Source organism: Aquarana catesbeiana, linkage group LG04, assembly GCF_042186555.1.
Source record: "Aquarana catesbeiana isolate 2022-GZ linkage group LG04, ASM4218655v1, whole genome shotgun sequence".
Taxonomy (NCBI): Eukaryota; Metazoa; Chordata; class Amphibia; order Anura; family Ranidae; genus Aquarana; species Aquarana catesbeiana.
In genome coordinates this window covers 59,868,434-60,130,406 of record NC_133327.1, presented here as the reverse complement: position 1 = coordinate 60,130,406, position 261,973 = coordinate 59,868,434, and the positions used below count along the sequence as shown (strand labels likewise).

The following is a 261,973-nucleotide window of genomic DNA, read 5'->3' as shown; positions in this document are numbered from 1 at the left end:
GTGCAGACATGGTACATGAGAGGATGCAGACATGGTACGTGAAAATTGGGATTGTTGGCACCTATAGTTAAGGAGGTATATAGTGGCAGGGTAGGGTGGTATATAGTATCAGGTTAGGGTGGTATATAGTGCCAGGTTAGGGTGGTATATAGTGCAAGGTTAGGGTGATATATAGAGCTAGGTTAGGATGGTATACAGAGCCAGGTTAGAATGTCCAGCAGGTCATCATCATCACATGACCACTCACCTGCAACATCCGGGTGCCTGCAAGGGGGGGGGAGGTGGCAGCTCTGTCGCCCGCGGGATCTCCATGCGGCTAACAGGTGTCTTCCATGTGTACAGTGGAGAGGGGAGGGGCCTCCGGCTAATCGGCTGCAGTGTACAAGCTAATTTCTCTGCTTATACACTGAAGAGAGAAGCTGATTAGCTGCTTGAACGTCGGAGGCCCCACCCCTCTCCACTGTACACACGGAAGACACCTGTTAGCCGCATGGAGATCCCCCGCGGCCATGTCTCTTCACATCTGAAAGCTGTGGCCGGAGATCCCCCAGGAAAAAGCCAATTGCCTGTGATTTTTCCTGGGACAAAAGGTCTAAATATCGTGAATGTCCCGGGAAAAATTGGGACTATTGGCACCTATGCATTACATTCAATGCAGGGCTATGGCTTGCAACAGCCTTGATGACATCAGAGGACCTTAGACTGGCAGAGTGCAGGGGGGGAGGGGGGGGGGGGCTGCAGGAACTGGTCTAGCAGTGTGGAGAAGCCTTGCGGGAGTGGAGGATCAGGCAAATTAAAGTGCTTTACTCTGTCCCCTAGACATAAATGAGCCCGCACAGCCCCACTGCATGGGAGCACTTTTAGTTTTCCCAGAGTTTAGATTTAAAGAAGCAACATCTCATACCTACAACCAGTGGCGGCTGGTGCTAAACTATTTTGGGGGGGTGCCCCTCCCCCCTCAGGGCCGCACTCACCCCTCCACTGCCACCCCAGCTTCTCCTCCCAGCCAACCCGATCTTCAGGTCCACCTCCTGCCCTGATTAACCGGGAAGAGAAGCTGGAAACCAATAGTGAATATTATATATTGAAGAGCTGGGTGACAAGAGATCCAGGTTTGGTACCACAACCCCATTTATACAGAAAGAGGAAAGGAAGGGGCAGAAGGGGCTTTTAAGGTACCAAAGATTAGAGTAAACAATCAATTTAGAAAAAATAATTCTTTAAAATCACAATAAACATTTGCAAGAATCTCGTATCATTTCTTTTGACATGTACAACCACTTCTTACTCTACATGTTTCGCTCAGACGAGCTTCCTCAGGAATTTTTTGGAAATGTCACATGAAGTAATATATTATAAGAGAAACAACACTTGTAAATGATTATGTTTGAACATTGACATGAATAAAATCACAAGGCATGTCAGTAAGATATGCCTGTATACATTATTATAGTGAGATAATCAGATATTATACAAATTTCATTTTATACAAAGTAATGATGAACTGAGAATGAGTGCCTACTAGATGCTTTTGTTCATAAAGTATTGACTGTGATTCAGAAAATGAAGCCAGGGTTAACAAAATGAGGGGACCTTTTGTAACCAGAGAGAGAGGATAAATTTAATGAAAAATATTGATAATGATCGAAATGATCTTGTGTGTATAGTAGCGATCTTCTTCAGGGAGATAAGAATCTAGACATCTAAAGGATACAAAACATCACTCAGTACAATGAAAACCAAGCAATAATGTCAATTGGTTGACAGAGTTACAGACTAGATAATAAGGTTTAGATTTACCACAAAGCAGCTTAATTTTAGGCCTTCCAGCAGTTCCGCTTAAAGTTGTTTCCCCCAGGGGTCCAGACAGCACAGTGGAACCAAAGTGGTGCCCACCCCTCAACCAGCCAGCATGTCCAACAGGCCACAGTAGGAGCCTACGAGAGGTCGCATTTACTGCATAGGAGAGGAGGGGCGGGGATAGCAAGTAAAGAGGAGGGGGCAAAATGGGGGAGTGGAAGATGAAAATGCCGAACAAGTGCAAGAGGAGGGGCTCAATAAGTCCCAGCAAGGAGGTTACCAAGCATCAAAAGGAATCCCAATACACTAAGAAAATGTATGAATATTAAATGAGTAACTATGAAGGGAAATAATAATGTGCAAGTGCAAAATGAATGGGGAAAATGTGAAAAGGTGCACAATGAACAGGAGAAAATTGAGCTTCTAAAAGACAGCAGAGATTACTGCTGATAAAAAAGGGTGCCAAGGCCCCCAGTGAGAAGGTGAAGTGCGAAAAGAGGTAAGAATGAGAGAAGGAGATACTTGGAAAAAACAAACAACGAAACTACGTGATGAACAGAAACTCGATAGGACGACCCTTAAAAACGGGGGGCCGCGATTGGGAGTTTTTAGAGCTCCTGTGTTGACGGACAGCTGTGTCTGTACATACTAATTTTTGTAATAAACCTTTTTCATACAATACTTTGGACTTGTTTGCTGCAACTCAAAACCCCCTAGGGAAATTTCCATACTCCATACAACCAGAGCTACAATGCAAGTAGCAGACCTCCAGCTGTTGCAGGACTACAAGTCCCATGAGGCAAAGCAAGACACTCAGAGGCAGAGGCATGATGGGACTTGGAGTTTTGCAACAGCTGGAGGTCCGCTAATTGCATATCTCTGGTTTAGATCAAAGCATATTCATGTGTTAGTATGGCCCAGTCAAAGTCCAGACCTAAATCCAATTGAGAATCTGTGCCAAGACTTGAAAATTGCTGTTCACAGACGCTCTCCATCCAATCTGACAGAGCTTGAGCTATTTTGTAAAGAAGAATAGGCAAAAATGTCACTCTCTAGATGTGCAAAGCTAGTAGAGACATCCCAAAAAGACTTGCAGCTGTAAATGCAGCGAAAGGTGGTTCTACAAAGTATTGACTCAGGGGGGCTGAATACAAATGTACACCACACTTTTCACATACTTATTTGTAAAAAAAATGTGAAAACCATTTATAATTTTCCTTCCACTTCACAATTATGTGTCACTTTGTGTTGGTCTATCGAATAAAATCCCAATAAACTACATTTACGTTTTAGGGTGTAACATGACAAAATGTGGAAAACTTCAATGGGGTATGAATACTTTTTCAAGGCACTGTATATATGTGATGTGGGACCTGCTTTGGCAGCATATTTTTATCTTTTTGAGCTGCTGAAAAATGCTGGTGGGCTGCTGATTTAAAGTAGATTCCCTGCACTGTTGCTCTTCCCTAGTAACTTCTACTTAAAGCACTGGTCCCCAAGGCCTCATGCACACAGGCACATAAGGCAATATAGTGTAAACTGTGGGTGCATGTCCATGCCCGGGACACCCAGCTGCTGCATACAGCCACCACCTCTGGACATAGATTATTCATACCTTCTAGGCATGTGCAATTCTTTCGTTCCGAATTAGTTTTTTAACGAATTTCGACAAATTCGTTAATTCGGAAATTTCCGAATTAATGAAAACCCGTTTAACAAATTTTTCCGAATATTCGTAAATTCAAAAAATTTGTACATTCGTAAATTCAAACATTCGTAAATTCGTACATTCGTAAATTTGTAAATTCGGAAATCTGAAATAATAATTAACTAATAATAACCTAACTATTACTAGTAACTAATAAATTATAGGTATTGTAATTTCCTTTCAAATTTGGCTGTTAGTGAACGTAACGAATACGAATTTATCCGAAGTTATGAATGATCCGCAATAACGAATGCCGTATCCAAACGAGTGGAACGTAATGAATTAATAATAAATAACAATAATAAAAACATTTTATTATTATTATTTATTATTCATTTGTTCTTTTCCATTTCGTTTAGGTGCAGCATTCGTTTTGGATAATTCGTAACTTCGTATTCGTTACGTTCACTGACAGTCAAATTACAATACCTATAATTTAAGTTAGTTACTATTTCAGATTTTCGAATTTTCGGGAATTTTGGATTATCAAATTTCGAATTTACAAATTTCCGAATTTTCTAATTTACAAACGTACGATTTTATGAATTTACGAATGTACGAATGTACGAATTTACAAATGTACGAATTTACGAATGTACAAATTTACAAATGTACAAATTTACGAATGTACAAATTGTGATCATAAACTAATGACCTGAAAAACGAAAAAAAAAAAATAAACTAATGAAATGAAAACGAAAATGAACTAATTTTTTGGCTGTGCACATGTCTAATACCTTCCAACTTTCTGGGCTGGTGCACACTAGAAATCGCACAGGAATGTGGTGCGAGTTCCTGTGCGCTTCACATGCAGTTCATTTTGAATGTGCTGAGATTGCACCACACCAAAAATAGTGCTTGTAACTACTTTTGGAAATGCAGTGCAACCGGATCACATGGTACTTCTGTACTGTGCAAACCAGTGTGGGCAAACACACAGCATTTGCAATCAGTGTTTGAGATGCTGTTAACATTGCAGATCGCATGAGCAGCGCACGTTGTACGCCGTGCAGGAAATACGGCTGGAATGCGGCTTTCCTGCACCACGTTCAAGTGTGAACAGGCCCTCTGAAATGATAAAGTAGGACACCTTTTAGCACACAGCATGTAGGCAATGGACACGTCCCCTGCCACAGTCCCCGTTACATGGACCACAAAGATCTAATATGCAGAAAAGAAAACCACACAAGTGATTTTTTTTAAACCTCTACTTTACTTTATAATGGCTTTTCAAAATAACAAATGCAGTAAACATAGAGGCTGGAAAAAAAGGTTTAGAGTAGCATAACACTTTTGGTCATAAAATTGTACATTTTGTATAGAGATGTACACCTCAGACCAAAAAGAGGGACAACTGAGGCTGCATGAGGGACAATAGAGGGACCACCACTCCAAATCAGGGACAGTTGGGAGCTATGGACTATAAAGTATTCAAGTAGCAGCGCAAAGCTGCGTACAGCCATTCGTTACTATTACACAGCTGTACACAGAAGCTGGGTAATCCGGACACATGAATGAGGCCTTACGGAGCACTATGAGGCCTTACAGAGTACTGTGAGGCCTTACGAAGTACTATGAGGCCATACGGAGTACCATGAGGCCTTAAGGTGTACTATGAGGCCTTACGGAGTACTATGAGGCCTTTTGGAGTATGGAGTACTATGAGGCCTTACGGAGTACTATGAGGCCTTTTGGAGTATGGAGTACTATGAGGCCTTACGGAGTACCGTGAGGCCTTACGGAGTACGGAGTACTATGAGGCCTTAAGGAGTACCGTGAGGCCTTACGGAGTACTATGAGGCCTTAAGGAGTACCATGAGGCCTTACGGTGTACGGAGTAAAATGAGGCCTTACGGAGTACTATGAGGCCTTACGGAGTACTATGAGGCCTTAAGGAGTACCATGAGGCCTTACAGAGTACCATGAGGCCTTACGGAGTACCATGAGGCCTTACGGAGTACCATGAAGCCTTAAGGAGTACCATGAGGCCTTACGGAGTACCATGAGGCCTTACGGAGTATTATGAGGCCTTACGGATTACGGAGTACTATGAGGCCTTACGGAGTACCATGAGGCCTTACGGAGTACTTTGAAGCCTTATGGAGTACTATGCTGACGGCATTCTTATACTTTGTTTCACTATACTTCACTATTGTGTCAATTGCCCAGGAGGGAGATCGTAGGGAGCGCCTCTTCAAAATTCTGATATGGAGCCCCATGAAAAGTTATTACATCCCTGATTACATCATAACATATAGAAAATAAGGGATTCTTTGTGTAGTTGATATAAATGAAAAGGCTGCATATTCCCCGGGACTAACCTTTAAAGCAGAGAGCAGCCAGAATTCGGATCAGCAGTGACCGGGAGGGTCTGGTGTTCCTGTCCATCTCTTCCCACCTCATTGGATCATAGCTGGCGCAGCGCTCAGAGCAGATGGAGGGGACATCTGTGTTTGTCCTGCACGTTCAGTGCTGCCAGTCTGACCACCTCCACATCCTCCTGAGAAGAAGCTGCACATGGCCTGGCTGACAGCTCTCTGGATGGATCGGGGTAACACGTCTGAAACGTCTGGCTTCATTCTTGACATCTACATGTCCACAAATTCCACATCCACAAGCATTATAGCAGCAATAAAATTAAATAGCAGCATAAATGACGTGCGTGATGCCATCTGTCAATAGCAGCTATAGTATCCCTTGTAACAAGAGTTTTATTATCTGTTTGTCTTGGCAGTAGATCTACAAATTTTCCTCTTCCTTTAACCATGGTGACAACGTTTCTACGGTGAAGTTGCACAACAGCTTTGCCACCCAGTGAACAGAATGGGAAGTACCAGATATGTCCAAGGGCTCTGACCAAACGGAGGGGTAGGGGGAGCTCAATTCACCTTTGATGTGGATCACTGCACCGTATGGAACTCATCTTTTGATGGTGGATCCTCTCTGTCTATACTGGAAGTGGCCCATTTGCAGATCAACAACTTTGCATGCTGAATTCTGTAGAGGTTATTCCTCATCCCTATCTGACTCCTATGCTGTACAGTATACGAGTCCACCAAGTCTGGTGAGTGTGCCACCTTATCCTTTGTTTATACACAGGAGACTCACTCAGTTTGGTTTCACCGGGAGGAGACTTTTCCCTACACAGGATTCACCTTTGAGCTTGTTTATCCAAGAACTCTTGGAAGCTTTTGATTTATATAAGTTACAGACATACAAAAATATCAACTCCAGCTAACACTTATAAAAGTCAGCTACAGACATTATTTTTCCTCTTCCTCTAACAGGGTGCCGCTTCTTCGGTGAAGTTGCACAGCCGCGTTGCCACCCTGTAAACTGATTTTTTTCCTCTTCCTCTACCAGGGTGACAACGCTTCTATGGTGAAGTTGCACTGCAGCGTTACCACCCTGTGAACAGAATAGTCTTCGATGGACTTGTCATTTTAAATAGAGTTTATATAAGTAACAGACATACAAAAATACCAACTCCAGCTAACACTTATAAAAGTGATCTCCAGACAGATATAAATGACACACATTAAATGCAGCTCTGTATTCATTATTACATCAGTAAAAGTATTTTTTTTTTTTTTAATTCAAGCAGTGTAAGTACCTAAATTTGATGTGGCATCAGCCACTTGCAGTCCCCATACAGCAGAGCTCAGACTGGGAGAGGGAAAAGCAGTACAAGGTGCCTATAAGTTGTGCTGCAGTGCAAGGAGCATGTTGATAGGAGGAAAGAGCAGAGCGACAGAGATGAGTTCATTGGTCAGATGATTCTCCCTCACCGTCCAGTCACAGATTGGGATTGTGTACAAGGCATGTGTTACTGAACTACAGCAGAGTGTCCTCCTCCTAAAATCAGGTCTCTTGCCTTACTAGACGGTGAGGTGTGGCCAAGCTGTGTAAATCTCAAAACTGGATGGACAGAAATATAAATCCTTGCCAGTTAAAACAGCAATTCAGTTCAGCATTAGGCGGTTAAGGCAACATTTTTTTTTTTAAGGAAAAAAAAAAGTGAATGAATAAAAGCCGGCGGATGTAATTACCCCTGGCAGTATAATAGTTTGTCCAAGCAGTGGCGGCCCGCGCATTAAGGCCGCCCCCTCTTTCCTACCACCCCCTCTGTGTACTATAGATAGATTCATGCATTGCATGAATCTATCCATGGCTGCCGTGGCCACCCCCATTCAGGCGTCCGGCCCCTTTTCGGGCGCTGGAATTACAGCGGTGGGGGGTGTTTTTGAAGCACCTGCTTAGAGCCATATGCTCTAATAGGCATCAAAAACAGTGACCTGCGAGCGCCAAGCAAGTTCACTCAGCTGTGTTAGGAAAGCGAATCATTCACAAGCCCATCATATAGAGGTGGGGAAAAGAGGCCAAAGGTAATGGTAGGAAAGGGAGAAGTTGAAGCTCTAGAGGTTTAGTACTAACAGGAACCTATTGTTTTGTACTATGCACAAAGGTTTACTTTAGCACCAGTTCACACTAGAGTGCAGCGCGGGGAAGGTGCGTTCTGTGCACATTTCCTACACCGCGGTCAAACACACTGCCTTTGTGATCTGCTGCAGGTGCCAATGTATTGTGTAGAGTGCATTTGAGGGCACCGAATCACATGGTACCACAGTACCATGCAATTTGGTGCGGCCTATTTTAAAACAAGTGCATGCACCACTATTACTGCGTTCCAGTGCGATTAGCAGCCTATTTACATTTAATCTGCGTGTTCCTGGCCGATTCAGATGTAAACTGGCCCTTAAAGGGTCTAATCAGACACATACAGTGGTGAGAATATTTATTTAAACTCCTGCAGATTTTGTAAGTTTGCCCACTTACAAAGAAATGAAGGGTCTATAATTTTTATCATAGGTGCATTTTAAATGATAGAGACAGAATATCAACCAAAAATCCAGAAAAAACACATGATACAAATGTTATAAACCGGAGTAAAATAAGTATTTGATCCCCTACCAACCAACAATAATGGGTTGTGGATGGGTCTTCCAGCATTACAATGAAGCAAAAAATACCGCCGAGGCAACAAAGGAGTGGCTCAAGAAGAAGCACATTAAGGTCATGGAGTGGCCTAGCCAGTCTCCAGACCTTAATCCTATGGAAAGTTTATGGAGGGAGCTGAAACTTCGAGTTGCCAAGCAATAGCCAAGAAACCTATTTAGAGAAGATCTGTAAAGAAGAGTGGACCAAAACCCCTCCTGATATGTGTGCAAACCTGGTAACCAACTACAAGAAACGTCTTACCTCTGTGCTTGCCAACAAGGGTTTCTCCACCAAGTACTAAGTCATGTTTTGCTTGGGGATCAAATACTTATTTTACTCACTGAACTGCAACTCATTTTATAACATTTGTCTCTATCATTTAAAAGTCACCTATGATAACAATTATAGACCCTTCATTTCTTTGTAAGTGGCCAAATGTACCAAATCTGCAGGGGATCAAATCATTATTTTCCCCACTGTAAAGTACAGGCCTTATTTTTTTTTAAATGGAATTTCAACCCATACTTTTGTTTGCTAGTTTTTGGTAAATAAAAGGAAGATTGAGAAGCTCTGACATATTTTTATTGCAGAAGTCGTATACAGGAGGTGCTGGGACTTATTCTTCAATAAAACAGAGAAAACAATAACTCAATGAGATTACTGGCTCTGGTATATATGCTGACATAAAACAAGGCTCCCCTTCCGTGGTACTGAGAATGTGAGTCAAAGCATGAAAACCCATCAGTGGTGAAGGAGTCCAGGTTGCTTTAATGATTTATAATAGGATCACATAAAACAGTGCATTCTGGAGGTTCATAACACTCCCCCTTCATATATGGCTTGGGCTTAAGTGGACATAAGCTGGCCATACACTGATGGAACTTTGACCAGATCAGCAGGGACATGCTCGAATTTCGATCAGTGCGTGGCCGTCCTTCCTTGCTCATCAGAAGTAGATCATTTGATCGACTTCTGTCAAAGGAACAAGCCTAGTACCTAATCTGGCCCTTCCGGGTCTGGGGCGTGCACTGCCGGCGACCCGCGCTTGCTGTGATTGGACATAGCGGTAGCCAATCAGCTGGTCCAACAGACACGATCGTTCAGGAGAAAAACAGACGGCCGTTCTGTGAGAGGGGAATGTGCTGATCCTGTGTTCCTGCCAAACAGGAACACGGACCTTTACATTCCCCCAGTCAAAGCACCTCCCCCACAGTTAGTAATTTAGACTCAAGACAAGGGGAGACGGGGCTTTTTGTGCAGCTGCCCCGCGCCTGTGACCTACCTGACACCTTGAGGGCTGCTCAATCCACAGACTGTTTTAAAAAAGGTCTTAAGACATTTCTTTTTAGCAAAGCTCTTTGTCCTTTTTAGATGTTCGTTTCATTGTATAAACTGCTCATTTTTCTTATTTGTTTCTAACCTGTAGCACTTTGAGATATTTTCATGAAAAGGGCATTATATACTCCTAGGGAACACAATTAACCCTTTGATCGCCCCTGATGGTAATCCCTTCCCAGCCAGTGACAGTGCATATTATTTAGCACTGATCACTATATTAGTGTCACTAGTCCCAAAAAAGTGTCAGTTAGTGTCCGAATTGACCGCCGCAATATTTCAGTCCCGCTATAAGTCGCTGATCGCCCCCATTACTAGTAAAAAAAAAAAAAAAATATATATATATATATATATATCCCATAGTTTGTAGATGCTATAACTTTTGCGAAAACCAATCAATATATGCTTATTGGGATTTTTTTTTTTTTTTAAACCAAAAACATGTAGCAGAAAACGTATTGGCCTAAATTGATGAAGAAATTAGATTTTTTTATTGGGAATGTTTTATAGCATATATTGTGTGCCCATTTTTAGCATTGTGGTCCTGCAGAGCCACCACACTCTTTAGCCAAGTCCTAAGCCCCTTCTTCAAAACCTCCATCCAGCTGCAGGCGACACCTTCCTGCAGCACCATGCATGTTGGGTAAGTGGACAAACCACAATACGGCCAACCATCTCATACAGGAGCCCCAATAAATCCAACAGACATCTAAAGATTTAATAATTTATTACAAAAAATAGAATACAATTGGCAGAATTAGAAAAATAAGACACTTTTCTACATAATTTCTACTAAAAAAAGCTATTATGCCCCGTACACACCATAGAATTTTACGACGGAAAATGTGCGATCAGAGCTTGTTGTCAGAAATTCCAACCGTGTGTAGGCTCCATCGGACTTTTTCCATCGGAATTTCCGTCACACAAAATTTGAGATCTGGTTCTCAAATTTTCCGACAACAAAATCCGTTGTCGGAAATTCCGATCGTGTGTACAGAATTCCGACGCACAAAGTGCCGCGCATGCTCGGAATCAAGCAGCAGAGCAGCACTGGCTACTGAACTTAACTTTTCTCGGCCCGTCTTACGCGTTGTATGTCACCGCGTTCTTGACGTTCGGAATTTCCGACAAGATTTGTGTGACCGTGTGTATGCAAGACAAGTTTGAGCCAACATCCATCGGAAAAAAACATGGATTTTGTTGTCGGAAAATCCTATCGTGTGTAAAGGGCATTAGACACGTGAAACGGTTGTGCTTTACAATTTTTCAGTAAGAAGAGAAATCTCAGACATGAGACACACATATACAGAACAATCTAAATGGAGTGTTATTACCAGACAGCATAATAGACCCCCTGAAGTCAGACATCTCTCACAATTGTGCTTCTAAGTACATAGATCAGACACACAAATAAGCATAGTTCAGGCCTTGACTTTCATTCACTTAGGGGGAGATTAACTAAAACTAGTGCACAAAGAATCAGCTTCTAACTTTAGCTTGTTCAATTGAGCTTTGACAATAATTCACACTTGTGCGACTTGTTAAGCGACTTTGCACACAAGTCGCAGCCTATGTACAATTCAATGGAAGCTGTTCAAGTCTATGCGACTTACAATCGCAGCAACTTTAAAAAAAAGGTTCCTGCACTGCTTGGATGCAACTTTTGATGCGACTTGAGTGCTAATGTATACTCTCAAAACTTGCATGAAAGTCGCATCTTAAAGAGGAGCTCCAGGCTCCTTCAGAAAAAATTACAAGTCAGCAGCTACAAATACTGTAGCTGCTGACTTTTAATATTAGGACACTTACTTGTCCAGGAATCCAGCCATGTCCTTACCCGAGCCGATTCTTCAGTCGGGTGCTGCCGCTGCCATCTCCACTGAGGGAAACTGGCAGTAAAGCCGGTTCCCTATTGCGCATGCGCGAAGTGTGCTGCGCTCCGTGAATGGGCTGGCTGCTCAGGAAGGAGGAAGGGGGCAGAGTTTGCCGCAGCAAACTCAGCCGGAAGTGGGAGCAGGTACCTGTCAAAACCAGGTACCCACCCCCCTCCAAAAGGTGCCAAATGTGGCAGCGGAGGGGGGAAGGAGGCAGACAAGCAGAGTTTTCCCCTTTTGGGTGGAGCTCCGCTTTAATGTAATCAATACAACAGTTGCACAACAGTCAAAGCCAAAGTCGCATCCAAGTCACACCCATCCAATGTAGCATCAAAGTCGCAATGGAAATCGCACTTTGGAGTCGCACAAGTGTGAATGGAGCCTAAAACCTGGAAGCTGATTGGTTACTATGCATAGCTGCACCAGATTCTGTGTGCACCCGTTTTAGTAAATCTCCCCCTCTCCAAAGCCAGCCAAGGGCTTGTTTACACCATGTGCTGCACTGATCAATGCAGGCTCAACACTGGACAATAAGAAAACCATTGTTTTCTTAATGTGCCCTGTTCACACCATACAAGTTCGTTGGTATGCACTGCATACAAATGCAGCTGCGCACAAAAACAGGTTACAGTGCACGTCAGCACATTGCAATGAGTTGATTTTTTAATTTTTTTAAAAATAAAGCTAAAACATTTTCAACACTGCAATGCATTGTTGAATTTTGGGTAGAAGCAAATTTGTAAGTCTCTTCTGCCAAAAAATATTTGCCCTTTCTCCTAGCAATTGTAGAATTTAATGCGTGAGCAATGCTTTTAACTTACACACACAGTACAGATTCAGATCCTACTATCCTTTGCTCCGCCCCAGCCGATTCGTCACCTCGTTCTGCGGCTCCCAGCAAAGCCTTGTGCTAAGGGCTGGAAGCTAGCTGTAAACAAAGTCCTATATGTAGCCCTGACAGCCCCAGTGTCTTCAAGGATCCATTCCCTAAGAATACAGAATACAGTTACCTGCCTATTCACAATCCTCTGCAGAATGTTACACTGAGCTGCACTCAGGTACATGCTTTTCACTGCTTACAAGGGCATTTTAGGCTAATATTTTTAAAGGATAAGTTCAAGATGAAATCTAAATCTGGCCATATACTAGTAGAATTTTGTTCGAAAAAATGTAACTTTAATAAAGTTCATTCAAGTTTCTAATAGTTAATGGTGTTTGTAGTGATGAGAAAGGATGGAAACAAATGAACTTCCAAAAATGTTTGCGAAAAATCCCACATATTGTAATGTACCTATGCTAGGCACAAAAGAAACCTGTTAATTTGTAAGGAAATTGTAAGGATTTTGAACTAAATTAATTGACTCAATGGCAAAAAAAAAATTTCTGCACAAATATTGAACAAAATTCTACTGGTGTATGGCCAGTGTGACAGTGTGAGGTCCTGCCACTGTGAAAATGGAAACAGAAGTGACACAGGGATCGCACATATGCAGAGTACGGGACTGTGGAATATAATCTTAGGGCTCTGCTCAAGAAATAGCACTCCATGCTAGAGACAGGAGATTCCTTGGACGACTAGGTCCAAGGGACTATCTAGAGGTCTCAGAGGACTGAGAGAGTCTGGGATGTCAGATCGCCACCATTACTAGTAAAAAAAAAAAAAAAAAATAATAATAAAAATGCCATAAATCTATCCCCTGTTTTGTAGGCGCTATAACTTTTACGCAAACCAATCAATATACGCTCATTGAAATTTTTTTCCCAAAAATATGTAGAAGAATACATATCGGCCTAAACGGAGGAAGAAATATATATATTTTTTAAAATTGGGATATTTATTATAGCAAAAAGTTAAAAATATTGTTCTTTTTTCAAAATTGTTGCTCTTTTTTTGTGTATAGCGCAAAAAATAAAAACCACAGAGGTGATCAAATACCACCAAAAGAAAGCTCTATTTGTTGGGAAAAAAAATGATGAAAATTTCATATGGGTACAGTGTTGCACGACCGCGCAATTGTCAGTTAAAGCGACGCAGTTCTGTATGCAGTGTTGCATGACCGCGTAATTGTCATTCAAAATGTTACAGCGCTGAAAGCTGAAAATTGGTCTGCGCAGGAAAGGGGGTGAAAATGCCCGGTATTGAAGTGGGTAAATATATCAACCTAGAATGCCCGCATAAGCAGCGACTAGCGCCTACTTGCCAGGGAAGGGTATCACTACATTAAGCAGGCTAAATCGGATCCCAATTGGCTGGACATCAAATCAAATCAGCCCCTCGCTGGCTCTGAAGCCTCCTATACACTGCATTGCAAGAGATACTTCCTCTAGGCTGCTCTATCCGCAGCCTGAAAAAGATATAAACTAAAATAGAAAATAATTTAACAAGTTAGATACTATACACACTCATTACATCAAAATAATTATACATATTCATTTTAAGCAGTAAAATTCCAGGAACAATAAAGCTGGCCATGCACTGATCGAAATTCATCTGGTCCCTGCAGGATAGGTGTGCGGGATCTTCCACTTGACAAAAGTTGATTATTTAATATACTTCTGTCGAACGAACATGTTGGAAATGTATCCATTAATCAATGACTGCAGCCAATCAGCTGCTGCCGCTGATCAGTGTATTCTGAGAGTGGCAGGTTGCAGCTGTCAGGCCTCTTTCACATGGGGGGGGGGGGGACTCCGTCTGCTAATCCCCTGCTGATCAGAGCAGAGCGGGCAGATGACACATCAATATCAGCAGAGCGGACGTGGACAGAGCTATGGGTGGGTTGGGAATAAACCGACTCCGCTGTCTGTTTACACCTGACTACCTCTGATCTGATCCGCCTAGAAGGAGGCATTTTTTTCTAGCAGGCCAGACTGGATTGGAGGTAGGTGGGTGTAAATAGACACAAGTCTATTTATACCTGCCTGTCCATAGGGGGGGGTGGACAGAGGGTCCGATCAGGTCTGCATGAAAAACTGACAGGAGGATCTGATCGAACCCTTCATGCAAAGGGGGCCTAAGGGTACAACAATGTCCCGGGGGGGGGGGACAGTTCATAACTAAGAATGAACTGTGCATGACCAGCTAAGCTTTACATTACAATAATAAAACCGAAACAAAAATGTGACAAATTTCTGAATATGCCAATTCTGAGTGTAGTTGAAGAGTGGGCACAGCCATATGTCTTAATTCCATATACAGGCTCTGCTTCCTTCTCAGCACTGCTGAACAATGACTGCACTTTACTGCTCCCCTCTCTCACTACCAGTCAGGCCTGGCTGGACAGAAAACAAATAGGCTCTAAAAAGCTAACTGGGCTTATCTCAGCAGACATAAAGCAGGGCTGCTAGTTATATTCCCTGATAGACTATTAAAGCAGAAGTAAACTCATCCATTTAACAGTTTAAAAAAACAGTTAAATTTCCGGCACATGCCGTGAATGTAACACTCCCATTGGTTGTGCTCTCAACCAAACTGTCAAACCATCCAATGGCTGGTGTCATAGCTGATCACATGTGCAGCGTCATGGCAGTTGTAAATCAAAGAGAGGCCAAGATGGCAGCTTCCTTGGCTGAAAACGATAGGAGGGTTTACTTCCACTTTAAAGGCATTATTTAGGAATCTGCATATTCGTAAACTTTTTATGAAATACAGTTACAGTGGAACCTTGGTTAATGAGTAACGTGGTTAACGAGCCTTTTGAAAGATGAGCAACTTTTTTTTTTTTTTTTTTTTTAATTCTGACTCGGTTTGCGAGTGTTGTCTTGTGTTGTGAATTCAAGCTAATGGGCGGATGCAGTACTGCATTTGGCCAGAGGTGCGGGGGCGCCGGTGACACTCGGAACAGTTCGGAGCCATTCGGAAATACTCCGTTCCCGAAGCTTTCCGAGTTCAGCTGTGCTGTCACTGAGTATTGCTGAGGCTCTCCGGCGCCCCCCCCAAATCTCTGGCCACATGCGGTATTGCATGCAATAGAAGTCAATGCGGAACAAATTCTCTTTGTTTCCATTGACTTCTATGAGGAAACTCGCTTTGATGCGAGTGCTTTGAATTACGAGCATTCTCCTGGAACGGATTATGCTCGTAATCCAAGGTTCCACTGTATCTAATTATGGAACAGCAAACGAGTACAAATTGTAGTAAAAGTTGCTTTCAGAAAAGAGACAAAATACCCCAAAAAGTGTAAATCTGAACACACACCATAATTTCCCTTTAAGCCACAAAAAAAAAAAAAAAAGAGTACCTGTCTGTGCACACAGGTGAGGAGCAATGCTAAAGACAAAGCAGTCATTTAGGAACCCTAATGCACTGGATTAGTCACAGTGCTACACAGGTACATAAAAAAAAGCCCATGCAGAAAAGGCCATTAAGACACATCAACAAGACCTGAAAGGAAATACCGAGATTGCCCAAGACCTGCTCCTAAAAATGCCAGTCGCCTGGCTGTCTTCTCCGAGTCACTGACCTGCAACAAGCAAGCTGCAACCAAAGAGCAGAGTGATCTCAGAATCCCTGATCTGCATATTCGCTGCCATCAGTGACTCAGGGTATGGAAGCCGTGGGATCATGGTGTCAGCCAGGCAATTCGTGTTTTTGGGAGAGGTTTATAATGGCAGTCTCAATAATTTCTTCATACAGGTTCCCTTTCAAAAGCCACAGATCATTTGTAATCATTAGGGCTAGGTCCATCCAGATCCGATGTGCCATTTATAAGCTGGCAGCTTGAATCACTTCTTATATCTCTTGGAAACTCTGATAAGGTGTTTGATGCAGAGCTTTCACCACTGAAGGGGTCTCTTTTTTGCTGCTGGAGTACCCTTTTATTTTATATTACACCCAAGGAGGAGTAACACCTCTTTGCTTGGCATTGGCCTTGTGGGAGAAGCAGGGCTGGGCGATCAATACATGGGGCTGATTTACTTAAATCTGGTGCAGCTCTGCTTATAAACCAATCAGATTTAAAAAGAGATTTTGTCAAAGCTTAATTGAACAAGCTAAAGTAAAGCCTCGTACACACAAACAGATTTTGGGACGACCGTTCGTCCGTTTTTTTGTGTCTTGTGTTGTGTTTTTTCTCGAATTTCCAAATTTTCGGATTTCCGAATTTCTAATTTCGAAAGTGAAGGTTACTCACAATACGAAAATTTTCGTACGACAGAATACAACTTCAGAAGTGACGTAATGTATTGAATAGTTTTGTATGTATTCTTTGCTTTCTGAGCATGCGTAGTCTTGCTCTTACGTTTTTTTTTCATACGAAAACCGTACTAGTTAAATGAAAATCAGACGTTGAGTTTACATCCAACAAAAATGTTATAGTCTGCATTTCCAGCTTTTGTCTGACAAAAAAAATCGAAATCGGTTGTCGAAAGCATCATACTAACGATCCGAAAATCGCCAGATCGTTCGTCAGATGAAATTTTACTTCCGATTTCCGTGTTGTGTGTATACGGGCCTTGAGAAGCCGATTGGCTACCACGCACAGCTGCACCAGATTTTGGCCCCATGGTCTCAGGCTCGGTTCACACCTATGCAGTTTGCTTTTGATCCGTTTCTGCAGTTCTTTTTGCTGGGCATTTTGCCTTTTTGCCAAAACAATTTTACCGTGATTTGCATTTATTATGCTTTATTTTTTTTTTGACCAGTTTGTTGTTGGGCAGATTAAAAACTGCAAATTGTGTCAAAATCGCGGTTAAAATCGTTGCAACATCGCACTACATGCTTTTCTGCAGCTTTTCTACTGAAGTCGATTGAACCAGAAAGCAAATAAAAACAGCGTTTTGAATTTAAAAAAAGTCAGACGCTTTCCAAAAACGCAGCGGCTGAAAAAAGCATAGATGTGAACGTGTTCCGATAGAAACCATGTTAGATGGACTGTAGTGCGTTTCTGCAAAAAGCACCAAAAAACGCATAGGTGTGAACCGAGACACTGACAGCTGAATGCTTCTGATCCAGGCATCCATTCTAGTGTGATTTCTGGTGTTGATAACTAGACATATTGTATGCCAGTCTTTGTTACTGACATACTGGTGGGAATTCGGTACAGTATTGGTGCCACTTTTTTAGCGGTATGGCCCTTTAAAAATACCTGCACCAGATTCAAAAAATCCTGCCATCAGTTTTTCTAGCTTTACCAAAATAGGTGACAGATTCAGGTAGTTCTTAATACTGGCATTATGGGCAAGCTCAAAACAAATTACCTCCAGTTTGTAGAGAATTCAACTGGAGGTAATTAAGGCATCCTTCATGCAAGGTGTACTACAGCCTACGCCCATGTGAGGGCAGTGTTTACCTGCATAGGGATGCATGGGTATTCCATGCATCCCCATGCAGGCAGTCCCATTGATGTGAATAGGGACATAATGGCTACATGGACACAGCTGCTGCTCCCAATTTGGTATCCTTGGGGGGGTACACAGCCCTGAACTCACACTGCATTCAGGGCTGTGCTCCTGCCCCCGCATGGATGTCAAATTGAATTGGGAGCAGCAGCTGTATGTGTGTGGCCGTTGTGACCCAACTGACATCAATGGGACTTCCTGCACTGCCTTTGACGTAAGCTCTAGTACACGTCGTGTGAACTGAGATTGTACGATATTTATTATGGATTGTACGATATTTTTTATTTTATTTATTTATTGTTTTTAAAGTTGAACTGGATGGACTTGTGTCTTTTTTCAACCTGACTAACTATGTAACGAGGTCTTAGACCAATTCAAAGTTGGCATGCAGAAGTAGGCAGAATGTTCACTTTAAGGTTATGTTAAAGTTCACTGATACTTAGTTATTATAATTACTGCCACACTAAATGATCAGTGTATTAGTCATATAAGTGACAAAAATGAAATTACCCGCAATTTACTACAGCCAAAAACCATTGCACTGATACTTTTGCACCAATTTCAAAAATGTCCCCAATGTTGGAGCCCCAAGAGATATAAGCTAGAGGCCAGTCAGTGATCCAACCCATGAGGATCCACCAAAAGGTGAAATTTAACTTCTGGATGGATGTTACCTCTATGATTCAATTTCAAGGCCCGTGTATATAGCTTATATTACCAAAAGTATTGGGACGCCTGCCTTTACATGCACATGAACTTTACTGGCCTCCAAGTCTTAGTCCGTAGGGTTCAATATAACAACTTCAACTCTTCTGGGAATGCTGTCCACAAGGTTTAGGAGTGTGTCTATGGGAATGTTTGACCATTCTTCCAGAAGTGCATTTGTGAGGTCAGGCACTGATGTTGGACGAGAAGGCCTGGCTCGCAGTCTCTGCTTTAATTCATCCTAAAAGGTGTTCTATTGGGTTGAGGTCAGGACTCTGTGCAGACCAGTCAAGTTCCTCCACCCCAAACTCGCGCATCCATGTCTTTATGGACCTTGCTTTGTACACTGGTGCACAGTCATGTTGGAACAGGAAGGGGCCATCCCCAAACTAGTCCCACAATGTTGGAAGCATGAAATTGTCCAAAATGTCTTGGTATGCTGACGCCTTAAGATTTCCCTTTACTGGAACTAAGGGTCCAAGCCCAACCCATGAAAAACAACCCCACACCATAATCCCCCCCTCCACCAAATGATTTGGACCAGTGCAAAAAGCAAGGCCTATAAAGACAAGGATGAGCAAGTTTGGGAGTCCTGACCTCAACCCGACAGAATACCTTTGGGATGAATGAGAGCGGAGACTGCGAGCCAGGCCCACTTGCACTTCTGGAAGAATGGTCAAACATTCCCATAGACACACTCCTAAACCTTGTGGACAGCCTTCCCAGAAGAGTTGAAGCTGTTATAGCTGTAAAGGGTGGGCCAACTCAATATTGAACTCTACGGACAAAGACTGGGATGCCACTAAAGTTCATGTGCGTGTATAGGCAGGCGTCCCAATACTTTTGTAAATATAGTGTGTATTGCCAAAAGTTCTTTTGTTCCGATGCTCAAATTTTTCTAAATCACTCAATTAAAGGATCGTCGTCATCCTGCAACCTCAGCCGCGTGAACGAACGTCCTGAAGGCAATTTCTTCTTCAACATGATCACAATACAAGTCAAAGTGGTGAACACCATGAGGGTGCCCATCACAATACCAATGGCTTCTGGGACCCGGATGCACCACTGGTCGGTCAACAAACACTTGGTGTTGGAGAGTGATCCATTGTTGGCTTCAGGCTTCAGTCCAAGTATATGGCACATCATGGGGTACACGTCCACACTGTTTATCGAGCCTATCTTATAGTCCTTGTGAAAGGCTGGTCCGTGGGCAGCTAGGAAAGGGTGCATGCTATGGAGGGTGTTGTCATAACCATGGTTTCCCACTGCAATACATAGAAAAAGGTTAACATCAATGTTCCAAAAATCCATAAGAAAAGAGATTCTAAATACACAACCTCTTCACCAATTATTCTTTCCATACACCTATGTTGCTCTAAATCAGGAGTCTCCAAACTTTCTAAACAAAGGACCAGTTTACTGTCCTTCAGACTATGGGGGGCAGGACTGTGGCCAGTGGGAGTAAAAAAAAAAATATGCCACCTGTGGTCAGTAGGAGGAGGAATAGTGCCCCATCGTTGGTGTCATTGGAAGGAATAGTCCCCGCATCCTTGGTGTCAAGGGGGACACCAAGGAATAGTGCCCCATTGTTGGTGTCAGTGGAGTGGAAGGAATGGTGCCCCATCCTTGGTGTCAGTGGAGTGGAAGGAATAGTGCCCCATCCTTGGCGTCAGTGGAGTGGAAGGAATAGTGCCCCATCCTTGGCGTCAGTGGAGTGGAAGGAATAGTGCCCCATCCTTGGCGTCAGTGGAGTGGAAGGAATAGTGCTCCATCCTTGGCATCAGTGGAGTGGAAGGAATGATGCCCCATCCTTGGCGTCAGTGGAGTGGAAGGAATGATGCCCCATCCTTGGCGTCAGTGGAGTGGAAGGAATGATGCCCCATCCTTGGTGTCAGTGGAGTGGAAGGAATGGTGCCCCATCATTGGTGTCAGTAGAAGAAATAGTGCTCCATTGTTGTTGTCATTGGAGGAAATAGTCCCCTCATCCTTGGTGTCAGTAGAAGGAACAGTGCCCCATCGTTGGTGTTAGTAGAAGGAATAGTGCCCCATCGTTGGTGTCAGTAGAAGGAATAGTGCCCCATCGTTGGTGTCAGTAGAAGGAATAGTGCTCCATGGTTGTTGTCATTGGAAGGAAGAGTCCCCCATACTTGGTGTCAGTGGAGTGGGAGGAATAACGCCCCATCGTTGGTGTCAGTGAATGGAATAGTACCCCATTGTTGGTGTCAGTGAAAGGAATAGTACCCCATTGTTGGTGTCAGTGAAAGGAATAGTACCCCATTGTTGGTGTCAGTGAAAGGAATAGTACCCCATCGTTGGTGTCAGTAGAAGGAATAGTGCTCCATGGTTGTTGTCATTGGAAGGAAGAGTCCCCCATCGTTGGTGTCAGTGGAGTGGGAGGAATAGCGCCCCATCGTTGGTGTCAGTGGAAGGAATAGTGCCCCACAAATGGTATCAGTGGAGGGAATAAAGCCCCATTCTTGGTGTCAGTGGAAGAACAGTGCCCCATCGTTTTTGCCAGTGAGAGAAATAGTGCAAGCAAAGTGGTTTGAAAAGCACTGCTCTAAATGAGCCCATTAAAGACTACGTGCATCAATGCCCCGAATGTATTTTCATCCCCATCACAAAATGTCCTGTACAGCAAACATCCTTATTGAATAAATCCAACTATAAATTTAAAAAATACACACAAAGGAAAAGTTCAGTTACATAAACACTTAAGTAATCCCCCACTCATAATAATAAAATATGTCTAAAATAAAAATAAAAATGTATACCATTAAACTAAAAAATAAAAAGGTGTAACATAATTGAACTACGAAGATATGTACAGCTATTTATTCTACTAGCACTTTCATTTTTGTATCGACACTTTCGTTTTCCTAGCTTGGTCCTTTAATCCGTTTTTTCTTTTTTTACAATATAAAGCTTAGACAGATTTTTAATAAATAAACAAATAAATTATTGTGTTTTGAATCAGCATATATTCCTTCTACTGACACCAACGATGGGGCACTATTCCTTCTACTGACACCAACGATGGGGCACTATTCCTTCTACTAACACCAACGATGGGGCACTATTCCTTCTACTAACACCAACGATGGGGCACTATTCCTTCTACTGACACCAACGATGGGGCACTATTCCTTCTACTGACACCAACGATGGGGCACTATTCCTTCCACTGACACCAAGGATGGGGGGACTATTTAATAATCATAATTCTTCCAACTAAAATCTGGTTTTACTTTTAAATATTGTGAAGAAGCCGATATCAAGTTTCTGTCAAGTTTTGATATCTGTCTGTGACCCCCTAGGGCAGATTTTCCCTCACTTCCTGTTCCAGGACAAGAAAGGGGCAGAGTGGTTCTCACCAGGGTATGGGAGGCACAGACAGCAACAAATCCATCAGTAGTTGCAATGCTTCAAATTCTACCAAAAATATTTGACTGTCTTTGTGTCCTAGTTTGAGAAGTTTCTCATTATGTACTGTTCTGATAGGAGGAGCTAAAACGGTGAGGATTTTAACCACTTAAGGACCGAGCCTCTTTCTGAGATTTGTTGTTTACAAGGTAAAAACAGTTTTTTTTGCTAGAAAATTACTTAGAATCCCCAAACATTATACATCTTTTTTCTAACACCCTAGAGAATAAAATGGCGGTCGTTGCAATACTTTCTGTCACACTGTATTTGCGCAGCAGTCTTACAAGCGCATTTTTTTTTTTTTTAAATAATTTTTTGAATTTAAAAATAAGACAACAGTAAAGTTAGCCCAATTTTTTTTATATATTGTGAAAGATAATGTTACGCCGAGTAAATTGATACCCAACATGTCATGCTTCAAAATTGCACTCGCTCGTGGAATGGCAACAAACTTTTAACCTTAACCACTTGACGACCGCCTCACGCCGATGTACGTCGGCAAAGTGGCACGGACAGGCAAAATCACGTACAGGGTACGTGATTTGCCTTCCGCGGGTGGGGGGTCCGATCGGACCCCCCCCCGGTGCCCGAGGCGGTCGTCTTTTGTCCAGCGGCGATCGGTGATGAGGGGGAGACCATCCGTTCGTGGCCCCCCCCTCGCGATCGCCGCCGGCCAATGAGAATCTTCCTTTGCTGCTGTATGCTAAACAGCAGCAAAGGAAATGATGTCATCTCTCCTCGGCTCGGTAATTTCCGTTCCGGCCCGAGGAGAGAAGACATCAATGTGAGTGCACAACACACACACACACACAGTAGAACATGCCAGGCACACAAAACACCCCGACCCCCCCCCGATCGCCCCCCGATCCCCCCCCAATCACCCCCCCCCCCGTCACAAACTGACACCAGCAGTTTTTTTTGTTTTTTGTTTTTTTTTTTTTCTGATTACTGCATAGTGTCAGTTTGTGACAGTTACAGTGTTGGGACAGTTACTGTTACCCCCCTGTAGGTCTAGGGTACCCCCCTAACCCCCCCTAATAAAGTTTTAACCCCTTGATCACCCCCTGTCACCAGTGTCACTAAGCGATCATTTTTCTGATCGCTGTATTAGTGTCGCTGGTGACGCTAGTTAGTGAGGTAAATATTTAGGTTCACCGTCAGCGTTTTATAGCGTCAGGGACCCCCATATACTACCTAATAAATGTTTTAACCCCTTGATTGCCCCCTAGTTAACCCTTTCACCACTGATCACCGTATAACCGTTACGGATGACGCTGGTTAGTTCGTTTATTTTTTATAGTGTCAGGGCACCCGCCGTTTATTACCAAATAAAGGTTTAGCCCCCTGATCGCCCGGCGGTGATATGCGTCGCCCCAGGCAGCGTCAGATTAGCGCCAGTACCGCTAACACCCACGCATGCAGCATACGCCTCCCTTAGTGGTATAGTATCTGATCGGATCAATATCTGATCCGATCAGATCTATACTAGCGTCCCCAGCAGTTTAGGGTTCCCAAAAACGCAGTGTTAGCGGGATCAGCCCAGATACCTGCTAGCACCTGCGTTTTGTGCCTCCGCCCAGCCCACCCAAGTGCAGTATCGATCGATCACTGTCACTTACAAAACACTAAACGCATAACTGCAGCGTTCGCAGAGTCAGGCCTGATCCCTGCGATCGCTAACAGTTTTTTTGGTAGCATTTTGGTGAACTGGCAAGCACCAGCCCCAGGCGTCAGGTTAGCGCCAGTACCGCTAACACCCACGCACGCACCGTACACCTCCCTTAGTGGTATAGTATCTGAACGGATCAATATCTGATCCGATCAGATCTATACTAGCGTCCCCAGCAGTTTAGGGTTCCCAAAAACGCAGTGTTAGCGGAATCAGCCCAGATACCTGCTAGCACCTGCGTTTTGCCCCTCCGCCCGGCCCAGCCCAGCCCACCCAAGTGCAGTATCGATCGATCACTGACACTTACAAAACACTAAACGCATAACTGCAGCGTTCGCAGAGTCAGGCCTGATCCCTGCGATCGCTAACAGTTTTTTTTGTAGCGTTTTGGTGAACTGGCAAACACCAGCCCCAGGCAGCGTCAGGTTAGCGCCAGTACCACTAACACCCACGCACGCAGCATACGCCTCCCTTAGTGGTATAGTATCTGAACGGATCAATATCTGATCCGATCAGATCTATACTAGCGTCACCAGCAGTTTAGGGTTCCCAAAAACGCAGTGTTAGCGGGATCAGCCCAGATACCTGCTAGCACCTGCGTTTTGCCCCTCCGCCCGGCCCAGCCCACCCAAGTGCAGTATCGATCGATCACTGACACTTACAAAACACTAAACGCATAACTGCAGCGTTCGCAGAGTCAGGCCTGATCCCTGCGATCGCTAACAGTTTTTTTGGTAGCGTTTTGGTGAACTGGCAAGTGCCAGCGGCCTAGTACACCCCGGTCGTAGTCAAACCAGCACTGCAGTAACACTTGGTGACGTGGCGAGTCCCATAAGTGCAGTTCAAGCTGGTGAGGTGGCAAGCACAAGTAGTGTCCCGCTGCCACCAAAAAGACAAACACAGGCCCATCGTGCCCATAATGCCCTTCCTGCTGCATTCGCCAATCCTAATTGGGAACCCACCGCTTCTGCAGCGCCCGTACTTCCCCCATTCACATCCCCAACCAAATGCAGTCGGCTGCATGAGAGGCATTTTCTTTATGTCCTCCCGAGTACCCCTACCCAACGAACCCCCCAAAAAAGATGTCGTGTCTGCAGCAAGCGCGGATATAGGCGTGACACCCGCTATTATTGTCCCTCCTGTCCTGACAATCCTGGTCTTTGCATTGGTGAATGTTTTGAACGCTACCATGCACTAGTTGAGTATTAGCGTAGGGTACAGCATTGCACAGACTAGGCACACTTTCACAGGGTCTCCCAAGATGCCATCGCATTTTGAGAGACCCGAACCTGGAACCGGTTACCGTTATAAAAGTTAGTTACAAAAAAAGTGTAAAAAAAAAAAAAAATATGAAATAAAAAAAAATAGTTGTTGTTTTATTGTTCTCTCTCTCTCTATTCTCTCTCTCTATTGTTCTGCTCTTTTTTACTGTATTCTATTCTGCAATGTTTTATTGTTATTGTTATTGTTATTATGTTTTATCATGTTTGTTTTTCAGGTATGTAATTATTTATACTTTACTGTTTACTGTGCTTTATTGTTAACCATTGTTAACCATTTTTTTGTCTTCAGGTACGCCATTCACGACTTTGAGTGGTTATACCAGAATGATGCCTGCAGGTTTAGGTATCATCTTGGTATCATTCTTTTCAGCCAGCGGTCGGCTTTCATGTAAAAGCAATCCTAGCGGCAAATTAGCCTCTAGACTGCTTTTACAAGCCGTGGGAGGGAATGCCCCCCCCCCCCCCCCCACCGTCTTCCGTGTTTTTCTCTGGCTCTCCTGTCTCAACAGGGAACCTGAGAATGCAGCCGGTGATTCAGCCAGCTGACCATAGAGCTGATCAGAGACCAGAGTGGCTCCAAACATCTCTATGGCCTAAGAAACCGGAAGCTACGAGTATTTCATGACTTAGATTTCGCCAGATGTAAATAGCGCCATTGGGAAATTGGGGAAGCATTTTATCACACCGATCTTGGTGTGGTCAGATGCTTTGAGGGCAGAGGAGAGATCTAGGGTCTAATAGACCACAATTTTTTCAAAAAAGAGTACCTGTCACTACCTATTGCTATCATAGGGGATATTTACATTCCCCGAGATAACAATAAAAATGATTAAAAAAAAAAATATGAAAGGAACAGTTTAAAAGTAAGATTAAAAAAGCAAAAAAATAATAAAGAAAAAAAAAACAAAAAAAAAAAACACCCCTGTCGCCCCCTGCTCTCGCGCTAAGGCGAACGCAAGCGGCGGTCTGTCGTCAAACATAAACAGCAATTGCACCATGCATGTGAGGTATCACCGCGAAGGCCAGATCGAGTGCAGTAATTTTTCCAGTAGACCTCCTCTGTAAATCTAAAGTGGTAACCTGTAAAGGCTTTTGAAGGCTTTTAAACATGTATTTATTTTGTTGCCACTGCACGTTTGTGCGCAATTTTAAAGCATGTCATGTTTGGTATCCATGTACTCGGCCTAAGATCATCTTTTTTATTTCATCAAACATTTGGGCAATATAGCGTGTTTTAGTGCATTAAAATTAAAAAAAGTGTGTTTTTTCCCCAAAAAATGCGTTTGAAAAATCGCTGCGCAATTACTGTGTGAAAAAAAAAAATGAAACACCCACCATTTTAATCTGTAGGGCATTTGCTTTAAAAAAATATATAATGTTTGGGGGTTCAAAGTAATTTTTTTGCAAAAAAAAAAAACTTTTTCATGTAAACAATAAGTGTCAGAAAGGGCTTTGTCTTCAAGTGGTTAGAAGAGTGGGTGATGTGTGACATAAGCTTCTAAATGTTGTGCATAAAATGCCAGGACAGTTCAAAACCCCCCCAAATGACCCCATTTTGGAAAGTAGACACCCCAAGCTATTTGCTGAGAGGCATGTCGAGTCCATGGAATATTTTATATTGCGACACAAGTTGCGGGAAAGAGACAAATTTTTTTTTTTTTTTTTTTTTTTTTGCACAAAGTTGTCACTAAATGATATATTGCTCAAACATGCCATGGAAATATGTGAAATTACACCCCAAAATACATTCTGCTGCTTCTCCTGAGTACGGGGATACCACATGTGTGAGACTTTTTGGGAGCCTAGCCGCGTACGGGACCCCGAAAACCAAGCACCGCCTTCAGGCTTTCTAAGGGCGTGAATTTTTGATTTCACTCTTCACTGCCTATCACAGTTTCGGAGGCCATGGAATGCCCAGGTGGCACAAAACCCCCACAAATGACCCCATTTTGGAAAGTAGACACCCCAAGCTATTTGCTGAGAGGTATAGTGAGTATTTTGCAGACCTCACTTTTTGTCACAAAGTTTTGAAAATTGAAAAAAGAAAAAAAAAAAATGTTTTTTCTTGTCTTTCTTCATTTTCAAAAACAAATGAGAGCTGCAAAATACTCACCATGCCTTTCAGCAAATAGCTTGGGGTGTCTACTTTCCAAAATGGGGTCATTTGGGGGGGTTTTGTGCCACCTGGGCATTCCATGGCCTCCGAAACTGTGATAGGCAGTAAAGAGTGAAATCAAAAATTTTCACCCTTAGAAATCCTGAAGGCAGTGATTGGTTTTCGGGGTCCAGTACGCGGCTAGGCTCCCAAAAAGTCCCACACATGTGGTATCCCCATACTCAGGAGAAGCAGCTAAATGTATTTTGGGGTGCAATTCCACATATGCCCATGGCCTGTGTGAGCAATATATCATTTAGTGACAACTTTATGAAAAAAAAAAAAAAAAAAAAAAAAAAAGTGTCACTTTCCCGCAACTTGTGTCAAAATATAAAATATTCCATGGACTCAATATGCCTCTCAGCAAATAGCTTGGGGTGTCTACTTTCCAAAATGGGGTCATTTTGGGGGGTTTTGTGCCACCTGGGCATTCCATGGCCTCCGAAACTGTGATAGGCAGTGAAGAGTGAAAGCAAAAATTTACACCCTTAGAAATCCTGAAGGCGGTGATTGGTTTTCGGGGCCCCGTACGCGGCTAGGCTCCCAAAAAGTCCCACACATGTGGTATCCCCATACTCAGGAGAAGCAGCTAAATGTATTTTGGGGTGCAATTCCACATAGGCCCATGGCCTGTGTGAGCAATATATCATTTAGTGACGACTTTTTGTAAATATTTTTTTTTTTTTTTTTTTTTGTCATTTTTCAATCACTTGGGACAAAAAAAATAAATATTCAATGGGTTCAACATGCCTCTCAGCAATTTCCTTGGGGTGTCTACTTTCCAAAATGGGGTCATTTGGGGGGGTTTTGTACTGCCCTGCCATTTTAGCACCTCAAGAAATGAGATAGGCAGTCATAAACTAAAAGCTGTGTAAATTCCAGAAAATGTACCCTAGTTTGTAGACGCTATAACTTTTGCGCAAACCAATAAATATACGCTTATTGACATTTTTTTTACCAAAGACATGTGGCCGAATACATTTTGGCCTAAATGTATGACTAAAATTTAGTTTATTGGATTTTTTTTATAACAAAAAGTAGAAAATATCATTTTTTTTCAAAATTTTCGGTCTTTTTCCGTTTATAGCGCAAAAAATAAAAACCGCAGAGGTGATCAAATACCATCAAAAGAAAGCTCTATTTGTGGGAAGAAAAGGACGCAAATTTCGTTTGGGTACAGCATTGCATGACCGCGCAATTAGCAGTTAAAGCGACGCAGTGCCAAATTGGAAAAAGACCTCTGGTCCTTAGGCAGCATAATGGTCCGGGGCTCAAGTGGTTAAAAATCTCCATAGGCGATGTTTAAAAAATTCTACAGGTTGCATGTTTTGAGTGACAGAGAAGGTCTAGGGCTAAAAAAATTGCGCTCGCTCTACCGATCGCAGTGATACCTCACATGTGTGGTTTGAACACCGTTTTCATATGCAGGCGCTACTCAAGTATGTGTTCGCTTCTGCACGCGAGCTAGTCAGGACGGGGCACGTTTAAATTTTTTTTATTTATTTCTTATTTATTTTACCCTTTTTTTTTTACACTGTTTTCTTTTTTTTTTTTAAATTGTGTCACTTTTATTCCTATTACAAGGAATGCAAACATCCTTTGTAATAGAAAAAAAAAAGCATGAAAGAACCTCCTAAATATATGAGATCTGGGGTCAAAAGGACCTCAGATCGCATATTTACACTAAAATGCATTAAAAAACAAAAAAAGTCATTTAAAAAAAAAAAAAAAAAAAAAGGTTCCCTTAAGAGCTATGGGCAGAAGTGACGTGGCTTCCGCCCTGCAATGATATGGAGACGGGTGGGGGCCATTTTCCCCTCACTCCATGTCAGGTCCTCCAATAAGGACCTGATCGCTGCCGACGGCTCCGGTAAGCGGCGGAGGGCACTGGAGCGCGGCGGGAGGGGCCCCTCTCCTGCCGCCGATAAAAGTGATCTTGCGGGGAATCCACTGCTGAGACCACTTTTATCTCAAACCGAAGAGGATACCGGGGTTATGCCAGCTAGCTGCTGCCATAACGATATCCTCCTTCAAACAGCCGACATATAACGATGGTCGGCGGTCCGGAAATGGTTAAAGTGAATTGGTATCCTTATTTTCCAAAAACAATCCATACACATCTACTACTTAATGGCCCTGTAACCTCTCCTTTTCCCTTTACTTCTGTTTGTTTGGAAAGAGCCATGCAAGATAGCTGTGGCCATGGGCAGAAATCCCATAGTCCATTTCAGGAACGAGCAAGAGAGGGTGGCTACGTTCCTACAGTGGGACCCTGGAGAAGGAACGGAGCCACCCTCTAGGAAGTCCATTTACAGCAGCAAGAAAAAAAAAAAAAAAAGTGTTCAGATTTGGAGGCTGAGAGCAATAGAAGGCGGTGGCGGCCCGTCCATAGGGGGCGCCTGGGCGCCACCCACCCCCCACCCCCCCTCCAGGCAGCAAAAAAAAAACTAAAAATAATAAAAAAAAAAATTTTTTTTTATTACTGGCCCTTTAAGAAAAAAAAAAAAAAAAAAAGGAAAAAAAGGTCCTTAAGTGCACTGTGTTCGGACGCCGGACACAGTGCGACGCCGGACACAGTGCACTTATGGGAAGCGCCACGTCTATGCAATCACGAGATTGCAGACGTGGCGCTGCATTTGCGAGCGTTTAGCCCGCCTTGTGCCGTTTTCTGAAGCGCCGAGTGGCTTCCGTCCGGCCATAGTAATACATACTACAGGCGCCGGGCGGAAGCTACTCGGCACTTCAGATTTGATTGACATCTGCCCTGAGTCAGATGTCACTTCCTGCTTCGCTCTCTCATTGCGCCCGAGAGAGGAAACAGGAAGAATACTGGTGCCAGTGTGAGGAGGACACCGCAGGAGACCCAAGGTAAGTACCGCTGTGTGGAGAATGGGGGGGACAGAGGCTACATTTGGGGGGACAGAGGCCGCATTTGGGGGGGGGGGGACAGAGGCTGCATTTTGGGGGGGGATAGAGGCTGCATTTGGGGGGGGGGCAGAGGCTGCATTTGGGGGGGGGGCAGAGGCTGCATTTGGGGGGGGGGGGGGAGACAGAGGCTGCATTTTAGGGGGGGGGATAGAGGCTGCATTTTGGGGGGGACAGAGGCTGCATTCTGGGGGGGGACAGAGGCTGCATTCTGGGGGGGGGGCAGAGGCTGTATTTGGGGGGGACAGAGGCTGTATTTGGGGGGGGGACAGAGGCTGCATTTTGGAGGGGACAGAGGCTGCATTTGAGGGGGGCAGAGGCTTCATTGGGGGGGGGACAGAGGCTGCATTTGGGGGGACAGAGGCTGCATTTAATGGGACACAGGCATGCTGCATTTGGGGGGGACAGAGGCTGCATTTGGGAGAACAGAGGCTGCATTTAATGGGAACAGAGGCTGCATGTAATGGGACACAGGCATGCTGCATTTGGGGGGGGGGGGGCAGGGGGGGACAGAGGCTGCATTTGGGGGGGGGGACAGAGGCTGCATTTGGGGGGGGACGACAGAGGCTGCATTTGGGGAGACAGAGGCTGCATTTGGGGGGACAGAGGCTGCATTTGGGGGGACAGAGGCTGCATTTGGGGGGACAGAGGCTGCATTTGGGGGGACACAGGCTGCATGTAAGGAGGGACTCCGCTGGGGGCACCTGATGTAAGGACATACTGCTGGGGATGCCTGATGGCATCTGGTTGTAGGCGACGTGGCTAGTGACACACTCGGGGCTCCCACTGATTCTGTATTATGGTGAGTTGAATGATTTAATTTTATATTACAATGTAATAATAGAAATAATGCGCTTCAATCATCCTGACACCATAACAACCATGGTGCCGGGATGATTGAAGTGCTAACACCAGTTGTTTGGAGTATCTTTATCTGCTGACTGTTAAACTTTCTAGAATACACATATTTCTATTGTTGTGTAGGATCTGGGCCTGCTGTCCCTCTCTCCCTCTCCCTCCATCCCTCGTTCATCTCAGACGCTAACCACACCACCTTAGAGCCACACCCACTATTTCGCTGAAACCATGCCCATTTTCACCAAGTGGGAGGGGTCAAAAAGGAAGGGCAGGGTCTGGCGCCCCCCCATCCTAAATCTTCACCAGCCGCCATTGATAGAAGGGATTTTTCTCTACAATACATACCAGTTCAACCAGATTTTAGTGTCACTTACAGGTTATGTTGGATGATCCATTCTGCACTATTGTCCATCCTTCATCGGCCACCAGGATGATGGGTTGGATCCGGCTGTTGTGCTTGTAGTGATAATGATCTGGGATCTGCTCCTTCAGGTAGACTTTCATGTGACTACTGCAGTTCTTTAGTAGATTGTACACATAATTGATGTCTGTGGGAAAAGAACAGATACATCCTCAAAGAAGGCTCCTCAATACATCCTCATAGAAGGCTCCTCAATACATCCTCATAGAAGGCTCCTCAATACATCCTCATAGAAGGCTCCTCAATACATCCTCATAGAAGGCTCCTCAATACATCCTCATAGAAGGATCCTCAATACATCCTCATAGAAGGATCCTCAATACATCCTCATAGAAGGCTCCTCAATACATCCTCATAGAAGGCTCCTCAATACATCCTCATAGAAGGATCCTCAATACATCCTCATAGAAGGCTCCTCAATACATCCTCATAGAAGGATCCTCAATACATCCTCATAGAAGGATCCTCAATACATCCTCATAGAAGGATCCTCAATACATCCTCAATCCAGTATTATTATGAGTGCTAGGTGTCACATATACACTGCTGGTTATCCAGGTCCCAGCGAGGAAACGCCTATATGCGGCCCCTCGGAGGGTGGGCTTGAAAGCAGAGAAGCCGCATTTATGTGTCCCTATGCAGGGTGGATATAAATCAATTATTTATTTATTTATTTTTAAAGAAAAAATTTATTTTTTTTATTTAAATCAGATTTTTTTTTTCATTTAAATCGATTTTTTGATTTTTAATCAAATTTATTTTAATAAAATGCTTTTGGAGTAAAAATCAATTTAAAGATACTGTAGGCTTTTATTTAAGATACATTAATAATTTAGTTTATTCACCATGAAATGGAGCTTAGTTTTGTAGCATGAGGCTGTATGTTCTGCAATATTTACATTTTTGGTAAACTCATTCAATGAATCCAAGCTCTGCAAGCTGAGATAACAAGCACTGCATTGATGCATTGACACAATTTCACAGTAACCATGAGATAAAACAAAGTTCGGGAATATTCCTTTATCTCATTCTTTTGCAAATCTATGTACACTACAAACTGTATGATTGAATCGGTTCTGATATCGCTGTTTTACTAACCTGACAGCTTATTATTCTAAATAGGAAACCTTCATTTTGTTTGCAAATATTAAGAATTCTAACTACCAGCAAGAATAAGTCCTTATATTTAAAGAGCACCTGTCATTTCAGATCCATCATGGCAGCACCCATTAGCGGGCATCCACTCACCTGCTGCCGCCACGTTCCTCACCTTGTTGTGTTGCTGCCGCATCACCAGCCGTCCCATTAAAGTGAATGACACTGTCAGTGAGTCAACAAGCGGGTAAGAGGAGGAGCCACTGCAGGGCAGATGAATTATGATTTAAATTGAGTTGATTTAAATCAAGCTTTTTTATTAGTGATTTATATCGTGATTTAGATCGACTTGATTTAAAGCAAATCTTCCCTATGTAAACACATTTCTGTGCTGAGAGCGCGTTCCCGGCACACTAAGCGCAATCATGTGACCACTGTGACTGCCAATCACAGCAGTCACATGCCCGGAATGCCCACCTTCCGCCTCCCGACATTTAGAACCTCTTAATGGGCCAGGAAGTGCCTGTGAGAAGGAGTTAAACATTTTGGAATCCCTATTTTTACAGTTTCTATTGAACTTGGCTTACTTTAACGTTTTCGCTGCCAGATCATTTTTTTTTGCACGCGTTTAAAAAATTATTTTTGGCCTGAAGATTACACAAAACCCCCCAAACATTATACAAAGCCTTGAAAAAGTATTCATACCCTTTGAAATTTTCTACATTTTGTCATGTTACAACCAAAAACATAAAATGTATTTTATTGGGATTTTATGTGATCGACACAAAGTGGCACATAATTGTGAAGTGGAAGGAAAATGATTAATGGTTTAACATTTTTTACAAATAAATATGTGAAAAGTGTGGGGTACATTTGTATTCAGCCCCCCTGAGTCAATACTTTGTAGAACCACCTTTCACTGCAATCACAGCTGCAAGTCTTTTTGGGGATGTCTCTACCAGCTTTCAACATCTAGAGAGTGACATTTTTGCCCATTCTTTCTTGCAAAATAGCTCAAGCTCTGTCAGATTGGATGGAGAGCTTCTGTGAACAGCAATTTTCAAGTCTTACCACAGATTCTCAATTGGATTTAGGTCTGGACTTTGACTGGGCCATTCTAACACATGAATATGCTTTGATCTAAACCATTCCATTGTAGCTCTGGCTGTATGTTTGGGGTCGTTGTCCTGGTGGAAGGTGAACCTCCGCCCCAGTCTCAAGTCTTTTGCAGACTCTAACAGGTTTTCTTCTAAGATTGCCCTGTATTTGGCTTCATCCATCTCCACATTTACTCTGACCAGTTTCCCTGTCCCTGCTAAAGAAATGGGGTGGCACAGTGGTGTAGTGGGTAGCACTCTCGACACTACCTGCCTGGAGTTTGCATGTTCTCCCTGTGCCTGCGTGGGTTTTCTCCCACACTCCAAAGACATGCTGGTAGGTTCATTGACTTCTGTCCAAAATTGGCCCTAGTATATGGGTGTGAGTTGGGGACCTTGGACTGTGGGCTCCTTGAGGGTAGGGACCGATGTGAGTGTGCTATGTATGTGTGGAGCGCTGCGTAAATTGACGGTGCTATATGGGTACCTTAAATAAATAATAATAATAGATGAGCATCTTAATGAGACACAATGTACAAGGATAGGGACAATTGTAGACACGCACCCACACTCACTCAGGTTGAACTGGATGGACTGGTGTCTTTATACAACCTTACCAACTATGAAACATAATGTCCCAGAGGTGTTCTATTGAATTTAGGTCAGGCGAGCGTGGGGGCCATTCAATGGTATCAGTTCCTTCATCCTCCAGGAACTGGCTGCATATTCTCACCACATGAGGCCGGGCATTGTCGTGCACCAGGAGGAAGCTAGGACCCACTACACCAGCGTAGGTTCTGACAATGGGAACAAGGATTTAAACCCAATACCTAATGGCAGGCAGGGTGCCATTGTCTAGCCTGTAGAGGTCTGTGCGTCCCTCCATGGATATGCCTCCCCAGACCATCACTGACCCACCATCAAACCGGTCATGCTGAACGACGTTACAGGCAGCATAATGTTCTCCACAGTTTCTCCAGACCTTTTCATGTCTATCACATGTGCTCAGCGTGAACCTGCTCTCATCTGTGAAAGGCACAGGGTGCCAGTAGCGGACCTGACAATTCTGGTGTTCAATGGCAAATGTCAATCGAGCTCCACGGTGCCTGGCAGTGAGCACAGGGCCCACTAGAGGATGTCGGGCCCTCAGGAAGTCTGTTTCTGATTGTGAAGGTCAGAGACCTTCACAGTAGTGGAGATCATTTTGTAGGGTTCTGGCAGTGCTCATCCTGTTCCTCCTTGCACAAAGGAGTAGACACTGGTCCTGCTGATGGGTTAAGGACCTTCTACAGCCCTGTTCAGCTCTCCTAAAGTAACTGCCTTTCTCCTGGAATCTCATCCAGGCTTTTGAGACTGTGCTGGGAGACACCTTCTGGCAATGGCACGTATTGATGTGCCATCCTGGAGGAGTTGGACTGCCTGTGCAACCTCTATAGGGTCCAGCTATCGCCTCATGCTACCAGTAGGTACACTGACTGAAAAACATTCAGAAAAGAGGAGTAGGAAAAAAAAATGTCAGTGGCCCCCACCTGTAAAACCATTCCTGTTTTGGAGGTTGTCTCATTGTTAACACCAAAGCAGATGAAACTGATTAACAACCCCCTCTGCTACTTAACTGACCAGATCAATATCCCAGGAGTTTAACTGACTTGATGCTATACTCTGAATAAAGTGTTCCTTTCATTTTTTGAGCAGTGCATTTTCAGAAAGCAGACACCCTAGAGAAAAAAAAAATGTGGTAGTTCCAAATTTTTATGTCACACGATATTACTGCAAAGGTCTAGGGCAGTGATGGCGAACCTTGGCACCCCAGATGTTTTGGAACTACATTTCCCATGATGCTCATGCACTCTGTAGTGTAGTGGAGCATCATGGGAAATGTAGTTCCATAACATCTGGGGTGCCAAGGTTCGCCATCACTGGTCTAGGGAATGCTAAATTTCAGTAAAAAACACACTAGAGTGAATTTTAGGGTAAACAAGTGCAATAAAGTACCCAAATTTGGTATTTTGGCAAAAATCTAAAGGACGAGGTTGCACCGAGTAAATAGATATCCAACATGTCAAAAACATGTCAAACCTTAAATTTGTGTGTGCCTGTGAAATGGCGACAAACTTCAGAACCCTATATTTTCCATAGGCAATGCTTCAAAGCCCCCTATAGGTCATTACTTTAGTGTTACAGAGGAGGTCTTGTTTAAGAATCATTGCGCTCACTCTGGCGTGCACGGCGATATGTAACATGTGTATTGCAATCAATGTTTTCACGCATAGTCTCCTCAGATGCATGCGTTTACAGTCGTATGTGCGTATATGTGGGGGTGGGGGGGGGGGGCCTCAAAAAAAAAAAGTGGGGGAGATGGGGGATTTTATGTGCTTGAGTGTAACTATATTTTTTTGCAAAAAAAAAAAAAAAAAAAAAAAAAAAGGTTTTTTTTACTTAAAGCGGAGTTCCACCCTAAAGTGGAACTTCCGCTCATCGGATTCCTCCCCCCCTCCGGTGTCACAATTGGCACCTTTCAGGGGGGAGGGGGGTGCAGATACCTGTATAATACAGGTATCTGCACCCACTTACGGGTATAGCTAGCCGCAGACTCCCCGCCCACCCCCGTTGTGTTGTGGGAAATACACAGTTCCCACAACACAACGGGGATCAGTGTAGACGCGCAGCGCGACTCGCGCATGCGCAGTAGGGAACCGGGCAGTGAAGCCGCAACGCTTCACTTCCTGATCCCCTCAGTGAGAATGGCGGCGGCAGCACTCGAGGATCGAGGGACGGCTCGGTCTCGGGTGCCGACATCGCTGGACCCCGGGACAGGTAAGTGTACTTATTTTAAAAGTCAGCAGCTGCAGTATTTGCAGCTGCTGACATCTAAAATTTTTTTTTTAGTGAAACTCCGCTTTAACTTTTTTTTTCCATTACACAGGGGACAAAAAGTCCCCTATGTAATGTTTTTTTTAGGTGACAGTCTATCTTTAATGAGACATGTAGGGTCTTCTTGGGGCTCCACTGAGACATTCCTTCCCGGGTAAGCTAGCCGGGGACACAGAAAGGCTGACCTGGAAGTGATGTCATAGACGTCGCTTTCTGAGTCACAACAAGAAGGGAAGGAGAGCGGGCATGTGTCCGCTTCTCTCCTTCAGCCGCTGGCACCCGCCATATTGCTCCTGGGCCCACACATGGGCAAACAGAGCCCGTAACGCAAGGTGGGGCGCTGGTACCAGGGGTGTATGTGAGCAATCGGACGGCAGCACTGCCACCTGGTTGCCTGTCAGGTCCGTACAATGTATACGGATCTGGCGGTGAAAGGGTTAAGGTCTTTAACCACTTCAGTTTCAGAAGATTTTACCGATCAGCGGGTCCCGGCCATGAATCATTGGCTGGGACTTGCTGACAAGGCTCCCACTGTTTACAATCACGCGCCCTAAACCTCGAAGCAGGCTGCAACACAGATACGTCGCTTTGTCTGGGCAGGCAGCAAGTCCGCGGTACATTGCGGGTAGGTGGCCGGGAAGTGGTTAAAGTGATTTGATTGTAAACCTTTTTTTTATAATAAACACGTTATACTTACCTGCTCTGTGCAATGGTTGCACAGAGCAGCCCTGATCCTCCTGGGGTCACCTGCCAGTGCTCCTGGCTCCACCTCCTCGGCCAGTGTCCATATAAGACTCCTATGGGGGCACTCGTGTGGGCTTGATCCTGAGCCGCCACTGCCTGTTTTTTTTTTTTTTTTACTTTTTTTAAAGGTAAAAAAACCTTAAAGAGGAGCTCCGGGCTCCTTTAGAAAAAATTGAAAGTCAGCAGCTAGAAATACTCTAGCTGCTGACTTTTAAAGTGATACTAAATACTAAAGTTTTATTTTGTTTTCTTTAAAAATAACACTTCCCTGCTCTATGCAGTGGTTTTGTACAGAGCAGCCCGGATCCTCTCCTTCTCAAATCCTGCGCCACCTCTCTTGGCCCCTCCCCCCTATTGAGTGCCCCCACAGCAAGCAGCTTGCTATGGGGGCACCTAAGTTGAGCCGCAGCTCCCTATGTCCATTCAGACACAGAGCCGCAGCTTGGTCCCACCCCCTCTCTCTCCTTATTGGCTAACTGACTTTGATTGACAGCAGCAGGGGCCAATGGCACCACTGCTGTGTCTCAGCCAATCAGGAGGGAGATTCCTGGATGACCGAGGCAATCGTGGATCGAGATGGGCTCAGGTAAGAATTAGGGGGGCTGCTGCACACTGAAGGCTTTTTATCTTAATGCATTAAGATAAAAAAACCTTCTACCTTTAGAATCACTTTAATATTCTCTCACACTTAGGGCAATATTAGGGCACTTACCTATCCACGAAGCCAACGGTGTGTTCGCCCCATTTTTCAACCGGCTCCTGGGTGCTGCTGCGGCCATTTCTTGTAAGGAAAACCAGCAGTGAAGCCTTGCGGCTTCACAGCCGGCTCCTTACTGTGCATGTGAGAAGCGTGCTGATTCTTGTGAATGGCCCGCTGGCGGGGGAAGGAGGAAGGGGGCCGCATTTCCGGGTGACTTCACTGCGTCAAAGTCACCCGGAAGTAAGGGCAGGTACCTGTCAAAACCAGGTCTGGTCTGGTGATCTCCATGTTTTTCCCTAAAGTTGGTGGCTTTTGGGCAAAGACCCAAAGAGATGTTCCAACTTGACAGATCACTCCAAACAGCAGCAGCCACTCCTAAGTGTCAACTTTGCCTTTTACCTATTTCAGCACATTTCATGGGAGAAAACAAGTGGAGCTTCCCCTTTTGGGTGGAGCTCCGCTTTAAGTCTTTAGAACCACTTTTAGTCTTGAAGCCTAACTAGCCATTCCATGATTTGAAGCCTACCATCAAGTTATTTTGTTCTGAAATAGCTCTGGTATTGCCAGGAGGAGGGTTTGGGTCATTATTTGGCTGTAGTACCAACCCCTGATCAACTAGACAGAGATGATATTGCAAAAATCTATTGGAACTTTTCGATCCAATTGCAGAACACCAGAACTAATAGTAAGAACTGGTAAAAGTTAGAATAAACGTTGATAACGCTTGTGTTTGGCATTAAACATTTGTTTAATGTGAAACATATGGAAAAAGATTTAGGGCTTACATATTGTTATAACTTCAGGCAGTTTACACTTATGCTACTTCAGGGTATTTACTGCACTTGAATGGCTTAGATTTCAAGAAAAACTGGAACAATGGTGGGGTTGTAAAATTTTTGACTGCTAGTGCATAAACCAGTAAGATTCCATTTACTTTTTAACCTGCACTGGAAGAATGCATCTGACATGAAATGTGCTGAAATAGGTAAAAGGTAAAGATGACACTTAGAAGTGGCTGCTGCTGTCAGGAGTGATCTGTCAAGTTGGAACATCTCTATGGGTCTTTGCCCAAAAGCCACCAACTTCAGGGAAAAACATGGAGATCACCAAACGTGCTCTGAATAGTAATGATCCATGCGGGAAGCACTTACCTCCTCAAGTGGCCGGCCTAAAAAGATCCTTCAGAATAGAACTGAACTCTTTCTACTTACAAAGAATGGTTGTTCTCATCTCATTAAACTGAACATGAGAACTGTGTGAACTTGGACTGTCAATTCGGAATCAGCTGAGCTGGCACTATCTTCTTAAGCCTGCGTTCACATTGACTGTGGCTTTGAAATCATGCGACTTTCTCTGAAATAGCCTGATTTTAAAGCCGCATGTCAGTGCGCCTTCGGTTGCAACTTGGAAGACATCTGTGCGGCTTCTTGCACAGATGTCTGCAAGTCGCACCCAAAATCGCCAAAAGTAGTGCAGGCGCTACAACTTTGCCGCACCGCAAAGTTGAAGTCGCACCAATTTGAACAGAGCGATTGCTGGCAATAGTGTGCGACTTGTCAATCGCATGAACGAGGGCATAACCCCTTCATGCCTAAGCATTTTTCTGACACTTGTTGCTTACAAGTTAAAATATGTATTTTTTGCTAGAAAATTACTTAGAACACCCAAACATTATATATATATTTTTTAGCAGAGACCCTAGAGCAGGGGTGTACAAACTTTCTTCTTTTGCAGCCCCCCAACGAATCCCCAAGCACCGCTCAGGACTAAGGATGAGCTTGCGTGTGTTATTTGGATATACCGTATTTATTGGCATATAACACGCACCTTCACTTTAAGAGGAAAGTTTCAGGGAAAAAAAATTACATTTTAAATAAAGAACTTTGAAGCAAAAGGAGGGTCAAAGTCCATCAATGCAGCCTGATCAGTGCCCATCTGCAGCCTCACCATTGCCAATTAATGCAGCCTGCACATTGCCCATCTGCAGCCTCACCATTGCCAATTAATGCAGCCTGCACATTGCCCATCTGCAGCCTCACCATTGCCAATTAATGCAGCCTGCACATTGCCCATCAGCAGCCTCACCATTGCAAATGAATGCAGCCTGCACATCCTTGCTCATCTGCAGCCTCGTCAGTGTCGGATTACACAGCGCCGCAATCTCCTGTGTACCCGGCGATCAGTCACACACAGTCCCGCCTGTTATAGACAGAACAGTGGTCCAATCCTGGGACAGGAGGAGGGACTGTGTGTGACTGATTGCCGGGTGCACAAGAGATCGCCGATCTGCGTAATCTAGCGGCGCCCGCCCCCTCCTTCCACTCAGAGACAGCAGGAATCGCCCCCTTATCTTTTGTGGCCCCCACAGCGCTCAGGAATTTGTTGGGGGCCACAAAAGATATATATAGCCAAATTACCAGTGGGGCTGTTTGAAACCGGAACTCGGGCCAGACTTTGGACATACCTGCCCTAGAGAATAAAATGGCGATCGTTGCAATATTTTATGTCACACTGTATTTACACAGCAGTCTTTTCAAATGCAATTTTTTTTTGGAAGAACAAACACTTTCATGAATTAAAAAAAAAAAACAACAAAAACAGTAAAGTTAGCCCAGTTTTTTTGTATAATGTGAAAGATGATGTTACGTCGAGTAAATTGATACCTAACATGTCATGCTTTAAAACTGTACTCACTTGTGGAATGGCGACAAACTGCAGTACTTAAAAATCTCCATAGGCGATGCTTTAAAAATTTCTACAGGTTACCAGTTTAGAGTTACAGAGGAGGTCTAGTGCTAGAATTATTATTCTCGCTCTAAAGATCGTGGCGATACCTCACGTGTGGTTTGAATACTGTTTACATTTGCGGGCGCGACTTACGTAAGTGATGGGGCGCTTTAAACATTTTTTTTTCCTCATTTATTTTGTATTCATTTTTTTTATTTTTACACCGTCTCCTTCATTTTTTTTTTCTAATCTTTTATTGCTGTCACAAGGAATGTAAACTTCCCCTGTGACAGTAATAGGCAGTGACAGGTACTCTTTATGGAGAGACCTGAGGTCTGTAAGACCCCAAATCTCTCCTTTGCACTTAAGCATTCAATAAAAAAAACGTAAAAAAGTGTGGCGCTACCTCTAAAAACAAAAAAATACACAGCAAAATAGTGAATGGAGAAAACTTAATCACCGTGATAAACCATGAACAACTCAAATTCTCATACCAATATAGTGAAAAAATAATAATAATAAATTATAATAAACGTGACAGTCCACCTAGCAGGGTGCGTGGGACGTTTGCACTCACCGCTACTTAGGTACTGAGAGACCCCAAATTGATAAGTTCTCTGTAGCCCACAATGTGGATGTTAATAGTTCCTTATACATTAGTGAAACTTGCAAGCTTCCTGAGGACGTGTATCACACGAAATGCATGGAGGCTGTTTGTCCGTCCCTCACTGACATCACTTCTGGGTTTGCTGGTTTCTATATCTCCTGGTCTTGGAACACACGCCGTGGCCATAGGAAAGCGCGCAGAGGTGCTTGCAAGCTGTTCATGCTGGTGCTAGCTTATAGCACTTCCAAAATGTGAGTGGGCATTTATTGAGCTATATCTGGTCTTGACATCTTGACATTCCCCCTTCATTAGGTTTTTCATGCTCTCATTCCTGAACACGATTATCTGAAGTATCACTAAAGAATACTTTGTTGAAGCACCTTTGGCACCAATTACAGCCTCAAGTATTTTTGAGTATGATGCTACAAGCTTGGCACACCCATTTTTGGGCAGTTTCTCCCATTCTTCTTTGCAGGACCTCTCAAGCTCCATCAGGTTGGATGGGGAGTGTCAGTGCCCAGCCATTTTTAGATCTCTCCAGAGATGTTCATTCATGTTCAAGTCTGGGCTCTGGCTGGGCCACTCACAGAGTTGTCCCATAGCCACTTCTTTGTTATCTTGGTTGTGTGCTTAGGGTGATTGTCCTGTTAGAAGATGAACCTTCGCCCAGTCTGAAGTCCAGAGCGCTCTGGAGCAGGTTTTCATCAAGGATGTCTCTGTACATTTCTGCATTCATCTTTCCCTCGATCATGACTAGTCTCCCAGTTCCTGCCACTGAAAAACATCCCCACAGCATGATGCTGCCACCACCATGCTTCACTGTAGGGATGGTGTTGGCTAGCTGATGAGCGGTGCCTTGTTTCCTCCAGACTCGACGCTTGCCATTCATGCCAAAGAGTTCAATCTTTGTTTTATCAGACCTGAGAATTTTGTTCCTCATGGTCTGAGAGTCCTTCAGGTGCCTTTTGGCAAATTCCAGATGGGCAGTCATGTGCCTTTTACTCAGGAGTGGCTTTCGTCTGGCCACACTACTATCCAAGCCTGATTGGTGGAGTGCTGCAGAGATGGCTGTCCTTCTGGAATGTTCTCCTCTCTCCACAGAGAAATGCTGGAGCTCTGTCAGAGTGACCATCGGGTTCATGGTTGCCTCCCTGACTAAGGCCCTTCTCCCCTGATCATTTAGTTTGGCCGGGCGGTCCACTTTAGGAAGAGTCCTGGTGGTTCCAAACGTCTTCCATTTACCTATGATGGAGGCCACTGTGCTTATTGGGACCTTCAATGCTGCAGAAATTTTTCTGTACCATTCCCCAGATCTGTGCCTCGATACAATCCTATCTCAGAGGTCTACAGATAATTCCTTGGACTTCATGGCTTGGTTTGTGCTCTGACATGCACTGTTAACTGTGGGACCTTATATAGACAGATGTGTGCCTTCCCAAATCATGTCCAATCAACGGAATTTACCACAGGTGGACTCCAAACAAGTTGTAGAAACATCTCAAGGATGATCAGTGGAAACAGGATAGACCTGAGCTCAATTTTGAGTGTCATGGCAAAGGCTGTGAATACTTATGTACATGTACATTTTTTCGTTTTTTTATCTTTAATAAATTTGCAAAGATTTCAAACAAACGTCTTTCACGTTGTCATTATGGGGTATTGTTTGTAGAATTTTGAGGAAAATAATGAATTTAATCCATTTTGCAATAAGGCTATAATTATGGGTTATTGTTTGCAGAATTTTGAGGAAAAAAAATGAATTTAATCCATTTTGCAATAAGGCTGTAACATAACAAAATGTGGACAAAGTGAAGCGCCGTGAATACTTTCCAGATGCACTGTATATTCTTAAGCACTCGTTCATATAGACTGCGGCTTTGAAATCGTGCGACTTCATCTGAAATGGCCTGATTTCAAAGTCGCATTTCAGCAGCTTCATGCACAGATAACTGCAAGTCGCACCCAAAATCGCTAAAAGTAGTGCAGGAATTACATTTTCAAATTAATGCGGCACCGTAAAGTCGGAGTCGCACCAATTTGAACAGTGCGATTGCCTGCAATAGGGTGCGACTTGTCATGCGATTTGACCTGTCAAATTGCATGAAAAGTCGCTCCAATGTGAACAAAGGGTTAACTACCAATTTCTTTGAGAATAACTGATTTCACGCAAGTGCCAAGATGTCTTAAAACCCTCAACTCCCTTATTGAAGTTAACAGCTAAACATTAAACATACTTTGATGAGGCCAGCTTTTTCCTGGAGAACCTTGTGAAATTCTTAATAGACATTAGGGGAAGGTTTACTAAAATTGGAGACCTCATAATCTGGTGCAGCTGTGCATTGGTAGCCAATCAGCTTTTAACTTTTTCAATTAAGCTTTGCCAATAAAATCTGGAAGCCGATTGGTTTCTATGCAGAGCTGCACCGGATTTTGCACCATGTAGTTTTAGTAAATACCCCACTAGATGTCTGTAACGTAACGATGTCAGTTTCCAGTCTCCACAGACACCCCAAATAACAGGTCTCAGGAGAGTCTTTAAGCCAGGTGGGACATCAACATAATCTACATATAAAATTTGAAATCACTATTATATGGCGTACTCATTTTCACTTTTAATATGTATGAACTGATTTAGTGAACCATGAATTAAAAGTTAAGTATGGTAGTATCCAATAAGTATAGCATTGTGAGGCTTTTGAAGCCATCATGGTATGAATAACTTTGAAAGTGCCACCAGGTTACCCACAAAGACCCTTCGATAATATAAAATAGGAACATGCATTAACACTTACCTTGAAGTGGCAGAATTGCAGCAACTGGAGTGAAATCCACCAAGGTATAATTCCCGCGACCAATGCAATTATCCAGTACAATAACTCTGTCCTTTGAGCATTGGGTCATTCCATGGTCACTAGTGATAATCACATTCACTGTATCCCACAGCTTTGCTTCCTTTAGCTTCGACACCAAATATTTAACATTTTCATCTATCTCGTTCAACACTTTGGCCATTTTCTCTTTATCCTCTGGTCCAAAATGGTGCCCGCTAGCATCAGGTTCCTCAAAATAGAGTGTGGCAAAGTTGATTGGATTATTAGGTCTTGTAAACCAAGCAGTGAGGTTATTGACTCGCTCGGCAAAGGTGACGTGGGGGTTGTACGACAAAATGTCATCAAGGGTTGTATTCTGAATCTTTACATCGCTGCCAGGCCACATGGCTGAGCCACTTCTTCGTCCCATGTGTTGGTTGGTCACCCAGATGGGAGTTGCTTGGTTCCACCAAAATGGGTCAGTCTTAGAAGTAAAGTTGGACAAATTAAAGGTCCGGTTTGTGCTGGAATCATACATAGAGTTGGCTACCATGCCATGACTTTCAGCATATAAACCAGTCACTATTGTATAATGATTGGGGAAAGTTTTTGTGATGAAGATATTTGTCACCTCCCTCACCAGTACTCCATCGCTGATGAACTCCTGGAGGTTAGGCAATGAGAAGTTTAATAAATAGTCTGCCCTGAACCCATCAAACGATACCAGGATTAGCTTGGGAGTGGAACTATCACTAGCTGCTTCACCAGCACACAGTGCTAACCCATGCATCAAGGTAAGGAAAAAGGCCACCGTACGCATCTTACAAGTCAATCCTTTGCAGGTTACCTGGAATTAAAAACATTTTATTATTACAAATGTATAGACTGTGTTTTATATTAAACATGAATTAAATTCAGAGCTCATTATAAAGAAAGCGATTATACCAAGTACCTAGGATATTAAAGATTTTTGAACAAAAGAGAATTTAACACTGGAATGGAATTACTAAAGGCAATTGGGAATTGGGTTTTTGGTACACTGGTGGTAAGATCAAGGTCCCAAGTCCATACACCTAGGGTTGCCACCTCATCCCTTTAAAACCAAACACATATTACACAAGTTCTGAGGCTAATTAAATGCAGATAAGGCAGCAAGTTAGTTTAAATTACCATCTTACTCAGCCACAGAACTTGTGTAATTAATATGTGTTTGGTTTTAAAGGGATGAGGTGGCAACCCTACGTACACCTCTTGTGGCCTTGGAGGTATGAGAAGTCCCAACTCCACCTGTTGGGTTTTTATTTTTTTTAACTCTGGAACTCTCAAATGTGAATGGGAACACCCAAAATGTAATGTGGTTGGGAACAAAGCCAAGATTGCCTATTGTGTGAAGGTCATTCTGTGGGCACTGAAAGATCATTATTATTATTATTATACAGGATTTAGATAGCACCGAAAGTTTACGTAGAGCTTTACAACATAAGGGCAGACAGTACAATCACAATACAGTAGGATTTAGAGAGCCCTGCTCATTAGAGCTTACAATCTAAGAGGGAGATCAATAAGAAGACAGTGGGAGATACACTCAGACGCCACTGTATATATGACTTTAAGATTAGAGATTCAAAAATGCTATACCACGAGAATTAATGACAGTGTTTATGGTAACACATATAAGATATAATAGTAAAGCAATTCATCTTAAAGTGTTACTAAACCCAGGACCCAGCATTCACTATATCTGGTCTCCCACAGTACACAGAACATGGAAATGCAATTATTTTAGTAAATATAAACTGCTTTACATTCTCCTCTGACTGTCCCATGAGGCTGCTGGACCCCTGACCCTCTGTCTTGACAGTGATGATTGGCCCTGTGCTGATCACACCCTCCCAAAAAAAACCTCTCTAGCGATGCACACCAAACTGAGCATGTGCAGAGTGCCCCCAAAGCTCTGTACTATAAGCAGATGAATTGGGGACTTTGGAAAAAGGGGAGGATCAGAGAAGAAAGGATCAAGCAGTTTTTTACACAATGCACATGATTAACCCCTTAGGTTCCACAGTGAGTATAACAAGCATGCTTAACTGCATATACAGACTGATTTTACTCTTGTGGGTTTAGTAATACTTTAACCCTAGTCAGAACCTCTGTCCTTGAGACCTATCTATACTCTTATTATAAGTATGTACTTCAGATGTCTTTTTATATCCAGAACAGGAAGTTCCAGTCTGAGGTCAGGCCTCAATCATGTAATTTGTCATTTAATTCAGGTCCGTAATTGTTTTAATGACGTAGATTGCAGTACAGAAGATAAAGAAGATCTAGGCGGTGTGGTGGAAGGACTAGTTCTCCCGGTACTGAGATACACCCTCAAAATATGTCTAACACTGCAAAGCTATTCCACCTACTGTTTGGAAGCCAAGGTGCAGACCAGGGACATGATCTCCAGTCCCTTCAAACAATGTCATAGCTGTAAATACCAGGACCAGGCAGCGAGCTGTAGGTACTTGAGCAATTGCCCATTCCCAGCATTTCTTAAACTGACCTTTGTCAGGGCTAGCCTTAGCAAGGATAATCCTCAGGGCCTCTACTTTCTGAAAGGCAGTGCTGCCAACCATCAGTCTTTTTACTGGCAGCCAGTAAAAAATGGGCACTTTTCTCCTGCCAGTAAATGCCAGTGACAGGAAAAGGTTGGCAGTTAAAAATATAGCTGTGATGCTCCGGTCCGGAGCCATTTGAGACCATCCGAGTGCCTGCTACAGTGTGTTGGAGTGGCGCCGGCTGGGGACGGGTCTGGTGGAGGCGGTGCCTGAGCGTGTCGTGTGATGGTGCAAGAAAGCCGAGTGTAGAAGACAGAGCTTCGTGTGTGGGGCTGTAGGACAGGAGCAAGGCAAGCCGGGAGTGGCACTGTCAGTGCTGGTTGGACTAGAGGGACCACTTGGCGTGGAGAAAGACCGTCAATGCGACTCAGGAGGGGACGTGTCATGTCGGTGATCTGTGGTGCTGCACAAGGCTGTCATTGTCACTGTGAGAGTCAATTTCATGTGTGTGTGTGTGTGCCCATTCTAATTTCTTGCCCTCCTGAGTCCTGTCCCAGAGCTACTTACTTACTATAGCGAAAAAATAAATATTGCCTTAATATCTACCTTAAATCACATTTCTAATTGCATATTGTACCTGTTTGTAGCCTAAATACTGAAATGTGCATTTATCACTGTAATTTTGTGTTGATGGGCAAATCCCTTCCATAGCACTATTGTGTTCTGGTGGTGGAGAGCACAGGGAGCCTTCCCTGCCGGCAGAACACAATGGTCAATGCTGGAAGCTACAGCTGCGGGTATTGATCGCATGCAAAAATTTCGGCAAGCTGGTTGTCCTGAAATTAATCGATGGATAGACTTCAACTGATTGTAAAGTCTCAAGGTTTTTGCTGCAGCTGCCCCCCAGACCCCCCCTCCTTTTAGTTACCTGAGCCCAATCCGATCCAGCGATGTGCACAAGCCCAGCAGCTCCAGCCTTTGTCTCTCTCCTCTTTGGACAGATTGGTAGCAGCAGGAGCCATTGGCTCCCACTGCTGTCAATCAAATCCAGTGGACACGGGAGCGGGGGGGTCGGGCTGAGTCCCGCTGTATGTGTCAATTGACGCAGCAGCAGGACTCGGGAGTGCACTCCCCACAGGTGACCCCATGAAAAGCAGCTTTCTGTGGGGGCACCAGATGAAGGGGAGGAGCCAGGAGCACCGGGGGGGGCACCCCAGAAGAGGAGAAGCAGGGTTTTGTTTTTTTTTAAACTAACCTTTACAACCCCTTTCAGCACAACCAGGCTGCCCATAGATGGATCCAATCTTAGCTGGTCCTTCTGAACTGGTTGAGATTCAATCCATCTATGGTCGGCTTAAGAGCAATGTGGGTGTTTCCAATAAGGACTTCTAATGCCCTGTACACACGATCGGACATTCCGACAACAAAATCCATGGATTTTTTCCGACAGATGTTGGCTCAAACTTGTCTTGTCTACACACGGTCACACAAAGTTGGTCAGAAATTTCGAACATCAAGAACGCGGTGACGTACAACACGTACGACGAGCCGAGAAAAATTAAGTTCAATAGCCAGTGCTTCTCTTCTGCTTGATTCTGAGCATGCGTGGAACTTTGTGCGTCGGAATTGTGTACAAACAATCAGAATTTGCGCGGACGGATTTTGTTGTCGGAAAATTTGAGAACCAGATCTCAAATTTTGTGCGACGGAAATTCTGATGGAAACTGTCCGATGGAGCCTACACACGGTCGGAATTTCCAACAACAAGCTCCGATCGCACATTTTACGTCAGAAAGTCCGACCGTGTGTACGGGGCATGAGAGACCATTTTGGACCCTGACAGTTATATTTATGGCGCTACAAACGCAGAAGTACAGCCTACATAAATAATGAGCAGATACGTATGGGCGAAGAGCCGATAATGATCTGCTGATCTCTTTCAATTTTTACAAGCTCCTCATAGTGTTATATACAATGTGTATTCAATCTGACCGTCAAACCATCAAAAACACAAGTCCCTGCCCTGAGGAATGAGGAGGTAGTAGAGGCAGGGAAGGCGATTCCTTCTCCCCGCATAGCAGCATCAATCCTCTTTGTTCATTTTCACATTGAGGATTACAGGAGCTCAGTAATTGGTTTTATAGAAGAGGCCGGCCAGACGTCAGGAGGTCACATTCTGGTAATGAGAAGTCGTGATCTCTGCATAAAAACACATTGCATTCAGCTTCACATTCAAAGCAAACGTCTTTTAAAGGGAAACCAAAAACCTCTAGATTGGCGCACTCCTTCCTCATAGAGCTTTGCTTTCAAAGAAACCTACTGATAAATACTTGCCTCTAGACCGGGCACATAACATATCCCTGACTTCAGAAACACAAACCTTCTGTAAAAACAAAAAAGCTGAGCCACTGCTATCAGTGCTCAGTATCACAAACTCTTATGCCGCGTACACACCATCGGAATTTCGGCCCGCAAAAGACCGATGAGAGTCTTTCATCGGAAAATGCGACCGCGTGTATGCTCAAATCGGACTTTTGCTAGCCGAATTTCCGCCAGCAAAAGATTGAGAGCAGGTTCTCAATTTTCAGTCGGAAAAAGTTCCTATCCGAAAATGCGATCGTCTGTGGCAATTCCGACGCACAAAATTCCTACACATGCTCGGAGACAATTCGACGCATGCTCGGAAGCATTGAACTTCATTTTCTCGGCTCGTCGTAGTGTTGTACGTCACCGCGATCTTGACGGTCGCAAGTTCAGCGAACTTTTGTGTGACCGTGTGTATGCAAGGCAAACTTGAGTGGAATCCTGTCGGAAAAGCCATCATATCTTTTTCCGACGAGAAGTCCGATCGTGTGTACGGGGCATTAGGGGTCTATTTATAGAAAAAAAAAAATGTTGCACGAATGTCAGAAGCATTTGTGCTAGTTGAATGAAATGTCCCATATTTTTCCCAAGAGATTAATCCCGGTATGGTCAGCTCCATCTAGTGGCCAAAATGCAGTATAGTGTTCTGAAATACCTTCATGAGAAAACAAATCACATTTTGTCCACTAGATGGAGGTGGCGATACAGGCAAAATATGGGGACATGTCATTCAACTTGCACCAATGTTTCTGATATTCATGCAACAAATGTTTTATAAAGAGACGGCTGTGAAGCCACAGAGTAGATCTGGTTCTGTTGCTGGGATGTGGAAGGAGGAGTTACAATAACCTGTCCATACACTATATAATGTGATTGTACTGTCTTTGTATGACCTCCTTTTCCTGACAAAACTAAGTACAAGTACCGATACTTGTGCTCATGTACTCACCGATACCAATTACCGATACCTTTGCGGTGTGATTTGAGCCCAGGCTGAAGTCACTATGACAAGCCTGGGTTCACACAGGAGCGGTGGGGGAAACCGCATGTGAAGTCACTATGACAAGCCTGGGTTCACACAGGAGCGGTGGGGGAAACCGCATGTGAAGTCACTATGACAAGCCTGGGTTCACACAGGAGCGGTGGGGGAAACCGCATGTGAAGTCACTATGACAAGCCTGGGTTCACACAGTAGTGGTGGGGGAAACCGCATGTGAAGTCACTACAACAAGCCTGGGTTCACAGAGGAGCAGTGGGGGAAACCGCATGTGAAGTCACTATGACAAGCCTGGGTTCACACAGGAGCGGTGGGGGAAACCGCATGTGAAGTCACTATGACAAGCCTGGGTTCACAAAGGTGCGGTGGGGGAAACCGCATGTGAAGTCACTATGACAAGCCTGGTTTCACAAAGGAGCGGTGGGGGAAACCGCATGTGAAGTCACTATGACAACCTTGGTTCACAGAGGAGCGGTGGGGGAAACCGCATGTGAAGTCACTATGACAACCTTGGTTCACAGAGGAGCGGTGGGGGAAACTGCATGTGATTTCAGACTAGAATCGCACCGCATTCCTGTTCAAATCGCATTTGATTCTTTGCCGTGCAATTTGAGCCCATTCATTTTGTATAGGCTCAAATCGCACCACAAAAGGTATTGGTTCAGGTATCAGAACAGTTGCACAAGTACTTGCGCAAATGTTTAGTATCGGCGCAACCCTAAAATATGAGAACAACCTTAAATAACACAATCACTAGGTATCAAATCAGACAGACCCTTGCACTCCAAATTTGGTGGTAGAGTTAAAAAAAAGATTGGACAGTCAGACTGTACAGTGTGTGGTCAGCTATAAACTGACCATGCACGGTACATTTTGTATAATCTTCTTAAAGTGGTTGTAAACTCTGTTACACCAATTTTACTTACAGGTAAGCCTATAATAAGTGTTACCTGTAGGTAACGTGAATATCTCCTAAATTTGCAGTAGGCGATTTTCACTGTATCCGCATGTACCAACGACATCGGCACATGCGCACTGAAGAAACGGTCTGCTCGAGCCGCTTCTTCAGAAGCCGTGACCAGCAGCTCTCGTGCGCATGCGTGGGAGTGACGGCATCGCGGCTCCGGCCAATCAAAGCGTCAGAGCCCACAAACCCGGAAATAACTATGGGAGATGTCGCCGGTCACAGTGGTGTGCGGGGACCGCTGAAACAGCTTCAATCTAAGGTAAGTATTTCATAATGAGCTAGTATGCGATGCATACTACTTCATTATGCCCTTGTCTTGCACATTTTTTTTTTGGAGTTTACAACAACTTTAAGATCTTCCAACAAGTATGTAGGGCAGCCACTCTCAACCAGGGTTTTATGGAACCCTAGGGTTCCTCCAGGGGTTGCTCAGGGTTCCTCCAGGGGTTGCTCAGGGTTCCTCCAGGGGTTGCTCAGGGTTCCTCCAGGGGTTGCTCAGGGTTCCTCCAGGGGTTGATCAGGGTTCCTCCAGGGGTTGATCAGGGTTCCTCCAGGGGTTGCTCAGGGTTCCTCCAGGGGTTGCTCAGGGTTCCTCCAGGGGTTGCTCAGGGTTCCTCCAGGGGTTGATCAGGGTTCCTCCAGGGGTTGCTCAGGGTTCCTCCAGGGGTTGCTCAGGGTTCCTCCAGGGGTTGCTCAGGGTTCCTCCAGGGGTTGCTCAGGGTTCCTTGAGATGTGGCTTATTGACCTCCCATATGAGGGTACCTACATAATTCCAGCAGTAGAACGCCAATGATCTTTTGCTGTCTGTAAGGAGGGCACTCTGACCACTGCAAGAAGGACATTCTTTTCCATGACCACCAATGTAAGGAGCTATTTCCGCACTGACACCCAAAAAATTGGTTTTAGCAAGGGTGCCCCAAGACCTAAAAATTATTTCAGGGGTTCCTCTGCAGTAAAATGGTTGAGAAAGGCTGATGTAGGATTAGAGACTGCCTCTGCCTGGCTGTGAAGGCCCTCAAATTACATAGACTTAGTAAACCTAAAAGAGATTGTACAATTAAATTGCAGTGAGTACGCCCAGCTTTAGGCATTCGTTTAGAGCAGATCTGGGCAAATTGCAACTCCAAAGCCACATCCGGCCCTTTGGCTGGCTCGTGATGCCTCCACTTTCAGCTTTCTCACTGAGGCCAAGTGGAGAGCTGCAAGAACTGGAAGGAGAGGAGCTGATCGATACAGCGGGGAGGCTTCATTCTGGTGGGAGATTTTCATCTAGGAGATGTCCCGATTTTTCCCCACCACTCTACCTGACCAAGATCTTCCTGTGTCAGCAACTGTACGCTACAAACCCCAGGAGCCTTGGATCTGTTCTTCACTCCAGGTCAGGATCTGCAGAAATCCCTCCTCTACCAATCTCAGGATCTCTCCTTCCAGTCACAGCGATCTACACAGGGCATTTAACAACCAGTCAGGAGGTGTTATCTCACCTTCCCACCACCCGATTTAACCCTATAATTCCACATTACCACGTCACAGCCAGTGAGCAGAGAGCAGGGGTGGGCCCAATCTGCATTGTGTGTGTCAATGGACACACAGAGTGTGGCTCGGGAGTGAGCATGCATGAGTGTCCCCATAGCAAGCAGCGTGCTATGGGGGCACTTAGTGGGGGGGGGGGGGCCAGGACCGCCATGGAGATGATAAAGATGATTTTTTAGATGTGTGGCCCACAAGATTCTTTCTCCTGCTAAGAAGATTGTTGCAAACAAGGCCAGCTCTTATTAGTGTGGTAGAGGAGACAGACTAGTGAGCTTTGTATTCACATCGCCAGCGGACTCCATTGATACTAAGCACCAGACTTTAGAGGGGCCAGTTGTAGGAGAAAATGCCCCAGCCTCAGTGAAAGTAAAAAAATGACCCACAGTCTGTCATCAATAGGATAAGGAATAAGGCCCCATCGTTGGTATCAATGGACGAAATAGTGCCCTATCAATGGTGTCAAATTAAGCAATTGTGCCAATTGTTGGTGTCAATTAAAGAAAAAGTGCCCCATTATTGGTGTCAGTGGGAGGAATTGTGCCCCATCATTGGTGTCAGTGGGAGGAATTGTGCCCCATCGTTGGTGTCAGTGGGAGGAATAGTGCCCCATCATTGGTGTCAGTTAGAACGTTGCATCTCCATAAATTAACAGACCGCTTCGGAAGGAATGGACAGTGAATGAACAGAAAGCGCTCTGTACAGAGGCTCCTTTTTATTCGCAAACTGAAGCAAAGTAAACACAGTTAACTATGTTTCAGTTATGAATGAACACAGTGAGTGATTGATACTGAAGAAAATCTAACTTTTATTGCTGTCTGAGTCCCCACTGGGAAGATTTGCTGTCACTTCCTTTACCAGTGACAGCATTGCTACCTGAACAGGAAGTAGGAGTAAATGTCCAACAGAGACACAGACAGCAATAAAAATAAATTGACAGAGTTTCTCACCTTTCACCAGGATGTATGTGGAAATAGGAAACTCTTGAAATGATAACATGCAGGACAAAAGGAGATGAAGAAATCGTTTCCTCTGTGCAGTCAATGGAAGGCCGTCTACATTGTAAACCAAGTAACCACATCAATTCTGATCATATGTATGTTTACTGCTCATTTTTTCATCCAACTGCAATTTAACCACTTAAAGTGGAACATTAGTCAGAAAAAGAAGTCCTGCTAGATGACTTCAGGCTGGCTCCTTTTGCTGTACAGCTATGTAATACATTAAAAATAAGCATCTATACTGTTCAAAATCCAGTAATACACTGTCTCACCAAGTTCTGCACATGCTCAGTTGCTCTCCATTTTTAGGGATCGCTGAGTTTGTAGAGGCCAATCTGCTGACAGCCTTAAAGTAGAATCAAACCCTCCAATCCTTTACAGCCAAGGAAGCTGCTTCTGTTTGTTCTGCAACTGCCATGGCACTTCACATGTGATCAGTTATGACACCGGCCGCTTGACGGTTTGGTTGAGGACACAAGCAAATGTGACAGTTAGCAATCCCGGCATTCTAGGAATTGAACTGTTTTTTGAAACCGTTAAATCGATGAGTTTAGTTCTTCTTTATGATTTACTGCTGTTCAGGGGCTCTGGGCTTCACCAAAATGGCATCCTCCAGCAAGACGAAACAGGAGCAATGCTGGAGGCAATTTACAGCACACATTAACTTTGGTAGCATAATTATTAATGTGGAATGTATGTACCATGCTAAAGAACAATTTTTTTTATCAAGTTGTTATGGGTAAAGTTCCCCTTTAAGCTCTGAAAGATTTTACCCTCTTCACGACCAGGCCATTTTTTGCTATTCAGCACTGCGCTACTTTAACTGGTAGTTGCTCAGTCATGTAACACTGTACCCAAAAGAAATTTATATCTTTTTTTTCCCCCACAAATACAACTTTCTTTTGGTGGTATTTGATCACCTATGGGTTTTTATTTTTTAATATATAAATGAAAAACACTAAACATTTTGTAAAAAAACAAAAAAACAAACAAACAAAAAAAAAAAACAATATTTTTTACTTTCTGCTTTAAAATATATCCAATGAAATAAATAAAAAATCAAATTTCTTCATAAATTTACACCAAAATTTATTTTGCTATGTACTACGTACTTTTCAAAAATAAAATCCAGAAAACTGTATAATGGCTCTGTACTGTGATTCGCTAAGCTGATCAGCAGGTCCCGGCAAATGCGGCCCGTCCATAGAGGATGCACAGGCGTCTCCCTCAATGCATTTCACCATAATAGGGCTTAGTCCTCCCCTATCCATGTATCCGGCCCCCTGATCTACATATCAGAGCGCTGGACTATGGATTACAATCCAGGGGGGTGTTTTTTTTAAAGCACGCAATTAGAGCCAGAGGCTCTAATAGGCTCCAAAAAAGGGTGGCCTTGGAGCACAGAGCATGGCACTCTGAGGCCACCCTGTTGTGTGATGATAGCGAATCAATTTTTCGCTATTTTCAAACTAAAGTTCCTTCCTGCCAATCAGCAGGCAGGTCGTGAAATCTGCTTCCCTGATTGGCCAAAGCGTCAGGTGATCCTATTGGATGCCTAGCGCTTTGGCAGAAGAGGAGACACATGGCGGAGGAAGCTTGAGGAGCGGACACTGGAGTTGCCACTGCCGGCCCTCCAGGATTGGAGGAGAGGACTCCACAGCCTGCCACATGAGTGGGTAAGTGCCGGACCGCCTGCGGGGGGTGGAGTGCTGTCTCAGTGCCACTCTGCCCGGCAGCCACCAGCCACCACTGCTGCCGACCAACTTGTGCTGTGCGGAATCATGGCACAGATGGGGCCGCGGACGGGCGCGTGCTCACACTGCTGAACACTTATCTGATCCTGAGAATTTTCTCCCCTGAAGTCCACTGGGAAACCAACACTTCCAGGAGTATCGATCTCCTAGAGCTTGCAATGGTTCCTCCTCCTGCTTGCCACAGGACTCATTGGCTGGTGGGATAAACCACTACGCTATCAAGGGACACGTTCCTGGACACACCCAGAGGTGTTGGACAGAAGTGATTTCACACCTCTGCTTGTTATTTTTCTTGTTTGTTATCAAAAAAGCTTCATTGCAACTTGATTATATTCAAAAGCCAGTTCCAGCAAATGACTCTCTGCCAAATGCTGCTCCGTCTCCCTCAACGCATTTCACCCTAAAAGGGCTTAGTCATGAAGGTATAATTAAAGTGTAACTCCACTTTCACCCTCTGGGTGATCTATGTGCATTGCAAGAATTTGTACAAACTGTTGCAGATTCTTACCTTTTGTTATTCTGAAGGAATAGCATTTTGTTTGTCTTTGTCCATGTGCACAGTGAATCTGTATGGGAGTGCTTTTATAATTATCAGCTTCTGCACCTGCAGGTCTCTAATGAGAAAAGTAGCAGGGTCTGCCTCCCTTTAGACGTTATTTCCTATTGGGCATATCTCACCAAAAATCTAATTTTGTTGCAGGGGATGCCTGAAATGTGACTTGTATCTTAGTGCCGACTTCTAGGAAAATCAGTGAGCCAATCACACAAGCAGGAAATGACATTTCTGGGGGGGGGGGGGGCGTTCTGTATACCATCTGTGTACAGAACCCCTCCAGGTAGCCATATTGCATTTTACAGAAAATTACAGAGTTGCAGATTGAAAAGGAAAGGTACATTTTAATAACATTCAACTGTAATATGACTTGCGTCATAATTGTATATGCTATATATTTTTATTTTTTTTATTTGCTAATTTGTTCCCCGTGAAAGTGGAATTACCCTTTAAGCCCCTGTTGGAATTAAACAAAAAATAAAAAACACAAGCAGAGGTGTGTCTTCTTCTGTTTGGCATTGGAATGTCGAGGAGTCCAGGACCCGAATGAGTTTGGCTCCTGCAGTGAGTAAGCACGCCACAAAACCGCCTAGGGTGGGGGGGGTATAGTGTCCTATTGTTGGTGTCAGTGGGGGGTATAGTGTCCTATTGTTGGTGTCAGTGGGGGGTATAGTGTCCTATTGTTGGTGTCAGTGGGGGGGGGGGGTATAGTGTCCTATTGTTGGTGTCAGTGGAAGGTATAGTGTCCTATTGTTGGTGTCAGTGGGGGGTATAGTGTCCTATTGTTGGTGTCAGTGGGGGGTATAGTGTCCTATTGTTGGTGTCAGTGGGGGGGGGGGTATAGTGTCCTATTGTTGGTGTCAGTGGAAGGTATAGTGTCCTATTGTTGGTGTCAGTGGAAGGTATAGTGTCCTATGGTTGGTGTCAGTGGGAGGAATGGTGTCCTATGGTTGGTGTCAGTGGGAGGAATGGTGTCCTATGGTTGGTGTCAGTGGGAGGAATGGTGTCCTATGGTTGGTGTCAGTGGGAGGAATGGTGTCCTATGGTTGGTGTCAGTGGGAGGAATGGTGTCCTATGGTTGGTGTCAGTGGGAGGAATGGTGTCCTATGGTTGGTGTCAGTGGGAGGAATGGTGCCCTATTGGTATCTACAAAACTGTTAGCTCTGGGGGTTTAACTCTTTTCTCTATGGTTGTGCAAATACAAGTCAATTTTCAGATGTCCCATTCTTGCTGAGATACTCTCCAAGGCTTGTCCTCCTCTAAAGGGATGCAGATGCTGCTGATTTTTCTAATATAACTTTGCCTTTGCTCAGGATAATAAAGTCTGGCCCTCCCATTCAGAAATCAGTGTACAAGGACAAGGTGCAACAAACAGCAATCCTTTCAGAACAAAGGTAGAAATCTACAAAAAGGTTGAATAAAATCCATGCAATCTCTATAGAACTCAACACAAATCACTAGTGATGTAACACAATATTCATCACTACATATACAAATCAAGATCACATGACATGGTACCTATATAGTGCTGTCAATATACGCAGCACTTTACATTTATAATGTACAGTCACATTTTTCTAATTTCTTATGTGAATGAATGTGAACAAAGCAAGGTCCATAAAGACATGGCTGAGCGAGTTTGGGGTGGAGGAACTTGACTGGCCTGCACAGAGTCCTGACCTCAACCCGATAGAACACCTTTGGGATGAACTAGAGCAGAGACTGCGAGCTAAGCCTTCTCGTCCAACATCAGTGTCTGACCTCACAAAAGCACTTCTGGAAGAATGGTCAAACATTGCCATAGACACACTCCTAAACCTTGTGGACAGCCTTTCCAGAAGAGTTGAAGCTGCAAAGGGTGGGCCAACTCAATATTGAACCCTACGGACTAAGACTGGGATGCCGTTTACATTCATGTGCGTGTAAAAGCAGGTGTCCCAATACTTTTGGTAATATAGTGTATACACTGTACATATAGTATATCCATAAACTATATGGATAACATATAATATACTCCTAAATATGCAATATACTAGGTGAGATTTTGAAGGTCCTTTGGATGGTATTTGTGGTTCAAATGTGCTGACAAATTATTTGTCCGAATTTTAGATGAACATTGAAAACAACAATCTATCTGTGTATGGCTAGCCTAAAGAGATCGGTCACCTGAATAGGCTTGGGCCACACACTGGTGATTTCCGGTAGCTCAATCCTGCCGCTAAAACACTTAATTGTAGCAAATGATAGCTAAACAAATGGAATGCATGGCTCCCTATGGAGCGGACTACACAAGTAGTATGTTGTTCTGATCAGTCACTCATGAATGGAGCATTGTGTGACCATGTGAGATTGATCACTACTACCAGGAGGTCTTCAAAAAGTTTCTACACTTTTATATTTTTGTTGGAAACGGTGAGGGCGGGAGGAGTAGTAATTGGTCGTGTCTGAGAGTGTCATGTGACTAGTCTGTCTGGCATAAGAGTCGTCACGCTGTGGTGAAAAAAAAAGTGCGGAAACTTAGTGAAGAACCCTCATATATGTCCCTTCTATACACTGCAGTGGCTGGACGGTGAAGGTGAAGGCCAGATGACCATCTGGAAAGAGTCATGGTATGAGAATATATAGAGCTCACCATTGAATACAACAAGGATGGATCACCTCCTGATAACAGCGGGTAGAAGAAACGTAGATGGAGAAGGTGATCTGCCTACCTCAATATCGGGTTGTCCTGCAGACAGTTGTATGAGACACGCCAGGAACACACAATGGTCTAGTCTGACAACAAGTCACCACTTCCTGTCTTCCTGGCACCTGCCCCGTCCTTCCTCACCCAGTGTAATGACAACCAAACAGGTCAGACCAGTGTGACTCCACCAACCACACGTTTACTTCTCCAAACAAGGACAGACCCGTATAATGACAGTGTCACTGTGCTGTGGAGGAGGTGACAACCTCACAGAAGTCTGTCACTTTCTAGATTTATCAGTAAGCGGCAGCAGTTTGGATTTTAAAGGGTCAGTCCACCCAAATGTGAGGTCCCAGGTCTACACCTATTATGAGGGGCTTCCCCGCTGGACTTCATACTATGGTAAATACAACAGCTGGAGCTGGAACATCTGAAGGGTGAAGGTGGACAGTCACAATCGTGGCAGAGAGACTTCACTGTCGGGTCTAAATAAGACGTATCATGAGCCAAAAGATGAGCCCACCCACTGGCTGGACGTATTAGGCCTCAGATCCCCTGAATGTACACCTCGGCACCAGGGGGCGCTCTCAGATATAGAAACAACCCTTCTACTATATAGTTATTGATGGATCTAAAGCTGGCCGGGGGAACTGGAGGAAGTGCAGAGAAGGGCAACCAAACTGATAAGAGGCATGGAGGAGCTCAGCTGTGAGGAAAGATTAGAGGAACTGAATTTATTCTCTTTTCAGAAGAGGATATGAAGGAGGGATATGAACAACATGTATTATAAAGGACAAGGGGGCACTCTTTACATCTAGAGGAAAAGAGATTTCATCTCCAAATACAGAAAGGCTTCTTCACAGTAAGAGCTGTGAAAATGTGGAATAGACTCCCTCCAGAGGTGGTTCTGGCCAGCTCAGTAGATTGCTTTAAGGAAGGCCTGGATACTTTCCTAAATGTACAGAATATAACTGGGTACTAACATTTATAGGTAAAGGTAATCCAGTGTAAATCCGATTGCCTCTCCGGGAGATCAGGAAGGAATTTTTTCCCCTGTATAGCAAATTGGATCATGCTTTGCTGGGCTTTTTCGCCTTCCTCTGGATCAACTGTGGGTGAAGGATTGTGTATATGGGATTTTTTTTTTTTTTTTTTTTTTAGTTGAACTAGATGGACTTGTTTCTTTTTTCAATCTGACTATGTAACTATGGCCATACAATGTGATTCAGTGGCGGCCCGTCCATAGGGGGCGCACGGGCACCGCCCCACAACTGTAAAAAAAAAAAAAAAAAAAAAAAAAAGAAGCCCTTAAAAAATTAAAAATAGAAAAAAAAGGCCTTTAAGTGCACTGTGTTCGGGCGCCGGGACACAGTGTACTATGGGAGGCGCCACATCAATGCAATCACGAGATTGCAGAAGAGGCGCTTCATTTGCAGGATTTTTACCTGCTTTGTGGCGCATTCCATCGCGCCGAACAAATTTCGCTCGTACTTCGTGTTTCCAGTTAAGATGTTATTTCCAGGTTCCCTGTGCCAGACGGAAACCCTAAGTGACGCCAGAAGCTCCGTGGAACGCATGACCCGAGTAGATCTGGTAAGTAAGGCTGCAAAATAGGTGAACTGCGAGCGCCATGCTCCACTCAGCTGTGTTGGGAAGGCGAATGACTATTCACTTTCCTAACACTGAACTGCCTCTCCACCAATCAGTTACCTGTCACCTGATTGGCTGAGACGACAGGCGCAGCTATTGGACGCCTTTTAGGAGGCAGGAGACGCATGAAGGACCCCAGTAGAAGAGAACAAGAAGACCTGGACAGCCGCACACCGGAATGGATAAATCCGTCTTTTTATTCAAAATACAGGATCATGGGGTACACAAAACACGACTGTGGGGTGGTACAAAAATAGCTGACGTGTTTCGCACTTACACCAAGTGCTTACTCATAACTCATAGCATGAAGGACCCCACTTGTTGCTGTCACCCGCTGCCCCACAGACACAGGGTAAGTGCCGGGCAGATGGCGAGTGGGCGGGGGGGCAGACTGGCAGCATTTGATTGGCCCAGTAGCTTTATTTGATGGCACACTGGCAGCATTTGATTGGCAATTGATGGTTTTTTTTTTTTTTTTTCAAAATGTTTTCAGTTTGTTTGCGCCCCCCCAAAAGATTTTGAGCACCAGCCGTCACAGGTGTGATTGCTGTGTAATCTCTTTTTGCTTCACCAAGATGATGTAATATGAGGACAACCCTACACAATGCAATCTATTTGTATCCAATCAGGCAGCTCCTTTGACAGATCTAAGGATGGCCATACACACTACAATCTGATTCTATGATCACCTTTTCATTTACTGAAACAATGTAATATAATGGACACACCTATACAATCCAATCCATGTGTACCCAGGCCGGCTGCCATTTATATTACATGGTGGATGGCAGATCCATGCGAGATTGTACAATCAGACTGTATGGTCTGCACACAATCTCTTTTAGATCTACTATAGAAGATAGGGTCAGCCTGTTTGGATACCAAGTCATTGGGTAGATTAGGTGTGTCCTCATATTACATTGTTCTGGTAAAACCAAAGCTGATTGTACGGAGATTGTATGGTGACAATAAAAGGTGGCCATAGACTATGCAATCTCCTTAACCGCAGACTGTATATATAAGGCGGTTCTGCTGCGCAGGATCACGTAGTACGCGATCCTGCACCTCTGGGTCTGCCGCCAGTGGTCTGCTCCCGCTATATATGTAAAGCGCTGCGTAAATTGATGGCGCTATATAAGTGTACCTTAAATAATAATAAATATATCCTATAGATTGTAGATGCGATAACTTTTGTGCAAACCAATCAATATACACTTATTGTAATTTTTTTTTACCAAAAATATGTAGCAAAATACATATTGGCCTAAATTGATGAGGAAATTCGATTTTTTACATTTTTTTATGTTTGTTTGGATGTTTTAGAGCAGAAAATAAATATAGTTTTTTTTTTTGTCAAATTTGTCGGCCTTTTTTTTGTTTATATCGCAAAAAATAAAAACCGCAGAGGTGATCAAATACCATCAAAAGAAAACTCTATTTGTGGGGGGGGGACATCAATTTTATTTGGGTACAACGTCGGACGACTGCGCAATTGTCAGTTAAAAATCAGTAAAAAAATGGCCTGGTCATTAAGGAGGGGTAAATCTTCAAGTGGTTAAAGGAGCACAACCCTTTTGATCCAATCAGGCAGGGCCCATACATGAAATAGCAGATTTAATAAAGTGGATTGTACAATCAGATTGTATTAAAGGAGACAGTATCGTTATAAGACTGACCACACACTATACAATCTCCCTCATTAGATCCACTATGGTGGGTGTCGCACCAGTGTGTCAGCCCCATAGGATACAAGGCAGGACCTCTGTATGGGATTGTACAGTGTATGGTCATCTATAGACAGGTCATCATGGACTCTCATTACACATACACTGAGATTTGCGCCCAGCGATGCTGCGACACCCACCATAGTACGGAAGTTACATTGTATATGTACAGTTCACCTATCACCCCCCTTCCCCCCACCATAGTACACACCCGCCCCTCCTCCCCTCCCCCCGCACACCCGGGATCGGTACTCACACACAGCCCGAACTCCGATCACTTCTCTCCTCCAACACCTCACTGGGCGGGCACTACGACAGTGGGCGGGCTCAGCTGTCACACGCCGCGGCTGATTGGCTGCAGTCACGGGCTCCCTGGTGTCATTGAAGGCGAGCCGTGTGTTTTGAACATGTGATGGCTGAGCTGACGTCACCGCCGCGGCTGTCAGAGCGCACAGCGCAGAGTTGGACTGGTTAGTTCCTGGTACAGGCAGTGCGGTGTCATGGTGACCTCGGGGGCCAGATCAGTGTATACACATCCCAGTTCTCAATATAAACATCCCAGTATATAGTTCTCAATATAAACATCCCAGTATATAGATTCCAGTATAAACATGTCAGTATATACCAGGGGCGTAACTAGAAATAGCAGGGCCCCATAGCAAAATGTTGTATGGGGCCCCCCTGCAAACAGCCCCCCCCCCCACAGCTGCCCTAGTGTCAATGTAGCGCGACCTGTGCCACATACAGTGTGACCTGTGCCCAATACAGCGTGACCTGTGCCCAATACAGCGTGACCTGTGCCACATACAGCGTGACCTGTGCCACATACAGCTTGACCTGTGCCACATACAGCTTGACCTGTGCCACATACAGCGTGACCTGTGCCCAATACAGCGTGACCTGTGCCCAATACAGCGTGACCTGTGCCCCATACAGCGTGACCTGTGCCCAATACAGTGTGACCTGTGCCACATACAGCGTGACCTGTGCCACATACAGCGTGACCTGTGCCACATACAGCCCCTCCTATGCAGAGGAAGAGGCAAGCCACCCGGATCAGCAGAGAACGGGATTGCCCGCTGTAATAGCTTTCATTTGAATTTCCCATCTTCCCGGGGCTCATCGTCACATAGCCCCACCTCTTGGCCCAACGCCTTTGATGACTTCACATGTCCCGCATTGGATCGGCGTTCTGTCTATCAAAGGCGCCGGGCCAAGAGGTGGAGCTATGTGACGTGAGCCCCGGGAACACTGGAAGTTCTAATGAAAGCTCTTACATCGGGCAATTCAGCTCTCTGCTGATACGGACAGCTCGCCTCTTCCTTTCCTCTCTCTTCCCCTGGCTGGGAGACTGTGCCGGCGGTGCTCTCATCCTCACTGGGCCCCACTAGGCTGCGGGCCCCATAGCACCCACATGGGTCGCTATGGTGGTAGTTACGCCCCTGGTATATACCGTAGATCCCTGTATATAGATCTTAGTATATATACATCCCAGTATATACAGTATCTCAGTATAAACATACTACTATAAAGATCCCAGTATAAATGTACCAGTATATTGATCCCAGTATATAAATTATCCCAGTATAAACATACCAGTATAAATATCCCAGTATAAATGTGCCAGTATATTGATCCCAGTATATACAGTATCTCAGTATAAACACACCAGTATAAAGATCCCATTATAAATGTGCCAGTATATTGATCCCAGTATATACAGTATCCCAGTATAAACATACCAGTATAAATGTGCCAGTATATTGATCCCAGTATATAAAGTATCCCAGTATAAACATACCAGTATAAAGATCCCAGTATAAATGTACCAGTATATTGATCCCAGTATATACTATATGTAGCACTTACCCCAGAAAGGAGCTGCTGGTTATTATTTTGGGTCTTTGCCGCTACCCCTTACTCACAGTTCACCATACCAGAAACTTAGAGTCTGTCTTTTCTTTCCAATGCTCTTTTTTTTTTTTTATTGAACAACTTGAGCAGTAGGGGGATGGAGGGTTTAAGGGAAAGTTCAGATACCTTGTGCAGATCACTGAGGAACTTCTAGATCCCGTAGAGAAGTACTCCTTCAGTCAACGGATCTTGCTCACCCGGATAGGCCTCTCTCACTGACCTAGAAGCCAGAATGATGCCTGAACAAAAAGTCTCTGCCACAGACTTGATAAGAACAATAAGGCCCCTTTCACACTGGGGCGGTGGGGGCGTCGGCGGTAAAACGCCGCTATTTTTAGCAGTGCTTTACTGTCGTTTTAGCGACGGTATTCGGCTGCTAGCGGGGCGGTTTTAACCCCCACTAGCGGCCGAAAAAGGGTTAAAACCGCCAGCAAAGCGCCGCTACAGCAGTGCTATGCCGGCAGTATAGCCGCGCTGCCCCATTGATTTCAATGGGAAGGAGCGGTGTATACTCCGCTCCTTCACCGCTCCAAAGATGCTGTTTGCAGGAGTTTTTTTTCCCTCCTGCCAGCGCATCGCTTCAGTGTGAAAGCCCTCGGGGCTTTCACACTGGAGACACAGCAGCGGTGGTCTCAGGTTGGTTTGCAGGCGCTGTTTTTAGCACAATATCGCCTGCAAACCGCCCCAGTGTGAAAGGGGTCTAATGGTTGAACAATCATCTGCCGTAGGATTTAGTATTAGTTGAACGATCCTATGCCATAGGATTTAGTATTAGTTGAACGATACTATTCCATAGGATTTAGTATTAGTTGAACAATCCTATTCCATAGGATTTAGTATTAGTTGAACGATCCTATGCCATAGGATTTAGTATTAGTTGAACGATACTATTCCATAGGATTTAGTACTAGTTGAACAATCCTATTCCATAGGATTTAGTATTAGTTGAACGATCCTCTGCCATAGGATTTAGTATTAGTTGAACGATCCTCTGCCATAGGATTTAGTATTAGTTGAACGATCCTCTGCCATAGGATTTAGTATTAGTTGAACGATCCTCTGCCATAGGATTTAGTATTAGTTGAACGATCCTATGCCATAGGATTTAGTATTAGTTGAACGATCCTCTGCCATAGGATTTAGTATTAGTTGAACGATCCTCTGCCATAGGATTTAGTATTAGTTGAACGATCCTCTGCCATAGGATTTAGTATTAGTTGAACGATCCTATGCCATAGGATTTAGTATTAGTTGAACGATCCTATGCCATAGGATTTAGTATTGGTTGAACGCTCCTATGCCATAGGATTTAGTATTAGTTGAACGATCCTCTGCCATAGGATTTAGTATTAGTTGAACGATCCTATGCCATAGGATTTAGTATTAGTTGAACGATCCTATGCCATAGGATTTAGTATTAGTTGAACGATCCTATGCCATAGGATTTAGTATTAGTTGAACGATCCTATGCCATAGGATTTAGTATTGGTTGAACGATCCTCTGCCATAGGATTTAGTATTAGTTGAACAATCCTTTGGCACAGGATTTAGTATTAGTTGAACACAGTACCAGAACCTTTAAGCCAACCCGGCAGTACTGTGAGGTAGGTTTGGTTAGGACGCATCCTCCAATTGAGTCAACAGGCTCCTCTTGAGACACCAACCTTTCGCTCGGTCCTCTCCAAGATGAGTCCTCCCCCGGATCTTTCAATTGCTCGGCTTCTTCCCGCAGGACAGACAGCACAGGACCACCTCTGAACCAATAGGCCCCCTGATAACTTCTGGGCCTACTTGCGGTCACAGCAGGGCCCCGAGACAGAAAAGCAGTTGTCACATACCTTGGGCCAGGAGGTAAAAGAGTGAAAAATATGGCGTTTGCCCCTTAAGTATCTTTTCCCAGAATGCACAGCGGTGAACCACTCCCACTTGGCTGTCTCTGGGAAAGAAGGACACTCAATACACTTCAGCCTGTTGCCCTTCCATCACTGGCCTGTGGTGACAACGACACCTACAGGCGACAGTGTGGAACTGCACGCAACACAGCCAATGCTGGAACAGAGGCTAATTTAGCCATATCATTGAATCTGAACTATGTACAGAACAGATAACCCACTAGAACTACACCCCAAGCCCACCCAGTTGTGTGACCAAAGTGAATGAATAATCACTAGGACAGGGTTGATGACCACTGTATTAAAGGACTGTGGAGCCCCCTCTTTTTCTCTCCTTTCTCTCCCTTCTTCACCCCCAATACCGAGCTGATTATGCTGGAGCTATTTTAGAAGTCACAGCAGGTGATCCTAGAGGAGAGATCCATGACCAGCAGCATTGGCCGACAGCGGTGACAACATCCATGGATTATTACTCATAACAGCTATGACACCACAGCTTTGAGGTGAGAGTTCTAAGAGACCATACTTACAGAAAGTTCAGAAGGGCAACACCACCATAGTACTTTATTAAAGTAAAGCCCGGAAATGCAGCATGCAATGCGTTAAGTGCAGGGCGTGCATGACAGTGGTAGCAGTGTGGGGAAGGGATGGTCTAAAATGGAGCCGAGGGGGAGGGACAGGAAGGGAGGGGTTATATAAAAAGGTTAACCTGTGGGGAGGGGTTAACAGAAAACTGGTGGAAAGTTCTGGGAAGCATGGCTGAAGTGGAGCGTCTCATGGCCCAACTGCGTGCGGAGGCGGCGGTGAGAGGAACGGCTTGGCTACAAGACGCGATCGGTGCGGCCATGGAGCAGGCAGGACAGCAGCCGAGTATGGGTGAGAGGAGCAGCGGCAGGGCGCGGAGATCGAGGCCGCCTGAGCGTTTCTCTCCAGAACGCTCTAGGGCGGCACAAAGGATGGCGGGGAGGAACAGGGATGAGGTGCGGGGATGTCCACCGGCCAAGAGGAAGACAGCGAGCGGAGGTGACTTCACGGCCTCGGCGGCACCAAGCGGGGAGAGAGCGGGTACGCAGGTCAGGCCTAGCGGAGGAAGACGAGCGGGGAGCGCGAGCCCCGCCCCCAGGATGACGGCGGAGGTTCTCAACACTATTGCGGCCAGGAAGGCTGCAGCTGTCCCCAGGCTTTCTAATTCTGCGGCAGGGGCCAATCAATATGCGGTGAGAGGAAGAAGCGGGCAGCAAGCAGGAGGAGCGGAGGCCTTCAGGGCTGCGGTATCCAACACCGGCCCTGCAAAGGCTGTCCTAAAGTCGGCGGGAGGTTACGCAGCTAGGAGAAAGGAAAGGATGGAGATGGCGGCGGCAGCCAAGGCCACCAGGCCAGGCGGGCTTTCGGAGATGGAAGACGGAGAGACAGTCCCAAGGGAGCTGGAGGAGACGTCCGGATCGGATGAGGAGGCGCCCCCCTTTTCCAGGAGCACGGACGAGAATGAGGTCGGAAGGTCGGCTGACGGGGTACCACCTGTGCAGCCCGGTAAGTCCCAGCAATTGGGGTTGGAAGGGGGGAACAGGGTAAGACAGGAATTAAGTAGGCCTGAGGACAGTGTAAGGGGGGTTGTCTCAGCGGTGGGGGGCTCTGGTTTACTGGGTTTTTTGGAAGGCATTAAGGAATTGGTGCAGAGATTTGAAGCAGGAGAGCGTGCTGCGGGGGGCCCGGCAGCTGCATGGGTCCCACCAGCGGGGGGCGGCGGACATGTTGCAGGGGTGGGGGCGCCTACAGTAGCGGCTGCGGTGGCGGTACCCGTCCTGGAGACCTCGGTTAGTGATGTTCCGCAGGGGAAGGAAAAAGCTGCAGAGACAGTAGAGAGGCAGGATATAACCAGGCTGGCGGATGCGGCACGGTGCGAGGTTTATGTGTGCTACGAAGGACCTTTGGGAGCGCACTTGAAACAGGAGGTACGGGAGAAGTTGTGGAAAGGTGAGTATGTGGAAATATTTTCACTACTACCATTGGAGAAGTTTAATTTGGACAGAGTTAAACCAGACAGCTCCAAGAAGGAGGATGAAGAGAAGAGGAGATATCGGCTGATCCCTAGGACATTTACCAATTGGTTGCAAGCGTTTGCAATTCTGGCTAGTGTGATAGGGGAAAGGCACCCGGAGCAATGTTCGGCATTGTTCTGCTATCAGGATGCGATAGGGGAAGCTTATAGAGTGTATGGCGGCACGGGTTGGCTGAGATACGACGAGCAGTTCAGACAGCGGAGAGCGGTACGTCCAGAGCTGCGTTGGGACCACAAGGACATTAGCCTGTGGATGCGTTTGATGACGACGACGAGGGCCCCGAACCAGTTTTTTCAGGGGGGAGCCGGTGGACCTTCAGCCCCGGGACATTCGGCCGGAAACAAAAAAGGGTTTTGTTGGCAGTACAACACCGGAGCCTGTAAGTTTGGTGCGTCATGTAAGTACAAGCACGAGTGCTCCGGCTGTGGAGGGACGCATCCTGGATCTAGATGCTACAAGCAGGGAAAAGGCAGAACCGGTGACGTTGGGAACAAGAGGGAGGACTCCGGTGAAAGTGGAAAGGATGCGGTCGTTTCTCGGTAAGTATCCTGACAGACAAGCTGCAAGGTTACTGGAGGAGGGTTTCTCGGTGGGTTTTAGGATACCCTGCGAGTTGAAGGTTGTTCCCCAGGTGCCCAAAAATTTACGATCCGCATTGCAACATCCGGAAGTGGTTTCCGCGAAGCTGGCAAAGGAAGTTGCAATGGGGAGAATGGGTGGTCCTTTTCAGGCGGCACCATTGGCAGATTTGGTGGTGTCACCGCTAGGCGTTGTGCCCAAAAAGGAGCACAACAAATTCAGGCTCATTCACCACTTATCCTTCCCGAAAGGGGGATCGGTGAATGATGCCATTGACCAGGAGGCGTGCTCAGTGACTTATACGTCATTTGATGCCGCCGTGGGGTGGGTGCGCCGTTACGGTAAAGGAGCTTTGATGGCCAAGGCGGATGTCGAATCAGCTTTTCGGCTGCTGCCAGTACACCCGGAGAGTTTTAGGTTCCTGGGGTGCCACTGGAAAGGGGAGTTTTACGTGGACAAATGCCTACCGATGGGCTGCTCGATATCGTGTGCGATGTTTGAGCAATTCAGCTCTTTTTTGGAATGGGTAGTGAGGGACGTGTCCGGAGTGAATTCTATAATTCACTACCTGGATGATTTCTTATGCATAGGTCCGGCTTCTTCTAGAATCTGCGCGGTGTTATTGGCGACATTACAGCATGTCGCTGACAGATTCGGCATTCCGTTGGCTGCTGGAAAGACGGAGGGACCTTGCACGGTCATCACGTTCCTAGGCATTGTACTGGATTCAGAGGCCATGGAATGCAGGTTGCCGGAAGACAAATTGGGAGATTTGAAAAAAGAGATTGCAGGGCTAATAGGTTTGAGGAAGGTACAACTGAGAACGCTTCAATCGGTTTTGGGCAAGCTGAATTTTGCTTGCCGCATACTGCCGATGGGTAGAGTGTTCAGCCGCCGGCTGGCGGCTAGCACGAGTGGTATACAATCACCAAGGCATTTTGTGCGTTTAGTCAAATCGCACAGGGAGGATTTACAGGTATGGCATACCTTTTTGGAATCCTTCAATGGAAGGGCGATGTGGATGTCAGGACCGGTCAGTAATTTCGACCTGGAACTCTTCACGGATGCGGCAGGGTCTACAGGTTTTGGGGCGTTTTTTCAAGGTCGGTGGAGTGCAGGTCCTTGGCCTCAGTCGTGGATAGATGAGGGTTTCGTACAAAACTTGGTTTTACTGGAACTGTTTCCAGTAGTGTTGGCGGTGGAACTGTGGGGCGCATCTTTCAGGGATCTGAAGGTGCGTTTTCACGGGGACAATTTAGGGGTGGTGCAAGTGATAAACAGGGTGACAGCATCGTCCCCGCCAGTGATCAAGTTGTTGCAGCATTTAGTATTAAGATGTTTGCAATTGAACGTCTATATTCATGCAGTTCACTTACCAGGGGTGGAGAATGTGGTAGCTGATGCGTTATCTCGCTTCCAGTGGGACAGGTTCCGACAGTTGGCGCCGGAAGCGGAGCAACAGGGGGTGCCTTGTCCCGAGTGGATGTGGGAAATACCTTTGGTGTCATCGCGGGATGGATTCAGCAGTCGGTAAGTGGGGCCACGTGGGCGGCGTACTCCAAGGTATGGATGGAGTGGATGGGTTTTGTACAAGGAATTGGCGAGGAGCCGTCCGGGAGGTCTTTGCACTTGTTGTTGCTATACTACGTGGCAAGGAAAATGGAGGAGGGTGCGTCGGTAGCTGTTTTGAATACGCAATTAGCGGGGTTGGCTTTTCTTTTTAAGCTACAGGGTCAGCAGGATGTCACGAAAGATTTTTGGGTGCGCCAAGCGCTAAAGGGGTATAGGAAGCGAGGAATCAAGCGTGATTCCAGAAGGCCGGTGACTTTTGAGGTCTTAGGTAGTATTATAGAAAAGTTGGGGGAGGTATGCTCTTCCGAGTATGAAATCACATTGTTCAAGGTGGCGTTTGTACTGGCATTTTTTGGAGCATTCAGGATAAGCGAGCTGGTTAGCCCGGCAAAAACAGTTCCAGGAGGATTGGGATGGCAGGAAGTTCAGCTGGAGCGGGCAGGTTTAACGTTGGTTATAAACAGGTCAAAAACGGATCAAGCAGGGAGAGGCAGGGTAGTGAGAGTTTACCCCATTCAGGGATCCTGCCTGTGCCCGGTGGGCATGGTCGAAAAATTCTTGCAAGTTCGCCCAGCGTTACAAGGCCCCTTTTTAATGCACTTGGATGGGAGTTTTTTATCTAGGTTTCAGTTCATAACAGTTTTTAGGAGATGCCTGCGGAGTGTGGGTTTACGGGACAAGGATTTCGCGTCTCACTCCTTTCGGATAGGAGCGGCTACTGAAGCAGTCAGGAATGGGCTAGGTGTAGAGGAGGTGAAACGAATTGGAAGGTGGGAATCGAAGAGGTTCCAGTCCTACGTAAGACCACATCTAGTGGTGGGGTCGGGGGTATGCTAGGGGAGTAGTACAGTGATTGTTTAGTTAACACCGGTTCGTCTTTGAGGAGAGTTTTGAGGGAAGTTTTCTTGTTTTCTTCTAATTACAGGATCATCGCCTGGCATGGTCTGGATTATGGGCCATTCATATGTGTGTTGGGGGGCTAGAAGGGGGGATGCTCGTTGGGAGGGCAGACAGTTAGGTTTTGACAAAAGGGAGGTTTATATTAAGTGGTTGGGGATACCGGGAATGTTGTGGGGTAGATTGCTTCCTGAAGTACAGAAGTATGCCCTGAGGGAAGGACCACCTGACGTGCTAGTTTTACACGTTGGCGATAATGACCTAGGTATCAGATCCATGGTAGACATCACGCGGGATATTAAGGGTGATTTGTGGCACTTGATAGAATTATTCCCCAAGACTATTTTTATATGGTCAGATATGGTGGCTAGGACATCTTGGAGAATGGCCAGGTCGGTGGAAGGTGTAAATCGGGCCAGAAAAAAGATTAATAGGGAGGTGAGCAAATTCATGGTACGCAATGGAGCCTTAGCTATTAGACATCCTGAATTAGAATTCGAAACGTGGAGGTATCTGAGACCTGATGGGGTCCACCTTAATGATGTGGGGATAGACTTGTGGAATTTAGGATTACAGGAGGGAATACAGCGAGCTATTCGGGTGTGGAGGGGCATCCAAGAGTAAGGTGTTACTCGTGGGATGCGGTGGCGGGCGTTGGTCTGTGCAAGAGAAGGAAGATGGATAAGTAAGTGGGGGATCTAACGTTGGTATGGATCCGGAGGTTTTTTGGTTCCCGGTTAACGGAGGTTAGCCGGGAAGTGTTAATGGGGCACTGCGGGAATTGTTAGTCTCTGAGCCAGCTTGTCGGCTTGAGGCCTAGTTGAGATATTTTGAGAAGTACCGCAGTGCTACATGGGTGATGACCATCAAATGAGTTTAAGTGATAGCGCAGACCAACGCTCTTTAGTTCAAAGTTCTTTCATGGAATAACAGATGTTTTCTTGTTTATTGTTTGATAACAGAGTTTTATAAGAGATTTATAATATATATTGTTTAAATAAAGTAGGCTGCTACGGCCTTTTACCCCAAGGTTCGGTGTGGTCTGTTTTATTGGGAGTAGAGAAGTAAGAGGGGTGTTGATAAGGGTGGACAACATCTGTTATCCAACAGTCAAGTAAAGCCCGGAAATGCAGCATGCAATGCGTTAAGTGCAGGGCGTGCATGACAGTGGTAGCAGTGTGGGGAAGGGATGGTCTAAAATGGAGCCGAGGGGGAGGGACAGGAAGGGAGGGGTTATATAAAAAGGTTAACCTGTGGGGAGGGGTTAACAGAAAACTGGTGGAAAGTTCCCGCCCACCCCCCCCTTTTTTGTTTGGCTAGGTTAATGGTAGGTTTGGGGAAGTTCGTTTGTTTTGTTTTGTTTTTTTTTGTTTTTTTTTTTTTTGTGTGTTTTTTCACAGGTGCTGAAGGATGAATCGTCGTGGCAGTGGCGGGCGTTGGTCTGTGCAAGAGAAGGAAGATGGATAAGTAAGTGGGGGATCTAACGTTGGTATGGATCCGGAGGTTTTTTGGTTCCCGGTTAACGGAGGTTAGCCGGGAAGTGTTAATGGGGCACTGCGGGAATTGTTAGTCTCTGAGCCAGCTTGTCGGCTTGAGGCCTAGTTGAGATATTTTGAGAAGTACCGCAGTGCTACATGGGTGATGACCATCAAATGAGTTTAAGTGATAGCGCAGACCAACGCTCTTTAGTTCAAAGTTCTTTCATGGAATAACAGATGTTTTCTTGTTTATTGTTTGATAACAGAGTTTTATAAGAGATTTATAATATATATTGTTTAAATAAAGTAGGCTGCTACGGCCTTTTACCCCAAGGTTCGGTGTGGTCTGTTTTATTGGGAGTAGAGAAGTAAGAGGGGTGTTGATAAGGGTGGACAACATCTGTTATCCAACAGTCAGGAACCTTACATTGGATTCATATCACATTCCTATTTTGGACTTTCTATTATAGTTTACCCATCGCTAAGGACTATATCTCTTTATCTATTATTGACTAGAATTTTTACTATATACCAGAGTACATGTGCTGATGTGTCTGTTAGCACTAGCTTTGCACCAGCATTTATTTGTCATCAGTTAGCACTAGCTTTGTCATCAGTTGCTTATTACTTTTACCACCTAAGAGTTTACTATAGAATGTTTTTATACTTATGCACTTATGCAAAATAATATTTTCACGTCACTATTTATTATCACTTATTTTATGTACCCTTTCCAAACACTACTTTACCTAGAGGAGGGATCCCAGGGTATGAGATCACTGCGCGAGATCATGTTTTGATTTAGTAATCGCTATTGTCTTCCCGATTCTCCTCCCGGCCAATCAGGAAGCGGGTCCTGAGACCTGATTGCCCAGGGGGTCTCAGGATTCGGGTCCACTTCCAGTTCAGAAAGGAGGAGAAGCAACAGCCCCGGAGCGAGGAGCTAGATCCCTGTCATCTGCCTCCTAAGGTAAGAGGGCCTCTGTCTGTCCGTCTCCTGCGGGGGGTGTTTATCACCGCCTTCACGTCCGTCACCCACGGGGGGGGGTTGGGGGATCGCCGCCTTCCCATCCATGATATTGGTTTGCCGCCCCCCCCCCAAAAAAAAATATTGAGCACCAGCCGCCAATGCATGCCAGTATATACATCTTTGTATATAGATCTCTTAAGTCTATACATCTCAATATTTACACCCCAGCATATAGATTCCAGTGGAAACATGCCAGTATATACATCTCTTAAGGCTGCATTCACACTTGAAATGGATGCGACTGACAGCAGGGGTCCGGTGCGTCCCGGTTCTCCATTTCAGGGAATAATCAGGCCCAAATTTTTGCCTGAATTCAGACATGAAATGGAGCCAAAGACGCACAGGACCCCTGTGCAATGCGCTTCGCAGATAGAGAGCCGGTCACAATCCCCTGTCATGCGAATTGGATGCGGGTAAAATCTATACATCTCAATATTTCCATCCCAGTATAAACATCCAGTATCCCAATATATAGATCCTAGCTTAAACATACTAATATATAGTTTCCAGTATATAGATCCAAAATATCTAATCTTAGTATAGGCATACATTATATAGATCCTAGTATATACAGTAGACTTCAGAATAAACATCTCATTATATAGCTCTCTGTATATATATCCCAGTATATAGATCTCAGTATATACATCCTAATATATAGATATCAGTATAAAAACTTCAGTATATACTTTGTATTGTGATCCTGCTGGTTACATCTATTGCTCTGAATGGTACTTAGGCAATTAGTTATACAGTATAGTAATAAACGATTGTATCTGGAGCACTGTGCAAACATCAGGCTACACTTCGTGGTTCCCTATGTAGCAATTGGTGGTTAGCAAATAATCAACGATCAAAAAAGTAAAAAAAAATAAATAACAGCGCAACAAATGGTAACAATACATCACACCGACCCTACACAACACACCATAACCATTGAACTCCATATAACGTGCGTTTTGATGAAAGTGCATCAAAGATGTAGCAATCAGGATTTCTTTTAACACACTTTTAATGCACCTAAAGAGCATGTAAAACACACAGGTGTGAAAGGTCAATGTACATGTGCGCTTTGCTCCTGACCTGCATTTGTGGAGCTTTTCTGAAGGTGTATCTATGGCCCAAAATTTTTTGCTTTGGAAAAAGTTTTTTTTTTTTTTTTTTTTTTTTGGATGGGTTAAAAACCTTGCATTACTTTACTGCTGTGTGTAGAAATATTCCTACACTTCCTGTCTCAGAGACAAAACAGGAAGTGAAAGGCTTTCCCCCAAAGTGAGAGTAATTCCTCTTTTTCCTCTAATTGCCCCAACCCTCTAGCTAGTGTGCTAGTTGTGCATAGCTTTAGTTGTTAGAGTAGGTAAATTGGCTTGGCTGAGAGTCAGGCCTGGGTTGTGAATCTGGGTCAGGGTTTAGTGACTCAGGGGGGCTGGATGACTCATCTGGAAGCTCTCTGTGGCACTTCCCCCTGGACTGGAAGTTTGTAGAAACTTCCAGAACTGGAGGGTGGTAGTAAGGAGGGGCTGACCATGCATATTTATGAAGTCCTCGACCAATCCCCAGCAAAAAGGAGCGGGAAGGGGGCAGGCAACCTTATAAACAGACATTAGCCAGCAGGGCAGTCAGGTGAAACATGAAGATGGAGTGTGGAGGAGGTTGTCAGAGGCCCTTGCATGGTGCCCCCTAGTCTGGGGGGGGGGGGTAGACCTAGGGTTGCCATCTTTTCTTCAAGTCAAAACCGAACACTTTGGCGGCGCACAGCAATTTTTTTTTTTTAAGTATAAACTATACATCTATTTTACAATTAAATAACATTTCTAATCATATGGAGTTAATCACAAGAGTCCCACCTTACATCAGACTCCACAGAGTTCCTCTTTTACATCTGAATCCGCAGAGTTCCCCTACACTGTAAGGGGGGGACTCTGCAGACTCTGATATAAGGGATAACTCTGGGAATAAATAGGAAATGGTTCTGGACAGCCGCATTCCAAAAAAAGCCTTTTATTCAAAAAAACACAAAATCCAAAAATACATGCCACAGCAGAACAGGAAAGTTGACGCGTTTCACACTACAAACAGTGCTTAATCATAGCATCTGAATCCGCAGAATTCCTTTACAATGTAAGGGGGGGACTCTGCAGATTCTGATATAAGGGATAACTCTAGGGCCTCTGACATAAGGGATGCTCTGGGAACCCTGATTTAAAGGGGAACACTGAGAACTTTGATGTACGGAGAGAACTCTGATGTAAGGGGGAACACTGGGGCCTCTGGTGTAAAGGGGAACTCTGATGTAAGGGGTACTCTGAGAACTCTGATTTACCTTAGTCTACTGACTCAGAGGCAGGAGACAGAAAAAGGGGGGAGACTTCAGTCACAGACAGGGATGGATGGTGAGCTCACTTACTCCTTGGCAGTGAGCACCTCTTATACAGATGTATTTGCAGCTGCTGGGCTTCAAATTTCCCACCCCCACTTTCCTTTTCTGAAGCGCAGCGCCAGGGTTTGGAGTGTGAGCAGACACAAAGGGGTAGGGGTGGGAGGAAGAGGAGTAGATCAAGCCTTCTCTCCTCTCCTGCCTGTCTGTGTTGGGGGGGAGAGGGGGGGAATGTTAGTGTTGGCTTTGGGTAGTGTGAAAGAGAGTGTAACAGACACTTTCTGCTTAGACAACTGCAACCAGCAATCCTGCTGGGAAGCCATAGTCCAGTCTAAATAATGTGTCCAGGTTTCAGGCAGTCAAAACCCGAACTGTCTGGGTGAATCCTGGACAGGTGGCAACCCTAGGTAGACCTCGGGCCTGGGGCTCAGGTGCTGGAAGGATCCCCCAAAAAACACAGACCCTTCCCAGAGGCACGGGAGCAAGGAGAGAGGAGACGGGAGCGGGTCAGCATGTCTGGGAGATCTCCTGAGAGTCAGTCGGGTGGGCTGGTGAGTGTTCAGTCTGGAGGACTGTGGTGAAGAAGATAGCCTGGAGGGGTAGTGAAAGGGGCAGCTGCAGCCAGGTGGGTTGGCAGTGCCTGAAGAGGCATTGCTGGGATCAGTAGCCACAAGAGGATGTAAGCTGGGCACTGAACATTTGCTACACATCCAAGGGGCCTTGGGTTCCTGTCTATAACAGGCTTTTGCTCTAATCTGAACGAAGGCCTTGTCAGAACTCCACAGTGTGCCAGTGGAGTTCTGCAAGCAAGAGACTGCTGGATGAAGAAGTGGAACTGTATATAGTGACTGTATATATGATTGTATATAGGAAAGTTGTCCCTGAAGACAGGGAAGTCCCATAACTTCCCATCCCTATCCAGGTTAATAACCCTCAATAAATATCAAAAAACAAAGTGACAGACTGTTCTCTCACTCTCAGTCACTGTGAAAATGTGGTGTGCCTGGCTGTGCAGAGTAGGAGATCCCAGTCTACTTGTGGCTCCTTAGGGGATGCACTACACCCCCATAAATGGTGTCCCCAGTGGAGGATTTCCCCTTACCTCTTGTTCTGGGGACAACTCTAGAATGTTGTATTCCCCCTCACTTTCTTTCATGGTAACAAAGATTGTAAGTTCCTTGAGGCAGGCACTGATGCCAATTTACAATATGTAAAGCACTGCATAATTTATCAGCACTATATAAATACCCATAGTATATAATAAATCAATAAATGGGTGTCAATGACCCAAAACAAATCGAGGGGTGAATATCCTCAGCGGAGACGCAGACAGAAATCAAAACTTGACAGAGGGTCTAACCCTATGGTGCCCAACCTGCATCCTGAAAAACACCTGCAGCCCTTTGATATTGGCTGTGTAGACCTCAGCACTCAGTAGTGAATACCTGCAAACCCTCACAGATTTTGCGGGACTGTCCTGAGATTTCGATGGTGGAAGGACTTGTGCTAAAAGTGAGATTTTGTGGGGAATTATGCTGGGAGGGGGAAAAGGATTTGTGCTGGGAGGGGGATTTTGGGGGGGATTTTTACTAGAAGAGGGATGGAGGGATGCAGTAGGATTTGTGCTGGAAGGAAGGATTGGGGAGTGGATTTGTACTAGAAGGGTGATGGGGTGGGGTAGAATTTGTGCTGGGGGGGGGGGGGATTTGTGTTGAGAGGGAGGACTTGGGAGGGGGATTTGTGCTGGTTGGGGAGGGGGTAGTGGATTTGTACTAGGAAGGTGGATTGGGGGGAGGGTTTCTGTTGGGAGGGAGGACTGAGGTTAGCAAGCAGATTAGTGCTGGATTGTTTTGGAGGGTAGGATTGGTTATTTTTGCTGAAAGGGTAAAGTGGGGAGTATATTGCTTGCTGGGGGATTTTTTTCACACTCCTGACTCTTACACTATATGTTACCCACCCCTGACTCCTTTTGTTTTGCACTACTGACCCATACTGTGCATTACACAATCCTGTCCCCTGCATTCTATACATTACACACTCCCGTCCCCTGCATTCTGTACATTACACACTCCTATCCCTTGCATTCTGTACATTACACAATCCTGTCCCCTGCAATCTATACATTACACATTCCTTTCCCCTGCATTCTGTACATTACACAATCCTGTCCCCTGCATTCTATACATTACACACTCCCGTCCTCTGCATTCTGTACATTACACACTCCTATCCCCTGCATTCTGTACATTACACACTCCTATCCCCTGCATTCTTTACATTACACACTCCTATCCCCTGCATTCTATACATTACAAAATCCTGTCCCCTGCATTCTATACATTACACAATCCTGTCCCCTGCATTCTGTACATTACACACTCCTATCCCCTGCATTTTGTACATTACACAATCCTGTCCCCTGCATTCTGTACATTACACAATCCTGTCCCCTGCATTCTGTACATTACACACTCCTACCCCCTGCATTCTGTACATTACACACTTCTGACCCTTGAAATTTGTGCATTTCACTCCCCTGACCTCTGCATTATGTAGTTCTTAAACCCAGCACTGACTTTATCACCCTGTGCGTTACATATTTCAGACCACTGTGCTCTGCCTTACAGACTCCTGCACTATATTGTATGTATCCAGGTGCTTGGCTAAAGACAGAAAGCGATTTAGGACACTGCTACAGTGCTTTCTGTGTCTCTCAATGGACTTCGTCTGAATGGGTTAACACTACCTTGCCTCCATCCACCAGGGGGAGATGAAGTTCAGAAAAGAAACTTTACTATGGCCGCTAAGGGACAATTGGCTACAATTCCCAATGGGGAGATAAATGGAGAGAATGAGAGAAAGAGAGCTGTATTTTCACAGGCTGACTACCGAGAGATTTTCTCTTTTCTGCAAGGAGAACGAGGTGTGCATATCCCTGCTTCTGTGTGCACATTAACCTGTTACAAGTCTGTGCCTGTGTGCTGAGGACCGGAGTCACTCCAGGCAGATCCAGAAGTGATCTCACATCTGAACAGTGTGATCCCTGCTGCTGTATTGCTGGGATTGGCGAGAGGACACCGCTGCCAATAACCTGTTGTTGCTAGCAAAAACTGAAAACATAAAGACTGGAGAAAAGGACTGGCCGTTGAGTCCCTGCTGAACTGGCCGAATTTCAATCCATATATGGCCAGCTTAAATGAGTTAACAGTTATTAACCTTACGTTATAATGGCTCCCACTTGGCAGTTATACCATAAAAGTACATCAAACAAAAGAATAATATCAGCAATAAAACTTAACTGTATCAAGAATGATAAGACAATAGCGAGACAATCTTTCTGGTAGAAATTGGTGAATGTCCCAAAAGTTTACTCTGTATTTACCCTGAAAAGAGTGTCTCTGGCTAAAAAGAAACTGTGGGTGATTAGACAGCAGTTAGTAGTTAATCAACTCATTCTTTTCAACCTTCTTCCAGCTATGTGGTGGGGCCCAGTTTTTATGGGGGTACACTTAAGTACAATCCCTTCTGCATGCAGTGGTATAATGTTCCGAAGTGGATGTTAGTCTCCCTCTGCTAGCAGTGGTACTGTGTGAAACCACTCAACAGTCCTGTGCGCTCAGCAAACTCTGGTCCAGATGCTCAGCAGCCAAGGTCTCCTCTTGCAATATCATTGTGAGTCTCCTCCCTTTGGAACTGGCTCCCAACCATCTAGGCAATGATCTAAGGCCCAAGGATTATGCCCTTCTGCTGACTACACACAGCTAAGCAGACATGTGCACAGCCCTGGTCCCCTTGCAGAAAAGGAAGTACAGTGGAACCTTGGTTAACGAGTAACGCGGTTAACGAGTGTTTTGAAAGATGAGCACCTTTTTTTTTTTTTTTAATTCTGACTCGGTTTGTGAGTGTTGTCTCGCAAAACAAGCAGAATTCAAGCTAATGGGGTGTGCAGTACCGCATTTGGCCAGAGGTGCGGGGGTGCCGGGGACACTTGGAATGGATCAGAGCCGTTCGGAAATACTCAGAACCACTTGGAAATACTCGGAAACACTCGGAAATACTTTGTTCCCGAGTGTTTCTCTGGCACCCCCCCATCTCTGGCCACATGCGGTATTGCATGTAATAGAAGTCAATGCGGAACGAATTATCTTTGTTTCCATTGACTTCTATGGAGAAACTCTCTTTGATATGCGAGTGCTTTGGATTACAAGCATTCTCCTGGAACGGATTATGCTCGTAATCCAAAGTTCCACTGTAGTTCTTTTCACAGCCTGGGAATACTACTTTCTGCCCCTCCCCTTATATGTCTCTGTATTGGGGATTGTAGTCTTTCAACCCATCCACATACATAGGCGAGTCCTTTTACCAAACTACATTACCAACGATCCATCAAGACCATGCATTAAAGTTTTTCTGATACTTCATGTTCCCCCTAGTGGATGGAAGCAAAACAATACTGGCTAGATTAGCATTGGAGCCCTACATGCATGCTCTGAAAAGTGTTGCCACCCACCTTACAGTATGCTTTGCAGTTATGGGTGGATCACAAGAGCACATCATTTATTTTCTAAAGGTTTAGGTAAGGTAAAACAGCTCCTACATGTTTGTTTCAATTATATGTTTACCTGTTGCTGTCATTTCACATTAGCTCAGCCCAGCAAAGAACAGGAAGCGCTGTGTACCATTAATGGGTACATATTACATTTATAGACATTCCAGAGACAATCTCTTATCTTATCTAGCCATTCATTATTACTGTCAAATTGTTTTATATTATTTTTACAATCAGTGTTAAAGTGTTGGTTGTATCATGTGGCAGCTGAATCCTGTTCATCAGTCATCTCACCTTGCAGCAACGTTTCTCAAACTTTTTTCAGTCATGGCACCCTTATAAAGTACTCAAAATCCCGAGTCACCCCAGTCTAAGATGTATAAGATGTAAATGTTTCTTATCAATAGAAACCTTATCCTGGGACAATGCGCACAACTATCTTGATTAAAATAGCTTCACATCAGAAGCCCCCCTTCACATTAGGGATCCTTTTATTAGATCAGATGTCCCTCCATCACATCAGAGCATCCCCTTTACATCAGAGTCCACCCTTCACATCAGAGGCCCTCCAGCATACCAGAGGTCCCCCCATCACAGGGGTGGCTAACTACAGGCCTTTGGCTGTTGCGAAGTCCCATTATGCTTCTGGGAGTAACTGTCAGTCTACCCATCATGCCTCTGGGAGTCATGCTTGTAACTCACAGTCTTGCAATGCCTCTTGGGACATGCAGCTCCACAATGGCTGGAGGGCCGTAGTTGCTTACCCCTGTCCTATCATGTCAGAGGTCTCCCTATCACATTAGAGGCCACCCTTGACGGTCACTGCTCTTCGCTCCAAGAAAACTGAGAACAGAGCGATGAGTGAGCATGTGATCGCACAATTTTTGGTCTTAGAACTGCCGAGGGACACTGCAGCATCAGAGAAATGCTGCAGCAATAAGGGAAGTATAGCTTTTTGTTTTTTTCAAACACATCAAACTTCTCTGTTAAGCCCCTAGCCGCAATTGTGGCTTCTAAGCACTGATGTCAGCATGTCAAGATTCAGACAACTGCTAAATTCAGCCCAAGAGATGACATAGGGAAAAAGAACTCCCCAAAGTTTCATCATAAGGTGTTCTGGTAATTCAGTTGGGGTCAAAGTGGATGTATCTAAAATTCAAAAAAAGAGACTGCACCAATTCAACCAGCATGAGAGATGTGCATCTAAAAAGCCATTGAACAAACAGGTAAAGGAAAGGCTTTCTGAAATAATGTGCTGAAGATTGATGAATCAAAGATAACGTTTTTTGCCCATTGTACCGGTGAACATGTAAGCAGGTTGAGTTTTATGCTGCCCCAGCCAGGAGGGTTAGTGTTAATATTCTTCCTGGGTCCTTCTTTCTTGGGTCCGACCAGCTGATCCTGTGCTTTATAAAAAGGGACAGGAGTCCGGTCCAGGAGAGTATGGACAGAGAGAGGAAAGAGAGACGTTTTGTTGATGATGGGGTGTCCATAATACAAGACACAGGAGTCTGTCCAACCATTCAGCCTTGTGCTGAAGCCAGAGCACCTATGGATAATGAACATTCTACAGAGTACGGGACCTCTGAGATATACAAAATGCCTGAAGACACTAGTTCCGCCATAATGTACTCTATCCTGTGCAGATATGGTGGGGCAGCCACCAAGCTTGAGTTAGGGATGAGCGATGTTAGGAAAAGACTGTGCACTTTGTTCTGTATGCTATGAATTTACAGTAAAGTTTTTGAAACTTTGCCCTTGCCTTGTCTGAAGTTAGTCAAGAGGTGTAATGCAAGTAACCGGCACACATTGTTCATAAACGGGTCAGTTAAATACACTGGGTTGTGAAGACAGCAGTACAAGAATGAATACAGTGTGAAAACACAAGTGGTTACCAAGGGTAACAAAGGTTCCACGAGTTGTCGGCACTCTTTCTGTGAGTAGCTCCGTCTCCCATGGCAATGGGAGCAGATGAGCACTGCAGAGGTCCTCAGCCTGTATACAGGTACGGAAGAGTTAAGTGAAGTGCGTGTATGGAGTCAGCGCTAGGCACACAGCGGGGCCCCATTCTGCTACTGGGAGTGAGGTAATGGAGATATGCTGAGCAGGTGGAAATGGCATTGGCTCTGCATGTCCCTCCTAATTGCATTAGTGACTGGGTGGTATACATTAACATTGAGAGAGTTGGGAGGGCATGGCCGACGACCAGGATGTGAGGACGTGAGGCGCCTGAGCTCTGTCCGTGCCACTTAGATCCTGCAACAATCCTCCTAGCCCGACCACCATCCGAAGCCATCTCTAGCCTCAGCAGACTCCCGAGACTCCTGTGTATGCCAGGCGATGGTCAAATATGGCCCAGCCATGGAGGAGGCCCCAGGATTCGCGCCGCCAGCACCGCCATGGCAGCCGTAGCAAGGTGGCGCCGGCCGGCTCCATTCACTGAAGCTCAGCCATCCATCCACCTCCCTGCAAGCCCAGCAACATCGTGGGAAGGCTGAGTCACAACATGCCCCTGCCTGCAGCCCTGAATACCCCCTCCTGTTCTCCCCTCCAGAGGACACTGACGCAGATTCTCCTCATGCTCAAACACAGGCCCTGCAGAGCCCTCTCTCTTACAAATCATGGAGGCTATACAGCACAGCCATGCTTCCCTTACCATTCAGATGGACTCAATTAAAACTGACTTATACTTTCTAAAGCATGATGTACAGAATCTGAGGCACAGAGTACAGAATGCTGAACAACATATAGGGGATTTAGAGCATGAAACACGTCCATTGCAGGGCTCTGTCAGGGAGCTGCGCCAGGCCCAAGAGTACACATCTGATAAGCTCACAGACATGGAGGACCGCCTGAGACGCAATAACCTCCGCTTCCTAGGCTTTACAGAAGGCTCAGAGGACAAGGCTCCAGAAATGTTCATGGAACAATGGCTGACATGCACATTTAGCGCCAATACATTTTCAACTATGTTTGCCATTGAGAGAGCGCATGGGGTCCCATTGCACCCCCTACCCCCTAGGGCACCGCCACGTGCCATGCTTATTAAACTGCTGCACTTCAGATACAGGGAGGCTATTATCAGGGCAGCCAGAGAAAAAGGATGCCTGCTCTTTAATGGCAATGGCATCACCATCTTTCCTGACTTTTCAGTAGCCACTCAAAAGCAACAGGCCACTTTCTTAGCGGTTAAACGGCGATTATGTGATCTGCAATTGCCATACATCATGCTATACCCGGTGCTTCTGTGGGTCATCCTCCAGGGCAGGGCCCACTTCTTCACTGATCATAAAGAAGCAGCTCATTGGACAGACACACTTGGCCCCTTGGAACAGAGGAACCAGCAACGGAGATCCCCTCCTCGCTGACCAGCACAATGCCCCATTGAACACATGCCAACAGAACTTTCCCTTTCCTGATATCCTGACTCCACCGCCTGTTGGTATCGACAGGAGAGACTGGGGGTCAACACATGGAATCCGGCATACCCACGCTTGCGCTTCTCCACCTACAGGAAGGTTGAGACACTTGATAATGCCCCAAAGGAGACCGCACTACCATTATCCTTTATGGCTGACTATCCCCACCACCGCCATGCTGGCTTATGTTATGAACATCCTCCAGCCACTCTGGCAAATAATATGTCATGGCCGGGCTACTATCTATCCAGTCCAGTAAGAGCACACAGACAGTAGCTTACATCCACAGTCCCCCCCTTTATTATTATTTAGGGTTTGTTGGCCACGGGACTACTTTAAACCCCCCCCCCCGCTTTGCAGTTCTAGTTCAGGGAACAAAGCTCTCATGTGTTTGGGTATGGGAGCCGGGAGGGTTAGGGTGGCCTGGGAGGGTCGGGGAATTTTCCCTATTTTGTTGTTGTTGTTACATGACTGTTATTTTATACCAATTGTATTGTTTACAGGTTCACAGGCCAGACAGGCCATCAGGGTACTCAGATATTATTGAATAGAAGCACAATGTTGTCGCATATGTATTTATCAGGATTCGCCTCCACCTCTCAAGATGCACAGAGTTCCAAAGTTTGGTTGACTCTGGAGCATCGCAAGAGATGGACGCGCATGTTTTTGACCAACATCCACACATGGCTAATTTACCCCTGATTTTGTGGAATGTTAGGGGGCTTAATTCTAAAGTGAAATGCTTTATAATGTTTGACTATTTAGCACGGCACAAACCGCATGTAATCCTTCTCCAGGAAACCTATCTCCAGGGCTCCAGGGTTGTGGCCCTTAAAAGAGCTAAAATAGCGTACGCTCTTCATTCCACTTACTCCACATATGCTCGAGGGACGTCTATTCTTATTGCCAAATCGTCACTAATCTCAATTAAACATACTAAACTTGACCCTAATGGCTGCTTTGTAATCCTGGTGCTGGAACTTCTGGGTAAACCTTATACAGTGACAAATATATATGTCCCACCACCTTTTACCAAGAAATGTTTTAAGAAGGTGATGGGCACAATACTGGTGATTGCTGAAGGCCCCTTAATGATAGCTGGGGACTACAACACAGTTCTAGACAACTCCACGGATAGATTTAGATGCTCTACGCTACCCCCCGTGCCCCTAGGACCCTTCCTAACCCAATTTGTCCTAGTGGAGGCCTGGAGATGGAAGTATGCAAATGTCCGGGAATACTCGTGCCATTCTGACTCTCACAGTACATTATCACGTATTGATCTATGCCTTGTCTCATCCGATATCCTTCATTTAGTGGCAGGAGTCAAATATCTCCCCAGAACGATGTCTGACCACTCACCCTTGATGGTGGACCTTGCTCTGGGCACACCCTTTTCGTACCGGGAATAGAGATTGAGCCCATTATGGTTAGCAGACCAGGCTGTGATAGACCAGAGTTGGGCAGAGATGAAATCATTTTGGGTGATTAACAAAGTGCGTCCATCCCTGTGGTCTGGAATGCCTTTAAGGCCACTGCCTGCGGCTCATTTGCTGCTGCGATTGGGCAGGCCCGCAAGGCATCGCAGTTCAGACTGATGGATGCAGAAGGAAGACTTAGGGATGCGGAAACTACTTATTCTGCAAACCCTTCCTCTGAAGCACACGCTACATGGCGACACAGGGCCAGAGAATTAGAGCTGGTACTTCTGGAACGCACACAAAAAAACAACTATATCAGAATCAACGAATATTTGAATTCGGGGATAAAAATAGCCGCCTACTGGCCTATTTAGCCAGACCTGATTATCAGCCATGTAATATCCCTAGAATAACAAATTCAGCAGGCACAATAGTTGAGCCAAACAATGACATTATGAAAGCGTTTGTCGCTTTCTACTCCACGCTTTATGCTACTAGAGCCCACTATAAAATAGTGGAACTAGATGACTATCTTTCAGATATTTCACTCCCGAGAATAACGGACCATCAGGTCTCAGGACTTGATGCTCTGTTGACGCTGGAAGAAATAGGGGAGGCTATACAGTCGGTCACCAGACATAAAACTCCAGGCTTAGATGGATTTCCTATTGAGTGGTACATGCAATTTCGGGACCTATTGATCCCACACTTGCTGCGAATGTACAATTTTGCCCTTAAAACGGGACAGTTGCCGCCTTCCATCTCGGAAGCACTGATAGTATTGATCCCCAAACCTCATAAGGATCACCTTCTCTGCGAATCATATAGAGCGATTTTGCTTATTAGCTCAGATGTTAAAATTCTGGCCAAGGTGTTTGCCCAACAATTAAATACAGTAATTACAACCATTATAGGGGCGGACCAAACCGGATTTATGCCTGGATGATCGACCACTATTAATTTGCGTAGCCTTTTTACCAATATACAAGCGGTTCATGACGCGACTGTCTCTCAAGCTGTACTGGCTTTAGATGCTCACAAGGCCTTTGACTCAGTCGACTGGCCATATCTTTTTGAAGTCCTGGCTGAATTCGGATTTGGCACTAGTCCTGGCTAAATTCGGATTTGGCACCATAAAGTGGGTACAACTCCTATATTCCAAACCTAACCTCAGGGTTAATGCGTCCATATCGGATGCTTTCCTGATAAAGAGAGGCATCAGACAGGGATGTCCGCTGTCGCCGCTCCTGTTTGCGCTGGCGATAGAGCCCCTTGCATCAATGATAAGGTCCAGTAGGGAGGTTAAGGGACTGACGATTGGGGGTCTGGAGGAAAAAGTGTCCTTATATGCGGATGATATGCTAATATATCTGGAGGACCCCCAGTCGTCACTTCCAGCCCTGCTGGAGATTATCCGGCGGTTTGGCCACTTTTCAGGGTTCCGGGTCAAATCGGACAAATCCCTTTTGTTTCAGATTGACCAGGAGACACCATTAACACTACCCCCAGCGTGCCCACTACAATTAGTTCACACTTTTTGATATCTCGGGGTCCTGATAAAACACCCTATCTCCTCTTATGCCAAGTTTAATTTGGCCCTCCTTATCAGTAGATTAAAAACCACCTTGTAAACATGGAACAATCTCCCTCTTACGCTATTAGGAATAATAAATAATTTCAAAATGATTTATCTTCCATGATTCCTTTACGTCCTAAGCAATTCACCAATATATATATAACCATAATCACCAATTTCATCTGGAGGGGCGGTGTGGTGACGATCGCTAAGCACACTTTACAGCTACCTACTTTGGAGGGGGGCCTGGCACTCCCCTGTCTCCAAACGTACTATATTGCCTCACAACTGGCACACGCCCATTGGTGGTTTCATCCTGAGGCCAACAATGCAGCTGCTGCCCTGGAGGCAGCCATCCTCACCTCATATGAATCTCCCCAAAATCTAATACACCGTATGTCGCTTGGGGGGATGGAAGGGGTAAATGTTCTGGCCATGACCTTGTTGATCTTTAGAATTTCTAAACTATTACCACCCAGTATCCAAGCTATATATTCCCACAACACCCACTATGGGGAAACCCATGCCTACCAGAATCAGAGAAACTAACGGGGGATACTGGTTCAAGAAAGGGGTGAAAACAATATCACACTTATTTGCAGACACTGCGTTCCACTCCTTTGCAGAATTCCAAAGAGACTTTGGACTCCCACGCACGGCTTACTTTTAATACCTACAGATAAGACATACCGCTGCTGCACAATTCGGGCTTCGAAATATAGAGATGTAATCTTCCCCACTTGAACACCTACTGGCTGACCCCTCCCACACCAAATTATTTTCATCTTACTATAAGAATCTACTCCACTCCACGACTACTAGGCTTACCACCATTGAACACAGATGGCGCTTAGACATACCTGTGCTGACGGAGAAGATCTGGGGAGAGATCCTTCCCCTGTAGGTGCCCACAGTCATCTCCTCAAGGGACAAGGTGATCCAGACCAAACTACTGTATAGAGCATACTTTATTCCAAATTTGTTATATAGATTAAAGAGATTATCCACTCCTTTATGCACTCGATGTGGAATGGCCGATGGCATATTCTTCCATCTAATGTGGGAATGTGCTCCGATAAGGAAGTTCTGAGGTTACAGCCTTCATCAGCTCTGTAGCTAAGATACCAAACGTTTGTAATTCTCTTAGATGTCTGCTAGGATACATTGATGATGAAGATTTATCCAAAAATGTACAATCCTTTATTCGCATAGTGATGTTTTACGCTAAAAAAACAAAAACCATGCATTGGAAATCTCAATCCACACCCACTATAAAATTCTGGCTTACCATTATCAACCAAGCAATACCACTATATAAGTTAACGTACGATGCTAGAGGATGCCCAAAAAAGTTCTCCAAAATATGGAACTCCTGGGCTAACTCAGATAGTACCATACCACCTGCCCCCTAAGTTACAGCAAATAATAGAGATAATATGGTTTAGAAACTACCAGGGACTAAGCCCTGACTAGAGTAGATTGTGCTGAGTGATGATATTCTCTGTATGTTGTTTTATAATGTTTACCTGTATACCTGATCAATGTATTGCACTATGACTGAAGCGATGTTCGCTGTGATTATACATCTGAGTAACTATTATTTATTATGGTTATAAAAACAATAAAAAAGTTAACCTTTAAAAAAAAAAACATTGAGAGTGTTAACTAGTGTTCAGCCGTCCGTTCAAGCAAAGGTACCCCATATGTAAGGCAGTGACCCTTTTCAAGGTGCCTAGCGTGGCCCAGAAGAACACACGCCGGGGTAGGCCTCCTATGTGACCCATACTTGGTGCCCAACGAGGAGGGGAACATGGAGGAAGTGTCAACCGCCTACCAGTGTCACTAATCACTAGACTAGTCAGAGACTGGTGGGCCTTTTTACACCACACCTACAAAGTAATTTCTGCTACAGGTGACACCAACTTTGAGGCCAAGGGTCAAAGTCAACAATTTCCACAGGGTGAACTAATTTTTCACATGACTGTATAATCCAATGGGACATTTTTTTTTGTTGAAATTATGGATGTGGCTACAGGGTCTCTTTAAAGAAAAGACAAGCATATTGAGCATCTAGTGAACATTTAACAGTTTATGAACCACCATATAATAAAAATAATTGCCCCTAGAATAATTGTGTTATATATAATTCCACTGCCAATGTGCAAAGGGCATCCTGTCAGCAAAGACACCCTATGATTATTTTGATAATTTTTAACCTAACTTATCTCTCTTTTGATCTAGGCTGAGGACTCCTGCTTGCAGGGCAGTTATAAAAAGTCATCCCAGCCAGGTTTAGTCTCTGCCAAGCACCAGGTTGTAAGGGATCATGAACTGGATAAAGGTAGTGGGTATTGTTCTAGGGGCTGCAGTCATCCTGGCCATTGGCCTTCTGATTGGCTATTTTGGCATTCCTGGGGAGCCAGAATGGGTGAAGGACCTTGCTCAAGATCTCGATGAAAAGTTTATTAACCAGTTCATGGAAGAAGTTGATAACAAAAGGATAGAAGATAACTTGAGGTGAGACTTGCTCTGTTTTTATATTTAGGCTTCAATTTGTGGAAGGGCAACGTAGATTGGGATCCCGAGCAGCAAAATATTATCATCAGCAACAGTCTGGCTCTTGTTTTATTCCAAAATTATTATTTTTTACAAGGGTGGTGAGTTGAGTGATGGAAAAGCTGCCAACTGTCAATTTTGCTGCACTACCTCTCCTCTGCAACTTTCCAGATATGGCCAACATTTGCCAGGGGCACACATTTGGTAAACCAATGTCTCCATTTTCTGTGAAGATAAACAAAAAGAGTAGAAGAAGTTTTTAAACATTCTCCAAAATCTATTCAAGAGCACTACTGATGCTTACAGGTACTTTTGATAAAGTGATGCTCATAATCTGATATTACAAGGCTGAATTGCAAGTTGAGAATCTTCACTTATATTGAATATATTGAATGCATAATTACTTAAATTATCCAATTATGTGACAAGCTAATTCATGTTTACTTTTTTATATGCTCATGATTGGGTGTCCAATGTAAACAGGAATTTGCTTTTCACATCACTGAAAAATGGAATTGAATGTTCACTCGATTTATTCATTGATGAATCTTAACTAATTTACTGTCTAAGCCCAGGTTCACACTGATGCGGGTTAGAAATCGTGCAAGTTCAGCTGAACACGCACGATTTCAAAGTCTGACTTCGGGGTGATTTGACAGACATCTGTGCAGGTTGATGCACAAATGTCTATTCAAATCGCCCTCCGAAGTCGCCAAAAGTAGTACAGGAGCTACTATTGGGAATTGCAAAGTCAGCGCCGCCCCGATTCAGAGGGTGCCATTGCCAGGGATAGCCGTTGATTTGGCATGCGATTTGGCTTATCAAATCGCATGCCAAACCGGCCCAATATGAACGTGGGCTAAATCTCTATTTGCCTTCATACTCACCTTTCCAGTGGTCTGTGTGTTAAAACACTTAAGAAGAACTCCAGACAGGGTATATTCTACATCTTGTCTCTGACATCCTTGGACAGCTCTTTGGTCTTGGTCATGGTGGAGAGATTTGAATCTGATTGATTGATTGCTTTTGTGGACAGGTGTCTTTTATACAAGTAACAAGTTGAGGTTAGGAGCACTCCTTTTAAGAGAGTGCTCCTAATCTCAGCTCATTACCTGTATAGAAGATAGGAGATCAAATACTTATTTCACTCATTAAAATGCAAATCAGTTTTTTTTAATGTGTTTTTCTGGATATTTTTGTTGTTATTCTGTCTCTCACTGTTAAAATAAACCTACCATTAAAATTTTAGACTGATCATTTCATTGTCAGTGGGCAAATGTACAAAATCAGCAGGGGATCAAATACTTTTTTCCCCTCACTGTACATATAGTGTAGGCAAAGAGTGTCTCAGAGGACATCAAGACAGACTCGCAATGGTAGAATCAATGGCAGTCTCAGCCTGGACCCCCCCCCCCCCCCAGACTACTCCTCCAACGTGTTTTGCACTGCCCCCAAAGCTTATTCATCTGGGCGGAGCCAAAAGTGGGGGTGTCTTGATGTGCAGCCTCTGGGACACTCTGCCTATACTATGTTTGGAGCATAGACAAGCTCCTTCCCCAGCCAGCGCTCACAGCGGTGGGTACGGGATCAGCATTCCTTTACAGCCTGAGCGGCAAACATCCTTTTTCTTGGTCCGCAGTATATATACCATACCTGGAAAATGCACCTGGATGCTGGAAATCACTCTAGTAGATACTACTACTCCAGTGATCTCCACTTGCTGAGCGGCTGGCCTGCTGCATTGTGAACAAGGGAGGTTGGCTGCTCAGCGGGGGTGCCATTCAGAGAATGCTTTGCATTCCTTCTGTCAGCTTCCTAGAACAGTCTCCCGCTGGCAGCTGGGTTTGAGAAAGAAGGGCTGTCCTTCGAAACATGTTACTGCCCTCCTCTTTCCACCAGCGCGTAGAGGTCACTACGTGGCGTTAGGCAGCGGCACTGGACACTGTCTATTGGCGGCTTTTTGACAGCTGTCAGAGCGGGTCTCTGTGATGCCGGCCAGGGGATCTGGAGTTGCCGTTTCCTGTATACAGCTTTGCTTTGTCTCCACCTTGATGATTCTTACCACCTAGGATCACACACTCCTGTTTTCTTGTTGGTTAAGCTGCTGTGGATCATCCCGGATCTCTTCTGGAAGCTGCAGGATCCTCCTGTCATATTTCCTTATCATCCTTCTCATTGGATTAGGATTCTGATTGGAGCGAATCACATTGATATTACTGCCATTGGAAGCTGGAACTTGTAGTCCACTTTGCTGGTTTGTGGATTTACTTTCTTCTACATGAAGAAGTGTATGACCTGTAGCAGCCTGTTGCTGTAAAGTGGCTAATTTATGTGAACAGTCATTTTCTACAATATAGGCAAAGTTTAAGTATCCACATGTGTTTACTCAATTCTTAAATACACCGGTTAGACCCTGCCTGCATGCTGACAGCCGCAGAGGTGAGTATGATAGCCCTTTAATTGCAGGGATGTAGTTGTTTTTTTATAGGGCAGATGACAGGGTCCCTTCAACTATATTAAGACAACCGAAATGACCTTAATTCACAAGAAAAGTTGGTATTGTTTTTGTAATGGCAGCTCTCCCTATGGAAGTGTCTTACAACCGTATATTGGTGACTGATACATGGATCTTCCAGTACGGCAGTTGGAATCTTCAGTTTCGCTCTATGTCTTTAACAGAATTCTTTCCGAGAAGCCCCATGTAGCTACAAGTGCAGCAGATGAGGAGTTGGTGAAGTTGATGCTGTCCCGCTGGAAGGACCCTAATTCTGGCCTGGATGACGCAAAAGAAGAGCGATATGATGTGTTCCTCTCTTTTCCAGATGAAGCGAATCCAAACACTGTCAAAGTTTGTAAGTGGATAGGCATGGGTAACTGTGGGCATCAAACCAGTCCTCAACATTTGCTTCAGCTAAAGCTGCACTCCAGGCTAAACCTGTGCAAAAGGAAAAAATGTGTTTCGATACGTTATTTACATAAATTTGTTTAGTTAAATTTGTTTTCGGCATTTGTTTCATTGAGTCGTAATCAAATTGATTTGAATTTTCTGAATTCCAATCGTTACAAATTTTCCGAATTCCAATCAAATTGAATTTTCCTGAATTCGAAACAATTCGAATTCCATTTGAAATCTGAATTTTGGATGATGGTTATATTCTTTCTATTCCATTCTATTCTATTGTTTTTTTTAGTCTATTCTTTTATTTTATTTTCTATACTTTTCTATTCTATTCAAATTTATTCTGTTTGAAATTTGAATTTCAGAAAACGGTTAGATTGTTATATACTTTCTATTCTATTATGTTCTGTTTGTTTATTCCATTCTATTCTATTCTTTTCTATTCTATTATTTTATTTTCTATTCTATTCTTTTCTATGGAAATACAAATGTAATTAAATTTAAATTTCAGAGGATAGTTATATTCTTTCTTTTCTATTTTATTCTGTTGTTTTTTTTTTTTTTTTTTTATTATTCTGTTATTTTCTATTCTGATCTATTCTTTTCTATTATATTCAAATTTGAATTGATTTCTATTTGAATTTTGGTAAATGGTTATATTCTTTCTATTCTATTCTTTTTTTATTCTATTCTATTCTTTTTTTCTATTCCATTCTTTTCTATTCTATTCTATTTCTTATGTATTCAAATGTATTCTATTTGAAATTCAAATTTTTAGAAGATGGTTATATTCTTTTTATTTTATTCTGTTCTATGTGTTTCTATTCTGTTCTGTTCTGTTCTGTTCTTTTATTTACTATTCTATTTTGTTCTGTTTTACTCTATTATATTCTATTCTTTTATTTTCTGTTATATTCTTTTATATTCTAGTCTATTTTTTTCTATTCTATTTTTTTATTTTCTATTCTATTTGATTCTCTTTGGAAATTGGAAAACAAATTGAAAAACTATTCGAATTCAAAAACTTTTTGAATTTGAAAACTTTGAATTCTAATTTGAAAATTTTTCGAATCGATTCCAATTCGAATTTCGTCCAATTGTTTTTTTCGTTACTTTGGATAAATTTAAATGCGTTACTATTGTAATTTGGATACATCCAAATTTCAATTCAGAACGTAACGAACTGTACATGTCTACACCAGGCTAACAGTTTGCCACAAAGTTGAAACATATACATAGGGAGTATATTACCAGCCAAAGATTTGTACTTCTGTCCAGCCAGTCCTGAAAAATATTCTCCACTAACAGACTGCATAGTCAGACCAGAGACCTGACTTTTCTCTATAGCAGTTATACATTACAGCCAGGTCAACTCCTTGCCCTTAGTCTATGATTGGACTGCATAAGAGCAGCAGAAGACTAATGAGGTCATCTCTCCTCTCTCTCTTTCCGTTTGCCTACTCCTTGTCAGCCCATGTATGCTTTGCAAGTAAACCTGATTGATTCCTAGAGCCCCCCCCCCCCTCCTTTTCCCTATCTAAATGCTGCAATGCAAGGGAGGACAGGAGGCTGATATCAAGGCAAATTTTGGTACCTATGTGTAGCACACACCCCTAGTGGGGGTTGCAGAAATTAGGATTCCCCACTGCTACACGCCCAGGCATACAGCATTTCCTTCATGCATTCAAATGCAGAAAACAGTCATTTTTATTTTTAGCACAAATCTGGCTGTTTTCATGTATCCTATGCATTGATATTTTGTCTTTCTTACTTTTTATATATTGTAAGATATGGCCTGAAATATGGAAAATAAAGCATGCACACCTTTTTCACAGACTTGCCCTCCGAAAGGTTTTACCCCCTTCATGACCAGGTATTTTTTTGTTATTCGGCACTGCGCTACTTTAACTGACAATTGCGCGGTTATCCAACGCTGTACACAAATGAAATTTTTATAATTTTTTCACACAAATAGAGCTTTCTTCTGGTGGTATAGAATCACCACTGGATTTTTTTTTTATTATATAAACGAAAAAGTCCGAACAATTTGAAAAGAAAACAATATTTTTTACTTTTTGCTATAAAACACATCCAATAAAAAGGCCAAAATGTATTCTGCTACAAGTCTTTGATTAAAAAAATCCCAGTACATGTATATTATTTGGTTTGCGTGAAAGTTATAGCATCTACAAACTATGGTATATACAGTATCTCACAAAAGTGAATACACGCCTCAGTCACATTTTTGTAAATCTTTTCTTCTATCTTTTCATGTGACAACTCTGAAGAAATGACACTTTGCTACAATGTAAAGTAGTGAGTGTACAGCTTGTATAACAGTTTAAATTTGCTGTCCCCTCAAAATAACTCAACACAGCCATTAATGTCTAAACCGGTGGAAACAAAAGTGAGTACACCCCTAAGTGAAAATGTCGAATTGGGCCCAAATTGTCACTATTTTGTGTGGCCACCATTATTTTCCAGCACTGCCTTAACTCGCCTGGGCATGGAGTTCACCAGAGCTTTACAGGTTGCCACTGGAGTCCTCTTCCACTCCTCCATGACGACATCACAGAGCTGGTGGATGTTAGAGACCTTGCGCTCCTTCACCTTCCATTTGAGGATGCCCCACAGATGCTCAATAGGGTTTAGGTCTGGAGACATGCTTGGCCAGTCCATCACCTTTACCCTCAGCTTCTTTAGCAAGGCAGTGGTCGGCTTGGAGGTGTGTTTGGGATCGTTATCATGTTGGAATACTGCCCTGCAGCCAAGTCTCTGAAGGGAGGCAATTATGCTCTGCTTCAGTATGTCACAGTACATGTTGCCATTCATGGTTCCCTCAATGAACTGTAGCCCCCCAGTGCCGGCAACACTCATGCATCCCCTGACCATGACACTCCCACCACCATGCTTGACTGTAGGCAAGACACACTTACCTCTGTACTCCTCACCTGGTTGCCTCCACACACGCTTGACACCATCTGAACCGTTTATCTTAGTCTTATCAGATCACAGAACATGGTTCCAGTAATCCATGTCCTTAGTCTGCTTGTCTTCAGCAAACTGTTTGCGGGCTTTCTTGTGCATCATCTTTAGAAGAGACTTCCTTCTGGGTCGACAGCCATGCAGACCAATTTGGTGCAGTGTGCAGGCTTATGGTCTGAGCACTGACAGGCTGCCCCCCCCCCTTTAGCCTCTGCAGCAATGCTGGCAGCATTCATATGTCTATTTCCCAAAGACAACCTCTGGATATGATGCTGAGCATGTGCACTCAACTTCTTTGGTCGACCACGGCGGAGTGGAACCTGTCCTGTTAAACTGCTGTATGGTCTTGGCCACCGTGCTGCAGCTCAGTTTCAGGGTCTTGGCATTCTTCTTAAAGCCTAGGCCATCTTTATGTAGAGCAACATTTCTTTTTTTCAGATCCTCAGAGAGTTCTTTTTTGTTTGTTTGTCTTTGAGGTGCCATGTTGAACTTCCAGTGACCAGTATGAGAGAGTGAGAGCAATAACACCAAATTTAACACACCTGCTCCCTCATTCACACCTGAGACCTTGTAACACTAACGAGTCACATGGCACCGGGGAGGGAAAACGGCTAATTGGGCCCAATTTGGACATTTTCACTTAGGGGTGTACTCACTTTTGTTGCCAGCAGTTTAGACATTAATGGCTGTGTGTTGAGTTATTTTGAGGGGACAGCAAATTTACACTGTTATACAAGCTGTACACTCACTACTTTACATTGTAGCAAAGTGTAATTTCTTCAGTGTTGTCACATGAAAAGATAGAAGAAAATATTTACAAAAATGTGAGGGGTGTACTCACTATTGTGAGATACTGTATACTGGAATTTTTATTTACTTTTATTTACTTATATTTTTATACTAGTAATAGCAGTGAATTATAGTGGGATTGTGATAGTGTGGTGGAAAATCTGACACTAACTGACACTGGCTGGGGGGTACACTAACTGACAATAACATCAATAGTGACACTAATACGGTGATCAGTGATAATACTATACACTGTCACTGTACTAATGACACTGGCTGGGAAAGGGTTAACTTCTAGGGGCAATCAAGGGGTTATCTGTGTGCCTAACAATGTATAATGAGTGTAATATGTGGTGCTTTTATTAAGTGATCTTGTTGTTCTTTTCCCTGAATAAAAAAAACAGCAATATCTCCTGTCAGTGTAAACACAGAGCTCTCTTCCCTAAATGACAGAACCGATCAGTAGGTCCCGGTGATCAATCATTGAACAAATATAGTTTGTGTCAGTGTAAACCCTGTGTTTGCTGTCAGTGACTATATGAACAGGAATGACCTGGCTTGCAGCCACTGCCCTTGTGTAGTGGCAACTTTCAGTGGCCTATTTGGAAGTGCTCTGGTTAAAAGTTATAATACATCTAACTCTGTGTAGCCAGCCCTTGGTTCTGTCAGAGCTATCACTATATCTTTGCTTCACTCTGGACACACTTGATGATACATCTTATAAAAACTCTTTGTACTGCCTAAGTGCTTAAGTGGCTTCAAACTTGCAAGCACTGTCACCGTAAGCCTGATTTTAATTACAGCTGGTATGAAGGAGAATATTCTTGATGTTTAACTCCAGGCTTCTCCTTCCCCAGAGGCTTTATGTTACATATACTGTACCTTTATTGAGGATTTTCTTCCTCAATGATGCAGAGATCGCCACTCAATGCATTTTGAGTGAAGGGAAGTGTGGGGAATGAGCCATGCATAGGTGTGCGCAGCCTATTGCATTAGGGTGTGCACCCCAAAGCTCATATGTGTGCATATACTGTATTTATAGGGCAGTAGGGCAATGGACAGTGTCGGTAGAGCAGTGGACGGTGTCAGAAGGGCAGAGATTGGTGTCAGTAGTTTATTTTTTATATATCTTTTATTATTACTTTTTTACAATTTTATAATTTTTTACAAAAAATTTTTTACAATTTTTTATTACTTTTTTTTTACAATTTTTTTAGGAGCTCCATTGGGGGCTTTGGTGAAATATCATGGGTCTAAACAGACCCCTGATGTCTCACTTTTGAGACAGAGAAAGGGACTAAGGACAGATAGTCCCCAGTCCCTTTCTCTGCATCCAAGCAGCAGGGGAAATGTGCCCAGCACAGGGTGATTAGGGTGTGCCCAGGCACACCCGGCACACCCTGTGCGCACGCCTATGGGGCCATGATAGAATGCCATGGGGGCATGGCCCAGATGCCCTGCACTTATAGTATGTCCTCAGTCTTCTGTGTAGAATGATGCTGGGCATCATACCACCTAGAAGACTGAGGACATCTTGTGTCAGAGAAAAGGTACTACAGTACACAATGCTTGAAGCGGGATTCCAGCCAGGAAATTTTTTTTTTAAAAGTCAGCAGCTACAAACACTGTAGCTGCTGACTTTAAATAAGTACACTTACCTGTCCTGAGTGCCCGCGATGTCGGCCACCCGAGACTGACCTGTCCCTCGGCTCTCGGGTCCCGGCACTGCCATCCTAACTAAGGGAAACAAGCAGTGGAGTCTTGCGGCTTCATTGCCAGTTTCCTACTGCGCATGTGCAAGCGGCGCTCTGTGAATGGCCCAGTGGTTTTCTGGGAACACACACAGTTCCCAGAAGGCAACGGGGCCACTCACCGAGGAGCAGGACACGCCGTGGAATAGGAAGAGGCAGATTAGGAAGAATGCCTAGCAACAAGGGTTCAGGTAAGTTTAAAAAACATTTTTTTTTCAATTTTTTTTTTTTTTTTTTTTACGATTTTTCATGCTATTTTTTATTTTAGGGTGGCACTCCACTTTAACCACTGAAGGACCAGCCGCCATCATTATACTGCGGCAGGTTGGCTCTCCTGGGCAAATCACCGTTTTCACCCATCCAAGGACTTCAGAAGGCGTCGGAGGGGTACACAGTCAACCTTCGTAAGATCGCAGAGAGCTAAGACTCCTGCTGCTCCCCAAGATAGCCAGAAGCCCTTTTAATGCCAGGCTTGCCCAGGACCACTGCCAAAAAACGGCGGATTCAGTCCACAGTGGCGCAAGACCATTACTGGCTGTTCAAACGGCAGCCTCCAGAACTACCTCAAGAGGCTGAATCAATTTATCCGGATAGACTCAAGATGGAGTCTCTCCATACCATAATCCAGTTTATTCAACCTGGAGGATTTCAGTGCACTTGAAATATGCCTCCCAGCATGTCCTTCAGTCATACCAGCAGTTCCTCAGATTTGTGTTGAGGGACAGGCATTACCAGAGCCAGCTGGAACCTACACTAAATATGGTCTACCTAGGAGCCCAATTCAATACTCAGGTGGCCACAGTTTCTTTGCCACCTCAGAAACTCACCAAAATCAGGGAAGTTCCAACAGGCATTGGCTGCACCAGTGATGTCAGCATCCCAGTGCATAAGTCCTCTCGGGACGATGGCTTCATGTATTCCGATGATCCCCTGGGCTCACTGGAAACTCAGAGTTTTCCAACAAGGCTTCCTGATTCAGTGGAAAAGTTTGTCTAGTCCAGCCAATCAGAATCACCAGCCGGCGGCACCAGAGTCTCTGGTGGTGGACAAAACAAATGCTAAATGGCATAGTCCATTAGGGCCGCAGCCATGGATCATTGTTACCACATATGCCAGAGCAGCAGGGTGGGGTGAATCCTGCGAACAACTCAAGATCAAGGGCAGAGGGGAATTTCCCACTCAGGGCATAGTTTTCAATATAATATGTACAAAATAATTCTGCGCTGCCAGGGAGGAAACAAGCAGCTAACACAACCAACAAGATATAAACAATAGAAAAAACAAGATAAGTGTAGCGCTATGAAATTATGAAAGAGTCCACTGTAGGAAACATTAAACCAGCAGTTCAAGATATAATTGACAAAGAAGAGTCCTCCTTAGGAATAGAATGAGGAATCTTCAGGAACCAGACACTTCAAATATGTAAACCATCTGGAATGAGAACATGCACAACACCACCAAAAGTGAGGAGGCTTACCAGAATCGATGGACCCAACGGGGCGTACACCGAGTAGGGTCAGATAGGCTTAGGTGGTGAGTGGCTGCAGGTGGCCCGGAAGGGCGATGTTGATGGAATAGTTCACACGTTGCTGTGTCCCTTAAATCGATGCCAGAACCGGGGGGTGTGGAACAAATGACACGTTGGTTGTGTCCCTCAGAGCGATATTAAAAACCAGAAGATAGCAGTAGCAAATGGAAAAAAAGAAGGAATGGCCACATAGTGTAAATCCGTATAAAATTGAACATTTTTTAAAATTGATATACACTCACATGTAGATGCGTAAAAAACAGCGCTGTAGAGAAGTGGCGACAGTGGGGTCCTAACCGACGCGTTTCGTCTTCATAGACATCGTCTGGGGGGTTTCCCCCACTGTAGCCACCAAGGTATATATGGGGGGGTACATCAAAATTCATGAGAATCAGCTCCACGAATGTTAAAAGCGTCACTTCCGGTGTCGAGGCAAGATGGCCGACCGGAAGTGAGGAAAGGAAAGAATGGCATAAAAGGCAAATTTGTTGACTAACATAGTTGCACTAATGTCCGGGAGGTGCAATGTGTAAACCGAATAGATAATGTAAGAATTAATAAGAGTGTGTACGACGCAGCAGTGCGCGCGCGCATCCGAGTGAAATGATAGATACATCGCATGCGCGGGAGGCGCATGCGTAGTGAGAGAATATCTTAGTGACAACAGTGAGGGGGCGGAACCACGAATGCAGAGGTGGTAAAAACATCTTCCAGCCAAACAAAGTGACGTGTCCAGTGCGTACATGAAGGGAAGGATACAATCCTCCCACAGGGCAGGCAAATGCCAGGAGGTCGGACGTATGACGGCTTAGTGACAGCAGTGAGGGAGCGGAACCAAGGCTACAAAGGCGATGACAACATTCACCAGCCAAACAGTGTCAAGATCGTGCATAAAGGGAAAGATGCGATCCTCCCACGGGGGCGGGCAGATGCGGGGACGTATGGCGGCACAACATAATAAAACATACAACCCGGAAATGTAAACAGTAACACGGATGTGCATAAAGTGACCCCAGTAGGGGAAAAAAACAAGTATATATACAAAAATGAGTGATGGAGATAGATACATAAATAAAGTGCAATGACGGCGTCAAACATATGGCAATAAATGTGAGACCCGGATAACAAATAAAACATATCTGTCGCCACAAAAATGTGACTAGCAATATTAAGTGCTAAATAAGATAAATGAAAAATAAATAAAATTGGATATGTAAAAAAATATAGTATAATATTACTCAATGAGAAAATATTGCTCAATGAATAAACATTATATAAATACCTACTCATGGAGCGGACTCACATAGTGATATACATACAATATTCACCAAATACGTATACAATAAGTAACAGGTATATATATATATATATATATATATATATATATATATATATATATATATGCAACAGATACATGTATATAGATTTTAGTATTGAGGACTAAATTAAAATACACATATGGCCATAAATAAAATGAAAAAGGAGAGAGAAACACAGCTAAAACAGAAAAAAAGAAGAAAAAAGGTCAGGCTTTATTAATAAAGGCGTTGACGTCTACTTCAACATTGATACCTAATGGGAAAAGAGTACGGAGCTCATGGATCCAGAAGGTCTCTAGACGAGACACACCCCTGGTCATGGCACCACCCTTCCAAGGGGGGACATATCTATCTATCACCACAAATCGTGTCCCCTCAATGACACGATTGTGGTGTAGCTTGTAGTGTCGGGGGACAGTGTGTTTAGTGTCCCCGCTTTTGATAAGCGCGATATGTTCCGCTACTCTTATGGCAAAAGAACGGATGGTATGGTCCACATATTGTTTCCCACAATGGCATGTGATTAAGTACACAATGTAACTGGTGGTGCAAGTACAAAATTGCTTGATCGAATATGTTTTGTGGGTGACTGATGATGTGAAGGACACAGTTTTCCTCCTGATACATTTTTTACATGAATAGAATCCTTCCATCTCATGGAAGAGAGGTTGGCGTATGGGAGGGTTAATGATGTTCGGAGCAATTTTGCTCTGTAAGGTGGGGGCTCCCTTAAAAATAGTTTTCAATATTCTGGAACTTCAAGCATCATTCATGGTGTTGGCCACCTTGCTGCCTCACATGCAGGGTCGCCCAGTCCTGCTCCATCTGGACAACAGGGCAGCAGTGTCCTACATACAGCGACAAGGCGGGACGCACAGCCAATCCCACTGGAGAGAGGTGGAACCAATCATGACATTGGCACAACAATATCTCCCAGATTTGAGGGCCATATATCTTCCAGGCTGTCAGAACTTGGAAGCAGATTGCTTATCCTGATAATTCATGGCCCCCAACAAATTGTCCCTTCACCCCAAAGTGTTCAAACAGATCATCCACGAGTGGGGGTGTCCGCAAGATGGATATTTTTGCCTCATCAACCATCTGCAAGGTGAGCCGGTTCCTCTTACGCTACCCTCATCCATTAGCGGAGGGGACAGATGTCTTCACCCATCCTTGGGTTGGGCAACTGGCCTATGCCTTCCCTCTAATTTCTTTAATCCTGAAACTCCTGAGAACATTGTCAGAATTTGACAGTCATCACAGTATTTCCTTACTGGCCTCACAGACCATGGGTCTTTCTGGCAATGGATCTCAGCGTGTGCACACCGATCACTCTGTCAGTGACTCCTCATCTCCTGTCTGAAGGAGATACCCTACATCCGCAACCATCACCTTAGCAGCCTGGAGATTTAAGGCAGGGGTTACAAGAGTTAGGATGTTCTCCAAACGGTATTAGAACTTTACAGAGTTCCAGAAAGGGGTCAACCGATGCTATTTGCTCCAGAATATGGAATAGGTTTATGAGCTTTGCAGTTGGACGTCAGTTTGACCCTAGTGACCCAAATGTATCTCAAATCCTGTCTTGCCTGCAATCCGGATTGGATTTGGGTCTCAGTTCGCTTAAGGTGCATATTTCAGCCATCTTGGCTTTTACCCAAAAGAAATGGGCAGCAAACCTGCTGGTGGAGCACTTAATGAGAGTGGTACTTAGACTACCCCCTCCCAAGAGAAATAGGTTCCCTCAATGGGACCTGGCAGTAGTCCTCAATTTTCTAGCAAATCCTCCTTGTACTCTGACAGAAGACTGTTCATTATGGGATATCACCTTTAAAAATGCCTTTCCTATTAGCCATAACTTCAAGGGGAAGGGTGTCGGAACTCCAATAATTGGGGGCAGCAGAACCTTATTCCTTGTTCTTCCCAGACAGGGTTGTGCTGAGACCATTGGATCATTTTGTCCCAAAAGTGGCATCAATTTTTCATCTCTCCAGTGAATGGGTGCTTCCAGCCTTCCCAGCAGAATCAGATGCTGATCTGCACAAGTTGGATATTCCAAAAGTCCTCAAAGCCTATCTCCAGGCTACTTCTACATTCAGATTTTTTCATCATGAAAATTTAAAGGTAAAGAGGCCTCGGCCAGAACCATCTAGGCTTGGATAGTAAAAAATATTCACAGGGCATATAGAGCGGCCGGGAAGGATCCTCCAGATGTGGTTAGAGCTCACTCAACCAGGGCGATGTCGTCTTCTTGGGCGGCACGGGCAGGATTGTCTCTGGAGACATTCTGCAAAGAGGCTAGATGGTCACCACATCATACGTTCTTAAAACACTACAAGGTGGATCCTGGATAGTAAAAAATATTCACAGGGCATATAGAGTGGCCAGGAAGGATCCTCCAGATGTGGTTAGAGCTCACTCAACCAGGGTGATGTCGTCTTCTTGGGCGGCAGGGGCAGGATTGTCTCTGGAGACATTCTGCAAAGAGGCTAGCTGGTCATCACATCATACGTTCTTAAAACACTACAGGGTGGATCAAGCAGCTCTTACTACAGTAGAGTTTGGGAGGAAAACCATCCAAGCTTTTATGTCTATTGTCAAAGACTAAGTTTGTAGCATTAAACCCTCCCTCTCAAAAGCTCATTACGTATCATATGTATGCTGCCATGTTTGGCATCAGGAAAATGGAAAAGTGTATCAAATACTTACCGTAATTTTCCTTTCCCGACACTAATACATGGCAGCATACGAACCCTCCCTCTGATCTTTGTGCTTTATACGGAGAATGGGGGAGGTAGCTCTTAGTCAGACTTTTGTAGAGCTAAACATGTCCTGTGGGTGGATATATGGGCGGAGCTATATCATATGTATGCTGCCATGTATTGGTGTCAGGAAAGGAAAATTACGTTAAATATTTGATACAATTTTCCATTTGTTTTGTTTTGGAAAGAGTGGAGAGGGATTAGAACACCTGTCAGTTTTTATTGCTGTCTGTGTCCCCATTAAGGAGATTTAACCTCTCTAATTGTGCTGTTTACTATTATCATTGAATGTGAAAAGTAAAAGAAAATCCAAAAATTTTGGGTTGTCCCCAGAACAGTAATAGAGGCAAAATGTTCGAATAGGGCCTCAACTTCGAAATGTAACTCTGCCATGTTGTTCACAGTGACCCCGGATGGTAACAACCAGTTTACTGCTAATCATACAGAGGATCAGCTCACAGAAGACCAGAAGGATCCAACCATTCTTCGGCCGTTTCTTGCTTATGCTCCCAATGGATCTGTCAAGGTAATGAGACTTTGTATTGAGCAATGCTATGAATAGAATGTATAAAACCCTAGGAGGGACCATAGATCTAGCACCGATGCTGCAGCTGTTCCAAGTTGGCTCTAAGACCGAGAACTGAGCAATCACATGACTGCTTATCACTCAGCTCTCTGTCTGCTGGGAGAGGAGAGCAGTGACTGTAAGTCATTGCTCTCCGCTCTGCTCCTCAAGCACTCACTGGAGCACCGGGCAGGGGAAGAGGAGGGCACAGCTGGCTCTGGCTCTCAGAGGAGCCTCACTGAGAGGTGAAGCCAGCTGTCAATCAGGTAGCTGGGTGTATTTAGACAATATTATCAGAATCCTTCCAGAGCCTGGAGCATTTCTGCCATATCAGCTGACTCTGGGTGACAGAACAGCAAAAGTAAGTGCAATCTTGTGCCTCACAAGAGAAGCATGGCCAAAAAAAAGCTTTCACCACTGCTTCATATGTGGATAACAGCTACACTCCTTATCACGTGTCCTCACACAGACTTCTATTGCAGGGAGGGAGTGTATCCAACCAGGTCTGTTACTGAGTACTGATTATTGAGTGCACTGGGTCTAGCTCTGCTTCCTATAGTACTGCGCCACCATATTCAGACACACTGCATACCTCCTGTAACAGGAAGGTGGAGGTAATACTGTAGCAGAGTGCCTATGTACTCACCATGCTCAGGTGCAGGCACAGGCCACTTTGACTCCATTTTTGCACCCAGGGAGTATAAATTCCTCTGCTTCCCTTTCTTCATCAGCTCAGAATGGCACATCTGATAAGGCAGATGTAGCTGGGCCAGAGATCTGCAGCCAGGTGGGAGGCTCTTCACTCTCAGAATGGGTGTGCAGCATTTTCAAAGGACCCAGCTACTGTGGACCAATTGCTATCAGAGTACTGCAGTTTTAGTGGGGTGCCCATCCTGTGTTATTCAGCCTGGAATCCTTCCAGCTGCTCATTTGTGTTACTGGAGCTACCCTGGACTTCACTGGGTGGGATGCTGTCTATGAGGAAACCCACACATATGCCAAACTAACCAATAGGATTTAGACAATTTTTACTTGCAGTTTAGAAAATAGGAAATCATATACCCTATAGCTCCTATGTTTTTATTTATCTGCATGATTATATCACGGTGTATACTTTCTTCCGTCTCTCTTCTATAGGGGAAATTGGTTTTTGCCAATGAAGGGAAAGTAAGTGATTACCAGTACCTGGCTAACCATATAAACCTGACTGGCACCATTGCTATTGTGCGCTATGGAGGAACAGGAAGAGTAAACAAGGTGGGGTATTTCCTAAATTAAATTATAATTTACAATACAAAAAAGAGTAAACCTATGTGAATGTAAGAAATGTGTACAGGTACTGTATGTTTATTTTGATAGAAAATCCTCAGCATTAGGGAGGCAGGCTAGGGGTAGTCCATTTTTTAACCTTTCATCAAGAGATCTAAAAATTGGGGTTGGATTCCGCTGTAGTCCCAGGTGATGTGCTCACAGCTGCCCCGGATTCCACTGTAAACCATTGTTGTCCAACCAAACCCTTTTTGTGGCCAAAGTAGGCAGCAAGGTCCTAGAGAAAGGGAGAATAGGCCCAAAAAACATTGGCATGGCACAAGGGCAGAGGTAGGGGGGCTCAACAACCTGCCAAGCCACAGTGACTCGTGTCTCCTAGTGGGAGGAAGATTGAGGGCTTTTCTCCCACAGTGGGGAGCAATCACCTCAAATCCATTCATCCTGGACCTAGTGACCAATGGGTACAGGCTGGAATTTTCCTGCCAGCCACCAGAGCGATTGTTAATCACCTTCCCTCCCCAAGATAGTGTAAAAGCGAAGGCCCTGGGTCTCCAAATTGGAGATTTGTTAGATCAAAGGGTTCTGATCCCGGTTGCCTGGTCAGATCAGGGCAAGGGATTTTATTCCCATATATTTGTCATCAGAAAGCCATCAGGAAAATATCAGCTTATCCTGAACCTCCAGTCTCTAAACCGTTCGATCAGTTACAAGCACTTTCGTATGGAGACGGTGTTCTCAATCAAAAGCCTGCTTTACCCAAACTGCTTCATGGCAACTTTGAATTTGAGGGATGCCTATCTGCACATCCCTATCCATCCAGCCTTCCAAAGATTCTTGAGACTAGCAGTCAAGATGGGAACAGAGATTCGGCACTTCAATTTCAAGCCCTCCACAAGGTCAGCCTTACAGACCAATCAGTTGGTCTCGTTGAGAGGTTTCAAGAACAGTGGGTCTGATGACCTCTTTCCCGCAGTGCCATGGGCAAGATTTCATCAATCCCCATTACAGCTGTTTCTACTTATGAACTTGGTCGGAGACACAAGTTCCCTGGAATCAAGGGTCTTGTTACCCTCCAGGGTAAAAAGAAGCTTGTGGTGGTGGACACACCTGTACCTAACAAGAGGTCTACCATGGTCCATTCCTATATCCCAGAGGATCACAAAGGATGCGAGTTCATGGGGATGGGGAGCCCACCTCAGCAATACAATGGCACAGGGAGAATGGTCCTCAAGGGAAAACAGAGCTTCATTAAATCAGAGAGCTACTAGTGGTTCAGAGAGCCTTGCAGGCATTTCAGATGGAAATCAGGGGTCACAATCTCCAGATTCTATCCGACAATATCACTACGGTTGCGTACCTCAACAAATGGAGGTACAAGAAGTCGGCTACTTCAATCTATCGCCCAGGAGATTTTAACATGGGCAGAAGGGAATCTAGCCTCAATTACAGCAGTGCACCTGAAGGGGACACAAAACTGTCTGGCAGATTATCTCAGTCGCTACCGAGTATGTCGAGACAATTGGTCCCTTCATCCCGAAATCTTTGCGAGTCTCACCGACAGATGGGAATGTCCCGAAGTAGACCTGTTTGCAGATTAGAACAATCGCAAGACAGAGGAGTTTTCTCTGAACCCAGCAGATCGATCATTGGGGATCGATGCTCTGGCGAATTTGTGGCCATTCGGCCTATGTTACGCCTTCCCACCGATCAGGCTAAATCCGGAAGTCCTCTGGAAGTTTCTTCTAGAAGAAACAGATCTTATCCTAATAGCCCCTTTCTGGCCCAAGAGGCCATGGTTTCCCTGTTTCAAACTCTGGTCTCAGAGCCTCCACTGATGCCCCGTACACACGAGCGGAAATTCCACCAGCAAAAGTCTGATGAGAGCTTTTGGTCCGAAAATGCGACCGTGTGTATGCTCCATCGGACTTTTGCTGGTGGAATTCCAGCCAGCAAAAGATTGAGAGCATGTTCTCAATTTTCCGGTCGGAAAAAGTTCAGATCGGAAATTCCGATCGTCTGTAGCAATTCCGACGCGCAAAATTCCTATACGTGCTTGGAAAAAATTCGATGCATGCTCGAAAGCATTGAACTTTATTTTCTCGGCTTGTTGTAGTGTTGTACGTCAACGCGTTCTTGACGGTCGAAAGTTCAGCAAACTTTTGTGTGACCGTGTGTATGCAAGCCAAGCTTGAGCAGAATTCTGTCGGAAAAACCATCCAAGATTTTTACGACAGAAATTCTGCTCGTGTGTACGCGGCATCAGTCTTCCGAAGAGAGAAGACTTATTATCGCAAGGTCCAGTGTCGCACCCACAGGTGGTTTCCTTAACCTTGACAGCCTGGTATCTTAAACAGACAAAGTAGTCATGACACTGGTAAATTGCAGAAAACCAGTCACTAGAGCCATATATTCCAAGGTTTGGAAGAAATTTAACTCATGGTTATCTGAAAATCAAATCAAATTTTCCTTCAATTTTGGAATCTTTTCAAGAGGGTGTCAACAAAGGTCTTTCAGTTAGTACCTTAAAGGTACAGGCGGCAGCTATCAGTGTTTTTCTCCAATTTTCTCTCTTGGAAAATCCCACTATAGCTAGATTCTTCAAATCACTTTCTAGGTCCAAGCCAGTAGTAGTTAGAAGTTGTCCAACCTGGGCCTGTCCCTGGTGCTTCAAACTCTGGTAGAATTCCCTTTTAAGCCCCTAGAGCAGTTGTCATCAACCCTGTCCTCAGGGTCCCCAGGTTTGCAAGATAACTGAAATAAATCACAGGTGATATAATTTGCTGCTCAGTGATTGCAGTATTCTTGTCTGCATCTGCTCAAGGTAATACATAAAACCTGGCCTGTTAGTGGGCCCTGAGGACAGGGTTGATGACCACTGCCCTAGAGGATATTTCAGTTAAGTTACTTACCTTAAAATCTATTTTTCTTGTGGCAATTACCTCGTAAGGTAAGTGAGTTACAGGCCCTATCAGTGAGGGAGCCTTTCCTCACAATTTTAAGGAAGACGTCGGATGCCTGTGCAGCATCCTTTTTTGGCCCTCTCCATCAGTACAGTGGTCACATTAGCTGAGTGAGGGAGAGAAACAGAGAGAGAGAGAAACTCTGGAATACTAGTCAGTACCAGTGTCCAAAGGTGAATTTGCTTTGAAAGAATAAATCATCTCTAACATTGGGTGTCCTATGTGTGTGTATATTACTGATTTGTGTAAAACTATTAGTTTAGGTTTTTTTTTATTTTAGAATGGGGTGGCTCAAGATTGAGCATTATTTTGAAGGGTGCCTTGAATGAAAAAGGTTGAGAAACAATGGTGTTGATTAACTAAAGGCAAATAGACTGTGCAATTGCTTCAGGGCTTAGTAAATGGGGTAAAGCTTCACTTTGCAAAGAATAGCCAATCACATGCAAGAAAAAATAAAAAACAGCATTGTTGCTTGGACATGATTGGATGATAGAAGTCAGCAGGGCTTCTGCTCATTTACTAAGCTCTGGAATAACTGCACTTTGCCTTTAGTAAATCAACCCCAATGTCTCAGTGTATGTGTCGTTATGTATACAGAATACTTGCTAATGTCGTCATGTATGTGTTTTAGGCAATTAATGCTGCCAAATTTGGAGTGATCGGTGTAATAATCTACACTGACCCAAAAGATATAAATGATGGATTGTCAAAGCCTTCAGATACATACCCTAATTCCTGGTATATGCCACCTTCTGGAGTAGAGCGAGGATCATTCAAAGAGAATTTTGGTGATCAGCTCACCCCGTACTATCCAGCTAAAGGTAATAACTGAAGCATCAGTATGGGACAAAAAGAGGAAGGGCATGCCCTCGCTTTGTATGTTTTTGTGTACTGTGGGGTTGATTTACTAAAACTCATATGCTGCCTACTTATTATTCCCCATATCCTCATCTTTTATTATTCTCCATGTCCTGTTTGGTTGTTATTCCCCATATCCCACTCTATTATTATCCTCAATGCCCTACTCTCTGAATATTGCTTATGTGCTGTTTTTCTTTTATTCCTCTATATGCTGCTCTCCTGTTCCCCATGTCCTGATCTCTTATTATTTCTTCTTCTCACTCTGTTTTATTCCACATAGCCTGCTGTGTTATTATTCCCTCTAGCCTGCTCTCTTATTATTCCTTATGTAGTGCAGACACCAGTCGGGCCCTGCTGATTGGCTCCAGGCTCTCTTCCCATTCGGGTATACAGGCAGCCAGGAACACTGCAGCTCATAAAGCCCCACAACACAATGACCAGGCGGGGGGGGGGGAGATGGGGGGGGTCTTTTGTGCCTTATTGCTTGTTGAACTTGGTTGGGGTGCATGGTGGGCTTTGGGATAGTCCAAATTTAGTACACAAATAGCCAGAGGACGCTGTGTCACTCTGTCTACTCTCTACAGGCCAACTTCTCCTCTTGCCAGACACTAGGGGAGCAGACACTTCTGGGACCCCAGCAATAGAAAGGGCTCAATACAGCGCACTGCAGCAAGGGGTTAAAACAGTGGATGCCTCCGTCCAATACCAGAACCTTCTCCTGTGAATCTCCAGGCCAGATCCTCAATGAATCCCCCTTGATCCAGCTCCAACTATTTCCAGCAAATAGGCCTATCGAGCTGGAACCTCAATGAGCTCCTGCAGACTTCGGCCCAGAATGGCAGCAGCCCTTCAGGCTGGGATCTTCTCCTGGACAAGAACTCTGCTGTTTCAGGCCCCAAACTATCTATGCCTTCCTTGGCCACCTACTGAGCATTTTCCCCCAGGGATTGCCTGAGACCACATAAATATTCAGGCCAAGGGTCTGCCTCTTCCAGCCCACTACATTCGAGAAGGCAGAGAGAAGTATTTGAGCCTGCAGCCAGTAGGACAAAGAGCAGCCAAAAATTAGACACTGCTCCAATGTTTACAGAGGAGCCAAAAAAAAAGGTTTACCCGAGCCTCTCCAGCATCATATTCAAGGAGGGTGCTCCACTAATGTCCAGCTTTCTTATTATTACGATATGCTGCTTTCTTCTTCCCCCTATCCTACTCTCTTATTACTCTTTATGCCAACTCTCTTTTATTCCTCATTTCCTGCTCTCTTATTATTCCCCATAGCCTGTTCTTTTATTATCTTCAATATTTTGCTGTTATTGTTTAATAATATTGTGTTCTTTTGCTGCTCTCTTATTATTCTCTACATCCAGCTCAGTTATTATTCCCTATATACTGCTCACTAATTATTTCCATATCATGCTCTCATAATAATCCCTATGTCCTGCTCTTATTATTCTCCATATCCAAAGTTCTTATTGTTCCCCATGTCCTGTTTTCTTGTTCTAAATATACTGCTCTAATACTGTTCCTAAGTTTTGCTCTTATTGCCACGTCCTTCTCTCTGATCCCCACATTCAGCTTTTTATTATAATAATATTCCACGCAGCTTGTTTTCTTATATTACACATTTTATTATTCTTCATCTCCTGCTTTATGTGGTTCCCATATCCTGCTATTTTATTATTTACCATATTGTGCTCTTATTATTCCATGTATTCTACACTCTTATTGTATCCTATAGCCTGCTGTCTTATTATTTTCTTTAACTTGCTCTTATTCCCAATTCCTTGCTCTCTTAATATTTCCCATCTCGTACTCTCCTATTATTTCAAATGTCCTCCTTTGTTAATTCCCATATCCCACTATCTTATTACCATGCCCTGAACTCTTATTGTTCCATATGTCCTTATTTCAACACACAGTATCTTGCTTTCTTATTATTTTATTATTGCACATATTCTGCTCAAGTATTATTTACCAAGTCACACTCTTATTATTCTTCAAATGTTGTTATTACTGTAGTGCTCTTTTTTCATTCCATACACCCTGTTCTCTTGTTTTTTCCATATCTTACCCTACTATTGTTCATTCTATCTTGCTATTTTATCGCACTGGAATCCTACTTGCCTTGCTTTGCACATTATCCATTACATCTATTACCATTTCTCCTATTATAAACCCTGTATTGTCCCAGTGGTATTCATCATTGATTGCTCTCTTGCCTTGTTATCTTCAATTAGAGTCCTTTGTGACCTGCTCACCTATTTTTTCATGTCCCGTCCTTCTCATTTTAATACATTTACAATGTCCTGCTCTCTAGTCAAGTTACTTATATTAGAATCCTATACAGTGCCTTGAAAAAGTATTCATACCCCTTGACATTTTCCATATTTTGTCATGTTACAACCAAAAATGTATTTGTATTTTATTGGGATTTTATGCGATAGTTTAACACAAAGTGGCACATGATTGTGAAGTGGAAGGAAAATGTATAAATGGTTTTCCAATTTTTTTACAAATAAATATGTAGCATCCTCTAGTGCGCTAGGAGTGATAGTACAGTTTTGTAAGAGTAGGTAAATTTCCAGGCTTGGCTGGCGGCCAAGCCTGGATGTGTCTTGATCTGGGTTGGGAGTGGCTCAGAGTAGTGCTGGGTGACTTACAGGTGGCATCACCAGGAGATGGAGAGGGGAGGTGGAGCCACCTGGGGTGTTCTGAAGAGCCCTGACCAATCCCCAATCTGGATGACATGGAGCAGGCCTCCTTAAATACTCAAGGTCAGCCCAGCTGGGGAGGAATTAATCAAGTGGAAAATGGAGATAGAGTGTGTTAGGCTGTCAGGGCCTTGGAGGGAGCTCCCCAGTCTAGGGGGGGGGTTGACCTTGGGCCTGGGCTTGGGTGTAGACTGGACCCTCTTACAACCCGCAGAGGTGTCCTGACCAGGAGGCATAGGAGCAGCAAGAGAGGACAGTGGGAGAACACTGCCGGGCAGGAGTTCCATAGAGGCAGCCAAGTGGGCTGGTGAGTGTTCACACAGTTGGGAGGACTGGAACGCACTCAGATGCAGCAGTCTGGGATGGATGCAGAGCCAGTCTGGAGGATTGTGGTGGCATGGACAGTGGAAAGGGGCAGCTGCAGCCAGGAGGGCTGGCAGTGACTGAATAGGTGGTACTAGGAGCAGTAGCCACAGGGACAGCAAGCACTGGAACTTTCTATTCTTGCTACACCATAGGGCCCCAAGGTCTCTGCCTGCAAAGGGCATCTGCTTTAGGTCTGGCTGAGCCAGTGTCAAGCCTACAGTGCTGAGCTTATTACTGATGTTCAGATAAAGGAACACCTGGGTAGCAGTGATCATAACATGATTTCATTTGATGTTAGCTGTAAACAAGAGATACATACGGGAAAGATAAAAACACTTAACTTCAAGAGAGCAAATTTTCCAAGGATGAGGGCTGCTCTCCAGGACTTAGACTGGGAGGGAATATTAGCATCGATAAACACAGAACAGAAATGGGAATTCTTCAAAAAGACTGTTTGGGACCTCACTGCAAAGTATATTCCCATGGGCAATAAGTTTAAAAGGCTAAAAATAAAACCTATGTGGCTCACGGTCAAAGTTAGAAAAGCTATAAACAATAAGAAAAGAGCTTTTAAAAAATATAATGAATGAAGGAACACTAGTGTCATTTAAATGCTACAAAGAATTTAACAGAATATGTAAAAAGGAAATCAAGGATGCAAAAATTCAAAATGAACGACAGATCGCAAAAAATAGTAGGACAAACCCCCAAAAATTCTTCAAATATATTAATAGTAAAAAGGTCAGGTCTGAGCATGTAGGCCCTTTACAAAATAATCTAGAGTGGGTGACTGGGGACAAGGAGAAGGCTAATTTATTAAATACTTTCTTAAGCTCTGTGTATACAAAAGAGCATGGGGGAGCTCATGTCCATAATGGGGGTGGTATTGACACAGCCCCGAATGATCCACAATGGCTCAAAAGTGATATGGTCCAGAAATATTTAGACAGAATAAAGGTGGATAAAGCACCTGGACCTGATGGCATCCACCCACGGATCCTAAAAGAATTGAGCTCTGTAATTTCAAAGCCATTGTATCTAATTTTTAGGGACTCATTAATGACGGGAATAGTACCACTGGATTGGCGCAGGGCGAACGTGGTGCCTATATTTAAAAAGGGATCAAAGTCTTTACCAAGTAACTATAGATCTGTTAGTTTAACTTTTATAGTCGGGAAGATACTGGAGCATTTAATAAAAGACCACATAGACGAGTTCTTGCTGGAAAAAAAAATTTTAAGCAACAGACAGCATGGATTCATGAAAGACAGAAGTTGTCAGACAAACCTGATTTCTTTTTATGAAGAGGTAAGTAAAACCTTGGACAGAGGGGTGGCTGTGGATGTGGTATACTTGGATTTTGCAAAAGCGTTCGATACAGTTCCGCACACACGGCTCATGTGTAAGTTAAAGTCTACAGGCTTGGAAATATAAGTTTGTAAATGGATAGAAAACTGGCTAAAAGACAGAATTCAGAGAGTAGTGGTTAATGATTCTTACTCTGAATGGTCAAAGGTTATCAGTGGTGTACCCCAAGGTTCAGTGCTGGGACCCTTACTCTTTAATATCTTTATAAATGATATTGGGTCTAGGATCAAAAGTAACATTTCTGTCTTTGCAGATGACACCAAGCTATGCAGTGGAATAACGTCCTTACAGGATGTCTCCAATTTACAAGCTGACCTCAATGCACTGTCTAATTGGGCGACTATGTGGCAGATGAGGTTTAATGTTGAGAAGTGTAAAGTTATGCACTTGGGGGCTAAGAATATGCATGCATCATACATACTAGGGGGAGTACAACTGGGGGAATCCGTAGTGGAGAAGGATCTGGGGGTTTTGGTAGATCATAAGCTCAATAATAGCATGCAATGCCAAGCTGCGGTTTCCAAAGCGAGCAAAGTCCTTTCTTGTATTAAGAGAGGTATGGACTCTAGAGAGAGAGATATCATTTTGCCCCTGTTCAAATCATTAGTAAGACCTCATCTGGAATATGCAGTTCAGTTTTGGGCACCAGTTCTCAAAAAGGATATCAGGGAACTGGAGAAAGTGCAGAGAAGGGCAACCAAACTGATAAGAGGCATGGAGGAGCTCAGCTATGAGGAAAGATTAGAGGAACTGAATTTATTCACTCTTGAGAAGAGGAGAATAAGGGGGGATATGATCAACATGTTCAAATTTATAAGGGGTCCATATAGTGAACTTGGTGTTGAGTTATTCACTTTACGGTCATCACAGAGGACAAGGGGGCACTCTTTACGACTGGAGGAAAAGAGATTTCATCTCCAAATATGGAAAGGTTTCTTCACAGTAAGAGCTGTGAAAATGTGGAATAGACTCCCTCCAGAGGTGGTTCTGGCCAGCTCAGTAGATTGCTTTAAGAAAGGCCTGGATACTTTCCTAAATGTACATAAAATAAATGGGTACTAGCATTTATAGGTAAAGTTGATCCAGGGAAAATGCCTCTTGGGGGATCAGGAAGGACTTTTTTCCCCTGCTGTAGCAAATTGGAGCATGCTCTGCTGGGGTTTTTTGCCTTCCTCTGGATCAACTGTGGGTATAGAATGGGGTCTATTGGATTGTACGATATATTTTTTTTTTTTTATGGTTGAACTGGATGGACTTGTGTCTTTTTTCAACCTGACTAACTATGTAGCTGGTCCGGGAAGTGCAAGCAAGTGATGTGCAGGAGGAGAAGAGGAGACTGTATATACTGAGATGTATATAGTTGGTCCCAATTTTGACTGTCAATTATCTGGGCATCTCATAAGTCTCCTATCTAAGTTAAATTCCACTCAATAAAATACAAAAAAACAAGTGCAAGGACTGCTTTCATGTCTCTGGATGCTTGAAAAGTGTGTGCCTGGCTGGGCAGGGTGACAGATGGACTACTACACTCAGCAGCCCCTACAAATATGTGAAAAGTGTGGCGTGAATTTGTATTCAGCCCTCCTGGGTCAATACTTTGTAGAACCATCTTTCTCTGCAATTACAGCTGCAAGTCTTTTTGGGTATGTCTCTACCAGCTTTGCAAATCTAGAGTGACATTTTTGCTCATTCTTCTTTGCAAAATAGCTCAAGCTCTGTCAGATTCCCCGTCCCTGTTGAAGAAAAGCATCCCCACAACATGATGCTGCCACAACCATGTTTCACAGTGGGGCTGGTATGTTCAGGGTGATGTGCAGTGTAGTTTACTGCCACACATAGAGTTTTTTTTTTTTTTTTGCTTTTAGGCCAAATAGTTCAATGTTGGTCTCATCTGACCAGAGCACCTTCTTCCACATGTCTGCTGTGTCCCCCACATAGCTTCTCGCAAATTGCAAACAGAACTTCTTATGGCTTTCTTTCAACAATGGCTTTCTTCTTGCCGCTCTTCCATAAAGATTTATGGAAGATTTTATGCCAGATTTGTGGAGTGCACAACTAATAGTTGTCCTGTGGACAGATTCTCCCTCCTGAGCTGTGGATATCTGCAGCTCCTCCAGAGTTACCATGGGCCTCTTGACTGCTTCTTATTGATGCTCTCCTTGCCCGGCCTGTAAGTTTAGGTGGATGGTCATGTCTTGGTGGGTTTGCTGTTGTGCCATATTCTTTCCATTTTCAGATAATGGATTGAACAGTGCTCCATGAGATGTTCAAAGCTTGGGAAATATTTTAATAATCTAACCCTGCTTTAAATCTCTCGAAAACTTTATCTCTGATCTGTCTGGTGTGTTCCTTGGCCTTCATGATGCTGTTTGTTCATTAAGGTTCTCTAACAAACCTCTGAGGGCTTCATAGAACAGCTGTATTTATACTGAAAGTAAGTTACACACAGGTGGACTCTATTTACTAATTAGGTGATTTCTGAGGGCCATTGGTTCCACTAGATTTTAGTTAGGGATATCAAAGTAAAGGGGGCTGGATACAAATACACGCCATACTTTTCAGATATTTATTTGTAAAAAAATTTGAAAACTATTTTTCTTTCACTTCACAATTATGTGCCACTTTGTGTTGGTCTATCACATAAAATCCCAATAAAATACATTGACGTTTTTGGTTGAACCAAGACAAAATGTGGAAAATTTCAAAGGGTATGAATACTTTTTCAAGGGACTGTATGCTGTGCTAATTTCTCAAATCCCCTTATTCTTTGTTGCAGTTTGTGCTTATGGATTTCTGCTAACATTGCCCCCATTCTACCAGGATATTGACTTTGCTTTACTTATTTTGCAGAGTTCACCTATAGAATTCCTGAATCTGAGATCAAAGGTATCTCTCACATACCAGCACAGCCCATAGGTTTCCAGGATGCTCAAGCATTAATATGGTAACTAACTTAAATCCTCTAAATAAATGTATTTTTTAAAATAAAGATAGGATTAAGCAGCTGAATGAAATCCTCCCTAGCTCGCATACGTTTCTTGGCAAGATTATTCTGACAAATGGCTGGATGGCACATTGCAAGTTGACTTGGGTCAATTTGTGTTCCCTAAATATTAGTCCTCTAACTTAAAACTCATAAAAAATCCTGAAGCCTGACCAGAAAACTCCCAGAGCTTTGGGAGGTACGTAAATAGCCTAAAACTATAGAAAGAGCATTATTAACTTTAGTCAAATCTGCACAGTTTGTTTTGATCTACAGGTGACCCTTACCTGCATAGGCAGATTTTTCGGTAAAGTTAAATGAAACCTTTAGCCTCTACATGCCAGTCAATCCTACCAAAGCAGCAGTATAAGATCACCTCCTGTAATCAGCAGCATATCGCAGATCTCAACCAGAGACAGTACTCTGATGAACCAGGGTTGTTTACAGAAAGTGGAGTTTAACAATTAGTGGCATATGTACCCACATATTCAAAATCATAAATTCTCCCTATTGTGCAAGATTACTAGTCTAATGCCGTGTACACACAAGTGGATTTTCTGTCACAAAAATCTTGGATGGTTTTCCGACGGAATTCCGCTCAAACTTGGCTTGCATACACACGGTCACACAAAAGTTCGCTGAACTTTTGACTGTCAAGAATGCGGTGACGTACAACACTACGACGAGCCGAGAAAATGAAGTTCAATGCTTCCGAGCATGCGTCGAATTGTTTACTAGTATGCGTAGGAATTTTGCGCGTCAGAGTTGCTACAGACGATCGGAATTTCCAATCTGAACTTTTTCCGACCGAAAAATTAAAAACATGCTCTCAATCTTTTGCTGGCTGGAATTCGGCCAGCAAAAGTCCGATGGAGCATACAGACGGTCGCATTTTCCGACCAAAAGCTCTCATTAGTCTTTTGCTGGCCCAATTTTCAATCGTGTGTACGCGGCATTAGCGGGTGGTTGGGTCCATCAGACCAATTATGGAATGTGAAGCCATGCAGAGTGGCAGATCTAGGGGTACATAGATAAGACAGAAGTTGTGCTTGGTCACACTGCACATGGTTATATAGTCTTAAGCATGCCATACACTAGCAGCTTTTCAAACTAACGCTTGTACAGAAATTTTCAGCACATTTGATGACTTAATGAATGTCAAAGCGCTTGAAAATATTATTTGCTTTTACCATCTGATTTTGGAATGAATGTAATTTCCAGAATGAAAATCCTATTCACTGTTAGAAAAGTCTTCTCAAGCAAATTTCTATCCTTCTCCTTTGAATTTTCTCGTCACTGTGGTCAAAAATGAACATTGATTTGACCCCCCTAAGGAGTAGAAAATTGAGAAAATGTTGGCCAGAGTGGATTGTAAATGGGTAAGAATATAGATCTTTTTTATACAGTTAGTCAGAATAGTTAGGAGGAGAGGGAGGGAACATTTTTAAGAAAAATTAGTTAGGGGTTTCTTCCACCTTAAATCTATTTTGAGGAGGAACTAAATTATGGAAGCTGTGTCAGAGGGCAATCAAGTAATTATCAGTATTGTCGTGGTCTGATCTTCTACCCTTTACTAGCTTACCACTAGCTTACCATGCCATGTTTTTCATAGTGTTTCTGTGTGGAGATGGCCATCTTGGTATAAGCAGGGCTTTGCTTTCTTGTCTGATCCTCCAGCAAGGATAACAGAGAGCAACGCCCTCATGGCTAACAGAGGACGGAGTTAGAATTTAGACTTGGGAAACTTAACATTAACCACTTAAGCCCCGGACCATTTGGCTGCCCAAAGACCAGAGCACTTTTTGCGATTCGGCACTGCGGCGCTTTAACTGACAATTGCGCGGTCATGCGACGTGGTTCTCAAACAAAATTGACGTCCTTTTTTTCCTACAAATAGAGCTTTCTTTTGGTGGTATTTGATCACCTCTGTGATTTTTATTTTTTGCGCTAAAAAACAAAATAAGAGCGACAATTTTGAAAAAAACGCATTATTTTTTACTTTTTGCTATAATAAATATCCCCCAAAAATATATCAAAAATCATTTTTTTTCCTCAGTTTAGGCCGATACGTATTCTTCTACATATTTTTGGTAAAAAAAAATCGCAATAAGCGTTTATTGATTGGTTTGCGCAAAAGTTATAGCGTTTACAAATAGTTTTATGGCATTTTTATTAATAATTTTTTTTTTACTAGTTTTGGCGGCGATCAGCGATTTTTATTGTGACTGCGACATTTTGGCAGACACATCGGACATTTTTGACACATTTTTGGGACCATTGTCATTTATACAGCAATCAGTGCTATAAAAATGCATTGATTCCTGTGTAAATGACACTGGCAGTGAAGGGGTTAACCACTAGGGGGCGGGGAGGGGTTAGGTCAGTACTAGGGAGGTGTTTCTAACTGTAGGGGGGTTGGGCTGTGTGTGTCAGTTCACTGATCTCTGCTCCCGATGACAGGGAGCAGAGATCGAGTGACACTGTCACTAGGCAGAACGGGGAGATGCTGTTTACATCAGCATCTCCCCGTTCCTGCTCTCCGTGAGACGATCGCGGGTATCCCCGCGGCGATCGAGTCCGCGGGACCCGCGACCCGACTCACGGAGCTCCCGGCGCGCGCCGCCAGCGCCGCGCACACGATGGCACGGCGGGGAATTCAAAAGGAATACGCCCTTTTGCCCAGCCGTGCCATTCTGCCGACGTAAATAGTCGTGCGCCGGTCGGGAAGTGGTTAATAAATCACCAGGACCAGATGGCTTGCACCCGAGGGTACTTGGGGAACTCAGGCAAGTAATTGCCAGACCATTGTTCCTAATTTTTACTGACAGTCTACTGACTGGAATGGTAACAGCAGATTGGGGAAAAGCCAATGTAGCACCAGTATTTAAAAAGGGCACAAAATACATCCCTGGGAATTTCAGACCAGTTAGCCTAACATCAAGAGTATGCAAGCTCTTGGAGGGGATAAGGGACTATATACAAGATTTTAGTATCGAGGACAGTATCGAGGACAGTATCATTAGCAGTAATCAAGAGAAATTAATTAGGGATAGATGGCGCTACCTTATCCGGGTACCTTGATTTATAATTTTATAAGCCTCAAAGAAATCAGGGAAAGAAATATAATAAATGCACCCCTTTATCCTTCATTAGATACTGGATTTAAATGTCCAGCGTTACCTGAATGGACTATACTAGCAGGTCAGTCTCATACCTACATGCAGGTGTACACCGTGTGGCTAATCCTCATAAATTAATTAAGTGACAACTTGTACAAATCAATAGTGACAATCCAATCAAAAGATAAAATTAATTGAGGTAAATAAAGTTGAATAAAACACCACGGAAAAAACTTATATTGATCCCCAAATGTGTCCAAATGTGCTTATAAGCATAAAGGTGAATTGAATAGTCCCAGCATTAAGCATTTAGTCCAGGACTCCACATTAGATAATATAAAACTGGTGAAAAATTAATGAAAAAATTGATGAAAAACTTAATGGAAAAAATTAATAAGAAAGATATATATAATGTGTAAAAATTAGTGTATCAAAGTCCAGTAGCAGGAAGTGAAAACGTCTGTGATAGGTGACTTTCGTGAACACCGCTGATCAAATCCAGTGACTTGCGGTGCTCCCCCTCAAAGATCCCCACTCACCAGCTCCCTACACCCCTGCAGGGGTAATAGGCATGTAGTAATAGGCAGCAGTAAGATGTGTATGGGTCCTCAGGGTCCTCCTCTCCAGCTGTAAGGTATCCTTCAGTATATCCTCATATAGAAGAAACAGGGCTCCATAGTGTGATTCATTTTAAATAGTTTATTTATCTATCACAACAGCATAAAAAATAGCCAAATAAAATAAATAAAAGTTTAAAAACCGGGCAGACTAGTCACACAGCGTGTAAGCTGTTTCGTATGGAGATTGCAGGGCGTCTAGAACCATCAGCTGCACGGCGTGCGTGGTGGACCCTGAGGACCCATACACATCTTACTGCTGCCTATTACTACATGCCTATTACCCCTGCAGGGGTGTAGGGAGCTGGTGAGTGGGGATCTTTGAGGGGGAGCACCGCAAATCACTGGATTTGATCAGCTGTGTTCACGAAAGTCACCTATCACAGACGTTTTCACTTCCTGCTACTGGACTTTGATACACTAATTTTTACACATTATATATATCTTTCTTATTAATTTTTTCCATTAAGTTTTTCATCAATTTTTTCATTAATTTTTCACCAGTTTTATATTATCTAATGTGGAGTCCTGGACTATATGCTTAATGCTGGGACTATTCAATTCACCTTTATGCTTATAAGCACATTTGGACACATTTGGGGATCAATATAAGTTTTTTCCGTGGTGTTTTATTCAACTTTATTTACCTCAATTAATTTTATCTTTTGATTGGATTGTCACTATTGATTTGTACAAGTTGTCACTTAATTAATTTATGAGGATTAGCCACACGGTGTACACCTGCATGTAGGTATGAGACTGACCTGCTAGTATAGTCCATTCAGGTAACGCTGGACATTTAAATCCAGTATCTAATGAAGGATAAAGGGGTGCATTTATTATATTTCTTTCCCTGATTTCTTTGAGGCTTATTAAATTATAAATCAAGGTACCCGGATAAGGTAGCGCCATCTATACCTAATTAATTTCTCTTTATTATTTATCTCACTCCTTCGGGGGTAAGTGCAAGGGGAGGCTGCAGGCCTTCAGGTCCGTGAGCGCGGAAACCCTTCCCTTAATATTAGCAGTAATCAGCATGGATTCATGAAGAATCGTTCTTGCCAAACCAATCCATTAACCTTCTATGAGGAGGTGAGTTGCCATCTAGATGAAGGCCCGTAGATGTGGTGTATCTGAATTTTGCAAAAGCATTTCACACAGTTCCCCATAAACGTTTACTGTACAAAATAAGGTCCGTTGGCATGGACCATAGGGTGAGTACATGGATTGAAAACTGGCTACAAGGGCGAGTTCAGAGGGTGGTGATAAATGGGGAATACTCAGAATGGTCAGGGGTGGGTAGTGGGGTCCCACAGGGTTCTGTACCGGGACCAATCCTATTTTATTTGTTCATAAATGACCTGGCGGATCTGGTAAACAGTTCAATCTCTGTATTTGAGGATGATACTAAGCTAAGCAGGGCAATAACTTCTCCGCAGGATGTGGAAACCTTGCAAGAAGCTTTGAACAAATTAATGGGGTGGACAACTACATGGCAAATGAGGTTTAATGTAGAAAAATGTAAAATAATGCATTTGGGTGGCAAAAATGGCATGCCAAGCTGCTGCTAACAAAGCAAACAGAATATTGGCATGCATTAAAAAAGGAATTAACTCCAGGGATAAAGTGATAATTCTCCCACTCTACAAGACTCTGGTCCAGCTGCACCTGGAGTATGCTGTCAAGTTCTGGGCACTAGTCCTCAGGAAAGATGTACTGGAAATGGAGCGAGTACAAAGAAGGGCAACAAAGCTAATAAAGGGTCTGGAGGAAATTAGTTATGAAGAAAGGTTTGCGAGGACTGAACTTATTCTCTTTGGAGAGGAGACGCTTGAGAGGCGATATGATTTCAATTTACAAATACTGTACTGGTGACCCCACAATAGGGATAAAACTTTTTTTGCGGAAGGGAGTTTAACAAGACATGTAGCCACTCATTAAAAATTATAAGAAAAGAGGTTTAACCATTAACTACGTAGAGGGTTCTTTACTGTAAGAGCAGCAAGGATGTAGAATTCCCTTCCACAGGCGGTGGTCTCAGCGGGGGGCATCAATAGTTTCAAAAAACTATTAGATAAGCACCTGAACGACCACAACATACAGGGATATACAAGGTAATACTGACACATAACCACACGCATAGGTTGGACTTGTGTCTTTTTTCAACCTCACCTACTATGTAACTATGTAACACACTACTGATAAAAAAACAAATCTCACTTCAAATTTCCTGCAAATCTTTACTTTCCGAGTCTTGTTTCACTTTCAAACGTGCCTTGTGACATCCGTACCTGTTTTTTTTTGGGGGGGGGTTCTGCACTTACAAACCAGGGCTTCCTGGATCTGGACCCATGTTGGATCCATGGGCGGCCGACTGAAAACCAACTTGCATATGAGGACTACTTCAAATCCGTTACGCTTAGCTCCAGAAAAATGTGAAAGGATGCAGATCTTTTCCATCTTTTTTCTGGGCCTGGACGGAGTAACAGGTGAACTGATGTAAACAGGTCCATATCCAATTACATCCCCCTGCCCACAGCCTTGCTATCAGTACCGCCTGAAAAATTGGCAGGTAGACCTGATCACGCTGCCTGTGTGAAAGGGGCCTAAAGAAAATCCTAATTTAAAAAAAAAGAGTTGACTTAGTAGCCAGTAAAATTGTTGGACAATTACCGCTTTGACCAGGAATATGTAATGTACACCATAGCTTGGAGAGTACAGCAGACAGGAATATGTCACTTCCAGCATAAAGTGCACTGGTCAGGACTAGGTCATTTACAACATAGTGTATAGAGTACAAGGGTCAGGAGCATGCAACATTGCCCCTTAAATTGTTGGTCAGTGAGAGGAAGATCTTATAACATCATAATTCTGTTTATTCTCAGTGAACTGGCTGGACCTGAAGCTCCAGAAAACTGGCAAGGGTCTCTGGGTTGTCGTTATAACATAGGACCTGGATTCAAGCAAAACAGATTCAGTACGAGGTAATGGGCAGTATATAAAAAGCCTTCTTTTGTGTGTCATATCAGATCTGAGGATATCACCGTGAGGACCTGTCTCATTGGGACTGATTAACAAAAATGATTTAAAATTATACTATGTGCAAAAAGGATCACGGACAGTACTCAATTGTTCCTGTTGCACTAATGTGCACTAATACGGCTACAATCACCTCAAGCAATGTAGGAAATAATGCACCCCAAAATGTAAAATGAAAAGTACACTTTATGAGCAAAAGCATATGGACTCGTGACCACCACACCTTTATGACCTTATTGGGCTTCCCTAATATGAATGAGTGGAAGTTACTGTTAAAGTGGACCTTCCATGGCAAGCTGAAGGTATGCTAAAAGCCATTTGAAAACAAGACCCCCCAAAAAACTTGACCTTAACCTCTGTTACATCCAGGGGGCTCAAGTGATGTCACTTCCCCGTAGAGCAGAATTCCTGTGAAAATGCACTGTTGCAAAAAGGCTGGAGGGGAGTCTTGTCAGATCTTAAGCTCCCTGCTCTGCCAGGAGGCATCATTCATGCCTTCCACATGTGTAGGAGGCCAGGGCTGAGGTATTTTTTGGCTGGGCAGGTGGGTTGAACAATTTCTTTAACAATGGCTTTTCAAATCCATCAGTTTGGAGGACAGGGGGCCTTACGTCTGCCATGGAAGGTACACTGCATTTAAGACAATTTTGTGCCCCCAACATTGTGGCAGCAGTTTTGGGAAGAAAAGCTTTGGGATGAATTGGAACACCATTTGAGTCTCAAGTGTTCTCCTCCAAAATCAGTATATGATCTCACTAATGCTTTTTTTGCTCCACAGGCTCAAATTCCCATAGATATACTCCAAAATCTTCAGGGAAGTTTCCCCACTAAAATGAAGGCTTGTATAGTTACAATGGGGGACCAACCGTATATTAAAGCCCAACTGAAATGTCAATTTAAATGAACTAAATCCTATCCAGATGCATCAAAATAAATGGTTGCCAAAATCTCCTCTGCCTTACTGTCTCCGTGTGACCCTGGGTCCCTCTGCAGATGTCTGACAAACCTCCAGCTCAGTCTGAGTGCTTCAATCACCAGAGCAGTGCTGGGACAATGTCATCTAGAGCTCAGGGCGAACATGCCAAACTGTGCCCCCCCAAGATGTATGAGCATTATGTGTCAGGAAACCCCCCCCACAAAAAAAAATTGAGCACTAATCTGCATGCTTACCCCCTAAACAAAAATTCCCCCAGTACAAATCCACCCCCTGCTGAAACCCCCATTCCAGCATAAATCTTTTCCCTCCATTCCCCTAACACAAATGCTCCTCCCCAGAAAAAGTCACCCCTCCTAGCACAAATCCTCTACCACTCAAATTTCCCCTCAGAGTACACATCCTCTGCCCCTCACTCCAAAACGACCCTCCTAGCATGAATTCCCCCCAAACAAAAATGTCCCCTCCTAGAACAATTTTCCTCCCCCTTCACCATATCCCCTCTTCTAGCACAAACCCCCCAAAACCCCCCTCTCAAAACAGATCACCCCTCCCCCTCAATCCCCTCGCAGTCCCCCCACCTCACATTAAATCACAGTGCCCAGGGCAGCTGCCACTCCTGCCCACCTCTTGTCTCGGCCCTGCACTCAGCATGTTGGGCCTCTGCAGAGAGACAACTTCTTCCACACAGGGTGCAAGGGTCCTTTTTTTGCAGCATATAGGTAGCAAACAGTCTTTTCTACTCAGGTTGTTGCTAAACAAACTATAATGCCATGTACACACGATCGGATTTTCCGACGGGAAATGTTGGATGTGAGCTTATTGGCGGTAAGTCCGACCGTTTGTATGCTCCATCGGACATTTGTCAGACTTTCCGCCAACAAATGTTGGCTAGCATGCTCTCAAATTTTCTGCCAACAAATGTGTGTTGTCAGACTTTCCGATCCTGTGTACACAAGTCCGTCGGTCAAAAGTCCAAAGTACAAACACGCATGCTCGGAAGCAGAAGCGGTCGGTCTTGTAAACTAGCGTTTGTAATGGAGAATTAACATTCGTGACGTGGCAAATTATGAAATCTCGAAATGCAGCGCACAATTCTCTTCTTCTTTAATGGGATAATAATGAAGCTGCTTTGCTGGTGATACTGATGGAGTTATTGCAAACTAATTTTCAAAGGCTTTTTTTTTTCTAGTGATATCAAGAATAATATTATTATGTTTTTTTTTTTTATTTGTGCAAGTTACCACAACACCATTATCCCGTCGTTTTTAAGAACAAAGATACAACTATGTTGGTGTCCCTTGTCAATTTTACATTGTATTTTTTTTAAATGTACCATAACTGCCTACTCCCAAACTGTCATTTGAAGTAAAACACATGTCAGGTATTATTCTTCAGTTTTTTTTATGGTGCATTAAAAAAAGAAAACAAATAAAATTAGACATGCTATCTGCCAATAGAACTTAACCAAAAAGTGCATTCTATGCATCCAAAAATATAGAAAATATACCAAATCAAATCATTATTCAACCAAAAAAATAATGTCAAAGCAATAACTCCAAGGCCAATAATAAATACTGTAACACGTTATCTCTTCCGATTCCGCAACATGTCTGGTTGACGAGCGGCCGTTCAGAAACAAACTGAAAAGCAATACTCACCAAACTTCTACTAACATGAATTAGCAGAAGGAGCCCAAAGTGTGGTGCTAAAGAGCTAAAAAACCACGTAGTATGTCACTACGTTCGCAATTGTTGGCCAACATTTGTGTGACCGTGTGTGTATGCAAGACAAGTTTGAGCCAACGCCCTTCGAACAAAATTCCATGGTTATGTTGTCGGAAAGTCCGATCGCGTGTACGAGGCATAAGACTTTGCAAGCCTTTTGTTTTGGCAGACCTGGAATGTTTTTGGCTGATTTAAAAAGAAAAATGTAGTGCAGCAACAAGTTCATATACTCAAAGTGTGGTGGTCAGGTGAGCGTAAGCGTTTGTCTATATACAGTAGTGCCCATTTTTATGGTCTCTGAACTTTAATATCTTTACAGTTTGCATCAGGGGATGCATTACGCTATCTATATGTGCATGAAAATCTGTGCATGTGTGTTTCATAACAATCATATCACTAGGATAACAGTTTGCTCTTCCTTTCCTAGTGATGATGTCCAGGTTAATGTTTACAATAAACGAACAATAAAATCATCGGCAAATGTGATGGGGATTATCAGAGGAGCCGTGGAACCTGGTGAGTCACCCTTGGCTTGTTATGTTTTCACCATATATGAAGATAACATATATTGCTATCATTATAAGCCATATTTGCATGCATGCACCATCAATGGTTGTGTCACTGGTATTCAATGTTAATAACAGCTTTCACGGTAATGTTGTTCTTCAATGACTGCCAAATACTTTGATCCCATTTATGTATGTTCTTGAAAGCGGACCTAGCATCAGATATATTTTCCCATGAAATGCATGTATAGTATGCTAGGTAATGTGTAAGTATAGTGCTTAGAGGCATTATTATTACTTCTGCTGACAATACCTTCATCTGTTTTTTCTCTCTTGAAGTATACTGCAGCACCATCTCTATTCAGCCATCATCTAGAGTCAGCATCTTCTTACTTCCTGACTGTGCTGCCTTGTCTGGTCAAGAGCTGGGAAAGCAAAGGCTTGCAGTGCTAAGCAACCCCTGGAAGTGGCACCCTGGGGTGCTGAAGTAGCACTATGGGTTTGGGACTTCACTGTGTGAAACAGCATTAGGCCGCGACACCAAATGCTTTTTTCACCATGCGTCATGGACTAGGCCTTTTGGCCGAACCCAAGGCAATTTTTGTGATCAAGATGCAAGGCCTAGCTAATGCACTTGCACTGGAACCTTTTTCTTTTTTTTTACACATACTTAATTTATTTTCTCTTCACAGGTGTCCCCCTGTACTTATTTTTGTGTTTTTCTTCTTCACTCAGGATGGAGGGTCTTTGGGCCTACCCTGAAGTCTAGGGGCAGGATGTATGGCCATCAGGTTCCTTCCTCCTGGCCTTGGAGGGTCTCTCTTCAGGAGAGCCCCTCACCTAGTACTCTGTGTTCGGCTTTGGCTAACCGTGAGAAGCAGGGTCTGTAGGGCTTTTCAGCTGGGTGGATCCCGGTTTTCCTTATCCCCGTCCGAAGTCTTGTGTTCCTGAGGTTTCAGGAAAGGGTCTTTCTTCTTCAGAAAGGGACTAATAGATACACACTAAGTGCACTTTTTTTGTTGTGTTCCCATATACTTTTAGTTTACTTATGGTTTAGTTTTTGCACACCCACTGCAGGCTAAAAAATAAAAAAATATTCTGTTGCTGTATATTGCAAAATGTCAGAAATGCATTCATACAGACCTGTAAAGCTACTGAAAGGTCCACTTTGACATGTATCTTGGATAAAAGTTCTGTGTTCTATATGCCCACATCCTATGATTTGTACATACAACAACACACTTGTAGCCATGGACTTTTTTAACGGCATATATCTAATGACACCACATCAACAACCATATAAAAGCATAGAATTTATTATACATGAGATTTAAAATCACATACTGTAAGGTGATCATTGCCGGTTGTGGTCATATCAGGAAATTATATTTAAGCTGTTGGGACTTTGGGGCTCCAGACAACACTTGGTGGACTGTCATACCCTGGGAATTTGTACTTCATTTATGTTTGGACAATCCAAACTTGCATTCATCACGAATGATATCTCATTAGAAAGCTCTTATAGCAGTAAGCAATCGGTCATCCCACCTCCATCTACTGTCTGTGGCTGCTTTGTACAACATCACGGAGTATACAATCCTTTTTTGTGTATGTGTAGATATTTTATGTAATCACCCCTCTTGTATTCTGTGTTATTAGACAGGTATGTGTTGTATGGTAACCACCGAGACAGCTGGGTACATGGAGCCATTGATCCGAGCAGTGGCACTGCCGTAATGCTGGAGATAACAAGAATTCTGGGCACTAAATTAAAACAAGGTAATGAAGATACACTAGCTGTACTCCCTGTCTCTGTCCACCATGTAGCTTTGAATGTTTCCACCCACTCTGGGATCTTGCTTCTCCATCGTTTATCCTAAAAAGTGGCAGTTGGTCACCATGGCAAGGTCCACTTATTCAAATTGTGCCCCCTTGACTTCCCTAATGCTACATAAGGCGGAAAAACATTTTTATAATATACTTCCCTTTCCCCGACTTACTACCGCAGCACCTAGGCTAGGTTAAAATCAGACTGCTTCTGGGCAGATCTTGGAGAATGTTGGATAGCCCAAATCTCATGAGATTCTCTCCCCCTTCCTATTTTTGGTGACCTGCGTTAATCTGCCGGCTCACAGCAAGGAAACATAAAAAACAATTCTCTTTTGTGTGCCCTATTCACATCACAACACTGCCTTGAGGTGAGCTGCAGTGCATTGCTGGTAAAATACAGATATATGCGCCTGGCTTCACCTTCTCTGAAAGCACCCAAAGCACTCGTACAGGCTTGATCCTGAGCTGCACTGTGTGTGTCTATGCTCCCAGGATATAATTTACAGCCAAGCCTCCTGTGAGAAGAGGGAAGAAAAGAGCAGCACTGCTGCAAATGTGCACAGCGCTGGATCGAGATCGGTCTCATTTAAAGTTTTTTTTTTACCCTAATGCAGAGAATGCATTAAAGTATAAAAACATTTACCTTTACAACCACTTTATCAGTGCTTTGCATTGTAACAATGCAAGACACTACCCACCTCACCACCCATACACAACAAACACGACAAACGGCAATAAAATCTGACAAAACTACCCTTCCTCACTAAAAATGTATTATTGTCTGTTATAGAGATTGCGTGACAAATAAAATTGAAACTCTCCCCAACAGAGACACAAGCAGCAAAGACGAATCCTTCCCCTAAACTTTGTCTGGAGTTGGGCTTTAATATTGGTATTATAAGTGTGACCTACATCATGTCAAAATATATGGTAAACCATTGGTGGCCAGCTGACCATATTGCCCCATTTAAAACCCTAGTGCATGAACATGGATGGTGGCCTTCAGGGATTGGGGTTGGTGGCAGTGGGGGGGCTGGTTGTATTACAGTATGGTTCTTTATTATTGGTAATTTCCTAGGAAAATGGCGCCCACGAAGATCCATTGTTTTTGGCAGCTGGGGTGCAGAAGAATTTGGACTTGTTGGCTCAACTGAGTTTTCTGAGGTAAATTTTTCAACAACTACTTTGCAATATTGCTTTTAGATAGGGTAGGGAAGGGTTAATAGGTTTTTAGATAATGTGAAACCATTCTTGGCCCTGATTGAGGACAGGGATTATAGTTAAGGACAATGGTTTTCGTATTTTCAGCTTCGATTTTTATACAATGCACAGGTCCCTTACATCATTTGAAAAACTGTGTAGAGGACCGCAAGCTCCACAACATCCTATTTCAGCAGTGTGCATGATTTTGCTTTCTTATGACTTTAAAGTTATCATACTATCTTGCTGAAAGGGATATAGAATTAGGGTGCACGATATCTCAGAGTGAGTCTATCAAAGCTTTTACGTTCACTCAATAAAATGTCATAAGATGTCAATAGCTAGTAGGATACAAGAGAGGAATTTCAAGCTGTTAGCCAGATGGTATTAATACCCAGGCAGTAAGGTTATATAAAATATTTCCTCAGAGGTCTGATGTGTGTTGACGGTTTCTGGGCACACTGTTACATACTATATGTGTTGGTCTTGTTCAAAGGTTGAACCACTCTGGTCAGCAATATTTGATATATATGATTATATTTCAGGGAATCAGGTAGCTTGTGTCCCTGAAATTACATTATCGTCTGTCTATGAAAAATGCCAAGGAAAGCTTGTGTTGCTTTTTTTTTTAATGGCTGCTAAAGCAAATACACCAAAATATTGGAAGTCATCGTCCCCGTTGAATTTGAGGGAGTAGGTGAATGAAATGCAATGTCTACAAAGAATGGAAGAACTATCAGCTACACTATGTGATAATTATAATCATTCTTGGAAGTGTGGTCCCCATGGAGAACATTCTGCACATCCTCTAAATTTAGGAAACTGTGCTGGAATTGGGATGTCTTCTGTGATGGGGGAGTCTGGGCTGTGGTGGGGGGATGTCTTCTCATATGGGGGAGGGAAATATATATACGTGAGTGTATACACATGCATGTGTGTAAGAGGAGAGAGGAAAAAATTTTTTTTTTCTTTTTTCTCTTATCCTTTTTTTCTTATTTTCTTTTCCTGAAGTATGAGTAGATGTTGGGGGGTGCTTTCCTTATTGAAAGACACAATGTACTGTAGAAGTGTTAATTTGGATAGATAATTTTTAAATATTTTGGATGTGGGCATAAACTGTTAGTGGAATATTATGGTTTTTAGATGTGTTTATTGTATTCAAAGATACATCACTATATTACCAAACGTATTGGGACATCTGCCTATACACGCACATAAACTTTAATGACATCCCAGTCTTAGTCTGTAGGGTTTAATATTGAGTTGGCCCACCCTTTGCAGCTATAATAACTTCAACTCTTCTGGGAAGGCTGTCCACAAGGTTTAGGAGTGTGTCTATGGGAATGTTTGACCTCTCTTCGAGAAATGCATTTGTGAGGTCCAGCACTGGTGTTGGACGACAAGGCCTGGCTTGCAGTCTCTACTCTAATTCATACCAAAGGTGTTCTATCAGTTTGAGGTTGGGACAGTCAAGTTCCTCCACCCCAAACTTGCTTGTACATGTCTTTATGGATCTTGCTTTGTGCACTGGTCTATATCATTTGGTGGAGGGGGATTATGGTGTGGGGTTGTTTTTCAGGGGTTGGGCTTGGCCCCTTAGTTCCTGTGAAGGGAACTCTTAAAGCGTCAGCATACAAAGTCATTTTGGATAACTTCATGCTCCCAACTTTGTGAGAACAGTTTGGGGATGGCCCCTTCCTGTTCCAACATGACTGCGCACCAGTGCACAAACCAAGATCCATAAAGACATGGCTGAGGGAGTTTGGGGAGGAGGAAATTGACTGGCCTGCCTGACCTCAACCCAATAGAACACTTTTGGGATAAATTAGAGCAGAGACTGCGAGCCAGGCCTTCTCATCCACATCAATGCATGACCTCACAAACGTGCTTCTGGTAGAATGGTCAAACACTGTCACAGACACAGTCCTAAACCTTGCAAACATTCTTCCTAGGAGAGTTGAAGCTGTAATAGCTGCAAAGGGTGGGCCAACTCAATATTGAACCCTATGGACTAATACTGGAATGCTATTAAAGCTCACGTGTGTGTAAAGGCAGGCATCACAATACTTTTGATAATTTAGTGTATTTTGTGAGAGATTGTGAGTAAGTTTTGTTTGAAATATTCAATAAAATAAGGGGTTTTGGATTTTTTTTAGTCTTCTGTGTCCCATTGGGAGGATTCTCATTGCTGCAGACACACCAGGGAGTGAGAAGAAATCTCTAAAAAGTCAGGCAAATGTCATCTTAGCAGTCAGTAGAACAAATGTGCCCACTGGACATTGCAAGCTGGACTGAATTTGGAGAAATGTCATATAGGTTCAAGCAGATGGTAGAAGATTGTTAACGGGTTGTGGGTTGACTCTTGACTCAATATGGATTAGATCTAGTAGCTCTAATATTTGTTCTATTATAAAAAGGACAAAATCATACATAGATTTAGATTTCCTATTGATGAATAGGAAATTCAGATGTACAGCAAAATACAAACCAATCCATTGAACAAGCAAATGTTAAATGCGGTTAAAAATCGTGACAGACGACTGCATGAGTGACTGTTTGGTAAATCAGCTTTTGATTCTTCTTACAAACATTCCTGACTGTGAGGTTATAAAGATGTGTGATTATGGGATAACAAAAAAAAAGTCCCATAAATATGGCCCTGATCTTGGAGACTTCTATGGAAAATACATTTAATACAGTCAAAAGTTTGTGGACATCTGGTTAACACACCTACATGGCTTGTTCAACATCTCATTCTAAAACCATGAACATTTATATGGAGTTGGTCCCCCCCTTTTCAGCCTTAACAGCCTCCACTCTTCTTGGAAGGCATTCCACAGGATTTTGGAGTGTGTCTGTGGGAATATGTGCCTATTTAGCCAAGAGAGTGGTTGTGAGGTCAGGTACTGATGAGGGAACAAGAAGACCTGGTTCAGTGTTCCAATTCATAACAAAGGGTTCAGTATGGAGGTCAGGGCTCTGTGCAGGCCATTTGAAATCCTCCACATCAAATTCATCAAACCATGTCTTTATGGTGTTGGTTTTGCACAAGGACACAATCATGCTGGAACAAACAAGTCTGTCCCAAAACCAGTGCCACAAGGATGGAGGCACACAACTGTCCAAAATGTCTTTGTATGCTATAGCATTAACAGTACCCACCTGAATGGACATGCCTGAACTCAGTTTGGAGGGGTTGCTCACATCCGTTGTACGTTTTGCCAAAAAGTCCACAAGCATTTGGTTACAGGGCGTATTTATCTCCAATAGAAAAAGTGACCTTTACATTTATATTTCCTAAATTATTTTATTTATTAATTTTCAATGGCATTTCATACATTGATGTAAGACTCTGCAATCTTTTATTTTAGGACTACTATAACAAATTAAGAGACAGAACTGTAGCCTATATTAATGTGGATATCTCTGTATATGGTAAGAAATGGCTAAACTTACTATCAAAATTGTTAATGTATACTTGTGTATATGTACATACGGTCCTTGCCCTCTTGTTGTTTTGTATGAAGAAAACGGCAGCCAAATACAGCACACAATTTGTTTTTTTTTTTATGCAACTGATAGTATTGTCATATTAAGTTTGAATGAAAGTAAAGGCACAAGGGAGATAATAACAGTTTTTACTGCAGATGGGGAATACACTACTACTGGTATAGATTGAGCGTACTAAATCTCTCCATGAGAGAATAGAAACTGTACAGGCAGAGCCTCTAGAAATTTCATATAATGCCGTGTACACACGAGCGGATTTTCCGTCTGAAAAAACTTGGATGGTTTTTCTGGCGGAATTCCGCTCAAGCTTGCCTTGCATACACACGGTCACACAAAAGTTCTCTGAACTTTCGACTAGCAAGAACGCGGTGACGTACACTACGACGAGCCAAGAAAATTAAGTTCAATGCTTCCAAGCATGCGTAGGAATTTTGCGCGTTGGAATTTGTACAGACGATTGCATTTTCGGATAGGAACTTTTTCCAACCGAAAAATTGAGAACCTGCTCGCAATCTTTTGCTGGCGGGAATTCTGCTAGCAAAAGTCCGATGGAGCATACACACGGTCGCATTTTCCGACCAAAAGCTCTCATCGGTCTTTTGCTGGCCGAATTTTCGATCGTGTGTACGCGGCATTAGTCTATGATTGGAGAATACAGCACCAGTCTGTTCAGCATTCTTTTGGCTAAACACTGGGAAATTTTGTTTTGTCAGCTTTCAATGATTAATATTTTAGGGGTTCAAATGCTAAAAACTGAGGTGGAAATATAGTGAAAACATCTTTCCGTGTGGCATTCTGGTGGTCCATCGTTCTCCACCCTATTTTTGATAACCTGGTTGCTGCAAAAGTAAGAAAAATTCATTTAAAAGCTGATTTGAAACACACCAAATGATCATCAAATTGTCTAGTTTTTGGGCAGCGGTAGAAAGTTTTAGTTGCTTTCCTCCAGAGAGGATAAGTTGCACCTGTACCATGAACCTCCAGGAGGGTCCAGTCTCAGTCCCTGATCCTCCTTAATACATCAGTTTCACCTCTGAGAACTTGCTAAAAGGCTCACATTTGTGTCTTCATCTAGTGACCCAGCTATTTCGACTAGAGCCTCCTTCCAAGCATATATATGGGGCTTTCTATGGTACCTCATCATTCCCACCCAGAGCTTCCACACACACTTATATATGGGTCTTCCTCTAGTACCTCATCATTTTTTCCAGCGCCTCCACACAAACTCATAAATGGGTCCTCCTCTAGTATCTCAACATTCCCTCCCAAGGCCTCCCCCCACAGTCATATATGGGTTTTCTTCTAGTACCACAAAATTCCCACCCAGAGCCTCCCCCCACACTCATATAAAGGGCTTCCTCTAGTACCTCAACATTCCCACCCAGAGCCTCCCCACACACTCATATGAGTCTTCCTCTAGTACCTCAGCATTTCCACCCAGAGCATCCCCACACATTCATATATTGCTCTTCTCCTAGTACCTCAGTTTTCCCTTCCAGAGCCTCACCACACACTCACATGTGTCTCTCTAGAGCCTCTGATTGTCCTCCCAGAGCCTTCCCACACAATTAAATGTGGGTCCTACTCACAGAGCCTCCTACACACTTATACATGAGTCTTCCTCTAGTCTAGTACCTCAGATTTTCCCTCAGATTCTCCCTTTAGACTCACAAATGCGTTTTCCTCTAGTGACTGAGTTCTCTTGCCAGAGCCTCCCCGCACACTCACACATTTGTCTCTCTTTAGTACCTCAGCTATACCTTGCAGAGCTTCCCCACAAACTCACACATGGCTTTTATTCATTTGACTCAGCACTTCCTCCCAGAGCCTCACCATGCACACAATGCATGGGTCTTTCCCTCCATATGCTCACACATGGGTATTACCCTTGTACATAAGCTTTTCCTGCCAAAGCCTCCCCACAGACTGTGACACATGCTTTCCTCTAGTGGCTCAGTTCTTCCTTCCAGACCACTGTCACTCACTTAAGCATGTGTTTCCTATATAGCCTCACCTATTCTATATATTCTAGAGTCTCACCCCAGACTCACACATGTATCTTGCATGAATGTCTAAATTCTTCCTTTTCACGGCCTCCACACAAATCGGTCTCCCTCTAGTGCCCCAGATCTTCCTCCAAAGTCTCTCCAATCACTAACACAGTACATTTGTCTACCTCTTGAGCCTCCTTTCTTCTATACTTTTACATGGATTTTTCTTTAGTGCCTTAGATTTTGCTTTCGGAACCTTCCCAAAGATGCACATATGTATTTGACATGGTTGCCTCAGCTCTTTCCAGAGCTTTCCCACAACGTCACATGAATGTCTTCCCTTAGAGCAGTGGTCTCAAAACTGCAGCCTGTGGGCTGGATGTGGCCCTTTGCTTGCATCCGGCCCTTGGGGCAATATTCCTCACATCAATACAAGGCCTGCTACTGCCCCCCACAATGGAGCACTATTCCTTTCACCAACAACAACAATTGGGCACTATTGCTTCCGCTGACACCAATGATGGGGCACTATTGCTTCCGCTGACACCAATGATGGGGCACTATCCCTCTCACTGATACCAACAATGGGACACTATTCCTTCCACTGACACCAATGAGGGGGCACTATTCCTTCCATTGACAATCGCAAAGGGGCATTATTCCTCCCACTGACACATGTGAAGGGGCACTATTAGTCCCACAGGCACCTATGATGGAGCACTTTTCCTACAACTGACACCAGCGATGGGGCACTATCCCTTCCACTGACAACAAAGGGGCACCTTTTCCCCCAATGACACCAACCTTTGGGCATTATTCCTCCTACTGACACCAATGATGGGGTACTATTTCTTCCACCGACACCGATGATGAGGCACTATACCTCCCACTGACACCAACAGTGGGGCACAATTTCTCCCACTGACACTAATGACGGGGCACTATTCCTCCCAAGGACACCAATGATAGGGCACTCTTCCCCTTCCTACTGACCACAGGTACTATATATTTTTTTTACTTCCATTGGCAACCAAGCCTGGGGCATTTTCTACTCCCACTGACCATAGTCTAGCTCTCCTAAAGTCTGAAGCACAGTAAACTGGCCCTTTGTTTAGAAAGTTGGGAGATTCCAGCTCCAGAGCCAGAACTTCCCACAGACTAGTACATGTACGGTATCTTTTGTAGCCCTCTAGCTACCCCTTCCAGAACCTCATATGTATATCTCCCTCTAGTGTCTCAGTTCTCCCTTCCACAAACTTCCGCATACACTGAAACACGTGTCTTTCGCTAGAGCTTCAACTGTGCCTCCCAGAACATCTCTGCTGATCCATCAGAATACAAACTTTGTACAAGTCCATGAGTTCTAAATCCTCTCCAGAATCCTGCTTCCTACTAAAGTCGGGACCATTTTCCCCCTGTGCACTAAGAAACCCGCCACTGAAGTATTTCTGTCAAGTGATGCTGAAAGGGGGCATAAACCGCATTACATGCATGGGAGGTTTGGCCAACCAAGCCAGGATTTCCTATCCACCAAACCCGCTGCATCTTTTTTATCAATCAAATAAGTTTAGAGTTCAAAGGATGTGCTATCTTCATCAGTCTTATGCCATTCAAAATCACTGAACAATGAGCAGCAGTGTAGCTTCTTTCTCTGTTTATTGCTTGTCAGCTTCATTCATACAAGAATTAATTACAGCATCCTTTTTAATGCATTGTCTTGTCACCATTCTTCTGTTTAGCCAATGCAACTTTGAGGGTCCTAGGAACGCCCCCTGCACAAAATGTTGTCTTTGCTGCATCCAAACAGGTAACTTATAAACTAACCTAAATTCAGCTAATTTTTTTTTCTTAATTTTGAATAGAGAGTTGGAACTTCTGTCAGATTTTAATATTTGTAATGTCCCCGTTAGAGGGTAACATTTCCTGACTGTATCTTGGGCAGGTTTTAGTGTCACTTTCAGCTACTCCACATTTTGTACTTTGGTTGGAGTTGGTATCAGTAGGTTAGACTGTGGGATCTTACATATTTCAGTAAGAGTTATAACAAGCTACTGTAGCTCAGCTGACTGAAGAAGTCAACGGGGGCTCCAGTTTTCTGCACATAGCCATTTTGTAAATCCAGATTGCCAATTCAGTAGGGAGCATTGATGAGGCACCAGCTGTGTGAGGGTTTGACTGTTTCCTCACATCATTTAGCTAAAAGACCAATCCTGGGCCCAGTGAACATTTTTTGCTCAGGGCCTTTATTGCAGTAGTGCCTATGGTAACCTATACAGGCAGCTGATGTATTACTTGCTGAATAGCTGCATAGCTCCCAACTGTCCCTCATTTTGAAGGATTGTCCCTATTTTTGGTCTGGTGAAGAAATCCCTATTAGGAAAATATACTATACTAATAAGTGTTATACTAGACTAAACTTTTTTTTATCCAACCTCTACTTTTTTTTTTTGGGCATTTTGAAAAGCCATTATTAATATTATACAGGAGTCATAAAGCATCAACAATATTGTGTGATTTGTGCCACCAGAGCAAAACAAAATTGTGTAAACCAAGCTCAAAAATCTTATCAACGATTGGGGTTTGCTGCAGCTACAATTAACCACTAATAGTAGTGGAAATAGTATAGTTACATAGTTACATAATAGGTGAGGTAAAAAAAAGACATAAGTCCATCAAGTCCAACCTGTGTGTGTGCTTTTATGTCAGTATTACATTGTATATCCCTGTATGTTGTGTTCAGGTGCCTATCTAATAGTTTTTTGAAGTTATCGATGGTTGGACCGACTGCTGGATTATGGACAGCGTCTCCATATTTGAACCTTTCTTTCCTGATGAAACGGTTCAGATAGGTCAGATCTATGACAGGCCTCCATGCACCGTTCTTCTTTTGTACCATAAAGAGAGGGGAAAATCCTAATGCCTTGCTGGTTGTCTGGGACAGGAATAGCAGCGCCTTGTTCCAGTAAAGATTTTACATAGGCTGATAGGATCTGCCTTTTTTCTTCTAAGGCAACCTAGTCAGCACAAAGCACCCTACAGGCTGCACTACCTGTCCCCTTGAAGCCCCTTACCTGGCACAAAGGAACAGGGGCTAGGGGAAGTCACCGCTATAAGCCCGCAAGGATTCCCAAAGCTTGCAGGCTCTTCCCATGTTTAAAAAGGGTGCCCCTGTGACGTCACCGCCGTGGGTACAGCATTGCATGACCGCACAATTACCGGTTAAAATAGCATAGTGCTAAATAGCAAAAATGGCCTGGTCATGAAGGAGGTAAAACTACAGTGGCTGACTAATCATTTATTGCGTTTTTGGTCCATGTAACAGGGGGATTTGATAGGGGTGTGTTCATTTTTTATGCACTAAGTTGGGAGGTATAGGTCATGTGCAACTGGCACCTTTGTTCTTGTGCCTGATAAGAAACTGTCTGCTCAGCATGGATCAATATTTTAGATAAGAATTTTTTCTATTGCTCAACAGTCATCATTAAAATTTAGACTTCCCTTCTGGCACCTTCCAGTATATGACTGAATCTGATTGGTGACTTAAGCCTAGTACATGCAATGAGAATATCGGACGTATGATCATCCTTTTTTTTTTTTTTTTTTGCGTGCTAGTCTTATATTGAAATAGGTTACTACTGCTTTGAAAATTCTTGGAACACAGAATATAACTTTGGAACTACTTTGTGTACTAATTACCAATTATCAGACCATTTCTCAGAATGCTTTTTTTTTCAGCTGATATTCTTATCGTGTGTACGGACCTTTATGGGTGATAGGAAAGGGTTTTTTTATCTAAAACATGTTTATAAGTACCAGTGGGTGTGCGACCAAATCCAAAGATGGTGGCTTTCAAAAACAAGGGCATTTTTGCTGTGTTGCATACTGTATGTATTTGCCCAGCTCCATTTCAGCTTGAATGGAGCTTGATGCATCTTGACAAATTAAGTTGATTACATTACATTTCATAAAAAAACTTCATGCTGTCCTGTCTTTGAAAGAGAAATTACAGGATACAAGTAAAATCTTTCAGTGAGCTGCTCATGCTGTTAAGCAAACTCTGCAACTGTGTGAGTGAGTTCCCTCATGGTTTACCTCCATTTGAGTTCCCTGAAAGTCAGAATCCACAAAGGTCCTCATATGTGCGGTGGCTTAGTCTACCTCCAATACGAGGTTCCACAACTTTGCCTATTTACAGAAAAAAAATACTGCCGCTCCCCTCCACATCAGATGATTACCCCATTCCCCATATTCTGCCACCGCACTGTTACTCTGTATGAGACAAAAGTTCAAACTCTACGTAAGCTTTATGTTGGATGGGTTCAGAGCTTCATAAGGTCCATGACTTTCCCCTCATGGGTTGGGGCCTGACAGTTGGCTGCTCAGGCCCAAGCACTGCATCCTGGAAGGAAGGAAAGGAGTCATGTGCTCCCTCATTCCTGAAAGTAGCAGGTATTTTCAGGCAGAGGGGAACACAGCAAAGTTGAGTTTCAGTAGATGGCAGGGGGGTGCTGTGGTTTCAAGTGGGTGTGTTCAGGAATACCATTACAGCACTAAAACATGTAGGAAAATGGGGTTCCCTGATCAACAGAATAATAAAATATAGGCAAAACTAGTGGAATGGTGCACTTTACCACAGTCTAAAAAAAAACTGAAGCCCTGAGCAGAGTCCTCCTTGTATACATTTCAAGGATTTAAAGAGGAGTTCCACCCGAGGTCCAGTCAAAAAAAAAAAAAAATTAAAAGTCAGCAGCTACAAATACTGCAGCTGCTGACTTTTAATTGGATACTTACCTGTCCCAGGGTCCAGCGATGCGGGGGATCGAAGCCCTGCTTGTCACCCCCTCCGTTCAGCGTTGCCGGCATTGCAACTGTGGGCGCCGGGCTGTGGCTTCACAGCCTGGCACCCACTGCACATGCGCGAGCGGCGCTGCGCGCCGTGATTGGCCGCTCAGTCACCTGGGACCTGTAATGGGGGAGGGAGGGAGGGAGCAGAGCTGAGCCCTTCCTATGCCGAGGGGGAAGTGATGTCACCAGCCCAGGCACTGGAAGAGGCAGACTATGAGGGACCACCTAGCAACAGGCATTTAGAGGTAAGTAAAAAAAAAAAAATATCCAAATTTTTTTTGTATTTTTTTTTAGGATTTTTCATGTAGTTTTTTTTTTTTTTTGGGTGGAACCCCACTTTAATTCACAGTTTTTAATGGAGTGCATGTAGGCAGGTACTTTCTTCACTGAAGGTGGTGCTCTTCTGCAGCAGTACTGCAGTTGGAGAGGAAGTCAAGAGGACAACAGTTCTTCTATGGTTTCCTGGGTCACTGGGGAAGCGTCCAATTGGATGCTGCTGCCCCATGTGACTCTGGCAGCCATCTTGGGTCAGGCAAACCCTATTTAAGGCCCTGGGTCCCAGGTTTTGTGCGCATTTGCAAGTTTGTAGAGTAGGGACAGGTACCCTGCCTGGTATGGACAGTACTAGTGGCAAGGGAAGGTTTCTGATGAGGAGGGATAGCGTAGGGCTCATAACTTCTCTGGACACCTGCCTGTTGGGCACAAGACAGCCAGGCCACATTCTTCCCCTCTCTGCAGACACTGCTCTTTATTCACTGATGGAACTGTGATTGTTCTTGGTTTGAGTGTCTCTCCAATAGGTTAGTTATGAACTGTTTCTGCATTATTTCAATACAAGTTCTCTCATTGCACTGGGACTGAGTGTGTATTTCCGCTGCACCCCACCTACATACACCTTCAGGAAAAGTGTAGTGTCAGAAAGCCCACTTTGCCTTATCAAACCACTGTTTTATTTTCTGTGAATTTATAGAAGATGCATGGCTACTAAAATTTTAGTGTCTCAAATTCTGTTTACACAGGTGAAACATCCATCAAATTCTCTTACTGTGTATGATAACTGGAAGGATAACTCTAATCGTGACAGCCCGCAGTATGGTGTCATCCCTCAGTATGTGCTTTATTTTTACACTGATAAATGTATTAGCATGCTATAAGACGGTGTTTCTCAACCAAGGTGCCTTTTGAGTTACCCAAGGGTGGGGCGAGTGTGAGACACAGTTTGACCTGGATCAGCTTCATGAGTTGCCATGATGTGGATGGGCATGCCAAATGAACCACAACAATCAATGATGCTCGGCGGCATTATGCACGGCATCATTCACTCCTATGGTGTTGGCGGCCAGCCTACCCGTACCATGGCAACTCATGACACTGATCCAGGGCAGATGGCATGCAGCATTCAGGAGGGGACAGAAGCTTGGCTCCTCCAGACCTTCTCCACCTCATGTCCTCTGCTATGCAGCTGGAGTAACAAAATTAGGACTTTGATGTGAAGAGGGGACTGTGTTTGGGGGGGGACTGTGTAATTTTGGGGAGGGGGGGATTGCTCTGTTGTGATAAGAAGACTCTGTGATAGGGGGAATCTAATGTGATGGGGGACTCTGACATATAGGAAGCATTATAGGGGGACTCTGGTGTGATGGATAGACTTTTGACGCGATGAGCGACATCTGATGTGTAGGGGGCTTTTGATGTGAAGTTAACTTCATCAACGTGGTTGTGTGCATTGTCCCAGGCTCAGGTATCCCATTGATAAGTAAAATTTATGTTTTTTACATTTTGGACTGGACTACCTGGGGATTTTTCATATTTTTAAAGGGTGCCATGAATGAAAAAGGTTGAGGGACCCTGCTGTAGAATCAAGGGGTGTTAAATGTGCCTTGTAGAACCTTATATCTATAATTTCCTATTGCACTTTATTGCCTTAGCATGTTTGAGCTAAATTCTGCCTTTCTTATACATATATGTTTTGTTCTTCTAGAATTGGACTTCTGGGAATTGGAAGTGATTATGCTTCATTTCTACACTACCTGGGAATAACCTGCATGGACATAGCATATACGTATGACAGGGTAAATTCACTTCCTAAAATGTTTGCAGAGCTCTCTTGTTGCTGTTTTATAAGATAGGTTACAGGATAAAAGCATTATACTGTTATATTCAAAATTAGCGTTTGTCGCCAAAAGAGCACTAGGTTTGAACTTATGTGATCAGGAGGGCAAAATGTACAAAGCTGAGGGCATGTATCATGAAATATGTGCCAAAAAGGCAGACAGAGGGCGAAGAAATAGTCACCATTATTGCCTGTAAGGCAAGAATATTGGAAAGATAACGTCTTCACCTCACCTGCCAGTGACACCTGTCCCAGTACTGACTATGAAGTCAGACCTTGATTTGCTTCCACCAGTTCTTTTACACACTTTACAATTACTCATAAACCAAAAGCATAGAGGGAAGCTACTGCATACTTTGCAAGGCCATGCACTCTTGTGGTCCAGGCTCAGTCCATAGGAGGGTTCTGCTTTTCTTTTTTATGCTTAGACGGGTAGACCATAAAGCCACCAATCCACCCTTCTGATAGAACTGCCGTCACTGGCCACCACAGCCTCCTCTCCCAAACTGACTGTTTCTCCTCCTTTTTACTTATCACTCTATTATCCATAAGGTTAACACGAAGGTTTACACTTCATTCCCCATTCCCGTACACTGTAGGATTTCACTCTCAATCTGTATTCACAGTTAAGCAGACCACATGATTCACTTAACCAGTGACTTCGTGTCAACTAAGTTGGCATGATGTACAGGATATTTTTTAAGCAGTTTAATTTCAACACTCACATGTCAATACAACAGATAACATAGGACAGTAAAAGGCAAATTTGTCTCATACCTTCAGCTTGTAATGGTTCTCAACCAATAGTAATTTGCTCGTTATACAGTCCTGTTTTAGGGTGCCGCCAAGGGGTACCCCACTAAAGTTTAACACTACATCTCTGGTTATGAGACTGAGAAGGACCACACACAATCTCCAACCACTCACTGGCCCAATACCGTCTTGCTTAAATACCCCTGGTATGCGGAGTTCAACAGACCACATGGCAGACACACCACAACATGTTTACCCTTACATCGCTAGACAGCAACTATTTAATGCAATACACAAATGACACAGTTGGCATCTCCCTACACCTTTACCAACTTACCATGCCTTGTTCTGCACTATTTGGGGGCAGACATCTCAGTTCAGGCAGGACTTTACTTCCCTATAATGTCAGAACTGCCCCCTGATAACTGGCGATATGATGACTATTGGCAGGTTATTGAATCATGTGCTTGGAAGCTTGTTAAATGCAGAGAATACTTTACTTTCGTGGAGGATTAGCAATGCATGTCTTACAGCATTAGGAAACATGACACAGGAAAATACAAGTACATGCACTTAACATGGACAGCACATCCTGTTATTACTTTACCATAGAATAACAGTGGAACCTTGGATTACGAGCATAATCCGTTCCAGGAGAATGCTTGTAATCCAAAGCACTTGCATATCAAAGTGAGTTTCCCCATAGAAGTCAATGGAAACGAAGATAATTCATTTTGCATTGACTTCTGTTACATGCAATACCACATGTGGCCAGAGGTGGGGGGGCGCCGGAGAGCCTCGGGAATACTCGGGGACAGCTTAGCTGAACTCGGAAAGGCTCGGAAACACTCGAACTGAGTATTTCCGAGTATTTCCGAACAGCTCTGAACCGTTCCTAGTGTCACGGCGCCCCTGCACCTCTGACCAAATGCGGTACTGCATACCCCATTAGCTTGAATTTTGCTTGTTTTGCGAGACAACACTCGCAAACTGAGTCAGGATTTAAAAAAAAAAAAGCTGCTTGTCTTTCAAAACGCTCGTTAACCGCGTTAATCGTTAACGAAGGTTCCACGGTATAATACTGCAGTGCCACCTGGATAGATAGGTATAATGCATATACACAGTCACAGTATGTAAGCAGATTGCTGTTGCTTTTCCAACAATGACTAATGATCAAGAAGCAGCAAGAAAGGTAAAAAGGGACAGCTCAGATACACGGAATGATTGAAGAAGCATAGGGATTCTCGTCTGCAAGTCCCCAGGTTCAGCTTCCCCTCCAGCAAGGAGAACAGTAAATGCAATACACATTATCATGCAACATTATGTGCTTCAAAGCACTGCGACAGATTGAATAGGCCCAAAAAGGGTAAAATTACAGAAATATAGTAATGTTAAAGAGAACTCATTGCATTGTATATACTAAATATTGTATATTTTATTGGGTGCCTAATAGTGTGCTTTTGAGGAGCATGCCACTGTGCCCCTTGATTAAAAACCAATCTGTACCTATGAAGCAGTGTGGCTCGCAGGATTGTAAATAGCCCTCTAGTAAAGTGACTAACCTTCCCAGCCCAGACAATCAGGATGGGGCTATACCTGTAAGAAAGTAAAAGGGAAATTTTCAGTACAGAAATACAGTGGAACCTCAGTTTGCGAGTGACGCGGTTAACGAGCGTTTCGCAAACCGAGCACTGTATTTCTAAAAATCCTAACTCGGTTTGTGAGTGTTGTCTCGCAAAACGAGCAGGATTCAGGCCAAAAGCGGTGTGCAGTACCGCTTTTGGCCTGAGGTGGGGGGGCGCCAGAGCCAAGCAGAGCTGAAAGTCGCCAATCGGCGCCGTTCGGAAATGCACGGAAAGGCCGAGGACAGTTTGGCTGACCTTGGCAAACCTCAGAAAGGCTTGTGAACAGAGTCTTTCCGAGGTTTGCCGAGGTCAGCTGAAGTGTCCCTCGGGCCTTTTCGGCCGTTTCTGAGGCTCTCCAGCGCCCCCAGCCTCTGGCCACATGCGGTATTGCATCCCATTGAAGTCAATGAACAAATTATTTTCGTTTCCATTGACTTCAATGGGAAAACTCACTTTGATATGCGAGTACATTGGATTATGAGCATACTTATGCCTTATGCTCGTAATCCGAGGTTCCACTATACATTCTTGTGTTGCTGACTTGTTTTTAAAGTTGCCCCTTCCTTATGCCTTACTTCACATCTTGGTGAATCGCTGACCTAGAAAAAGCACAAAAGAGGAGAGTTTAGTTATCAGACTTCACTTGCTGCAGGTTTCTCCCAGGTTAGTGACTCACAATGCTGTAACAATATAATCAGAATTACAGCTAGGGGCCTATACCTTTTCAAGAGATGACTAGCCTGTACAACTGTGCAAATCCGAAGGTAAGGATGGAGTTCAACTTGAAGACAAACCACAATGGCAGTTCCTGTATTTGTACTCTCACAAGTTAATTTTTCTGCAGATTGTAGAAAGTTAATTTATGAGTTCAGATCCTCATTTTGTTTCTTTTCTTTTAACCCCACAGAGAGTGACATCAGCTCGAATATACCCCACCTACCATACAGCGTTTGACACATTTGATTATACTGCTAAATATATTGATCCAGGTAAAATACAGTTGGGTGTATAATTTACTAGTGCTATTTCCAAAAAGTCTATTCGTTATTTCATATAGACAACATGAAGATCTACTGACCCTCATTTATTAATGTCTCTGAAATGAAAACTGTCTGTACTGCTTCATTGCGACCCAATTGGATTTGACAATTGGAGCTTGAAAGTATCACAGGACAACGTAGACAGTTATTTCAGAGGCTTTGATAAATAAATCTTAAAAATATTTTTAAATCTTGTGACGTGATAATGATGTATTGCAACCCACGTGAAGAATAAAAATGTGGCGCTATTCTAATCACTCTTTCCGTAATATTGCCATTATAAGTGAATATCCTAAATTCATAACCCTTTTGTTCAAAGGGTGTGAATCAAACACATAATTAGTGAAAAATAGTGATAATAAAAATCAGAAAATACAAACAAAAAAACAAAAAACAAAAAAACACCAAAACGCAATGAAGTGACTTCAGTGACTCAGTGATATTGCTGAAAATCGCAGATGTGTCAATTCTATAATCAAGTGTGCAGTTGATCAATACCACACTCAGCATGAACTTCGTGACTAAATAACAAAAAAGGTCCAATAGTAAGTGCACATATGTGAAATAAAAAGTCCGTGTTGAAGATGCACAATAAATAGTGTCACAGCAAATCTTGGAAGATCCTGCAGTAAACTTGAACTCTCCACCACACCTCTGTGTTCAGTGTTCCCTCTCCCAATAGACAGTCTCTTACCAACTCTGTATGCCTCCACTTTCGTATGAGGCTAGCAAGCATAAGAATATCCAGGCAATCAGAAGAGGTTAAATGTATTCCATTCAGGGACTCGTTCCATATGTAAATGAGAAAGAACTCCCAATAGTGTGATAACGTAAAAACTTTTAATATCCACACTATAAAATACACTACAAAAGGTACACTCACATTGTGTCAACTTTATAACAGCACATCAAAACACTCCACGGCACTCTGTGCACAGCAATCTCAACAAGGTAATCTGGGTGGTCTATCCTAAGGTTTTCACATAGGGTGTGTGGTCACGGCGGACCTCAATGCCAGCAGTGTGTGTAGGGGTCTATCTCACCCACTCCTCGCTCGCTCTTCCAATGACTCCTCCGTCTCCCTGACAAGTGAACCGCAGCTCCTTGTTCTATTAAGCCACACAGTCTCTGGTGTTTATCCTTCTCTCGGCCTTGCCCCCGACATGTTTCGCTACAACTGCAGCTTATTCATGGGATAGGCCGCTCAGATTGTCAATCTACTTATATAACCTCCCTCCCCTCTGTCTAACTAAGGGGATCTCAGTGCGCATGCGCGTCCCGCGTGTCCCGCGCATGCGCAGTTAGAGTGTCCCCATAACGCGCAAACCACAGCTAAATACAGCTGTCTGTTTATCCTGTCATGTTATTCTCTGCAGCGGTTTCAAGTTATTAGCATCCCCCTGCTCAATATCTATGGATCTAAGTGTCCTAAAGCCCAATGACAGTTTAAAAGTTATATTGAATGTCCTGGAATGTATTTCAGAGCGCTTTATGCGCTTCATACTGACACAAACTAAATAAATAATATAGGAGTGCTTTAATCCCCTCTCCATTACCCCTAGGGATCCAAAGCTTCTCAAATTGTCAACTAATACTCTCATTGGTCTGTAACATTGAGTGTCCTCACTACCATACATCAAAAAGAGGTGTAAAACCATATATTAATAATCTGTAGCTCTAAAAATTAAAAATTATAAAAATATATATATAATGCATAAAATTATATCAAATGGAAGAATGGGCTTGGCTAAATTCAAAATAAAATGAGATCAGACATATTGCATCTGATGTTACTACAACTGCCTCTATTAATATCAGTCATATGTGACCAATTTCAGGAATACTAATGCAGTATTCCAAAAAATTCTGCCTGAAACCATTGTATATCTATAGCTATATCACATATCATTATATTAGGATATCTATACTCCATATTCTCACATAGGTAATATATCCATTACTTCTAATTGGCATGGTCATAACTCGAAGTTATCATCTGATTATCTTCAAAGAATAATAAATCAGGAACATACATACAGTACGTGCACAAATATATATAAAAATATAAAAAATATATATATATATATAAAGATAAAAAATTATATTATGTAAAAAACTGGACAATCTACTACCAGGCATCGCATTATCTTACTGTTAGGATAGTTCTGTATTCATCTTATCTCAAAATAACCCTATTTATCCTGCAGGAAGTATGAATACAACTCTGGGGTATATGGGGAAACAGTACCATTTTACCTGGAGGCAGGTATTAATGTGCCAATCTTAAACCCGGGAGAATATGCCTACTCAGCTAAAAATCGTTGATGAAGCAATTGAGGTCTAGCTCAATGTTGAGCCCCCTCGGAGTGAGGCTTTTAAACAGGAATATCCATTCCGTTTCTCGGCGTGACAAATCCCTCACTCTGTTCGAGCCTCTCCAGGAGGGGTATACCACCTCTAAGCCACAGAATTGTAGCAAGGATGGGTCCCGTTGATGTTTCTCCCTAAAGTGCATAGACACGCTATGATACTTGTACCCATTTCTTATGTTGGTCAGATGCTCACTAATCCTAATCTTTAGTTGCCTTTTCGTTCTACCAACATAATACAAGCCACAGGGGCACCACATGAGATATACTACATGTGTGGTGGTGCACGTGCTAAATTCCTTGATCTCAAGGTTTGAGATCAAGGAATTTAGCACGTGCACCACCACACATGTAGTATATCTCATGTGGTGCCCCTGTGGCTTGTATTATGTTGGTAGAACGAAAAGGCAACTAAAGATTAGGATTAGTGAGCATCTGACCAACATAAGAAATGGGTACAAGTATCATAGCGTGTCTATGCACTTTAGGGAGAAACATCAACGGGACCCATTCTTGCTACAATTCTGTGGCTTAGAGGTGGTATACCCCTCCTGGAGAGGCTCGAACAGAGTGAGGGATTTGTCACGCCGAGAAACGGAATGGATATTCCTGTTTAAAAGCCTCACTCCGAGGGGGCTCAACATTGAGCTAGACCTCAATTGCTTCATCAACGATTTTTAGCTGAGTAGGCATATTCTCCCGGGTTTAAGATTGGCACATTAATACCTGCCTCCAGGTAAAATGGTACTGTTTCCCCATATACCCCAGAGTTGTATTCATACTTCCTGCAGGATAAATAGGGTTATTTTGAGATAAGATGAATACAGAACTATCCTAACAGTAAGATAATGCGATGCCTGGTAGTAGATTGTCCAGTTTTTTACATAATATAATTTTTTATCTTTATATATATATATATATTTTTTATATTTTTATATATATTTGTGCACGTACTGTATGTATGTTCCTGATTTATTATTCTTTGAAGATAATCAGATGATAACTTCGAGTTATGACCATGCCAATTAGAAGTAATGGATATATTACCTATGTGAGAATATGGAGTATAGATATCCTAATATAATGATATGTGATATAGCTATAGATATACAATGGTTTCAGGCAGAATTTTTTGGAATACTGCATTAGTATTCCTGAAATTGGTCACATATGACTGATATTAATAGAGGCAGTTGTAGTAACATCAGATGCAATATGTCTGATCTCATTTTATTTTGAATTTAGCCAAGCCCATTCTTCCATTTGATATAATTTTATGCATTATATATATATTTTTATAATTTTTAATTTTTAGAGCTACAGATTATTAATATATGGTTTTACACCTCTTTTTGATGTATGGTAGTGAGGACACTCAATGTTACAGACCAATGAGAGTATTAGTTGACAATTTGAGAAGCTTTGGATCCCTAGGGGTAATGGAGAGGGGATTAAAGCACTCCTATATTATTTATTTAGTTTGTGTCAGTATGAAGCGCATAAAGCGCTCTGAAATACATTCCAGGACATTCAATATAACTTTTAAACTGTCATTGGGCTTTAGGACACTTAGATCCATAGATATTGAGCAGGGGGATGCTAATAACTTGAAACCGCTGCAGAGAATAACATGACAGGATAAACAGACAGCTGTATTTAGCTGTGGTTTGCGCGTTATGGGGACACTCTAACTGCGCATGCGCGGGACACGCGGGACGCGCATGCGCACTGAGATCCCCGTAGTTAGACAGAGGGGAGGGAGGTTATATAAGTAGATTGACAATCTGAGCGGCCTTTCCCATGAATAAGCTGCAGTTGTAGCGAAACATGTCGGGGGCAAGGCCGAGAGAAGGATAAACACCAGAGACTGTGTGGCTTAATAGAACAAGGAGCTGCGGTTCACTTGTCAGGGAGACGGAGGAGTCATTGGAAGAGCGAGCGAGGAGTGGGTGAGATAGACCCCTACACACACTGCTGGCATTGAGGTCCGCCGTGACCACACACCCTATGTGAAAACCTTAGGATAGACCACCCAGATTACCTTGTTGAGATTGCTGTGCACAGAGTGCCGTGGAGTGTTTTGATGTGCTGTTATAAAGTTGACACAATGTGAGTGTACCTTTTGTAGTGTATTTTATAGTGTGGATATTAAAAGTTTTTACGTTATCACACTATTGGGAGTTCTTTCTCATTTACATATGGAACGAGTCCCTGAATGGAATACATTTAACCTCTTCTGATTGCCTGGATATTCTTATGCTTGCTAGCCTCATACGAAAGTGGAGGCATACAGAGTTGGTAAGAGACTGTCTATTGGGAGAGGGAACACTGAACACAGAGGTGTGGTGGAGAGTTCAAGTTTACTGCAGGATCTTCCAAGATTTGCTGTGACACTATTTATTGTGCATCTTCAACACGGACTTTTTATTTCACATATGTGCACTTACTATTGGACCTTTTTTGTTATTTAGTCACGAAGTTCATGCTGAGTGTGGTATTGATCAACTGCACACTTGATTATAGAATTGACACATCTGCGATTTTCAGCAATATCACTGAGTCACTGAAGTCACTTCATTGCGTTTTGGTGTTTTTTTGTTTTTTGTTTTTTTGTTTGTATTTTCTGATTTTTATTATCACTATTTTTCACTAATTATGTGTTTGATTCACACCCTTTGAACAAAAGGGTTATGAATTTAGGATATTCACTTATAATGGCAATATTACGGAAAGAGTGATTAGAATAGCGCCACATTTTTATTCTTCACGTGGGTTGCAATACATCATTATCACGTCACAAGATTTAAAAATATTTTTTAGATACTATTATACACTAAGTGGCAGCTTTAGATAGGCTTTACCAATTGATGTTTATCACCATCTAATTGATTTGCTCCGAGGCGCAGTGGTGGTTGGTTGTGTGTATGTAGGACGTTACACATAGAAGGACCGTTTATTCATTGATAAATAAATCTTACTGGTCCCTTTTGAAGTCTTGCCATTAGGTAAGTGTTAAAAAAAAAGTCATAACTCTAATAGTAAGCTCTAATGAGCAGGGCCCTTTGATTCCTACTGTATTAAAGTCTATTGTATTTGTACTGTCTACCCTCAAGTTGTAAAGCGCTGCATAAACTGTTGGCGCTATATAAATTCTGTATAATAACATAGCTCCCAACTGTCCCTGATTTCGAGGGACTGTCCCTGATTTGGAGCAATGTCCCTCTGTCCCTCATTCCTCCTCATTTGTCCCTCATTGTGGCCTGATCCATATAGATGTATATAAAATGCACCTTTTATCTATCAAAAAGTGTTTCCCAGTGCTAAACCTTTCATCTGATTTCTAAATTGCTGCATTTGTAAATTCCAAAAGCCAATATAAAGGAATATTAGTGGTAAAAAAAGCACTTGTGGGTTTAACCAATCTTGTTTATTTGTACAATTCTCCTTTAAGAGGGCGTGGCAAGGGGTGTGTCCTATGCCTGCATACTTTTGCTAATAGGTGTCCCTCATTCCCATCTCAAAAAGTTGGGAGGTATGTAATAATAATAGTATAGATAAATATAACTAAAAAACATATCCTGGTGAAGATAATATATTTATCTGAAGAAGATTTTAAAGTTTTAAAGCCAAAGACTTTTTTTCAATTTTGAGTGGGGAAATGTTAAAAACCCTGTGAGGTTTATATTGGCTCCAAGTCAAAAAATCTGGTCCCCCCCCCCCCCCAAAAAAGAGACTGGGTAACAAATGGGAGGCAGGGGCACGTCTTATGTCAGATTCATTCATGCAAGCTGAGCAAAATTTCCCCTTAACCACTTCAGCTCCAGAAGATTTACCCCCTTCATGACCAGGCCATTTTTTTGTGATACGGCACTGCGTTACTTTAGCTGACAATTGCGTGGTTTACACAAATAAAATTGATGTGTTTTTTTCCCCCACAAATAGAGCTTTCTTTTGTTGGTATTTGATTGTGGTTTTTATTTTTTGCGCTATAAACAAAAAAAGAGCGGCAATTTTGAAGAAAAACCTACATTTTTACTTTCTGCTATAAAAAAACACCCAATAAAAAAAATGTAAAAAAAAATCTAAATGTCTTCATCAATTTAGGCCAATATGTATTCTGCTACATATTTTTGGTAAAACAATCCCAATAAGTGTATATTGATTTTGCGCAAAAGTTATAGCGTCTACAAACTGTGGGATATTTTTATGGAATTTTTATTTATCTATTTATTTTACTAGTAATGCCGGTGATCAGCGACTTATAGTGGGACTGCGACATTGCAGCGGACAAATCGGACACTAAGTGACACTTTTGACACTTTTTTGGGGACCAGTGAGACTAATACAGTGATCAGTGCTAAAAAATATGCACTGTACTAATGACACTGCTTTGTAACTGTGTGGGGGGATGCTTTAAGTGTGGGAAGACAGAAGGAAACAGAGCAGAAACACAAGATCTGTCTTCCCCGTCACAGAATGGCGATCTGCCTTGTGTGTGTATATATACTCTCATTACATGCTATATAACAGTGTGCATATTAACAAAGCCCCTACTGCATTTGTTTTGTTTAGCGTGAAATATACCTGGTTTATCCTGCCTTCGTCTGTCCCTTCCATCTTCTCTTGTGTCCCCACTGCAGCCTGGGATTGTGTAGACCAGCTGGTGTCCTCTACTGAGCATGCTACTACTACTGTCCCTCATTTTGGTCTGATCTATATAGTTGTATATAAAATGCTCTACTTCTCTATCAAAGTGTCTCCCAATGCTAAACCTTTCATCCAATTTCTGTATTGCTGCATTTATAATATGTCAAAAGTCAACATAAAGGAATAGTAGTGGTAAAGAAGCACTTGTGGGTTTAACCAGGGGCGTAACTACCACCATAGCGACCCATGCGGGTGCTATGGGGCCTGCAGCCGAGTGGGGCCCAGTGAGGATAAGAGCACCGCCGGCACAGTCTCCCAGCCAGGGGAAGAGAGAGGAAAGGAAGAGGCGAGCTGTCCGTATCAGCAGAGAGCTGAATTGCCCGATGTAAGAGCTTTCATTAGAACTTCCAGTGTTCCCGGGGCTCACGTCACATAGCTCCACCTTTTGGCCCAGTGCCTTTGATAGACAGAACGCCGATCCAATGCGGGACATGTGACGTCATCAAAGGCGTCAGGCCAAGAGGTGGGGCTATGTGACGATGAGCCCCGGGAAGACGAGAGATTCAAATGAAAGCTATTACAGCGGGCAATCCCGTTCTCTGCTGATCCGGGTGGCTTGCCTCTTCCTCTGCATAGGTGGGGCTGTATGGGGCACAGGCAGACCAGGCTGTATTGGGCACAGGTCACGCTGTATGGGGCACAGGTCACTCTGTATTGGGCACAGGTCACGCTGCATTGGGCACAGGTCACGCTGCATTGGGCACAGGTCACGCTGCATTGGGCACAGGTCATGCTGTATGTGGCACAGGTCACGCTGCATTGGGCACAGGTCACGCTGTATGTGGCACAGGTCACGCTGCATTGACACTAGGGCAGCTGTGGGGGGGGGGCTGTTTGCAGGGGGGCCCCATACAACATTTTGCTATGGAGCCCTGCTATTTCTAGTTACGCCCCTGGGTTTAACCAATCTTTTTTTGTATAATTCTCCTTTAAGGGGGCATAGCAGGGGGTGTGTCTTATACCCACATACTTTTGCTAATAGGTGCCCCTCATTCCCATCTCAGAAAGTTGGGAGGTATGGAGTCATGCATGTGGGGCGTATACACAATGCTAAATAATACTCCCCTTCCTCCCCTCCTCCTCCTATTGCTAAACACTTTGGGAGCGGGATATAGTATGCTGATTGTTTACATTCACTAAGAAACAAAAAAGCTTAATTTTAATATAAATCAATATTAAATATAGCAAATGTAATTGATAATACCTGTAAAGTAAAAAAGAGCCTTAGATGAAGATACTGTCTGAACAAAATAAAGGCTAGTTTTAATCATCTTTGACTCTGCCTACGCCATATTAATGCAGAAAAAATATACATTTGATGTTCAATAGAGATTTATTGGGAATTGAACAGTTTTAAAATATCTACTATCCAATTTGAATTGCTCTTCTGAAACAGTTTTTTTTGTCATGTGACTGGCACAGCACCAATCAGAGCTGTGCAGACAGCAGTAATAGAAGCCCCTCCCAAGAATCTTTCCCTTCAGATGCCAAAGAACCAGAGCAGGGAAAGATCATGTGACCACACAACAGCCCTACACGAATAAGGTACTTGGAAGATAAAAAAACAAGTACAGTGGCATAATATGATTCATGTGGATGGCGAGTAAAACTTCTTTCTTTAGTATCACTTTAATTTTTTGTAACAATTCCTGTATCACAGCTCCATCTTGTGGCCAAAATGCAGTATATTTTCTCATTGAGAAATTTCATAAAACAATACTGCATTTTGGCCACTAGGTGGAGCTGAGGATACAGGAATTAATCTATTAGATAAAATATGGTGAATTTTCATTCAGGTTGCATGAATGTTTCTGACATTCGTGTTATGAATGCTTTATAAATAGAGCCCTATGAGTATTTTGATGTAGGTCCCATAATGCTGCAAAAATGTGAAGTTAAGCCAATTTGTCTTCCTTACTGTTTTGTAGGTTTTACCAGCCATCAGACAGTGGCACGCACAGCTGGGAATGTTCTACTGAGACTCTCGGACAGCCTCATCCTGCCGCTAGGTGTAAGAGACTACGTGGAAACCCTGGAGGATTACTATAGCCGTGCAGTTGATAACTTTCAGGCAAACCTCACAAAGCACGAAATCTCACTGGGTAGGTAGGCAAAGTACAAGAGTAGAGTACTGCAACACACTTCAACACACTGAACACCTCCAATTGTGCTTTAAAGTATATGTCTGAGCAAAAATAAAAACAAAATCAGTATACCTTTGCATTACCTACACATTTACCAATGTGTTATCCCTTTAAGAACAACACATGTATGGAAAAATACACTATATTGTCAAAAGTATTGGGACACCTGCCTTTACACGCACATGAACTTTAGTGACATCCCAGTCTTAGTCCGTAGGGATCAGTATTGAGTTGGCCCACCCTTTGCAGCTATAAAAGCTTCAACTCTTCTGGGAAGTCTATCCACAAGGATCAGGAGTGTGTCTATGGGGATGGTTAAACCAATTTTCCAGAAGCGCATTTGTGAGGATAGGCACTGATGTTGGACGAGAAGGCCTGGCTTGCAGTCTCCGCTCAAATTCATCCCAAAGGTGTTCTATCAGGTTGAGGTCAAGACTCTGTGCAGACCAGTCAAGTTCCTCCACCCCAAACTCGCTCATCCATGTCTTTATGGACCTTGCTTTGTTCACTGGTCCAAATCATTGGTGGAGGGGGATCATAGTGTGGGGTTGCTTTTCAGGTGTTGGGCTTGGCTCCTTAGTTCCAGTGAAGGGCACTCTTAAGGAGTCAGCATCCCAACTTTGTGGGAACAGTTTGGGGATGGCCCCTCCTGTTCCAACATGACTGCGCACCAGTGCACAAAGCAAGGTCCATAAAGACATGGAAGAGGGACTTTGGGGTGGAGGAACTTCACTGGCCTGCACAGAGTCCTAGCCTTAACCCGATGGAACACCTTTGGGGCAGTGGCAGCTGGTGGTCATTTATTTGGGGTGGCAAACAGTGCACCCACAATGTCCAGTGAGCTCCAAACTCCCTGTTTGAGTTGACAGCACTGCCTCTGCTACACAGAAAACATCTATTCTGGCGGCTGGTGCTACAGAAAACATCTATTCTGGCGGCTGGTGCTCCAGTCGAGGGGGGGGGGGGGGCGGCTTTCGGGTGGTTTGTTTGCCGCCCCACCCCTCCCCCCGGCTGGAGCACCAGCCGCCAGAGTATTGGGAAATCCATCAACACCTAAGCAAATATACACAGCTCTGTCCTATAGGTAGCCAAAACTCTTTTTTAATTGATTTTTTTTTGTTAGAGTGGGGAGAAGTTAGAACCACATCAGGTTTTCATTGTTGCCTTTGTTTCTGCTTGGGAGCCTTCCCCTAACTACCTGTACTGGTTAACAAGAAGTGAGAGTGAAATTCTCAGACTGGACAGTGGTCACTAGAACAGCAGTGACGATGAAACTCTCCAGTGGGATCACAAAGAAAAGTAAAAACTTCATAGAAAAACAAAGTGGTAGAGTGTTGGACAACTAGTGTAGATGGGTATTCTCGCTGGTCTAAAAATCCAACTGAAGCCTCCTAGGCAGACCCCATTAACACTGTGTTGAATGGCTAATGCAGCTCTGGTACTCATTTTAGACATGGAACCACAGAAAAAAGTAAGGTTCCAAGGTTTGAATTTCACCAAAGATAGCAATGCAGTCATTGTAGTGGATAAATGGTTTTTGGTTGGCAACTCCTAGTTGCAGAGAAGCAATGGCAAGGTCCTCCAGTACAAAGACTTAGAAAGTTGTGGTAAACAAAGCACCAAAACTAATATGGATAATCTCAGTCAGGGGTCTCCAAATTCTCCAAACAAAGGGCTAATTTCCTTTGCTTCAGACTTGAGGGGAGCCACACTGTGGATTGTGGACAGTGAGAGTAGAAAATACCCCGGAGACAGTGGCAGGAAACAACTCCCCAGACTCAGTGGGAGAAGGAATAGTGCCCCATCTTTGGTGTCAGTGGAAGCAATAGTGCCTCATCATTTGTGTCAGTGGAATGAATAGTGCCTCATCACTGGTGTTAGTGGGAGGAATAGAACCCCAAGGGCTAGATAAATGCAAGAAAAGGGGTGGATCTCCACTGCGAGACACATTTTAGAGACCGCTGGTCTATCTATGGCTGATTAGTAATAGTCTGTCTATGAAGGTCTTCTAAAGCATGTCCCCAGTCTCCATCAACTCCTACAGCAATTGTGTAGCTTCCTACAATCTCTTGTAGCATGCCTGAAGTCTCTGACCTTCTGTTGCATGTCTGCAACCTCTGATAGCCTTCTGTAGCATTACATTTACTGAGTATTATGTGCACTCCTTTGGTAATGTCAGGGGCCACACTTGAGGTCAGGGCTGCCGTTAGAAATCACAGGGCCCTTTACAGCCTACCTAACAGGTCCCCCCCCCCCCCCCCCCCCGAAAATATCAAAACTATATTTTCACTAAAAATACACTAAAATCATTGTTAGTGGACATAAACATAACATAACTTAAAAAAATTCCTGTTAATCTAAAAGATAAAACTGCATTGATGTAATAAAATTCTGTGTGTAAATGAGGTCTTGGTTCTCATTCATATAAGTGTTGTGGCCTGTACAGTGTGATTTTTTTTTTTTTTTAATGTGGCTATTGCTGTGTGTAGGCAGCCTATGTTACGATATGAGGGCACAGCAGCTGTATGAACACAGCCTCAGGTCCTCATTTGGCAGGGGTGTGGATGCAGGTGTATGGCCCCAAACACATAGTGTGTATTTGGGGGCACTCACCCACACCTGCACACTAATCAAGTTAGGACCTGCAGCTGTGTTCATACAGCCATTGCATCATCATAGAGTAACAGACGGCATCAAATCGCTCATTCACACTGTATAGGCCAGAGAACCCGTCCATTTTTTAATTTTTTTTTACAAATTTTTTAAATAATTCTTTGTAATTTGTAATTTTTTTTACATTTTTTTAAATTGTTTTTTTTTTTTACAATGCTGTTGGGGGGGGGGGGGGCTTGGGTGAAATATCAGGGGTCTAAACCCCCCTGACAACTGTTCCCTGAGACTAAGAAAGGAACTGAGGACACGGAGGGGTTGATTTACTAAAGGCAAATAGACTGTTGCACTCTGCAAGGGCAGTTGCTCCAGAGCTTAGTAAATGAGGTAAAGATTCACTTTGCAAAAAGTACCCAATCACGTGCAAGGAAAATTAAAAGAATTGCATTTTTGCTTGCACATGATTGGATTATGAAAGTCAGCAGAGCTTCATCTCATTTACTAAGCTCTGGAGCAACGGCTCTTGCAGAGTGAAACTGCACTTTGCAAAGTGCAGTCTATTTGCCTTTGGTACACCCACCCCAAAGTCTTCAGCTCCTTTACCAGTTGCACTGAAGATGAATGAATCGGACACAGAGGCTCCTGTTCATTCATAAACTAAAGTAGAGTAAACAGTTTACTCTGCTTCTGTTTTGAATGGACACAGGAGCGATTGGTACCGATTGTCCTCCTGCTGCACTAATCCCCTTTCATGTGCTACCCACATCTGATTCTCCCCTGTGTGCCAGGGGAGGGGGGCTGGCACACAGGGGAGAATCAGATGTGGGTAGCACATGGAGGGGGATTAGTGCAGCAGGAGGACAATTACAGAACACTGCACTGTCTGTGCCTCTCCCTCCAGCAGCTGAAAACCAGTGGCAGGGAGAGGGGGAGAAACCAGCTTTCAGCTGCTGGAGGGAGGGACACAGGCACAGTGCATTGTTCTGTAATTTTCCTCCTGTCCCGCTGCACTGATCCCCCTGTTGTCCCGGCCCCCCTGTGTGCCCAGGCCCCCTACAGGAAGCCTAGTGATACCCCCTGTTGGTGGCCCTGCTTGATGTCCTCTATATCATGAGAAATGACAACCACTGGTCTAGCTTAAGTTTTATAATTACAATTTACATGTAAAAGCCAACTCGTTTTGGTAGGAACCCCCTTTCATTGGGGCAGAGAAATATTGTGCTGGGGAGTCTGGACGAAGGATTGTTATCCTAGAATTAAATTTTAAGCAGGCTCTAAACATATTAAATGTAATCCTAAAATACTAATCTTCTGTCCAGACTTTCCAGTAGAATATTACTATGCCCTGATAAAAGGGGAGACCTAGAAACCCTGACGCACATTGGCTTTTACATGTAAACTGCTACAATAAACTATATCTGGACTATGTAAAAAGTTTGTTTTCATTCTACAATTTGTAACCCCTTTCCGCCCATCTGTGTCTTTTCAAAAAGGTTCTCATGTGACCACTGTCATTGACTGTCAGTGATCACATAGTTACATAGTTACATAGTTACATAGTAGGTGAGGTTGAAAAAAGACACAAGTCCATCAAGTCCAACCTATGTGTGTGATTATGTGTCAGTAAAATGACTCAGAGGCCGTCCGCTATCGATCATTAGTGGGGACCAAGTGCTGTCTTTGACAGCTCGTTGACTGTGCTAGGAGCGTGCAGTGAGTGTGCTCTTAGCACAGAAACATTGGTCTCTCATTGACGTATACAGTATGTGTGGCATGTGGATGTTAAAGCCCACCCTTTTGCTGTTATGCAGGCCAAAACAGGTTAAAGCAATAAAAAAAACTGGCTGTTGTATTTCTTCCTCACTCTATTTGAAACTAAGCCCTGGTTCACACTGAATGCGGCCTTGAAATCGGGCAACTTCACTTAAAATCGCACAATTTCAAAGCCGACTTCAGGTGTGACTTGGCTGACATCTCTGCGACTTCATGCACAAATGTCTATGCATGTTGCACCTGAAATCTGCAAAAGTAGTGCAGGAACTACATTTTCAAATCAGTGCAGCACCAATTTGAACACTTCTAATGCCGACAATAGCGGCGTCGCACATGTGTGAACGTGGGTAAAAGGAAAAGCACCTCAAAAATTAATTGGTGAGTAATACAGTAACAGATCACTAGCAATGTGACATACTGTAGCAATTCTATTACAAATAATGGAACATTTTCAGATATTACTGCAACAAAGTTGGACATTCTGCTATTTCCCAGCAGCTGTATTAAACAGATAACTTTGTGTTGTAGAACCATTGAGGACGGCTATTAACAGATACAAAAAGGCTGCTGATGATTTGGAAGGAACAATTAAGAATTTAAAGAAGTCAGATAAAACGTAAGTACATGATGGATATCTAGGGAGTGTGGTCATGGGGTAAAACAAGAAGTTGGATCATTGTGTAGTCTTCAGTGTTTCAAAATGTAAAAGGGTCAACAAACATCCATTTTACCCCCAAATGTTAGTAAAATGTGCATTATGTGAAAGAAGCCCTACTAACATTCACATTATATATGTTATCTTTAAAATGAACATTATGCATTAGAGCCAGTTTACACTTGCTTCAAACATGGCTTTAGATACGCTTTGTTAAAGCCCTCTGAACGCCAGTGAAAGCTCCTGTCACTAAATAAAATGGTTAGCTTACAGTCCTGTTTACACCTTACATTTGCTTTGCTTCAAAAATTATGCCCCATGTCGCTTTATTGGTGCTTCAAAGCATCTTCAAAGGCTCCATAGAAGTCTATGGCAAAGCTCCCTTGAAGCACCTTTTGAGAGGCTTTAATTCATCTTTAAAAAAATGAATAAAAACCAAGCGCTGATGTGGATAGATATGTGTGATATAAATAAATTGTGCTTAAAAATATATATATACCAATATAGTTAGTGCTATAAAAAAATCAGTAAATTAAAGCTGCTATCAATATAGGGTGATCAGATAACCAAACAAATAGTACTAAGTATAAAATTGATGCGCTTTAAATAAATAGTGCACAATATGCTGCTGCGACTAAGCTTAAATCCAGGAATAAAAAATGCATACATGTGAATAAAATAAATACATAATTATGGTGCTAATACATGTGTTAAAATTGCCAAAAAAAAAAAAATAAATAAATAAATAAATAAATAAAAATTGCCAAAAAAAAAATGCCAAAAAAAAAAAAAAATCTTCAAATTGGTGATGTGACGGTTAGTATAAATAAAATAATAATGACACTCTGAGTACAATGTCCAGGCAGAGATAAATAGTGGGAGAAAGTAAAAATAATTAAACAGTTCCTTCCCTTAATCCAGATTGATTGACTCACTGGGTTAGATCGTTTGTATCAGGATATTTAGTTTTTCTTGCATCCCACTTCAACAATTATACTGCTGGTGATTCGGCTCTCAGGATAAAGGTTTTATGCAAAGCAAGCAAAGAAAAAATAGATCATTGTGCAGTGAACTTACTAGATAGTACATAAGCAAAACAGAGACAAGAGATACACTCACAAACTCCTGGTCTATTAGAAGCATTCAAATAAGCAGATTGCAGTCAGCCGCTGTGGACGAGGTTTCCCATAGAGAAACAGCTGCTGTTAACCTTCAGGTGTATTGCAGCACTGAACGTCCTAAGCTCCTCCCACGCGTTACATCACTGACACGTGACTTTTTCAAGGATCCTTGAAAAAGTCACGTGTCAGTGATGTAACGCGTGGGAGGAGCTTAGGACGTTCAGTGCTGCAATACACCTGAAGGTTAACAGCAGCTGTTTCTCTATGGGAAACCTCGTCCACAGCGGCTGACTGCAATCTGCTTATTTGAATGCTTCTAATAGACCAGGAGTTTGTGAGTGTATCTCTTGTCTCTGTTTTGCTTATGTACTATCTAGTAAGTTCACTGCACAATGATCTATTTTTTCTTTGCTTGCTTTGCATAAAACCTTTATCCTGAGAGCCGAATCACCAGCAGTATAATTGTTGAAGTGGGATGCAAGAAAAACTAAATATCCTGATACAAACGATCTAACCCAGTGAGTCAATCAATCTGGATTAAGGGAAGGAACTGTTTAATTATTTTTACTTTCTCCCACTATTTATCTCTGCCTGGACATTGTACTCAGAGTGTCATTATTATTTTATTTATACTAACCGTCACATCACCAATTTGAATATTTTTTTTTTTTTTTTTTGGCATTTTTTTTTTTTGGCAATTTTTATTTATTTTTTTTTTTTTTGGCAATTTTAACACATGTATTAGCACCATAATTATGTATTTATTTTATTCACATGTATGCATTTTTTATTCCTGGATTTAAGCTTAGTCGCAGCAGCATATTGTGCACTATTTATTTAAAGCGCATCAATTTTATACTTAGTTTAATTCATCTTTAGCTTCAATTTGTTTTGCAGGTATGAGATATCCACACACACACACAGGACATCTGCCAAGCTTCAACTTAGCTTCAAAAAAGCATCACCAAAGCTTCACCGAAGCACCACTGAAGCTTCATCAAAGCACCACCGAAGCTTAAAAAACACATCATAAAAGCATGTTGAAGCTGTAGGCGCTTTAATTTGTGTTGAAGCCAAAGCCCTTTAGGGCTCATTTACACTTGCTTTGGCTTCAACACACATTAAAGTGCCTACAGCTTCAACATGCATTTATGATGTGTTTTTGATGCTTTGGTGGTGGTTTGGTGAAGCTTTGGTGATGCTTCGGTGAAGCGTCGCTGACAGACAGATGCCCTGTGTGTGTGTGTGTGGATATCTCCTACCTGCAATTTCTCCAAAACAAAAGTGAAGCTAAAGCTGAATTACAGCCTCTCAAAAACCGCAGGTGCTTCAAGCGAGCTTTGTCATAGACTTCTATGGAGGATTTGAAGACGCTTTGAAGCACCACTAAAGTGACATGGGGTATCATTTTTGAAGCAAAGCAAACGCAAGGTGTACACAGGACTGTAAGCTAACCATTTTATTTAGTAATAGGGGCTTTGACTAGCATTCAGAGAGCTTTAACAAAGCGTGTCCGAAGCCTTGAAGCAAGTGTAAACTAGCCCTAAAGGTTTAGTTCACCTTTACCATTAAACTGCCGATGCAGATAAGGAGCACTTGTAAAAGAGAACAAACTGTGCAGCTTTGACTAACGTTAGATAATGCCCTTGCTCTAGGTGTAGGCCATTTAAGTACCTCTTGAAACCTGGCCAAAAAATTCCCACAGATGGCATCAATCCATCTTGCATTGTTTTTAGGATGTTATTAACACACTCCCAGTCATTACTGCTCAACCCCACCATTACAGGAGAGAGCTCTCAAACCCCCTTGCACATGTGTGGTCCATTATCTCCTTCATAACCGCATTGCTGAGCTCAGAGGTATTGCAACAGGGGAGAGAGCACATGTGAAGGGTTTTTAATCGTCTGGGAGTATCTTAGCAATGTCCTAGCAACAAGGCAGGCATGATGCCATCTCTTGGTAAAAGTGAACTAACCCTTTGAGTATGGCACATGTCAAGTAGTCAAATCATCAATCAATTACCAAAAATCTAATTTTTTAGTAAAATCTTAAATAATGTAAGGGCCAATTCATTTTGGGGGTCTATGACCCCCATTTCATCAGGGCATAAGAATATTGTGCAGGAAATCTGGACAAAGGGTTGGTGTCCTTAGGTTAAATTTAAGCCTGTGACCAGAGCATGAAAGCGCGGCCCTGGTTTGCTACCAGCAACAACCATGCTGGTCAAAGGCCCCTACTACCATCCTCCTGCTCAGGAACGATATAGGGTACACACACACACCTGGGGAAACTCTGCCATCTTTGGTCACTCTAATTCTTCAGGCCTATGGCCAACCTCCAGAAATAGGGAATGCCCATATGTTCAGCTTTTCAATTAGTTTACCGTAGCAGAAATATATGCTGTAAACAGCCACCACCTTTACCTCCACTCAGCCCCAACATCCATAATTCTGCACAGTACAAGTCCAACATTAATATCAGATAGGCAACCAACTCTTCCATTGTCCTCTCTGCAGGTTCCACCATAAGTGGGTTTTCCAACTGAGCCTGTTACGGGCCTACCCCACAGGGTTAACTTCCTAAGACTACAAGCTCAAATGTCAGTCTACTAGAGGTAGTATTTTTTCATCGCCATTTCCCCCAGGCTCTTCCAGATCTAGATTATATAATATAGGTAGACTAGCTCCACCCACATCAAGTGGTTTCCCTAAAACGGGTTCTAACCCCTGCTTATACTAACACATCCTCCCCCCATTAACGTTGGCACACTCCCGCAGTAGGGCACAGTAGGGCACAACATTATAAAGCTTTTAATACATAGGAAGCAAAACTTGATAATGTAATCAAATATGGTTGTGTAAAATCTACAAAATTATTTGCAAATCTCATAATGTTTTATTCACAATAGAAAACAGAAATGTTTAACCACTTCAGACCCACGCTATAGCCGAAAGACGGTTACAGCATGGCTCTCTCCTTCTGGAAGGGCGCCCATGGATGTCCTCCCAGAACCACCCCCTCCCCTCCTTCAGACACAGCTGATCACAGATCACGGTAAAGGGCCAATCACAGCGGCCCTTTACCATGTGATCAGCTGTGTGCAATCACAGCTGATCACATGTAAACAAACTTGCCAGTTATCAACATTCCTTTCCTCATGTACTGTGACAACATGAGAGGAGAGCCGGTAACCAGGCAACTATGACAGGGGACATTTACACTGATAATTATGGCGTTAATCGTCAGTGCCCTGATTATCAGTGAAACCCCATAAGTGCCAATCAGTGCCGCCTCTCAGTGCCTATCAGTGCTGCTTATCGTTGCTTAACAATGCCGCATATCAGTGCAGCCTCATTTTTGTTTGTTTAGCAACAAATTAAAAAAACAGTGGTGATTAAATACCACCAAAAGAAAGCTCTATCTATCCCAAAAAATGATAAAGTCATATGGGTACAGTGTTGCATGACCGCACAATTGTCATTTAAAGTGTGACAGAGCTGAAAGCTGAAAATTGGCCCGGGCAGGAAGAGGGTGAAAGTGCCCGGCATTGAAGAGGTTAAACTGAGAAAATGTACTATTTATGAAAACATAAGGTCATTTTGAAATTGATGGCAACAACGTGTCTACCTCCCATGTATGTTACATCTGTGTATTTAGCCTTTTACCTGGAGTTCATCTTTAAAGTCATACATGTACAGGAGGGAAATGTGTCATTTACTGTATATAAGTTCACAGAACACCCTATTTCTCTATGGCCCTGATGTATGAAATGTGTATTAAATGTAAAACTTCTTGTTGCCTATTTGTGTAACTGATCTTTTAAACTCAACCTCTACTGCTAAACTCTATCCAAATGTGACCATATTTAGAAAGGCTACACCCATTTTACATGCCCCCCCCTTTTTATGAGCTCAAAACTGGTAAAATTCAGGTAAGTATTTGCACTGGATTAAGGTAGCTGATGACCACACTTCAGCAAAGTTCTCCTCCTTTATTTATATAAATCCAGGTACACAAAGAAAGAAGGAGGCCTTCAATGCATTTCCATGATTAAGGACTTTTTAGCGTGAAATGTGTGAGGTCACTGTCTTCCTATGTGCACTGGTACGTGTGGTCATCCACTACCTTAAAGCGGAAGTTTAGTCCTTTTTTTATCTTTCCATCTATTAAATCTTCTGCTCTTGTTGTTTTAACTTTGGCTAGTGAAACATTTTTTTTTCTGCCAGTTAAATACCTTATACAGCCCACTTCCTGTTTCTTGTCTGGTCATTAGCCTAGGCTTATGACATTATGCACAGCTCTCTCTCTCACTCTTGGAGAGTTTGCCAGGAAGGGAGGGGGGGATGAGTCATACAAGGGCCAAGCAGAGCTGCAGAGCTGGAGGTGTGCCTCTGTGTATCTGTGTAAATCCAGGAAGTGAACAGGCAGCAGCTTCAGCTGCCCACAGTTAAAATAGTTGCAGCCAGACTCAGTGGAGGGAGATTTCTGCAGCATATTTGGCAAGTACAGAATCACAGTATATATAAAATATGCAAAGTGGTTGGAGGGAAGCTTCAGAATGACAAAGATGTATTTATTTCAAATTATGTGAGCAGACTGCAGTTCCTCTTAAATCCTGTTTCTCAGTGATGAGCTGGAAGTGCACCCAGGAATAGTGCAGGCAAGGGCGAACATACCAGGAGCAATTTCACAACACTATTTATTTAAATATTAGGACTTTTGGTAAAATGTGTGAATGAGCTTGGATGAAAGAAAGTACACATTACATATGTATTAATGCATTTGGTAGTTCTTGTAATTTAAAAAAGTCTGCTGTTACTTTCAGGCCTTTGAACATTCGAAGGATTAATGACCAGCTTATGCTCTTGGAACGTGCTTTTATTAATCACCTGGCTTTTCCAGACAAGTTGTATTTCAGGTATGTGTTTTTTTTTTTTTTTTTTTACTGTGCTTAAAACAAAGCAATCATAAAATGAATAAACCAATCCATGATAAATTACTAACTACTAAACAAGGACCTGCCTGATTGGATACAAATTGATTGGACTGTTATGCCGCGTAAACACGAGCAGACTTTTCAGCATCAAAGGTCCGACGGTCTTTCCGACGGACTTTCGACGGAGTTACGACGGATTTTCGAAACGACCGGACTTGCCCACACACGAACGGACTAAAGTCCATTCGAAAGTCCGTTGGTTTTAATGTGATGAGGTACAAAGGGACTAGAATAAGGAAGTTGATAGCCAGTAGCCAATAGCTGCCCTAGCATCCTTTTTTGTCCATCAGACTAGCATACAGACGAACGGATTTTTCGACCGGACTCGAGTCCATCGGAAAGATTTGAAACATGTTCCAAATCTAAAGTCCGTCTGATTTTCGACAGAAAAAGTCAGCTGAAGGTCAGATGAAGCCCACACACGGTCGGATTGTCCAATGGATTTGTTCCGTCGGACAAGTCTGGTCGAAAAGTCCGGTCGTGTGTACACGGCTTTAGGCTCCATGCACACATAGGGGTTGATTTACTAAAACTGGAGCACTCAGAATATGGTACAGCTGTGCATGGTAGCCAATCAGCTTTCAACTTCAGCTTGTTCAATTAAACTTTGGCAATAAAACCTGGAAGCTGATTGGTTTCTATGCAGAGCTGCACCAGATTCTGCACTCACCAAGTTTAGTAAATCAACCCCATAGTGTTTAGCCCTAGGCCATGGTGCTCCAGCTTGTAGCTGCGGGCAGAGGGCACAGGTGTCCCATTCAGCCCCACTACCAGCAGCCTGTCAACCTCTATGACAGGATGAAAGTCTGTGTTCTGGATGTTCATTCTGCTGCTCCATTGCCCTAAATGGAGGTACCACTATATACACTGCCCAGCCCTGTCCAGAGTTTGAAAGGCTGCTGGCTAAATGTGACACCTCCGCCCACGGCTTAACTCTGGAACACCATGCATTGGGGCTAAATGGCCAGGAGGGGGCCTTTATTGAATAAATGGACCATGTTAGCAGTGCCAGGTCTGCTTTATATAGCAATGCTAAGATGAACAGAAAACTGAACTGATCGCAGGATTTCAAAATATTAATTCCCATCACTACCATTAAGTTGTTGTGCATAGAATGGGGAAAGTTTAAAAGCTCTGTCAGGTTTTTAATAAAGTCTGAGACAAAGGACTAGTGACCAGTATTGCCTGTGGTCTCCTTGGAGTTGATCTTTACCCTAATTATTGACTTATGGTGTTCTCTACCGTCAGAAGGAAAGTGCAGGAAACAAAGATCCGCAGCATGAATGAAGCTGGGTGATCCTTGCATTACAGGTCCTCAGGTACAGCTTGCCCTCCTGCATGGAGAACAAAGAGCAGCACAATAGTGACTCACCAAATATCACTCTAAGTCTTGTAAGACTAGCAGTCAGAGGCAGCAGTGTCCTAGATGATCTCACACTGCAGACATACCCCTCTGTCAGGTTTTTATTTAAGTCTGGGACAAAATACTAGTCACCAGTATTGCCTGTGGTCTCCTTGCAGTTCATCTTTACCCCGTTATTGAATTATGATGTTCTCTAATGTCACCTGATAACTGGTGACATGATGTTTGGAGTAGATGCAGACGGAGAGTGAAGGAAACAAAGATCCACAGCATGAATGAAGCAGAGTGATCCTTACACTACAGATCCTTAGGCTACAGCTTGCCCTCCAGCAAGAATAACAGAGAGCAGCAGTAGTGACTCTACCAAATCTCACTCCAAATCTTGTAAAACTAGCAGTCAGAGGCAGCAGTGTCTTAGATGATCTCGCACTGCAGATATACACCTATGAGGCTACAAAACAGGATTGGTTAGGTACTGTCAAATGTCAGAAAGTGCACAGCTATTTTTCATGAAGGTAAAAGGTAGTTTTTTCATGGTACTGCTTAGGCATGATTAAAGTGGTTCTAAAGGCAGACGTTTTTTATTTTAATGCTTTCTATGCATCAAGACAACAAACCTTCTGTGCACAGCTTCCCCCTCAGCCCCCCTAATAATTACCTGAGCTCCATCTCGATGCAGCGATGTTGCATGAGAGCCTCAGCTGTTTGGGATTTTCCCTCCTGATTGGCCGAGACACAGCAGTGGGTGCCATTGGCTCCTGCTTCTGTCAATCAAACTCAGTGAGCCAATGAGGAGAGGGAGGGGGCTGAGTCAAGCCACAGCTCCTTGTCTGAATGGACATGCAGAGCAGCGGCTAGGCTTGGGTGCTCCCATAGCAAGATAGTTGCTGTGGTGCAACTCGGCAGGAGGGAGGGGCCAGGAGCATCAACGAGGGACCAGAGAAGAGAAGAATCTGAGTTTCTCTGTGCAAGACCACTTCACAGAGCAGGTAAGTATGACAAGACTTTATTATCACTTTAAACATTCTTTATATTTCCTAAAAAATATAAAATGTTCACTTTTAGTACAGGACCACGTAGGGCTGCACCACCAAAGAGGACAATGGTGGCCCACAGTACTAGCCCTGGGTCCACTTTAATTGCCATGTAAAGTATGTGGGAAAGTTATCAAAACTGGAGCAACCAGATACTGGAGAAGCTGTGCATGTCAACCGATCAGCTTCTATCTTACATTTTAAGAGCTTAATTGAATAAGCTAAAGAAAGAAGCTAATTGGTTGTTTTGCACAGCTGCTCCAGACTCTGGCTGCTCCAGTTTTGAAAAATCCCACCCCCTTATGTCTCCTCACTCCATTTACCATGTTATATGCAGTAAACAATCTGAGTGCTCCATATATTCATACTTTGTCTTGTATGTCTGGTATAGCCATATCCTTTGGGCCTCCCGAACCTCCAGCGTGGTCACGTTCCCAGGTCTTGCAGATGCCTACCAGACAGCAAAGGAGAGCGATCTAAAAGATGACTGGAATCTTGTCCATCACCATCTAACCATCGCCATTCAGGCTGTGGACAATGCAGCTTCAACCCTAGAGGAAGTCACCAATATATGAAACTGACCTCAGTACAAGTACAACGTTAATATTACTGGTAGCACATCAACGTGCTCTTTTCAGTTACCGGTAATTACATTTTTCATCCAAAAACATTTCAGCACCATGGAGGTCAACCAAACATGACCGTCAATAAAATACAAGCAAAAATGACAAAAAAAAAAACCTTTGCTCTATTCAGCATAATAGCACAGAAATGGTAATACGATGGCATAATCAGGAACGCCAATGGGGTACTGTAGAAGGTTAGCCGAGCTGCCAACCAGCAGATACTCTCTTATTAGTGTAAGCTGCAGTAAAGCTGCTATGAAGTTTCCAAATCCCTTTACAAAATATTGTAAGAAGTGGATGCTGATGCAGGCAATTCTATGCTGGAGAAACTGCACTTATAACATGGCTGCTGTAATGCCCAGACCTAGCCGAAGCACACAATGCTTCATTTACTGGTATTCTTTTTCTTCTAAACATTGCATTCAAAACAATCATGATTAAACATCTAATCACTTTAATATTTGGAGTGAGTGTCTTTTAATAAGTGTACTCTTAAATAGGGCCATATCTTGGAATAGGTAGTTGTGAAGAGTGCCATGAGCTGAAGTGGGCACCAGAGTGGAGCGAGCAACAACAATTTCAAAGACCAGCTCCAGCCAAAACTTTTTCTTTTTTTTTTTTTTTTTTTTTTTAGTTTTGTGTAGATTAAGGCCCCATGAGCCTATCGATTTACTGGCGTTTTTTTGGGCATTTTTAAGCTTTTTTGCAGCTTTTTACAAGCTTTCTTAAAGCGTTTTAGAAGTGTATTACAAGCGTTTTACAGCTTCAGGCATTGTTGTTTAGCCAATAGAAAGCACTAGGGGGAGGAGGGGGGGGGGGATTAAAGGTGGAGAGCTGCTATTTGAGCGTTTTACGAGCATTTTTCTGCTCAAGTCAGGCGTTTCTCTTAAAGTCTATAGGGTCAAAAATGCTTGCAATCTGCCAAAAAGAATATCATGTACTTTTTTGAGCTTCAGGAGACAAAACGCTCATATGTGAACAGAGGCCATTGAAATGAATGGGATATTGCTTGTTGTGCGTTTTTGGAGCTTCAGAGCTGAGCGTTATACAAGTTGAAAAACACTCAGGTGTGAACAGGGCTTAATGCTTCTTTTTATGTGCTTTCTGCAACCAGTTGATGGCTCCCCCTTCTGTTCCTGTGACAGCAAAACAAGAAATAAGAGCAGCGCTTGTCACTGAGGCAGAAAGACACAACCAGAAGAGTTTCTAATCCTTCCCTATTTTACTGAATAAATGTTTTTTTGTAGTCTTTGTCCTTACTTGAGAGATTTCTCATCACTTTCTGTCCAGACAGAAAGTAAGGGTTATGTTATGCAAAGGCTTCGCTATTATTCTCTGCCCATACATAACATTATGGGGCTGATTTACTAAAGGCAAATAGCCGGTGCACTTGCATTCTGCAAGTGCAGTTGCCCCAGAGATTAGTAAATGAGGGGTAGCTCTGTTGACTTCCATCATCCAATCAATTGCAAGCAAAAATGCTGTTTTTTTATTTTCCTTGCATGTGAGTGGATATTCTTTGCAAAGTGAAGGTTCACCAGCGGCGGCCCGTCCATCAGGGGTGCCCGGCCACCGCCCCCTCTCTCTCCACGCCACCCTCTATATGACTAATGGATAAATTCATGCACAGCATGAATCTATTCACGGCTGCCGCTGCCACCCCCTAATCAGGCATCCGGCCCCTTTCAGGGTGCCTGGCGCCTGAATTACAGTGACGGGGGTGTTTTTTGAAGCACCTGATTAGAGCCATAGGCTCTAATAGGCTTTAAAATATGTGGGCTCGTGGTGCAGAGCATTGCGCCATGAGCCCACCCAGGTATCACAACAACGAATGCACATTCGCTGTTGTAACACTGATCCCCAATCCAGACAATCAGAAGAGGTTGTGAGACACGGTCAAAAAGAGAAGACTCACGATTGGCCGCCGAGAATGGTGAAGGAAACAGAAGCCAGAGCCGCGCCCATGGAGAGCAGGAGAATGGGACCGTTTGCCCCCCCCCCCCAAAGAAAATTACCACCAGCTGCCACTGAGGTTCACCTAAATTGCCAAGCTCTGGAGCAAGTGCACTTGCAGAGTGCAGCTGCATTGCAAAGTGCACAGTCTATTTGGCTTTAGTAAATCAACCCCAATGTCTGTATGTCCATATGTAGCAATTCCTTGGTCTGTACATTGTAAATAAAACCTCAGTCCATGAACAGGTCGGGACGCTTCTAAAGTAAAGAAGACTCAAGTCAAATTAATTCAAAATAGCATCAATCCAAGAAAGACTAGTGCATGAGGTCTTTTTATTTCCATGGGTTATTTACTAAATTTGTGTTAAAATTGTTTTCTTACTTCCATTAAAGATTTTATCACGCAGAACTTCTGAAATTATCTTGTGAGTTGTAGTATCAATTTTGTGTTAATTTAAATATGGAAGAGCAAAAAGTATTTATCTTACTGAAATTTGGATGAAACTATAATACATTTTTAGCAGTTTAGGAAAATGTCAGTGGGGTAAGTGAAATTATTGTCATGTAGAACTATCATTTTGGATAATGGAGGGTTATAACCTTTATCAGACTTTTTTTTTGCCATTTCTGTCCCATTGGAGAAATTTCCTTTCACTTCCTGTCCCATACCCAAACAGGAAGTAAGATGAAATCTCTGAAAATAAAAGGAATTTCTTGGGGATCGCCAGGTCACCAGAACGTGTGTCCCCATTGGAATATTTCCCCTCTATTACAAATAGAGAGGGTGATTGTCCTTAATGGGGGCACAGACAGCAAAACAACCCGACAGGGGCTCTAATCCCTCCTCTCTCCATCCAAAATTTTAAAAAAGTTTTGCCTTTAGTTATACTTTAAGGGTTTTAAATTTTTCCTGAGGATTATGGAAGCTCCTTTCAACTATCCTTGTTTTAAAAAAATGGTCAATTGTTGGCTTCATTATTTTACGTTTTTTTTTTTTTTTTTTACACGGAGACAAAAAAACAGACAGTGAAAAAAGTCAAATTAAAAATCTACAGTACAGTATTAGATCAACTAAAGTACCCTAATAAAAAAAATTATATGAATAAAGGAACAATAGAGGGAGATTTACTAAAACTGATGCACTCAGAATCTGGTGCAGCTGTGCATGACAGCCATTTAGCTTAACAGCAGCTTGTTCAATTAAGCTTTGCTAATAAAACCTGGAAGCTGATTGGTTTCTATGTAGAGTTGCACCAGGTTTTGCACTCTCCAGTTTTTTTGTAAAAAATCCCCATACTCATTGTGATGCAAATGTCGCCAAAACAGGGATAAACAGTTCAATCTCTGTATTTGCAGACGATACTAAGCTAAGCAGGGCAATAACTTCTCCGCAGGATGTGGAAATCTTGCAAAAAGACCTGAACAAATTAATGGGGTGGGCGACTACATGGCAAATGAGGTTCAATGTAGAAAAATGTAAAATAATGCATTTGGGTGGCAAAAATATGAATGCAATCTATACACTGGGGGGAGAACCTCTGGGGGAATCTAGGATGGAAAAGGACTTGGGGGTCCTAGTGGATGATAGGCTCAGCAATGGCATGCAATGCCAAGCTGCTGCTAATAAAGCAAACAGAATATTGGCATGCATTAAAAGGGGGATCAACTGCAGAGATAAAACGATAATTCTCCCGCTCTACAAGACTCTGGTCCGGCCGCACCTGGAGTATGCTGTCCAGTTCTGGGCACCAGTCCTCAGGAGGGACGTACTGGAAATGGAGCGAGTACAAAGAAGGGCAACAAAGCTAATAAAGCGTCTGGAGGATCTTAGTTATGAGGAAAGGTTGCGAGCACTGAACTTATTCTCTCTGGAGAAGAGACGCTTGAGAGGGGATATGATTTCAATTTACAAATACTGTACTGGTGACCCCACAATAGGGATAAAACTTTTTCGCAGAAGAGAGTTTAATAAGACTCGTGGCCACTCATTACAATTAGAAGAAAAGAGGTTTAACCTTAAACTACGTAGAGGGTTCTTTACTGTAAGAGCGGCAAGGATGTGGAATTCCCTTCCACAGGCGGTGGTCTCAGCGGGAAGCATTGATAGCTTCAAGAAACTATTAGATAATCACCTGAATGACCGCAATATACAGGGATATGTAATGTAATACTGACACATAATCACACACATAGGTTGGACTTGATGGACTTGTGTCTTTTTTCAACCTCACCTACTATGTAACTATGTAGCTCTGTGAGCAAAACTGAGTTTCTCCTTTGGAGAAATCTTGTCAACGGTGAAACCAATTTTGCCAAAACCACTCCACTCACCCCAAATTCTGTATGTCAATTCACAAAGATTTTAACGTGGGAATTCTTGGTGGAGTAAACAATCTGTTTCTGAACATTATCTATGCAGAAGGTCATGAAAAGAAGCCTTTTTTAGGCATAAAAAAATAAAGTCTCCTTAGATAATATACCCACCTGTACTGTGACCCCTGCGACCAATGTAGATACGCCCCTGGTTCTTCATGCAGAGCCCATGTCAGGGCCATGCTATGTCTCCGCACTAGGGAAATCATTGTATTAGAATTTTTTTGGTCAGCTAGGGATCCGAGGATAAAGGCACCACACTTCAAAATAGAATAGTAATTTTAGAAGTACAGAAGTGGGATTTTTTAGGGTGCAAACAGATATATATCAACAGAAGTAATAAATCAAGTAAGCTTTATTTCATATATTCCAAAATTAAAAACACTTTGTTTAATAAAAACCATTGAAGACACATTAAGACATTGTGTGTACAGTGGTTTCCGCTCAACATGTTTCACAATAAAGTGGCTTCTTCAGGAGACTCATTAAGCCCTGTACAGAATATCACTACAAATAAATAAAGAACAATGTTTTAAAATTAATCCATAAGCTTTGATGCAATTATTTCTACATAAAAATTGCATACTACATACTACTACATACATTGCATACTTAATAGGTCAACTGGTGAGTCATCTTACCCTGAAAGTGGGATTCAAATTAACACTAAAGAAGAAATGTATGTGTTTTTCCTAGAAAGACTCGCAGCTTTCCTGTATCTCTAAAGCAACCCTGTCATTATAGTAATGTTTCTAGGAAAAAGTTCACAAGTAAAAGAAGAGTATGGATATATACCTCTTCTGCCACCCAAGCTACTAAATGTCACTACGTTGCCTTTGAAATGGTCCTCTTAGTCCACCAGGAAACCAACACCTCTACGAGTGTAAATTACCTGAGTTCAGATACACAGTGCAACTCGTGTTTGATGCCTAAATGTTGAAAGATCAGAAACTCGTGCTGCTCTAACCATCTGCATTAATGTGTGCCCCTTACACCGAACCTCCTCAACACTGTGGTCAGAGTGGGGCTTACCAAAAAAATTGATTTAGAGTGGTCAAATGGTGCTTTTAGTAATATTATTCCTCCACATCAAACAATCATCATCCCATCCAGTTATGAGGAAGTGCTGATAGCGTGAAACGTGTTAACACCCCCCCCCCCCATGCTTACTGGTTTTCCGTGTTTTTAATGATTTCTACTGTAAAGATGTTATACTGGAGTCTGGCCATTCTGATTTTTTCTTGTGTCCCTATTCAAATCACTCCTGACAGCAAAATGTGCACATTTACAGTATGTTTAAATACCTTAGAATGCAACACTGGCTTTTATCCACTAGATGTCAGACTAAGAACAATACAATAAATGTTATCATTCTATGGTTCAATAGCTTGAAGGACTGGAATGAAAAATGTCCTGCAAAGAGTTTAGCTTTGGCTGCCAAATAAATAAACCCTATAAGTAAAAACCCATATCATCTTTAATATATTTTATAATCTTTAGTATACATTAAAACAATACCTGGTGTTGGTGGTCATCCCATGAAGGCCCTTGTTTAGGCATTCCTGGAATGGTGACTGTCACCCAGTCACAGGACCTCAGGAAACCAACCCTGAGTAATGCTTTGGAGCCATTGCTGGAGAGCATGTAGACAAGGTGATAAGATTTTCAAAAGGAATTTGCAGGACACCTTTATGTCCTTTCCCACTTTTAATGGGGTGGGGCTAATAGCAGGGGGCAAAGCACCAATTGCTTGGTCTGGCTAAATTGTGCTAACGGTGGGAGGTGCTTAAAAGAGTGTGGTTAAATAAAACCTGAGCCTACTTTTCATAATGCTCTGGCCGAGGGCAGGGATCAGGAGTGTGTAAAGCACACAGGTCAGGGGTGAGTAAGACACAGAATGCAGAGATCAGGAGTAAGTAACATATAATGCAAGGGTCAGGAGTAAATAACATAGATTGCTGGGGTCCGGACTAAGTAACACAAGTGCAAAGGTTAGTAATAACACTGAGTTCAGGGGTTAGAAGTAGGTAACACAAAGTTCAGAGGTCAGTAGAAGGTAACACAAAGTTCAGAGGTGTAAAGCAGAGGTGTAGTATGTAAAGCAGAGTGCAGGGGTCAATAGTATCTAATGTAGAGTGCTGTGATCAGGAGTGAGTAGCACAGAGTTCAGTAGTATGTAATGCATAGTGCAGGGGTCTGTAGTAATTAACACAGAGTTTAGGAGACAGTAGTAATGCATTGTTCAGAAGGCAGCAGTATATAACAGTGATTGTATCGGTGAAGATGTCCCTATAGGGTGCCACATCCAAACTAACTAAACAAAAGGAGAGTATCCCCTAAGTGGACTTTAAAGGCACTAACATGGTTGATAGAAATTGTATAATTTATTTTACATGATAAACAAAGTAAAAACACAATATATTGTAATGGTTACAGTTACGCCACGTACACATGCTCGGAATTTCCGACAACAAATGTTCGATGTGAGCTTGTTGTCGGAAATTCCGACCATGTGTAGGCTCCATCGGACATTTGTTGTCAGAATTTCCGACAACAAAAGTTTGAGAGCTGGTTCTCAAATTTTCCGACTACAATATCCGCTGTCGGAAATTCCGATCGTGTGTACACAATTCCAGCGCACAAAATTCCACGCATGCTCGGAATCAAGCAGAAGCGCCGCACTGGCTATTGAACTTAATTTTTCTTGGCTCGTCATACATGTTGTACATCACCGCGTTCTTGACGTTCGGAATTTCTGACAATTGTGCGACCGTGTGTATGCAAGACAAGTTTGAGCCGACATCCGTCGGAAATAAATCCAGGATTTTGTTGCCGGAATGTCCGATCGTGTGTACACGGCATTACTGTGTACAAGGTACAAAATCACCACAAAGATTGACTGTAAAGTTCTCGTGATTCACCCGACGCATTTCAGAGTATCATTGTCTCTTTCTTCAGGGGTGTTATGAGAAGGATCATATCTATAATATAGGAATATATAATAAACACAACTGTATCACATGTATGGTTAAATCACATATATATATATATATATATATATATATATATATATATATATATATATATATATATACCGTATGTATAACACGCACATTCATTTTAAGAGGGAAGTTTCAGGAAAAAAAATTAAATATTAAAAAATGAACTTTTTAAGCAAAATAAGGGTCAGTGCCCATTTGCAGCCTCACCATTGCCATCAATGCAGCCTGATCAATGCCCACCTGCAGCCTCATAAGTGCCATCAATGCAGCCTTATTAGTCCACATCAATGCAGCCACGCCATTGCCATCAATGCAGCAGCCTCGCCATTGCCATCAATGCAGCAGCCTCACCATTGCCATCTATTGACTTCCTATTACACAAGTAAACAGGAGATTCTCACTGTATGTAATCTGACGGCACTCATCCCCCCCCCCCCCCCCGGACCATTGCCTCCGAGGCAGCCGAAATTGAAGTATTGGCGTATAACACGAACACGCTATTTGCACCCGATTTTCATGGTGAAAAAGTGAGTGTTATACGCCAATAAATACAGTATATATTATGTATACTCACACATGTTGTGCAGGTATCACAGGTAAAACATTCCAAGAGAGCTATTAAAAACAAAGAACATAGGCAGAACTGTGTCTCCGAAATTTGCCTGTTTAAAGTGACTGGTCCTCACAGCATGCATTGATATTACATCAAACAGAATGGAACTTGAATAAAGCAGTGCTAGCATGGGGAGCGTTGGACAGCTGACAACACTGAAGCCAATGGAGGGCGTCGCCCTGTAAGTAAGGGTAATGATAATGTGATATAAGGCATGATAAGTGATGGTTTTTAAACAGACTTGGATTTAAGGTTTTTACTATATAGTAAGTTTTAAGAGTATGAAAGAAAAATATGAAAAAAAAAAATATATATATGTGAAAAAATATATGTACATGTCCTACCTGTACCCAGTAGGAGCAGATTATTGATGTAACAGAGTGCAGCGGACAGTAGTACCACACAGTGCAGGGGTCAGTAATGGAGAGTTCAGTACTAAGTAATGCAGAGTAGGGGTCTTCAGTAAGTATCACAGAGTGCAGAGGTCAGTAGTAACACTAAGTGCAGAGGTTAGTAGTAAGTAATGCAGAGTGCAATTGTCAGGAGTAAGTAACACAGAGCTCAGAGGTCTGTAGTATGTAACACAGAGTAAAGGGGTCAGTAGTAAGTATTGCAGAGTTCTCAGGGCAGTAGTATGTAACTCATAGTGTAGGGCCAGTAGTAAGTAATGCAAAGTTCAGGGGTTAGAAGTTACACAGAATGCAGAGGGCAGTAATATGTAACACACAGTACAAGGGTCAGTAGTAAGTAATGCAGAGTTCTGAGGGCAGTAGTATGTAACTCATAGTGCAGGGGCCAGTAGTAAGTAATGCAGAGTGCAGAGGTTAGAAGTAACACAGAATGCAGAGGGCAGTAGAATGTAACACACAGTACAGGGGTCAGTAGTAAGTAACACAGAGAGTGATTATAAGGGACCACAGATAGCATGGGCTCCCCTCTGTCCACCCCTGCTACTGGTCACTTGCAAAATAAATTTTATAAACTACTGTGTATTATTACCCCAGTTGTCCACTGTAATTCTTACCAACATAAATAACTGCCCAGCTGTGCACCAAGTCTGTGCTGCGGGAGCAAGGGAGCATCTCATCTACCTCCACAACTACTGCTTGTAAGACTGTACAAGTCATGGGTGCTTCATCATGAGACCAAGACACAGCCAGGAGACAGATACAAGCAGCCAATTAGAAAAAGTGATTTTAGATAAAGTGTTGCCAAGCAGATTATCCTTCAAACCAGGGGCCAGGGACATAATTAGAGAGATGCAGATGAATCTGGGGACACTTTTTTTTTTCCTGGGGACAGCTTCCTGAAATTGGGGACAGTCTGTCCCTGAAAACTAGGTACTTCTGGGCACCTTAATGTAGACAGTATGTGGCTATGAAGAGGTTGCCAGAGATTAGCAATACCAAGCTGCAACAGCAGATGAAAAAAGTGTAATCAAGTATTTTATATAAAAAGAAAATGGCAATTGTTACATAGTTACATAGTAGGTGAGGTTGAAAAAGACACAAGTCCATCAAGTCCAACCTATGTGTGATTATGTGTCAGTATTACATTGTATATCCCTGTATGTTGTGGTCATTCAGGTGCTTATCTAATAGTTTCTTGAAGCTATCGATACTCCCCGCTGAGACCACCGCCTGTGGAAGGGAATTCCACATCCTTGCCGCTCTTACAGTAAAGAACCCTCTACGTAGTTTAAGGTTAAACCTCTTTTCTTCTAATTTTAATGAGTGGCCACGAGTCTTGTTAAACTCTCTTCTGCGAAAAAGTTTTATTTCTATTGTAGGGTCACCAGTACGGTATTTGTATTTTGAAATCATATCCCCTCTCAAGCGTCTCTTCTCCAGAGAGAATAAGTTCAGTGCTTGCAACCTTTCCTCATAACTAAGATCCTCCAGACCCTTTATTAGCTTTGTTGCCCTTCTTTGTACTCGCTCCATTTCCAGTACATCCTTCCTGAGGACTGGTGCCCAGAACTGGACAGCATACTCTAGGTGCGGCCGGACCAGAGTCTTGTAGAGCGGGAGAATTATCGTTTTATCTCTGGAGTTGATCCCCTTTTTAATGCATGCCAATATTCTGTTTGCTTTGTTAGCAGCAGCTTGGCATTGCATGCCATTGCTGAGCCTATCATCTACCAGGTCCTTTTCCATCCTAGATTCCCCCAGAGCTTCTCCCCCCAGTGTATAGATTACATTCATATTTTTGCCACCCAAATGCATTATTTTACATTTTTCTACATTGAACCTCATTTGCCATGTAGTTGCCCACCCCATTCATTTTGAGAAGTTATAGCCCTGCCTAGCTTTGTATCGTCTACAAATACAGAGATTGAACTGTTTATCCCATCCTCCAGGTCGTTTATGAACAAAATAAATAGGATTGGTCCCAGCACAGAACCCTGGGGAACCCCACTACCCACCCCTGACCATTCTGAGTACTCCCCATTTATCACCACCCTCTGAACTCTGAACCCTTGTAGCCAGTTTTCAATCCATGTACTCACCCTATGGTCCATGCCAACGGACCTTAATTTGTACAGTAAATGTTTATGGGGAACTGTGTCAAATGCTTTTGCAAAATCCAGATACACCACATCTACGGGCCTTCCTTTATCTAGATGGCAACTCACCTCCTCATAGAAGGTTTATAGATTTGTTTGTCTTCATGAATCCATGCTGATTACTGCTAGTGATACCGTTCTCATTACTAAAATCTTGTATATAGTCCCTTATCATCCCCTCCAAGAGTTTGCATACTATTGATGTTAGGCTAACTGGTCTGTAATTCCACACTATCTCTAAAACTATACTTCTCCTTAGTACTGTACAATTATTTTCTCTATTACAGAATCATTTCATTTACTGTATATCTTAAGTTATTATTATCAAACGGAAGGTGTCGTCTATTTGTAGATTGTACATATTGTTCATGATAGTCGAGCACCCCACAAAGATCTACAGTCTACATTCTGCAAATCCCTGTAATATTAAAAAAAATGAAAAAATACGTTAGGAAGATCCCTTTTCATGGCAGCAGCAGATGAAGAGAGCTGGGAACTCCGCTGCATGTAACCCTTATCCAGTTTTTTCACAACTGCTGAAGTGTGATTAAGTGGTGGTTCACACTGCCGCAACTTGTCATGTGACTTTGTCGCAGGTTGCACCCCATTAACAGAAATGGAACCATTCTAATCAGTGCGACTAAAGTTGCAGTGACTTAGAAAAAGGTTTCTGCACTACTTTTGGGGTGACTTTGAAGCCACGTAGATCTGAACCTGCACTAAGGGCTGGTTCACACCAGATGCAGTCCAGTGTGTTTTTATTCTGCATCAAACATACTTGGCTAGTGTTTAACATGGATTCCAATAGCCTTAGTTCACACCAGTGCAGTATGTTCCAGTGCAATCAACAAAAGTACAACATGGTGAATTTCTTCTGTGTGTAATGCATCTGGAACGCAGCAAAGCGCATTAAAACGCACCGGAATGCACATGCCTTTAATTGAGATAAAGAAAAAAGAGGGGAAAAAACTCACCGTAATGCATCAATAACACATTGGAATGTATAAAAAAACATGCCTGCAGAAAAGCATCTGGAACGCAGAATTTGTGGTGTGAACCGGCAAGACTTTGGACTCTCATTACAATGCAAAAAAGTCTCATAGCTGTTCGAGACTTCTATTAAAAGTGCTGTTGATCTCTTTTAACCAAAAGCAAAGGATAATGACTTTAGGTGACTTTGGAATTTGATGTAAAGCACCAAAACATTTCATAAAAGAGCTATTAGGAATATCAAAACTCAGACGGACTATAGCATTAAAATTTTATTAAAGTGAATAAAACCTTTGGTTCTAACAACTAATTATGTGGCCATAAAAACTGGAGTACAGGTATAATTTCTTATTTTTTTTATCGTTGATGTGTTTATTGCTTGAAACACTGACGGAGCTCAAGGTCAGGAATCTGCATGGAAAGGGTGGAGGACGGGGCTGTTTACCTTGTGCTTGCTGTACGACAATAATAATAATTAAACACTTAAATGCCATGTCAAAGTCCACGGGAGGCTGTAGGATTCAATGATCAGCCAAGGTTTTATTTTTAACTTTAGGACAGGAAAACAATGATGAACTCACTACTGTGACCCCTTTTGGCCCTCCACTGCTTGCTGCTTCCCTTTAGAAGCTTCTAAGCATCTGTCTGGGAGCCAACATGTACCCTTGGATTTACGCAATTTATTTGAATACAACAGCATTAGTGAGAGCTAAGGAGGCATTGCCATCTACCTTTTTGTTAAGCAACGGTACGAGACAAAAACGCCCATGATCACCCCTAATTTTTGTATTGGCCTTGGAGTCCCTTTTATACAAAATCAGGTCCAATCCTGATATTAGAGTTCTTCAGGGCATGACCACCAACCATAAGGTGGCGGCTTGTGCCAACAACCTCCTTTTCTATATTACTTGCCCAGATATAATCATTCCCAGCCTTCTTGGGAAATTACAAAATTATGCGGAATTATCAAACTATAAAATCAATATCCAAAAGTCAGATGCCCTAAATATTAATTTGACTCCTGAGGTTCTTTGCCAAATTCAAACTAATTTTTCTTTTCCTTGGGCCCAGAAGAAAATTTATAATTTGGGCATATATCTTACCCCTTCAAAGAAAATTTTCCTCTGTGACTAGTATCGACCATGATGGATCTGAAACGTTGGCACCTGCAAACATACACCTGGTTTTGGGCGTAACAGAATTCTGAAAATGACAGTTCTGCCAAGACTTTTATATCTTTTACAAACCTTCCCAGTAGCCATTCCATGTTTTTTACTCTGTGTGACAAAAGTGGAATCCCTGAACTTTCTATGGGGCCACAAATCGAAGTGCTTGTTGCCCTGCTCAAGGAGATATTTAAAGACCTCTTTAAATATTATCATGCAGTCCATATGTCCCGCGAATTAGACTGGAACAAACACAAGTCAGAGAAGGGCTGGGTATGCCTGGAACAAGATATGTTACCACTCCCTCTGCAGACACTTCTGTGGCAGACTTCACCTCTCCCATTAGAGGGGAAACGGCACCCTACATGAAGTACTACAGTGGCAGCACTGGTCAAAACGGCTTGCCTGGGGTCCACTCTACGGACATTTACTCTAATGTCCCTGAAAGTAGGTGCCCAGGCATTTATCCAGGTCTTGGAGGATACAAGATGCAAATATTTTCTTTTGACCGACCAATTCCGAGTTTAGCGTTTTCTAAAGGGAGGCAGATGGCGGTCCAATCTGGAGATCTAGGCCATGTTCTCCCCCTCTTTGGTTCGTGGAGGATGCATGGAGGATCCATGCAAATACACCATTTCTTAACTACCATCAGATTGAGTAGTGTGAATCACAATAGGATTTCTTCGTTCGAGCAGCTTTTTTTGAATGCACTGGAAGGTTCTGAGCGCCTGGGGGCAGGAAGGATTGGCAACCATGTGACCATCTTGTGGCTACTACAGTAGTCACATGATCAGGAGCCAAACCCTCCAAACTATTGATTGTTAGTGGAGACCAAGAGCCATGTTTGACTGTTCAGTCTCTGAGCTGGGAATGTGCTCTCAGCACAGAAACATCAGCCTCCCAATGACACATATGTGCCATGTGTGGGTGTTAAATCCCACCCTTTTGCTGCTGCTGTGTTACGGGCTTTGGGTAGGAAAGAATTACCACCTAACCCAACCTTTCTCCTCTTTTTTTAGCATTGAGGAACCCTTAACCCTCAATTTTTAAAGTGGTTGTAAACCCCTGATTGCGACTTTTAGCTATAGGTAAGTGTCAGGGTTGCGCTCAGTCCTTCCTTCTCAGAGCAGGCCGCTCAGCTGTCAGTTAATTGCCAGCTCTAATCTTTTCCACAGTGACTGACCTGATGATGATATCCTGTTTGTCAGTCCTGATGGTTATCTAAGCTGTTCATTTCAGTTCTCCTCTGCCTTTTGACTTGGTCAACACCCCTGAGACTCTCTCCTGTGTACCTGTTAAAGACTTGCTTGGCTGATGTGCCTTCTGGTTCCTGATCCTGCTTGCTGTTTAACTACGCTGATTCTCCGGTTTCCTGATTTCCTGTCCTGTCCTGAAGTACACTGATCTCTGGCTCCCTGACAGCCTGGCTTGTCTGATTATCCGTTCCGGTTACCGAACTCTGGCTATGATTTGACTATGTTGCTCTGTTTACCTCTTACTATTATTATTATGAAACAAGTGTGATTTTAACTGCACTTCTGTCTCGGTCTGATTCATGGTTTCTGACAGTAGGTGAAGGCTATGAATTCAGAGGATGCAGTCAAACCACTTGTTGGTAATATTTTTTCCAGGTTGGATGAGCAGGGTCACCATATGGATCAGTTTGCCTTAGCATTACAGAAGCTCCTGAAACGCACAGCTCACCTGGAATCTCCCACTGTGGCTGCTCCGGTATAACCTGTGTTGTGGGCCGTCCCTACTGCTGCTCCAGTCTCTGTGCAGACACCCGCCTCGAGCATTACCTCTATAAGAGGTATGTCTGTTTCCACTCCGCTTCCCCAGCAAATTGGGGGCGATCCAGTTCAATGCAGAGGGTTTCTCAATCAGGTTGAGATATACTTTGAGATTCTGTCCCAGGCGTTTCCCATGGGCAGAAGCAAAGTAGGTTTCGTGATATCATTGCTTTCTGAGAGAGCCTTGGCCTGGGCAAACCCTCTTTGGGAGACACAAAACTCATTGTCCTGAGTTACCCAGAGTTTGTGGCTTCTTTTAAAGAAGGATAAGGTGCTGGTCTCGGTTATCCTTTCTTGGTCTGACTAATCGGTCGAGGTACAGACTCCATGCTGACCGCAGATCCCTGCCTGCACCTTCCTACCAGGTTGGGGACAGGGTCTGGCTGTCATCTCGCAATCTCTGACTCCATGTTCCCTCACTGAAGTTGGCATCTCGGTTTATTGTGCCTTTCCGTATTCTCCGCAGGATTAACTCAGTGGCTTACGCTTTAGACCTTCCTTCTAATATGCATATCTCAAATGTATTCCATGTCTCTTTATTAAAAACTTTGGTCTGCAACCACTTTACTATCTCGGTGCCATGTCTTCACCCAGTACAGGTTTAGAACCATGAGGACTATGAAGTACAGTCCATTGTTGACTACCGTAGGTTCCGTGGGCACATACAGTACCTGGTGCATCGGAAAGGGTATGGACCGGAGGAATGCTCTTGGGTCTCATGCCCCTCTGTGCTTTCCATAGACGTTTTCCCCTCAAATCTGGAGGTCCTCTGAGGGGGGGGGGGGGTCCTTGAGGAGGGAGTACTGTCAGGGCTGGGCTCAGCCCTTCCTTCTCAGAGCAGGCTGCTCAGCTGTCGGTTATTTGCCAGCTCCAATATGTTCCACAGTGGCCTACCTGATGATGATATCCTGTTCGTCAGTCTTGCTGGTTACTTAAGCTGTTCAGTTCAGTTCCCCTCTGCCTTCGCCTTGGTCAACACACTCTGAGACTCTCTCCTGTGTACCTGTTGAAGACTTGCTTGGCTGACATGCCTTCTGGTTCCTGATCCTGCTTGCTTTTCCACTACGTTGATTCTCCAGTTTCCTGATTTCCTGGCCTGTCCTGAAGTATCTGATCTTTGGCTCCCCAACAGCCTGGCTTGTCTGACTATCCATTCTGGTTACCGAACTCTGACTATGATTTGACTACGTTGCTCTGTTTACCTTATCTATTATTAAATAAGTGTGATTTTAACTGCACTTCTGTCTCGGTCTGATTCATGGTTTCTGACAGTAAGCCTAGAATAAGGCTTACCTAAAGGTAGTGGAAATATCTCCTAAATGTGCGCCATTTAGTAGATATTTGGTGTACACTGCGCCGATGATGTCCTCCATGCCGTTTCTTCATTCGCAAGTGCCGTGACTGATGACTCTCGCGCCCATGTGCTGAAGTGGCGTCACGCAGCTCCGGCCAGTCACAGAGCCGGAGTCCGCGGCCCTGGAAGGAAGAGGGGCGGAAATGGATGCGGCCACCAGCGGGGACAGCGCAGGTTTCTTTTGCAGATAAGTGACACATAATGGGCTAATATGCGATGCATACTAGCAGATTATGCTTTTACTTTGCAGGGGAAAAAAGAGGAAGTAAAACCCATCAGGGTTTACTTCCTCTTTAATGTCTCAGGGAACCCTTGCAAATAATTTCTATTTCTACAGTTTGCGATACACTAGTGTTGTGATCAGTAGGAAAAATGTTTCTTACAGTGGTGATCAGTGAGAAAAATGTCCCTCTTACAGTTGGCTAAAATGTTGAGAGACAGAAATTGCGCTTTGATCAAGGAACCCATAGCAACCTTCGAAGGAACCTTAGAGTTCCACCGAACACTATTTGAGAAAGGCTTACCTAACCAAAAGATTGCATACCGTATATACTGTATGTCTATAAATGGCTCATATAAAAAAAATGTAACACGATCCTTCCCCTTTCCTGATATTCCTATGCACCCTAGTCACCAGGACACCTATACATTTAACGCTGATCTAAATGTTTGGTAAATTTGGGAGAATAGTAATTTGTGATTTATTTTAACCTAAATTGGATTGTCCTGCCCTGTGTCAGGATTTAACCGTCTTTCTGAAGAACAACTACATCTACTGTACATATCTATATATATATATACTAGGGTGAGTTTGCATTATTAACAGTAATACAAGGAGTGTCCAGTTCTTTAGTTTGGGGATAAGTCGTTTATGATTTTGTTTGGCTTATGGTGGACATTGTTTCATGCTTATTACTTTCATCTACTGTACTTGGGGACATTCCAAGAATGTTCCTCCTATGGGGAAGCTCCTATGGATTATTCTGTATAATCTAACTTTTACAATGGTTGGTGCTAGCCATCAAATCATAATAGGGCATTCATTTTATGATTACACTCATCCCCTTTTTGTAATCATAAAAGCCTCTCTGATTTACTACCAACTTCCACCAAGCTGGCTGTCCTTTCATCTCCCTCATACTCAGAGATGAATTAAGGTACAAACACACCTGTAAGGGGAAAGACTCAGCTATCTTAACTACTGATATTCTCCACGCCTGAGGCCCACCTCCGATAATTTTACTGTAGTTGCAATGTTTCTTGAATCTTTACAACACATTTCTCAACTCCATAGCTCCACATGTTGCACATAGTTAAACATTAGATGCAAGTATTTGAGCACCCAGTGTCCGGTCATTTTTCCCACTCTACTCATTGTAGGTCCCTACTAGTGAGTTCTTCCTCAGAGTCTCTACGGCCTATCCAGAAGGGTACTTTTCTTCCCAGTCTACATACTTAAATGTTGTATATCGGGGTAGCCTGTTCTTATCACTCCTGAGCCTTTTCCCACACAAAACTATATAGGGATACAGTACTCCACCAACTGGCTCCACCCAAGGAAGGGACCGTACTAAAAGGGATACTAACCTCTGCTCACAATCATGTTGGCAGGTGTTAGTGCCCCTTTAATTGTTGCCCCTCCTGTAGTGACATAATGGATAGAGATAGTACCCCTTTATATGCCAGCTGTGGGTGGGGTCTGCCCAGAGCACTTGGAGTATGGGGGCCCGCCCAGGGCACTTGGAGTATGGGGGCAGGACACCCCTGATCAGCAAGAATATAGTCCTGTACTAGAGCTGACCTAATCAACCCACTGCAGGGCCAAGTCACCAGGGTAGTGAGTGAGGATACTTAGGAGCAGAGAGAGATACCTTGACCACCTTGACCTGTGGCTTTAGATTAGAGTGGCCCCTGGGCTTATGGAGGATCTCCTTTGTGTCTGAGGAAGGAACACTCTGCGCAAGTAACACCTCCGACTAAAAGAGACTGTACCATCGAGGGAAGATGGCTTTGACTATTATTTGGCAACTCTGAAGTGTTCAACACTTGTGTGACCAATGCATGGAAAGTTATGAGAAGAAGGAGAGTGTTCTGAACTTCTATCAGTAATCTATCAGATAACATTACTGTTACATGTACTGCAGAGTGCCTGTAACCATAAGAAATGTGCAGTAAAGATGTTATGCAGTAAAGCGGCTAAAATGCACTTTGACTGGACAATTGTTTATCCCAGGTAACAGGCCTCTAGCTGGGAATATGTGTGTGAGCAGGCCTCAGGCCCAGAGTAGTGTGACACAATATGGTGAACTATTGCAACAACAGGTAGGTAACTGTCCCACCCAGAGTCAGCATGGCATGAACCAGCAACCAATGACAGGGACCCTTACAATCAGGTAATCATATTTACTGCTCATGTCCATGCTCCTCCTGAGAAACCTTGTGACCGTTGTTTTGTCCCAGAGAGTCTCCGTACTGTCGTGCTCCAGACTTACTATTGTCCCAAGGCTGCTGGCCACCCTGGGAAGAATCAACTCTTTTGGGCCATTTCCCAACAATTCTGGTGGCCTAGTCTACGTGCTGATGTAAAAGCCTTCGAAGCTGCCTGTTCCATGTGTGCTCAGAGTAAGATTCCACGACACCTTCCAGTGGGCCTCCTACAACCCATACCCAATGGAGAGAGGCCCTGGACCCACCTGTCTATGGATTTCATTGTGGAGTTACCCAACTCCCAGGGCAACACAGTTATCGTTATGGTGGTTGACCGGTTCTCAAAAATGTCCCATTGTATTACACTTAAGAAGTTGCCCACTTCTAAGGAGCTGGCTTCCATTTTTGCTCGGGAGATCTTTTGCTTACATGGGCTACCCAAGGTGATTGTCTTGGACAGGGGTAGTCAGTTTGTGTCCCAGTTCTGGCGAGCCTTTTGTGCACAGTTGGGAATTCTTCTCTGCGTATCACCCGCAGTCTAATGGGGCCGCAGAATTAGCCAATCAGTCCTTTTCGAAGAGGAAGGAGCTGCACAGAGTGTGAGGGGACAGCAAGACAGAGAGGGGAGGAAAGAAGCTGGATGGCCATTACCAGATGACATATGTAGAGTTCATGAATGCAGAAGAAAACTTATGCTGTGTTGCACTCAGATTGAACTCTGACACTATCCCCCCTCTTCTCTACCCACTACAAGACACATCCTCTGCCTTGAGCTCTTCAATCTGTTCGTAGACCTAAAAAAATGTGAAAGAAATGGTCACAGATATCTCCAGGGTCACAGATATTTTCATCCCGAGCGTGCGGTTGTCGTTGAAGCCACGCCTCTGAAGACATCCATTAGGAAGAAACATGTCAGGCAGGTTGACATCCATATGCTGAATGCTGCAGCCGATTGTCCTTTCTCTGATGCATGCTGCTTTGAACTTCAATTGTAAGTTACTACATTAAAGTTTTTTATATATCATAACAGGCTTCACTATGGGTCCTTCATTTCTCTTCCCGGGTATTTGATGATTACATGCTGGAAAGTCCCATTTCTGATGCGATTATTGGGAGGTGTATATATGAAGGAAGTTACACGGAGGTTGTTGTCTGACAAGGGGTTCCAGTGGACTGGATTTGCTGGATGCCATTGAGAATTATCCATTCATGCCTAATCCTTATTACCTTCTGGTAAGCAGACTACATTACCACGTGGTGACGAGTGCCTTTTCTACATCTACGCTGTATCTGGTGATTTGACTCCTCCCACTCTTCAGACTTCTTTGAACAGTTTTTTAGCGCTGCAATATATATTTTTTATGTGACTTTTTGTTTGATATCAACAAACTTTGCTGGCTGCTTGCCTTTTTTTTTTTAGTTCAGCGCAAATTTTTCCTTGTTTTTGCTATTACTGTCAGGGCTGGGCTCAGCCTTTACTTCTCAAAGCTGGCCGCTCAGCTGTCAGCTAATAGCTCCTTCTGCTCAACAGTGACTCAACTGTTGATGATATCCTGCTCGCCCATCCTGCCTACTTAAGCCGTCTAGTCCCGATGATCTCTGCCTTCGCCTTGGTCACATCTCTAGAGACGCTCCCCTGTGTTCCTGTTAAAGACTTGCTTGGCTGAAATTCTTTCTGTCTCCAGATCCTGCTTGCTGTTCTACTCTCTCATCTCTGGTTCCTTAACGTTTTGGCTTGTTTGACTATCTGTTCCGGTTCCTGAACTCTGACTATGTTTTGACTACATTTACTCTGTTTACCTTTTTTTATTATTATTAAACAAGTGTGATTTAACTGTACTTCTGTCTGATTCATGGTTTCTGACACATTACAATATTATTGACACCCCCAGATTGCTTCACAGATCGCAGTGCGAACTGTGAACTTGGACAGGTTCTCACCCATGCGATCCGATTCCAGTGCGGGGAAAAAAAAAAGCCCCTGCACTATTTTCCTGCGAATCCAATGTGAGTTCAGCCATACAACTGTATGTCTGAACTTGCATTGCACAGACATCGCATGCGATCGGCACCGCAGTGCGGGTGCGAATCACATGCAATGTCTGTGTTCGCACAAGTGTGAAAGAGTTGTGAGTGTTATTCTTGTGTGCCTGCTGGGGCTTACAGAAAAGTATATTGGTGGTGTCAGTGAGGACGAGGCCTCACACAGGGCTGGACCAAATTACCAGTGGCTCCTGCGGGGATAGCCCTACACTTGGAAAAGATCCTGTTGTTCACAGAGCTCAGTACCTCAAGCTGAAATGCATACACAGAGGTGAATGAGACAGAACAGTGACCAGTCTCATCCACTGTCCATCTCTCTATACAGTGCAGTCCAAAATTCAAACTAGACACAGTACCTAAAAGGGTTTCTGCCATGCTGACTTTTTTGCAAACCCATATTGCTCTGGGAATTCTTTGTCACTTATTACATGTCTACGTAAAAAGCAAACATTGTGGGGGTTATTTACTAAAACTGGAGAGTGCAAAATCTTGTGCAACTCTGCATAGAAATCAGCTTTTAGGTTTTGTTACCAAAACTTGATTGAACAAGCTGAAGTTAGAGGTTGATTGGCTACCATGCACAGCTGCACCAGATTCCGAGTGCACCAGTTTTAGTAAATCTACCCCTGTGCGATTGTGGGTGTTAAATGAGGTCTTAAACATAAGATTTAAAAAACTTTAAAGAAGAGCTTCACCCAATATAGGATGTTGTGTTTTAAGTCCCCCCCCCCCCCCGTTCTCTGACGCATTTGGCAGGTAATTGTTTTCGGGGTGGGGGGGGGTAGCAGGTACCTAGTATGGTAAGGTACCCGCTCCCACTCTCCTCCCTCCCCCCAGTCTTTTGGGACATGTCACAGGTCCCAGAAGACTGAGGGACCATTCACAAAGCGCAGCCGTATGTGCAGTGGGCAGCCAGCTATGAAGCCACAAACAGCACAGTGGGCTGCCCACATGCCAGTGCTGGGAACCCAAAGCCTAGTAAAGAACTAGCCTGAGTATGACGACGATGGAAGTCATGAAAAGAAGCCCTCATGAGTGGGACTTTAATGGCAAAAGGGTTATGCACAAAAAAATAGCACTCAAAATAATGCCATTAAAAGTCAGCCAGTACAGGTTTTGTAGCTACTGACTTTTTTTTTTTTTTTCAAGCGTGGAGAACAGCTTTAAGTTATACATGGGTGAGCTGACAGGTAAAGATGGTAATAAAGTGTTAGTGAATGCCTAAAACTTCATTAACAATTCTCCAACTGTCATTAAATCCAGGTTATACTTTATGGCCAGCAGTATTTCAGAGCTAACAAACAATCCCAACCATGAACAAAATAATTAGGGCATACAGGTACATAGCAACTGTTGCAGCATGAAATACTTTGCATTGTCTCGCTTGAATATACAAGAGGAGCTGCTGTGCCCAGCTTCTTTCTCTGCTTATCAAGCTGCCCCTCCCTCAGGCATAGTTTATACGCAACTCTCTGCACATTGATCTCTGCAGATTCTGAGCTGCTGCTGCTGGTCAATGATTGCTGGATCCCATTTTACACTTCATGGGAGTCTAAGATTAGCAGTTGCATCGCCCTGGGTCTCTACTTGCGTGAAATACAGCGGTTATTTGTCATTTTGCATTTCAAACTCATTGCTGAAGGTTAAAACCTGATTGCTCCTAAACCACATCATGTCAACCATACAGGAAGCTGAGAGTATCTATGAAGATGCAATGCCCCAGACTTGGGTGAATGAGGAGAATATCTACTGCATTCCTGATAACTTAGGTTTGAATGCTGAGGATCCTCCAGAGAAGCCCAATCTGCAACTGATCATTGGAGAAAGTCAACGCAACCATAGCACATCTTTTTCTCCACGTTCCACAACTCCAACATCCCCTGACAACACAAGATCCCTATTCTCATCAACAGAGATCAACTCCTATCCAACATCACCCATCTCTCCAAGGGAGTATGTAGCACCACTTGGGCTCCACACCCGTGTCTTGGAACCCGCCAGGCAAATGAGCACCAATGAGGATGAGGTGGACTACGAGGCACAAGAGGACGATATCTCCCTCTATGTCAGGGTAAGTCAAATTTATTTTAAAAGAACTACAGTGGCCTCAGTGCTTTTGTTTGGATGTTTTGAAAGATAACTCTGTATTGAATGGGGAGGCAGGTATTTGGAAGAGGCATCAATGCTGATGAAGGCTAACGGTAGAGTTCACCTGAGCAAGGTGCTAGCAGGTAAAAACTAGAACAATTCTTGAACCAGAACAGTTCTAGAAAAGTTAACCCCATAGCACTAACAAATAAACCCTAACTCTAACCCTAAACCAGCTCATTAACACAAACCTATTGTAACTAAACTATAACTCCCAAACGAAACTCCAAAACCCAAATCCCCAACACTAATGCTAAACCCATCCTTTACCACTAACCCTAAGATTAGCCCCTATACCCTTCAAATTTCAAGACACTGTTTGTCCAAATTTTCCTTGCTTTGCAAATGCTTTACTAAGCTCTTGTGTACATTGAGCCATTCAACCTATAGCAGTAAATATTAATTAAATATTACAATATAATGTTACCTGTATGGAAGTTTTCAGAAAAAAATATTTCGAATTGTTGTGGCCAGTCTATTCTTAAATGTCTCACATGGCTATAAACAGAATTTGGATGCTAATATCCTGTAATTTGTATAAATATAAAAAAAATGTTATTGAGTAACTACTGCACTCTTCCATTAAAGTGTTTTGATTGTTAAGGTCTTTCTTTCAAATCCATCTTGTTCAGACAAAATGTAAGTGTAAAATAAGGTGACAAAGTTATTACTTATTTGAAAAGATATGAGAGAATAAGTGAGTTCCCCGCTATAGTTTGGTGACATGCAGCCTATTATTGTTGGGTGTGGCGCGTAGATTATTTTACGGTGATTGCTTGGATCATGGAATTGAGAACACACAATGAACAAATTGTTGGCACCAAAGAACACCACATGTGCCAGCTAAAAATGCAAGTCCTTCACCATAACCAAGAGAGCCGTATTTCAATAGTTATCCCCTAGTTTACTTGAAACTGTCATATTCCTTGTATGGGGTGTCTCACAGGTATAGAACTGTAATTTTGAGCCTTGACTCTAGTACAGGACTTGCATTTCTAGTTATCTGTGTATTCTGATACAGTATTTTATAATCCCAAAACCTAGAGCAAATCTAACCTTATGCCCCCATCATTTTTTGCCTATCTCTAACAATTATCATCTTTCTGACTTTTAACTTTTCCCTAACCTTAAAGGGGTTGTAAACCCTCATGTTTTTTCACCTTAATGCATCCTATGTATTAAGGTGAAAAAACTTCTGTCAGTCACTGGCCAACCAGCCACCCCCTTTTACTTACCTGAGCCCTGTAATTCCCACGCCGGAGAGGCGCTGTCCCTCTCTACACTGGGTCCTGGCTCTTGATTGGATAGAGTGATAGCAGCGCAGCCATTGGCTCCCGCTGCTGTCAATCCGGCATTCATGTCTATGGATGCAAATGCTGGACTCGGGAGCGCGCCCGCAAGGTAACCCCCCTGGAGAGCGCTTCTCCTAGGGGGGTTATCTGAAGCGAGGAGGAGCCGCGAGAGCCACTGAGGGACCCCAGAATTCGAGGATTGGGGCCACTCTGTGCAAAACGAGCTGCACAGTGGAGGTAAGTATGACATGTTTGTTATTAAAACAAAACAAAACAAAAAAAAAAAAAAACCGAGCCTTTACAATAGCCCTGAACATTAAAGATGAGCATCAGGTACTGTAAGGATATTTTTACATAGTTACATTGGTCCAGCTTGGACCAATGTAACTATGCATATGCCATTCCTGGTTGTTCCCCTGTAAGCAGGAAATCACTGTAGCAGGCACCGTTACTACATTGATCTCTCTTGTTTCTGGGTGGTCCTGTGGCAAGTGGCTGCCCTGCTGCTCAGTGAACACAGGAGGTCGGCCGCTGTGCATGAGCGCCTCTCAGAGAACACTTTACACTGCAGTTGAGGGTGGCTCTGATCTCTCTTCTTCTTCCTCTTCTCTCCTCCCTCATCCCTGGGACCACCACCAACCGGCATGTCGTGCACTGGAACTCCTGCAACTACCAGTCAGCCTGGAGGAAGGGGGGGTTATATGGAGTTGGGGTGTACAATAAAGGGGTGAAGGGACTGAGGGTGCACAATGGGGGTTATATGGAGTTGGGGGGCACAATAAGGGAAGGGAGTGAGGGAGTGTGGGTGTAGAATGGGGGGGTGCTCACTTCGGAAAGTGCATGGGGAAGATGAGAAAGTTGGGCACACAGGGAAGGCACAGATTTTCCTTCTATATGTTCTATATATATTTATATATAAATTCTGGTAGAGGAGTGCTAACGGTTTATAGGTTAGGGAGCACAATACTTGCCGGCAACCTACACTGTGCCACTGTCCCACCCTACAGGGTTTCTAAGAAATTAAGGCCCGATCTAGTACATGCAGGTGTGGCTGTGTACTTCAGTCCCTTTCTGTGCTTTAAACAAACCTCAGCAATAAATAGTTTTCTTGATACTTTGAAGATGAACAGTCAAAGTCCAAATTAAGATTATACTGACCTTTGAAGACCAGCATAAATTAGCAGTTTTTTTTTTTTTTACTGAGTAAATTTTGTTGAGGTTTATATACACAATCAACTATGGCGATACCCAAGTGCCAAATTTGACAGTGAAAGACAAGTTTGAAAGGCAAAAAATATTATAGTTGCTAATAGTCCCTTCTGGATTTAAAGACAGTCAACCTTTCTTAACATGTTTCATGTTACACCCATATTAGAGACCATAGTCCACAGCCTCGCACCCTCAAACCTCACTCCTCACCCTTACTGAATCCAGGGGTTCTTCTGCTCGCCGACTCCTGATTTTAGCAAGGCTGTGTGTGGCTCCGCCTGCACATCCGTGTCATTCTTTCTCAGACCCATTCACAGGATCCCTGAATGAAAAGACTACAAGTCTCATCTACCACTATGGCAGAAGAAATTGTAGTTCTCAATGGAGCACAAGTGTGGTGACATCCCCGCACTTGTAGTTCATTGACAATTCCTCCAGCTCAATAATCAAAAGTCTGTACCTTGGTACTGACCTGCAGCTGGAGGAATAGTCTGCAGGAGCCTGAGCATTTCACCCATGATCCACTGATCATGGTTGCGATGTTCTGCAGGCTTCATTGCAAAAAAATTAATAAAATCATTTTTTAATCAATGTGGGTAAACTCAATTTTTTTTGCAAAAGTTGGAATTAGACTTCAAATTCCTCTATGTATCTTTCAAACATTTTTGTGCCTCATTTAGATCTGATTACTATTAGTACTATTACTATATGGTACTATTTGCCTACCAAAAATGTTTACCTTTTTATTTATTGTATGTTAGACTGCCATAGATAGGCTTTTTTTTTTTAGAAGAGCAGATGGGGAGATATCAGACTGTCCTTGAAGATGTCTTCAGAGCTCCAGGCTCTCATCAGTATCTGGTTATGGTCAGGGCCGTCTTAATGTGCATGGCCACCTCTGGGCAATGCCCAGGGGTCCCAGGTGCCTGGGGACCCCATGACAATCTTGCATTACATCATAATTGCCAACTGTACTGGATTTGCCAGGACAGTCAGACTTTTTACTAAACTGTCCCAGAATGGCTGTGTCGTGGGAAGCATCGTAGAACCTGTACTGTGCCCTCTTGATCACCCAGTATTGTTCCCTCCTGCTCCCCCCCCATACTGTGCCCTCCTAACCCCCCTCCTGTACTGTGCCCTTCTACTCCCCCCCCCGTACTGTGCCCTTTGTGTTAATTAGTCTTGGATAATTGGCATGTTTTCTAATTGGTTCAAATTGATTTTATTGAAAGTACTGATAAATATATTTTTATTCTATCAACTATTTATACTTTAATTCTTGAGAATAGGTGCGTAAATTGTGGCAAGCTGGTAGGGTCTCCAGTACATTACTTGTCCAAGGGCCATGATGCTATAAGATGACCCTGGCTATGGTACATGCCTGATACTTTCTCCCTTCACTCGACAAAATAGGGAATTTTACATTATTGGAAGGTCTCTCTTTGTGATGACAAACCTCTCTGCCTGCCAGATAGAGGTGCCACCTAGCTGGTGTTTTGCTGGTATTGTTGCTGATAATCTAAAAAATGTATGTATAGTCTATAGCCAAAACAATTTTAAAATGTTTTGGGTTGAGTAGGGAAGAGCTAAAACCTATACCAGTTTATTTTATGCTGGCTGTGCCCCTTTGGGGAGCTTTACCTTTACTGCCTTCTAAAAACACAAAAACACACACAATGACCCAAATCTTACCACCAAGGCAACAAAGGAGTGGCTCAAGAAGAAGCACATTAAGGTCATGGAGTGGCCTAGCCAGTTTCCAAACCTTAATCCTATAGAAGTTTTATGGAGGGAGCTGAAACTTTGAGTTGCTACGCGACAGCCAAGAAACCTTAAGGATTTAAAGAAGATCTGTAAAGAAGATGTGTGCAAACCTGGTAACCAACTACAAGAAACGTCTTACCTCTGTGCTTGCCAACAAGGGTTTCTCCACCAAGTACTAAGTCATGTTTTGCTTGGGGATCAAATACTTATTTTACTCACTGAACTGCAACTCAATTTATAACAATTGTATCATGTGTTTTTCTATATTTTTGGTTGATATTCTGTCTCTATCATTTAAAATACACCTATGATAAAAATGATAGACCCTTCATTTCTTTGTAAGTGGGCAAACTTACAAAATCTGTAGGGGACCAAATAATTATTTTCCCCACTGTAAATGGTTCATTAGAGATAGTGTAAGTGAACTTCAATCAGTTGTGGTTTGGTAAAGCTTTTTAAAAAATCTCAAACCTCGGAAATTTGTCATTTTCAGAAAATTGTGTACTATAGTGCAAGAAATTGTGTAAAATTGTATAGAATGGTTTGGGAAGTTCCTGGCAGCCCTGTCTGATGAGACAATGGGGCTCAAAAAAAGCCAGAGTCACTTCCTTAAATATTCTACTAGGGAAACCACTATAAAAGGATGGTGTATGATGACACTGGGAGTCAAGCTAAAGGGAGCGCTGAAGCAAATATGAGGCAGAAACCACCTTTGAAGCAGTCTTTGATCCCTTCTCCTAGAAGCATTTTGAAAATTAAAACCAAAGATAACACTGAAATTTGGATTTGGCCATTCTGAATCCATGATATTGAGTTTTTTAAATTCTGGATAGAGTAGAGAAGAGATAGACCCTGTGTTTTTATTGTAGTCTGTGCCCCCACTTTGTAGATTCACCCTCTATATGTCCTGATGACCATTTTGAGTTCTCACTCAAAAGAGGTGAAGGCAAATCCTCCCATAGGGACACCTGTTCCTGTTCCAGCTTTTTACACCTGTTCCTGCTCCAGCTTTTTAAGATGGTGATTCTGTTCACTTTGGAGAGATTTCCTCTCATTTCCTGTTGTATCTCACTTATTGACCTAAATTTGTAAATATTCGCCAGCACACCAAAGTGCTTCAATTACGTGTAAATGTTTTTTTATTGAAGATAGATCACATCACAAACAGTGTAGTGAAATGTTTTGGAGCCATGCAGGGTCCCTTTGTCAGGCATGTGATGACATGCCTGACGAAGGGGTCCTGCGTAGCTCTGAAACGTTGCACTACACTGCGATGTGATCTTTCTTCAATAAAATATCATTTGGACATGCACTATATTGCCAAAAGTATTGGGACACCCGCCATTACACGCACATAAATTTATAAAAAAAGATACCAAAAAAAGCTCCATAAAGACATGGATGATCGAGTTTGGGGTGGAGGAACTTGACTGGCCTGCACAGAGTCCTGACCTCACCCCAATAGAACACCTTTGGGATGAATTAGAGCAGAGACTGCAAGCCAGGCCTTCTCATCCAACATCAGTGCCTGACCTCACAAATGCACTTCTGGAAGAATGATCAAACATTCCCATAGACACACTCCTAAACCTTGTGGACAGCCTTCCCAGAAGAGTTGAAGCTGTTATAACTGCAAAGGGTGGGCCAACTCAATACGGACTAAGACTGGGATGCCATTAAAGTTCTTGTGCGTGTAAAGGCAGGTAGCCCAATACTTTTAAACATATAGTGTAATTGAAGAACCCCGGTGTGCTGGCGAATGTTTACATTTGGCTGTGTATGTTCCAGTATTCAGCTGGTGGTCGCTGTAGCACCCGGTACCTTGAGAGCTCATTCCAGGAATGTGTGCAATGGGAATACAAGCTGTGTCACTTATTGACCAAGGACGATTCTGGTCATGAACCTTTGCCGCTAAGGCCTGGTTCACACTAGTGCAAATTCAGATTCACCTTGAGTCTCACAGAATCGCACGACAATGGAAATCACATTGTTTTCAATGGTACCTGTTCACATCTTAGCAGTACACTGTGATTTTGGAAAAGGGTCCTGTACTACTTTGATGCGATTCCAGTTCAATTTTGGCCCCAAAGAACATGCAGACCACAACCAAGTAGCATCCAAGTTGCATCACATAATCACATTGCAGCAGTGTGAACCTAGCCTTAAAGGACTTTGAGTTTTGCCCTGTAATTTATAGAGATTGGTATGCATTATTCCATCTTTGAACTCAGACTAGTCTTGGCATGAACCTTTGCCACCAAAGGAGCTGTGAGTGGGCATCTGCTTTATGACTGAAAGACACATGTATGCACTATTTGCAATACCTGGATTAGATGCTTATTTTAAAGCCACAGTGAATACAGAGGGAATACCACTCAGTCCTGAGACTGACTCTGTTATTTGCAGTATGATGGACCCTTATTCAGAAAGAAAATACATGCATTAATGTGCACTACCCTGTGGTGAAAACTCATATTGCTGTGACATTTGGCTCATGGACCCCATTATTATACAGTCGACCATGGTGAGGACTGTTCTGAGTGGAACCTGTCTTGTTAAACCGCTGTATGGTCTTGGCTACCGTGCTTCAGCTCAGTTTCAGGGTCTTGGCAATCTTCTGATAGCCTAGGCCATCTTTATGTAGAGAAATAATTCTTTTTTTCAGATCTTCAGAGAGTTCTTTGCCATGAGGTGCCATGTTGAACTTCCAGTGACCAGTATGAGAGAGTGAGAGTGATAATACAAAATTTAACACACCTGCTCCCCATTCACACCTGAGACCTGGGGACCCTTGATGTAAGGTGAAATCTGATGGGGACCCCTAGTATTAGGGGGGACCTTGATGGGGTCCCCTGATGTAAGGGGGGGGCTCTGATGGGTACTCTGATTAAAGAGGGTACTCTGATGGGCACCCTGATGTAAGGGGGGACTCGGATGGGTACACTGAATAAGGGGGGGGGCTTTGATGGGCCCCCTGGTGTAAGGAATACTCTGATGGGGATCCTGATGTAAGGGGACTCTGATGTAAGGTAGAGGTCGACCGATATAGTGGCCGGCCGAAATATTGGCCGATATTTGGCATTTTTTACTTAATCGGCATCAGCCAATTGTGCTGATAAAAAAGGCCGATTATAACTTCATCATGACTTGCAAATGACTTCTGTAATAGAAGTCAATGCAAGTTGCCTGAAGTTTTCTCTGAAGAGATTTCTCTCCTCCTCTGGGCAGCCTGCAAAATCTGATAAGAAGAAACATTGTTATGCCCTGTACACATGGTCGGACTTTGTTCGGACATTCCGACAACAAAATCCTAGGATTTTTTCCGACGGATGTTGGCTCAAACTTGTCTTGCATACACACGGTCACACAAAGTTGTCGGAAAATCCGATCGTTCTATACGCGGTGACGTAAAACACGTACGTCGGGACTATAAACAGGGCAGTGGCCAATAGCTTTCATCTCTTTATTTATTCTGAGCATGCGTGGCACTTTGTCCGTCAGATTTGTGTACACACGATCGGAATTTCCGACAACGGATTTTGTTGTCGAAAAATTTTATCTCCTGCTCTCCAACTTTGTGTGTCAGAAAATCCGATGGAAAATGTCCGATGGAGCCCACACACGGTCGGAATTTCCGACAACACGCTCCGATCGGACATTTTCCATCGGAAAATCCGACCGTATGTACGGGGCATAACTCTTCTTGGTTCTTTTTTCAATGAGCTAAACTCTGTGTGGTGGAGTTCTCAGTTTAACCATTTAAAGACTAAATCTTTTCTGACACTTGTTGCTTACAGGTAAAAATCCTGTATTTTCTGCTATAAAATCACTTGGAACCCCCAAACATATATATATATATATATATATATATATATATATATATATATATATATATATATATTTTTAGCAGAGACCCTAGAGAATAAAATAGCGGTTGTTGCAATATTTTATGTCACACGGTATTTGCGCAGCGGTCTTTCAAACGCAATTTTTTAAAAAAAATACACTAATGAATAAAAAAAAAAAACTAAGCAGTAAAGTTACCCCATTTTTTTTCGTCCAAAAGTTTTGATTACCTGTTTTTGTGTATTTAATATTTACGATATAGTTTTTTTGTTTTGTTATCTAAATTATACATAAAAGTGAACTGATTGGAGGTTTGTTTTGTTTAATAAATGCTTAAATGTAAAAAATTTTCTGTATCACTTATTACTTAAGGTTGCTTTCACACTGGAGCTGGCAGGCGTTGACGGTAAAACGCTGCTAGTTTTAGCGGCGCTTTACCGTCATTTTAGCGGCGCTATTCGGCTGCTAGCGGGGTGCTTATAACCCAGCTAGCGGCCGAGGAAGGGGTTAAATGTGCCCCTGAAGTGCTGCTGCCGAAACGATTTTCAAGCGCTTCGACAGCGGTGCGCATTCATTTCAATGGGCAGGAGTGGTGGAGCAGCGGTATACACCGCTCCAAAGATGCCGCTTGCAGGACTTTTTTTTAACATCCTGTCATCGCATCGCCTCAGTGTGAAAGCACTCGGCTTTCACACTGAGACTGCAGGGGAGCCGTTTTGCAGGCACTTTACAGGCGCTATTTTTAGCCCAAAAACGCCTGAAAAACTCCCCAGTGTGAAAGGGGTTTAACTGTTAGATTTTATGAGATGAAGGGAAAAAAAAAAATCGGCCAAATATATCAGCACAAAAAAATCGGCATCATATATCGGCCATCGGCCACCGCGATTTCTAAATATCGGCATCGGCCAGATAAAAACCCATATCGGTCAACCTCTAATGTAAGGGTGAACCTTATTGGGAACTTTGATGTAACGGGGATCCTGATGGGGCCCTGATGTAAAGAGGGACTCTGATGGGCTCATGTTTATTTGGAATTTCTGCAGCATGTAAAAGCTCTGTGTATTTGATGCAGGAATTGGGACTGGTCTGAGGTTCAAAGGTGCAGGAATAGGGGTGATCTGAGGTCTGAAGGTGCAGAAATTGGGGTGATCTGAGGTCTGAAGGTGCAGGAATTGGGGTGATCTGAGGTCTGAAGGTGCAGAAATTGGGGTTATCTGAGGTTGAAAGGTGCAGGCATTAGGGTGATATGAGGTCTGAAGGTGCAGGAATAGGGGTGATCTGAGGTCTGAAGGTGCAGGCATTGGGGTGATATGAGGTCTGAAGGTGCAGGAATAGGGGTGATCTGAGGTCTGAAGGTGCAGAAATTGGGGTGATCTGAGGTCTGAAGGTGCAAGAATTGGGGTGATCGGAGGTCTAAAGGTGCAGGAATTGGGGTTATCTGAGGTTGAAAGGTGCAGGCATTAGGGTGATATGAGGTCTGAAGGTGCAGGAATAGGGGTGATCTGAGGTCTGAAGGTGCAGAAATTGGGGTGATCTGAGGTCTAAAGGTGCAGAAATTGGGGTTATCTGAGGTTGAAAGGTGCAGAAATTGGGGTTATCTGAGGTTGAAAGGTGCAGGCATTAGGGTGATATGAGGTCTGAAGGTGCAGGAATAGGGGTGATCTGAGGTCTGAAGGTGCAGAAATTGGGGTGATCTGAGGTCTAAAGGTGCAGGCATTGGGGTGATATGAGGTCTGAAGGTGCAGGAATTGGGGTGATCTGTGGTTTGAAGGTGCAAGAATTGGGGTGATCGGAGGTCTAAAGGTGCAGAAATTGGGTCAACTTCAGCTTTCAATGCAAAGAGGAAGTTTATGCGGCTCATGTCCCTATATCTCCACACTATTTACTGGTACTTACACGAGGTCTGCCTACTGCAAATAAAAATGTATTATCAAACGATTAGCAAACAATACAAATGAACAAATGAAACCAACAATGTTGTAATTCAAACAAGTCAAAACTTGTGCATGTTATCCCCAGCAGGGATCCGGAAGTAGTTTTCTTTCATTGTAAAAGCACCAAGGTCATTCCAAATATCTCCCTCATAATCATATAAAGAGTTGTTTCTCAGCTTTTGCCATGGGAATGCAAAATATGTTCACATTTTCAGTTGAACATGAAATAATGCATATTAATGGTTCTTATTTAAATTAGCAGGCTATAACAATAATGCTAGCCTTATCTAAAAAAAAAAAAGAAATGAAAATGGGTCTGTTATTAGTATTAAGCAAACGCTCAGTTTACACAAACAGCTAAATCGATCAGAGAGAATAATTTGTTTCCCTCCCTCCCCCTCCCTGCCTATTCTGTACCGAGATCCAATTAGAGAGAGACAGCATGAAAGCAAGTTGATCAAAGGTTGACCCAGTATAAGAAGATACATTGCTCTTAAAGTTGTTGTAAAGCTTTTTTTTTTAATTACAAAAAATAGTATACTTACCTGCTCTGTGCAAAGGTAATGCTGCACACCAATATGCGCAATAATGCTCTCCCTTTATTAAAATAGCCAGCAGTAACATTCTGACATGACTGAACAGGTCTATTCTGATATGTTTTGTGCTAGGCACAGCTTCTCTGATTCTTTGAGAAAGCAATGTGCTTAGCGTGAAACATGTCAGAGTAGAACTTGTTCCTGATGGCTATTTTATTAAAGGGAGAATATTATTTGTGCAGCATTTCTATTGCTTGTGTATTTGAATGCTTCATTGGAGATGAGCTGAGCCAGCACCTGAGATGTGGTTTTGGAGTATGGAGCCTGATCTCGCCAGGAGCTGCATGTGAAATATTTGACATTGGATAAACCATTGCTTTGTTTAAAGTGGAAATGTATGGTCAAAACAAAAATGGGCGAAGCAGGCAGGATATGTAATGCAGACAAGACATGCTTTGTTTCTTCTGCATTAAAATTACTCACCTGCCTGTTCACTCCTGTACAGTGAGCTGAACATTCGCAGCTCACTGTAGAAATTTGAAATGCCGAATTTGACTGCACTCCCACACATGCTTGGGAGTGATGTCATATCGGCCCAGTCAATGAAAGTGGCTAGAAGATACTCTATCTATCTATCTATCTATCTATCTATCTATCTATCTATCTATCTATCTATCTATCTATCTATCTATCTATCTATCTATCTATCTATCTATCTATCCATCTATCTATCTACACTATATTGTCAAATGGGAATGTTTGACTATTCTTCCAGTACTGGTGCGCAATCATGTTGGAACAGGAAGGGGCCATCCCCAAACTGTTCCCACAAATTTAGGAGCACGAAATTGTCCAAAATGTCTTGGTATGCTGACACCTTAAGGGTTCCCTTCACTGGAACTAAGGGGCCAAGCCCAACCCCTGAAAAACAACCCCACACCATAATCCCCCCTCCACCAAATATTATGGATGAGCAAGTTTGAGGTGAAGGAACTTGACTGGCCTGCACAGAGTCCCAACCTCAACCCGATAGAGCACATTTGCGATGAATTACAGCGGAGACTGCAAGCCAGGCCTTCTCCTCCACATCAGTGCCTGACCTCACAAATGCGCTTCTGGAAGAATGGTCAAACATTCCCATAGACACACTCCTAAACCTTGTGGACAGCCTTCCCAGAAGAGTTGAAGCTGTTATAGCTGCAAAGGGTGGGCCACCTCAATATTGAACCCTATGGACTAAGACTGGGATGCCATTAAAGTTCATGTGCGTGTAAAGACAGGTGTCCCAATACTTTTGGTAATATAGAGTATCAATGGCCGGCAGGGAGCTCCAAGATGCAACATCGCTGGAGACGAGGTAAGTATTGTTCTGCTTTAAATTTCCATAAAATACTGTTTTCACCTTTTAAATTAATCATTTTTTTTACAGTTCAGCCATGTTGAGCTCCTTTAGACTCTTCACTTACTGTACTTACAGTATTGGCAGCACATCATTACTCAAAACAAGTTTTCTGATAGTGACAACAGTGGACAATGCCTAAGCTTGGCCCCTTGTAATCTCCACCAGGATCACATTTAACAAGGTGACAATGCAGGAGTACAAGCAGTTGCCACCCCTTGAAAACAAGTGACTGAACATAGACTTTCATTGCAGGATGACCAAATATTCTTTTAATGGAAGTGACAAATTTAAATAAATTAAAAATAACTTTTGAAATTAAATCAACATGTTAAGGAAGAAGTTTAGACTCTAAAACTCCTACCATTTAAATGCTCCCGCCCCCAATGCCCTTCATTGCACTGCATACAATTAAGCAAAAATCACAATTTGAATTCCTTAAAGCGTTTGCTACCCTAAAAAAAAAAAAAAATTTGGATCCTGTTCCCTTAAAGCAGGGGTCTCCAAACCTTCTAAACAAAGGGTCAGTTTACTGTCCTTCAAAGTTAAGGGGGGGGGGGGGGGGGTAGCACTATGGCCAGTGGGAGTAGAAAATCTCTTGGTGTCAGAGGGAGTAAACAATGCCCCATGATTTGTTTTAGGAGGAGTAATAGTGCGCCATCATTGGTGTCAATGGGAGGATAATGCGCCATCATTGGTGTCAATGGGAGGAATAATGCGCCATCACTGGTGTCAATGGGAGGATAATGCGCCATCATTGGTGTCAATGGGAGGAATAATACCCCATTGTTGGTGTCAGTGGCAGAAACTATGCCCCACTGTTGCTAATAGCAAGGGGAGTAATGGCCCAAGGGCCATTGGTGTCAATGGGAGGAATAGTGCGCCATCATTGGTATCAATGGGAGGACTAGTGTGCCCTCATTGGTGTCAATGGGAGGAATAGTTCGCGGTCATTGGTATCAATGGGAGGAATAGTGAGCCATGATTGATGTCAATGGGAGGAATAGTGCGCCATCATTGGTATCAATGGGAGGACTAGTGTCCCCTCATTGGTGTCAATGGGAGGAATAGTGCGTGGTCATTGGTGTCAATGGGAGGGATAGTGAGCCATGATTGGTGTGAATGGGAGTAATAGTGCGCCATCATTGGTGTCAATAGGAGGTATAATGCGCCATCATTGGTGTCAATGGGAGGAATATTATCCCATTATTGGTGTTGGTGGCAGAAACTATGCCCCACTGTTCCTGATAGCAGGGCCAGATAAAAGCAATCATAGGGCTGCATCCGACGCCAGGCCGCAGTTCCACTGGTTGTTAAGTTTATTAAAAGTCAGCAGCTACAAAAAGTGTAGCTGCTGACTTTTAATAAATACACAATCACCAGTCCCACAGTCCAGCGATGCGGCCGCTCAATGCCTCGCTCCTCTCCCCCGCCTCTCTGTGGCGCCGACATTGTAAGTGTGGGCATCCGGCTGTGACAGCTTGCGGCTTCACAGCCGTGTGTGCACTGCGCTATGCGCAAGTCGTGCTGTGCTCTGTCAGTGGCCAGGCAATCTTCTGGGACCTGTGACGTGTCCCAGAAGATTACAGGGAGGGAGGAGTTGCCTAGGTGGCCAGGTGACCAGACCAGGAAGTGGGAGCTATCAAAAATGAGTACCTGTTCCCCCCCCAATAAAATGACATGCCAATTGTGGCAATTGCAGGGGGCGAGGGTTACTTAAAGTGGAAGTTCCACTTTCGGGTGGAACTCCGCTTTAATATTTACCTGTCCTGCTGCCTGTGCTGCTGGTCCTCACCGTCTTGAAGAGCTACGTTGGCTGTCTGGGTGTGTTGAGTGTCAGGCCCCCCCCCGGTGCCAGTTATCCATTGACCCCTATAATGACCTAGGACCATATAGATGTAACCACAGCAAAATATATTGTAAATTCCAGTATTTATTACCACAGTACAAGTCAATAATTAGATTGCGCCTATAACCTATCGTCATAGAGCAGCACAAAATCAGAATTTGTATCTCCAGGCCTTTTAGGCGTGCTCACCTTCTGATATATATAAGGCTGTCTCTGTACTGTAATGAATAGCAATGCAGAAAGAAAATGATTATGCTTTGTTTTGGGTCACTGTTATACTAAAAGGACTTCATTACATTCAATTTGAAGGAAAGTGGTCACGACGAACACATCGCCATGGCGACACCTAAATTATGGCCTGAAAGAGGTGGAAACTCCTCTCTGATTTATCAATGCCAAAGTGGACTGCATGAAAGCCTTGCCGCACATTTGTAATTAGGAAAGCCATTTTTCCCCATGGTAACCTATTACCCAACTGAAAAAAAACATTCTTAATATGCACAGCTGAAGTAAGTATCCATGATGAGTATTTTATCTGAACAGAGATTTTAGAATAGAATAATGATGTGCAAAGTGCTGTAGTCCATAGCAACTGATTAGAGATAATCGCCTATCCGAGGGGACCTCAGTATTCTGAACTTTGATTGGTTGCTAGGGGTCAGGGCCGGGACAAGGGGTGGGCAGGAGGGGTGGCTGCCCTGGGCACTCTGGCATCATGTGAGGCAGGGGGCACCATGAGCAGATTGGGGAGAGGGGATTTGTGTTGAGTGGGGGAATTTTGGGGGAAGCCGGGGGCAAGAATTTTTCTAGGTGGGGAAACTTGGGGGGGGGGGGGGGGTGCTAGGGAAGGTGATTTGGGGGTACTTGTGTTGGGAAGAGGGATAGGGGGAAGAGGATTTGTGCTAGAAGGGGGGATTTGAGGTGTTTGTGCTAGAAGAGGTGATATGGTAGAGGGTGAGGGGATTTTGCTAGAAGGGGAAATGTTTTTTTTTTTGGGGGGGGGGGATTTGTGCTACTAGGGATGATCGGGGCCAGGAGGGGAAATGTGTGTGTGTGTGTGTGTGGGGGGATTTGGGCTAGGAGGGGGGATTTGGAGTAGAAGGAGAGGATGTGTACTCGTAGTGGGAATTTGAGGGGTAGAAGAGTTGTGCTGGGGGGGGGATTTGACGACATAGACTATTTGAGCTGGGGGGGGCACAATAATCAGTGCATTTTTATAGTACTCCTTGCTGTGTAAATGACAATGGTCCCAAAATAGTGTCAACAGTGTCGGATGTGTCCGCCATGTCGCAGTCACGATAAAAATCGCAGATCACTGCCATTACTTATAAAAGAAAAATAATAATAAAAATGCAATGAAAGTATCCCCTATTTTGTATTGCTATCACTTTTGTGCAAACCAAAATCAATATACACTTATTGCGATTTTTTTACCAAAAACATGTAGAAGAATACATATCGGCCTAAACTGAGGAAAAAAATTGTTTTTTTATATATTTTTGGGGGGATATTTATTATAGCAAAATGTAAAACATATTGCTTTTTTTCAAGATTATCGCTCTTTTTTTGTTTATAACACAAAAAATAAAAACCGCAGAGGTGATCAAATACCACCAAAAGAAAGCTCTATTTGTGGGAAAAAAAGGACGTCAATTTTGTTTTGGTATTTGGTGGACAACTTTGCACGACCGCGCAATTGTCAGTTAAAGCGACACAGTGCTGAATCGCAAAAAGTGCTCTGGTCAGGAAAGGGGTAAAATCTTGCGGGGTTGAAGCGGTTAAACATCTTTTCGTACAGACAAACATGAAAGAAACAGTGGCATGCATACCAAGGGATATAGCTTAGGCAAAAATTATTTCCTAAGTGGGCACAAAAAGTCCAAAAATTCTTTTCCTTTCATTATAATAACAATAATAGCAGACTCTTAGATGTCTGCCATCCTGACTGTACGATGATTCAAAAACAGCAAAACAACACTATAACAGAGACCTATATAAGTGTAGCGATATGGACTACAAGCAGAAAGCACCATACCTTTCAGTGTTTCTAGACATCGGTTGTCCTTTCGGTTATCAGTGTAACCAGTGATCTCATATTTGTGTGCCCAACCAATTGAATTATGGGACGTATAGTTTTCCTTCAGATAGTTGCTTTTCACCCATGTACCCTAAGGCCCCTTTCACACTGGGGTGGTAGGGAGCGTCGGTGGTAAAACAGCGCTATTTTTAGCGCTGATTTACCGCGGTATTCGGCCGCTAGCGGTGCGGTTTTAACCCCCCGCTGTCGGCCAAAAAGGGTTAAAACCACTCGTACAGCGCAGCTATAGCCGCGGTATTGCCGCGGTATAGCCCCGCTGTCCCATTGATTTCAATGGGCAGGAGCGGTGAAGGAGCGGTGAATACACCGCTCCAAAGATGCGGCTCGCAGGACTTTTTTTACCGTCCTGCCAGCGCACCGCTTCAGTGTGAAAGCCCTCGGCCTTTCACACTGAACAAACAGCGGAGGCTGTTTAGGGGCGGTTTGCAGGCGGTATTTTTAGCGCAATAACGCCTGCAAACCGCGTGTGAAAGTGTGAAAGGGGCCTAAGACTCCACATTCCAGGGATCTTTGCTGTAACATGAGGATTGCTGGGAGTAGCTATAAAAGGAGCGAAAAGCCTGCGCAGGCTCTCTTCCTCCTCAGCCAAGACAGACCTCCCTGTGCAACAGGGAGAGAAGTCGTGGCCTACCATGTGGAGTCTTACTTCCAACCCGAGGCCTAACTCTGTTATTCGCTGTTGGACATCCTGTCGCCAACACACCTGCCTGTCGGTGTGGGTTCGCGTGGCAAGCTTCACTTCGGAAGACCGAGACAGTGGATCTGCTGCACGAGTGCCGATACACGAGTTCCTGTCCAGAAGGCATTGGAGCGATTTGGTCGTTGGTGAGAGGGCAAATTGCTCGACCTTTATCTATTCATTGCCACTATTACAGAGACCCTTTGCACAGACATCTTTACCCCAAGAGCACTTTACTGCATTGCTTGAACACTGTGCTCAGACACCTTTAGATCTTCACCACTACGAATCTATTGCTTTCATTTTACTCAAACGGATTACAGTTAACGAGCTTCAACTACCCGGTGAAGAACATTAGATCTGCAACGTGCCATTACTTATAGGAAGGCCCCAATATTGCTTTTTTGTAGACACTCTCCCTTCATTAGGATAGCATAGGCTGGCTAGATTACATCTTAGTGTGGCAGCATAAGTAGTTAACTGAAACATCTACTAGGGGTGACCTCTGATCAAAGGGAGTGCACATATATGTATATAGTGTTGTTGTCCCTGAACCATTGTCTTGTGTCTTTGGGAGGAATTTGTTTGCTAAATTGGCACTGTTATCTCCGCTCAGCAGATTTATTATCTCTCTCTTTAAAATAACTCTCCCTTATTTGGTTCAAGTAAAATATTTCAGAACCTAATTATGCTGAGTTGTTTGATTATTGCCACACAGTGCTACAAGGATGTCTGAACCTAGAGTGTCAGGTGGGTTGGAAGGTTCACTTAGTCATGGCCGTGCAGATGAGCAGGTAATTCTCAGCGGACCCCTAGGGGGCTGTGTTACCTTTGGGGGGCTCGTCTGGGATGCAATCTGTGTGAGAAGCCACATTCATGGCCGCAGTCGCTTGGGGTAGAAGTTATGGGGCCCCAACCGACAGAAGCACCATTCTGGAGATCTCGGGGAGTGAGCATACCGAGAAGGAGATCAGAAGGTGGCTGAGAGCTCTGGCACCAGGACACCAGGCCTACCTGGTGGAGACTGAAGATTCAGAGGAGATGGATCAACTCAGGGCACTGATAGAATGGCAGGAAGAGGTGCCAGTGTGCTTTCAGGACAAAGAGGTCCGCTTAACGGAGGGAGTGACTGCAAGGGTATTCCCACTCAAAAGCGAGAGAGGAGGGACTGAGAAGCTATTCCCGACAAAAGCTCCCGAGAGAAGTCTTGTGCATACGGGGACCGACTCCCAAGGGGCCAGCGCCCCCATGCTCTCTTTCTACACAGATATGAGTCGCCTGGTCGATAGCCTGGTGAAGAATGGGTCTGGGAATGCTAAGCAGAGTTATCGAAGACTTACATTTTTCTAGGGACAGTTACTGACGCCTGTGGGAGAAGACGAGTCTGAAACATGGATGAATCAGGCTTTACAGGTTATGGAAGAGTGGAGTGTTTCAGAGGCTGTGAAATGACAAGTGAGAACCTTCGAGGCCCAGCGGCCAATGTGATCTGTAACCTAAGGATGGCCAAGAGGGCTTGTGTCGCCATGGACCACATTGATACTTTGTGTGCTGTTTTTGGAAGAGTTGAAACAACCGCTGATTTGATGTACAAGTTCGACCACACCCATCAACAGAGAGGGGAGAGTCTATCCAAATACATCTCTCGGTGAGACTGGATGCTACATCAAATCATTCTCAACAAAGGCCTTGACCCTAAAGACGCCGATCAGGCCCATCTGGATCGGGTGCTGCACGGGGCCCGGCCCAATCATCCTATTGTGTTGAAGCACCTATCCTGAATTGATAAGGGAGATTCGAGAGGAAGAGGCTCTGTTGGAAGAGAAAAGTCAACGACCAAGAGATGTGAATCCTGCTACTGGGAACAAAGAAAAAGTGGTGGCCTGCGCTGTCAATGCAGAAATAGTTTTCCAATGACGACAGTGGAACTGAGTCTGAACCGAAGGGACCGGCTCTCCCTGACGTCCATAAACCAGTTGCAGAACTAGGGCCAACAGAACTGATGACTCAGGTGGCTCTGGCTCAGGCTCAAATGATGCGAGTGATAGAGTGATGGAGACCCAGGCAAAAGTTCAGGAGCAAGGGACTTGTGCAAGTGAACCAAAAACTGTACCTAGAGCGAGAAAGGAGATGTTACGGATGCGGAGAGGTCAGACATTTCTGAGCCAAATGTCCCAAGTCTGGTGTCAGCCCTCAACTCCTCAATGAAGTCCTGAGAGCGTTACAGAAATTACTTTTTCCAAAGCCGACGAGAAACTTCAAAGGACCTCAGTGAAGGAGCTAGTTGAGAATCCCAAGGGAGGACTGTGCTCCAACGATAAGAAGGAAGACCAGAAGAAAAACAAGAAAGGAGGACGCAAGTCATCAGTTCTTCCTCACCTATCAGTGCCTAAGCACGACACAAAATTAAAACCCCTGGAGCATGAAAGAAGGGGACAGGAAATTAATGCACACCTTGCTAAACAAGCAGTTAAATCACAATCATCGCCTTCCACGAGGCCTGTTAGAGCACACACCCTAGAGTCACCTCGGGGAAACCTACCCAAGGACTTAGTGAGACCTTCTCCTATAGTATCAATCCAGGTGGAGGGCATTTATACGCAAGCACTGCTGGATACTGGAGCTCAAGTAACTTTGCTGTATCAAGACTTTTACCATAAGTACTTGAAACGTATCCCCTTGTGCAAACTTGACGAGCTAGAAATTTGGGATATCGGAACTCAGAAGTGCCCTTACGATGGTTACATACCTATCAAAATAACCTTTGACTCTGCTCTAGCCAGAAGAAGAGAGACCTTCAACACGTTGGCAGTCGTATGCCCTTGATTGCCTGGAGCTGGCCCAAATTCTTTACTGATAGGCACTAATACCAATCTGGTAAGAAGTCTACTCACTCCCTTGGCCATAGAGGGTGCTCCTGTTGGGAAAATTCATCCTCAGTTGAGGCAAGCATTTCAGAGGGTATTGCAAGAAAAGAAGACACCTGCCGAAGGAGTGGGAAGTTTGTGGCGACTGAACACTCAAGAGAGGGTGCTACAGCCTGGGGAGAGAGCCTGCCTGTCAGAAACCATGAAATCAGACCGAGACAGAAGTACAGTTAAATCACACTTGTTTAATAATAAAAGTAAAAAGAATAAACGTAGTCAAAACATAGCCAAAGTTCAGTATTATGCACTACACCATTAAATTTCGTACTCTGGCAGCAGAGGTTGCGTGGAACAATGAGGCCCTCGTGGCTGCTTTTTCTCATGGTCTCTCGGATACCATCAAGGATGAGATAGCAGCCCGAGATATACCCACTGAGCTGGAGAAGTTGATCACATTTGCCATCCTCATTGACTCCAGGCTCAGAGGAAGACTATCTTTTCAGGAACGCTTGCGGAAGCCTCCTGTACGTTTGTCTCAGAGCTTTGCAGTCCCACCCGTGCCTCCCTCACCTCCCATGCCTCCTGGTACCGAGTCAGGCAGTGAAGGTGAACCCATGCACTTGGGTTTCACGCGTCTCTCTGCGGATGAGAGAACCTTTAGGAGGAGGGAGAGATTGTGCCTTTATTGTGGACAGGCAGGTCAGTTTTTGAAGTCTTGTCCTACCCGTCCAGGGAACTCCCGAACCTTGAGGTCCTGTCACGGACAGACCTTAGGTGGTGTTGTTTCATCCCCAGTTATCCAGAAGGATAAGGCCCTGGTTTTGGTCACCCTTTCTTGGGCTGAGTCGTCCGTCGAGATACAGGCTCTAATCGACTCTGGGGCTGCAGGCCTGTTCATTGATGCTGCCTTTGTATCAAAGCACTTGATTCAGCTGCAGCTGCGTGACACTCCACTTGCCATTGAGGCTCTTGACGGGAGACCTCTACAGTTTGCCCATGTGACTCATGAGATGGTTCCATTGTCCATGGCCGTAGGGGCTCTTCACCATGAAATAATCAAATTCCAAGTTATTTCCTCACCTAATTTTTCGCTGTTTATTGGTTATCCTTGGTTACAGAGGCACAACCCCTCTTTTGATTGGCTCCGTGCTGAGGTTCTCTCCTGGTCACCACAATGCAGGGAGACATGCTTCCAGAAGGCAGCCAAGGTCCTGTGCACCTCTTCACTCTCCTCCCTGCCGGAGGAATACCGCGATTTTAGCAATGACTTTGACAAAGGTCAAGCCGGTAGTTTGCCTCATCACAGGCCGTATAATTGCTCAATTGACCTTCAACCTGGTGCCATGCCCCCTCGTGGCCGGGTTTACCCTCTGTCGGTCTTGGAGGATAAGGCCATAGAGGAGTATGTTGCAGACGCACTTTCTCGAGGTCTCATCCGCAAATCCTCGTCTCCTGTTGGTGCTGGTTTCTTCTTTGTGAAGAAGAAGCGTGGTGAACTGAGACCTTGTATTGATTATAGGGGTCTCAATCGTTTCATGATTAAGAATGCCTATCCGATTCCGTTGATTACGGAGTTATTTGATCGCCTCAAGGGAGCAACGATTTTCACAAAGCTTAATTTGAGAGGGGCATACAATCTCCTGAGGATTAAGGAGGGTGACGAGTGGAATACTGCGTTTAATACCAGAACAGGCCATTATGAGTAACTCGTAATGCCTTTTGGCCTTTGTAATGCCCCGGCAATTTTCCAGGAATTTATTAACAATGTCTTCCGAGATTTTTTGCAGGTATATGTGGTAGTTTATCTCGATGATATACTCATATTTTCCAAGTCCCTGGAGAGCCACCACACAGATGTCTTTCGTGTGCTTCAGAAACTAATGATAAGGCTTTAGAAGGTTTTAGGCTGAGAAGGCTTTAGCAGATCTGTAATCAAATATATCTGCCACCATCAGAGCTGGCTGCATTCTTAAGGCTTCGACGCAACTGTACCATTATCCAAGACTTTGAGATGCAGGCATCTATGGTTAGAGACAAATTTCTAGAAAAGGGTTATCTTCAATCTGACCTTGACTAAGAAATACATAGAGCAAGAGAATTGGATAGAAGGGAACTCTTTCAGAATAATCCCCAGTCTAGAACCAATAAACAATCAAAGGATTTCAAATGGTTACTCTTCACGTCCTTCACCATCCAACATTGAGAAATTAAACATATCTTCAGTAAACACTGGGAGGTACTGAAGAATGACCATATTATTGGGCCGTTGCTACCAGACAAAACTGATGTAATCTATAGAGGAGCTCCATCACTTCAAATACAGATTGCTCCCAACATTATCAATCCCCCTTCTCGGCCCATGTTTTTTCATAACTTGAAGGGTTACTTCCCATGTAAAAAAAGCAATGTCTGTCTCCATAACACTCTTGGTAGAAAGAAAACTATTTCTTCACATCAAATGTTACACATAGATCCTATTGTATTAAACCGTTTATTACATGTGCCACAACTCACGGTGTGTATTTAATCACCTGCCCGTGTGGGAAGGACCACAAGGATTTCTCAACTAGAGTTGGTGAACATATTTCCAACATAAGGTTGGGAAAAATGAAAAACAGTGTGGTTAAACATTATGCCCGTTTCCATCAGAAGGACTCAACTGGTACTCAATTTTTAACAACAGATCCTCCTCCTTGGCAGGGTGTATCCAGACTCGAAACGTATTGGATATATGAACTCAAATCACATTTTCCATATGGTATGAATGTGGAGTGGGACATCAATGCATTTATTAATAAGGCTTAATGTCCCACCAACCTTCTACCTATTTGTGTAATTTTTCGTAATTTTTTGTTATTTTCAGTCATCTCTAGCCATTTTTATTTTAATTTATTTATATACCTTTAATGGTTAATGTTTATGTATGGTTTGTATCTTGTAGGTATGATCCGTTGCTGTATGGGTCTATATTATGCCCTGTTCACCCTTAGTCACTTAAGGGGTCGATTTAACATCACTTATAAACTATGTTTAGGCTATGCATTAGTTTACTTTAGGGAGCCTGTATTGCTCTTTGGGATGTGCACCTTATATGTGCCAATTCAGAGAACATGCATCATGATACATTTACTCTCCATTAACCAGGGGGTTTGTTTATCATTTATGTTTATCTATTGTTATTTTAGGGTATCCATTTTTCATTTGAGGGAGTCCAGATTGCGTTCCTGACTTTTGGCATGTGCCCCTGACTATGCCAAATTCTGTGGGCAGATTTATTATTATCTGCAGTAAGCTGTTTTTTATTAATGGTTTTTATGCAATTCATTATCTGCGTCCCATGTTCAGCTCACATAGATGCATTTTTTATTTGATCTTTTATTGTGTTCCACCCACTCCCCCCTTCTCATTTGCTTGTGGTACTGCTGCTAAATGGGTGGTTATCATCATGTGTACCCGCCTTCACCTTGCAGCAACGTATGGGTGAGGTGGGATGGGCTAGATTAGCAAGGTGGAACGCATTTGTAGCATTTTCCACCTCTCATCCAGTGACAGGAGAATGTGAGAGCGAGGCGTGGAGCGCTTTGCGTCATTTCCGCTTCCTGATGTGGTGGCCGGGGAGACGTGGAACGCATGTTGTCAATTCCACCCTTATCTCCAATAATGGCAGATCTTGCATGCGAGGCGTGGAACGCACGCCGTCCCCATCTTGGTCTACTGCGGAAGCAGTCCAAGGTGTCACCTGTGATTCATTTTCGGGCTATTCCTTTATTGGTGAGTCCCCCTATACATACTACAGTGATTGCATACGACACTGACACCCCAGATGATGTCCGTCGGACCAGAGTCTTGTAGAGCGGGAGAATTATCGCTTTATCTCTGGAGTTGATCCCCTTTTTAATGCATGCCAATATTCTGTTTGCTTTGTTAGCAGTAGCTTGGCATTGCATGCCATTGCTGAGCCTATCATCTACTAGGACCCCCAGGCCCTTTTCCATCCTAGATTCCCCCAGAGGTTCTCCCCCAGTGCATAGATTGCATTCATATTTTTTCCACCCAAATGCATTATTTTACATTTTTCTACGTTGAACCTCGTTTGCCATGTAGTTGCCCACCCCATTAATTTGTTCAGATCGTTTTGCAAAGTTTCCACATCCTGCGGAGAAGTTATTGCCCTGCTTAGCTTAGTATCGTCCGCAAAAACAGAGATTAAACTGTTTACCCCATCCTCCAGGTCGGTCACTATCCATCCACTGCTTCACTTACAGACCACTACAGTCATCATGCCTGTTTGATCCATGTGCTGTACGGTACATGTTTCCACCCCATCTGGTAAGCGTGCCAACCTTACTCTTTTTGACTGCACTTCATAATCAAGCACTTTCTTCAAGATTTGTCACCTTAGAGTTTACACTTGTGTTGATGTTTATTCACACCGTCATGGTATATTAAATCAAGATGGAACGATATGTTATGTTATTTTCTTTATACCATTTGTCTTAGTGGTGTAATTCAAATTTTTTCACAGTTTTCACGTTTTTGAGCGCTACACTATTATTGTTATATCTACTAGGAGTTGACCTTAGATCAAAACAGACTTCACATATATGTATATAGTGTTGTTGTTGTTGCTGAACCATTGTCTTGTGTCTTTGGGAGGAATTTGTTTGCTGAGTTGGCGCTGTTATCTTGGCTCAGCAGATTTATTACCTCTCTCTTTGAAATAACTCTCCCTTATTTGGTTTAAGTAAAATATTTCAGAACCTAATTATACTGAGTTGTTTGAATATTGCCACACAGTGCTACAGGGATGTCTGAACCGCGAGTGTCAGGTGGGTTGGAAGGTTCACTTGGTCATGGTTGTGCAGATGAGCAGGTAATTCTTAACAGTCCCCTAGGGGTCCGTGCTACATAAGAAAGAAAAACAGGGAAAGAGAAAAGAAGAAAAAAAAAGTAAATAGAAAGAAAGTAAAGGGACAAAAACAAGGGTATAGTTGGGGCCCCTATATATAATACAGTGTAGTGTGGTGTTAAAAAAAAAATACCCATGATGTCCAGAAGGCCTCCAAGGAGAGGCAGACACTCACAGGCCACTAAAAGAGGGTAAGCAACCTCTGAAATAATATTTAACCGCAGGAAATGTTTCTACACCCAACAAGAGTAACTGTGAGGGGTTACAGTGTTCTGGCACCACCAATACCCAAGGCCCAATGTTTCTGCCCCTGTTTAACAGGGGCATGTAATTACAATTTATGAAATAATATTTAACAGCAGGGGCTGTTTCTGTGCCCAACAAGAGTAACTGTGAGGGGTTACCGTGTTCTGCCATCACCAACACCTAAGGCCCAATTTGTGCCATGTACAATATATAATATAGTGTACTGAAGTGGTTAAGAGGAGCCCTATGACAGAATTAAGAAAAAACGGCAAGGGTTTTTTAAAATGATTTTGTTATGTATATTGCGGAGATCTAGCAATACATTACAGCCGTGAGCAATTTTAAATGACATTTTTTCCTTTAGAAATGTAATTTTGCTGCAGTACTTTTCTAAACATGGGGAAAATGCTCTACTTTACAGGCAGACTAAGGGGACCCCCCCCCCCGTCACTATATTTGAAGGAATATTTAATGTTTATTGTTTCACTTTAAGCATTCTTAAAATCACTGCTCCTGAAAAAACGTCCGTTTTAAAAACTTTTTTCTCATTGATACATGTCCCCTGGGGTAGTATCGGGGTCCCCAAACACTTTTTATGGCAATAACTTGCATATAAGCCTTTAAAATTAGCACTTTTGATTTTTCACGTTCGTGTCCCATAGACTTTAAGGGTGTTCGCATGTTTGCGCGTATTTTTTGTCTGTTTGCAAGTTCTGGTGCAAACCGAACCGGGGGGAGTTTGGCTCATCCCTATTAGGGACCATTGTGTTGTTTTGATGGTTATTCACTTTCAATGTGACTTGTTTTTTTCTGGTTTGCAATAAAAGACTTCTATGGCTATTGAATGTATGATCTGGCTTACTGTGGCTGGTTGCCATAGGGTTTTGAAAGGGGTTTGAGAGAATATGTTGATGGAGGCTGAAATCTGTAATTCAAGGTGCTTTCCACTGGTGGTAAAAGTAGACATAGGGAGCCTCCCAGCTTCTAATGGCAAAGTAGAATTTATCCACCCCAAGTTGGAAATATTAGTCTTGACATAACTTGATAAGGTATCTTTTCAGTAGAAAAAGAACCTTCTGGCTTACAAGTGAAATTGTTTACCTAAGTGGTTGTAAACCTTTACAACCATTTTATACTACAGGCAAGCCTATAATTAGGCTTACTTGTAGCTGCACTGGATATCTCCTAAACCTGCACGGTTTAGGAGATATCCCTGTATTTGCATGTGCCCACGTCATCGGCACATGCGCACTTAAGCAAACCGAAGCAACGGCATGTACGTGCCGTTGCTTCAGTTATCCTGTGCCGTTACCGGTGGTTCCAGTGCGCATGCACGGGAGTGATGTCATCGCGGCTCCGGCCAATCACAGCGCCCCTGGAATGATGTCGGCCGCTGGATAGGTGAACGAGGACCGCTGTAGGGGCTTCGATCTCAGGTAATTAATTCATAATGAGCTAGTATGCTATGCATACTAGCTCATTATGCCTTTGTCTTGCAGGGGGTTTTTTTTGGAATTTTTTTTAAGGGTTTACGACCAGAAGAGTTTAAAGAGTTTGTTTGTCATTGGAGAAGTACTGCATGGCCACTCTTGCAAAAAATATTTGGTGAGAAGACTAACAATTGTCATGTTCCTGTTGTATTGCAAACAGAATGTTATGGAGTTTTCAGGATGTGAAAGATGGCTACAAGTAAGTATGCTTGTCCTACAATTAAAGGGGATTATGGAAAAAAATGCTGTGCTAGCTGCCATAATGTATTAAGAACTTTATTCTCAGGCACCATAGTCATCATGAAAACAGCCTGCATAATCATGGTTTATTTTGCACAGGGACATCAATGTAACATTGATATAGATAAAAGGTCCTCCACTATCAAGCTTGAGATCAATTGCCTTTATTGTAGCTACTTTAACGCATGGAAATGTGCCTTCTGTACAAACAGTATTGACTAATGTCTCAGATATCAGATAATGTACCTTTAATTGTGCCATCTCTCTTTCTTTTCACCCAATAGATGTTTGCGCCTCATTGTTGTAGTGAAGCATTCCGTTTACCTGTATTTACCTCTATTTTCAACTAGATTCCACCAAACATATGGTCTTCTAACCTCATGTGTGCAAACTACCTACATCTTTTGAAAATGATGGACTCTGGTTTGCGTCTATGGTGGCACTGTTTCCAGGGGTACAAAAAGGGTGTGTTTTTCACCTACTAAAAATGTTTGTAATTTTTATGGTCCTTTTTATGTTTGTTCATTGTGTCCGCAGCACATTAATAGATATTTTGCAGACGATTGAGAGCAAAGCTCCATAAACATTTATTAAGAGATAAGTTATGATAACAGATGTATGACTTACCTTTAATTCAATCAGCCAAGAACAAGTATTGTACAGTATATTGTGAAACATCTCAGTACTGTTTATTGACTCGAGGATATCCCTCTGCAGCTCTATCTGGATGTGCTAGGAAAATGAAAGCTGGAATATCATTGATTGCTGTGGGTGGCAAAGGCACTTTGTTTTTTTTTTCATTTGTGTATTTTATTGAGTAAGCTTTTTTTTCTCACGTCACTGTGAATTTTTGGTGACTGTTAACATTACCTTGTTGCATTTTACAACTTAAAGTGGTTCTAAAGGCTGAAGTTTTTTTTTAACATTAGTGCACAGAATGTATCTGTGCCCCCCAGCCCCCCTAAATACTTACCTGACTCCACTTTCAATCCAGTGCTGTGCCTGAGAAGTCACGTCACTGCTCACTCTCTCCTTACAGGTGCAGAGGCAGCAGTGGGAGGCATTGGTTCCTGCTGCTGTCAATCAAATTCTGTGAGGGGGGAGCGGGGTGGGGGGGGGGGGCGAGCCACACTGTGTGTGACTTATGGACACACAGAGCCAAAGGGGAACTTCAATCAAAAGGTGTATGTCCCACTTTTCCTCCCCCCTCCTCTCCAATATTTGGGATGTTTTTTTTTTTGGGGGGGGAGTGGGTACCTTATTTTGACAGATACCCGCTCCAACTTTTGGTCAGATCACTGCGGTGATCTGGGCAGAAGTTTGTCCCCACCCTCTCCTTCCCTTCATAGCCTAATTGGAAATGTCAAGGTCCCAGGAGACTGCGGGACCAAGCAAGGGGCATAGTGTGGCCCGCGCATGTGCAGTAGGCAGCCAGCTGTGAAGCTGCAGGGAGTCACAGTTGGCTGCCCACAGTTAGGATGCCTGCACCTGAAGACTGGCAAAGAGCCAGATCAGGTGAGGACATCGCTGCATCCAGGAACAGGTAAGTGTGTGTTATTTAGAAGTCAGCAGCTACAGTATTTGTCAGAAAAATTCTCCTGTGCTTGGGTGGTAGGTCTAGGGATGTGTAGTGCAGACAACTCTTTTCATTGCCAACGGCCTTGCTGCCCTCCTTAGGACAATGGGTATCCTTAGAATTGTAAAATATTAGCAAAAGAAAGACGCATCACCAAGTGCATTACCAAAAATGAACTGTATCTCAGATAAAGATGACAATGGTTGAACTCACATACAGACGTTGTGTATAAGCATATCACAGCAGAGGCAGATGCAAACAGTGACCCTCAGGTCTAATGTAAAGACCCGGTAATGCCGGAAGATCAGGCAGTGTTTGGAGTGGCTAACACGTTTCAAAGGAGAACCCTCTTCCTCAGAGGCAAAGTGATGACTGACCAACCTCTCCTTGTAACATATATATATGGAGAGGTTGGTCATTCATCACTTTGGTTCTGAGGAAGAGGGTTCTCCCTTGAAATGCGTTAGCCACTCCAAACACTGCCTGATCTTCCGGCATCACTGGGTCTTTACATTAGACCTGAGGATGACTGTTCGCATCTGCCTCTGCTGTGATATGCTTATACACAACGTCTGTATGCGAGTACAACCATTGTCGTTTTTATCTGGAATAAAACTTTTTTGGTAATGCACTAGGTCGGTGTGCCCTTCTTTTGCTAATATGCTACAGTATTTGTAGCTGATGACTTTTACATTTTTGTTTACAGGCTGAAGACCCTCTTTAATATTTTTAGGAGAAAAGGAATACAAAAAGTTACAAAAAGACAGTTGAAGTTGAAAAGTTACACAAACATAGTTACATAGTAGGTGAGGTTGAAAAAAGACCATCAAGTACATAGTCCACCAACAGTACATAGGCAAACAGTTTTGAACATAAAAGAGAAAAAAACTTGCAGAAAAAGTAGTTTTCCTGTTTCTGTGTTTGGATGGAATCACGTAGGAAATAACCTTTAGCATATGGGACCCCTCAGATATGACCAAGATTTGATTGCAGGTCTTTGTATACCTTACTGAGCAAAGTGAGTTGCAATCCACAATTCCATTACACAGAGCAGCTAAGTATATCATGTTTTATGGAGAAAATGGAAAGGCGGACTTTGAAGGCTGCCACTATACTCCCAGTAGGGAAGAAATATTACTCAGAAGTAAAATAAAATATCAAAATGTATTAAATCTCATAATAAAAACATGCAGCAAGGGTGAATACATAGGTATGCCATAGTGTATAGTGTCCCATATAGGACTAGAGCCTTCAAAGTCCGCCTTTCTATTTTCTTCATAATTCTTTATACATAATTGGATGTGGTGCCACATATTGCAGATTCTGTCTCAATTTTTTCACAAGTATATCATGTTTATTTATAAAAATGACTTTACAATCACTTTAAGGACACATTTTGTCCATAGCAAGTACACCCCAGCTAAAATCGTCCAATTTATACTTGAGGCTAAATTTTCTAGCTTTGTACATGTGTCAAAAGAACATAACTCTCTAGAAGCACAGCTACATTTGGCACTGGATGATCTCAGACTACATATTTTACATCATAAATAACTTACAGATAGATAACCATGCTGTGTTGTAGGGATATTACAGTTCATTTGAGGTGATCATTTATCTGTCATCCAGCGGAAGTACATACAGAGCATTACCTGGCATATCTGGAAGCTTTGGACCCTATTATTAGACTTTGGAAGGCATCAACGTTTTAGCAGAGAATTCAATTGGCTTGTAGCTTAGTAGAACATTTCAATGGGAGATGCTTGTAGGCTACCATTGGTGACCTTCTTTTGAAAATACTATCTGTTTGTCTTTAGCTTCAGTTCTTTCTGAGTCATTAACCCAGAACAAGCATGCAACAAGCAATGAAGAATTTTAGATGAGATCAACAATGTTGGCCTCAATATTCCTTTCAGTGTGGGTTACCTATAAATCAATTACTCTTTACTCTATAAATCAATATGTGGCCCTGCAATACATTTTCCTAGATTTTTTTTCCTCTTTAAAAATGCTGCAATTACAGACAAATACCTATTGATCTGACACACACCATGTGCAGTCAAAGGGATCTTTAGAGATATAGTTCCGGGGCTTTTGCTAGCTCAATAGCAACTAAGCTCCCACCAACTGCTCCTGATGTCACAAGGGGTATTAAATGATGTTTCTCAATGCAGGAACAAGGTAATAAAAATAATGTTGGACATTCTCTACAAGGGAAAGAGAGGGTTAAGGGGTAAATGTGGGTCATTACATGGACCTGTGCTTTAAAGAGGAGCTCCAGCCTCCTTCAGAAAAAAATTAAAAGTCAGCTACTACAAATACTGTAGCCGAGCGGCTGACTTTTAATATTAGGACACTTTCCTGTCCAGGGGTCCCGCGATGTCAGCACCCAAGCCGATAATTCTGGACTCTTGGGTGCTGCTGCCGCTGCTTCTAAGGGAAACTGGCAGTAAAGCCTTGCGGCTTCACAGCCGGTTCCCTACTGCACATGCTCGAAGAGCGCTGCGTTTTCTGAATGGCCCGGCGATGGGGGAAGGAGGAGGGGGCCTAACTTCCGACAAGATCACTGGGAAGTGGGAGCAGGTAGCTGTCAAAAACAGGTACCCACTCCCTCCGAAAGGTGCCAATTGTGGCACCGGAGGGAAGGAGGAGGCAGATAAGTGGAGCTTCCACTTTTGAGTGGAACTTCGCTTTAAGGTTTTTCATAGACCGATTGGGTAATTTGTGATCTTTGCAAAGTTGGACATTCATGATTATTTAAAAAGGAACGACTAGTCCTTCAGGCACAATTCTTTATTCACCCAAGATACACATCTACTTCTTCCTTGTCTATTACTTTCTGTAAAAAGGAACTGTCCTAAAAGAGAACAAGTTATGGTACGTTGCGTCAGTATGCGTTATGTTGCACCTTAATGGGCGTTGCATTAAGGCAGCCCATTCAAATAAATAGAGCGCCAATGTACTAGAGCAGACAAAATGGCTTTACAGTACTTTTTCCATTGTAACACACCAAAATCCATTGAAAGTTTACAGGGTCCCCTGATGTCTGACAATTACTGCTCTGTCCACTGTCTGATCCTGCACTGATAACATGGTTTCCCAGGTTCTGAGTATTATGTAGCTGTAGCCTGAGATATTTGTCTAATCAACAATAAAGTAACAGGGAGTGCTGGATTATCCCTGTTCATTTCTATGTTATCAATAGAAATAAAAATGTAAAAATTCCAAGCCACGTCATCACACAGTGGTATTAAGGCTTGTTAAGCAGTATGATTGTGTGCACACACAAACAATTTTTCATATGATTGACACATTGTACAGCTATATTAATGTGCTGTATAAAGATTTCTTACACATATTAGATTATCATTTGATGATCCAATGATCTATTTATCATTTTCTGCTGGACCAGACATCAATGGCAGTAGTTATTAACATCCAAGGTACAGGGGTCCTCAATGCAGTCCTTAACACAGGGCCGGATCTAGCCTATCTGATCTGGGCGTGCAGTAAAAATGTCAGTGACTGACAGTCTGTTACATAGAGTGTTAGAGATGCAGGGAACCAGTATTCCCTGTTCACTCAGCACACTTCTGTACTACGAGTCATGACCCAGAGGTGGTGTCAAGGTGGTATAAGCGTGAACAGGGAACACTAGTATGCATTAGCATGTCATTAAATTAGGATGCTTAAGCAGAACCTGTGCCTCCTTACATCAGGGTTCACATCAGAGTGCTCCCTTACATTGTGGTCCCCAACAGGAGCCCACCTTAAACCAATTGACTCCTATATAATTGTCTCCATCTGAGTGCCTCCATTCATCATGGTCCCCATCAGAGAGCCCCCTTACATCAGGGTCCCCATCAGAGTTCCCCCTTGCATCAGGGTCCCTATCAGAGTTTCCCCTTACATCAGGGGTTATCATTAGAGCCCCCCCCTTACATTAAGGTCCCTATCAGATTCCCCCTTTACATGAGGATCTCCATTAGAGTCCCCCCTCAGATTCACCCGTTTCATCAATTTCCCCCCTTACATCAGGGTCCCCATCAGAGTGCTCCCTTACATCAGGGGTCTACATCAGAGTTCCCCCTTATATCAGGAGTCTCCATCAGAGTTCCCCCTTACATCAGGGGTCTCCATCAGAGTTCCCCTTACATCAGGAGTCTCCATCAGAGTTCCCCCTTACATCAGGGGTCTCCATCAGCGTTCCCCCTTACATCAGGGGTCTCCATCAGAGTTCCCCCCTTACATCAAGGGTTACCATTAGCATCCCCCCTTACATCAAGGTCCCCATCGGATTCCCCTTTACATGAAAGTCTCCATTAAAGTCCCCCCTTACATCAAGGTACCCATCAGGGTCCCCTTCAAAGTGCCCCCTTACATTAGGTGTCCCCATCAGAGTGCCTGATTCCATGGGCAGCTATAGTCTAGGTGGGCACAGCCCACCCTAGCACCCCATTAGATTGGAGCCTGCCTTAACATCAGCATTGGCCACACATTACATACACTACATGTAATGCACAAGACAAGTGAGAGACTGGGGGGCATACTACACAAAGCTAGTAGAAATCACTGCTGTTTTTTTACAAATCAATACTCTACCATTACAAACTGCTGAAGTCCAAGGGCTACACAACAAACACCAAAGGGCTGCATGTGGCCCCCGGGTTGCAGTTTGGGCCCCAGGGTTTTACCCGTGACACCAGCAGACACTGTCAGTTTAGCTGGGTTGGGAAAAAAAAAAGTTGGTTGAGAAGGATTTTTTTTTTTTGCTTTTTTTTCTATTAAAAGGCAATTTAGTTTCTTTTTCTTGGAATAGGAACTCATAACACGCTAGCAAAAGAGGAAACACTGCTGTCAAGTGGAATAATGGTGGTACTGCAATATTTTGACAGCTGTTTCTGAATTACGAATGCTGCCATCATTTAAAAAAAAGACTTTTCATTGGCTCAATAATATATAGTATGGTGTGTATAATATTTATTGGTAATATTTAGAGAGCTGATCTAAATATATGTTCAATCGCAAAATGTTTAACCATAAAAGATATTTTTTTCTCTATCATGTTATCTCCCTTTCTCTTTCTGTTTCTCTTTTACTCTTTCTCAAGATTCAGATATACTTTATTGATAGGAACAAATACATTTTAGCATTACTAAAGCAATTTAGGAGTTATTGTGTGTTGTAGGGGACAGCAGAAATGATTGCAGGAATAATGAGTAAGGGATGGTATAAAAGGGATGGGAGGTGAGACCCATACTATTGGGGTAAGGGATAATATACATGGGATGGGAGGTGAGTCTCATACTATTATGGTAAGAGATAATATAAATGGGATGGTAGGTGAGTGCCTTACTATTGGGGTAAGGGATAATATAAAGGGGATGGGAGGTGAGTCCCATACTATTGGGGTAAGGGATAATATACATGGGATGGGAGGTGAGTCCCTTACTAGTGGGGTAAGGGATAATATAAAGGGGATGGGAGGTGAGTCCCATACTATTGGGGTAAGGGATAATATAAAGGGGATCGTAGGTGAGTCCCATACTGTTGGGGTAAGGGATAATATAAAGGGGATGGTAGGTGAGTCCCATACTATTGGGGTAAAGGATACTATAAAGGGGATAGGAGGTAAGTCACATACTATTGGGGTAAGGGATAATATAAATGGGATGGGAGGTGAATCTCATACTATTATGGTAAGGGATAATATAAAGGGGATGGGAGGTGAGTCCCATACTATTGGGGTAAGGGATAATATACATGGGATGGGAGGTGAGTCTCATAGTATTATGGTAAGAGATAATATAAATGGAATGGTAGGTGAGTGCCATACTATTGGGGTAAGGGATAATATAAAGGGGATGGGAGGTGAGCCCCATACTATTGGGGTAAGGGATAATATAAATGGGATGGGAGGTGAGTGCCATACTATTGGGGTAAGGTATAATATAAAGGGGATGGGAGGTGAGTCCCATACTATTGGGGTAAGGGATAATATACATGGGATGGGAGGTGAGTCCCTTACTAGTGGGGTAAGGGATAATATAAAGGGGATGGGAGGTGAGTCCCATACTATTGGGGTAAGGGATAATATACAGGGGATCGTAGGTGAGTCCCATACTGTTGGGGTAAGGGATAATATAAAGGGGATGGTAGGTGAGTACCATACTATTGGGGTAAGGGATAATATACATGGGATGGGAGGTGAGTCTCATAGTATTATGGTAAGAGATAATATAAATGGAATGGTAGGTGAGTGCCATACTATTGGGGTAAGGGATAATATAAAGGGGATGGGAGGTGAGCCCCATACTATTGGGGTAAGGGATAATATAAATGGGATGGGAGGTGAGTGCCATACTATTGGGGTAAGGTATAATATAAAGGGGATGGGAGGTGAGTCCCATACTATTGGGGTAAGGGATAATATACATGGGATGGGAGGTGAGTCCCTTACTAGTGGGGTAAGGGATAATATAAAGGGGATGGGAGGTGAGTCCCATACTATTGGGGTAAGGGATAATATACAGGGGATCGTAGGTGAGTCCCATACTGTTGGGGTAAGGGATAATATAAAGGGGATGGTAGGTGAGTACCATACTATTGGGGTAAGGGATAATATACATGGGATGGGAGGTGAGTCTCATAGTATTATGGTAAGAGATAATATAAAGGGGATGGTAGGTGAGTCCCATACTATTGGGGTAAGGGATAATATACATGGGATGGGAGGTGAGTCTCATAGTATTATGGTAAGAGATAATATAAATGGAATGGTAGGTGAGTGCCATACTATTGGGGTAAGGTATAATATAAAGGGGATAGGAGGTAAGTCACATACTATTGGGGTAAGGGATAATATAAAGGGGATGGTAGGTGAGTCCCATACTATTGGGGTAAGGGATAATATAAAGGGGATAGGAGGTAAGTCCCATACTAGTGGGGTAAGGGATAATATAAAGGGGATGGTAGGTGAGTCCCATACTATTGGGGTAAGGGATAATATACAGGGGATCGTAGGTGAGTCCCATACTGTTGGGGTAAGGGATAATATAAAGGGGATGGTAGGTGAGTCCCATACTATTGGGGTAAGGGATAATATACATGGGATGGGAGGTGAGTCTCATAGTATTATGGTAAGAGATAATATAAATGGAATGGTAGGTGAGTGCCATACTATTGGGGTAAGGTATAATATAAAGGGGATAGGAGGTAAGTCACATACTATTGGGGTAAGGGATAATATAAAGGGGATGGTAGGTGAGTCCCATACTATTGGGGTAAGGGATAATATAAAGGGGATAGGAGGTAAGTCCCATACTAGTGGGGTAAGGGATAATATAAAGGGGATGGGAGGTGAGTCCCATACTATGGGGGTAAGAGATAAAATAAAGGGGATAGGAGGTAAGTCCCATAATATTGGGGTAAGGGATAATATAAAGGGGATAGGAGGTAAGTCACATACTACTGGGGTAAGGGATAATATAAAAGGGATAGGAGGTAAGTCCAATACTAGCGGGGTAAGGGATAATATAAAGGGGATGGGAGGTGAGTCACATACTATTAGGGTAAGTGGTTTGTTCCCACGAAACGCCGTACCTGTACGCCGGCTCCTTTAAAAACCATAGCGCCCGCTGCATGGCGGGGCACCCGATGCGCATGGCCGGCGGGCGTGATCGCTGCCAGGCACCTGCAATCGCGGGCACGAGAGCCAGAACGGGGATTTGTGTGTGTAGTCTAGAGGGGGTAAAATAGGCTCTGTGCACTATTTTGAACTGAATCAATCACGTAAAGAAACAAGCGTTTTAAATGAGAGATCCCATATATAATCCCAATCATCATTGTCTAAATGTGGAGCATTCCACAGCCACTTGTTTGGAAGTGATTCGAAAAGGTAGGGCTAACAACATTAGATGCGCATACATGTGAGATGTGGAGAGAGCAATCTGTTCTGAGTACCTGTTCAAGCTCTGACTCCATTAACCTAATAGAGGCCCGAGCGAATTGACTATTGAAGGCATAGGAGAGCTGACAATAACTAAAATTATGTGTGAGGGGTACATTAAAGTCCTCAGATAGACTTGTTAAGGGATGTAGGGATCCCTGTTCTACTATTTGAGAGATACGTTTGATCCCATGTTTAGTCCACACAGCTGGATCAGGTAACATAAAAAAGTGAGGCAGGGAAGGGTTCCTCCAGAGGGGTGAATTAGGTGACACTGCGGTGTCAGAGTATTTTTCACTAAGTAAACCAATTCTCCAGGCTCTGATAGTTGTGAGCATAGATGCGGTTAAAGAATACGGAGCCTTGGGGCCACGGAATACAAAGACTTGTAAAGCCTCTAGAGATCCAACAATTTATGTTGCCTCCAGCATAGTTTTCTGACTCTTTAATAGCGAGTCACTCCACAGTCCCAAACAGTACAAAAGTCTTGCCAAATTACACAAATAATAGGATTTTCGTATTTACCGTAAACATTTTTCTTGAAGTCCATTGAGGGACACAGGAATGTAGTATTTCTCTAAAGTGGTTCTAAAGGCTCAAGGTTTCTTACCTTAATGCATTTTATTCATTAAGGTAAAAAACCTTCTGGGTGCAGCTCCCCCCCAGCCCTCCTTATACTTACCTGACCCCATCTCGATCCAGCAATGTGCATAAGAGCAGCGGCTCTCCAGGGTCTCTCTCCTCATTGGATCACACAGAAGCAGAAGCCATTGGCTCCTGCTGTTGTCAATCACAGCCAGTGAGCCAATGAGGAGGGGGGGGGGGACACTCTGTGTGTGAATGGACACACAGAGTGAGTCTGTTTGAGTGCCCCCCTAGCAAGAAGGACCCATAAAGAAGAGGATCGGGCTGCTCTGTGCAAAACCTTTACACAGAGTAGGTATTTTGTTTGTTTGTTCTTTTATTTTTTAATTCTTTCCTTTAGAATCACTTTAACCTCCTGAAGTCATCAGTATAACCCAGTTGTCATAAAACTAGCACATGTCTGTGTCCTTTTAATGTACGATAAAGAAAATAAGATTTTTGTACTTATGGTAAAATCTCATTGAGGCACGCAAGATTATAGTAGATCATTGACAATTAAGTTATTCTGCTGCTTTAAGAGATTTAAAAAAATACTACATTCTTGTGTCGCTCAAAGGACTATAAGGAAATGTGATTTACTATGTTCAGTTCAGTTTTCTTTTTACCAGCTAACAGCCTACATTAGTGTCCATATCTCTGTAACAAACATTGACTATCTGACTGTGCCGTATTGTCATTCCCAGCCTGGAGAGAAACAATAATGTATGACCAATGTTTGTTGTAGTAACACTGGAACTGTTAAAGCTACACAGAAGTTTTCCTTTCTGTTCTTTTGCTGCTTTCTCTTTCTATGTAAACCAAACTTTCGCAAACTTTTTACACCAGGGGAACCTTAAAATAATTTTCAGGTCTCAGGGAACCCCATGCTAAAACCAAATCATCAGGAATCAGTGGGAAAAAATGCTGCTTACATTTCAGGCCAGTGTAAAGAATACCCCCTACAGTGGTAAGAATACCCCCCTTACAGTGGTGGTCAGTGTTAAGAATACCCCTCTAACAGTGGCTGCTGGTGTGAAGATTACTCCTCTTACAGTGGCAGTTGGTGTGAAGAATACCCCCCCTTACAGTGGTGGTCAGTGGGAAGAATAACCCCCTAACAGTGGTTGGCGGTGTTAAGAAGACCTCTCTTGCAGTGGTGGTCAGTGGGAAGAATACCTCCTCTTACAGAGGAGATTCGGTGTGAAGAATACCCCTCTTACAGAGGAGGTCAGTGCAAAGAATATCCCCCTTACAGTGGTGGTCAATGGGAAGAGAACGCCTCTTAATGTGGTTGTCAGTTTGAAGAATACCCCCTTACAGTTATGGTCACTGTGACATATACCCACATTACAGTGGTAGTCAGTGTGAAGAATATCCCCTTTAAATTGGTGGTCAGTGTGAAGAATACCCCCTAACCGAGGAGGTCAGTGTGAAGAATAACCCCCTTACAGAATAGGTCAATGTGAAGAATACCCCCTTACAATGGTAATCAGTGTGAAGAATACCCCCTAATAGGGCGTACACACGGTCGGACTTTGTTTGGACATTCCGACAACAAAATCTTAGGATTTTTTCCGACGAATGTTGGCTCAAACTTGTTTTGCATACACACGGTCACACAAAGTTGTCGGAAAATCCGATCGTTCTAAACGCGGTGACGTAAAACACGTACGTCGGGACTATAAACGGGGCAGTGGCCAATAGCTTTCATCTCTTTATTTATTCTGAGCATGCGTGGCACTTTGTCCGTCGGATTTGTGTACACACGATCGGAAATTCCGACAACGGATTTTTTTTTGTCAGAAAATTTTATCTCCTGCTCTCCAACTTTGTGTGTCGGAAAATCCGATGGAAAATGTCCGATGGAGCCCACACACGGTCGGAATTTCCGACAACACACTCCGATCGGACATTTTCCATAGGAAAATCCGACCGTGTGTACGGGGCATTAGAGTGATAGTGTGAAAAACACCCACCTTGCAGAGGTGGTCAGTGAGAAGAATATCCCCCTACCAATGGTGATCAGTGGGAAGAAAGGTGATCTGTGGGAAGAAACCCCCCCTTACATTGGTGGTCAGTAGGAAGAATGCCCCCCTTACAGTGGTGATCAGTGGGAAGAATACTTCCCTTACAGTTGTGGTCAGTGGGAAGAATACTTCCCTTACAGTTGTGGACAGTGGAAAGAATACCCCCCTTACAGTGGTGGTCAGTGGGAGGAATGTCACTCTTACAGGCATTTAAAAAGATCATTAGTGTCATCTTACTGGTTTGGCCAAGTGACATTGGCTCTGGAACTATCCAGGCACCATCAAATTGGAGGCCATCATCCACAGGTCAAGGAACCCCTAGCAACTTCAGAAGGAAACCTAGGAATCCACTGAACCCTGGTTCAGAATGGCTGCTGTAGACACATATAATAGGATTCTGAAGAAATGTGTAAATGAAAACATTCTTTCATTTAAGAAACTATTTTGGGTTGATTACTATAGAAGTTGAGAATCTTCACTCAATAAATTGTAGCTGTGTTCAGTTTGAGATTTCACTTTACTTTCTGTCCAGGAGATGAAAGTTGCTTACTACAGAATAAGCAGAAAATCCCTGAATGACAACAAATTTGGAAGATTTGCGCTCTCCTCTTGTTCTTCTGACAATTTTAACATGAGATTTTCCATCAATTTGTTGTGGTGACAATGATCTCCAATATAATTATATGGGGTGAATACTCAGTCATGTGCAGATGAAATAATTAAACAGAGATTTGCTTTTCACATTATTGGAGAATTGAAGTGAATAGAGTGGAGATTCTCAACTCTTTTTCGTAAATCAGCCTCAATGTTTGTAGGCAAAGGACAGCAGAAAAACTGATCGAACGAGCTAAAGTGTACAACTGTCTGTCACCAAATGATCTTTTTTCACATATAGCTTTCAACTTCAAAGGGTCAATCCACCCAAGAGTGATATTTTGGTTGTTGGTAGAGCCTGGCTGTCTGAGTCAGCCCTATGGCTTCTTATACAAAAAGCCTGAAAGGGTAGCCCTGGATCCTTATGTTAGACATCAAAGAAATCCTGGACAGCCGCACTCCAAAAATATTTGCCTTTATTCAATAAAGTGTCATCCAAAATACAGGTCACAGTAAAGTGGAACAAAGCTTATGCGTTTCGCACTACACAGAGTGCTTAGTCATAGCTATGACTAAGCACTCTGTGTAGTGCGAAACGCGTAAGCTTTGTTCCACTTTGCTGTGACCTGTATTTTGGATGACACTTTATTGAATAAAGGCAAATATTTTTGGAGTGCGGCTGTCCAGGATTTCTTTGATGTCTACCTACTACAGCATTGCCAGCACCTGGACTTCTAGACTGAAGGAGATGCCTTTTACTTTGATCTGACCCACCTGGAGCGGTGATACTCTCTCTCTACCTGGATCCTTATGATAATCTTAAAGTAATAGGGGGTAAAGAGTAGGGATGAGCTTAAGGTTTGGTCTGTAAACAAACATCATTTATAAAATTACTCCTACTAATATAAAAGACAGCCTCCCACCCCCCAGTGGTTTTTTAAGGATGCCCACAGGCGCAGACAGGAATCCCTGGGCATGTAAGCAAATAAGCCTGGATAGAGAAAAAACGACGTGGGGGGTTCCCCCATAATTCATACCAGGCCCTTCAAGTCTGGTGTGATTTTTAAGGGTGATCCTGATCCAAAAATTTTTTTATAAATAAAGATGGTCCAATGTAACTATAGAAAAAATGCCATATCTGGCACTCAACTCTTCTCTCCATCTGACCCACCACGCAAGGTTTTCTACCTTGGTGGTTTTTTACCCTGTCCACCACCCTCCCCTCCCTTTTTTGTTTTTAGTCCACTGAAATAGTTTGTCCATTCCCCCGTCTGTTTTATCTCACATCTCTTTCCAACTCTACCCCGTCTTGGTCGCTTTTTTACCTCCCTCATTTAGAACACTTATTTTTCGTTTTACTCTCAGAGTGTTAAAGTTCTCTATGATGTTACCTATTATCTATGAAGAACTTACCTGCCTCGTGCATTCTTGTTTTGTGCATTCTTTGATAAAGGTATCTGTTACATTGTTTTTGGTGCATTTTGGAAACCTTCTTCTTCTTGAAAGTAAACAATGAAAAAAATGGTATACCTGGAATTCTTCTTTAACCCTTTACCATCTGCATAACGCATATTTGTGGTCGCAAAGAGAGCAGACTTTAACACCCATGCTGCACACATATGTGTCTATGGGCAGTAGAGATTTCTATATGGAGAGCTCCCAGACCGAGCTGTCAAGGACGGCTCTTGGTCTGTGCCAATGACTGGGAACTGGCTGAACCGACTCCCGATCATGTGACCACTGTGATAGCCTTACAGCTTTCAATGCTGCTGGCTCCTGCTCTTGCAGAGCTGCTTCCCTGAATTTCTAATTTCTGGTCTTCACAGATAAGGGTTAACATTGGATAGTGCAGTTTCCAATCAGTCTGTTAGCTTGGAGAAGGGAGAGAGGAGAAGGGAGAGAGGAAGGGGGGGGGGGGTGTCTTGCTATCCTAGGTTATTTGGCTGTGTTTTTCTATTGATGCAGTGAAGGGAGACACAAATCTAACTCTTGCATACGAGGATGGCTCCATATGATGCTGCATAAGAAACAAGCCACCCTGATACAGGAAACCTGTGGCAGCAGTCCTGGCACCAGTTTAAACTGGAACATAGGCAAGGATTAAAAGATGAAGAAGCTGCATACTCAGTAAGGCTACTTTCACACTGGGGCGGGGGCATTAGTGATAAAGCGCTGCTTTACAGCTGTAATAGTGACGCTTTTCAGCCACTAGCGGGGCATTTTTAACTCCTGCTAGTGGCCAAATAAAGGGTTAAAAGCTGCTGCTGAAGCACTTTGCAGGCACTTCGGCAGCGGTGCCTATTGATTCCCATGGCAGGGGCGGTTATACACCGCTCCTCCACCGCCCGAAAGATGCTGCTTGCAGGACTTTTTCTAACGTCCTGCAAGCGCACCGATCCAGTGTAAAAGCACTTGGACTCTCACACTGGGGCTGCAGGGGAGGCGTTTTTCAGGCATTTTACAGGTGCTATTTTTAGACCAAAAGCACCTGAAAAACGCCCCAGTGTGAAAGGGGTCTAAGTGATTAAATCAGCTGCTGAAAGTGAGAATTTAATATAACTTTAACAATACTGCTCATGAGGAGAGTATCCTTAATAGAGATGGGCCGAACACCCCCTGTTCCGTTTGCAGCAGAATTCCCAAACAGGGAAAAAGTTTAGCCCGAACCACGAACACCATTGAAGTCTATGGGAGCTAAACATGAGAAATCAAAAGTCCCCATTTTAAAGGCTTGTATGCAAGTTGTTGGTCTTAAAAAGGGTATGGGGGTCCGGTTACTGCCCTGGTGGACATTTATCAATGCAAAATTTTGTTAAAAAAACAATAGTTTTAAAGGAGCAGTGATTTTAATTATGTTTAAAGGGAAACGATAAAAATATAAAATTCCTTTAAATATAGTGCCTGGGGGTCCCCTTAGTCTTCCTGTAAAGTGGCGCATCTGTAGTGTGTATAGAACCTGCTGCAGCAAAAATGAAATTTTTAAAGAAAAAAAAAGTCAAATCACATTTAAATTGACTCGCGGTTGCAATTGCCAGCCCCCCACCCGCAGACCCCCCACAACCACAGCCCAGGCTTGTGGGGAAGAGGCCCTTGTCCCCATCAACATGAGGGCAAGGTGCTTTGGGGTGGGGGGGGTAGAGCCCCCCCTGCCCCAAAGAACCCACCCCCCCCAATGTGATGGCATGTGGCCTGGGGCACTCATTGGCCTCCCCCTTTCCAAAATTTGACATGGGGTTCTCCGTAAAATCCATGCCAGACCCAAAGGGCCCAGTATGGACGCCATTTATTTCTCTTTTTTTTAACAGGCATTTCTTTTTTCTTTCAGTTGTCAGCGGGTAAGCCCGCTGACAGCTGATGACTCAAGCGTTGTTGGAGACACGGCAGTCGGCTTCCCGGTCCCGCTCCTTAACAACTTATTGACTGTGCGTTTGGGTGAAGTTCGGGTTGAACTTTAAGTGGGCCAAACTCTTTGCCAACACTAATCCTTAATAACTGGGGGTTCGCTGTGAGGAACCACTGAGTGCAACGTGAAAACACAAGAGATTGACACTTCCTAAAGTGTCAGTTTCAGAAGAAACTTCAGCTGGGGATTTCTCTACATCAGAATGATGTTTTGTAGGGTCGGCAGGTAGCTCTTTCTTTCTTTTAAGAAAGTTTATTTAACTCCTTTGTGACCAGAAGTCAATGAAGCCTATATACCCAGGGCAAATTTTGTAGCATCAGAGATAATTCAACAAATAACTTAGTGAGAAAATTGCATAGCTAAATCATTTGTAGACATATTTCAAAGCTGAATCCTCTGTTCCCTTTAAAGTGGTTGTAAACCTCAGACATAAAATATGAATAAAATATCCCTCTATGGTGTATACTTGGCTCAACTAAGAGCGTGCCCTTTGAAGGACGGGCATACCATGTAGCTGGAATCCGCAAACCCATAGGGAAGACCAGGTAAAGATGGAAGCCCTGTCAGCGGTGACAACGTGCCGCGATGCATACTAGCACATTATGACAATGCCTTGCAGATGATTTTTAATCTTTTTTTAAGATGCGGTTTATTACCGCTTTAAGAAGAACTCTAGCTTATTTAAAGAAAAAGCAAGCAGCTACAAATACTGCAACGGCTGACTTTTAAGAAACAGACACTCGCCAGCCCAGGAGTCCAGTGATGTTTTCACGTGGACCGGTTCTCCACTGGTTTTTGGCTCCTCAGTGCCGCCATCTTGGCTGTGGGTGCTGACTGTGACTTCCTAATGTTTCACAGCCGGCTTTCCACTGTACATGCATGAGATTGCACTGAACTGTCAGATTGGGTCTTCAGGCTCCTGTGCCATGTGATATGTCCCAGAAGGTTACAGGTGGGCGGGGATGAGGGGCCGTTAAAGCTGACGTAATTTGGCATGCATTAAAAGGGGGATCAACTCCAGAGATAAAACGATAATTCTCCCGCTCTACAAGACTCTGGTCCGGCCGCACCTGGAGTATGCTGTCCAGTTATGGGCACCAGTCCTCAGGAGGGATGTATTGGAAATGGAGCGAGTACAAAGAAGGGCAACAAAGCTAATAAAGGGTCTGGAGGATCTTAGTTATGAGGAAAGGTTGCGAGCACTGAACTTATTCTCTCTGGAGAAGAGACGCTTGAGAGGGGATATGATTTCAATTTACAAATACTGTACTGGTGACCCCACAATAGGGATAAAACTTTTTCGCAGAAGAGAGTTTAATAAGACTCGTGGCCACTCATTACAATTAGAAGAAAAGAGGTTTAACCTTAAACTACGTAGAGGGTTCTTTACTGTAAAAGCGCCAAGGATGTGGAATTCCCTTCCACAGGCGGTGGTCTCAGCGGGGAGCATTGATAGCTTCAAGAAAATATTAGATAATCACCTGAATGACCACAACATACAGGGATATGTAATGAAATAATGACACATAATCACACACATAGGTTGGACTTGATGGACTTGTGTCTTTTTTCAACCTCACCTACTATGTAACTATGTAACTATGTAATTCTGGGCTAGAAGAATTAGCGGTACTTGCACTCTTACGTTAAGGTCCACTTCAATATCCTGTTCACAAGACCCTCTGTGCATGCTACCTCTGACACCCTAACCGAATCCCCCCCCCCGCCTCGACACCATCTCTAGGCCATGCATCTTTTACATTCCCCGCTGTATTTCTTTTAGAAAGAGAATATTAATTTCTGGTAAAAACCAACCCCCTTCAATAGTCCAGAGACTTACACATCTGTGTATATGGCTGTACAGTGGGGACGGAAAGTATTCAGACCCCCTTAAATTTTTCACGCTTTGTTATATTGCAGCCATTTGCTAAAATCATTTAAGTTCATTTTTTTCCCTCAATGTACACACAGCACCCCATATTGACAGAAAAACACAGAATTGTTGACATTTTTGCAGATTTATTAAAAAAGAAAAACTGAAATATCACATGGTCCTAAGTATTCAGACCCTTTGCTGTGACACTCATATATTTAACTCAGGTGCTGTCCATTTCTTCTGATCATCCTTGAGATGGTTCTACACCTTCATTTGAGTCCAGCTGTGTTTGATTATACTGATTGGACTTGATTAGGAAAGCCACACACCTGTCTATATAAGACCTTACAGCTTACAGTGCATGTCAGAGCAAATGAGAATCGTGAGGTCAAAGGAACTGCCTGAAGAGCTCCGAGACAGAACTGTGGCAAGGCACAGATCTGGCCAAGGTTACAAAAAAATGTCTGCTGCACTTAAGGTTTTTAAGAGCACAGTGGCCTCCATAATCCTTAAATGGAAGACGTTTGGGACGACCAGAACCTTTCCTAGAGCTGGCCGTCTGGCCAAACTGAGCTATTGGGGGAGAAGAGCCTTGGTGAGAGAGGTAAAGAAGAACCCAAAGATCACTGTGGCTGAGCTCCAGTCGGGAGATGGGAGAAAGTTGTAGAAAGTCAACCATCACTACAGCCCTCCACCAGTCGGGGCTTTATGGCAGAGTGGCCCCATGGAAGCCTCTCCTCAGTGCAAGACACATGAAAGCCCACATGGAGTTTGCTAAAAATACACCCGAAGGACTCCAAGATAGTGAGAAATAAGATTCTTTGGTCTGATGAGACCAAGATAGAACTTTTTGGCCTAATTCTAAGCTGTATGCGTGAAGAAAACCAGGCACTGCTAATCACCTGTCCAATACAGTCCCAACAGTAAAGCATGTTGGTGGCAGCATCATGCCGTGGGGGTGTTTTTCAGCTGCAGGGACAGGACGACTGGTTGCAATCGAGGGAAAGATGAATGCAGCCAATTACAGGGATATCCTGGACAAAAACCTTCTCCAGAGTGCTCAGGACCTCAGACTGGGCCGAAGGTTTACCTTCCAACAAGACAATGACCCTAAGCACACAACTAAAATAACGAAGGAGTGGCTTCACAACAACTCCGTGACTGTTCTTGAATGGCCCAGCCAGAGCCCTGACTTAAACCCAATTGAGCATCTCTGGAAAGACCTAAAAATGGCTGTCCACCAACGTGTACCATCCAACCTGACAGAACTGGAGAGGATCTGCAAGGAGGAATGGCAGAGGATCCCCAAATCCAGGTGTGAAAAACTTGTTGCATCTTTCCCAAAAAGACTCATGGCTGTATTAGATCAAAAGGGTGCTTCTACTAAATACTGAGCAAAGAGTCTGAATACTTAGAACCATGTGATATTTTAGTTTTTTTTCTTTTTTAATAAATCTGCAAAAATATCAACAATTCTGTGTTTTTCTGTCAATATGGGGTGCTGTGTGTACATTAATGAGGAAAAAAAATGAGCTTAAATGATTTTTGCAAATGGCTGCAATATAACAAAGAGTGAAAAATTTAATTGGGTCTGAATACTTTCCGTCCCCACTGTATGCCTAGAGTTCGGCCTTAAATACCTCCTCGAGCCTCCATTAGCTGGGCCCTTTCTGTTATGAAAGCTGAAAGATGAACTTTTCTCTCTAAATAAACCACAGACTAGTTTTCCTCCATTGTTTGTTTTGTGGTCAGTTACACATACAAGCATACTTCTCCTCCTTTCCTAATATAGCTGTGAACTCCATGACCACTCCATCACCACCATCGCTATTTACACTTTCATGACTGGAGAAAAGTTCCCATTTTGGAGTGTGTAGCTTCATCTGCTGATGACGTTTTATCTGTTTTGTATAAATAAACTAACGGGTATCCTTTGGCAGCATACTTTACAGCATAACGTTATTTTATGTTTTTTTATTCCCGAAAAAAATAAAACCCTGAGAAAATGTGAAATAAAGAGGGCTTTTCTATTCTACTGTAGTTGTGATGATATGTACAGTACCATGTTTTCCCAAACCGAAAATAAGCCCTGCCCTGAAAATAAGACCTTGCCTGATTTTCGGGTAGGGCTGCAATATAAGCCCTACCCCGAAAATAAGCCCTAGTAAAGCCTATGTAAAAATATATAATCTAATCTTTTGTAACTTCATTGTCGAAAATCCCTTATTTACATCGCTGCTGGGTGCTTACGTGACCCGCTGGAGATCTTCTCCTCTCCTCCTGGCTGACGTCAGTGGCCCCTCCCTCTGCAATGCTCGGAGCGGGGATGACTTCAGCAGGCATTTTGGCCATTCCCTCAGCAGTGCTCGGAGCGAGGCTGACGTCAGCAGGCATCTCGACCCTTTCCTCAGCAGTGCTCGGAGCGAGGCTGACGTCAGCAGGCATCTCGACCCTTTCCTCAGCAGTGCTCGGAGCGGGGCTGAAATCAGAAGGCATCTCGGCCCTTCCCTTGGCAGTGCTCTGAGTGTGACTGACATCAGCAGGCAGTGGCAGCTGGTGGTGTTTTTTTTTTTGCGGCAAACAACTACCCCCCCACTTACCCCATCTAGGTCATGGGCGGGCAGCGCTCCTACAGGCGACAGCCAATCGGGTGATGGGTCTTAGGACCCGCTTCCTAATTGGCCGGGAGGAGGATTAGTGTGACAATAGCGAGTATTAATTCGCTATTGTCACAGAACTGGGTGGGCTCAGGGCACAGTGCTCTGCGCCCCGTGCCTACCCTTTTTTGAAGCCTATTAGAGCCTCTGGCTCTAATCACGTGCTTAAAAAAAAACACCCCCCATTGGAAGCCATGCGTCCGGTGCCCTGCAGGTAGATTAGGGCCGGATGCATGGATAGGGGGGGGCGGTGCATGTGCACCCCTAATGGATGGGCCGCCACTGCATCTCGACCCTTCCCTCTGCAGTGCTCGGAGCGGGGCTGACGTCAGCAGGCATCTCGACCCTTCCCTCTGCAGTGCTCGGAGCGGGGCTGACGTCAGCAGGCATCTCGACCCTTCCCTCTGCAGTGCTTGGAGTGGAGCTGATGTCAACAGGCATCTCGGCCCTTCCCTCGGCAGTGCTCGGAGCGGGGCTGACGTCAGCAGGCATCTCGACCCTCCCCTCTGCAGTGCTCGGAGCTGATGTCAACAGGCATCTCGGCCCTTCCCTCTGCAGTGCTGAGAGTGGTGAACAAGAGCTCCGGCGGATCACTTGAGCGCCCAGCTGTGCTGTAAATAAGGTATTTTCGACAATAAAGTTACAAAAGGAGGCTTCACTGGACATTATATAATATTTTTACAAAACAGATTACATATTTTTGTTTATTTTTGGGATAAAAGATGTCATAATGATGACTCCTGAGCTGACAGGGGGAGAGGGGGAGACATAGATAAGCTCAGTGTGTTTTTTTGAGGCAGAAATTAATATAAGACCCGTTCTTAATTACGGGGAAACACGTTTTGTAGGCAGGTGCAAGTTTCTCCTCCGTCCTGTAGGTGGCATTGTGCTACTATTACAGACAGAATGGAGTCTGTTAGGAGAATTGTCCCCTTATGGACTCCATTAGTCTCACAGGTGGCCATCTTGGTGTGGGACACTATCAAATAGGGTGAACCATGTCATTTGCCAGTGGTAGGGCAGGTACAGAGACCCCACAAGTTAGGGCAATGCATAGAACAGGGAGAGGTTCCTGGGGGGGTAGGGTCAGCTCAGGGACTATGTCTACCTAAAAGAAACATCCCGGTTTCCAGTCTGGTAGCATGGGCTTCTCCACAGCAGCATTATAGCCCCATTCCAATTTACTGCAAACCACCACCCCTCCAGCAAAAGCCGCCCCCTGGTAATACAGGCCCAAGCCTGGTAACACTATGTGGGTTGCTTATATCAGTGCCTACAAAACTGCCATTATTCGTTACCATTAACCTATATACAATATACTGTGGGTCTCTCCCTGATTGGATGCTCCAGGCCGTGGCCACACCTACATGTAAAGTTTTACTAACACATGCCTAAGGTGCAAAATTGGGTTCAGGAGTCAGGTTTGTTTTACCTTAAGGCATTAGGGGGTTAACAGTTGCATCTCATTTATTTCATCCTTAAAGTATAACTAAAGGCAAAACTTTTATTTTAGTTTTAGGGATTAGAACCCTTGTCAGGTTTATATTGCTGTCTGTGCCCCCTGTTAGGGGGTTCTGATTACCATTATCATCTAATTGGAAAGTAAATCCCAAATTTTGGGTTGTCACCAGAACAGAAATAGAGAGGAAATCTTTCAATGGGAACACTAGTTCTAGTGACAACTTCCTGTCTTGGCTATGGGACAGGCAGTAAAGGGAAATCTCCCTTATGGGAAACAGATGGGAAAAAAAATTGACAGAGGTTATAACCCTCTCTTACTCTAGTCTAAATGAAAAAAGGGTTGCACTTGAATACACAAGGACACACTGCATATGCATGCAAATGCAACTCTGTAAAACAAAACAAAAAATCGTAAATAATGCCTAAAAAATTTGATGCATGTAAATGCACATAGAGGAACCATACATTGAGCGCAGGAATTGTGGTGTAAACAACCCCTAGGAGACACCATTTATATTTTATTGATTGGTTTATTTCATCGTTACGGGTTAACAGTTGTATTTTATATATTTCATCAGAAAGGGGGAACATCTAAATTTTATTGATTGATTTATTTTATCATTAGGGATTTACAGTTGCATTCTATGCATTGATTTATTCCATTATAAGGGGTTAACAGCTGCATTTTATTGACATCATCAAAAAGGAGTTAACATCTACATTTTATTTTTTTACTTTGTGTCACCATTAAGGTGTTACCAGCTACATTTTATTGATTTACTTGTTTGATCATTAAGGGGTTAACATCTATATATTATTAATGACCTTATTTCATCATTAGGGGTTAACAGCTACATTTTATTGATTTATTTGATCATTAAGGCATTAACAGCTGCATTTTATTTGATTCATTAAAAAGGGGTTACCATCTGCACTTTATGTATTAGTTTATTTCATCATAAAGGTGGTAACAGCTACATTTTATTGATTTTTTCTGTTTGATCGTTAAGGGGTTAACATGTACATTTTATGTATTACTTGATTTTATCATTAAGGGTTAACAGCTACAATTTATTGATGTATTTGATCATTAAGTGGTTAACATCTACATTTTATTAATTTATTATATCATTAAGGGGTTAACAGCTACACTTTATGTATTACTTTATTTCATCATTGTGGGTTAGCATCTACATTTTTTAAATGTATTTGATCATTAAGGGATTAACATCTGCATTTTATTGATTTATGTGATCACTAAGGGGTTAACGTCTACATTTTATTTATTTGATCATTAAGGGGTTAACATCTGCATTTTATTGATTTATGTTATTTACTAAGGGGTTAACGTCTACATTTTATTTATTTGATCATTAAGGGGTTAACATCTACTTTTTATAGATTTGTTTGATCATTAAGGGGTTAACATCTACTTTTTATAGATTTGTTTGATCATTAAGGGGTTAACAGCTGCATTTTATTTATTTCATTGAAAAGGGGTTAACATCTACATTTTATTTATTACTTTATATCATCATTAATGGGTTAATAGCTACATTTTATTGATTTATTTATTTGATCATTAAGGGGTTAACATTTAGGTTTTATATCTTACTGTATTTCATCATTCGGGGTTAACAGCTAAATTGTATTGATTTATTTGATCATTAAAGGGTTAGCCTCTGCATTTTTTTTGATTTATGTCATTATTACGGGGTTAACATTTTTGGATTTTATTTATTGATCTATTTTATTATTCAGGGCTCGTTTTCGCCAGAGGCAGTCGAACGTGTTGTAAAACGCAGTAGGAACGCATATGTTCACACGCTTGTGGTGCTTTCATGTGTATTTAAATAATGCATGTAAATGTACCGTAATGCATGTGAACACAGTGTATATGCAACTCATTAAAAAAAAAGAAAATAATGCAAAAAAAAAAAAGTGATGCAAATAAATTCTATTCACCAAACTCTTTGCACTCACCTATTTGTTTGTGAACCAAATGTATAAAGAAGCTGCAGCAGACAAAGTTACCCACTATTCATAAGAATATACTACTAAGAATCATACAAAGTGAAATCCCATACTGGACTACAAAAACAATTGCATGGCAAATGCATGTAAACGCACATGCAGGGACTGCACACTGAACGCCGGAACTGTGGTGTAAATGAGCCCTAGGGGGTGATCATTTGTATTTAATTAATTGATTTCATCATGAAGGGGGTAACAGTTGCATCATATTGATGTATTTATTAGTGATCTGTTGCTGTGGCTTAGTGATGGTGCAGGGTATGAAGGTGTCAGTGGTGAGTACAGCCAGGACTGCAGCACTTCCTATGTACACAGCACCGAGCTGTCACTTCTGTCATCCACACTGGGTGGAGGGTGTGCCCTGCTGTCACCCAGACATGCCATAGGTGCAGCCTGACCATCCCCTTCCACTAAGCCCCTCCCCTCTTCTTTAGCTCTGGGCTATTTTGGTGTGTCACTGAGAGCAGATCACTGACACATGAGGATACAGTCACCAGCCCAGCGTGAGACATGTAGCTCTTCTATACAGGAATACGCTGCGTTTCTGCAACCTACACTACAGGACAGCTCATCTGTGGGATGCTGCACTGACTTCAAGGAACTTCCCCTAACTCATCTACTTAAAGGATTAGTCCACCTAGAGCCAGCACTGTTGTTCTTTTAAAACTACAAAAAAGAAAGAAAGAAAAAAAAAAAAAAGTTGTTTACTCAAACAAAAATGACAGACTCTGTTCCCTGTAATGGAGATGAGAAGGACCCCGAAATCGAACTTTTCGTTAAGGTAAGTTGCGGGTTGGCTAGCGGTGAATAGAGGCACCCTGGGGACCAGGGACAAGAATTTCTGTCAATTCATATTTGACGACTAAGCACTTTGCTGTGTTTTAGAACAGTCTCCTTTGTTGCTGCGAGTACTTGTTTTGTGAGTGCTGTCTCTGTCCAGACTAATTAGCATTTAATTACAAGGTAAACAGAAGAGCTTCTCGCAATTTCTAAAGTGTCGTGAAAATGAGGTACGCCAGGTCGTTCGTCGCTCCGGGTTCCCTCTGGGCATGTCATTACAATATTATGCAGGATAAGTTTTTTATTATATTATTTATTACAGGTGCTTATATTGTGCTGACAATTTACGCAGCAAGTTGCAGCGATATAAGTGACACCTTCCTTTTCCAATCGCACTCCTGGGAGGTATTCCTGCCTTCACACCTATTCAGTGCCAGCACTCACCTGATGCATTGACTTCAACCACTAGACAGGGGTCTCCAAACTAACTTTTTTTTGTTTGTAAACTATTTTATTTGAAAGTCACAAGAGACCCAAAGGGTCATTATTATACCAGCAATTACAAAAGAAAATATGAAGACTGCATAGAAAAAAAAACAAAAAACAAACAAACATTAATTCAGAAATTCAATAAACAGCATCATTGCTAGTGCAGAACAGAAAGTGTGAGAGCAGAACCACATATGCAGAAAACATACTTTACATTTCAAAACACGAAGGCATGAGATCATTTCCAGATATAGTACAAATCTGCCAAACTGTCCTTTAGACTTTAGGGGGACCAGACTGTGGCCAGTGGGAGTAGAAAATGTACTGGTGTCAGTGGGAGTAAACAATGTCTCATCATTGGCGTCAGTGGGAGTAAACAATGTCTCATCATTGGCGTCAGTGGGAGTAAACAATGTCTCATCATTGGTGTCAGTGGGAAGAATAGTGCCCTAATGTTGGTGTCATTAGGAGGAATTGTGCCCCATTGTTGCTGTAATTGGGAAGAATTGTATCCCATCGTTGATGTCATTGGGAGAAATTGTGCCCCATGGTTGGGGTCATTGGGAAGAATAGTGCCCCATTCTTGGGATCAGAGGGAGGAATAGTGTCCCATCGTTGGCGTAATTGGGAAGAATTGTGCCCTATCATTGGTGTAATTAGAGGAATTGTGCCCCATTGTTGAAGTCATTGGGAGAAATTGTGCCCCATCGATGGTGTCATTGAGAGGAATAGTGCTCCATCCTTGGTGTCAGAGGGAGGGATAGTGTCCCATCGTTGGCGTAATTATGAAGGATTGTTCCATAATGTTGGTGTCATTGGGAGGAATTGGCGCCCATTGTTGGTGTAATTGGGAAGAATTGTACCCCAATGTTGATGTCATTGGGAGAAATTGTGCCCCATTGTTGGAGTCATTGGGAAGAATTGTGCCCCATCCTTGGTGTTAGAGGGAGGAATATTGTCCCATCGTTCGCATAAGTGGGAAGAATCGTTAGAGTCATTGGGAGGAATAGTGTCCCATCATTGGTGTCATTGGGAGAAATAGTGTCCCATTGTTGTTGTCAATGGAAGGAATTGTACCCCACCGTTGTTGTCATTGGAAGGAATAGTGTCTCATTATTGTTGTTAGTAGGAGAATTAATACCCCTTCTTTGGTTGTCAGCGGAAGGAATTATGACCCATCATTGGTGTCATTGGTGGGAATAGTGTCCCATCATTGTCAGTGGGAGGAATTATGCTCCATCCTTGGTGTCAGAAGGAGAAAGCGCGCACTATAGTTGGTGTCAGTGGATGTAATAGTGCCCCAGGGACCAGATAAAGGCAAGCAAACTGAGGCCACTTTGCCGCAGTTTGGAGACCATGGCTAGAAGAGGTCACAAAACCCAAGTGATGTATGCAATCCTGTTGTGCCTTCAATGTGCGGTCCAATTGTGATAAACCACCACCAGAATGTTCAAAATGCACACAGACCTCACCGCATTTATAGAGGTCACTATGCATTTTATGGTCCCGGCAAGCTGAGGAATAAGAATGAAGTAAAATGAAGTACTCCACTAGTGCAGTAATGCCAAAAATGGACAATGTATTTGATGAGTGTTGACACTAAATAGGTGTGAAGGCGGGAACACCTCCCAGGATTGGGATAGGGCGGCCTCACATCCAGTGCTGAAACTTTGGTTTACAGTCATAGTGGAACATTTTTATATCAGTCCTTGCACAATGAGCACAAACAGACTCCATGCAGATGGTGTCCTGGTTGGGATTTGGACCCCAGTGTTGCAAGGCTGGAGTGCCAACCACTAAGGCACGGTGCTGCCCAAGACAAGCTAGATCATGGAAAGGGCTTGCTTACACCACAGTGTATTGTGTCATAGCATGTACAATAGACTCGCGCATTGCAAGGCATTGTGGCTTTTTAGCGTGCGTTAAAGTGTGAATAGGCCTTTGTGGTTTTCTATACCTTGTAAGTGGAGTAGTTTGTAAAGGGAAATTCTATTTTCAGCGTGTACATTTATTTAGCTGGCTGAACACCTAATCTCTGCGTTATCCTTTTTTTTTTTGCATCGGGCAGGTGTGTGGATGTACGCTTTAATGAATGTTGACACATTAAAAACAGACTTGAACGTTTTTGGTCAATGCACAGATACAGTATAAGCTAGCACCACTAATAACAAAAGCAAACCTGTGCACATGCGTTTATGTATGCTACAAAAAATGCATAGGTGTGAATGGTCCTTTATGGCCTGTACCATTTAGCGCATGGCCAATTTTTTGACAGCGCACTGCAATGCACGTTAAGTAGTGTAATGCTCAGCAATGCATGTTCACTGCATGGTACATTAGGATGCTATTCAGAATAGATGGCATAGCATTGTACCAACACACTTAATGTGCATTGTCTCCTGTTGCCCTAAAGTAGAACTATAGGGAAAACATTTTTTTTTTTCATTTTGGATAGAGTAAGGGAGGGTTATAACCCCTGTCAGATTTGTTTTCGCCATCTGTGTCTCATTGTGGAGATTTTTCTTCACTTCCTATCCCATAGCCAAAGAGGAAATGAGAGGAAATCCCTGGAAATTAAGGAAATCCCTTTGGGGACCCCCAGGTCACCAGAATTAGTGTCCCCATTAGAAGATTTCCCCTCTATTACTTTTCTGGGGACAACCTTAAATTTGGGATTTTCTTTTACATACACTTTCAGTGATACAAGTAAACAGGATAAATAGAGAGGGAGAATCTCCCTAACGGGGAGACAACAATAAAAACCTGACAGGTGTTCTAATCCCTCTGCACTCTACCCAAAACTAAAAAAAGTTTTGCCTTTAGCTATACTTTATCCACTTGCCTACTGGACACTTTCACTCCCTTTTCTGCCCAGACCAATTTTCAGCTTTCGGCGCTGTCGCATTTTGAATGACAATTGCACAGTCATGCAACATTGTACCCAAACTAAATTTTAATCATTTTTTGAGAGCGATAGAGCTTTCTTTTGGTGGTATTCAATCACCACTGGGTTTTTTTCATTTGTTTAGCAAAAAATAAGACAGACAATTTGGAGGGGAAAAAAAAAGGTTTTCCTAGTTTCTGTTATAAAATTTTGTAAATAAGTAATTTTTCTCCTTCACATGTGTGCTGATGAGGCTGCACTGATATGCTGCACTGATAGGCTGCACTGATAGGCTGCACTGATGGGTACTGATGAGGCTGCACTGATATGCAGCACTGATGGGCACTGATAGGCTGCACTGATGGCCACTGATGAGACTGCACTGATTTGTGGCACTGATAGGTGGCACTGATATGCAGCACTGATAGGTGGCACTGATGAGGCTGCACTGATATACAGCACTGAGGGGCACTGATGAGGAGGCACTGGTGAGGCTGCACTGATAGGTGGCACTGCTGGGTGGCAGTGATGAGCACTGATGAGGAGGCACTGGTGAGGCTACACTGATAGGTGGCACTGATAGGTGGCACTGATGAGGCTGCACTGATCTACAGCACTGATGGGCACTGATGAGGAGGCACTGGTGAGGCTGCACTGATATGCGGCACTGATGGCGGCAGTGATGGGCACTGATAAGGAGGCACTTATATCTGGCAATGATAGGCGGCACTGATAGGTGGCTCTGATTGCCACTGACAGGCATCACTGATGGGCACAGATTGGCAGCACTAGTGGGCACTGTTGGGGCTGCACTGATCATCAGGACACTGATGATCAGTGTTCTGATTGTCAGTGCAGATGTCCCCTTGTGGATTTGCTGGTTTATGGTTCTTCTCTCCTCACATGCTGTCAGCGTGAGGGGAGGATTGCCGATAACCGGTAAATCCTGTTTACATCTGTGATCAGCTGTGATTGGACATGTGGTAAAGAGCTGTCGTGATTGGCTCTTTACCCCAAACTGTGCAGGCCAGTCAGGTTCCTCCACCCCAAACTTGCTCATCGATGTCTTTATGGACCTTGTTTTGTGCACTGGTCCAAATCATTTGGTGGAGGGGGGATTATGGTGTGGGGTTGTTTTTCAGGAGTTTTGCTTGGCCCCTTAGTTCCAGTGAAGAAATATTTTTTGGGAGATGAGTGCTTTCAAACTGCCAACATCTTAAATAGACATAAAGAGAACACGCATCAAGTGCAAATGGGGTAGCCCCCTTGGACTTTTAAGGCAGAGGCCAAATAGAAGTAATTGTATTGGTAAGAGGCAACACTGTGCCACTTTTATTAAATACAACACATGATAAAATTGTAAACATAGCCTTATAGGCAAAGTAGTAAAAAATACACAATGTATACATGAAACAAAATGTACATATTACATGTATGATCAAACCCAATGAGAGCAAGTCTGTCCAAGCACTGCCAGAGTCATACTGGGCTCAGTCCATAGGGATTTCTTGCATATATCCCAACATGTTTCGGAATTAATAATGTATATTCCTTCTTCAGGGGAGATTATGTTTTGTGTAACTTTGTTTCTCTTTCTGAAATATAAACATAGTCATGCTGCAATACAACATGTAAGCAGGACCAATAATTTCACAGAGTAAAGTATAATATGTTCACGGCTGTATAGATACTTACATAGAGAGGTTCACAATACAGAGACACAAAGGAAACAAAGGATAAAATCAATGGGGGATGTATGCAAGAAATCCCTATGGACTGAGCACAGTATGACTCTGGCAGTGCTTGGGCAGACTTGCTCTCATTGGGTTTGATCATACATGTAATATGTACATTTTTGTTTTATGTATACATTGTGTATTTTATACTACTTTGCCTATAAGAGCCGGTTCACACTAGAAGCGGCACGACTTGCAGGTCACCTCACCGAGGCGACCTGCACACGACTGCCATGGCGACTTGCAAGACGACTTTTGTATAGAAGTCTATGCAAGTTGCCCCCAAAGTAGTACAGGAACCTTTCTTCTAAGTCGGAGCGACTTGCGTCGCTCCAAATTAGAACGGTTCCATTGTACAGAATGGGAGGCGACTTGTCAGGCGGCTAGGTCGCCTGACAAGTCGCCCCCGTGTGAACCGGCTCTAAGGCTTTGTTTACAATTTTATCATGTGTTGTATTCAATAAAAGTGGCACAGTGTTGCCTCTTACCAATACAACTACTTCTATTTGACATATGCCTTAAAAGTCCAAGGGGGCTGCCCCATTTGCACTTGATGCATGTTCTCTTTATGTAGTTCCAGTGAAGGGAACTCTTAAAGCGTTAGTAAACCGCCGAAATCCCCCCCCCCCCAAAAAAAAAAACCTGCAAGGCAATAGCATAATGTGCTAGTATTGCTAGAACAGTGGTTCTCAAAGTGGGGGTCAGGACCCCCACGGGAGTCAAATGATGATTTGCCAGGAGTCACCAAATCCTGGGCTGTTCCTGAAGTCAAACTGCTCTCCCAGGCTTTTCACGGCCGCCCAGCAGGGCTGTCCCTGGAGCCTGCGGCCGCCCACTCAGCCTCTTCGCAGCTGCCCATTCAGTTCACAGCATGGCTGGGGGCAGAGACTAGAGGTCAGCTGACTGGTGAGGAATGAAGTGGGTAGGGCTGGAGGAGACCCTATCTCCTGATTTCGGCATAGGTGTCACTGCTACGTGACACCACAAAGTCGGAAACACAGTGAAGCCAGAGACACAGTGAATAACACTACCTGTGATTAGAGTTGCCATTAAAAGTCCCCACTACAGTTCTCAGATCAGAAGATGGCGTCGATCAAGAGCACCTAAGCTGACTGATCAGAACTCCCCCCAGCATTGCCACTCATCCCACCCCCCACCAGCACTGCCACTCATCCCACCCCCCACCAGCCCACCAGCACTGCCACTCATCCCACCCCCCACCAGCACTGCCACTCATCCCACCCCCCACCAGCCCACCAGCACTGCCACTCATCCCAACTCCCTGCCAGCACTGTCACTCATCCCACCAAGGAGTAAGAGAGGGAATAAAAATAGAGAATACATGGAAGGGAGAGGAAGAGGGGGGAAGGAACACAGAAAAAGGGAGAGAAAGAATAAGAGAAAGAACAAGAAAGATGGCTAGAGAGAGGGATGGGGGGGGGGGGGGGGGGCAAATTACTTGTATTGCTTTGAGTGCTGACAACCCACGCTACGAAAATAATTGTACTGTTAGAGGTCCCCACAACTTGGGAAATTTTATCACGGGGTCATGGCACTAGGAAAGTTGAGAACCCCTGCCTTAGAATAAAGCTCCCGCAGCTCACCTGGTCACTGCTGAGGGGGCTGATATGTTCCCTAGACGTTTCTTCCGGGTTCACAGGCTCCGGCGCTTTGAGTGGCCAGTTCCGGCAAGTTCCGACTGGAGCCGCCGGACTTTCAGTGCGCAGGTGCCACTTACGTTAGCGGCTGCTTGAAGGGTGAATATCTCCTAAACCGTGCAGGTTTGGGAGATATTCATTTTACCTACAGGTAAGCCTTATTATAGGCTTACCTGTAGGTAAAAATGACCAAGCGGGCAATACAACCGCTTTCAGGGATCAGCATACCAAGACATTTTGGACAATTTCATGTTCCCAACTTTGTGGGAACAGTTTTGGGATGGTCCCTTCCTGTTCCAACATGACTGGTCACCAGTGCACAAAGCAAGGGCCATAAAGACATGGATGAGCAAGTTTAGAGTGGCGGAGCCTGACTGACCTCAACCCAATAGAACACCTTTGGGATGAATTAGAGCAGAGACTGAGAGCCAGGCCTTCCGTCCAACATCAGTGCCTGACCTCACAAATGTTCCTCTGGAAGAATGGTCAAACATTCCCATAGACACACTCCTAAACCTTGTAGACAGCCTTCCCAGAAGAGTTGAAGCTGTTATAGCTGCAAAGGGTGGGCCAACTCAATATTGAACCCTACAGACTAAGACTGGGATGGAATTAAAGTTCATGTGCGTGTAAAGGCAGGTGTCACAATACTTTTGACAATGTAGTGTACAATGGAATATGAGAGAAGGCATGTTGAAGAAGTATGTCATAAATAGTAGATATTGCTCATGGACAGTTGTTTTTCTGGAGGCACAAAATCTCTATAGGAATTGAAGAACTTAGACCTTACTTAGTGAGCTGACCCCCAAAAAATTAGAGTTGGAAATAGCGCAGCCAATTGCCCGGGCTGCTGAGCTCCCCTGCTGTAAGCTCAGCTAATGGAAGATTTTAGTCAGCATTATATGCTTGTTGTATTGGTGAGGGCAACCCCATCCACCAGCGCAGAAAATTAGCTGGGAAGCCCAGATTGCCCAATGTCAGTGGGCCTGGCAATGAGGAGATTCCCCATCTCTGCACCACCATGTCCCAAACCTTCAACCCTCTGACATGTTTCACCCTGTCTATGGGGCTTAATCATAGAGAGGCGGGGCAAAACATGTCAGAGGAGCATAGCCAGGAGGAGTTCAGGCTGAAGCCGTATCTTCACCTCTCTATATAGTGGCTGGGTTCCAGTGTGTGGCATTTCCACCTTCTGTCTCCCCCTTCTTCAGGGCTAACAGGCAGAGAATCATAAAAATCAAATACATAGTGAACTGAGATGATGTGTGGCCCTTTATATAAAAATTATACAACGGTGTAAGAAGATGATCTCATGTCAGTGAGTGAGGAGAGTTCATGCCCATTGTTGGTGCCCAAGCAATGGGCATCTGATGGACTCCAGGTACATACATGGCAACATATTTGTACCAGTCCCAGAGACACCGTCACCCCTGACCATGGCCCACACTAAAAATGTCCACGTTCTGGATCATGTCTACTTTCCAGGTCATCTCACTTTTATTTATGTGGGAATGACTAACTTGCACCCCCATTCCCCACAGTTAATACCTATTTTGTGAATAACTGCACATGCTCAGTAACTCAAATAAGGGCGATGCTATGATCTTGGGACACAACCCAGGACTGCATCATCGGGACAGAGCACCTAGATGTGGGACTGTTCGGGTAAATCTAGGACAGCTGGCATCTATGTAGGCATTATTCCTGTGCTGATAGGAAACCTGTATTTTTTTCACTGATCAGAACTAGAAAGAGCAATTATGTTGAAAACACCTGGCCAGGGACGTGCAGGAAATCCTTGTAATCCATTGTTCACGGATGTCCTTAAACTGGCCTCACAGTACTTTATGTAATAAGATTCTCGACTGTGAACTACGACAGAGGACAGTTTCTGACTATATATGTATGTATTTTTAGTGCAGGTACAATAAAATATATTACTTCAACAGCTGCAGTGAATAGTAAATAATTTCCAGAATTAGTAATCCTTGAAGAGGAACTTCACTGTTTTTTTTAACCCCTTAGCACCGGTGCCCTTTTAGAGACCCCAGGAGATGGAGGTGGGCATTTCAGGCATGTGACCACCGTGTTTGGTTGTCACAGCTGTCCCATAATCTGAAAGCTTTCTGTTACCTACCGGTAATTGTGCCAGGAGAGCTTAGGGTGTGCGCTCTTGGCAGAGCATTGTTTACATTTTCGTATGCATATTTGCAGCCTCTCAGTTTTAAGGCCCACCCGTCGAGAGGCCGCATATATGTGCGTGGCTGGCGTGAAGAAGTTAAAAATTAAAAGCCACCAGCTACAAAAACTTACCATTCCCTGGATTCCAGTGCTGCCTTCACACAACTGATTCACCACTGAGGATCCTTGGTGCCACCATCTTGGATTTGGAAGCTTGCTATGACTTGTACGAGATCACGTGGCACAGAAAGACTGAAAAAACACATAGTAGTAGTACTCTGTTTAATCCTAATAGGTGCTGTCTAAGGCTAACTGTGAGGTCAAAAAAGACTCCTCTCCTCCCTTCCCTGGCTGTCCAACAACACAGCTAGCAAGGAGGTGCCTGCTTTGACAGGCAACACTTTTCTATGTCTCCAAGCACTGGAACATATTAGCTGACAAACCCCCCACCCCAAACCCATGTGAGACGCTTTTCTCAGGCAAGTGCTTGGACGTGGAGAAAAGTGCCTTCTGTCAAAGCAGCCGTCTCCTTGATAGAAGCATTAAAACATTACAAACGGCATGCAGGAGTATCTCCTCCCCTCTGTAGAACTGCTCCCAGCTACACTGCCTGCAGGTACTACCAGCCCTCCTGGCTGCTTGTCTACCAGCCCACCTGGCTGCTCTGAAGATCTCCCAGGACAAGATATAGGAAGGGTTAAGCACTGCGCTGTCCTTTTAAAAGCTTGCTACAAGTGGTGGACTCTCCCCTTGTGAATCCCTGGGTGTGCCGATGTACTCACTCTGTCCTCCTTGCTGCTCTTTAAGCAAGATTCCTTCTCAAACCATTCTGCTGAAGAGATATTCCCAAGCCAGCCTGAGCCCAGCCTGGAGACAGAGTCCCCCCCCCCCCCCATACCTAGGGGACCCCTCCTAAGCCCTCAACAGCCTTCTCAGCATTCCACCTTCCACCTGACTCCCCTGCTAGCATGGCTCCACCATATTTAAGGGCTGGCTTAGCCACCCTGCCAGGACATTCTGCTGTGGAATTGACCAGGTTCCCCCAAGTATGTATATAAGAACCTCCTGTCCTCCGCCCACTAACTTCCAGAAGCTTCTACAAGCTTCTAGATCCAGGCGGAAGTACCAGAGACCTGCATCTGTGACCTGCAGTAACCCAACCCAATTACTAAAGCCTTGTACACACGGTCAGATTATTGAACAAATTTTCGTCCGGTTTTTGTTTGATGCTAGTCTCAAATCAAAAGTGAAGAGGGTACTAACCATCAGAACGTTTTCGGACGACAGAATTCAACGTCAGAAGTGACGTAAGGTATTGAATTGTTTTGTATGTGTTCTTTCATTTCTGAGCATGCCTAGTCTTGCTCTTCAGATTTTTTTTGGCAGAAAACCGTACTGATGAAAAGAAAATCGGACGTTGTGGTCACATCAGACAAACATTTTGGAGCCTGCACATCCAGTTTTTGTCTTCTGAAAATTCGTAATCGGCTGTCAAAAGCAGCATACTAACGATCAGAAAATTGGCAGATCGTTCATCGGACGAAATTTAACTTGAGATTTTCTGACCGTGTGTACGGGCCTTAACTCACATAACTTACCATGAGTCAAAAAATCTGCCTACACTAAGGCTATGTTTCCACCACTGCATCCCCAAAGTCGTGCGATTTTGCTGCGATTTTTGACCGCGATTTTTGACCACGACTTAAAGAAATGCCTGTGTATTCTTGAGGTCTATAGACCTCAAGTCGCATCACAGTGGGACCAAAGTAGTGCAGGGACTACTTTGAAGTCGCAGCGACTTGAAGTCGCACAGATATGAACGGTACTCATTGGAAATCATGGGGTATGACTTGTCATGCAACTTTTCAGTCCCAAATCGCATGAAAAGTCGCACTAGTGGAAACATAGCCTTAAGCCCCATACACACTATTCGATTTTCTGCAGATTTTTGTCTTCAGATTTACCAAAACTATATAAAATGAGGTCAAACCTTAGGAGTTTCAATTTGTATGCAATCGGACAGGCCCTCGCACTACATGATTTTGGAAAATCTGAAGACAAAAATCTGCAGAAAATCTAATAGTGTATATGGGGCTTAACACTAGTAGCACAGAGGGTGCTACACTAAATTACCCTAATCCCTGGTTCACATTGATGCTACTTTGAAATTGTGCTACTTCACTTGAAGTAGCATGATTTCAAAGTAGCAGATTAGTGCGATTTCAGGTCCTACTTGGCCACTTCATGCACAGATGTCTATGCAAGTCACAGATAAAATCGCCAAAAATAGAACAGGAACCTTTCTTTCAAATTGGTGCGCACCGAAAAGTCATTGCCGACAATAGGGTGTGACTTGTCATGCGATTTGGAACTGGCAAGTCGCACTGGTGTGAACGGGGGCTAAATGTATGAGCTTACTTATCCAGAAGTGACAGGACCAACACCACACTCTCCCACACTGAAACATAAGATTGCCTCAACACGGAAGGGGATATTTGCATAATCGTGCACCCTAATATTTGAAGTCCCTGGGACCTGTATTAGTTCTCATTTACACTAGCTTCAGCCTCTGAAGAGTGTTCTGGGGTGGATCGCTTATCAGAAGGTGTTTCACAGGTGGAGAAGCGATATGTCACCTCCTCACTGTCTGCTTAAATCCCTTAAAGCTCCCGTACCACAGCTCCGCAACTGCATGTAATGCTGCGGTTGTGGCATGGCCCTTGTCACTTGAATGGGTTGGCATTGGCAGGGAGTACACCCCTGTCTCCTGCCTTTGCAGCTTAAGTAGGAGCAGCGGGGGGGGGCTGGTAGTAGAAAGGCAGCGCAACCGCATGTTTTTACTTCGTCCCAACCGCGAGTGCAAACGAGGCTCTTATGCCGTGTACACACGATCGGATTTTCTGTCGGAGAAAACTTGGATACACACAGTCATAAAAGTTCTCTGACCTTTCGACCATCAGGAACACGGTGACGTACAACACTACGACGAGCCGTTAGTTCAATGCTTCCGAGTATGCGTAGGAATTTTGCGCATCGGAATTTGTACAGACGATCGCATTTTCAGATAGGAACATTTTTCCGACTGAAAAATTGAGAACCTGCTCTCAATCTTTTGCTGGCGGGAATTCCGATGGAGCATACACACGGTCGCATTTTCCAACCAAAAGCTCTCACCGGTCTTTTGCTGGGCGAATTTCCGATCGTGTGTAGGCGGCATTAGTCAGATCAGGAGAACAGTCCGCATGTCTATGGGTAGTCTATTGGCTCATTTACACTGTTGTGTTTTAACGCATGCATCCTGACGCACTAAAACGCTTGTGTTGTGGTTCCTATAATAAATGTAGTGTCTTTTCCTATCTCAGGACATTTTTAAAAAATACGGCATGTCCGATTTTTTTTTTTTTGCATGTTAGTGCATATAGAAGTCAATGGCAACATTGGGAACAGGTATTAACAAGCCTATCCACTCCAAATTCTAAATGAAAAAAACACATTGAAAACACACTTCAAAACAATGCCATGCATACGGGAAACACAGGTTGTCGCATCATAACGCACGTAGTGGCACTGTGATGCCCATCATTGTGCAGCAATGTACATTATGTCATGACTGCTGAGGCGCAATGGGCTTAGGTCCCACTTAACTTAACACCAAGGGATAAAATCCCCCACCACCCTTGCCCTTCACTCCATTAAATAAGACACTTACAACCATTAGGTTGGAAAGGGCAAGGCCACAGCTTTATTAAATTCCAACACATAACATGTGAACATATTTAACCAGTACCAGTCACAGTCGTACTGTGAGCACTTAACCAAAAGAGGGAAGTGGTGAACATATTTAACCAGTACCAGTCACAGTCGTACTGTGAGCACTTAACCAAATTAGGGAAGTGGGGCCTGTCCTTACCATAAGTGCTGGACAGACAGCCTATTTCCAATTTTCCATCAAGGGCATAGCCCATTACAGCAACTTTAACTGCTGGCAAGGTCAAGAAAACCGCAGCAAGCTGTGACATACCAAACATAGGAAAAAAGGGGGCGGGAGGGTGGGCAGCTCTTCCAACGACTCTTCCGAAAGACCCAGAATTCCCTGGGGCACACGATTTCCTGAGCTCAGGCCCATCCCATCCCAATGTCCCAACCAATCGTTCCACTTGTTACACACCTAGCCATGCCCCCATCAGTCAAGGCTCTCTTTCCCTAGGGGGCTCAAGAGGCCTTCATGACTGCTGAGGCGCAATGGGCTTAGGTCCCACTTAACTTAACACCAAGGGATAAAATCCCCCACCACCCTTGCCCTTCACTCCATTAAATAAGACACTTACAACCATTAGGTTGGAAAGGGCAAGGCCACAGCTTTATTAAATTCCAACACATAACATGTGAACATATTTAACCAGTACCAGTCACAGTCGTACTGTGAGCACTTAACCAAAAGAGGGAAGTGGTGAACATATTTAACCAGTACCAGTCACAGTCGTACTGTGAGCACTTAACCAAATTAGGGAAGTGGGGCCTGTCCTTACCATAAGTGCTGGACAGACAGCCTATTTCCAATTTTCCATCAAGGGCATAGCCCATTACAGCAACTTTAACTGCTGGCAAGGTCAAGAAAACCGCCAAACGCCCGTCAGTTAATAACTGACGTGCGCCCCACCGCAGCCAGCACCTGTTCCACACCTCACTGCAGGCCAAGATTGAATATATCCAACCCAATGCCATTAAGGTGAAGGCCATCCAGTCTCAACAGATCATTATTATTACCCTCCAGATCCTTGTGACTGATGACGAACCCCCCCTATTTGCCAAACAAACTTAGCGACCTGAGCGTTCACTTTCGGACGGAAGCGTTCTGGCCGTGTGGGGGTGGGAGCAGGTAATTCCCTTGCCCACAGCAGGCGAGGCACAATTTCCGACCAGATGGGCACCAAATTGGTGTCAACTGCATAGCATTGAGCAATGTCCCGCTTGATGGCAGAGATCAAGACATAGAACGTGTATAACCCACCTAATTCCCCCAGCGTGAAGAATCAAGATGATGGGGCCAGTCACATGGGACCGAATGCGTAAACACTCTGGAAGGACCCGAGGCCAGCGTAAACCATGAAGCCCAAGCCAGCGGATCCGGTCGAGATCATAGGTAAAAACCCCCAGTTCTTCCCGTAGCTCCGAACCGACGCACGGCCCAATAAATGAAGGAATCTTCCATGATCCAGAAGAGAAGCGTCTCAAATGGGGAAACAAAAAGACGGCAACAGGGAAAGGATACCGGAGAGAAGAGGGAGGGAAACCGGACGCCGGGAATCGGGGGAGTAAGTCGCACACCTCCAACCCCGCAGGCCCCGACAGGTCAGAAATGCTTTTGTGATGTCTTCTCACCCAAGGAGCTGAAAACCAAGAAGGACAAAGAAGGCATGGCCAACAAAACCGTGGCAACCTGAAGAACCTCTTGCAGTAAATAAACAAGGTAAGAAATAAAACCACGCATATTACCCGTGAAGACGAGATGGAAAAATGACCACCCGACGCCTGAACCCATTTTGTCCCACACCCGGCAGTACGACGCCCACGTCCAACGGGAAGGCGACACCCAGAAGACTGGCAAACCTCAAAAACGAGGTTCCGCAAGTAGGCCGGACAGGGAGGCCCTCCGGGGAAGCGACGGGGCAAGGGCGCGGAAATGATGGAGCTGTGAAAGAGAGGGAGCATCGGCAATATCATTAGCAGTTCCAGGGACATGCCTAGCTCTAAGAAAACGTTAAACTGCAGGCACTTTAAAACCCAAAAACGCAGCAACGACATGACCAGAGGGGATCTGGCAGACTGTTGACTGACCACTTGCACCACGCTCATATTATCGGACCAGAAAAAACCCACCTATCGATTGTGCAACCGCTCACCCCACAGCTCAATGGCGACAATAATCAGAAAACGCTCCAGCTGTGTAAGATTGCGCAAAAGATCCATGCGGGCCCATGAGGCCGGCCAACAATCAGCAGACCACTCCCCTTGGAAAAAACACCAAAACCACAGAAACCTGCTGCATCGGTATATAGCTCCAGCTGTGTGTTCATTACCTCCTCCAGCAACCGACATGACTGGCCGTTGTAGGACTGGAGGAAGGGCAGCCACGTCCCCTAAGTCGTGGGCTTGGTGATACTGATATAATGGTGGGGGACAGCCACCCCCTTTGTGGCCCATGCCAGACGTCTACAGAAAGCCAGTCCCATGCGGGTGACGCGGAAAGGTAAAGACCAATTGACCCAGCAAAGATTGAAGTTGTATTGCACAGCCCATGGGGGGGGGGGGGGGCCATGTCAAAAATATCTTCCCTGAAAGTAGCATCCCAACAGATGGAAGTAACAAGAAATAGCTCAGCCCATGGAATTAGGTGCCGTGCCGGCACATTCGAAGGAGTAAAAGGGGATCCAAAAGCCACGGTCTAAACCGTCCCTCAAGATCAAGGCTTCACTATGAAGGGGGGGGAGTACCGGTCTAGCCAGGGAAGCATCTCTGAGATGATCACTGGGGTCCTCTGGTTTAGAAATGTCAGGCTTGGCCCCCCGGCCGGGAAAGAGGTTGTTTTCCCTTGTGGAAGCACCAGCTGGCTGGGTGAGCGCCCCGGCAAAATGAGCACTCGTGCTTAAAACGACACGCGGTGTACCACTTGCAGTGGCTCTCAGTAAAAAACCCAGCAGAGGCCTTTTTGGAGGCATCCGGCGCTCCAGAGGGAACACCGGCTGGAGGCTGAACGGACGAAGGCCTGTGGGGGCAAATAAGCCATAACCACAGGCTACCATCCTGGCAATCAAGCGGAACTCCTTCCTTGATGCCATTTTTTTTTTTTTTTTTTTTTGCGAAACTGGGTGTCGTAATGGAACCAACACTGGCCCCCATACACTTTGTAGGTACCCCAAATGAGATCAAGATAGCAAGAAAGTGATGCAGCGAACTCCGGAAAACGCTCGTAAAGCACTCCGGCATAAGAACAGAACCCTTGCAACCAGTTCCCGGATGTCAGAGGAAGCTGCTTGAATTGTTCGCATTGGTCGCCACGTCAACCTGACGGGATTTGTCGATCGTCTCACGGAGAAATCCATAAATTCACAATGCCAGATTTGATCCTTGACGTCTTCCGAAAAGAACGAGGAAATCTGGAAGCCGCACACCGGTCTGATGATAAGTGCTTTTATTAATAAAAAGCTGGATCACAGAAGTATACAAAGCACTACCACAGAAGTGTATAGATCAGCTGACGCCTTTTGCACTCATGACGAGTGCTTACTCATAGCTGGCATACATGGAAATAAAAAAAAAAAAAAAAAAAAAAACATATATAAAGCTAATGTTGGAGACCCACGTGAACATATAATTGCGTGAGTGATTAATGTCAGCTGGAAGCCGGTTATACCAATTCACGGCACCCGCTGTTAAACAAATGAGCTTTATGAAAGGTGCGTGCCAGTAGGCGAAAGCGCCCACAAAGCGCCACGTGGAAGAGGCCGATCTACAGGACGGACCCGACACACCCAATGCGAGGCAGGACTGATTTTATGACCGTGACAATGTGTTCGTCCGGCGGACCCGATAAGGCAGCGTCACCCGACCTACCCCAAATCAGGTCACGATCATACTCACTGAGTCGCGGGTATGCAGCTGAAGAAGAAGGGTGACCAACCGCAGGTCCAGGAGGAACACCCGGTACAGGGTCGTCCGTGGGAGGAGCAGGACGTCATCGCCTCGAAGGAAGCCGACAACTCGTGAAGTTAAAGGATGCTGGCGGAAGGATAGGTCCAGAGGGGGCGGTCTGGCCCCCGACCCTGAGAGCCAAGGATGGCAGCCGAGCAGCATCTGGAGCAGCCGGAGACCCCGGATGGAGGGCTTGCAGCGGGCACAGCCCACATCCCCGGCATGGCGTGCGTGCATCTCCCGCCCTGCCGGGCGCAGGAAGATGGTGCCGCGCAGCGGGCAGGTGCAAGGTCGCATCGGCCGGCCCCCAATGGGAATCTCCCGCCCTGCCGGGCGCGGGGAGATGTTGGGGCGAGGCTGTGGCAGCGGGCGTCCGGAAGGAAGCTCCAGCCCAGCCGGGCGCAGGGAGCTGCTGATGGTCAGATAACAGTGATGAGGGGATGCGAGCAGGCGACCGTCGGTCATCTCCCGCCCGGCCGGGCGCAGGGAGATGTGAGGACGCAAGGGGTGAGAGGCATGTCCAGCAGTGCCATCCCCCACCCTGCCGGGTGCAGGGGGATGTGGGAAGGCGGGGGTCAGTGGCAGTGAGTGAGCGGCATGCGCAGCTCTAACATCCCCCCCACCCAGCCGGGTGCAGGGGGATGCGGTAAGGTGGGGGTCAGCAGCATGCATATGTCTACCGTCCCCCACCCGGCCGGGTGCGGGGGGATGCGGTAAGGTGGGGGTCAGCGGCATGCATATCTCTACCGTCCCCCACCCGGCCGGGTGCAGGGGGATGCAGTAAGGCGGGGGTTAACTGCAGGGGGTGAGGGGTATGTGCATCCCTGACATCCCCCACCCAGCCGGGTGCAGGGGGACGTGGTAAGGCGGGGGTTAACTGCAGGGGGTGAGGGGTATGTGCATCCCTGACATCCCCCACCCAGCCGGGTGCAAGGGGATGTGGTAAGGCGGGGGTTAACTGCAGAGGATGAGGGGTATGTTCCTCCCTACCATTCCCCACCCAGCTGGGTGCAGGGGGACGTAGTAAGGCAGGGGTTAACTTCAGGGGGTGAGGGGTATGTCCATCCCTGACATCCCCCACCCAGCCAGGTGCAAGGGGATATGGACGTTCAGTGGACCTGGCAGAAGAAGAGTGTAGCATATCTACACTTGAATCTCCCGCCCTGCAGGGCGCAGGGAGAGACGCTGGCAGTGACACGCCAGCAGATCCAAAGGAAGGAGGACGTGCGGCCCGTGCAGCAACCCCGGGCTGGCGTGCCAGGCGTCTGGTGCTGCGGGACGATCTCCTGATGACCCCCACACCCCCGCTTCGCCGGCGCTCGGGGGGGGGGGGGGGGGGGACAGCTGTAAAGTTCCCCGCAGGCGGCGATCAGCGCCCGCGCAGCTGAGCAGGCGCCCGCAAGGGGGGGGGGGGGGTGGACAGTCTGAGGAGCCCGAACATACTGCCGGGGGACTCTGGGGTTCCGGGAGCGGGCCGGGCGAGATGAGACCCGGCTCGATCAGTTTCAGATGGCGGGAGAAACCGCCGGGGAAGGCTCCGGCGGACAGCGGCAGGGAGGGGGGGGGGGGAGCCGGCATACATTAGCCACAGCAGCTCCCAGGAGGAGAGGGGGGGGGTGGAAGGGGGATAACAAAGCTTTGAAGGACTGGGGCACAGGCGGGAAGGAGGACGAGTGCGTCTCCTGGCCCTAGCAGCCGGGGGCCCAGGCTTGTGGAGGGGGGGGGACATTTCCAGGGTAAGGAGGGAGAAAATCCTATCTGCCTGACCTTGGAGAGCCAGCTCATGGACCCTGGCCAGCAGAATGTCTGTGTCCATGGCAGAGGTGCAGGGTCCACAGCAGCTCTTCCAACGACTCTTCCGAAAGACCCAGAATTCCCTGGGGCACACGATTTCCTGAGCTCAGGCCCATCCCATCCCAATGTCCCAACCAATCGTTCCACTTGTTACACACCTAGCCATGCCCCCATCAGTCAAGGCTCTCTTTCCCTAGGGGGCTCAAGAGGCCTTCATGCATTGGCATCCAAAACAATCCACATTGAAAACATACAACAACAAACGTTAATGGGCACCAAGGCACAGTGACATGCGTTTTGTAGCTCTTACACTGATTTCATTTTAAAAACGCACCGGGCGGAAGATGCATACATGTGAATCCAGCATATACAAGCAGCATTTTGGGCCAGTGATAACGTTCCTGACCTGTTCCACTCAGTCAGCTCTAATCAACACCTCTACTAGGTCAAGACAGACAAACACGCCACTTATTTTTTCCCAGTAATATATTTCCTAACATTCATACAAAAGTGCTGAGAGGTGGGGAAAAAAAAAATTCCATTTACAGATTCTCAGAAAAAAGCGCCACAATATGCTTTGTTATTGCTGTTCACTTTGACTGGATGCCAACCGCTTCCTATGGACTTGCATAGGTGTGAATGTGTCCATATAGCTTTGTAGTTGTAGCACACGGTCCCCACAATGTAAAGCTGCCATTTGGGAATTTAAATGAAATTAAAAAAACAAAAAAAAAAATTGGTATTTAGGAGGTGGTAGTAGCCTGTCAGCAGCTGCCATACCATCCTCTGAAAGTGATTCACAGCATATCGCTTTTCGGAGGGCGGTTAGCAGTAACACTAATGTGAAGAGGCCATAAGAAGAAGGCAGAAATCCATGAGTACTAAGCTTTCTTTGTGCCCGTTGGCTCATTCACCTCTACAGTAGAATCGCCATTACCACTTTTCATTCAAGACATTTATTGGCGTTCTCCTCTAGAGCCCAATCGTCCCAGCATGCACTGCAGTCAACTTTGCATTGCATCACTGCACACCAACACATATTAACACAGGTTGAGGTGTGATGAAACGTGTCATGACATGATCTTCACCCATATTTTCAAGTTATGCTCATCATAACGCTCAGATGTAGAACAATAATAAATGGATATTATAAATATTTTATATTATTTATAAGTAC

At 43.7% G+C, this 261,973-nt stretch overlaps 3 protein-coding genes across 5 annotated transcripts in view; 2 read left to right on the top strand and 1 right to left on the bottom strand.

The window, feature by feature from the left end:
* Nucleotides 1–19,002: 19,002 nt before the first annotated feature.
* On the bottom strand, nucleotides 19,003–62,256 carry ENPP4 (ectonucleotide pyrophosphatase/phosphodiesterase 4). 2 transcript variants are annotated; one of them, XM_073625245.1, is made up of 4 exons: nucleotides 62,173–62,256; nucleotides 44,130–44,994; nucleotides 31,447–31,620; nucleotides 19,003–20,024 (listed from the first exon to the last, which is right to left on the bottom strand). In XM_073625245.1, the coding sequence occupies exons 2-4, from the start codon at nucleotides 44,965–44,967 to the stop codon at nucleotides 19,663–19,665; spliced, it is 1,374 nt and encodes a 457-aa protein (XP_073481346.1). In that variant the 5' UTR covers nucleotides 44,968–44,994; nucleotides 62,173–62,256; the 3' UTR covers nucleotides 19,003–19,662. The 2 variants fall into 2 exon arrangements, with proteins under 2 accessions (XP_073481346.1, XP_073481347.1); XM_073625246.1 differs by lacking the exon at nucleotides 62,173–62,256 and adding an exon at nucleotides 58,568–58,695.
* Nucleotides 62,257–89,006: 26,750 nt separating this feature from the next.
* LOC141141378 (aminopeptidase NAALADL1-like) lies at nucleotides 89,007–168,849 on the top strand. The gene is made up of 19 exons (XM_073629040.1): nucleotides 89,007–89,197; nucleotides 91,916–92,088; nucleotides 103,671–103,792; nucleotides 104,969–105,088; nucleotides 108,692–108,881; nucleotides 116,217–116,310; nucleotides 122,971–123,062; nucleotides 126,194–126,301; nucleotides 127,951–128,070; nucleotides 129,200–129,285; nucleotides 132,693–132,756; nucleotides 136,562–136,629; nucleotides 140,687–140,775; nucleotides 141,649–141,739; nucleotides 145,066–145,147; nucleotides 154,203–154,376; nucleotides 159,330–159,417; nucleotides 165,403–165,495; nucleotides 168,362–168,849. The coding sequence occupies exons 1-19, from the start codon at nucleotides 89,007–89,009 to the stop codon at nucleotides 168,543–168,545; spliced, it is 2,229 nt and encodes a 742-aa protein (XP_073485141.1). The 3' UTR covers nucleotides 168,546–168,849.
* Nucleotides 168,850–190,312: 21,463 nt separating this feature from the next.
* Nucleotides 190,313–261,973, top strand: part of CLIC5 (chloride intracellular channel 5) — a 204,587-nt gene continuing 132,926 nt past the window's right edge. Inside the window, exon 1 of one of the 2 annotated variants that reach the window (XM_073625243.1) lies at nucleotides 190,313–190,947. In XM_073625243.1, coding sequence (XP_073481344.1) covers nucleotides 190,549–190,947 — 399 coding nt within the window. In that variant the 5' untranslated portion in view covers nucleotides 190,313–190,548. Of the gene's footprint in view, nucleotides 190,948–242,003; nucleotides 242,364–261,973 lie in introns of those variants that run through there. The other variant, XM_073625244.1, reaches the window with a different exon arrangement.

What these genes read in the sequence shown, in the direction of transcription:
- LOC141141378 (XM_073629040.1), top strand. Translation starts at nt 89,007, where the DNA reads ATGAACTGGATAAAGGTAGTGGGTATTGTTCTAGGGGCTGCAGTCATC. An exon ending in AGGATAGAAGATAACTTGAG is followed by an intron (nt 89,198 to 91,915) that starts GTGAGACTTGCT and finishes TGTCTTTAACAG; the next exon opens with AATTCTTTCCGAGAAGCCCC. An exon ending in ATTCAAGCAAAACAGATTCA is followed by an intron (nt 123,063 to 126,193) that starts GTACGAGGTAAT and finishes CTAGGATAACAG; the next exon opens with TTTGCTCTTCCTTTCCTAGT.
- ENPP4 (XM_073625245.1), bottom strand. Translation starts at nt 44,967, where the DNA reads ATGCGTACGGTGGCCTTTTTCCTTACCTTGATGCATGGGTTAGCACTG. An exon ending in TGCAATTCTGCCACTTCAAG is followed by an intron (nt 31,621 to 44,129) that starts GTAAGTGTTAAT and finishes CTTTTCCCACAG; the next exon opens with ACATCAATTATGTGTACAAT. An exon ending in TGGATCATCCAACATAACCT is followed by an intron (nt 20,025 to 31,446) that starts GTAAGTGACACT and finishes TATGTATTGCAG; the next exon opens with TGGGAAACCATGGTTATGAC.